At 47.7% G+C, this 288,358-nt stretch overlaps 1 protein-coding gene across 2 annotated transcripts; it reads right to left on the reverse strand.

The window, feature by feature from the left end:
- Positions 1 to 2,772: 2,772 nt before the first annotated feature.
- SMAP2 (small ArfGAP2) lies at positions 2,773 to 171,674 on the reverse strand. Of its 2 annotated transcripts, none has more exons than XM_069622555.1 (10): positions 171,321 to 171,674; positions 49,103 to 49,236; positions 48,707 to 48,792; positions 45,736 to 45,814; positions 37,048 to 37,095; positions 36,755 to 36,836; positions 32,201 to 32,310; positions 27,231 to 27,396; positions 21,866 to 22,155; positions 2,773 to 5,774 (listed from the first exon to the last, which is right to left on the reverse strand). In XM_069622555.1, exons 1-10 carry the CDS (start codon positions 171,421 to 171,423, stop codon positions 5,652 to 5,654), a joined length of 1,221 nt encoding a protein of 406 aa, XP_069478656.1. In that variant the 5' UTR covers positions 171,424 to 171,674; the 3' UTR covers positions 2,773 to 5,651. The 2 variants fall into 2 exon arrangements, with proteins under 2 accessions (XP_069478656.1, XP_069478655.1); XM_069622554.1 differs by having other exon boundaries at positions 37,009 to 37,095; positions 171,321 to 171,673.
- Between the last annotated feature and the right edge of the window lie 116,684 nt (positions 171,675 to 288,358).

Raw genomic sequence — 288,358 nt, forward strand, 5'->3', positions numbered from 1 at the left:
AATGGGCCCTCCCACCCGGTGAGTGATGCGTCTTTTACAACCACCTGCACCGCCGGGTCGTGAAAGGGTTTTCCCCTTTAACAGGTTTCCTTTGTCCAACAGCGTAGAGCTTGTACTAGGGTTGGCGAAACGACCACTAGATCATCCCACTGACTGCTTGCCAGAGACCACTGTTTCGCCAACCACTCCTGCATCGGGAGTATGCACAACCATACGTGTGGGACCAGGTAAATAAATACCATCATCCAAGCAGGAGCATTGCTTTGCATACGGCTCCTAGGAACTGTTTGGTCTTGTTTGGTACAATGCTTGATTTTTTCTAGTTGATTGAGAAACCCAAATGGAAAAGTAGATTGATTGTTCTTTGAGTGGTATGCTTGGAAATTTGGGGCTTCTCCCCTGTGATAAGCCAGTCATCCAGGTAAGGGTACACCGGGATCAACTTCATGCGTAGATGCACCACCAACACCGCTGCCAGTACCTTGGTGAATACCCTTGAGCGGAGACAAGACTATTCTGTGCGCTGGAACATTGAAATATGAAAGTATGCATCTTTCATATCCAAGGTTGCCATGTAGTCCCCCCCCACTTTAGCAGTGGGATTACTTACTGTAGCGTCATGCAGAATTTCCGTCGCTTGACATAGGTGTTTGCAGGGCACAGGTCTAAGACCGGGCACATTTTAAGGTCTTTTTGTGGTACAAGGAAGTACATTGAATAGATACCCCTGGTTCCCTGGGACGATTTCTACGGTGTCCTTTAAGAGCAGCGCTTTCACCTCTTCCAACAGGATACGTTCTTCCTCAGAGGTGTTTGTTTTGGCAGTGATTGGTTGCTGTATCAGTTCTATGCCATAACCGGTCACCACGGTTGAAAGTGCACACTTGACCGCGGCGATTCCCTCCCATACGTGGGTGACATATGAAATGCAGCAACCTAATGGAGTAGCCTGGGAGGGAACCTGTAGCAGATTGTCATTGCTTAGGGGGTTGTGTTAAATCCCAGGACGAGTTTTGACCTTGGTTGTAGCAGGTGCTTGTTGAGTGGTCTCCTCTAAAAGGGTGAAAATTATAGCCCCCTCTTTGTCCAGAGGGTTTATTGGTCAGCTGGCCCAATGCTTTTATGGTGTCATTCTTCTTCTGTGCTCTTTAGAGCATCTTCTACCGTTTTGCCAAAGATCACCACGTTGGGCTCTATGGGCACATTAAGGAGGGTATCCTGAGTCTCAAGCTTGAAGCCAGAATGGCGTAGCAACGTGTGGCGCTTGATCAATGTGCCCTCTGCTATTAATCTTCCTGCATGGTCTGCTGCATCCAAGTTTTTCTTGAGGATGCAGTTTGCCATTTGTTTACCCTCTGCAATGGAGAGGGACAGTTGTGTTTTAAGGGGGTCTTGAACTGAAGCCATTTGCTCGGCCATCTCATCCCACTTGTGACAGTTGTAACTAGCTAATAGTGGCGTTAGCGATTCTAGTCTGGTGAGTTGCCGAAGAGACTACCTTTCTTCCAAAAGTATATATCTTTTTATCAGGGGGGGGGGCCTTCGGAAGAGGCCAGGAGTGTTCCTGCTCTCTTTCTAGTAGTTGTTACAGCTAAGGAGTCTGTTTATAACTGTCCCATTATGTAAAATGGGGTCTGAGGGTGCTGGCCGGAATACTTTCTCAATGCACGGATTGACTGCCAGTGTTAAATTAGTAGTAATCAGAGAGGGTTGGATGTGTCTCTGTACTGATTGCAGTAGGGTGATCAATTGGGTAGCTGACTTTTTTCATCCCTAAGAATGTCCTCAACAATATCATTATCCACCTGTGTCACTTGGCTCGGGAGGATAGGCTCAGGGGCAACCTGCTTGCCTTAGAAGCAAGATGCCAGAGCACCACAGGTTCGATTCCCGGGTCCGGACTTAGAAACCTTGAGGTATTAAGCGCGCTATAAATAAACAATCATATCTCGTCTATCGATTTTGAAATGCTCTGCCACCTTTAGGAGCAGGTCATTATACAGTATTTGGTTATCCACTGGTGAGTCTGCCACCGGTGGGTCTGAGTGATCTGGCGACTGGATCACAGACGTCCGCAAAATTGTTGTCATAAAATTGCTCCACATCGCCTATGTCCGCTTGGTCCGTATAAGTTCCAGGGTCCTGGTTGTCTTGCATGGTGTAACAATAGGCATGCTGCCCCAAGTCCTGCTGCAAGGTGGTAGCCTGAGCGAGCTCCGAGTGGGCTCTTTTGGTGGAAGGCTGGGTAATAGCTGGCCTGCTTTGAGTAGGTACTTGCCCGCTGTGTGGGGCACCCTGAAGGTTTTGCAAGACCTCAGGGTGGTCAACGAAATTAGTTAGCCATGAGGAGTATGTCCTCTATTAATTTGATCTGCAGGCCATTGAGATTAACAGGGGTAGAGGAGGGTGAGCATTGGTTCTGGTACAGGGGGGTCGTTTACGGTGCGTAGCCCCTGAAGTGGTGCCCTCTCCCTGGGTCATAGTCCCCGACATAAGAGCCTTCTTTCTGTGTTTTAGAAGACTTATGCTTTTTCGACATCCTGTTCTTTAACAGTGTGTCTGGGATGTGTTTTTTAATGAGCTTGTTCATTTTCAAGCTTGTGTAGTCTTCGAAGCACCCTTCGACAGTCATTGGTCGGCATGCGAGGGGGCCGACGACAAGTCTTTTGACGCCTAGTCATCCGTGTGCAAGGGCTTCGTTGCTTTGGACTGCAAAGATGCACAGAGCCACAAAATAACACGGACAGCGCAATGAAGACAGGCACCAGTAAAACCATTTAAATGCAAGATTTAATTTAAGAATGTACATATACACACCATCTGCATCCGTAACAGACTAAACCTTCAACATTGACACCCGAGTGGAGCGAGCTGGAATTAAAAGTAAGAAAATAAGAAAACGAGCAGAAGAGAGGGTCCTTTTCCATGGGCACAAGGCTTCCACCCGCTTGAAAATAAAACAGCAATATAAACGTTTACTTCAAAAACAAGGCATAAATAAGAACACTGATGCACTGAACAGAAGCACTTGCTGCACCGCCCGTGCATCAATAACTTAAACCTCTCCTGGTTACATTCAGTTATCTCACGAGCCGGAAAAATGACAGTTGAAGGAGAGTTTTAAAAAACAAGACGCAAGTGCAAATTTCACATTCAGGGTATTTCACTTTAGCAGCACAGGTTAGAGGGCGCCTGTCCGATATTCACGGAGGAGACTTGGACCCCAAATGGAAGGACTCGATGAGAAGCGACAACATCAAAACACAGCACAATGCTGTTACCCCTTACGTGAAAAGCACCACACTTCTGCATCCTGTACCCGCCATAAATCAGGCCCGTGCACTTTTGCTAGGAATGTCTGCTCCCAAATCGCTGTATATGGTTGTCCGGTGCCTACTCCACCCTCCCACCTTGCTACCTTGAGTGCCACATTCCAGCAAGAATCAGCCAGGACACTCAACCACTTTGCCAAAAACTCACTACAGAATAACCCCATGCTTTGATGGGTCACACACGCTACCAGTTGCAATTAAAGAACCCTCTTCCCATGCAAACTAACAAGTACACATTACTGGAAAGGAATAGACTCAAGCATGGCATTAATCGCTGGGCGATGCACTGGGATGGCTGCCGCAATAATAAACAAGATGACCAGTAGCTATGGACCCATCTACATGATGATCAACTGTAGCAATGATCAGTAAGCCAAGACAACTAAGTACACAGCCTTTTCTTTTAGCCAGGGAAATCCTTCTGCTGCCATGGCATGCAGTAGCTGCTCGCCGCAGCATTATCTACAAAACCTAGCAGAGCCCCCGACAACAAACAAATTCTCCTATGGGCCGCCGCAGAGAAGCCATCCTCTTAGCCTACTTGGAGAAGATTCCAATTAGCTTCCAATGAACTTCACGGAATGCAATGCTCCAAAGATCCAATATTTGACTAACGAGGTCTTAAGTAAACACTGAGTGAGAAGAAACAAAAATAAATTCGTGTGATCGCAGTACACTGAACCACAGCCTAGAAACAACAATCAATTTCCCAAAGGGCTACACAGATTAAAATCTCACAGCGAATAAAACTAAAATGTGTTTTTAAACCCCATCCCTGCTGGCAGACAGGCTCTGACTTGCTAAGGACATATGCCGGTCCCACTTTAAAGTAAGCCCTACTGAACATTTTTGGGCATAGCATATCCAGAGCTGGTGAGTTTAAGTGCCAGGCAATGAGACAAATGAGCAATGCTCCAGGCACTACGGCCACCAGCTAAGAAGATATCCATTGAAACACGGTTCAGACCAACAGGGTTCTTCTCAACAGCGAGAACAGGTTAGAAAACTTTGGTGGTATTTGACCTGAACACGAGCCCCCAAGAAATCACACTGCGCTCTATGGACAGGACATGCTTCAGCACCGAACCCAGAGGGCAGAGGACAACAGCAAATAGGAGTGACTGGACAGTCAAGTCTTCACCTCCTCTGCAGGAACATGTGCTTTGCAATTCTCCAGAGTAATGTAGCACTCGCGTATCCTTGGCATTCCCCAAAGAAAACCAATTGCCCATCCTACTAAGATTAGACATTGCATTTTTATATGCAAACCTGCCAGCCAGAAAACAAGGCAGCACCTTTGAACATGCATTTTCGTTTGGGCTATTAGAATAAAAACCCCTTTAGAAGGGAATTTTCACCATGTACAGCTGTTGCGAGGAAACAACTTTCTATTTTCAATGTATAAAAAAAAAAACAAAGAAAAACTAAAAATACAAATGGCTCTTTAAGTTACATATATAAAATCATGCTTCCCCCCCCCCCCCTCAGTTAAACAACGCAATCAGCCCATCAGCCTTTGCGGAAGGCAGGCCGACCATCAATCGGCGCCTTCCAGGATGCACAGTCATTGGTTTATAAAATATATTCTAGATAAAATGAAGAAACGATAGTCCAAAAACAATCTGAATGGCCGCAGAGTTCAAAGTTGAAAATGCTGCCGGCGAGTCCCCTTGATTTCAAGCAGAACCATACTTTGGCCAGATTCACCTGCAAGCGCACATATGAAGCATGGCCAACACAAACATTACAGCACATTTTTAAATTCACCCTGTATTCCATGCCTTTTAAATGTGGTTTCTAAAAAAAAAAGGCCCCTACCATTTTTCTGGATCTCTTGGACACTACTTTACTAGCGCCGAGAAGACCAACAAACTTTCCAGATGTAGGTGTATCGGCAGGAGAGCTAATGTCCTTAGAAACATTTTCAGCAACGTAATTTACAAGAGAACTGGAGCGCTCTCATGACACAAAACTTCAAGTATAGTAGGTCAATGCTATATAAGGTACACAACAGGAGTCTAGGAAGCATCCCAGTCAGCGTGCCTGGTATGAGTCAACGTGATGTGCCGATCGGACAGCATGCAACTCTGCTGGAGGGGCTGTATCCTTGCCACTCTCTCAAGAGGAGGAGACAGTTCAGATCCTCCATGGTGTCCCAGTCTGCTGGAAGTTGAAAGGCAAAAATGGATCTTGGCTGTGAAAATGTGATCAGGCTTGAAAGAAGCCAAAACGGCTCACAGTGCAATGTACGAGAATAAAGCAACACGTTGAAGATGAAGAAAAAGGCCAATATATTTCATATGTAGACGTATTTCCATCTCATTTCCACATCTGGGTGCTGAGCGTCTGGTTGGTCACCGGGGCACCTCCACCCATGGGTGGCCCATATGCCACCATGCCGTTGGCTCCATAAAAGTTCATGCCAGCCATCTGATGACTCATCTGTGGGAGGAGAACGAGAGAGCACTTGTGAATGTGACAGAGCGCAGTACACACAGTATAGACTACATTACAACGCTGATCAAGCACTGGCAGCAAGCTCCGTGAAGAACCAGCCACTGCAGCTGAACGGGAGACAGGTCACCTATAGGAATGTGTCATGCTCAGCAGGAGCCTAAAGCTGGAGGAGTTTAAGCGACCCATATACAACTTCAAGGAAGACTGCAACTGGTGCCGTCTTGTCTGCCGCCACTGGGTTATGCGTCATGCAAAATCATACGGCTAAAACTATGAAACTAAGCGCAGTGCAGCCCAGTATGTAATGAACACAGAAAACTCCTCCCACCAACTAATCTTCATAATGGAGTCTAATGAACAGTGTTACATTATCCAGGCCAGCGCTGCATACCTTAACTGTTCCCTCCAAGGAGAACACAATATACAATGCATAATCAACTTTCAGCAACCAATGAGGAGAAACTAACACCATTGATAAATGAAAAGAAAAATCCTCCCAAACCTTGCGCACGCAGTTGTGTTTTTATCAGAAAACTCTGCTCAGACAATGAGCATTCCAATTAGAGATTTTAATGATCATTTGTTTCTAACATGTGACTAGCACCTACGTATCGGTGCACTTGTGCTTATGCCAACATTTACACACTGGTGCACGTGCAAATGTTTTGACAAAATTGAAGCTTTTTCTAGGCTAGATGCTCAATTCCTACCTTACAATTTTCAGACCTTATTTAAACATGTCAAACAATTATTTGATAACTTCTAATCCACCTCTTGGTATCGTCAATTTTTAATGCAGTCATTCAGTCTCAGCCCAAACGTGCTGTAGACAAGTTATACTGGTCGTGTATCTGGGACTTTTTCTCCGAACACGTAAAGATCCCATTCATTCTCTGGTGTCCACCTTAATTGAACAGGTTATTTGGATGCTTCAGTCACCATACTTGGGTATTCTTTTCGATTAGGTTTATCGTTGTGGCTTGATTGTGTTGACCACAGCACCATCGTGGTATCTGTGCGTCGGTGCTCCGCATAGATCAACCGATCCATGCGGAACACCACTGCCAGCTGAAACAGAAGTGTATTGCAATTGCAGTTTAAGATAGGAAATATCGTGCAGATTGCACAATGGTGGTCAACAAAATCAAGCCCTAACAAACCTAATCGTACGAGGAAGCCAATTGGTCAATTAAAAACGTGGGGTGCATAAAAACATTCGAAAGAGACGCCATGTTAGCTACACAAACTGCGGCCGCAGTTCGCAAACATCGCAGTAAAAACATTTTTAAAAAAACCACATTACACTTGTCAAACTAATGAAAGAATCTTTGGGGATCTGAGGGGTGAAAGATGGGATGGGATGCGATATTGCAATATAAAGCGAACAATCTGGTGTTTTTTTTTTCCCTCTGAAGTCCGCAAACATGTTCAGGGACATTGCTGGGATGTTCACGAACTTGACAAAAGTTCAAAGACATCCATGCATGTTTCTGCATTATAGGGTCGGTGAAAAGCAGTTTCTGGATGGCTTATAACTTGGTGCCATTCAATGAAGCTGCATGTAATTTTGCAATCTCATTTTAGACCCACATCCGAATGTTTAGTGCTGTTTTGCCAGGAGACAAAATTAGAGGAGGGGCCCCAAAATGTTTGGTTTAGAAATGTGGTGCCGTTTGACAAATCTGCGTACAAGTTTGCAAAAGATTTTAGACCCTACTTTCAAGTGTTTTTGCAAAGTTTGTTGGGATTTTGTGAGGCCTCAACATTTTTAGATCGCTTATAACTTTGGTGCTGTTTGACTAGACCACCAAAATGTTTGCAAAAAGGATTATAGACCCAACCTTGAATGTTTGTGGTACATTTGAATGGATTTTGTCAAGTGGAGGCAAAGTTGTATCACTATTTTAGTACCTACATTATACCACTTTCAAAAAATAAAACCTGGATGGATTTTCAGCAAACTTGTGCGAGGAGCATTGGCAAGGACCCAAAAGAATGGTTTCACAAACGTGTGTTTTATTTGTCATAATGAAGGTACAAAAAAAAATATATATATATAGTGTTATACCTTTAGTGACCTTGTCTGTGGCCGTGGCCATATTCTCCGGATCATAGGCCGTGACACTGACAATCTGGCCACTGGCCATGAGACACCGGTAACAGGATTAGTGGGCATGGCCACGAGGGACCGGCTATGTAGTAAAGTTTTTCAAAATCAGGATTGGGAAAATAAATTCTGCTCACAGTTACAGCAGGTAGGGGCTGGACGGGATTGCAGTAACTTGCATGAGCAGCACCAGCAAGACATGGAAGCATGCTTTTGCAAATTATATTTTTTTCCAAAGAGACTAAATTTGTGATGCAACTTTGGTGCCGGGACAGAGGGCCTGGCCCGCAGCAAGGACAAAGGTTGACTCATTTGCTTTTTGGGGCATGCAGCTTGGCCCAAGCCCTAGGTTTGAACGGAAAACAAATAATCCTGCTTGCAGCTCCAGCCCCAAGTGCTGGACACGATTGTAGCAAACTTGCGTGAGGAGCATGAGCAAGGACGTGAAAGTATGGTTTGGCAAATGTGTGCTGCGTTTCCCCTTTTCGAAAGTGTCAGAATGTAACTACAAACAATAGTGTTAATAACTTTGGTGCCTGGGCAGTGGGCCCTCGGCAACAAATGGCTACTTGTATTTACTTATTGGGGCATGCAGCATGCCTCTGCAAACTGTTCATGGCTGCAAGCCATGAGCACTGGCTATTGGTAACATTGCGAGGATATAGGGACAATGAACTAGGATGCAGAGTAGGTGCAGTGCAGAACGGGGGTATTTGGAGGGGTTGTGGCTGCACCTCATGCGCAAGCAATTCAGCAATGACTTGCATCTCCAGCATTCGCTGCTGATAACGATACACATCAGTATGCATTGCAAAAAACATGTTTGTTAAAGGAGTTTTATAGGCCAGAGTGTCAGCCAACATTCAAACAATGGGTGATGGAATAAGATGCACCAGGACCATGCGCCTGTGCTCATTTTCATTTTAGGGTGGCGGCCCACAGAGGAGACCCACATGCACCTGTAACATTTCAGAAATGAAGCTTGCTAGACTAGATCGACAAAGAACACAGTTAGCCTTTGAAAGCTCAGGTCATTCTACGCATGGTGGAATTTTAGTGTTTTCATCTTTTTCATTGTTTAGTTGCACTTGTCACCCTGGGATCAACAGTACACCCAGCCTGGTGGGCAATCAACCTGTGTCCCCCTTTCCGGTCTCTGTGCCATCTCTAAATATTAACGTATCGCTTTTCATTAATCTATATACATGCACCTCTATTGCGCGCTGTAATCAGCTCTGAGCAATACGAGCTTGTGAGTTTCTAATCCACACATGAAGGTGGGCAGCAAATAGGTAGTCAACTAACAGCATTACATACTTATCAGGTTTTGGAAAGTCGGTGCACTGAATAATGTTGCAATAGTTTGCAGAGTCCCAATGGTGAAATTATTTAATGAATTGACAGTGGTTGTATTGGGATCAAGACGGAACAGCCTTTTCCCCATGGTGTTTATTCAAATTCTGTTTTTTGAGAAGGGAGCAGAGATGGCTTGGACATGTGGCGAGATACGACTAGGTTCCGTTTTGATGTCTTTGCATGACTTTACATTCAAGAAATACTGGCACTTTTTTTGTAAAAACTCTTTGAGAGTAATGCAATCACCACCTAGCCCCATCTGAACCCTATGAGGGGGGATAGATCTGCATCCCCAACTAGACCGCTGCAGGAGGGCCTCCCTTCTGTGCATCCATATCCAACAATGCATACATGGGCCAGGCAGGCTTTAACTGGGCCGTGGCCAGGCCCAGGCAGTTTCCATAAAGGGCTTCCCTGCCGGGGCCCACCCAGACTACCCAAAGCCATGACGACACCTCAGGCAGCCATATATCCGAACCGCTGCACAGTTACACAGAATGCCTGCTGGTGTGAGCACTTCAGAGGTACTGACATCTGCAGACAGCCAGTGTAACCTTGGCTTTGGCTACACGGCAGCCAGAGGACTCACTACAAAACAGGAAGAGGGTCAGAGGGCCCCAGATCTTTTGTTTCCGAGTAAAGAGTGTCACGCAGCATGAAGCTTTTAAACAAGACTTCATGATACGTGATTACTTTCTCTGAATCAAAAAGGAGAGACTGTGCCTTTCTCCCATTTCAGAGTACAGAGTCATCATGCAGCCCTTTCATTCAAAGAGCCTGTGGTTTTTAACCATGCAGCGCCTTGAATAAAAGGACTGGCTGCGGCACACTGGTGTGTGACACCTTTGGTGCGCCCAGCCGTGAGAGGTGGGCACAGAAAAGGTAATTAGGCCAGTGCACAAGCGGGGGGCTCTCGTTAGTAGATATTTAGGCCATGCCCCCTACTGAGAGGCTCCCCTCAATTAAGCATGCCACTTAATCCACTGTGCCCAGGGCACAAATGCTGGTTTGTGACCACTAGCAAGTGGCAATGTGTGGTGTACGTGTTGTGCAGGGTCGGTGGGGCAAAAAGTAGACCACAATTGCAAATGGCAATGTATTGCTGTTTTAACAGACTACTTGAATAGTACCCAAGGGGAATGTTTGGGATATAAGGAAATACAAATTGTGAAATGTAATAAATATTTGAGAAGAACAAGTTACTTACCAACTGGTAACGTTCTTTCGACTGGATGTTCCTCCAACGTATTCCACATCTTTGGCATGTAATGAGTCATCCAGACGGGGTTGAAACCCAGGCCTGGGGACAGAAGAGAGCCTGGAGGCCAAAACTGGCCGCACAGACTTCCCAGTAGCCTTCCTTGGAGGATCCATTAGATCCTGGTACTCCAAAGGGAAATTGAGAAAAAAAATCCCCAAAGGCGCAGATCGTGCCGAAGGCTTAGATGCTGAGAGCGTCGACAACCTCAACGTTGCGAGTGCCGAAGGCTACAGCGTAGACACTGGTGCCGATGGTGCGGTGGGCTGGTAGGATGGTAAAGCGTTGATGTCAGTGAGACGGACATGCGCCGACCGAGTCGACGCCGGAATCGAGCCCTCAATAGGTAGCTGCGGTCTCGCTGGGGACTAGGACCGAGACCTAGAGACACGTCTCTTGCAACTTTTCAAATCCTTGTCCGTACGGGACATCGAAGGCTCCAGATGCGAGTCGCGTTGTGGATCCGAGCCCGAAGGCGTGCGAGCCACAGTACGAGACCGATCCTGTTCGGCTTCGTCAGAAGGCGCGACCGGACCTGTGCCCTGCGACTGATAAATCACCAACATTGATTCTTTAGACACCGCCGATTCCTCCAGAGTCGAGGACTTCGTCAGGCATGTAACCTACCTCGAGGCACCATCCTCCGAGAAGGACGGGGAGGGCGACCAGCGATAGCGCTTCCTAGAGTGCCGGGACGAAGAATAAGAGTGGCAGGAACCCTCCGGGACAGCGATCCACGGGACTCCTTCCGACGCAGAGAGTCGCCCCTCGAGTTGTCAGTGGAAACCCCCTTGCATTTGGATGTTTGTAACAGGCTTAGTGCCCCTACCTACCTGGATCTTCCCCTTCCGCAAGGCCTTGGCAGTCAGCGACTGGCATTTCAAGCAGGCGTCAGTGTTTTGTGACTCGCCAAGGCACCACAAACAAATGCGGTGCGTGTCGGTGAGCAACATTTTCGACTTGCAGTCCCGGCAGGTCTTGAAGCCAGATCGCAGAGTCGGAGGGGTCGAAGAGAAAGACATCGTAACGATGAATACATGAAGCATACCGAGTTTCACAAAGCAACACGTTCCCGGAAAACAGAACTGAGGTTACGGGCACCGTGCGTCCTATTTAAAACATCCTGCGACAGAGGCCTTTGAGGGACATTGACCCAATGCAGGACGCCCTCCGACGAAATGTTTCTGAAGTGCACAGCTATTGACATTGCAGGTCAAAGATGTGGGATACGTTGGAGGACACAATCCATTCGAAACAATGATCAGAACTAGTAGCCACATCTTGAAGTAACTCATGTGGCCCACACGGGCTAAAAAAGTGGCCCACACAGGCATTTCGCATTTTTTATTTTGGACATTGCCCTTTCGGCCAGTCTGAGCCAGTGTGCAACTCGTCTAGGCGCATTTATAAGTGTTGTGAGACCAGACACGGTGACACTGTTAAAATGGAAGTACATATTTTGCTATGTGGAACAGCTGAAATATTTCATTGCGTTTCACTGCACAGCGTGCCTTAGAAAGCAAAAATATATTGTTCATTTTTGTGACATGTTTCCCATAAAACGAAACCAACCCCTCCCTTCCTTGAATCAATGTAACTAACAATTTGAAGGACACAATATGTGGGATACCCACAAAGAATTGATAAGATAGAGTGTATGGAAAGCGCACCAAAGAAAGTTACGTTTATATTACAGAGATCTGTCGCTCACAGCGGTTGGTCAGTGCCAGAGAGAAAATGGAAACTGAAATCATGCAAGCTTACTTTGACATGATATAGAGGAGATCGAGTATGTTGTGTGCTGTATTGTTTGATGAATAACGATGTAATGGATGACAGTTTAATTTGACGCAAAGACTAGACACTGTACATGTTAATTTTGTATGTACTGGCAGTGGATTAAGTGGAATGCTAATTCGAGGGAGGGCTATTATTAGGGGCATGGCATAAGCATGAGAGTACTTAAGCCATGTCCCCTAATGAGAGCTCTGCGTCGCCAATGGAGACCAGGAGTCCTGGTGAAAGTAGGGGAGCTGGCGCCCACTGGCATTATTACCTTTGCTGCACCCAGCCCCTGGCAGCTGGGCGCACCAAAAGGTGGGACACCAGTGTGCCACAGCCCTCACACCAAACAGGCAGCCGTTTCATCCACGGTGCCATGTGGTTAAAAAGCACGGGCTCCTTGAATGAAAGGGCTGACTGCTGTGTAATGACTGTACTCCGAAACAGGAGGAAGGCTGGGGGGTATCCAGTCTCTCCTTTAGTTTTTAGAGTAAAGTGTCATTCACGTTCAGAGTTATCTGGCAGCCATGTAGCCGAAGTCACGGTTACACTGGTTGTCTGCAGATGTCAGTACTTCGGAAGTGCTCACACCTGCAGATAGTCCATTTAACGGTGCAGCACTTTGGCTAGACAACTGACCGAGGTGTCGGCATGGCTGGGGGTAGTCGGAGAGGGCCCAAGCAGGGTCCTGTCTCGACAGTCCTCTCTGGAGACTGCCAGGGCTTGGCTCCAGCTAGCCCCGGCACACTTGAAGCCCTGTGTAGGACATGCATTACTCACACATTTCTGATGATTGTATCTGCTTAGATTCACATGCTGGGCACGTAGTCCGACATCTAGTGGAAATCGCAGACTATTGCATCTTTCTTTTGAAGCTCGAAAGAGGATGTCGACATGGGCGTGACCAACACTATCCCTAACGTGACGTGTAGTGTAGACCAAATCCCTCACATGTCGAGGTCCCTCTGGTTGAGTCTTTTCTGCCGTGAGGGAGCCTTATAGTTAGTGAGAGAGTACAAAAGAGACAAGGTGAAAGAGGTCTATGTTCCTTCTACTCCACAAGGGGAGGAAGGGTGGGCGCATGTGAACCTGAGCAGATACAATCATCAGAAATGCTATTACAGTGAGCAATGCACGTCTTCTGATGCTTGCGAATCTGCTTAGAATCACATGCTGTGCATAGGCTAGCAAGCAGTACCCAGAAATGGTGGTGGGATGAGTGAAGGGACAGTAGCAAAGATGTCTTAGCACCACTTGTCCCACCTGAGAATCAGACAGTGTGCATCTTGGCAGTAGCGGTGTGTAAAGGTGTATGCAGAACTCCAGGTTGCTGCTTTGAAAATGGACTTATGTAACATTTGCAATTATTGCTATGGTAGCCCCTGTGCCCAGAGTAGAGTGTGCTCTGTGTGTGAAGGAACAAGTTACTTACCTGTAACTGTTCTCCAGCATGGATTCATATGCTCATGAATATTCCCCGTCAGGCTGGGAATCCTCGGTAAAGAAAAAAACAGTTTCACTTCTGAACTGTCTTTCTCCTAACAACCAATCACTGGTCTCTGGGTCATACTGCCCCGAGCCAATGACGTTCCCTCTACGTAAACCCCTCTGGCAGCCATCTTCAGATTTGGTAGCACGTAAAGTGGCAGTAGGACCAAGAAGAGCCTCAGAGGGGTAGGCGGGAGGGTTCACGTGTGAATCCATGCCAGACCCCTGCTGCAGAACAACAGTTACAGGTAAGTAACTTGTTCCTTCTCCAGCATGGGGTCTGGCATGGTTCACATGCTCATGAATAAATACATAGCAGTACACACGCACAACCACAGGGGGTGGCAAGGCTCAACATTAAGCATCTCTTACCTCCTCACCAGGCTCACCTTCAAGCGAACAGGTTGCGCAGCACTTCCTGGACTACTCTTGACACCTGCCTAGAATCCCGGTCAACGCAGTAGAATCTCGTGAAGGTGTGCGTCGACCGCCACGTAGCAGCCCTGCAGATGTCTAGCAGGGGCACACCAGACAGGAACGCCGTAGTAGCAGTGATCGCTCTGGTTCAATGGGCTCTCAGGCGGCCGGGCAATGGTCTGTTTGCCAACCGGTGACAGTGCATGATGCAGCCGGAGAGCCATCTGGAAACGGAAGCCTTGGAGAGGGCCTTCCCTTGGTTCACAGCGCCAAAGTTCACCAACAGCTGTGATGTCTTCCAAAACCTCTTTGTGCGGGCCAAGTAGAACTTCAGCGCTCTAGCTACATCCAGCGAGTGCAAAGTCCTCTCAGCCGGCGAAGGGAAGAAAACAGCTAACACCAAGGGCTTGTTGAGATGGAAGTCCGACGGCACCTTGGCATGAAGGAGGGGTGCGTCCTCAGCACTACCCTTATTTCATGGAATGTCAGGTATGATGGTTTACAGGAGAGGGCCTGGATCTCTCCCACTCGTCGTGCGGAGGTGATGGCCACAAGAAACGCTATCTTCAACGATAGGAACTTCAGCGGTGCCGAATGCAAAGGCTCGAATGGAGGGCCCATGAGCCTAGTCAGCACCACGTTGAGCTCCCATGCCGGGGCCGGAACCTTCAGCGGCGGGAACGAGCAGAATAGTCCTTTCATGAACTCCTTCACCAGGCGGTGCGACCACAGCGACGACCACCCCAGAGTTCTGGTGTAGTGGGAGATAGCCGCTAGATTCATTTTGATAGATGCATGTGCCAGCCCCGCCTTGGCCAGCAACAGCAAGTACATCAGCACTTGAGGGGCCGTAATCCTTAGAGGGTTGATCTGTGCATTGCACCAGACAGAGAACCATTTATGTCCATAGCACTTAAGAGTCGAGTAAGCCCTGGCCTTGGCAAGTAGCACCTTGCAGTCTACCGGGATATCGTAGCCTCCCAACCCAATGCCGCAGGAGTCAGGCCTGCAGGTTCAGCGACCATGGGTCGTGGTGCAGGATCGCACCTCCTTCCCTGGCGAGAAGATCTGCGTCCGTCAGAAGCTTGACTGGAGGGGACGCTGACATGTCCAGAATGTCCGGGTACCATATCTGCCTCGGCCACCCTGGTGCAACGAGGATCATCCTGCCACGCTGGTGCAACGAGGATCATGCCGAGTTGACTGATGAGTCGCAGAAACAACGGCAACGCTGGGAACGCATAGAGGAACAGGTCGTCCCAGGGGAAGGAGAATGGATCGCCCATGCTCCCCGGCTGGGGAAAACCTGCTGGCGAACCTCTGGCACTTGGTGTTTGTCGCCGTCGCGAACAGGTCTATCTGGGGATTGCCCCATCGTCGGAATGGGAGATCCACTTGCTCCTGCCGGAGCTCCAACTCGTGGCACGAGCGCAGCTCCCTGCTGAGTGAGTCGGCGACACGGTTCTTTACTCCTGCCAGGAGTAAGGATACCAGGAACATCCCCTGGCCAACGGCCCAGTGCCACAGGTCCTGCGCTTCCTTGGATAGAGCTGGGGATCTGGTGCCCCCCTGCTTCCAGATGTAGAAGATTGTGGTGGTGTTGTCGGTGAAGAGCCGTACCACTTTGCCCTTGAGGGATGGGGGTGGGGGGAGGGAAGGACCCGAGGGCCCAGAAAACAGCCCGGAGCTCCAGGACGTTGATGTGTAGAGACCTCTCCTCCGGGAGCCAAAGTGCTCTTGCGTGGAGATCTCCGGTGTGCGTGCCCCATCCCTCCAGGGAGGCGTCCGTCGTCCGTTTCCTGGTGCGCTGGGGTCTGGAAGGCCATGCCCGCCATGAGATGCGCACGGGTGCCCCATCGCCGGATCGCCTGCCGGAACGTCTTGAGGGAGCTTGTCTCTTAGAAACTTCCTGTCACTTATACCCAACGGGCGTCGAGGAACTCCTGCAGCGGCCGCATCCGCAACCTGCAGTCTCACAAGGCAGATGCATGACAACATCATGCCGAGCAGGGACTTGATGGACCTCAACCTGGCAACCTCTGGTCAACAGCCCTTGTACCTTGCCAGGATGGCCTTCATCCTCTCCTCCGACGCCAGCCATGCCACTGAGTTGAGTCTGGATCTCAGGAACAGGGCGACTTGCGATGGAACCAAGCAGGACTTCGCAAAGTTCGAGAACCCCAGTTCGGTGAGCAGGCGGACGGTCCTCACTGTGTGGTCGATGGAGTTCTCTTGATTTCGCTCGGATGAGGCAATCGTTCAGATGGGGGTAGACGTGGATCGCCTGCAGGCGCAGCCGCGGCGCCTCCAGCGCCAGTCACTTGGTGAAGACCCTTGGCGCCAACTTCAAACTGAAGGGCAGTGTTTTGAACTGATAGTGCCGCCCTTGGACCACGATGCGCAGAAACTTTCGATGTCCTTCCTCCAGTTGTCCCAGTACGTGCTGAACGGTGACCTTCCAGAACTTCTGGGATTTTATGAATTTGTTGAGGCGGCAGAGGTCTAGAATGGGCCGCCAGCCACCGGCTTCTTTCAGAAGAGTCTTGCGACACCAGAACAGTCCTCCAACCCAAAATAAAAGTGGCGCTCAGCACGGGCAGGTTCCATTTCTAGAGCCAACCCAGACCCTCCATTCTTTCGGAAGAGGAAGTACCGCAAGTAAACTCCAGAGCCCCAGAGCCTCTTTGGGACAAGTTCTATTGTGCCCTTCAGCATTGCGCATACCTCCAGAAGCAGCCGGGGAATGTGGTTTTCCTTCCTGGCCACGGGTGGAAAATGGGGACACTTCTTTAGGAACTCCAGAGTGTGCCCGTGGGCCAGGGCATCCAGCACCCAATGGTCGGTGGAGATGGTCTTCCACACGCTGACGAAGTTTGCCAGCCGGCCTCCCACCGGGGTGCACGGGTTGAGGCCCGACATAACGGCCCGTTCAATCTTGCTTCACCGTGGAGGCGCCGCCTTTGAGACGTTGGCAACGACGCAACCTCCTCCAGACTTGCTGCGGACCCTGTAGGCTTCCTGGGCCAAGGAGTGGGACGGGTGACGTAGGACGAGGAGCCTCCGCCAAAGCCTTTGAAGGAACCTTAGGATTTGCCTCTGGACGTCTGAAAGGACGGCTGTCGCTGAAGAGTGTCAAAGGCGCGAGCAGTCTCAGGTTTCTGCCTCAATGGCATGAAGGGACTCGTCCACGGTCTTCTCAAACTAATTGTCCAAGGACATGTCCAACACCCTCGACTGCACCTCCTGGCGGAAGTTAGAGGCCTTTAGCCACCCTCATCGACGAAGGCAAACGTTGCCAATTTGGCAGAATCCCGTGTCAGCAATGTCCATGGCAACTAATAGCACGGTCCGATGCCACCTCGACCTCCTGCAGGATCTCTAATGCTTCTGCTCTCTTGTCATTGGGTAGGAAGTCTAGGAGGGGAGCGAACTTAAACCGGAGCTCCTGTCGTAGCGCGCCACATTGTCGAGGGCCGCCTTTATGGTCCTCGCTGCCGACATGATGAACCGTCGTTCCATGGCATCCAACTTCTTCCCCTCGTCGTTCAGGGGTGAGGAGGTTGTTGATGTGGAAGAGCCAGAAGATTTCTTCCTCGTTGCCGCCGAGACCACCGAATCAGGGGAAGGCTGAGATCTCAAACACTTGGGTGCAGAGTCCGGCACCCTGTACTTTCTCATACTGGTCCCTCTTCGCCGGGGCCGAGGACAGATTCTTCATCACGGAGAGTTCCTCATCCCAAATGTTGTCCAAGAGCGGAATTGAAAGCACGGTCTTCCGCTTAGCCTCGCAGCATTGGTACAGGAAACCACCTTTCCTCTTCTCCTCAGGGACTAGTAGAAAGAGTTCCGAGGCCCTGGAGATAATGGCGTGGAACGAGCCGATCTCGTCGGGCAGTGAGGCCCTAGGCGTCGGCTATGGGAGGTCTCCTAACCCGTCATCCGTGCCCGTTGTTGACATCTCCAGGTCCGTCTCATCCCTCGGCGAAGGGTGACAAGGCGGTGGAGGGTGAATTTGCCTCTTCTTGACCAGGGGTTCCCCTGATGGCCCAGGTCCTCCCGCCGGCGGAAGGGACATCCTCGTCCAGATCACCGAGCACAAGGTATGCAGCACCTGGAGAATGTACGCTGGGGGTTGAGGTGGTTGCTAAGGTGACAGAAGCGGGAGCGACAGTGGCAGCAGGGTAGGGTCCTCCAAATCCTCAGCACCCTGCTCTTCCTCGTCCGTCTCGTTATCACTCTCAATGTCTACCTCGTCGGGGCCCCTCCCGTAGGACTTGGCCTCGAACTTCTGTTGCAAAATGGTCTGGATAGTAGAAAGCTCCGCAAAGGAGACGTCCGTAACCTGTCGGACTGCATCCGCAGCCTTCACCAGGGAAGCCACCACTCCTTCGATGGAAGGCTTCGCCGGGTGAATCTGGGCCTTCGCCACCTTGTTGAGCTTGAGGCTTCCCTTGGGGGGGGGAATATCAGCACCCCACTCACCCTTAGCTTTCCCCATCTGGTTCATCCGGGTGGTCCGACTTCCTCTTCTTCGGCAAACCGAAGCGTTGGCTCGTGGCCAACAGTGCTCAAGACGCTGTGCTCGCCCTGGCCGCCGGGGAGCCCATCGCAACAGCGCTCCCGGTGACCGCAGACTTGCAGTGTTTGACCTTATGTTGGGCCCCCGTCACCAGTGCGCCCTCAAAGGTCTTAGAAGACCACTCCGTTTTTTTCTTGTGGCTTGGGTAGGCATGCTGCCAGGGCTCACCTGTAGCAGGGGCCTTGGCCTGGAGCTACTCGGTGAGACGCCTGCGCCGATCCGACACGGTGCAGTGGACCATCTCCTTGCAAAACGCACAATCATCCTCCAGGTGTGTTTGGTCCGAGTGCAGGCAATAGAGGCACAGGGAATGCCCATCGTTCAGGTAGATGTTCCGTAGGCCGCATCCTGGGCAAATCCGGAACAGAGGCATCAAGTCTTCCTTCTCCTCTGCCAAGTCCACACGGGGTAGGCCTTGAAGAAGCTTCTGGAATCCTCCAAGAAGAAATTCGAAAAATCACCCCCGAGGGGCGCTGAAGAATCCCAAAACGGGTCCCCCTTATTCGGATGATGGATCAATGGAGATGGAGGCTCCATTGACCGAAAAAACAGTAAACTAGAAAAAGCCTGAGAGCTATTCATGAGGACTCCCACCACTCTAATGTGGTAAAAATCTGAAGATGGCTGCCAGAGGAGGGGCATCGGTAGAGGGCAGTCATTGGGTGGGGGCAGTATGACCCAGAAACCAGTGATAGGTTGTTAGTAAAAAGACAGACAGTTCAGAAATGAAACTGAAACCTTTTTTCTTTACCGAGGATTCCCAGCCTGACGACGGGGAATATTAATGAGCATGTGAATCTATGCCAGACCCCAAGCTGGGGAAAGGGAAATGCATTCTTAAAGAAGAACAAACACACGGCCCCACTCTACCTACGGTAAGGGTGAGGCCACATGGTCGACAGTCGCTGAGCAGTTGTGATGTCTTCAGCAGCAGAAAGCCCATGAGGCAGTCGTCGAGAAGGTTAGTGGCAAGACTAGAGGACTGTAGGTCTGGGGAAAAACTAGCCAATATTAACTCTTGCGAGCTCCGCCTAAGGCGACCAACTAGGTTGGCGAAAAAAACGATCTGAGGGACCTCGACACGTGAGGTGTTTTGGGTACACTACACATCACGGATAGTGTTACAGTCACGTCCATGTCGACGCCCCCTTTCGATCTTCGAACGAAATATGCAATACTCTGATTTCCACTATATGTCGGACTATATGCACAGCATGTGATTCTAAGCAGATTCAGAAGCATCATAAATTCTATTATAAACCGGGTACTGAAATATATTTTAGTATTCTCAAATTTGTAGAGCTGTGTTATACGGAGGTGTGCCTGCCAAGGATTTAGTCTTCCAGTTAAAGGGTTTTTCAACCAGAATTGGACAACAATCATCAACAACGCATCCGTGATAATCATTATCTGGATGATCGCCAGACATCAATGCGTCCTTTTGTGGCAGCTGCATTAAGGAGCAAACACATTAGCCTTTAGGGTCTGAAAATGTGTGAAAGTGCTGCATAAAAGTGAACTCCTTTCTTCGTAACGGAACACCATGTGCGTCTATTAGGAAAAGTTATCAATGTTTTAGTGGACATCTCTTTTGGAGCGTCATGTTAAAAATATAAGTACTCGTAATGTTGCGGTTTTCTATGTTCTTTATCCTTTTTGTCAGAAGACAATAAAGCATTTCTGTTGTGTGTGGATGTGTGAATGTTCTTCTTTCTGCGTTGGGTAATGTTATGACGTGGGTGATGACAGGGTACGCTCGGAACATTATGAAAATAGGGGAGCATATTGTTTTGACTATTGATGTAAGCTTTACGTGCGGGTGATGTGAATAAGTGCAGCAAGGTCACTTGAACTTAGGAGGATGAATAAACGGATAAGATTAGTACAAGATGGCTGCACTGACATGTCATTTTGGCATTTAGTGTGAGAAAAAGTAAAGTAAGAAGCATTGAAGTTTTCTTTTAAGATCAGTGTATGCTCAAAAATACACCCGCAATCTATTGGGCCAATAACATTTCTGAGCAAGTTCCTGTTTAATAACTTGGATACAGTGCTGTAACATGAAGCCTATGAAATTCAGTGAAAAAACATTGTTAAAGGGACATTATGGTTAGAAATTCACCAGTTACGGTAATTTATGAAACCATAACTCGCGCCACCGCCATGCACTGCTAACACCCAGCACATCAAAGATTAACATTACAAATGACAATCGATGACATCACATATCCGGGGTAGTTTTTGTTCAGTGACAGTATTCATTTAGCAGATGAAGGATACAATTCAACTGGAGAAACCATAGTTAGTGATGCCCCACTTATTTGAGCCTTTTAGATGGGCAACGAATCATTAATAACACTTTCCTAGCGTTTACCAATTGGAAGGCCTAGCCTTTTCGTTACACACGTCACATAGATCTGTGCATGAACGTGGGATGAACGGATAACTTGGGCAACGCATTTTAGGAAATCATTTTATTTTGGGGGTATAAAACCACTGCTCGGCAGTTATCCTGATACACCCAAGGAACTGAGAGGAGTACAATCATTTTAGTCTTGGGAGGATAGCTCAGGGGCAACATGCTCACCTTGAAGACGATGCAGAGCACCACAGGTTCGATCCCTGGGTCGCGCTTAGAAACCTCTGGGTACTAAGCGGGTTATAAATAACCTATCCTATCATATAGTACTGCAATGGTATGGGGTTAAAGGGTTAATGGTCCAGCTCTTAAAATAGAACTGGTTAAACAAAGTGCAAAAGGCAGGCTACTTCATCCCCCTCAAACTAACGAGTTTCTGAACTATATACTGGATAGCCCATCACCGCCTCTTTACTGATCGACATGAATAAAAAAAGTCAACATTGAACTATGCAAAGAGCCATAAAACAGGGACATCCTTATAAACGAGACGGGTACAGCTTTACTCCCTTGCTTGCTCCAGCTTGCCAATCTATTGAGATCGACAGATAAGGTTTTAGATGCCAAGTACTGTTCAAACAGCAGGTATAACTGAAAGACAGTCATTTGCTGAAGGGTGAGGCACAGAGCTAGATTTCAAATAAAGGAACACCGGGTAACACCAGCTTACCTGAGCGACATTCCACTGCATCTGCTGGGCTGGCGGCACCCCGTATATGGACTGGGGTACAGCCGCCACGCCAATGCCATAGCCAGCCTGCTGCGCCATCATTCCGTTTGGGAGGCCCATCATGGCCGGCTGAACGTTGCCCATGTACCCTGCTGGGATGCCCATAGGAGCCACCATTCCCGGAGTCTGAGCCACCATGCCGCCGAGTAACCCGCTCCCCTGAGCCATGCCTGGATAGCCACTGTAGGTCGCAGGATAGGCCATCTGGGCTGGCGCCATGAACATCGCCCCTGCAATACAATCAGGCAAAATCATTAATAGACGGAAGCAAACAAACCTGGTTGGACAGTAGGTACTCAAAAGCAGCTCATTTCTGAATGGCAAAACGGTTGACGGCATCGCAAAGTCTTCAGCAGGTTGTGCCTTTTAAAAACGACACCTCCACCTGAAAAAAGGTGCTGCTTACAGAAGGGCTCCGTTTCGTGGATTTGAACGATTTAGGACTTAACTCCTTCAATAACATGAACATTGTAGGATGAAAGAACAGGACATCTAGACTCCTCCACTATTACAGAGCTCAACACTGCAGGACTACACAAACAGTCAAAAACCAAAGGAACACAGACAAGGTACACACATGCCATTCGTTGAAGTTACTGGTCTGGGTAGCGAGGAGAACAGGGGGATAAGGAACGAATGGAGGAGCTGTGAACATAAACAGAGCTTGAGCCCCACAGGAGATCGGGGCAAATCTGATATCAATTGGGGTTCTATGTCCTTTCATCGCCAGGCATTTCAATCAAACCCTGCATTTTAAACCTGTATAACGGAAAAAGTTCAAATTCTTTGGGGGTCAGGGGGTTGGGCCGTTTCCGCAAAACCCCCTCCGACAGCTATTTTCAACTATACCCGACCCCCCCCCCCTTATCTGCCCTTTCCCACCCCCCCCCCAAAAAAAATTCGATTAACTCTTTCCTTATTCTTTACTTGTTGAACATGCAGGCTTTGAAATGCCTGGCGATAAAAGGACGTCGTACCGTATCCAGGACACTAGTTTTGTTTACAAAGCTCTAGGTATGATTAAGTATGTGACTTTTGTTACCACTGATGCCACCAAGCAGATTGCCACAAATTTAATAATGTATTGATCTACACCCATTTTAATAAGCAACGTAGCTCTGTGCACCCTGCAGGGGGCAGGGAAGGAAAATTGTATAGTTAATGGTCAGCTGGGCAGAGACATGTAAACACAGGGCGTCCATCGCTGCCATGGAAGGAAGCGCATGCATGCAAGGAAACCTAGCTGGGGGCAGAGCACTGTGCAGACAGGGTGTCACTGCCATGAAGGTAGGTGCATGTGGTACCAGTCATTTTATCTACCGCAAACACTACAGAGTGGTACATAACAGAGCGTACAATAACACTGAAAAACACAGAATGGTTTAAATATATAAAGGGTAGTGGGGCACAGGGATAAAATGGGTCAGGATGGGATTTGGGTGGCGTTAGAAGGATGGAAAAGAGGAGGGCTTGGGGGACACCCCAACCCCAATAAAAAAAGAAATTATAATTTAGTGTTTTGACCGCAATGAAATGTACCACTCTAATTGTGGTCAGTAAAATCATATAGCTGGTGCATGTATGCAAGTAAATATAGCTGAAGGCAACAGTACTGTGCATGCAGAGTGTCCATCACTGCATGAAAGGAGGTGCATCGTGGTGTTGAGCGTTGAAAGTCCGCAGAGCACGCTGCTCGATCCACGACCACTACATGCTATGCATCGATGTCCGACTCCGCTTCGCTAAACCCTGCGTGCCAAACCCTTTGCAGCAAAGCTTGCAGAGGCCAAAGGCGTGATGTTGAGCGCCACAGGTCTGCAGAGTACGCTGCTCGATCCATGTCCACTATGTGCGAAGCATCGTCATTTGACTGCGCTAAAACCTGCGTGCCGAACGCTCTGTGGCAAAGTCGGAACCAGCCACAGGCGTGGTGTTGCGCGTCACAGGTGTTAGTCGTCGTACAAGGGTACCGCTGAACGCGTCCGCTCCTCGCTTTGCATTCTTGGCTGAAGCCCATCACCTTGGACTTTTAGCAACCACAACCAGATCCGAGGCTCAGCTGGCTATCCAAGAACCACTACAGCACCCCCCACGCAAACCAGTCAGCCCCAAGGACTCCCGCTCCACATGGTCCGCAGGTAAGCACCCTGGTGCCTCCCCCTTCCGCACTCCAAGGCCACCCTGCCTACTCCCCTATCAGCTGAACACTTTTGCCTCTGCCTTCGCCATGACCCTTTCGATCCTTACGAGGACTAGCCTCCTCAGGCTGCGCACTATTCTTACTGCGTTTGGCCCACCCCACGCTCCTCAACGACACCCGCCACAGACCAGGCCCTACGCAACCCGAGAATTCCCGATTCAGCCATCACCCCGTCCCCTCAGATTGTCTCAAGGAATAGATTCCTCAGATGCTGCATCTAGTTCATCCCCACGCCTCCCTCTTTATGCTCCCCAGCCATCGCGAATTCCGCAAACATGCACCCGCCCGCCAACCCCATCTGCAAGGCCATCAACTGTGCGTTAATTAACGCAAGATCAGTCCCGGCACTCACAGCTGAAATCCTTGATCTTATAACCTCCAACAACCTTGACTTGCTAGCCATCTCTGAAACTTGGATCGATCCCGCTGCAGGCCCAGCCCTCTCCATTGCCATCCCCCTGGGCTTTGCCATCCTAGGAAGTGACAGATCCTCCAAAACAGGCGGCAGAGTCGCCCTCATCTTTAAAAACACCCTCACTATTAGAATCACGCAAACCAATGTCATCCCCAACTGTGAATGCCTAGTCACCAAGATCTCCATAACTCCGACCGATTCCATCACCGTCCTCCTTTATCTACCGCCAAGTTAATGTAAAGCATCTTCTCATCCATCAAACCCAAAAGTTGAAATCTTTGAGGGGGGTGGGGGGGGTCTCAACCTAGGCCTCAACGACCCAGCAGACTCACTAACCACCAGTGTAGCCAAGGCACAACTATGCCGGCTTTACACAACGTTCTCTGAAGCCCACCCACGACCAAGGCTGCACCCTAGACTGGTTAAGCAACTTCAATTGTAACATTCCCACTTCAGTCACATCCCCCTGCCCATGGTCGGACCATCACACCATTGCCTTAAAGATCCCCCATTCAGAACACCCAAGACCAGCTCACACCCTGCAAGACCTGAATGTATGGCCCAGTGCACAAATAAATTAAAAAAACAGTCAACCCTACCAACCTTGCACCACTACTTGGTACCCTTGTGCACCCCCTCCCCATCGTCAGTAGCCCCCCCACCCCCACACATCCTCAGGAACAGACCCAGCAGCATTGGTCGACCTCTACAAGCAAACTATTTCACAAGCAGTGAACACACGTGCCCCTCAAACTTATGAAAGCCAAACCCTCACTAAAAAGAAAAAAAAAGAGAAAGAAAAAATAAAAACTCCTGGTTCACTTCTTAACTCCTTGAAGCCTGTTCCAATACGAGCGACTCCAAGCCAACTTGGGAAAAAAAAAAAAAAATAAATAACTCTGCCTGCAAAGCCCCGTTTGCCCCCTCACCAAAAACTATAGAAGGATAATCGACGCTGCAAGATCATCAAAGACTGTGCTGAGTCACTTATTTCCTTCTTCACAGCCATCAACGCCTCCTTCTCCACCAACTCGGTGCCAAGATCCTTGAAGGAGGCATGGGTCCTACCGCTCCTCAAGAAACACTCCCGACAGTTTGATACAGACCGACTACTGCTCCATTACTACGGTTCCCAACTTGTGAAGATCCTATGTCGTGTAGCTTACGATATGATATATTTTATTTATATTACGCTCGTACAAAAGTGTTTCAGGGCGTGATGAGGTTCAACACTATCTCGAGGAAAACATCTTGGGCAAACGCCAATCAGGTTTCCGCCCCAAACATGGACCCGAAACTGCCCTACTAGATTTGAAAATCCAAATCGATGCCAGTTAAGACACTGGCAAACCTGCCCTCCTGACGATAGACCTCTCTGCGGCATTCGATTTGATAGACCACCAAATCCTCTGCTCTCAATTTGCCTCAACAGCAAACTTCTCTCCATCAGCCACCAATTGGATTAGGTCCTTCGTAGCCGACAGATCCTCACAGGTCTTGATCGATGAGATTTCGGCTGAACCTACCTACGTCACCTATGGAGAGGTCTCTCCCCCCCCCCCCAGGTTCCTGCCTCTCTCCCACCCTCTACAACATTTATATACCTTGACCTACTAGGCATATCTTACACAAACTATGCCGACGACACGCAGCTTTTTACCCCTCCACCCCCCTCCGGCTCATAAGCCCAGGACTCAGCCACCATAAACCCTGTATACGCGGTCATACACAATTGGATGGCTTGTCACCTACCACGCCTCAACAATGACAAAATCGAAAATCATCGTCGTTCCAACTCCACACTTGGCAACATTGACCCAGCATACAAGGAGTTTATCATTGATGGTAACTGTATTACCACCTCTGCCAAAACTTCTTGGCGTCTACCTGGATGCCAAACTCAACATCTCACGTCAAGTGAGCTCAAACGCCTCAGCAAAGGCTTACACAGCCAGACTGCTTCATACCAGCAGGCCCTTCCTCTCCACTCCACTCCCAACCACCTTACAATTGCAAGAGCCATCACAGGAGCCAAGCTCAACTACTGTAAAGCCCTATTTACTGGTACCTCTGAATTCAACCTGAAGAAACTAGATGATTCAGAACAATGCTCATTCAAACCTGACCAGATTCCCAAATCTAGGAGAGATGCACACTGGTTGCCCATACGGGAAAGGATCAAGTTAAAACCTTGTTCCTGGTCCACCGATGTGTCTCCAATACTGCCCCGACCTACCTCTCACGCTGCGTGGAGAAATTTGCCCCCCGCCTGACCTCTTAGATCGGCAAACTCACTTCATGTGGATCACCCAACTTCAATTGCCTCAGTAGGGGGACAATAGCTTCCCGGTCGTGGCCACCAAACGCTGGAATAATCTAACACAAGCATTCAGAAAAGAAAAGGCCTACTGGACCTTCCGAAGAAACTTAAAGACTTAGCTGTTCAACTTACATTGCTCCGCCTAAGACGCTTCCATTCCTCTAGAGCATCTACCCACCCCCATCCATCCTTCTCTTCTTATCTTAGTGTAACTAGCGCCTAGATACCAGAGGGTTTTGTGCGCTCTAACAAATGCAACAATTAATAAATGCAAGGAAACACAGCTGGGAGGCAACAGAGTACTGTGCATGCATCAGGAGTTAAAGGTCGGATGCAATGTTAGCAGAGGATGCTGGGCGATGTAGTGTACCTTGAGCTGGCATCGAAGGTGCCTGTGACCCGTAAAGAGACAGTATGGAATCTTTGGACATCTGCTTCTTTCCGGACTCCTCCGCTTTGCTGCCAGACTCGGGAAAGAGGTTGAGATTCTCCGGGACAGAACTGGAGCTTCCTGGGAGGGGTGCAGTGGGAAGTGACTGGGGAAGAAGAATAGGGGAGAGCGTCAAATACTTTCAAGGTACTTCCAGCATGCCTCGGGGTGTTGCATGCACCAAGTGCACAAATTAAGCGGCAATCAATTATTTAAATGGCCAATGCTCAAAGTTCTTCACCCACCTTCTTTCCTTCCTTCCTTCTTGTACACTTCAATTGCAACCACTGACATTTGGACCACACCATACTTACACCACCCTTTAAGATGGACCGACTATTTAACGGCAATATAGATTTTGTTTTTACATTGAGATTACCAAAAAATCCTGCTTTCAGGCTGCGCACCTTTCAAATTAATTGCGAGAGATTTTTGGCAAACCCCTGGCACTTAACCAGAACTGGAGCCTACCACTTCAGCAAACTGGAGCCTACCACTTCAGCAAGAGTTGAGAAAAGAACAAAATACAAACGCACATCTGGAGGGAGAAAACAAAATCAAAGACTGCACAGTGCACACATCTGCCACAACCATACCTGTCTAACCTCCGCGTTTTCCCCAAAGACTCCGGGTTTTTAGTCATTTCTCCGGGGAAGACCCTGGAGTCTCTGGGTTTTCGGGTCCCGTCCAATCCTCCATTCGATTGGCTACCGGCAGCGGTCTTTTGAAGCCAATTTGAACGGGACCGGAGGCGCGAATGCAGTATTACGGCTTTTATTTTGCTTAAACGTATATTCTTTTTGGCCAGTTTGCCTTGTGTTTTAGTCGCCCTAAATTGAAGGGCGACTAAAAACAAGGTAAACTGCCAAAAAGAATGAAAGCTGAAGCAAAAAAAATAATAAATGCGGAATACTGCGTTTTTTCAGCTTCCATTCTTTTTGGCCAGGGCTCAAGTTGAGGGTACACGCGGGTGGATGGAGTCCACCCACTTTTTTCAGACGGTGGACTCGGCCCACCTCGTCTCCCCCACCCCCCCACACCAAACTAAGATGAGAAACATTGAGGTCCTCTGACTGCATGAACTAGTCGACCTCAGGGATTGAACCCCAGCCATCAGGTTTGCAGCACCGCACTAAACCTCATGAAAAATAAACCACTAAGGTGAAATGTCCAATTTCAGTACTGCATGTTCCAGGGAAAACCTTTGTATTCGTTCTTGGAATTTAAAACATGCAAACATGTTAACGTTTTCAAATACATTATTTGAAGAACATATCCTCTTGGTTTTGTGCGTGTATTGCTTTTATTGAAGGAGAATGCCATTCGTCCTATGCAATTTGGGTGGTTATGCATGTCCTTGGACAGTCACACTTTCTGCATTCCACTGTAAAGTGCAAACTGCAAACGTGTTTCTAATGACGGCTACAACAGCCGAGTTTAGCTTTTTTGGCAGTGTCGTGTGACTGGGCAGCACATACATCTCGGGGTTTTTGATTTTCAAATGTATGCAGGTATGCCCACAACCCAAACATGAAATGAGACTCCCCTGCAGCCCGTATTCTTACATGAGCAGTGGAGTGCAATGATTTACTGCACTAAGCACAGAAGCATCCATTAGCCCCCCCGCCCCTTGGCCATCCGGCCCCAGTTGGTCCGAGCTCTGCCAGCGTCTGTGGTGGTATAGCCCTCCGCAAGCCATGTATTCTCGCTGGAGCTCTTGCTCCCAGTAACATGCAGCTTCTCTCCAGTGGCAGGGAATAGCGCCCTGCTTGCAGTCGCCCGCTTCTTCCGGTGCTCCGACTCGTGCGCTCTCCAACACTCGGGGCACGAGCCTTGTTTTCAGGCTACTCCCAGCACTGCACCAGGCGTTTGGCGGGCCAAGCGGTCAATAAGGCAACCAGACGGTACATGTCGTGCAGCTCCCTACTGCCAAATCCTGGCACAGGCCTTACCTCACCACTGTGCTATGCGGGCAGTGGTCGAAGTGAGCGGGAGCGGTGCTGCTCTACTTTTTTTTAAAATTATGTTTCAACTTTACTATACTTTCATTTTAAGAACCGTTCCGGAATGGTTTCGTTTTCAAATAAAAGCGTAGGAAGCAGTTGAAGCTTCCACTTTCAGTGCACTGCACTGCACTGCACGTTCTCTTGAGACAGCAGGCGCATGCGTTTGGGGGTTGGATTGCGCGTTGGATGGGGGTGTGGTGATTGGGTTTGTGGGGACCGGTGGCAGGCCAGTGGGGAACATAGCTCCACTACTTCTTTTCGTACACTTCGACCACTGTTATACGGGAGAGCGGGACAGGTGCGCTATTCTTACGGGAGAGCGGGACAGGTGCACTATTCTTCCGGGAGAGCGGGACAGGTGCACTATTCTTCTGGGAGAGCGGGACAAGTGCGCTATTCTTCTGGGAGAGCGGGACAAGTGCGCTATTCTTCCGGGAGAGCGGGACAGGTGCGCTATTCTTCCGGGAGAGCGGGACAGGTGCGCTATTCTTCCGGGAGAGCGGGACAAGTGCGCTATTCTTCCGGGAGAGCGGGACAGGTGCACTATTCTTCTGGGAGAGCGGGACAGGTGCACTATTCTTCCGGGAGAGCGGGACAGGTGCACTATTCTTCTGGGAGAGCGGGACAGGTGCACTATTCTTCCGGGAGAGCTGGACAGGTGCACTATTCTTCTGGGAGAGCGGGACAGGTGCACTATTCTTCTGGGAGAGCGGGACAGGTGCACTATTCTTCCGGGAGAGCGGGACAGGTGCACTATTCTTCCGGGAGAGCGGGACAAGTGCGCTATTCTTCCGTGAGAGCGGGACAAGTGCGCTATTCTTGGGACAGGTGCGCTATTCTTCCGGGAGAGCGGGACAGGTGCGCTATTCTTGGGACAGGTGCGCTATTCTTCCGGGAGAGCGGGACAAGTGCGCTTTTCTTCCGGGAGAGCGGGACAGGTGCGCTATTCTTGGGACAGGTGCGCTATTCTTCCGGGAGAGCGGGCCAGGGGCGCTATTCTTCCGGGAGAGCGGGCCAGGGGCGCTATTCTTCCGGGAGAGCGGGCCAGGGGCGCTATTCTTCCGGGAGAGCGGGCCAGGGGCGCTATTCTTTCAACGCCGGCTTCCATTGCTCGTTTGTGAAATGTGACCTCTCCTGGGTGACAATGCCTCTGCAGTGCCCCTAGTGCCATGCCCAGCCCCTCGAGGGTAACCATGCGTCATGCACTGGCGAAATCCCAGGTCCGCGGACAGGGGTGTGGCTATGGTGTCACTCCCAGTAAGCAAATTGTGCACCGACAAACTGGAGGCGAGGGCTACTGGGAAATCCGCCATTTACTACCTCAAACTACCGCTTTGCACGGAGGGCAGGCCCCCCTGTCCCAAGAGTTTTACAAGGCCCCAACAGTAGGAATGTCCAATGGGGCAGTCAAAAGTTCTCACTGCCCCCATCCCCAGTGTATAGTATTCCTATCCAGAATAAACGGCTGTCGGCAACAGCTGTATGAAAGCCTGGAAATAATGCTTCCATTACAGGCTAGTTGTGACATCACAGCTGACCTGTAATTGCTCTGTAATCATTCATTACAATTCAGTTGTGACGTTGCAATGCCTGCTGCCCGAGACAGTAGAGAGCAGAATTCCAGCAGTCACTGCAGTGCTTAAAAGTCGTTACAAGCTTCAGAAATTCCTAGCTTGCAACAGCTTTAACACTTTGCAGCCATTGATTGACAAGGAACGGATTGTGGTAGACACCTTAATGTATGCACAGCTACATGTTTTCTGTCATTTTAAAACCACAAAATAACTTGCTTAAAAACATTTAAGCAATAAAAACCCGAGCAGGGGGCATTACCAGTCAAGTAATGCCCCCGGGCAGAAGTTCGAAGCCTGGGTTCCAACATTAGCCACGGGGCATTACCCGACCAGTAATTCCCCCTACAAGGGCTAAATTGCTATTAGTAACCCGGCACGTTGTACCAGGCGAGGGCTCTAACATTAGCCACAGGACATTACCTGACCATTAATTCCACCTGCAAGAGTTATATTGCTATTAGTAACATGGCACGTTGTACCGGGGTACTAATAGTATTTTTCTCAAGTTGAGAAACAGTATTTGCCGTTTCTCAAATTGAGCACAAACTACAAATCAAGACTGCTGCCATGGATTGAGAAGGGAACTACATATAGTCCCTTCTCGCTTTCCATGGCGGCCATTGCACACTAGTGTTCCCAGCGCAGGACAAGGCAGCGCCAGACGTGTGGGGGATTGGAGATGTGGAAAAGGGGCATGGGGAGCACACTTACCAGATTCCCGATAAGGGAAGACGGCAGCTTCCAGCTCTGAGGAGGCTCGGGCTTTGTGTTTTACTGTGGTGTAAAGCCCCAGTTCTGAGCCTCCTCATTGGCTGGGAGTCTGCCACCCCCTCCTAGCTGGGTACTAGTAGCTGCTACATACTAGCCTTTTAGAAGCAAATTAATTCTGCACTGATTATATGGATCAGCAAAAGGAAGATCAATGACATTGGGAGGCAGGGAGTCTGGCATTGTACGAGTATGCTACCGAAGGCCCATTATAACATCTTATAGAGGCACAGGTGGACACCAGAGGCCTACCTACTCACAAACAGATTCTAAGAATCAAGACAAACAGAACAGGTTCAACGAAAATGCAGATGAGCTGAAATAAAACCCACATACTTAGGCGGCACCAGGACAGGCCTAAGGCATTGGCCTGCCAAGGAACGCTGCAGAGTGGGCTTTAGTACTCTTGACAAGGTAAATAAATAAAAAATAAAAATGCAAGAACCCGGGCAGAGTCTGGGACAGGGGCTGACATTTCAGCACAGACTAGTCCAAGCAAGCAGCAAGGTTGAATACACAAAGGTCCTACAGAAGGTCCCAAGCACACACACAACATCCTCACCATACTGGAGTCCGGGAAGGACGCTGATGGGGAGGGGCCGAAGAGGTCCAACTCGCTCTGCAATCTGCCATTGGGCTTCCCGTTGGAAATGCTGCTGCTGACCGGCGTGTCTAGGCAAGAGGAAAAGAAAGCCATTAAAACTGCCCTGACAATGAGACCTCACTGCCCAGAGCAAAGCCAGCGTTTCGACCCTTCAGCAATTATCCTTTGGCTTTGCCTAGGTCACCCAGTGGTGTCGCTAGGTGAGGCCTGGGGGCTTGGAGGGCCAGGGCCTCACCTCTGAAATCCTGTGCCCCCCCCTTCTAAGGCGAGCAGTGACCGTGTTCTCTGCAACACTCACTAAGGCAAATGTCTGCCTATCACACGGCAAATACTCTCCTTTTGTCTGAACGCGAGCAGTGATCTTGGTATGCATTCTGGCGTCCGTATGAACATGAACACGAGCCGCTTCTCAGGTGTTCCTGCCCGGCTTCTGCACAGCGACCTCCACAGTGTGCAGAGCAGCTTGCAGCCCCTCCCATCAGAATGTAGCCCACGAAACTGCTAATGATGGGCCATTTTGTTATTACACGCCCAGACCCTGAGGTATCACGGCGTAGTTCGACATCTTAGCATACATTTATTTATTTTAAAAAAAGAAAACACATGAAGGCTCAACTGGAAACTTGCATATTATAGATTAGATATAGTTACACATTGAAGGCATAGGAAGTTAACTGATTGAACAGAGTAAGACGAGACAGCAGACCATATTTACACTGATCAGCTCAAGCATCCAGGAGGGTGAAGGATCTAATGATTGAGTGACTGGTGCGAGCTGGGGACGTTTTCAGGGATTTTTTTACATTTCAGGAAGGAATCTTCCTTTTTGATTTTAGATAGGGAGGGTGTTCCAATGTTTAGGGGAGAGGACTTGGAAACTACTGCCTCCAGCTCTGGAACATTTGTAACGGGGGTCTCCAGGAGACCATCATTGTTGGATCTTAGCATCCTGTAGGAGTTTTCTTTTGATGGCGCTCAAGTAGGGGCTTTGTTCTCTAGGCATTTGTAGGTAATGCATAGTATTTTGAATAAGATTCTGGCCTTGATGGGGAGCCAGTGCGTCTCCCTCCGGATGCTGGATATATAGTCAGATTTATTTATTCCTAGCGCTGCACATATGGCTTTGTTCGGCATTAATTAAAACTGGTTCAGGTTGCTGTTGGATGTTACTAGTAGTAAAGGCATTACAATAATTAAGTTTCTGGCTAGAGTAATACAGTTTGTGGGTGTGAGAAATGTGCGACTTAATGTGATACGTTTTAACGTATATGAGGTGCGTGAGGAGAATGCCGAGATGCGTTTGGCCATGGCGAGGTTGGCATCCAGTTAGACTCCTAGAGTTTTGACATGCTTAAGTACTGGGATCATGGTGCCATCAATATTGATCGCCGCGTAATCAGAGTGAAGGGAGCCTATTTTAGGTGGGAGGCCACAATGAGAATCTGTCTTCTCATTGATCAGGCAAAGGCTATTTAGAGCCATCCCGTTTTGGATGACAGCATAGACTTTATTAATGGTCAGTGTGTCTTGGTCATAATTCCCCGAGATGGGAATGAGGATCTGGGTGTCATCTGAAAAGTTTGTGTAGATGACACCCATATCGTCTAACGCTGCGAAAAGGAGCTTTGTGAATGCATTATATAATGTTGGAGACGGGCAAGATCCTTGCGGTACTCTTATGGGGACTGTTATAGGACTTGCAGGAACTTTGCCGATAAAGACTCTGGATGTGCGCTCAGCAAGTATGGATTTTACCCAGAGTAGCATTATTTGAGAAGTTGAAGTCGTTGGCTAATGTGGTGCATAGTTTGTCGTGATCTACAAGATCGAACACAGCGGATAAGTCTAACAGAGTTTTCTTGAGTCCCTTTGGTGTCCATCTGGGATTTCAAATCAATGAGTGCCGTTTCCGTACTATGGTTTGGTCTGAAACCAGATTGGCGAGCTCCCAGGAGCTGATGTTGTTCGATACAAGTTTGAATTTGAGTGTAAGCTATTTTGTCTACGATTGAGTAAAAATTGGACCGTGGTTATTGGCCGGTAGTTGGGTTGGCAGATACAGTGGGGTCGAGGTTTTTTTATTTTTTAGAAGCAGTGTAACCCAGGCTTCTTTAATGCTAGCTGGGACTGAGTCGGTGCTGAATGAAGCATTGACGAAGTTGGTAATGATGGGGGTGAGTGGATGCACAAGCTTCAACTAAGTGTGCAGGAAAGTTATCCCCTTTGCAGTTAGTGGCTTTCATCTTCACAATAGTAGTATTCACTTGTTCTTGGGTAACTGGAGTGAAGTAGAATAGTGGGGTGTTGTGATCAATGGAAATTGTGGGGGTGTTGGATGGGGCTTTTTTCGGTTACTGTTTTTCTTTTAGTGATCATTTTCTTTTGCAGCAGTTATTTTAAAGGAGAGTGCATCATTCTAAACTATTGTTAGTTTGGGTAGGTACTGGGATAGGATTTTCTAATTCTCTAAGGATGGAGAACAATTCTTTAGACCATTGTCACACAAATAGGTAGGGGGGCAGCTAATATCTTGCGTACGAGCAACACGCTCCACATTAGGGACAACCTAAAAAAAATAAAAGTGCCGGTGCGTAGAACTCTAATACAGGGGGGGGGGGGGGGAGAGAATTAACACGTGTTCTCTCTAACACCGAGTCGAACCTGACGGTGGACCACTATGCAGCTTGGTGCTGAGTGGTAACCATCAGTCATATTTGGAGTATTTAACCAAATACTGGACTAATCAAAATAATAGAAAAATAGTCCATTTATGAACATCACTTAAAATTCAAAGACACAAACAATGGGTAGTAATATACACAAGGTACGTTCTGTGGAACTAGCAGACAGTAATACAAATAATAACAGGGTAAATAGAGTACAATAGGGAAAACGAAAACACAAATAGGTTTTCTGGCTAAACAGAGTGACCAGTCTACCCTTTTAATTAGCAACAATAACTGCAGTTAACCAAAACTGTTTAAAAACTCAATTCATTCACAAACACTACACTCCATTCCCATTCAACCCTAATCCTTTAGAGTCTGAGGATGCATTGCAAATGCAAATGTTGTATGCGTCTGCTTTTGGAGAGATGATTGCTGCTTTGCTAGCAGTATTGAAGGCGTTGGCTGATTCTAAGGTGTTTAAATGAGTGCTTGGTTCGCATTAGTGCTACTAGCTCATCACTGAACCAAAAGGATGTTTTTTTGTCCGCACGTCGTGTTTTGGTTGCGAGTGGTGCTAGAGAGTATCGCATCGGTGAGACATTTGCGGTAGCTATCTGCCAGGAAGTATGGATCGTCACTCGCGACTGCAGTGGTTGTCAAGGCTTTACTTAGGATAGGGTTAAGGTACTTTGCTGTGAGCTTACGACTGTTTCTCGTTTCGTAGGTATCCATTATTGCGACCTTAGAGGTGGATATTTCATTGCAGTCAAGGGTCAAGTTCACACTGTAATGGTCTGTCCAGACAAGTGGTGTGACTGATTCAATGGCTATGGTGGTGTTGAGAGAGAGAGTATCCAGTCCAGTGCCCTCCCCTTTTCATGGGTAAGGGTATTTACAAGTTGGCTGAAATGCATATCTTTGAGGCCATGTGGAGGGCTTGGGCTTTATGGTCTAGGGGGTCATTAAAGCCTAGATCCAGGTCACCAAGGATAATACATTTGGTCTTAGGTTTGATAAGCGGTGGCAACTGTAATGGTATGTCTGAATCTGGCTGGGAATTCTAATTAGGTGATCTGTAGATCACTAAGGTGATGGTTGTTTTGTGATTGGTAGCGAGTGTGGCTAGTAGGGTTTCATAGCCTTCTGGATTTTCCATAAGACATGTTCTTCATTGCAAATTAGTTTTAGCTTGTCACTAAATGGTTTCCTGCCTGCATTCTGATGGGAGGGAAAGTGCAGTGGGGTGTGGGTAGTTAATGTGCACAAAAGCCTCTCTGCAGGAGTGCTTGTGACGTCACAATATCTTTCATAGGCAGCCCCACACTTGTCTGTGCCCCCCCTACTTTTGTCTTTGGACCCTTCTGTGCTCCTCCTAAATTTGATTCCTGGCGAAGCCACCGAGTCAGAAGTGTTATGCCCAGATGAGGGTGCCAAGCCATCTGTGCCTACAGACGCATGCTACAGTTCATGGGCGACATCCAAAGTGGGTCAATGTGGTTAGTGCTCTGGGGAGGTGGGCGGCGAAACCTAGCAGTTCAGGCTGGACTTCAATTTTGGGGGTGGAACAAGCCTGATTTGCATATGGTCTTTCCCCTTCTTTAATAGCATGAAAGGCTGAAGGTCTAGATGGCTGGCCAGAGCAATGTCAGGAGTAACTCAAGCCTTCCACCCACCGTCCTTCAGTTTTGTTTTTTACGCCATGAAAGTTTCCACAAGTCGGGGAAATGGAATATCTTTACGTAAACCAGTTACAGCAGAGCTGCTTATTTAATACCAAACCTCCATTCTTGGATCAAAAAATAAATAATTTGCGGACAGGAAGAAAACAGCTAGTGAGACTCACCGAGACCCAGGAGGTCCACGACTGGCTCGGCCGCTCTGGGGGGGCTGGTTTTGGGTGGCAGTGGGTCCTCTTTCTTAGGAGCCTAGGAAACACAAAACACTTTGACTAAACAGGAATGGGAAACTGGTGAAGCACCTTTACCAATGACATGAAGAACTTGGAATGGCGCGTGGCTATATGGGCAGGCAGGTGTGCCGGCTCAGCCACAATCAGGATGAGAAATACTGCATCCGTCCCCTCCACCCCCCAATTACCATTTTCACTTTTTCAAAGACTACAGGTGCCCGCCTTGCCTCCGGTGTTGGCGCTGCACTCTTCTTCTGCGTGTCCGTTGGCTCTTTCTGCGCGGGCATGTGGAAAAAGAAATGGAAGGCAATTAAAACCAATGCGCACAGTTTGCAAGGAGGCATGTTGAAATCCCACCACTCCCACGCCTCCCTCAAGTGAATTAGGTAGTCAACCGCCCCTGCCAGTCCCACTCCGACTACTCCCTCGAGGAAATTAGGTAGTTCTCCGTCCCAACTCCCTCCAACCAGTGGTGGAAATGGAAATAAATTGCTGGGGGATCCCACAAGGGCCAGGGTGGAGGCAGAGTTTGGGGGGCGTGGTGGCCAAGGAGGCAGGATTAAGGAGGCGTAGCTGGCGGTTGACCTCCGATCAAAGGAAATGTCCAAAATAATAGTTTAAACAGCGCAATTTCTTTCATGCTGCTTCTTTTCCAAACTATATATAAAGTCCACTTTAAACCACTTCCATGGCACTGGCGATGAGTTACTTCACTATGCAGGTAATAGTTTTGACCAGTGTTGCTGAGTAAATATTCAACAAAAATGCACAATTTGCATCCCATTATATTAAAAACGAGCTTCCCATTGGGTACTATTTAAACGTCACCATAAGCAACAAAATCTTTTACTTGAACCCCACCCAGCACAGCTCCTGCAGCTCCCCTCTGAAAGCAGTTGGGTGGCTGCATCGTGTGGGATCGTTTTAATAGGGGTATTTATTTAGGCAATGTTTGCCAGATACAGGTATCTGACCGTTACGATCGTCCGTCCTGCTCCCTCCTGCAATCGCCCTGCTTCACTGCACACTCAGCAACACTCCGAAGTAATAACATGGGAGACCAGAGGTAGAAGGGTATTTGCGTATAATGAAAGCACGTATCCAAACCACCTGGGTGGACTGCTTTGCTCCCCCAGGCCGGCAACATCCTTATATACAGTTTAGGTGGCTATTCCATTCCTCAAGAAAATAGAAAACACACATAATTAGATCATGTAACACTAACATTGCCTAAATAAATAAACGGGCCGTGGCAGAGGACTAACTCCTCTAGTGACCTCTTGCAGGAGGTCACCAGAGGAAGTTACAGTTTGCTCACGGGTTTGCTCGCAGAGCAGGGGTTTGAAGCGGCTGACTGGCCGGATCCCAAATTCTGGCTACACATCTGGTGCCGGGATCGCGGATCCGGCCCAATGACCAGCACTGCCACCAACACATTTCTGGTATTTGACGCCGGTTTCATGTATCAAATGTTAGGAAAAACATCAAGGATGGAGCGCAAGAATCTTCATTGCAAGTTTGGGACAGCACAAAAGATTTGAAGCTTTGCGGGTTTTCTGATATTTGCTAAAAAAGGAACAAAAACGCGCAGACAGTGGTGCACATGGAAAATGCAATTTTCTTAAGAGAAATGCCCTAGGCACGGAGTTGGACAGATGGTTACAGAAGGAAGCGGCTGAGGAGTTCTGTTCCGAACAGACTAAGAAAGGTTGTTACGCCAGCAGCATCCAGCAGATGTCAGTGCAGCTCCATACAACACTGCGGTACAGCCCATTTCGGGGCGTCCAGTCCGGCGCAGGGTTGGTTTGGCGCATGTTTCAGCGCGGCAGTACATTCCTGTCCTTGGGCACACATGATAAACGCTTCCACTGCTCATTGGGCAGTTGTGAATGTATGGCTTTTTTATACAGTCACGGCTTATGGGGATAGTGGCAAAGCTCGGAGGCCACCTGGTCTCCCTGCAAAGAAACATGCGTTTGCTGGCCAAAGGTCGCACTGAGGATCTTCGTTACAGTTCGTGTTACCAAGTGTGGGAGGAGTAAATGAAAACTGCGCACACATATTTGCTGTCTTTAATAGCGGAGGATAGGGTGCCCAGATAAACAAAAAATAATAACTACAGGCCAGAGAGCGAAGTAGGACTAAAGTAAACAAATAAAACGGTACTTCCACTTCTATGTCGCTGGTATGTTGCAGGGGTAGTAGGGTGGTTGCTCATAAACACACTCCTCATTAGAGGAGAGAAGCAGGGGAAGGTGGGTGGGGGAAATGAGGGCGTGAAAAGCATCAATGCCCCCATTCAAACGCAGGAAGAGTCGCATCAGCCCGATTTTGCAACTTGCCATTAGTCCTGTTCCTCTGACTGGCTGTTCCCTGGACTGTTGCTCCAGGTCAGGCGCTCTGCCAGCCTTACATTATAGAATATCCATAGGCCGCTGGTTCTTTGAATATATACCCATGTGTCTGGGGACAGAGTTGGCAGAGCAGGACTTAGCAGCTACTCGCCAGAGTGGCTTTTGTACCGGTAGTACTTGGTCCCCCAGAGTAACATGCCGGGGTGCAGCGCCTACATGTTCAGAGTATATGCAGGGCGTCGAGTGGGTTTACATGGAGTACCCCCTGCAGAGGTACTGCAATAGGACTGGATATTGCTCCTCCGATGCTTTTGCTGACGCTTTCTTCCAGTGTCTCCTTTCCCATTCTGTGCTTACGTTTACTATAAAGAGCCTTTGCGCCTATTCTGAGGAGTGGGAGAGAGCCAGAGAGACTACCGGATTGCGCGCCACAGAGCTTGTGTCAGGAGTTGCGATATACAGTCAGCTTTTCTGGCCCTGCCACCCCCTCCTAGGGGTTGGCCCCCTCTAGGGGCCCCAAACCATGTCCATGGGGGCACCGGGCGCCTTAAAAATATAAGCAGATGGTCTACTGCTTATATTTTCTCATAAAAACAGTCAGCTTAAACCTAAAGGCCAACCCCCAGCCCCCCAGTTGGAAGACCACTGGCCTGATGTGTGACCAGGAGCGCCTCCTTGTGGGATGATGCTGGCATCGATATTAGTGTATTCACAGAATAATGTGGGCGAGAGCGAGGGAAGGCTGTTGTGTCTTGGTAGTTGAGGCCTGGTTTTAGGGAGCATAACTATAAGGTAGAGAGCTCCTCATCGAGCGATCAAGGAAATCTAGACCCTGCAACGGTTCATAGTTTTGGGGGTCCCTTGCCTCGCTGGTTGGTTTCCTTTACGTTATCACCGCTTCCTCGGTCATGCTTTGCTCATGGTGCCGCCTGCACCCATTATATTTGGTATTCAAATGGCGCCTCTTTCCAGTGTTAATTGGTCTGTGTTGTGTTTGTGCGCAAGCCCTGCCACCCGTCTGGAAAAATCTGCACAGTGCGTTTGTTAATCATAAACCTCTCCGGTGAAGTAGTCAACACAACACACCACAAACAGGTGGCATTGTGGGGAGGTGGTGAGAACTACTTTTATTTTGACCAGTATGGGAACGACTTGATTTTGCTCAGACGTTTTGCAGGTCTCCTGTCACAACCAGCAATTGTATCCAGTCTTGCTGTATCCATCGTACCCGGTCTCACGTTACCCGCCCTATTTCAGCATGGCCAGTTCAGCGCGGGTCGATTACACAGACACTGCTTCACCGGCCACACCAACCGGCTCCAGCAGCAAACCAGCCGCACCAACACCAGCCGTGGGAGAGCCACAATGTCCTGCTCCGTATCCAAACTCTGCATTTTATGGTACTGGGGAAGTCTCGTGGAAAGGGGGGCGTCTCTGGCAAACAGTGCAGGCAGACCGACACCGAAAACTCTGTGGAAGTTCTAGGGTACATCTTCAGGGATACGGAGGTGGGGGGCGGGGGAGAGGGGGACTATCAAGGGCAGGATACTGGACGTTTGCTGGAAACGTTCAGACGTTTTCTACCGCTTGACAGCACTTAGTTGCCTGCTCGGAATCTGGGAGAAAGAGGGAACAGAGAAAGGAAAAGGAACGGAAAAAAGGAGCGTGAGAGGGAGCGAGAAACTAAACGTCAGCGACTTAGACTGGCACCTCTGCCAACACAGTGCAGACCAAGAGGAGACCTCCGGCCAGATATCCCTTTGACGGACAGGACCTTCAGTGCTTTCCTATGGAAATTAGGACAAACTATACACTCTAAGGGACGTTAACTTACTCAGAAAAACTGAAAGTCCCAATGGGCCGTACGCCGGGAGACGGGTAGGACTGCTCACTTACGAAGGTCTACTTGCGGTAGCATCAGCTGTCCCATTAATGGATGCCACCCAGTGGCTCACCATCGCTCAAAGCCAATCAACTACCAGCTAACCTTGCAACCTCCCCACTAATTAACAGGACATCACCCACACGCTACCTAAATCCTGACATGCTCCATGAACAAGAGCCAATATATCCAAGCACAGGAGCAAAACTTGCCTCTTCAGTGCAGAATGGCAAAGTTTAACCTGTGCAGACTCAACCCAAGGAAGCATGCACCGGCCCCCGACCGTCCACCACGAGACCGTCCGTCTCGGCCTGGCCCCGAGGCATGAATTCAGACTCCCAATAAGCTCCTACATGGAGCATTCTTTTCAGACATAGGCTGTCAGTTCGACCACAGCACCTCACAGTGGATTACATTTGCACTCCAATATCCAATTTTGAGATTCCCTTAACTTTTTTTCGGTCTTTTAATGTTCATTAGGACACTCTTTGGAATAACCCGACTCTAGCTCCCAGAGACCCAGCCCACACCTCACAGGCGCACCTATGCTCTTCATAATAAAGGATGACTGATCAATGGAGCAGGCCAAGGACATCTGCAAAGGGAACCGGAACCTGGACATATAGGTCTGTAAGCATTTTGCTGAATGTACTAGAATCATTCTTGAAAGGCCACAGTGCATGCATTGAAAGGCCACAGTGCATGCATGGGTTTGAAGCAGCTCCAGCGTTGACAACAATACCCCCCCCCGCCCCCCCCCACCCTCCAATACTATTTGACATGTTAAGAGGCGTGAGGGAGCCGCATATAGTGGCCAGAGGTGTGAAAGGCGGGGCACCGCTTTCAGGCAGGCTGGAAGAAGGATCACGTGGCTCGTCGATCTCACAGGAAGCTACAAAGAGAAGTCATAGGCCCTTCTGCGGAAATGAATGCATATTCATATTCATATTTAGCATCGGGCACCCGGCAAAGGAATTAAAAAGGCACATAGACCACAGCTTCCTCACTGCCCCAGACATCTTCTCCAGTGCATCCAAACCACCCACAGTCCTGCACCAAACATCCTCCCCAGTGCATCCAAACAACCCACAGTCCTGCACCAAACATCCTCCCCAGTGCATCCAAACAACCCACAGCTTCCTCACTGCACCAAACACCCTCCCCAGTGCATCCAAACAACCCACAGCTTCCTCTCTGCACCAAACACCCTCCCCAGTGCATCCAAACAACCCACAGCTTCCTCTCTGCACCAAACACCCTCCCCAGTGCATCCAAACAACCTACAGTCCTGCACCAATCACCCCCCCCCAGTGCACCCAAGCACAACCCAGCTTCCTGCACCAAACACCCTCCCCAGTGCATCCAAACAACCCACAGCTTACAGCTTCCTCTCTGCACCAAACACCCTCCCCAGTGCATCCAAACAACCTACAGTCCTGCACCAAACACCCCCCCCCCCAGTGCACCCAAGCACAACCCAGCTTCCTGCACCAAACACCCTCTCCAGTGCATCCAAACAACCCACAGCTTCCTCTCTGCACCAAACACCCTCCCCGGTGCATCCAAACAACCTACAGTCCTGCACCAATCACCCCCCCCAGTGCACCCAAGCACAACCCAGCTTCCTGCACCAAACACCCTCCCCAGTGCATCCAAACAACCCACAGCTTACAGCTTGCTCTCTGCACCAAACACCCTCCCCAGTGCATCCAAACAACCTACAGTCCTGCACCAATCACCCCCCCCAGTGCACCCAAGCACAACCCAGCTTCCTGCACCAAACACCCTCCCCAGTGCATCCAAACAACCCACAGCTTACAGCTTGCTCTCTGCACCAAACACCCTCCCCAGTGCATCCAAACAACCTACAGTCCTGCACCAATCACCCCCCCCCCAGTGCACCCAAGCACAACCCGGCTTCCTGCACCAACCACCCTCCCCAGTGCATCCAAACAACCCAGCTTCCTGCACCAAACACCCTCCCCAGTGCATCCAAACAACCCACAGCTTCCTCTCTGCACCAACCACCCCCCCCAGTGCATCCAAACAACCCACAGCTTCCTCTCTGCACCAACCACCCTCCCCAGTACATCCAAACAACCCACAGCTTCCTCTCTGCACCAACCACCCTCCCCAGTACAACCAAACAACCCACAGCTTCCTCTCTGCACCAACCACCCTCCCCAGTGCATCCAAACAACCCACAGCTTCCTCTCTGCACCAACCACCCTCCCCAGTGCATCCAAACAACCCACAGCTTCCTCTCTGCACCAACCACCCTCCCCAGTGCATCCAAACAACCCACAGCTTCCCCTCTGCACCAAACATCCTCCCCAGTGCATCCAAACAACCCACAACTTCCCCTCTGCGCCAAACACCCTCCCCAGTGCATCCAAACAACCCACAGCTTCCTCTCTGCACCGAACATCCTCCCCAGTGCATCCAAACAACCCACAGCTTCCTCTCTGCACCAACCACCCTCCCCAGTGCATCCAAACACAAGCTTAATTACACAAAATATTGGTATATAGTATGTAAAGCAGGGGCTGGGATTGCGGAGGCAAAACAGCTACCGAGCAGCGACCACGTGGGCCTTTGGAAGAGACTTCCTGCAACAGTCCTTGTGGCATTTGCCACCAGTATGTCCAATAAGATCTTATAAAATACACGCGCACACACGCAGTGTCGATTGATGTTAAGAAAGGCATTTTGTGCTCGCCATAGGATTCCTGGACAAGTTCGCCACACCTTCTTGAGCTCATTTTCCAAGCGAGGTCACTTTCTCCCCAGAACTGCCCAAGTCTGAAAAACGGAAAAGGCGAGGGGTCTTTGTGAAGCAGCCCAAGTGTAGTCACCCCGAAATTAAGAATATTATCATTTCACATCAGAGTGTTTCTCAAAGCGACTAGCATGGACCTCAGAGTCGCAGAGAATGAGTCGCCCCAATAAAGGTACAGGTATACTCGCACACATCCAATGAGAAGACACGATAGTTCATTTATAATGCGCTTATTGCCAGAGGTTTCTAAGGGCAGACCGGGGATCGAACCTGTGCTACTCCATGTCGTCACGATGCCCCTGAGCTATCCTCCCGAGACGCCTCTGCACCCCCATTTTAAAAGATGGTCTTTGCTGAGTCTATGAACTTGCCTGGCCAGTTCAGTGTCAGAAAATAAAGCAGCAGCGATGTCCCGGAACGTTCTTGGCATTCCAAGGTCAACATCCACTCGTAGGCGACCCCCAAATACCACAGTTACGTGCTAGTAAAGCAGCAGCGCAGAGGCCTCAACATTCCGCAAACATCTCGACTCGAGCAGCAGAAAAACCAAGGCGGAGGCACGTGGAGCAAAAAGGGGGCGAGACGATGGGGGCGAAGGGCGAGACGAGGGAGGGTCTGGATGTAGAGGAGTGGGAAAGAAAGTTAGGAAACATGAGCGAGCGCGTAAAAACGAGAGTGACCGATGCAACTACAACTAGGTGGAAGATGAAGGGGGGAGTGAAGGACAGCAGGGTGGTTTCCGCGAGGACAATATTAGAAGGAAACGGGCTCCTGGAGCGCCAGGAAGATGATGCAGGAGGCACATGGAGAGAAAAGTGTGCGGTCATCATAGGAAGCCCAAGTACAGAGCAGGCCTTCTCCCACGCCCCGGGCAGAGACCCGGGAGGGGCAAGTCGTCTTCTTGCACCCCTATTGTCCCTGTGGCTTTCAGCACGCAAGGCCCGGTCGTTGCTTGCCACAATCCATGAATCGATAACCATGTCGCTGCCGCCTCTTTTAGAGCACAACTACTAGTAGCGCAATGGTGTAAGCCAAGCTCCAGCCATGTGCCAAAACCATATGTCCTCACCAAGTGGCTCTAAAGTGCCACCAATGGCCAAAACTACGAAGCCGGAGGACAGTCTTTGCCTCCTCAATACTAGCCCCTACTTTAAATACTATATACAAACATTTTGCGTCAGTACGTGGAGGTAAAGCTCAGCCTAGAAAGTGCTGCAGAAGGCAGTGACGGAGGATGGCGGTGTGCAAAGGGGCTGCTCAGCTGCAGAGGGTTGCGTTTGGATGCACGGGGAGGAAGTAGGTGCAGAGCGGGAGGCATTCTTTTGGGAGTATGGGGTAATAATCAGGGGGGTTATAGACCTTATGATTGGGTGTAGCGGCTCAGCAACAGAGGGTTGAGTTTGGATGCACTAGAGAGGAAGTAGGTGCAGAGCGGGAGGTATTGTTTTGGGAGCATGGGGGAGTAATCAGGGGGGGGTGGGGTAGACCTTATGATTGGGTGTAGCGGCTCAGCAGCAGAGGGTTGCGTTTGGATGCACTGGCGAGGAAGTAGGTGCAGAGCGGGAGGCATTCTTTTGGGAGTATGGGGTAATAATCAGGGGGGTTATAGACCTTATGATTGGGTGTAGTGGCTCAGCAACAGAGGGTTGAGTTTGGATGCACTAGAGAGGAAGTAGGTGCAGAGCGGGAGGTATTGTTTTGGGAGCATGGGGGAGTAATCAGGGGGGGGTGGGGTAGACCTTATGATTGGGTGTAGCGGCTCAGCAGCAGAGGGTTGCGTTTGGATGCACTGGCGAGGAAGTAGGTGGCGGACACGTTTGGTGCAGAGCGTGGGGTATTAATACGGGGGGGGAGGGGGAATAGATCTTATGATTGGGTGTAGAGGTGGGGAGAGACTCACCCGATAAGCGCTCAAGTCCACACTCCGATCCATATATTTCTTCTTCTCGTACTTCTCCCGGATGAAGGCTTCTACTGATCTGCAGGTGTGTGATTAAGGATGAAGCAAACATGCAGTGAAGAAGCGATCATTAGTTCTGAGGCCCACTGATGAGCAGGAGCCCAGCAAGAAAGACCATCCCAGCCAGAGATTCTCAGCGGAGTCGGAAACACGCCCCCATTGGCCAATGTCCGCCCTGCTAGCCAGGAGCAGTCAAACCAATTCTTTTACTGCCAACACTTTGCACCATGAAAGACCCCAGTTTCATTTAAAGGCACATCGATAGTGTGCACATTACATTAACCTGTCATTTAGGACAACTGTATTTTGTGGCGTAAATGATCAGGGAACTGTATGCTTTTTGGAGATATTTTATGCATCAATACACTGGTCCATGCGCACACCAGCATCGGGAGCTCTTTGATGGGACGTGCTGGTCATAGTGAGCACAGGTTTGAGCATTTAGGACCAGGCGTATGGATCGCTACCTGCACTTTACTTCATTAATTAGCCAACAGTCACAAGGCTTGCGAGCCGGCATGGACCAACACGTTTGACACCAGTTGTCTGTCTTGGGTTTTAGTGCATGTAACTGGCCACCAGTGTGGACTTCTGCAACATGCAGAGCCACGTGCTTAATGGGCGCTGCCCTCATATGTTGCAGCAACATTCTCTTCAGTTTACAAGTGGAGTGGCCCACAGATCATGCATGTGAAGACATCCTGCTAATGTTGCATCACAGGGGACCGTTTCGTCATAGGTCAGCCACGTTTCCCAGTGATCTTTTTAGAAAGCTTGGCATCTGCGGGTGTGAAGAAAGCTATTGCCCCACTGTAGTCTAAGTCTATTCATTTCCCAGACCCGTTTGGCTGCTTTGCTCATCATCCTTAGACAGACGACTGTGGAAAGACTCGTCTTTCTTGGTTGTCATGAGGTCACAGTTTTTGGCCCCCACTCTCTAAGGCATTCTGAATGACTTTTCTGGGCTGCCCCGCCAACCCCCCCTTTATTTTTGCATCTGCTCAGCCGTGCTCTTGGCTTACTTTTTGCAAATTCCCAGAAGAGGCGCCCCAATTGAGAATCTTAGAAGGGGCTGCAAGATGGATCTAGGACTGAGCTTGTGGGCTACTGGTACAGCCCACTCGGTTGTCATTCATTGTGGACAACCATCTCGGGTCCCGGAACACAACTAGCACCATGCTAGGTTTCCCTCTGGCAAGCTTGGTCCTTTTCTAGCTAGGAGCAGGGAAGCCAAAGACCAAATACTGGGCGTGAAGTCCGGATCTATTGAAGTAACTGCACGCAGCTAAACCCCATGAGGACGGCAGAGGCACCTCCGCGGTGTGATGTTGCGGAGAATGCAATCATTCTGAAGAATGTTCTATGTAAAACTACAGAATAATGCCTAAAATAAACAAACAAAAAAGCAAGGAAGCATATAGGCAGGAATGGGCAACCCTCCCATTGAAAACAATGGAATATACCATTAAGCATCACGTTGGCGGGTGGGCTGGTCAGTCATTCACACCGACACCCAACACAGGGTTTAAGGTCATTCACACCCCTGGGATTGCTACATGGTCGCTGTTACATGAAACAAATGGTAGCCCTGGAAACAGAAAAGGACTGGCCTCATTCCAACATTGCCGTTATCCTGGCAGTAGAGCCGACAGGATACCTGCAAATGTTACCGTTTCCGGCAACCGGTCCGGCGGCATTGCTGCCAGATTATGGGTGACAGAGGGACGGCGTTACTCCCCATTCATGGATTCCTAGGGGGGGATTTTCCGTAATTACTGGCAATGCCGATAAGGACATTTTTGCTGGTAGGACGCCAGCTTTTATCTGGAGGTAACTGATGCCCCACCGGCAAACCCATAGTTGGCCGGTCCGGTAAAGTGCCGGTATCCATGAATACCATTGTAACTTTACTCTATGGTGTGTGGTGAAGTGACCACAGCAAGGGTGGTGGTGGGCAGCAAGTGGTATGGTCAGGAGGCAGTGGACTATGTTCAACAAGTGGAAACTAGGGGCAGGTGGGACCCAGGAGGCAGGACAAGGGACTGAGCAGGAAGAATAGGGCTGGCAGGGGACATACACCGACAAGCCACCGTTCAATGTGGGCAGTTACCGGCATATCATGTCTGTGTCCCAGGACACCACACTGGTTGCTGCCTTTCACCAGGTGCCAACAAAAAGAACATTCAGTGTAAAGAAAATTAAATTAATTGATCAACTTTGTCAAAGTAAGAAACGGGTATCCCTTACATGGATTGGAATTTAGGGAGTGGCGCAGGTATCGGGGCCGGGTCACAGCATCAGTTCAATAGCCGCCCTTGTGGAAGGCCATGACATGGAACCAGGAAGAGGCAAGCCCATGTATCCAGAGTTTACCGACTAGTCCTCGCCATAGGGACTGTGCCTCACTTTGAACTAGACATGCAACCTTCAAGCTCCCCCCCACCCCCCTCTGACAACTCGCTGCCCACAATCAGCACGACCCCTAGCTTGCTCTCATTTTAATAGGATGAAATGAACTCCTGCCTACTTTTTTCATGGAATCAACCAAGCTGAGAGTTTAGTAAATCGTGAATGCAGAGCCACAGCATTGTCTGGGTCGGCTGCACAGCTCGGGAAGCACGCATGCGTCGCCCTCCAAGGGCACTAGCACCATATTTGCTAAGTGGCCCCATGCCCATATAACAGGCCATACCGCTTTGTATTGTGGCAGTGGCAGGTGTCATTGCGCGTTGCATGTCCAAGCGGATGGCTGTAAGCCCCAGAACGCAAAGGGCGGTCTGCTAGCGAGGCAGCACTGGCTCACATAGGAGCTACACGGCCTGGACCGCTCTATCGTTCTGTTACGCTGTGCAAGCGGGCCAGACATGCCATGCCGGCAGAGGCTCGCGTCAGAGGGTCTGTGAAAGGATTCGGGTCCGCCTGCGGCCGTCGGAAGCTGTCCGGGAGGTGGGCTTCATAGAGGCGATTGGCTTTCTTGTTCCCCATCTCCTGCATGCACTATGGAAGAGAAGCATGGTTACCAACACAAGACTGGTTCATCACATGGACCTACCAAGACCCCGCCACCTCGTTCCCCCATCAAAACAGAGGTGGTTATGTTCAGTCTCTCTTTTTAACAATATGCAGGACATTTCGGTTTTAGAGGAAGGGGGCCACTGGGCCATAAAAGCTTTTGGCCGACTCCCTGCCCGCCCGCCCGCCCCACTCTTGGGTAGCATTAGAAGCCAGGCCTTTGGATTGCACGGCTGAGAACTGGGCCTGCACCCGCTTGATTGCATTCAGAGCTCGGGGAACTGCTTGCCAATACCTGGATCTGTTCCTGTGTCCACTGGTCGAGGTTCACAGACTTCACCCGGGAAATGTGGACCCCCAGGTTTCGGTGGATCCCAGCACACCGGATGCAGACAAAGACCCCAATGTTCCATGATGCCCATCGCGGCCCTGCAGAGAGAAGGGTAGGAGCAGTCAGCACATGTGGCAGGCAAATGGCAGAAGAACACGCAATAGGCACCAGTACTGTGTCCCTGAGACTGCAGCCCCCCCAGTAAGCCAGAGGAGCAAAGCAACGACCACAACAAATCTACAGGTGGTCAGTTCCAAAATCAGAGATGTAGAAATGGTCCCAACGAGCCCTCCCGCATACAATCAGGACACAGGTTCAGATGGACACAGTGGCCCTGGCACTATCTCGAGTGGTTGAAAGAAACCTGCCACCACTGCACCAATACCAGAAGTGTCCTCGATCCCACTGCCTGCCTCGGCCCATCCAAATATGACATTTCAAATGCGGACAACTACTGCACTACTTTCTTGTAAAAATTACTAATGTAATTGAATCTCGTAATAAAAAAATTAAATATACATTTAAAAAAAATGCGGACAATGCCAAGTCTGCAAATACTCCGAAAATGCTAAAAGCACAATTCAAACGCCAAATGGAACACGAGCAGTGATAAAACAACTCAAACTGCAACAGCACGTATGTGATTTATGGTATAAAATGTGCATACAATCGCCATTACCGGATCGGAGAACATATCAGAGCCATTACTAAACGAGATTTAAGATCACCTCTCGCTACAACAGTTTGGAACAGCTCTCTCAACTCAATTTTTTGTTGGGATTGAAAAAGGTATCCCCACCACCAAGGGGAGGTAGCCTATAAGATCTATTGAGAAGGCGTGAGGATGACTGGATCTGTACTATGCACACGCGCCACTCCGGGTGAGCACAGACCAGGAGCTATACCATTATCGTTGCACAAGGACCCCACCGTCTTAGTAGACACTTTCAACAGCACTCTGCTCAAAGCCATTGAGACCATAGCCCCGCTAAAAATTCGCAAAGCTAAACAGTCCCACTTGAACTCTTGCTTCACCCCGAAGCTTAACGATCTACGCAAAGAAAAGCATAAGGCTGAAGCACTTTAGAAAAGTCATCCCAGCGAGACTAATAAAGCCTTCCTCCTGATCACCTCACTTAACTATAAGGAAGCCATCCTTCAAGTTAAGAAAGACGTACAATCTACGAATATCCCAAGCAGAATCTAACACAAGAGAACTCTTAATTCTCCAAGAACTAGAATCCTCATCACCTGCCCCCTACTCATGCACTAAAGATAGTACTTGGTGCAACAATATTTAAAATGCGCTTCCCAACAAAATAACCACCCTGCAACGTAAAATTAATGATAAACAAAACTCTCTCCACACGCCCCTCCTAAGCAAAACCTTGCCACCTAAAACTACCACACTAGACTCACCCTTACCTTTTATCTTCTCGCCGCTCACCACCCTTGAGGTTGAAAGAATCATCTACAACTTAAAACCTTCTAACTGCCAAGGGGACGCCTGTCCAGCTCCTATCATTTAGGAATCGGCCCACGACCTTGCGCCCTTCATTACATGAAGGGCGCACGTGCGAGAACCTCGTTTAGGAGGGGTTGGTTATTGACAGGGGAGTCGGTAACCGGGGCTTCGTTTTCTACCGGGGAATCTAGTCTGTAGGTTTCAGGGTCTTCCTCTTCCTCTTCTTGGTCCTCATCATCCCCATAGTAGCCCATCCCGGTTTGCTCTTCTACCATGCCAAATTCCTGGTCCTCACCAAAGGAAGCCTCTCCTTGATACAGTAAGTATGGTCTGGAGTATGGTTGTACCTCAAAGGGGTTTGTAGACCTCATCGGTGTTTCAAACCGGGGCTTCTTACTCGGGGGGGATAGGATCATTAGAGCCTGAGGGTGTCGCCCCTTGTGGATCATACGAAAGGAAATCTTCTGGATTTTTATCGTAAAAATCAGCCAAAGAAGACATCCTTGACATGACCCTATCTATGTTTTCACTCGACCATTTTTTGGAACTGGGAATGACTCTCTCAGCAAGTCTCGGGGATTTATCTTGAGTAGATTTGCTGGTTTTAGACATATCAGCAGACCTGGTTTTGTCTGTCTGTTTAGGGGGAGTGGTGTGTTTCACAGGTGTGGAAGAGTGCAAAGGCTGCTTCTTCTGCTGTTTTCCCCCCTCCCCGTGAGTGGAAACATGTTTTCCCTGTCCTTTTGTGGCTCTAGAGGTTTTCGACGCCTGGCGTCGAGGATCGGGGGTAGGGTCCCTGTCCTTCGAGCGTGGGGCCTCGCTGATTTTAACTGCGGGCTCCGACTCCTTGAGCGCGGCCTGGGGGTGGAAGTCGTCTTCGTCCTCCGACGATCGAACTTCTGTTAGTCTAGGGAGCGAGGCACTCTTGGCAAGAGTGGATGATTGCCTGGAGTCATGCGGCGATCTCTATCGAAAACGCCCAGAGGACACCGAATCGGACCGTTCTGTTTGTGCCTCTTTCCGAGAACTCGACGTCGAGTCTCGGTTGGACTTCGTGTGTTTAGTGTGTTGTAACGCTCACCTGATTCTCGCATAGGCGCCGGTCTTGACTGGGTGAATGCCGTGTCTTCAAAGGTGATGTGTAACACGGTTGGTTCTTCGGGCTGGACCTCTGTGCACTGTGTGTCTGACTCGGAGAGTAAGATGTCTGCAGATAGAAAATATGGGATTAATGAACTGGGGTTATTGGGTGCCTCTCTCCTCTTCCCTTTCTCTTCTCCTGTAGGACCCCAAAGGTTAACGATCTCACCTTAGGTTGGTGAACGCCGAGCTCTCCATCTGCCTCGGGGGCAGGGTGCCGTAACCAGTTTCTTCACTGGATAAGGGTGCAGGCCTCTTGACCTCAGGGGACTGCTGTCCGTCGTTTACTGCACGAACGGTAAGTTCTGGGCACTTCAAATGTCTTAAAAGTCTTTAAGTGCGTAAGGCGTGGCTGCTGTGGAGCGGTGCCGAGGAGCACGTGAGTATGGCTTTTGACTTATGTTAAGTTCTTTTGTAATGATACCTCTTGTTTTGCAGGGTTCCGGCGATGGCGGATGGCGGGCTGAAGAGAGTTGAGGATCGAACCCGCGTGAGGAATAGAAGCGCTTGGAAGCACGTAAGTGAGCGCTTGTTGCCTGCTTCACGATGCGCACTGTCTCTTTTATCTTGCAGGTACAAGTTCGGAGCTTTAGAGAAGCTGAAGGGTGCTGGGATACCCGCTGGTTTCGGTGTGGGAAGGAGTGATGGCACGTGAGTAGTAAAGTTGCCCAATGTCTCTAAACGCACCTTCTTTTGTCTTTCAGATGCGGGATGCAGCGCTGAAGGCCTCCAGAGCATGCGAAGAGCCGGTAAGCTTTTGTCTTTCAGATGCCGGAATGTAGTGCGAAGACCTCCGGAGCGTGCGAAGAGTCGGTAAGCCTTTGTCTTTCAGAATCCGGAGTGCAGCGCGAGGCGTTGGTGACAGCCGATGGACCAGGTAAGAGATGCGCTGCCACTGAAGACCGTAGTGCTAACCTGTTCTTTCTTTGTCTTTATAGGTGCTGCTGAAGACTGGATTCCAGGATGGTAAGCCTTTGTTCCCTTAGGCACTGGATCAGAAGACACGATGAGCGTTCTGCTGCAGAGAATGCAGAATAACGCAAAGCAAGATTCATCCATCGGGTGTGGTTTAAATAGCCTCCTGTAGTGCTTAAGTGTCTCCTTCCACAGCCTCGCCTAGGTAAGAAAAGAGTTCCTGCTTTCCAGAAGAGTTCCAGTGTTCTGAACCTAGGGAGTGGCTCCTGCCCCACCCAACAGGAAAAGTAGTCCCAAACAGAAGAGGATCAGGGGCTCAACTGGCAGGTAAGTAAGCAGCATGGTCTGCTGCAGGTAAGTCCACCCAAGCATTATGAGCCCGGCGCTTCCAGCGCTGGGACTGGGCATATTTATGAGCCTGGTGCCACTGGCGCCAGGACAGGGTCCAAAAGGTCCCAATTTGGACTGGCCGGCATCCGGAACCGGGGTTATGGGTCTGCTTCCAAGGGAGTTGGGTAAGTCCTGACCCTTTGGAAGCAGAGATCATGACGTGTGTGGTGTGTGAAGCGCTTGTGTCGCCGGGGGTCTTCCCCATAGGCGCCCTGTCGGACGACCTTCCGAGGTCGGGGACTTGCGCTCAGCTGTCTTTCGACGGCGTAATGCCCTCGCCGTCCGAAAGTACGGCGTTGCTGCCGTCGCTGAAGGTGCCCTCCGCTGCCATGGACGCCTGCCTGGCGTGGTGGGCCCAACGCTTCGAACGGTCCTTAAGTGTCACGCTCTGCAGTTCGCTTCGGGGTGGTCCCTCGGCAAGCAGAGATTGCACGTGGCGTGCCTGTCGACCCAAGGGTATTTGCGATTGCACTTGGGGCAGAATTGAAAAGGGGTACCCTCCATACGCACCTTGAGGCAGCGGGCTGTTAAGTGTAGGAAATGTATAAGGTGTACCTATATACCAAGAGTGTAGAGTATGTACAACCCCCCACTCTCCCTACTTGCAGGGCCGAGGCCAGAGGCCTTCCGAGGCCCAAATCCGTAGTGCAGCAGCCGACGATCGATTTCATCTCCAGCCGGCGTCAAGTGTCGAAGTTAGACGTTGGGATGGGGAAGGATGTAAATAAATTAATATTTTAGTAAAATTATGGCTAAGGCCAGGGGACTCCGCAAAATGCTTCCGACCAGTATGGCGGAAAAAAACAATCTGAGGATCCTAGACGCGTGAGGGATCTTGGGTACAGTGAACGTCACACTAGGGATAGTATTACTGGCACGCCCTGTGTCCTGTGTCGACGCCCATTTTCGAGTTTCGAAAAACAAACTAATACTCCGCAGCTTCCACTAGATGTCGGCCTATGCACAGCATGTGATCTAAGCAGATTCCACAAGCCTTAGATTATATATATCTCAACAAAAACTCAAAAACTATATTCTTGATTGATCTTGGTTTCTATTAGGACAAATGCTTACTTTCTGTGAAAGCAGAAGAGAATGATTGATATAATCGAAAGAAAGCAACTGTTGCTCAAAGCATCTAAAATTACACCTCCTGAAGAACCTCTAGATCGGGGGGCACAAAAATCAGATTTAATGATGCAACCAATGATCAATGTTGGATGATGCAACGATGATTAATATTGGGAAGCACACAACAAGGTTGAATGCTTCAAAGTGAACTTAAGTTAATTCAAGCCAGTCTACATTTATTCTAGGACAAGGCAGGAGGCTCGCATTCTGCTATACTTTCTTTATTACTGCCATATCGGCATTTCAACAAAACTAAAAGTGTAACATTTGCGCTTTTTCTCTCTGTGGTTATGAAAAAATCCCAAATCTGAGCGGTTTAAAGTTTCTAAAAGCCATGTATCCTCTTAGACTACAACCCCCATGATCCTCTGGGGTGTGGTAGTCTTGACCTCTCCTCTTCCACCTATCCGTGTCCAGTCCACAGTATAAGAACCCTTTAGACTAGGTCCCTTCCCCTTTCTTGTTGCTGCCTTCCATGAGATAAGTACCGTTTAGTCATGAAATTTAGCACAATCTTGTGTACATAGTTCAACATAAAGAGCGCTAATATATAACTGTGCGTACTAGATTAGCATGTTAATGGCTACTTGTAGAAAATAATGAATATGATGAGGTAATTAACTCAGTTGCAACATTAGTTGGGCGAGCGGCCGCATAGGAAGCAGATTGTTCGGCGTTAATGCCAATGTGTTGCGCGAGGCGAGTAAACCTTTTCATTTCTGATTAAGTGGGAGGAGCAGGGGCTGGAGCCTCGAGCAAACGTGCTCGCCTCAGGCAGCCGGCCCTGCTCCTCGTGTAACCGCGCTGCAGAACACGGCGCGGAGTAGGACCCAGGGGAGCGGGAGGCATTAGCCTTCCCGTCGTCCCCTGGGACACACTAACGCTCACGCACATTAACAGTGGGATCGCAGAGCGGAGAGTGACGGATGCCTCCAGTTTCATTCTGAATGAAAATTTTTTTTAAAAAAAAATACAATTAAAAAAAACAAAAACAAAAAACAAAAAAAACAAAAAAAAAAAAAAATCGAAAAAAAGCTTTGCTATTAGAAGGGGAAACATGATTACCCATTCCTGTGAAGAAGAGCCTTGATCAAACCCTGCAGATACATTATACAGGCTTCCTCACCCCTTAGTGCCGACAGGCCAGAGGTGGGCACTTCCAACATAATAAGGATGGCCCAATACACGAGCCTTGTGGAAACTCTTTCAACATCTCCTGAGTGGAGCGCAGAGGAGTGGGGAGAAGATCCCTCTCAATTGGAGCCTGACTTGTCTCAGCTTTAAAAAAGTGCTAGAAGACTCGCTCACGCAGGCAGTCACACTAGGAGTACAGCCTATTACTCAGAGGCTGGAGGTTTTGGCGGCAATTATGGCAAAGCAACAAGAGCAGTTAGCTGCCAGAAAAAGACGGGTAGAGAGCCCTGGAGAGGGGCCCGTCAGCCAGACACCCTGCCAAGGGGAGTAAGGCAGCTCGGAAGAGCAGGCACTCTTTGACCCCCCCCCCCCCCCAGCACAAGTGGAAGGGAGAATACTGCTCCCCAAGATCTAAGCGACACTGTCGCTAGGCTAAAGAGAGCATTCCTGGACAAGAAAAAAAGATTGCCAGGACAGACCCCCCTGCACCAGGGGTGAAGAATTCAGGGGATCAAGACGAAGGCTACGTGCCCAATGATGAGAGGGCAGGGGGGGGGGGGGGGGTGAACAGCGACACTTCCCGACGCATCCAGGAAGACGTCGACCCTCAGGATGTGGACAACACCACTGATATGTTTGACCCAGAGGCCATTAGGCACCCAAAGTCGTCTGAGTGGATGCCATCCCCCAGGGTAGCGGCGTACTTGTCTCAGCACATAAGAAAGCCACTGGACAGAGAAGTGCCATCGCGCAGGAAGTTGGAATGCCCAAGACTAGATTTGCCGGGGAAGTTGGTAGAGACACCCGATCTCGACCCCAAGATGGTCACATTCGTGACAAAATCCTCACGAGACATTAGGAAGGGAGTGGACCACGCCTGGAGGGGATGCCAGGACAAGTTTCTGGACATAGCAGGTCAATTAGTCAAAATAATGGACCTGGCAGAGAAAGCAAAGGACACCGGTACCCCGGTGGACCCCCTTGCTCTGGGGAACTGGGCTCAGAGCAGTATGCCTCCTGGGCAACGTGAACTGCACGCTCTCTTCAGAGAGAAAAGGCTTCTTGTTAAAAATTGATGGAAAGTTAAGCGATCTAGCCTCTTACAAGGCAGGAGAGTGCGCCAAAGGCCTGTTCGGCGAGGCGCTCGGAAAAGACATGTCTTAGTTCGTGGGCATATACTCGGCACTAGAGAAGGCCCAGAGCTTAATTAAAAAAAAGATCTTTCCAGGTCATGTTTTTTTCTGGGAACAGGCGACACAGGGGTCGCACGTACGGTTGATTCAACTACCACCGCAGACCCCCAGGGACCGCGCGCCCAATATTGGGAAGGCAAACAGGATACCTTCTTCCCAACCAGGTCCAGGTTTCCCAGAGGTCGTAGAGGGAGAGGATCATACCATCAACCCAATGCTAAAGTAGGACGTAGAACCCTCCAATTTTTAAGAGAATGGCGAGCTTTGTCGCGCGATGCATGGGTGCTGCAGGCAGTGGTAGGGCTGCGATTAGAATTTGTAGGGAAGCCCGTCCAAGACAGAACCTCGCCCTATACGCATGGCTGGTGAGGAGACCGCGTTATTGCACAGCGAGCTCCTCAATCTGGTAAACGAACGCAGTAGAGCAGGATGTCCAAAGAGGACTAGGTTTCCACAGCAACATGTTCCTCGTTCACAGGGGAGACAAGGTACGACCAGTCAAACTTGAAGTCTCAACACGTGGTTAGTGTACAATAATTTCAAGATGGAGGGCATCCATCTACTTCGTGACCTACGCACGGGAGACTGGTTGGCGCATCTAGACCTCAAAAGACGCTTACCTCACGATTCCGATTGCACAGGAATTTCGGAGGTTTCTACGCTTTCACTGGAACGGGGAGACATGGCAATTCACATGTCTGCCATTTCGGCCTAGCCTCTGCTCCTTGGGCTTTCACCAAAGTGACGAAGCCAGTGGCAGCCGCCATAAGAGAAAGGGGGATACGCATCATATCTAGACGAAATCCTCATGCTAGGCCCAGACAAGAAGACACTCACTGAGAACGTCCCAACTAGCGCCAGTTCAGAAGCTGGAATTTCTAGGGTTTTCAGTCGATACGGTCAGAGCAACGCTCAAGCTCCAACAGCAGAAGGTGAGAGCAATAAAGGAGCTCAGAGCAGTAATGGCGAAAGGAGTTCTTTCGCTTCAGAGTCTGGCCAGAGTAGTGGGTCTGCTAGCAGCCTCGATTCAGGCGATATTTCCTGGACCTCTCCACTACCGAGTCCTCCAGCGCCTCAAAATCAGACACCTGCAAGGAGGTGTAGGGTACCATTAACTCATGACCTTAGATCACGAAGCAGTCACAGAACTGCACTGGTGGCTTCAAAATAAGGAGGCTTGGAAAGGCCAAGTCATTTTTGGGGACGCCCCAGACTTGGTCATAGAGTCAGACGCAAGCAGGTCAGGTTGGGGAGCCAGATGCGAGCACATAGAAACAGGAGGGAAATCGTCAGATCAAGAATTGCGACTGCACATCAACTGTCTAGAACTTCTGTCAGGTTCCTTTGCAGTGCACGCCTTCAGGAAAGACAAGATGAAATGCTGTGTACTGCTCAAAATGGACAATACCTCCGCAGTACGGTATATAAACAAGCTAGGGGGAACGAAATCCAAATTACTAGTGGATTTGGGAAAAGATTTCTGGCATTATTGCCTTCAGAATCAGATTGCAGTAACAGCATAATATCTACCGGGGGCCCTCAACGAGGTAGCAGACTGGAACGTGCGGTACCTTGTTGATTCCAGCGATTGGAAGCTACACCCGCGAGTTTTCAAGAAATTGCCAAGAGCGCTGGGACTCAGTGCACATAGATCTATTTGGGTCCAGACTGAACGCTCAGACACAGAAGTACTTCAGCTGGAGAACAGACCCGGGTGCAGCTGGTACGGACACATTCCTGCATTCATGGGGCGGGAAGCTCCTGTATGCCTTCCCACCATTTATTATGATCACGAGAGCGCTATCAAAGGCTCGTAGGGATCGTGTCGAGCTCACGATGGTGCTACCCCTATGGAAATCACAACCCTGGTTTCCAGTAGCGATGGAACCTTCTACGGATTTTCCGAGGATAGTTCCTCAGCAGCCAGACATTCTGCTGGGACCAACCGGTCAGATACACCGGCTGATAACAGGCACGTTGCAGTTCATGGCCTGCAGGATTTCAGGAGAAAGTGGGAGTTGCCAGGTATTCCACGACTCGCTGCAGACTGCATCAAGGACTCCTGGGCACCTTCCACCGTTAGGAGCTATAGTGGTCCACGGAGAGCCTGGGCCCAGTGGTGCTTAGAACAGAGTTTGGATCCCGTTTCAGCCCCTTTAGTACAAGTTCTTAACTTCCTAGCAGCTAAGTTCCAAGAAGGCTCCGCTTTAAGAACCATAGGAGTGTACAGATCAGCGATGTCGGCAGGCCATAAGGTAGGAGGCGCAGCAGGTGAACACCCCGCTGTGCTATGCCTACTAAGAGGCATGAAGTTAAGGAAGCCTCCAGAACCGAAATACGTTGTATTATGGGACGTTGAAGTCTTTGAACCTTTCCTTAGATGGCATGCGAACGAGAATCTTTCACGCTCTCAATTATCAGGCAAGATAGCATTGTTATTGTGCCTTACGGCATGCCGGAGAGAGTTTCGGACGTGAAAGCACTGGGAGATTGATAGAAAGATCTTTTACCCAGAAGGAGTAGCCTTAATATAGCTAAGTGAACGAAAACAGATTCTCGGGTTCTCTCATTCCTGTACATAGCAGAAATAAGAAGTCGTGCGTCGCTCAATGTATTAAGGATGACGAGAATGTCACAGCACAGCTTAGACCGTGAGGGGTCACTCAGTTGCTTATAGCATGCAGGAAACCTTATACAGTAGCAGCAGCGATGATCGCTAGATGGGTGCACAAAGTCATGCAGTGGGCAGGGATAGACCTGTCCGTACTTGGAGCTCATTCAGCTAGAGGAGCAATGGCTTCCAGAGCCTTTACGGCAGGAGTATCCCTTCAGGATATAATGAAATCAGTAGATTGGTCATCTGAGTCGACCTTTAAGACATTTTATTTTAAGCCTGTGTCCAACTTAACGAGTAGAGCGGTGGCAAGCTTTGAACAAGCATTAGGCGAGCCTCCTGTCTTGTCATAGAATAAAGATTGCCAACACTTACAGCTCAGGAAGTCTTCATACTATTGAAGACAAGGAGGCAAGCATATCTCACCCTGCAAAATGTCAGATTCTGAACCTATATGAAATGTGATGTTCAGATTATGTTTTGCCTGCCCTCATGAATTTATCCTTCTCTCGTAGGATATGATAGGTTATTTATAACACGCTTAACACCCAGAGGTTTCTAAGCGCGGACCCAGGGATCGAACCTTTGTTGCTCCGCGTCATCTTGCTTCCAAGGCGAGTACATCGCTGCTGAGCTATCCACCCTGGACTTGATGATCAGAAGCGGACTTGATTATAAGTGAAGGAAAGAAGTGAAACAGCGCTCTAAAGTTGGGAATCAGGACCTAAGCAGTTGTAGTTCACACGCACAGTTTCAGTTTGCTCATGATTATGGTTGATCAGTCAAAGGACAATTGGAGTTCATGGCAAGGTCATGGGACAAAGAAAGAGGAAGGGGCCTAGTCTTAAAGGGTTCTTATACTGTGGACTGGATACGGATAGGTGGAAGGAGAGGTCAAGACTACCATACCTCAGAGGATCATGGGGGTTGTAGTCTAAGAGGACACATGGATTTTAGAAACTTTAAAACCTCTCAGATTTGGGATTTTTTTCACAACCACAGAGAAAAAAAAAGCGCAAATGTTACAGTTTTAAAGTTTTGTTGAAATGCTGATATGGCAGAAATAAAGAAAGTATAGCATAATGCTCGCCTCCTTGTCTTTAATAGAATGAAGACTTCCTGAGCTGTAAACGTGGGCAATCTTTATTATTGTGCAACCAAAATTAACTACACAGAATTTAAATAACTTTCCAAGGCAGTTACATCCTTTTTTGATCCCTTTACTAAAAATAAGGGTGAAGGCGCAATTGTATGAACATATACCGCCCAAACCCATTGAACTTCACTGGCTCACACTACCAGCGGCAGCATATACACAATGATCCCAATGCATCCACCCCCTGTAACCCACACAAATGGTCCTTTGGCTGTGAGAGCACTACCAAAAGTTGAGACCTCGCCAGACTAGAAACCAGTTGTTTTGATGTACGTCTGCCAGGATCAGGGAACCCCCCACCCAACCACAGATCGCTTTCAACCCCCCCTAACTTTCTGAAAAGAAAGCGCGAGCCTAACTCCGAGAAGTCCCTGCTTGACACCACACAGGCCTGGTCCCAGGGATCACCAGCACAATATCAGGCCAGGCAGGCAGCCCTTCCCAACTACCTGCACATTCTACGCCACATGGCAGGACTGTGCCCCCTGCACAAACATCCAATATAAAGCATGCTTGTCTCTGGCACTATCCAATGGAAACTAGCGTTCTCAGCAGTGCGTGCAGGAAGAGCCGGCCGCAGGGCAGTGCGGGCCGAGCGACCGCCCAGGGCACCATCGTCCCCCGGGCAGCAGTCTCCTAGGCCGCCAGCTTGGGGGAGACTTTCAAGGGCTCCCCTGAGCTGGCGTGGTTGGAGAAGTGTCATTTTGAAATTAAATGCGCTTGTGGGAGCATTTAACAATAGGGTGCTAGCACCCTATTGAGATAATTACCACTCTGCTCCGGCACGGGAGTGGGGGATAATCATCTTAATAGGGTGCCACAGCTCCCACGATCGCATCCAATTTTAAAATGACACTTTCACACCACAAAAACATTTGGCGCCTCCACCCCCTTAAACCCCTCCAATTGACCAGGGGCGCAGCGAGAAGGGCGCGCTCAATTGTTATTTTTCTGCCCGGGGCGCTGCTGCCACTAAGGCCGGCACTGAGTTGCAGGGGTTGCCACAATGCCCAACGCTTTCTCAGACAATTCCATCGCGATAGTGATGCCACGCTCAAAGGTCACTGGCAGATTTTAATATTACAAAGCGGTTTACATCACCCAGAGCTGAGCTACACATCTAAAAAGTTGGCGGTGCCAGGGCGCAGCATCGAGCGGTAGAAGGGTTCATTTTCCTTTGCAGAACTGGCACAACCCGTCCTCTTCTCTTCCACAAGGACTTCGAGAAAGACTTGCGTATACAAACCCCACTAATGGTGGGCAGCCTAGTCCAGTATAATAATGGGTCAGAGAGATCTGTGTTGCTAAACCTACTCGTGTGGCCAATATCTTACAGCCCCCCCTCTTTTTGGCATGCACTGCTGATTCCTTGCAACTGAACACATCGACACAGCAGAGCCGACCACAAGGGCAGACACCTACCCATTTTAATAATTTATATAGCACACCTAACCCAAGGGTATCTGGGCGCATTGCTTGAGAGTTACACAAATAAGACAACAGCTCATAGTTACAGATCATTACAAAGCAGGTATAGGGATAATCATTACATATTTATGACAAATAATGACATAGCAGGTAGATGGATAACAGTCAGGCCAGATGAGTGCGGCTGTGGGTCAAGGGCACCATTATCGCTCGTGTAAAGAGGTATGTTTTCACATTTTTCTAAAGTTCCAGAAGGAGGGTTCTGCTCCAAGAGCCAATGACATGGAGTTCCATAGTTTAGCAGCTAGAACAGGGAAGCCTATTACCCCAGCCTTTTGCAATTTTGATCTTGGAATCTTTAAGCAGTGTGTGTGTATGGACCAGGTAAGTCAGTCGGAGTGATTTCTGGTGAATTTGTTCATTAGGTATTTTGGAGCTGAGTTGGAGAGACACTTGTGTGTAAGTGCTAAAGTTTTAAACACGATGCTGTCTCCAACAGGAAGGCAGTGGGCATTAACTCTAGCTGATGGGGGCGTGGCTAACTGGCCATGAAATAGGACGTGCTGCGTGAGGAGCTCCTGATGATCAGACTTTATTTTTGCCAAATTTACCTGCTGCAACTGCAACGAGCGCCTAGAACTTTGAGGATCAGGCGTCAGGAAGCCGCACGCTAAGTGAAGTTCGCTGGAGTAGTTCATAGTCCCCGAGAATCATGAGATATACCTGGTTTTGTCGGTGCGACTGTGTGGCCGCTTCGACACCAAGATGGCGGCTAACAAAGGAGAGGCCTCCGAGGAGAACCGAAACCGATTCCCCGGACCTGCGGGACACGGCTGCGGTAAATTGCCTGGAGAAGTAATACAATAGGGTGATATGGCGGAGTGGTCGAATTCATGAGAGCGCCCGGCCTGACATACGCAAATGGAGCCTCGGCGATCTGCCCGCAGGAGGAGATGACATCGGCTGCTTACGTGATGAGGCAACGGAAGTTGAATGGGGAGTGTGAGGCTATAGCCCATCCGTAAGACAATTCGAAGTGCCATCTCGAATGTGCGTTAGGTGACCTGGAAGCTGGACCATTGTCGGACCGAGGACAGTGCGACAGCAGCACTAAAGCGGAGGCGCACAGGAGCAGTGGGAAGTGCCATGTCGGCGAAAGGGTTGAGAGTCAAGACCAAGCAACCCACGATGGAGACTTTCACGAGAACGCAACGGACCCCCTCAACATCGGTACAGAGCACGATCGAGACCCTTGCGGAGGACGCCCCCAAAGGGGATAAGCACCAGATCCTAGAGGCTATAACAGGGCTAAGCGCTAAATGGGATTTGGCAATGGCGGATCTATGCACAGCTCTGGAGAATAAGATGGATGCTGTGGGTACAGAACTCACCCTGATACGTCAAGATGTTAGGGCACTTGCAGAAAGGACCAGCGGTCTGGAAAGTGGGGTGAAGATTAACACCGATGTTAGAACGAGCAATGCGAAGGAGATTCATGTCTTAAAACAACAGGTCGCTAACTTGGAAAATCGTGTGGAAGAGGCGGAAGGAAGGGTGAGGAAAAACATTTGCGTGGTTGGCCTTCCGGAGGGAGAAGAAGGCCAAGATCCCACAAACTATGTTGAAAACATGATCCTACAAGGGATCGGAGCCGGTAATCTTTCGCAGGGATTTACGGTGGAGAGGGCGCACCGTGCCCTGATGAGGAAACCCCGGCCGGGGCCCCCGCCAAGACAGATCATCGCGAGGATCCTGAATTACAGGGATAGAGAAAAGATCCTCGAATACTTTAGTAAGGGCGGCACGATAGAGGGAGCATCCACCAACATCACAGCATATCCGGACTACACGATACTGGTGCAGAGGCAGAGGTACAGTTACGTAGCCATAAAAAGGAGGCTGAGAGCAGCAGGAATCAAATATATGCTTCTGTATCCGGCACGATTGAAAGTACTACACAAGAACAAAGCGCTATTTTTCGATACCCCTGAGGATGTTGTCTCATGGCTGAACCTGCAGGGCTGCCCGGAACAAGAAGTGGATCGGGATCGGCAGGATCATACCGAATGAAGATTTAGTAAGGAGAAGGACCCTGATTGTATTGAGAAGCTGTGACTAACTGAACTTTGTACACAATCTGAGCCTGGTGCTCGATTTGGACTGGAATATAGTGAGTGTAACTGTAATTGGTAACAGTTTGGCAATTGAATGCGTAATGTTTTTGGAAGGAGCAACAGAACGCCGACGACCTACCCCAATAGACTATTAGTTTCAGAGGCCATTAGGGCGGCTTTATCCTACTGAGCCCTGAGTAGAAGCTTGCGCTAGGCAGGGCTAGATGTGGGGGTGCCTGAGATCCAGGAATGGAGCTGGGCAACGGTTGGGAAGGGTATTGTTGGGGGAGGGGTGGGTGGGTAGAAGGTTGGAGAGTGGAGTGTGTGTGTGGTTATGGGGAGTTTAAGTCTTGTTTCGAGCCTATTTGAAGGAATCAGTTTGTGGTACTTGCGGTGCATGAAGGGGCGTAATCGACGGAGGATCGGGAGGGTGCTTACTAACGACTTATGGTGGACCTCAGGATAATAACGTGGAACGTCAGGGGCCTTAACAGCTACCTGAAAAGAAACAAAATCATGATGTATCTGAAAAGGCAGAAAATAGACATTGCATTACTACAGGAAACGTACTTGACGCGGGAGAAGTTGGACCTAGTTAAGAGAAAGTGGAAAGGGACCGTAGTGGGCTCGCCATACTCTGCATATGCCCGGGGGGGGGCGTTAATCTGGGTGGCACTTCATGTCCCGTTCAAATCGATACAAGAGGTGGTGGAAACTGATGGAAGGATGGCTATACTGCGGGGGCTGGTGGAGAGCAGGGAGGTATGGATAGTAAACACGTATGCCCCCAACCAAAACACAGCAGCATATTTCAGAGCCCTGTGTACCAATCTTAGTACGTGTATAGGGAGCGCGGTTATCTGGGGCGGGGACTTTAATTGTGTGTTGGATCCTGTGGTGGACAGGTCAGATGACGGGGTGGGTAAGCCTAGCCCAGCAGCGAGAGCGTTGCGGGTGATGCCAACTGATTTTGGTTTTACAGATGCGTGGAGGATGAAACATCCCACTGAGAGGCAATACTCGCACTATTCAGCCCCGCACCAACTGCACACTAGGCTCGATTACGTCTTTGTCACAGCAGATGTGATGTCTGAGATTACTCAAATCGAATACAAGGCCAGGGTCCTCTCGGATCATTCGCCCCTGATCCTCGGATGGCAATATTGCCCCCTGAGGGCGAAGATCCCTACATGGCGCCTCCGAGCGGAGGCGCTCAAAGATCCAATCTTTAGAGAAGATATAAGAGAGGAGATTACTAACTTTTTTGAGGAAAATACTGGAAGTGTTGACTCTGCGGGCACATTATGGGAAGCTTTTAAGGTGGTGATGCGGGGAGCGGCAATTGCTAAGTCAAAAGGGTTACAGGGTGGGGTCTTGGCTGACCTACAGAGGGCGGAAACTGAGCTAGAAACGACGTTGAAGAGCGATGACGTAGACACGGAGCTGGTACTCCAACTACAGCAACAATGTGCAGGGCATTGGGAAAGACTCTGCAATCTCAATTATAAGAAATATGTTGAGGCAGCACGCGGGGGGAGACAAGACAGGCCGCCTTTTGGCCTGGCTATATAAAAGTGAGACCCCCTAAGCCTCCGATTAGGACTATTATTAGGGAGGCCGGAGATGAGGTGGCCACGCAAGAGGGGGTTAACAAAGAATTTGTGCAATACTACAGAGTGCTGTATGGAGATGATGAGATAGGCGACCAGCGCAAGATAACTGAAACGTTAGAAGACATAGGGCTGCCCAAGATAAGCGACGAAGAGAGGGAGGAGTTAGATGAGCCAATCACGTTGGAGGAATTAGAAGAGGTAGTGAAGCAGTTGCCTACCTGTAAGGCCCCAGGGGCATATGGGTTCCCAAGCGAATTTTATAAAGTATACAAAGAGGAAATCCTCCCCCCAATGCTGGACATGCTGAATGAAGCGTTTGAGATAGGACGGTTGCCTGAGTCACTCAGAGAGGCGATCATAATACCGCTGCCCAAGCCCAATAAACCGGAGCATAGATGTGGTTCCTACAGGCCTCTGTAGATGCTAAATCAAGACCGCAAGATTCTCACGGTTGTCCTGGCAAATCGATTGCGGAAAGTGATTGGTAGACTCATACATCCTGATCAAATGGGTTATGTCCCGAACAGGAACATAACACACAACCATAGGCGACTTCATCGGTTGGTCGAATGGGGTAATAAGAACGAGGGTGAGATGGCGATAGTGTCTCTAGATGCAGTCAAGGCTTTTGATTCGGTCAAGTGGTCATGGCTATTGGCTGCTTTGGAAGGGTATGGAATGGGGCCGTGCTATATCAGGTGGGCCAAGATGTTGTATAGTGAGCCGCTTGCCAGGGTCCGAACTGGAGCGGTGATATCCGAAAGATGGCAACTTGGCAGAGGCACCAGACAAGGATGCCCTTGGTCCCCGATGCTTTACATCTTGGCCCTGGAGCCTCTGGCAATATGCCTTAGGGCACAGTATGAGGCTATTGGCATTGAGGTAGGAGGGGAACGACACTTGATATCCTTGTACGCGGACGATTTGTTGCTGTACTTGCAATACCCAGAAGAAAATATCTTATACATACTTGAAGTGATGGAAAGGTATGCAGAGTTGTCGGGTATCTCGGTGAACCCCCAAAAGTCTGTCATATTCCCCATTAGGTAGCTATAAGGGGATCCCTGCAGAAGGACTACCGGTGCTACAGGTACCGTGGGCAACAAGCTATTTGGGCGTAGATATATATCACACGGCACAAGATGAACACAGACAATACGGAAGTAGCCGTCGAGAAAATTAGAAACAGTATGCAGTTCTTGGCAAGATTGCCCTTGGCGATGATGGGGAGGGGGGCTATGCTCAAGATGGTAGTTCTGCCCAGGCTCCTGCATTACTTTAGTAATATCCCATACATAATTCCCAAGAAGTTTTTTAGTAAATTGAACAGCATGTGTAGGGATTTCTTGTGGCACGGTACCCGAAATAGAGTGGCGTTCTGGAAACTGCAGAACTTTTATGAAAAATGAGGTATCAGAATGCCCCATTTTGAGGTTTATTATTTGGCGGGACAGTTACAATATGTGGCTAAGTGGTTTTCCAATGAAGTGACCCCTGAGCACAGGGTGTTTGGACAGGACTGTGCCCAGTTTTATTTGAAGGAAATGATCTGGCTGTCCAAAACTGAAATGAAGGGGCGTCCTGCGATGTTGAAGCTTGGATGGAAAATTTGGCGTAGGGCGTGTCGCCTAATGGAAGTCCCATACCCGTGCCTCCCGCAGATACCGTTGGTTGCTTTGACAGGAGGTGATGATCAGCTGAGGGCGATTGTTAGGACATACTGTGAATCGGTGGGGCTGGCAACGCTAGGCGATGTTTGGCAAGAGGGAGCCATTAAGAAGTTTACAGAACTCAACGAAGAGGCGGGGCTACAGACGGGTCAATATGTCACATACATTAGATTGGTGCGGATGGTTAAGAACACTTGGCCAGAAACAGTTTTGATAGAAGAACCAGATGCAGTTTTGGAAGCAATGTATGATGTGTCTGAAGGGGGTCATGAGATCTCGAGACTGTATGAGATGTTGATGGCTAAGGTGGGGAAAGATTTGACGCATCGGAGACTGGCCTGGGAGATGGAAGTGGGGGCCCCGATGGAGGACGGGATGTGGGAGCGTGCCCTGGGTTACCACAAAAAAAAGTGTCTACAAATGCCACATTAAAAGAAATTCAGCTGTACGTAACGCATAGGGCATACATGACCCCCTTGAGGATATCTAAGTTCCGAAACGCTGGAGTACAAGTGTGTCCTAAATGTAACCTGGAAAACGCTGACATGACGCATATATTTGGTCTGCCCGATTATTAGGTGCTACTGGGGTGAAGTGGCGCACAAACTGGCTGATAAAGGGGTTACTCTAGTCACAGACATGGCTTGGGCCTGCTTACTGGGCGGGTTCCCCAGGCCACGGAAACTCAAACATATTGAGAAACTGAGAAATCTGGCGTATGTGCTTGCGAAACGTAGGATCGCCATGGGGTGGAAGAAATGCCACAAACCTAAGGTGGATGTATGGTGGAAGGACTTACAGAAATGGGCGGAGGCTGAAACGGTGGCATGGCAAGATGCGAGTAGCCGGGCTGATGAGGGGGAGGTGGGCACCCTATTGGCCTGGAAAACACTAATAACAGAATTGTTTGGAGTAATAGTAAATCCAACGGACTATGAAGAGAACGAAACCCGGCCGCATGTGCCAAACATTGAAAGAGATTGACAAATAGGCTCACGGGGGGAGGGAGGGATAATGGGAGCAGTGACTACGATAACTTGACGTGTAATTGAACTATTATGATTATGCTGCTTGTTTGGTTTTCATTGTTTTGTTTGCATAAAATCAATAAAAGAAATTTTTAAAAAACTCTAGCTGATGAGATGTGGTTGGCCTTTGGGATGGTAAGTGCTGCTCTCAATGCATTATTTTGTAATACTTGTAGTTCATCATGATTCCGTCTGTTCATCCCTAGATACAGAGCATTGCAATAATCAAGTTTGGAAAGGTAATAAAACTGTCTGGTGACAGGAAAGGTCTACAGGCATTAATACGTTTAGATGTGTAGGTTGTTGCTGATGCTGTACCATTCACTCGTTTGGTGAGAGATCAAGATAGATGCAGAGTGTTTTCACTTCCTTGTAGACTTTAAAGTCGATGCCATCAATATTGAAGGAGTTTGAGTGTCAAGTTTGATAGTCGGGCCTGTCATCCGATGAGAAGTAGCTCTCTTATAATCGTTAAGGCAGAGGCCGTGGATAGACATCCACGCCTGGATAGTTTTAATATATTTTGTGGAGTAGTTTGGTGTGTCGTAGGAGCCTGCGATAGGATTGAGGATTTGGGTGTCTTAAGCATAGTTGGTGCAGGTGACACCCAAGTCATCCAATTTGTCAACAAGTGGTTTGGTAAAGATATACAACGTGGGGGAGAAGCAGGAGCCCTGCGGTGCTGAGCAGAGGGTGCGAAAGCCCACATGGATCTGTTGGCAAGAAGGACTGTATCCATGTGGACACTTTTGCAGTGAAGTGGGCAGCGGAGGTCAAGTGTTTACACAAGACTTTGCGGTTGACTAAATCAAAGCCAGCTGATGGATCTAACAGGAGAAGGGGGGGGGGGCTAGCTTTCCTTTGTCTTTCAGCTCGTCCATTTGAGTTTTTTTTTTATTTTATTTTTTTTAAAGTCTATGAGGGCTGATTCAGTACCATGACCCGGTCTGAAGCCGGATTGTCAAAGGCCTAGGAGATTATTTGCTTCAAGATGAGCTTGGATTTGTAGGTATGGCGCCCTGCCCAGAATTTTCAGTAATAAGGGGACTTTAATTTGTAGGGATGATTGGGTCGATTTTTTAATAGAGGGCGGACCCAGGAGTCTTTCAGATTAGTCAGGACAAGGCTTGTATCGAAGGACACGTTTATTAGCGAGGTGACGAATGGAGCAAGCTCCACCGACGCCTCTTTGACAATTGTCGCCGGGCAGATGTCCCCTTGGCATCTAGATAGTTTAAGACTTGTTATTATTCCTTCTACATCCCTAGTTGAGACAGGAGCAAACTAGAATGTCTTCAGTGGTTGGTGGAGGATTCGGTTTTTTCAGAGTATTGTGTGTTGGCTGTCAGGCTACGTTTTTTGGTCTTTATTTTTGTTTGTAAGAGTGACATTTTGTCTAGTAGTGCTTTTTGTATGTTCGAGCAACCTGGTAACGTTCTTTCGATGGGATGGTCCGACGACGTATTCCATATCTATGACAGGTAATCAAGACAGCTGTGCTGCTTCGGAAACTTTTCGGCGTCTGCATCGATGACGTCGATGCGCCGTCGTCGAGGACCTCCTCCGACGTCATCTGATGTGATAAGTAGGACGCACGTAGCCTCGGTTGTAGTTTTTTCCCCCAGAACGTGACACATTAGTCCACTGCCAGTCAGACACAAAGCCTTGCGGAACGTAAGCTGCAATCGCATAAGAAATTCTGCAGCGGGGAAGGTAGGGAGGGAGCGATATGGAATACGTCGGACCATCCCATCGAAAGAACGTTACCAGGTAAGAAAGTAACTTGTTCTTCGAGGGGATTGGGTCCTCCGACGTATTCCATATCTATGACAGACTCCCAAAGCAGTACCAGAGCAAGGAGGAGGGAAAGAATTTAGAATTAAAATTTAGAATTGCCAATCAAATAGCAGAGCAAAGGACCGCCTTGCCAAAGGCCAGATCCTGTCCTCGGATGGAATCGAGGGAATAGTGGCGTACAAATGTATGTACTGAAGCCCAGGTGGCTGCATCACAGATGTTGCAAATAGGAACACCCCACTGCAGGGCAGTGGATGCAGCCATAACCCTGGTAGAATGGGCCCGCAAGCCAGCCGGTGGGTCCTTACCCGCCAAGCGGTAACACTCAGAGATGGCCAAAATAATCCAGCGAGACAAAGTCTGTTTCGTCACAGCTTGTCCCAAACGCTTTCCAGCGTAACCAATAAAGAGTTGATCGTCCACTCTGACCCGGGACATGCGTGAAACATACAAGCTTAAAGCTCTCCTAGGATCAAGCCTATGGAGCCTCTCCTCTTCCTTACCAGGATGCGGAGGAGGATAGAATGCCGGAAGAACAACCTTCTGGGCCAAATGAAATTCCGAAACCACCTTCGGAAGAAAAGGAGGACGAACTCTAAGGACAACCCTGTTCTTGTGAAATACAGTGAAGGGTGGCTTAACTGAAAGTGCCTGTAACTCACTCACTCTGCGAGCGGAAGTAACCGCAACTAAAAACAGTCAGAGTTAACAGCCTCAAAGGGCAAGAATTTAAAGGCTCAAACGGAGCACCCATAAGAAACTTAAGAACAATGTTTAAATCCCAATCGGGCATCAGGAAAGGTGACGGAGGGAACACATTAGTGAGCCCTTTCAGAAACTGTGTAATTAAAGGGATTTTAAAGTAGGAACACTCTTCAGACGAGCGCTTAAAGATGGACAGCGCCGCCAGGTAACCTTTAATGGTACCCACTTGCAAGCCCCTGTGGGCCAAAGAAAGTAAAAAGGACAGAACCATGGGGATGTCACATGCAAAAGGATCCACATTCTGAACTCTGCACCAGTCGCAGAACTTACGCCAACGGTACAGAGACTTTGTTGCAGGCCGTCGGGCCAAGAGCAACGCCTCCATCACGTCTTCAGGGAGGTCCCAATCCTTATACCTCAACCTTTCAGAAGCCAAGCGTGAAGGTTGAGGGATCTGATCTCTGGATGGAGAACCTGACCCCCCTCCCGTGACAGCAGATCGCCTCGGTAGGGAAGACGACGTGGCGGGCAGATGAATAAGTCGAGAAGGTCGGGGTACCACGTCCTCGAGCCCACGCCGGAGCAATGAGGATCATCCGGGAACCAAACTTCCGTAACCTCCGCAGCACTTGCGGGATGACGAGGACTGGAGGAAACGCGTACAGCAGTGGGAATGACCACTCCACCACGAACGCGTCTCCTAAGGCTCCTTTTGTAGGAAATTCCCGCGAGCAGAACCTCTCGCACTTCCGGTTGACACTGGTGGCGAAGAGATCCACTTGAGGGGTCCCCCAAAGGGCGAAGATCTCCAGAGGAATCTCCTGAGCCAACTCCCACTCGTGAGAGATCGTGCTCTGCCTGCTCAAAGCGTCCGCCGTCACGTTTTCGTCTCCGGCCAGATGAACTGCCGAGATCGAAACTTCCTGCTGGATGGCCCAGAACTCGAGCTGCATCGCCTCCCTGCACAGAAGAAGTGACCCTGACCCCTCCCCCCTTTTTGTTGAAGTAGTGCATGGCCACTGTGTTGTCCGTCAGGATCAGGACATTCTTTCCATGCACAGTTGGTGGAAAAGCCTTCAGGGCTAGCCTGACGGCACTCAGCGCCAAAAGATTGATATGGAGTCTGGACTCCGACGGAGACCAACGACCGCTGACAGTCAGCTCGTTGGCATGAGCTCCCCATCCCGTGAGGGATGCATCCGTCACGATCGTCACCTCCGGCCAGGGAAGTCAAAACGGAGCCCCCTTCATCAAGTTGCCTTCGACGGCCCACCACAGAAGGTCCTGGGCGACCGAGGGCGGCACCTGAACCGGGTCCAACATCCTGCCGGAGGACTGCGACCATTGCATCTTGAGTGCCCACTGCAAAGATCTCATCCGCAGGCGAGCCTCTGGCACCAGAAGAATGCAGGATGCCATGAGGCCGAGCAACCTCAAGAACTCGAACGTTGTGAGCGTCTGGGCATGCTGAAACTTGTGCACCATCTGCTGAATGTGAAGAGCCCTCACCTGGGGAGGAAAACACTGCCCCAGGGAAGTGTCGAGCACTGCTCCGATGTACTGGAGCCGCTGTGTTGACGTCAAATGGGACTTCTATAAATTGAGGGAGAAGCCCAGCCTGTGAAGGAGTGGCAGGTGACGGACAGATGATCCAGGACTTGCTCGGGAGAGCTCCCCCTGATCAACCAATCATCCAGGTAGGGGTAGACGTGAATCCCCCTTGCCCGAGATGCGCTGCCACCACCACCATGAGCTTGGTGAAAACCCTCGGGGCGGACGCCAATCCGAACGGCAGGACCCGAAGTGCGAGTCGCCAACCGCGAACCTCAGGTACTTCTTGTGCTTGGGATGGATCGGCACATGGAAGTAAGCATCCTTGAGGTCGAGAGACACCAACCAGTCCTGAAGCTGAAGGGCCTGGAGGACTTGAGAGAGAGTAACCATCTTGAAATTGTCCTTCCTGAGGAGTTTGTTCAAACCGTGCTAGTCCATTATGGGTCTCAATCCCCCGCCTTTCTTCGAAATCAAAAAATAAGGGGAATACCATCCCTTGTTACTCTCCGCTACAGGCACCAGTTCCATGGAGCCTTTCTCCAGCAGGGCTTGAATTTCCTGCGCAAGGAGCGGATCCGGACTCTTCAAAGAGAGGTTCCCTGGTGGATTGTCGTGAGGCCTCTGCCGAAAGGGAAGACAGTAGCCGTGGGTTATGATCTCCAGAACCCACACATCTGAAGCAATGGCACGCCACTCTACAAGATGCTGCGCCAGCCTACCCCCAACCGGCGAAAGATGGGACCTGGCCTCATGACTGAGTGGTAGCGGCTGCAGCGTTGCCTGAGGGCAAAGAGGCAACTGTCCAAGCGGCCTTGGCACCACGGGTACCCTGTCGTCCACCTCTGGTACCCCTGCGTTGGGCTCCTCTCGCTTTACTGAAGGACGAGTAATAGCGAAAGGAACCACCCCTCCATTGCTGTCCCCTATAGGACGAAAAGGCAGAGGTTGGCGAACTGCAGCGCCCAACGACTTCGCTGCAGCTTTGGAGGTCTGCGACCTCTCAAGGCTCTCGTCAGCCTTGCTGCCAAAAAGGTGTTCACCGTCAAAGGGCATGTTGAGGAGCCGGCACTGCACATCAGGAGCAAACCCCGACTTCTGCAACCACGCAAACCTGCGTATCACGGTGCTCGCCGCCATGGACCCGACGACGCATTCAGCCATGTCCAAACCCGACTGAACGGACTCACATGGCATCCTTACCATCCTGGACCATAGCAAGGAAACCATCCTGTTCGTCCCCTTCGGGAATATGTTCAGCCGCTAACTCAACACAGTTCCACAGAGTGTGTGTGAAACGAGACAAGGCACATATGGAGTTGGCCGCCTGAAGCGCCATACCCCCAGAAGACAACACTTTCTTCGCCCAGCCATCAAAACGTTTGTGGTCCCCATCAGGAGGGATGGTAGGGTACGACGCCTGCTTTGCCGGGGCCGTGGCCATCTGCACCACCAAACTCTCCGGAGTGGGGTGCCAGGTCAAGTAGCAGGGGTCGCTACTGGCTGGACGGTATTTTCGCGACAAGGACCTGCCTACCGTCGGGGGACTCTCCGGAGCAGTCCAAGCCGCCGCCGCCCTTCTCTGTAGAGCCATATGAAACGGCAGTACCGGGTCAGTTGGGGGACCAACATCAAGGATGTCCGTGAGATCATCCTGCACAAACTCCCCTGGGGGAGCAGACCATCCCAAGTACTCGGAGACCCTAGCCATAAGGCGCCGGTACGAGGAATCGGCATGAGAGCCAGGCTCAGGCCTACAAAACTCACCTCCGGAGGGGTGTCCAGGTCACTGGCATCATGCAGTGACTGCCTCAAATCGTCAAATTGACTATGGCCCGAGACCATCTCATCTGGAACCTGACTAGGAACCAGGCCATCAGAATCCTCATTCACCTCCGAAACATAATCCAGGTGGTGAAAAGAAGGCACCCGAGAGTGCTTACTCTTAACTAGAGCCTTTCTAGGGGGTTCCCCCGTGCCACGGGGTACCTGCGACACCCCGGCCCCGAAAGGCGTCGTGTGAAACGGCGCCGGCGTCGAGAGAACAGGCATCAGCGCTGAGTAAATCGGCGTCGACGTCAGATGCAGCGCCGCCAGCATCGACGGCGTCGACACAGTCCTCGAAGCCGGAGCTCCGAGCGTGTCCTTCGACGACCTGAGCGTCGACGGCTTCCTCGGAGTCTCGAGAACGCCTGTCGATGTCTTCCTCGAAGACATCACAGGTGCACACGGTCTCGAACGCGTTGTGGATCGGGACCTGGAACGGGTACGTCGAGAACTAGTCCCCTTGTCCGAACGGGACCTCTCCCGTGACTCGTGCCGACCACTCTTGCGAGCGGTGTCTCCGACCTCTCACGGCCGACCCCACTCGGGGGCGCAGACGGCTTAGTACCCCGCGACTCGAGAATCGCCAGCATTTTCTTCCCGAAGGAAGCCCATTCCTCCGGCGTCGCACGGCTGGTGGGGTAAGCGACGTGCTGGGCAGAGTCCTCAGAAGAGGACCTGGAAGACGAGGCCGAGGCGTGGCAAGACCGATTCGAAGGAGACCCACAAGACTTCCGACAGTGACGCGGAGAGTCACCTCTCGAATCATCCGTCGAAAGCCCCGCAGACTTCCGGGGCTTGGACACCCGACCTACCGACAACAACTTCTTACGTTCCCGTAAGGCTTTGGACGTGAGCGACTGGCAGTCGATACAGTCACCCGTGTCGTGGGCCTCCCCGAGGCACCAGAGGCAGGCATTGTGCGAGTCCGTCACCGACATCTTGGACCCACACTCCCCGCACTTCTTGGAGCCCGGACGCGGGGTCGAAGACGAAGTAGAAGACATCTGCTTACGAAGGATTTTCTCACAAAAACGAACAGGTTCGAAGAACCGAGAAGAACAGACCTCCAAAGTCGAGGCGTAACCGAGATTCACGAAGCAACACGTCCGCGGAAAAAACAGAAGTGAGGCTACGGGCGTCGTGCGTCCTACTTATCACATCGGATGACGTCGGAGGAGGTCCTCGACGACGGCGCATGGACCTCATCGACGCAGGAGCTGAAAAAAGTTTCCGAAGCAGCACAGCTGTGGCGATTACCGGTCATAGATATGGAATACGTCGGAGGACCCAATCCCCTCGAATGCGTCTTTACTGCAGGATTCTAGAGGTGGGATAGGGGGATTATAACTCTCTCAGAATGAGGAACAACTCTTTGGTACCAGAATTGGCTTTCAGCATTCTCTCGTAGGCATCGCTTTTGGTTTGGAGGATCGCCACCTTATACCTTTAGAAAACTTTGTTCTGCTGGAGTCTGAAGGGTATTGTAACCAATTGACTACTGCTGTTCTTTTGTTCTTGCGCAAGGTTTTGAGGTTGGTTATGAACAATGCGTTCAGGTGTGCAAGCGTCGTGGCTTTACGCATTTTTAGTGGTGCTACTTATCTATGGCCTGAGGTAGGGTATGGTTCTACAGCGCCACAAGGAAGCTGGGGTCCAATCTTGTGTGAGTGGTATGATTGATGATGGGCTGTAAAAAAGGCAATCATTTCTGTACTGTGATATTACAATTGTTTCTGGTGAGAGCCGGTGGTGTTCGTGTAGTGCCGGAATTTGATTGTGGGCTGTCTTGGATAGTGAAGGAGATAACGTGGTGGTTGGACCAGGCACATAGAGTTGGATAATATCTTGGTGTCACAGTTTAGGTCAGCAAGCCAACCCAGGGTTCTGCCTTTGTGTGTATGATTGGTGATGCAGTGAGAAAAACCCAACTCAGCAACTGTGTTGGCTAAAGTTAGTGCATCGTCATCATTGAAGCCTAGGTTGAGATCTCACAGGAGCATGATTTGGGAGCCTGGTTTGGAGTTCAATAAGAGGAGTTGTGCAATGTCTTCCTTAAAGGAGGATATAGGGCCTGGAGGTCTGTATATGAAGTGGATAGTTAAAGTGTGTGTGGAAGTAAGTGGCAGTTTCATCATCTATCTCCTGAAGGGATAATTTGGTTTGGTAGTTTCCTTAGACCAACCTGATTTTTTGGCAATGATGGCTACTCCGCCTCCTCTAGTGGTTTCTCTATCAGATCTGAGAATCAATTATCAGGTATGGCTAGAGATAGAGTAGGGCCTGCTGCAGCGTGGAGTAGGGCCTGCTGCGGCGTGGAGCCAAGTTTCAGAAATTGCTAGGAAGTCCAAGTCGTTTATTATGATGAGGTCAGCTATATCTAGCGCATGTGCCAGGAGTGACCTTGCATTTATGGGAGCACCCTTGATTAGAGGGGCATGAAGGTTAGGAGTGCCTATGGGGTGCACGTTTTTGTCAGGAGTAGACAGATTGCTACTTCCTTTGTGGATGTCATGGTTACCCTTGTGTAGCTTTCCTCCTTGATTATGTTCTGTGGTGGGTGGGCAGCAACTGGCAGTTTAGTTGAGAGCGTAGTCTCGAATTCCTAATGTTTGTAGGGCATGGTTGGTTAGGTGTGGCATATAGTTGGATCCATTGGCTGGGTGTGAGGGTTATGGCTGTTCAGTATCGTCCGAGTATGTATTAGTATTGGTCATGACGGGCTGTAGTGCTGGTAGTAATATTGTAGGTGCTATAGCATGAGACTGGTGGTAGTAGCGTGGACATTGTTAGTGTCGCACTATGCGTATTATCCATATAGTAAGGCTAGTCCGCAGAGAGCAGTATATTAGACCGCTATAGGATGAGCTGCTGCATAGAACAAGGGGGGAGGGCACAGTATCGCAGGTCTATGGCAAAGGGTTGGGAGTAGGAACAGCATTGGCAGTACACAGTTCTGCAATCCAGGTGCACAAGTCAAATATGGGCCATATAGCAGGTCTAGGCATGGCATGGGAGACACATTTGCAGTACACAGTAAGCAGCGAGTAATGACATGTTGGCCATACACAGTTCAGCAATACGGGTACCACAATCAGCAAATATAGTGCAAGACATTTAGCCGGTCTAAGCATGGCATAGTGGACACATGAACAATGCAAAGTTCAGCAGTACAGCAGGTGCAGCAAGTAAACTAATAGCGAGTCAGGCGGTGGGGTTGGGCAGATGCACCCAGAAGTTACCCATTTACTCCAGGATGATGCTTAGAACTAAACACATCGACAAAGTAGTGCCGGCCATAAGGGCAGACGCCTACCTATTACTCCAAGATATTTTTTGTTGGAAGTATTTGCATAATTTAGGGGAGCGAGACAGGTACTCTGCTTACCCAGAATGCTCATAGCAATGATCTGCAAATACTGGCTCGCCACATGTTTTGCTCTACAAGTACAGCGGATCCGGCCAGCAGTGAATGGTGGGGGCTCGTGGGAGACAGAAACCAAAGCACCCGTAGAGCCACAAGTTCCAAGAACCCTGTTTTGCAGCTTCAAGACTTGTACCTCACCACATTCACATTGGAATGCAGAGAGTGCTTGCAGGAGGCCCTCTCCAGCAGTACTGAAAGTGCTACAAGCGTATCTGCCATGTCAGTACCAAGCCCTGCAGGGTTTCTGAGCATTGGTGTCCACAAAATGGCAGTCCTGTTGCTGGGTGGCAGCGCAACGAGTCAAGGTGGCAGCTGGGACGTCCCCATAAGTGCGAGTCATGTGCTGCTTCACACACAGCCTATAGCTTGCAACTGTTCCGTGTCCTACTAGAGACCCTCACTTTTCTGGTCACACTGGCCAGGAACTGGTCAGCAGTTCCAGCACCGGTAGTGAGTGGGAAAATATTCCCAGAGTGCTTGTCCTGTGCCTACATTAATCCACAGACCCAGCTGCCTGAGTTTCTGAGACTCATTCAACGCAAACATGTATTTTACATGGCGGGTTGGAGGTGATCCAGTCATGCAATCCGGTGCCTTGTCATCTTCGAGTTAGGAAGATGGCTGACAAAAGAAATCACACTTTACAATCTTTAAACTAGGATGTGAGCAGAGCCTTTGACAGATCTCAAAGGGCATCTCACCAGAGACTGCACGCACAGACCATCTTATACAGTAGTCCAGTGCAAACCAGGTGCAGCCACCGCAAAGGATCATCGAGGCATGGGCTACATGAGGTGTAGCCCCAAAACTAAATGCTGCTATTGGTTTATCCAATCCACACTCTACAGGACAGCTCACGAAGATGTCTAAAGCACACTTCCTGTACAGGCTCAAACGAAGGGATAAGAAAGGTAGAACTCGTCCACCCATGTTTGCATCAGATCAAAGGTTTGTCGGTTACACAATACTGATTAGTCCTAGTGAACGACAGACGGGCAGGATTCTAATAAGGGCACAGAGGAAAGTATTATGCCATCACTTATTCCAGCACCAAGAACATGTTCCCATCTTGCATTGTTCGTGCTCCTCTCCTTCCTCCTCCAATCAATGTCCAATCAGTACCAAAATGACCTGTGTAGCCCACAAGTCCTCCTCTCATCTGCTGAAGACAACTTCATTGCTGAACCAGGAAACTAGAGAAGGATGCCAAAAGGACTATCAACTGGACCTTTACCCACACCCAATCCCTCCAATTAGGAAAAGGTCGGTCTTTGAGGAATCCCAGAGTCTAGAAAGACAAGAAACACGAGATTAGCAGAAGGGTTGCTTCTGGGAGGGATAATGCTCTCATCTGTGCCATGAACAGAATCACAACTGGCCGGACTATTCAGCATCTTAGGTATGGCACAGAGGCGCTCATTGTGCACATTTTAAATCTGTGCCACAACAGCCAGTGTAGCGTGCACAACAACTTTGCAATTAAGAGTAAAAAGGTAGATGAAATTTCGCTGCTCAGAGTTTCCTCTAGGTGTGGCCCCGGCCAAAACGTTTCAGAGGCCATGGCGCGTGAGCTCCAAATAGCTCTGTGTTCACCACAGACCCCACAACACACTTTACCGACCTCGCCACACTTGGGGAAGGCACTGGACCAAGGGATTTGAAGTAGTAAAGCAATAAGCCCCTTACCTCACACAGCTCCACTCCACTCCACATTCTAAAACCAGCATTGGTCGCATTCAAGTAACACCCGAATGCAACCAAACAAGTTAGTGTAACCAGCTTTGCTGAAAGCAGTTACAGTGAGAGCAAAAATTAAGCACCAAATAGATGCCTCACAGACAGGAATAGCAGAGAGTTGACGGAGCCATGCTGCAAACCTCGTAATCTACAAACCAGCGATGTTGCCCCAATGGAAACCCCTCTACCAAATCATGATGGGTTTAAACCGTAGAGCAGTAAAGATCATGCGGTACAAGGGAGATCCTGCAAGTTCTCTCAGAAAATGTATCAGTTCCTCTACAGGGGTTCAACAGGGATCTAAATCCCCTAGAGAAAGCCAGGGAACCCAGGCTGCCCAAGCTGACCTACAGGATCGAAGGGTACAAGGAGTCCATGATCGTTTGAGGAGCGCTAGAGGTGGGCCAGAAAGTCAGAGTTGGCCCAACGTTTCACAAAATCAGCCAGGCGACCAGACGTAGGTAACCCTCAAACTAGTAGGATGACTGAAAGAGCCGAGGGATATCGATTACTAGGTGAAGCACCATTGGGTACCATGCGTGAGATGACCAGAACAGGGATAAGAACCATCACTGCACCCATAGCTTGAACATGGAGCATAACTCTATATATGCTTTTTCCATTTGCCCCGATTCCCAAAGTCCTTGTCCCACACCTGCATGAAGGCATCCGATACCAAGGCTTCTGGGTCTAGCTTATGGATGAACAGAGCCGAGTAATTAGGTGGGATGCAAAAAGAACGAACCCCAACAGGCCCCATAACACCCTAGCCAACAATTCCCCATTCATCAGACCCTGCCAATGTCGGGGTCATCAATCAGGGACCAATCCACAATCACATTGAACAACTCAGGGATGAATAAAGCCCACACCTTCAAAAGACAATGCAAGCCAAAAGTCCAAACGTTTCTTTGCAAAGCAAGAGAACTCCGATGCATCAAAAAGTTGTGAGGTACGAGGTCTAAATGGTCAACTGGCCAACGAAGAGTGATGAAACACCACCACTTCTTTGCAAAAGTCTGAACTGCAAACGATCCCCCAAACATCTCAATTTATGTGCTCGCGAAACTCCCCATGGAACCACATACCTCTAGTGGAAAACAGACCGCAGTGAGCTTCCCCACCCACTGAGGCTGGCATCAGAGTCTAAGACAAGACTTTGGGCAGTAAAGAAATTGGACCTGCCGTTCCAGGAGTCTGTCTGAGCCACCAGTACAACACGTTGAGTGCTTGTGAAGAAAGTCGGACAGCCCAGCACCTTTCTGGAGTTTGTGTATTTTTAGCCTCTACAATGCATGGTAGTAAAGGAGGGTGAGGGAACATTGCCTGAATTGAAACAGGAAATAGGCCCACAAACCTAGCTTTCTGGTGAAGGGACAGAAAGGGGCCAAATGCTGCACAACCTCTCCCAGGGCAATCGAAGGGTCAAGGATACACGATATGGCGATATAGGAAAACAATGATTTCGGAATCAGAAACTGAACACTGGTCAAAATGATCAATCTTATTTCAGATGAGAACAATGTTGCAGATAAATTGGAAGGATTATTTTCTAAACCAAAAATACCCTTTTTACCAACAGCTGACCAATCTGCCAGTCAACTGCCCTTTCCTGCTCCTGGCCATATCTGGGGAGGTAAGGATTAGACTGGTGAGGGTACCTCGGGAAGTCTATGTGGTATCCATTGACCATATCCGGTGCACAAGGAGCTTTGGATAGCAACAACCAATTCCAGCAACACATGAAACATGCTCTTCCATCAGAAAGTGAGGCAGAGAAACAGGAAACCCACTTAAAGTCGTACAAGAGCTGCTCCGTTTCCTGCCCGACTGCTCTACATGATTTTCCTCTAAAAGTACCAGTATCTTGGTTGCTAATGGAACACTTGAGGTTGTGACGGAGCAGTTGGGAGGATCTATAGCTTCAGTTTTGGAAGGCCTGGGCTCAGCCGGCCAAGCGACCCCTAGAACGGCCAGCCAGAGTAGAAAGCCAGGGCTAAATCATCTTCTGGGAAGCCTGTGCTCTATCCAGGGCAGTGATAGTTGACTCAAACATGCAGATTTCCTTAACGGAACCATCCCAGAAAAGCATCATCTCTGCCTCCCCTTGGGAGGAGGAATTAGCCAGATCCACCATCATGGGATTCATTTTCAAGACAATATCCTTTCTGCGTTACAGGATGATGAAGGCATTGATGTCTCCCAAGATGCACAGGGACCCCTGAGCACAGCCTGAAATGAGCTATGGTTGCAGAGGCTCTCCCGTAACACAAGCTTCTCCAGTAGCGCTAGTAGACAGCCAATTTAGGATCCCAGTTGGGCACTCAATACTACTTACCTCGCAGAGGGTTTAGCGCTCTATATATCATATCATTGGTATGAGTTCTGGTAGGTTGAACGCCCTCAGGGACCAGAGTAAGGTGTCACAGGTTGCACCAATTATGAGCAGAGCCGATGCAATTGTCTGATGGTAGCTGCAGCCTAGCATTAGGCGTGGTGGTATTTGAGATCAGTGTGCAGTCTGGAGGATGGACACCAAGACTAGGGTGCATTAGGCTTGTGTAGGACGCTTGTGTGCAGCTAGGCCGGTTTTCATGGGGTGTAGCTGCATTTTATAAGAATGAGGTGTTCATGGAGTAATGTTCGTATGTGAGCAGCTAGGCCCAAATTGATCGAGGGGTGTAGCTGCACTCTAATTGTGTGTTGGCGTAGAGAGTAAGCATAGCGATATGGGGGGTGAGAGTTTGGGTGGCGTTACGAGCTAAGGAGCTCGCTATTCCGGATTGCAAGCGCCCATTTGCTTAATAGTGATTAATACGCGTATTCAGTGGCATCATTGCTCGGGATCTCATTGAGCATTTGTCATTGTGTTGCAAGGCCACAGATGTTCATAGTCGCATTACAGAAAGACATTTTTAGAGCTTTGCGGAAGGTCATAGTCTTGGGTGTGTCGAATATGTGGGGGGGGGAGTGAATACAACAGAGTTGGGGCCAAGGTTAAGAAGGCGGATATTCCGATCCTGGCAGAGGTAGAGGTTGGAATCACTAGCAAGAGGGCAGCACTTGATTTTACGGTGCGAGATGGGAGATAGGGTTTTAACTTCTCTTGTAGGTACGTTGGGCCGGACTTGTGCATTGCTCGGTGAGTGATGCATGGGTCTTGAAAGTGGCCCTTCGTCTGACTGGAAGTCAGTGGAGGGTTCGGAGAGCGGGTGAGATGTGGTCTGTGTCCCAGGGCGAGGAGCAGTTTTGGGGCAGCGTTTTGGGCTCTTTGGAGTTTGCCGAGTTGGTATGCCGGTGCTCCCAGGTATAGGGAGTTGGCATAGTCCAGTCTCAACATCATAATAGACATAACTGCGGCAAGTCTGTTGGGGTAGGAGAGGTAGGGAAAAATGCATCTGAGGCGGTAGTGACAGCATTAACCTCAATGGTGCACTCGCATGCTTTGGTCACAGATTCATTAATAAAAACAGCCAACCTGGACGGCCATTCTGCAAGACCAACTGGCACCTCAGGCTGCAAAGTATGCAGCACGATATATCCTCGGTTGTCATTTCGAGAAACAAAGACAGGGCCCTTAGTAACTAAATACGCACCAAGTATTATGCTGGAGAAGAATCGATTTTTATGAGCAAGCCGATACAATGCCGGGTCCTTTACTCCAAACCGAAATGGAGCTCAGTTCGCTGTACGCTGGTTGTGTAAGCCATGTCCCCATCGTACCAGTGGAAAGGAAAATGAGATGGGACAGGGAGGGTTCTGGTAGGGGGAGCGGCAAGTGAAGACACTTTGCGCACAACCCTGCGCTGCAGCGGTGAAACTTGGAAAACAACCTTATTACCCTGGCACCAGCAACAATCATGCTGGACATGGAGGTAGGAGTTCGTGTTTCAAGGCACGAGCATAACCAACCAGCATAACCCCAGGAAAACTGACAATCTTCATAAAAAATGAATATACTTATCCATCAGATGGAGCAGCAAGAAAAGGAGGACTGGGCTACAGGGATCTTTATGGAATGTATTAGACAATTATTGGAGGGGTAAGAGGAATGTGAGGAGCACAAACTATGAATGATGGGAGCAGTAGATTTCAGGTTCATTGTTATTTTCTTGCTGTTGGAATAATAAACAAGAGTGTAAAGTAGGAGCCTCCTTGCCATGCATTAGAACTCTGTACGGTAGACCATAAATCCCATTTATAGAGCGCACCTCCCCACTGGGTATCCCGATGATAGAGACAGACCGCAGATGTTTGTGACCCAACTCAATGGCGATTCTAACCTTTGTCCATGAGGTGCACAAAGTCCCCTGTAGTGGATTTATCAGTCAACTGAGCCACAAACCCCGGCTAAAGATAGGACAGTGGCACATCGACTATCAATATCATGCAGCAATAGCTGACGGATCAGTAGTGTCAAAGGTAGCCCACTTAAGCAATATTCACCCGTTCCACGGGCTGGAACGGGCGGTGCCTGCCCGGGGCCCGTGCTAAAGGCCAGAGCTTAGCAGGCGATTATGGCCATTAGCACCCCGGGTTGCAAGCTAACTGACAATACACACCTTTACTTGGTTTAAAAAGGTACCCCAACTTTCAAGAAGCAGAACCGGCAATGCTGGAAAGAAGCAAAGGGGTTGGGATTTAAATAAAAGGGCTTGGGTGAGAGATGTGGATGCTAGGATATCTTCGGATCTCCTCTTTGGGATACAATCTCAGCCTTTTGTGCAGGAGAATTGAAACTCCACATCTCCTTCAATAAACTGGTGAATAAGCATTTCCTTTCGCCCCCACCAATCAGGTCTCTACTTCGGTCTGAGGGATTTCCCCTAGTAAGTGCTACATCAGCTTTGAACCCTTGTCCATGGGTAAGGAACCTTTGCATTTGTAATCAGATGTCCCGTCCACTTGTAGGTTAAAGTGATCTCAAGCAGTGCATCAGCAAATGTCCTAGTTTAGCACTGCATCAGAAGACAGTGCCTCTAGCCACATCCATAAGCTCAGCACAAGGGAGCATGCATGTTATGGCTCATCAAGGGAAAGGTAAGGGGTAACCTCTTTAATTCCACAGACTGCTAAGGAAGGGTCCAATTAAAGAAACCGCAGGCTCAGCCATAGGATCGACAATGGGGGGGGGGGGGGGATTTGGACCAAACTAGAGGCACTAGCCCCAAACCAGACATTCCCTCTGAAAAGCACAATTATTTTACTCTAATGTATGCCTTTCCCTCCTACAGATGGATATGTTGTGAACCGACTGAACATAACATGATGAAGACTGCTACGCTCAAAGACTTGGATGCCACCCGTTGGTAAGAAATGCATTGAACACTCAAAGTTGATGGGTTCATCTCACATTGCCCCCACTTTCAGATCTTCCTGCTTGAGGCCTCCAAAGACTTCCTTGAGATCCTCAGGAATTTTCTCAGTATATGGTCTTGCCTTGCACAGTGACGTTTAAAATACACTGGTGGAAGAGGCCATATTTCATGTTGAGTTGCCTTAGTGCCGTTCTTCACACTAGAAACGCTTTCCCATGAGCAACCATTGCTCCAACTATATTCCAAGTAAAGGATGGATTACCAGTCCAGTCCATTTGATAAAGCACTGCAGCCACCACCCGGACCAAGTTCAGATTAACTGGGTTTTCACTCTCTAATTTAGGGTTAGGCTTGAGATCCCCAAATGGTGTGCAATTTGGATGGACAGAGGACACAAAACACAAGTCACAAAGTCTAGGGGATAAAGGACCATTGTCATGCAGTCCCCTCTGAAGAGCGTATACAGACACAGTCCTGCTAGTTGGTTTGACTCGAAGAATCCTTGACAGTAATTAGACTATGTCCTGCTTCAGGCAGGCTTTTACTGGGATTGTTCCAGTTGGACTCCATACACATCACCCTCATCCATCAATTCCATGAAGGAGTCAGGTGCGTAGAGTCTCAAGAAGATGGTCAATCATGGGGCCCGAATCGTATGTAGTCGGAGAGGGTGGATCATTCTCTGGACACATCAAGGTGGCAGCTCCTACAGCTTGAGAGATGCTATGCCAAACTGCAGCTTTGGTAACTTTGCAGCACAAAGAAGCTTGAGGGGATACATCGGACTGCAAATGAGTCATTGCCTGCAGGGAGGGCATGAATTTTCCCACATGAGCAAATCCAGTGCTAGCTCCTCATTGAATGCAAAAGTGAGAGGAGGCGATCTATGCAGTGTAGAAGTTGTCCAAACAGCGTTTTGGCATTAGGCTAGTTCAGGTGCATACCACAACAGTGTGCAGAGTTCTAGGGTGGTCTCACGATTTCAAGTTGCCAGCAACAGACCAGAGACACGACCAAGGCCACAAGCTATTCCGCTGCAATTCCATCAAAATAGCCAAATGTGGCCGAAGATGGGAATCTGATCCCCAGAAAGCACTCATATCCATTGACTGACTAAAAGGAGCAAATGCCATTTAAAGTGGCCTTTGAAACACATCTCAGTCGGGACATGCTGCCTGTGAAGCGAGCCGCTGGCATCATTTCCATTCATTTTTGCAAATAATGCAATGAGCCTATTTGATAACGGCAGAATCCAAGGAGCGATGAGGTGTAGTGCCACGCCAACAGCACTTGGTATATGGCGTTTGTTCACCAGGTGTAAAATGACAAGGGGGCCCTCTGAAACACCTGCCTTGTGTTATTTGCCAGGCGCAACTCCAATTAGCAGAGATCAGGTGCCATTCAGGGTCTGTCAGCGACATCCTGCAGCGCAAACATAAGATGGCGGCTCGACGACTGCCGGTCTGGTTCAGACCACACCTTCCATTATTGATGAAAACGCCAACCATCACAATCTCCAGCAACGTAGCAGCTGCCCTTGCATCACATCCTATGCTGCGTATTAATATAGAGGGCCAGGTGCCATGGCATTAGGTAGTGTGGCGGGTGGGTTCAGAAGACCAACCCTGGCTCAAGTTTTAATCTCGCAGACATTCTTTATTAAAAGGAAAAAGGAAAACTCCCAACTCTCCCTAGGCTCTGGATGTTCGCTGCCTAACCAAACTAGGGTGCTCATCAGTCGTCGGTGAGAGTCCAAACCAATTCCGTCCACTGTACAAAACTAACCTATGCTGACCATGCCACCATTTAGAACTAAAGCCAGGTGGGAATGACGCCCTTCTCCTGTGAGGCGGTTTTCCCCAAAGTTCACTTCAATAGTTTATGTTCAGATAGTTCTTAGTGACGGGTTTTAGGACTGCTTTTATGAAGTCATTCAGTTCAGATATTGGATTCTTCAAGATCTCAATTGTCCCTTTTGCTCGCGTATTCGGACTTTCCTTTGTGCACTTTTGTTGTCCTCCATCTGGGACTCTTTCCTTGAACAGAATAACTATTCCTCTCAATTTACTCCTGTTTAATATGTTCCCTTTACTTAATGTCCAGCTTTTATCTTGATCTGGTGGAGTTTGAGGATTCAAATATTGCTCCTCTTGTTTTTCAGTTACTCTCACCAATTGGTCTTGTCTGGGACGAGTAGGAGTGTTCAGTAATGGTTCTTGTTCCCCTTGATCTGCTCTTTACACAATCTAAACTCGGACGAGTTTGAATATTCCTCCAGTAATGATTTTCACCTCTTCTCAAACACTTGGACTTGACTGGGACGAGTAGGAGCGTCCCAATAATGATGTTCGGTCCCCCCCCTCAGGTCTCCTGCTTTCTCAGTTAACTGGATTAGTCGGGGAGAACGTCACAGTAGCTTTCCTCGCAAATGCCCTTTCACAGATTTGCGTCCATCTTGTGCTACCTCGCCAGGGCTCAAATATTTTGCACAATCCACAGCAAACGCTGATTCTTCAGTGATGTGAAGAAAGTGGAATATGTACCTCATGCAACCCCACTAAACTCTGGCTGCAGAAAGGTCTTAATGTGAGAAGTCTGGTGGACAGGCATTAGGAACGCTGCGCTTGCTTTGTGGAGGGGCCCACCCATCTCCGTACTTGGGTACAAGCCTACACAATGTCTTAAACGGTGGGCTTTTGGGATTCACATGCATGCTTTTTTTCTCCTATGAGAATAAATCTGTTTTGAGGTCCACCATAAAGGTCAAAACAAACCAAGCAGGAACCGGACTCGTCTTGATATTTAATGGCTAAGTAAAATTAGACTTCTCCAAAATAGCCTGCCTCCAAGCAGTAAGATAAGGGGGCGTGGGGCAGCCGACAGTTACTTTTTCAGTGTTAAAGGAAAGAATTATATAACATCCAAGCTCCTCCTGTGATGCCAGATGGTGTGGAGGGCGTTTTCATGGAGAAAATCCCAACAACTGTGCACAGGGTGGTGGCAGATCAAATGGCTCCGTACCTCCTGTGTGCGCCTCAAAAGTGCATAAAATAAGCCATTTAGTTCTGGGTAAAATATACATGTTTGCATTACCCAAGGATGACAATTGAGAAATATTTTAAGTAATCATGCTGCAAGTGGAGCAGTCTTGTGATGTTCAAACACATTTCCTTCCTCAAATTGAGCAAACCGGCAGTAAAATCACATCTGTGAGCATATGTAGCTTCCTGCTCGCGGCGCATACCACACTTGCCGACTCTGGTATGTGCCCAACCCTCAGCAGTAGCAAATGTGAACTCGTCTTTGTTTGGCCAACAAACAGCAATGTGTACAAAATACAGACTAAAATCTGAGTGCGTCCCAGAGGGCAGGAAGGCAACAAGAGATAAGATTCCAAGCCTTTCGTGTTCAGCCAAGGAGCCAGATTAGAAGCTAATTCTAAAAAGTCCTGCGGACACCAGATCATGAGACTCGCTCTACAATTGAAGGATAAGGCATCCATTTCGGACTAGAAACATCTTTATGGTTTGAAAATCCAGCACAAGGCAAAATAGAAGACAGGGGTTGGGACCTGGGACCTGGAACCTAGTGGATCGAACAACCATAACTTCATATCGTTTGCAAAGTATTACAAAAACCGGGAGGCTTTTGGTATCCACCTGTGACTTTGGGCAAAGGCAACGCAATTCATAAGACGTTCGATAGAAATCTACAAATATATACAACCTTCACAGCACCATGGGCACAATGGCCAAAAGCCAGAGAACACCAAAGTATGGTAGGAAGGCGGAAAACCACAGAGGCCAGCATGTGTATCCATCAAAGGACAGAGGCAAATCATGGTCACCCCAACAGTAAAGCTAAGATCAATGTTGTTATGGCGACAAACTAGTCTTCCCCACAAAAAAAATCCCTGCCTTAATTCGAAAATGCAGAAAATTACTACACACACTTTCATTTGGTCAATGAGGAGTTAACAGGTAGTCACACCCCATCAGTGGTAAAGCTTTTTAAAGATGAAAAAAGCTGTACTCGAAATGGTGGTTTAAGTTCGCATACTAGATGGATCAATTGGTTTATTTATTTTTACATGTATAACAGCGCACAACGTGCTGGGGCATCTAGGAGCTAGTTACGTTGGGTAAGGTACTGCAGGAAGTAATCTGGTGTTACATGCACGATTAAACTGAGGCTCAAAGTTCAGGTCAGGTAGGATGTAGACCGGTAAATTACATATACAGCACAGGGCCGAATAAGCCAAATCCAGCAGTTTCCAACAGGTTAAATAACAAGTACAGCACGGGCTGAATAAATCAAATCAGGTAGTTGCAGAAAAGTCAGACCGCAAAGACAGAATGCGACTGCCACGTCACATTGGGTAGCTCAGACCGCAAAGACAGAATGCGACTGCCACGTCACATTGGGTGGCTCAGACCGCAAAGACAGCATGAGGCTGCCACGTCACATAGGTGAATCAGACCGCAAAGACAGCATGAGGCTGCCACGTCACATAGGTGGATCAGACCGCAAAGACAGCATGAGGCTGCCACGTCACATAGGTGGATCAGACCGCAAAGACAGCATGAGGCTGCCACGTCACATAGGTGGATCAGACCGCAAAGACAGCATGAGGCTGCCACGTCACATAGGTGAATCAGACCGCAAAGACAGCATGAGGCTGCCACGTCACATAGGTGAATCAGACCGCAAAGACAGCATGAGGCTGCCACGTCACATAGGTGGATCAGACCGCAAAGACAGCATGAGGCTGCCACGTCACATAGGTGGATCAGACCGCAAAGACAGCATGAGGCTGCCACGTCACATAGGTGGATCAGACCGCAAAGACAGCATGAGGCTGCCACGTCACATAGGTGGATCAGACCGCAAAGACAGCATGAGGCTGCCACGTCACATAGGTGGATCAGACCGCAAAGACAGCATGAGGCTGCCACGTCACATAGGTGGATCAGACCGCAAAGACAGCATGAGGCTGCCACGTCACATAGGTGGATCAGACCGCAAAGACAGCATGAGGCTGCCACGTCACATAGGTGAATCAGACCGCAAAGACAGCATGAGGCTGCCACGTCACATAGGTGGATCAGACCGCAAAGACAGCATGAGGCTGCCACGTCACATAGGTGGATCAGACCGCAAAGACAGCATGAGGCTGCCACGTCACATAGGTGAATCAGACCGCAAAGACAGCATGAGGCTGCCACGTCACATAGGTGAATCAGACCGCAAAGACAGCATGAGGCTGCCACGTCACATAGGTGGATCAGACCGCAAAGACAGCATGAGGCTGCCACGTCACATAGGTGGATCAGACCGCAAAGACAGCATGAGGCTGCCACGTCACATAGGTGAATCAGACCGCAAAGACAGCATGAGGCTGCCACGTCACATAGGTGAATCAGACCGCAAAGACAGCATGAGGCTGCCACGTCACATAGGTGGATCAGACCGCAAAGACAGCATGAGGCTGCCACGTCACATAGGTGGATCAGACCGCAAAGACAGCATGAGGCTGCCACGTCACATAGGTGGATCAGACCGCAAAGACAGCATGAGGCTGCCACGTCACATAGGTGGATCAGACCGCAAAGACAGCATGAGGCTGCCACGTCACATAGGTGGATCAGACCGCAAAGACAGCATGAGGCTGCCACGTCACATAGGTGGATCAGACCGCAAAGACAGCATGAGGCTGCCACGTCACATAGGTGGATCAGACCGCAAAGACAGCATGAGGCTGCCACGTCACATAGGTGGATCAGCCCGCAAAGACAGCATGAGGCTGCCACGTCACACAGGTGGGTTGCACACTAGTCAGCATGAGGCTGCCACGTCACACAGGTGGATCAGACACTAAAGACAGCATGAGGCTGCCACGTCACACAGGTGGGTTGCACACTAGTCAGCATGAGGCTGCCACGTCACACAGGTGGGTTGCACACTAGTCAGCATGAGGCTGCCACGTCACACAGGTGGGTTGCACACTAGTCAGCATGAGGCTGCCACGTCACACAGGTGGGTTGCACACTAGTCAGCATGAGGCTGTCACGTCACATTGGGTGGGTTGCACACTAGTCAGCATGAGGCTGCCACGTCAAATAGGTGGGTTGCACACTAGTCAGCATGAGGCTGCCACGTCACATTGGGTGGGTTGCACACTAGTCAGCATGAGGCTGCTACGTCACATTGGGTGGGTTGCACACTAGTCAGCATGAGGCTGCTACGTCACACAGGTGGGTTGCACACTAGTCAGCATGAGGCTGCCACGTCACATTGGGTGGGTTGCACACTAGTCAGCATGAGGCTGCTACGTCACATTGGGTGGGTTGCACACTAGTCAGCATGAGGCTGCCACGTCACATTGGGTGGGTTGCACACTAGTCAGCATGAGGCTGCTACGTCACATTGGGTGGGTTGCACACTAGTCAGCATGAGGCTGCTACGTCACATTGGGTGGGTTGCACACTAGTCAGCATGAGGCTGCCACGTCACATAGGTGGGTTGCACACTAGTCAGCATGAGGCTGCCACGTCACATTGGGTGGGTTGCACACTAGTCAGCATGAGGCTGCCACGTCACACAGGTGGGTTGCACACTAGTCAGCATGAGGCTGCCACGTCACATTGGGTGGGTTGCACACTAGTCAGCATGAGGCTGCCACGTCAAATAGGTGGGTTGCACACTAGTCAGCATGAGGCTGCTACGTCACATTGGGTGGGTTGCACACTAGTCAGCATGAGGCTGCCACGTCACATTGGGTGGGTTGCACACTAGTCAGCATGAGGCTGCCACGTCACATTGGGTGGGTTGCACACTAGTCAGCATGAGGCTGCCACGTCACACAGGTGGGTTGCACACTAGTCAGCATGAGGCTGCCACGTCACACAGGTGGGTTGCACACTAGTCAGCATGAGGCTGCCACGTCACACAGGTGGGTTGCACACTAGTCAGCATGAGGCTGCCACGTCACATTGGGTGGGTTGCACACTAGTCAGCATGAGGCTGCCACGTCACATTGGGTGGGTTGCACACTAGTCAGCATGAGGCTGCCACGTCACACAGGTGGGTTGCACACTAGTCAGCATGAGGCTGCCACGTCACATTGGGTGGGTTGCACACTAGTCAATGACCGAATCAAATTACCCAAAATAAATACTGCTAAATGTCCTACTGACCAAATGTTTTTTTTGGTTGCAACAGCTGCAGAGGTGTCCTCCTCAACACCCTGCTCACTATACTGTATAGTTTAGTGAGTGGGGTGTTGCAGAGGACACCCCCCGCAGCGGACCTAAAAAATAAAAAACAAAGGCTGCGGGGGTTGCGGCGCCAGTTCCCGATCACGGAAGTGAAAGGGAACTGGTGTTGCAGGGTCCAGCGGGACGGAAGGAAAGATAAGTAGGTGGGTGAGGGGGCGGGAGTTATGGTTTCTATAGATTTGGGGTCGTTTTACCTTGGATGACCGAATGGGAAATGTACAAACAATTTTGTATTATGTACATTTCTCATACGTTCATTTCCGTCGCAAACTTTTCAGTCGTGGTAAAACATCCCCAAATCAGTCAGATTACAACAGCATGAGGCTGCCACATTAGGTGGGTTTCAGAAACGTTAGGTTACAAATACATCACAAGGCTGACAAGGGTTGCACGCAGGTTACGTAAGCAACAGGCCAAGCGCCAATAGGTGGCGGAGAATGGAATTTGGACAAGGGGTTAAACAGCCGGAAACAAGTGAGTGAAACAATGAATGATGAACTGGTTACTGAACGGTAACACTAACACGTAGGAACGCTCTAGCGATGTGGCATGGCCTCTACAGCCTTCAGACAAGAGTCACAGCACAGGTTTGGAGTATAGCATACAGAATGGCCACTCTCCTGGGGCCACACTATAGTGAGACTACTGTGCTGCAGCAGGCAGATGTGAACAACCACCATGATCTGGAAGAATAAAGAGACTAGGACTTGTCGCCCTGCTGGAATTGGAATAGCGCATGATGTGCACATTGTCAGTGTCAGAAAACGGTAGCCTTGATGCAAATTAGATACTGGTTATCTACCGAGAAAGCCGCTCCCATAGGGGATGGGGGCTACATGGGTGGTACAAAAACTGTAAAGAATCAGGCAAGTCAGATGTAGTAAAACAAGCACGGGTAACGAAGTTAATCAGCGTTTGCCAAGAGCAATGATCATACCTGGCCCGGACATGCCTAGACAGGAGTGGAGAATGGCCATTGAAGGAGGCCCTAGGGGGAGGGGGTGACATCACCTACAGGATCCCTGCACAAGGAAAGAAGCAGCAACTTGGACTACTTGGCCATCCTCGGGTCATTCAGGCACTTTCTCAGCTCCTGAATTAGATCATGTTCGATCCAAGGAAATCGCCACAGGCTCAAAGTTCTGTAATGGCTTGTTGCCATCAAACCGTTGGAGCGATCTTTATGGCAAGGGCTTTGAGTAATCTGCAGGCTGTCCGAGAACACCACCAGGGGAGCAGTGCTGTGGAAGATCAAGAACTGACCCAAGGAGTTAAAAACACATTTAAAGGAAAAAAAGAAGAAAAAAAAAAATAACGCGCTTTAGAACAAGGAGGATGCTAGTATGGGGCATATTGGGGAAGCACTCGTTACATCCTACATCCCCTGGTGACCCTTCCCCTAGGGGAGGATCTTGCGCAACACACCCACAGTACCAAAGGTCAATCATCCAGTGAAAGCCTGATGAACCCGTGCCATCCCATCCACCAAGGAAATCTGTGGGCTGCCCTTAGCTTGAGCTATAACCAATGTTAGAACATCCCTCTCTGAGGTGGCAGGAATCTTACTGGGGGCCGTACATCTGCCTTCATGGAGTTTGACATGTTTTGTCTGCTCCATGGACCCAATGAGGCAAGCCCCCAATTAGAGAGGCACCGGGACACCCTCTCACAGTTGTGGCGAGAGAGTTCACAAGTTCACTTTCACACGGATCAGTGTGACGGTGTAGTAGTGTGATCGACACACGTGGCATTTTTGTTGCTATAAGCTTTTAAAGTATGAATAGGGTTGGAGAAAGGCCTTACTAGCCCCTACGCTAAGAGGGGTTTTCCCTGCCTCAACATTAAAATTAAATGGGTTGTTCAGGTTGTCAAAAAAGAAAGAATTGCCCACCACTGTGTCAAACGCCTATCCCTTGCACTCACACTAATAACTTAACCAAAAGATGCAAAGGAGTGTTCTTTGCAGCAGATTCTTCACAGTTTTCAAAAGTTCCAAATGGTGCAAAAACAAAGTTCCAGAGGGGTAAAGAGAACGTTTCCCTTCTCTTGACTTCGCCACCATCCTATGGGTTGTTTCCCTTGCCCAGGTTTCTATTCCTTTTACACAGGCAACTGGGTCCGCTCTTCCCGGTACTGTGACTCCGAAGAAAAGTTACAACTGTTCTTATATGGGTGAGAGTCCCAGATATGCATAACAAACAATTCTCTTCCCAGGTAGACTTGGGGTACTCTCTTCCCAAGTACTACCTATTGCACAGCCACCCCATTTCACCTTTCTTCCAGGTACTGAGCCTATGAATATGAGCAACTGCGGTATTCCCTTCTGTCTTCCTCCTTCCGGGTAGGCACGATGTACTCTCCTGCCAAGCACTACCATACACTACTAAATATGTAACGGCTTTTTCGCCATCACTTTCAGGATCTCAGACCCTCGGTCCGAGGTATTCCTCCCCCTTCCTACAACTTCTTCCTTTCTAGTAGTTCCCTGCCCCTTTGCGTACCCGTGGGTTTGGCTTGTAAGGGCATCCACTTTCTCCCAGCTTCCTCCATCAGTCGTGGGGGTCGTGCTGCACCGGCCTTCCTTCGGGAAGTCGTCTCGCTTCCGACACCTCAGGATTGCCTGCAGTCTTCCTCCGCCAGCCTGCCGTCCCAGCCAGCATCTTGGGACCGGCTCCGGAGCGCTGAACCTCACCCAGTGAGCCTCGGCTTCCTTCCCAGGTGCAGAAACATGGTCCTCTTTGTCGCAGCTCCTCGAGGGTCGACTGGTTTTCGTTTGCAGTCCCTCCTTGCTTTTAATCGATTGGTCGGGTTCGACCACATTGAATAGGCCGATCTGTTAACTGCGGTTCCGTTGTTTGCTCTTCTGCACTTCACGCTGTATCTTCGTTGCAGTACCATTTTTTCAAAAGGTCACAACCGCTATTCTTCGGCTCAGTATAATTGAAAGGAGGACACTTCTTCCTGGTTTCCATACATAGGAGTGTGGAGGAGTCTTGCACCATGGAGAGGGGAAGAGGCTGAGGGAGCTGGGATTGTGGTGGGAGTGTACCGCGTCTCTCCTAGGGTGTCATCCCTCATCCCATGAGGGTGTTCCTTCCTCATATGATCCACCCGTGGTGCACAACAGAGGAGATAATTGGACTGTGGCCACACCGCCCTGGCCACATGAGAACGATTCTCCCCATGGGAGAAGGAATGACATCCCACAATTCATCCCATTAGACGCACGCTCTCATCACTAGAATTAAAAATGAACAGCCAACGAGCCTAGGGATTCACCCCCAACAAAGACTTGAATGCCAAATGGAAACAGTTCAGTCTTTCCAGTCAAAGGTAACTATAAAGTCGAAGTCAAAGGGCAATTTATTCTCCTTTTGTAATATCCAGGGGGGAGGAGGCCGTCAGACAATCAGGTGGCTTGGAACACAGGCAGACTGCCAGTCAATGCCAGCGTTCTCTCAGCCACCAGATTGCCTCTCCCACACCCGCTTTCCTCTCCAGGTCTCTACTGTTCTCCACAACTCTCCTCCCCCACCTAATCCCACATACCTGTTCCTCACCTCTGGTCTCGGAGCATCGACTCGGTCACCACCCGTCAAGAAAATAGTATTTTCCATTTGCTTGGTGGTGGCCATTTTTTACTTTATCCACTGAAGATTAGGCACATGCCATTGAAGCCCAGCACCTTTCTATTGGGGAACGAAAATACTTTAAAACTATTCAAATCCCGGAGGGAGCGCAGGGTTGGGAGCAGCGATGACTACAGCTATGAGGAGGGGAGGATGGGGGGGTGCTCCAGGCAAGGCCAGCAACATCCCGGACCTTGCAAATTCTTTAAAATCCTTGAGGTAGAGTACTGTATATTCCGGCGTATAAGACGACCTTTTAACCTGGGAACATCTTCTCAAAAGACAGGGGTCATCTTATACGCCGGGTGCAGAAACTTCTGAGCCGGACTGGAGAATCTGCGGTTGCCGCATATGGTGGGGGGGGAGCTCAAAAAGGGCCCAGGCCGCATACCCGCCATATGCGGCAACCATATGAAAGCAGTCGGGTGCAGAAACTTCCGAGCCTGACTGGAGAATCTGCGGTCGCCGCATATGGTGGGGGAGCTCAAAAAGGGCCCAGGCCACATCCCCACCATATGAAAGCAGCACGGGCGGCGCTGTACAAGTACGCTGGAGTACTCACCAGGATTCTCTGCCTCTCAGATCTTGCTCCCGACAGTCTTGGAGATAGGGAGCGCTGGGCAGCCAAGGAGAGCTGACCAATCCAAGCAGGCTTTGTATACAACAACCAGCCAATCGCCAGTACATTGCTTGCCGTGATTGGCTGGTTGTTGTATACTGGGTATCACATACAGTACTGCACCAGTATCTGTACCTGTTCATACAGTACAGCACCAGTAAAGTATACAAATGTCCAACAGTCAGCCCCCCCCCCCACCCATCATGGCTCCAGCAAGAAGAAAGAAATACGAAGCCAGTTTCAAACTTAAAGTTGTAAACTTTGCCATGGAACATAATAACTGCACTGCTGCAAGACAATATGGAGTAACAGAAAAGATGGTTCGGGACTGGAAAGCAAATGAAAAAGCATTAAAGAGTATGCCAAGGGGTAAGTGTGCATTAAGAAGAGGCACCCCACATTGGCCAGAACTCGAAAAGCATGTAGCAGACATGGTGAATGAGCATCGCCAAAACGGTTATGTAGTACACGAAATCAAATACGTTTGTTTGCACTTCAGTGGGCGAAATCTAACCCAGATCACAGCAACAGATTTAAGGCCACTGTATCCTGGTGTAGTAGATTCATGGAAAGGCATAATATGGTACTGAGGCAAAAGACGAAAATTGCCCAAAAATTACCTGCAGATCTTGATAGCAAACTAAATAGTTTCCATCTATACATAATGCAACAGCGCACTAAACATGGCTATGCGTTAAGTAGTATTGGAAATACGGATGCAACTCCAATGAATTTTGATATGGTTGGAAATAAAACGGTCCATCAAAAAGGTGAAAAAACTATTTTAATTAAAACAGGACATGAGAAGTCCAGTTTTACAGTGGTACTAGGATGCACAGCTGATGGCGCCAAACTGAGACCAATGATTATGTTTAAAAGAAAAACAATGCCGAAACTCAAGTTCCTTGTTGGTTGTTTTGTACAAGTGAATGAAAAAGGCTGGATGGATGAAGGGGTAAAGCCATGGCTTGATAATGTGTAGAGCAGGCGACCAGGTGGACTTACTAAAAAACTACTGGTGTGGGATATGTTCAGGGCTCATTTAACTCCCAGCACCAAGCAAAGGCTTGCAAGACTTAACAGAGATGCAGCCGTTATTCCTTGAGGATTGACATTGTTGGTACAGCCACTGGATGTGTACCTAAACAAGCCATATAAAGATCGCATTCGAGAACAGTGGAATTAATAGATTGTTAGCGGCGAAAGGTCATTCACAAAAGGAGGAAACATGCGTGCTCCACAGTTGGATGTTTTGTGCAAGTTTGTCATAAAAGCATGGAATGATATTGATGCAGAAACAGTAATCAAGTCTTTCAAGAAGTGTGGCATATCAAATTCATGAGATGGTATGGAGGACGACTACTTGGGGCAAGATGAAGAGCAAGCCGAAGCTGAGACCACACCATCTGATATGGAATTCGATCCATACGATGACTGCCTTACAAATGTATCACAAGAGCTCATTGATCTACTTATATCAGATGATGAAATGGAGGACTTTGAAGGTTTTTAAAGGGAAACTGTCACGCCAGCAAAACCTGTAAAAATACTGTAGCTTGCAGTTATGATGGGCGTTGCTAACTCGCCAGGGACTTTCTCTCTCTCTCTCTCTCTCTCTCTATTGTTTGTTATCTTCCTCCTATCATCATCATCATCATCATCATCACCCTCAGTTCCAGTTTGGTTGACAGCTTAGAAAACAAACAGCATGGCAGCTCCTGTGGGTTTATTGCCTTATCCTTCTTTCAGCTTTAGAGTGAACTAGGAAAAGTTTAATCCACTTGCACTGTTATAAGCATTTGAATTAAAATTACCATATTGAAATCAAATCTGATTTTTTTTATTTTTACCGTTATTTGGTGTGCATTGCAAGAGGGGGTAGTCTTATACAGCGAGTATATCCCAAACTCTATATTTTAACTGGAAAAGTTGGGGGGTCATCTTACACGCCCAGTCGCCTTATAAGCCGGAATATACGGTTCTCCGTTTAGTGACTCAGCCCAAGTAAAATGCACTTGACCCATGTCGAAGGGTGACAAATATGTTACTAGCGCTTACCTTAAAATGGTGCGTGTCACCATAAGCCTCTGTCATGTTTGGAGCGCTGCTGCTATCCAGAGGCCTGCCAAGCACAGTGAAACCTATTTGACATTTACTGCAAATAAAGTCTGTTCGCAGTATTGGAGTAAATGTCAAATAAAGGTTTCAAATAACCAGGGGGGGGGGGGGTCCTGGGAGACTCTCTGCCAGCCACGAGTCCTGGTTACAAGAGCTTTACCCAGAGTCTTTAGCTCACTATCTTTCACAGAGAAGAAATATCCCAAACAGATCAGTCTTTGTCCTGCCCTGGGGCAGTCCAGCACTGAAATGCTAGGCAATTCTTCTCCGAACAAGAGTACCAACAGCAACCCCAGTAACGTGTTTCGGTCTGGTTGAAAATCAGTAGGGTGTGGCAGTGCCTCTCTAAGAATAGTGAGAAAAGGTTTCAAACATCCCAGAATTTCTTCGCCAGCAAGGTAGAGTAGCATACAAAAGGTACTCTAACTTCAAAAGCTACTAAGCTATGCAAGTGCTCGAAAGTGCTAGAGTAGATTTTACGAAGCCAGAGCCCATGCTTCACTTGCCCCTACCATGTTCTGACTAGCAAAGCCATTACTGGCCCTACCCACCCCCCATAGCGGTGCTTATTATGAAGTCAAGCAAAGAAGCGGCTACCATCAGGTCAGTGACATCTCTATTGGGGGACAAATCTACAGAGAAATTCGTTCTTAATAAAACTGATGGGTCAAGGAGTACCTTACCATGGAAACCGGCATGGGGAGAAACTGAATGATAAAACCACTGAGTGGTGGCAGAGGAGGGCAAATTCAGGTCAAAGGGAAGAATTAACTTAAGTTGGTGTGTCCACAAGGAAGGCTGCCCACCAGTTTCCTGGATTTGGAGTTCGACCATCCATCACCATAGGAAACCAAACCCTAAATTTTCAACACAATTTCGAGACAGAGGATCCAGAAATGTGAACATGTGAAAGAATGGTCAGCCAGCCAATATCACCTTAAAGCATTCAGGACGAGCATCAGACCCAGTGGAGGGAAGACAAGTACGGAAAAGGCTACCATGGGTAGCTGAGAGGGTTGGTATAGATAACATAATGCACCCGGGTGGATTGGACAATCCAGACATGTGCAGCGCAAACACCTTATAGACCAGGAGAGAGATTCAACAGCAACAGAAGAGAACAGATAGCTCCGGGTCATTTACTCCAATACCATGTCCGGTACACCATTTAAAAACGCAACTGAAATTCAAATGCAAATACTAAAGTAAAAGACTTAGGATGAGAAAATCTACAATATGGTTTAATTCCATAAATATTATCAGTTTAATTAGATCTGATCGAAGTCAGCACTATGAACTGCCATTACGCCTAGTTTTCACATCATTACCAGTTTCCAACAAAGCAGCTTAGCACATCATTACCCATTGATATGCCCAGTAGCAGATCACTGCCAGCTTACATTATGCCCAGATAGCACATGATAAGTTTTCTAGGATACCCACTTGGTACATATTACTATTTTATATTATACGAACGTCACACTATTTATGTTAGGATCCACATTGTGGCCTTTTTCCATTATGTTCACAACTCATCACTCCACAGATTTCATTTCCAATTGCCATCCACATAAAATAAAGGTTGGCCCTTGCAACCAATAATGATCAAGGGCAGTGGTCTTTAAACCTTTTAGGCCTGCCACCCCTCCCGCATCCCCTAGAAAGATGTGGGCACGCCAGGCCTCCCCAAAAAATGCCAAATGGACAGTAAGTCCAAATGGCTATGAACTATCGCGCGCCGTCACCTCACCCTACTCCCAGTACAGTCCCTGGACTCCCCCACCTGCTCCCATCACAGTCTCTAGCCTCCCTCATCCCACTCCTAGCCCAGTCCCTGTGCTCTCCCCTCCCCAGACCCTGGGCTCTCCAAACCCTGCTCCCACCACTATCCCATGGCTCCCGCCCATCCTGCTCCCACCACAGTCCCCAAGCTCTCCCACCCTGCTCCGAGCACAGTCCCAGGGCCAGTGGTGGTTAGTGAATTTAAGTGGAGAGGTATAAATATTTCCACCAGATATGCTATAGCGACCAAGTGTAGCGAGGGAGCCCGAACCAATCAAGGGAGGTTCGGAAGGGGCGGGGTTTCAGGTGGAGGGGGGTGGAATTCTAGCCCCCCCCCCCCGCCACATAATTTTCTTTTTTAAAATCATGGGTTAAAACGTTGCATTTTTGAGCAAATTTTATTTAAAAAAATATATATATACACAGTTTGCAGGGGCCCGTGCATGGGTGCTGAAACACCCCGCTCCAGGCTGCTCTGTCCGTATGTGCGAGGCTGCACAGGAACTCCCCCTCGCAGATAGAGTTGCAGTACACCAGCCAGCATTTCCAATGAGCTATGCAGGGCTGGCGAAGCAAAACAACGTCCACAGCCTTGCACGGCTCAGTGAGCATGTGCATCTGGGGAACTGAACTGAGCCATCAAAGGGAAACTTCAGCCAGCCCAGGAGCACTCCCTCAGCTGGAAGAAAAATCAGCTGAAGGAGTTTCGCTGGGATGTCTCCTCGGCTCCTCCAGAATGGGCGAGGGGGCCACTGGGTGAACAGCCCCTCGCCCATTATGGATGAGCTGCCAGGCTTGGACTGGCCAATAGGTGATGCCCGTACCAAAAATGCAAAATGCTAGTGTGGGACAGTCAAAATGGGCCACTTTGAGTTACTTCACTATGCAGCTAGTAGTTTTCACCACTGTTGCTGAATATTCTTTAAATATCACAATTTGCTTACATTTTAACAAAAAACACCGCCTTGGGTACTATTCAAACAGTCTGCGACTAAAGGAATTAATATCCATTTGCAACTGCGAGCAACTTTTTCATTGGTGACCGAGACAGTTTATGCTCCAGTCAGATCATGTGAGCCGCTCCTGTCCTTTTCCTCCAATATTCATGCTGGGCTCTTGTGCCCTCCCACCCCAGGATGCGGCCGCACACCCCTGGATGGGCCGGGGGGGGGGGGGGCGTTGTGCACCACAATTTGACGACCTCCTCTGGTCTAGGGCCTCGAAGGAAGCAAGGCTGCAGACAGAGGCTGCACAGCCAATACGGTCCAAAAGGCTGGCTGGGATAGGAGACACAAGGTTCAGCCCACCCCAGCAAGAAAAGAAGCGGAGCCCGACCCCTCTCTCTCTCCCCTCGCCTCGCCCCCCCCCCCCCCCAGCTTGGGATGGTAACTTATTTATGAGACCTGCACATTACTAATCTTCATCAACTGGGCAGGGACCCACATTGCAGTGGCTTTAGTGCTGGAGCACAGATCAGGTTTAAACTGGGTGGAGCATAATTCGTGATTTCACTGGCACTACATGGTGAAGTGCCAGTAAAATCAACAGTTATGGTTTGTGCTGGTGCAGAGTTCGAATTACCAGCACAAATTCACTTTGCCTGACAGCACTACCACGACAAAAAAGCACCCCATAGTTAGTAATAGCACCAGCTCAGTGGGCAAAAATAGGTGGCCTTCGCTCCAGTGGAAATGTTATCTTTACATCAGAGCTAACATCAGCACAAATGTGCGCCCCGTCAGTCCTAGTACTAGTGAAATAATTTCACTGGGCCATTGCAAAGACAACTATGGGCACTGGATTGGCTCTACGCCAGCCATAAAAGCAGCCCTGATGCAAACATCTGACAAGCCCGGTACACTCCCAGTCTGCACAGGACCCATCATGCCATAGAATGGCTTGATTGGTCAGGTTATGCCTGGACATGACATGCTGTAGACTGCATCATAAAAGGTTATGCTGTGTAATCCACTACTGATGCCCCAAGCAGCATGCGGCGGCTCGAGGTCCTGGACCAATTAACAGAGCCAAAGCTTCCCCATCTTTACGCTAAGCGGAACACATGCTAACCCATGAGGTGCCAACAGCTGGGCCATTGGTGCATACGATTGAGTTTTATGTTGTATTAGTTGGTGGTTACCAGAGCAGTTAATCCAGTCAGGGCACACCAACCCACATCAAAGGAGCAGAATTCCACCAGACTAGGCACACCCGATCAAGTCTGAAAAGAGGTCACATTTTCCACAATGGCCAGTCAAGTTAGGAAATGGCAGATTCAATTGGAGTGCCCACAGGGAGATCAACAGGCTCACGAGACGCCATTGCAAAAACAATGTGCCTTACACTTGAACGGGCAACCGGGAGGGTAGCTCAAGGGTAGCGTTTTGGTCTTCGAAGCAACACAACAGCAACATGGGTTCTAATCCTCGTCACGCGCCCAGGTACTAGCCAGTTGTAAATGATGGATTAATTACCACTAAAGAGCTGCGCTCTCTTTCCCCCGAACCAATTACATTGATTTCAGGCCCGTTCCCCTGTGGTCGGGGCTTTGGCCACAAGCACCAGTTCACCAGTTCTTGCACTGCACTATAAAAGGCATCCTGACAAAATGGCTCAGTTCTACAGATGCAGAAGGGGAGCCGACCTTGGGAAAGACACTGGGCACGCTGGACAGGGATTGGAGTGACCCAGACAGTGGCTGCCCAGCGCTCATCCAAACTGCTCATCTACCCGCGGCTCTAAATTGAGGACAAACATCCCAAATTGTGAAGAACCAAAGAAAAGCAGCTTTGGTTTAACAATCCAACCAACCTTGTGGATTCACCCTCCCACACAATGGCATATGGACATGTGGGTTTTTACAAGTTTTTTTTTAGTATTTTAGGAGTGTCGTGAACAGCATCAGTCATGGGTTACTATGGAAACACACAACGTGAGGAAACCTGACTTTCTCGCCAAGGATGAGCATTTGCAGTTATGGAGGGGGTTCTAAATATGGGTCTAAAACCGACTTGCTTCATGCGCATGCAAATTCTACAAAAATACACTTTATGTGGTGGGCGTGGCAATAATCTCGCCCTCCACAACACCGCGCCACTGCTCTGAACAAAACCGGCATAAAAGAAGAGGCCAGCAAAACACAAGCTAATGTGTGCACCAGAAATACATCTATAGATATATATATTTTAAGTAAAAACTTTGTTGGTAAAGTGACATGTATGTGCTTTTAGAAAGTTGAGGAGGCACGTTTGAAGCAGGATGACAATCTATAAAACACTTCTATGCACTTCCTACAATCGAGAATTAAGTCACGTTCTTGTTTTAATTCATTAGTGTTCTGACGCTACACGAATACGTCAGAAGGACGAGAAAGAAGGGTGTCGGTGGGGAAGAGGGCTGGCAGAGGGAGACTGTAGATTGTAAAGTGGGTGGGGAAATAATAGTGCAGGCCAAAGACTGAACACATCCGCAGCCTATTCAGATGTAGGAAATAAAGCACATTTGTAAACACTAGAGTGCGTCATCGCCAGGGGCTAGAGGAACTGGAGTCTCTTCGTGGATATCCGACAAGCCTTCTTGGATAGGAGAGTCAGGGACTGCCCTGAAGCCGAGATGCCTGGGCTCAGTCTGAGATCAAGGGGTAGAGCGTTCCCAAAGGCCAGTCCTTCACGGCAAGGCTTCCCTTTCCAAAGCTGACAGTTTTGTAAGAGACTAGGGACAGTAGGTAGATTGGCAGACTTGGACTGCAGGGCTTGGTCTGTCGTTTGGTCACATATTGAAGGCCAAGTTTCCCAGCAGGTTTTCTGGTATTATAAAAACACCCTCAACCCGATTCTGCTGTGACGGTAACCAGTCTACGATGGTCAATGGTGGACATAGAAGGTAAGGTTTCTTGGGGCAAATGGGACTTGCGCAGCCGTGTATTTCTTTAGATCCATCAGCTAAAAGCCGGCCATTTCTTTCTAAGGCAGGTCGGTCCAGCAAGCAGTCATTGCAGTAATAAAATTAAGGTCTGGATCCGTTGGACTTCATTAGTCTTCTCTAGGGGTTCGATAACCTTGCACAGTAGGCTCAAAGTTAAATGAGAGATGGCCTGCGACAGATAAATTGTGGTCAAAGATCACCCCCAAGTTTTTCAACTCTGGCAACCGGATGATGGGCAGGGCTCAGGTCTTCGATGAAAGGTTCTGGAGCACAGAGGCAGAAATAGAACCACAACGTGATTTCAGTTTTCACAGAGAGCAGATATTAGAACGTCCAAGATTGGACCGCGATAGGCATGCAGCACAGTCTGCAGGATCTGGAGAGGTGAGGAGTTGCAGCCTTTGGTCAAGGCTACCTTGAAATGGTCTAGCGTTTCCATCAGAGGGACCACAGCAAACAGTCCCAGGCATAGGGATGATGCATAGGGAGGGTGAAATGCTCCTTGGGAAGGATGCTATACATAGCTACGCTGTGTCCCCCATGACCACATACAAGTCTCAAAAGCAGCATTGTATAGTCAATAAGAGTCAAATGCTGCAGAGGGATTCAAGAGGATTATGGCCATTGGGTAGTTTGCATCCAGGTTCAGAGGCATGTGCTTTCTGGTGTCCGGAGAGGAGTTTAGCTCAGGCTGGGGAGAAGTACTGACTTGAAAGAGTCTAGGCTCCGCTTCTTACGGGTTGATCAATGCTTTCACCACGGGGCCAGGAGGATGCCCGACACTAGTGATAAGTTACAGAATGGATGGATGGGGTCGAGTTTTGATAGCCAGACTTTAAGCAGTGAAAACAAATCAGCCATCTTACCTGTGAGGTCTTGGGTGGGTACCACCAGAGTAGCCGAGTGGAGAGGTTTGATGAGCTCCTTAAAAATCATGAAAAATCTTCATAGCTTTTTTTGGTGCGCAATATGATTGAGTGTAGGTGGCCTTCTTATGAGATCTAGTGAGTCCATAGTTTCTCAACCAGCAGTTCTGTGTCCCCTTTGGGAGATGCACTCCAGTTTGCAACCCCTCCCGCTTCACGAGAGCTAGGTCAAAGTCCTACCACTTGTTAATGGCCATGGCTGGAGTGTTGGGACGCTTGGTCAGTGTGGGTGCACAGTCGTCCAGAGTGTTGATCACTATATACAAGTTAGTGAGGCAGGCTCAGGGGTCTACCACCTGAGCACCTAAAGCATTCAAGGAGAAGAGAATTGCAATGGCTCTTTTTCTTTTGAACTGGTCAGGTCTCATCTCGAGCCCGTGGGGCAGAATAAGAGCACTTAATAGAGCAAGGAGGTATTTGGATGTGGGAATAGGCCTACTAAAAACATAGTGAAGGATTTAGCATAGGGGCAAAGAGAAAAAGAAGAAGTATGATACCAACAGTGTGCACAGGAGAGTGTGCTGGAGCTTAAAGAGAGTTGCTTAAAATCTAAGCCTTCATTGCATTCCAAAGGTCCTGACGTCAGAGGTGTTCAAGAATCCCAGTATCATGAAACTTCTTGCTAAGACAGCCATCACTACCATGAGATCTCACCATTCTGGGAGGTTGGGCATGCCAACCACACAGGGATCCTCAGGCTAGTGAAGCGAGAGGTGGACTAGCCCAAGCAACTACTCTCCCTGGCACGTATAGTGCAGAAGGGCAGGGTGGTATGTGGTTTCTTTATTGTGGGCAGTAGAATGCAAACATGTGGACTGATTGGAGGGGTGATACTAGATGGGAAACTAATCATTAGAATGAGACCTGCCACATGGGTACTTAGCAACTCCTGTTTGAGAGGCGGTTTTAGCCCCCGACTTTGAAACAAAATGGGGGTGGGAGTGATGCAACCAACGAAAATGAGGTAGAAATTCCAGTTTGAGCTACGCACTTCAACCGCTGGAACACAAGGTCACTTTGCTGTTTCCGATGGAGCTTACAAATTCTCCTCTCGTCGCTCCATCATCTAATTTCTGGAACATTGCCAGAGCGACAACGGATGCCCTTTCCACAGGCCTGTGTTTTGGAGTAGGGCACATGTGAAACGGTTGCCGCATTATGCCAGTGTGGCAGGTGGGACTGGCATGTATCCAGACAGTTCTGGAGAGGACTAGGAGAAGCACTGCTGTCTGCCCTAAGCTGGGGTGTAGCATATTCCACTCGTGTAGTCCTTGTCCTACTGCTTCCGGGTACTCTTGGTGGGTATCCACCCAACCCCAAACCCTCCCCCATTTCCCCCACACTATTTCATTGGATTTGGCTGTGGGACATTTCACAGCTTTTTTGTGTGTCATATTTAAGGTGGCGGGAGGGCTATTGCAAATTTAGATAGAGAAGAACAAGTTACTTACCCCTGGTAACATTCTTTCAACGGCTATGATATCTCCTACATCCAGCTTCAGCCGCTTCGTAATCAGCAGAGTGCGCTGGAACGTGCCGCGCCCGTTGACTTCAGTTCTGTTCTTTGCATTTTTTCTTACAGTGGAACTGCCAGCATTAATGTGGGTTACAACATATTAGACTCTACAGGAGCGTAGACATGGAAATTCTACTGCAGGGTAGGCTGGGAGGGGCGATGAGGAATATGTGGAAGGACCATCCAGTCAAAAGAACATTACCAGGGGTAAGTAACTTGTTCTACAAATGCATTGTGTCCTCCCACGTATTCCTCTATGATAGACTCCTAAAGCAGTATTAGTTTTGGAAGAGGGAGAAAGAATTTTGTCATCAAGGGTTGCAATGAACCGAATGAAGGACTGCTTTCCCTAAACTTCCATCCTGACTTAAGGTGGAATCAAAGGAGTAATCATTTGTAAAAGTGTGAATGGTAGACCAAGTGACTGCCTCACAAATATTTTTTATTGGAACCCCTCTTTGCAGAGCAGAAGCAGCAGCCATGCCCCTAGTGGAATGGGCTCTCAAGCCTTTTGGGGGATCTTTCCCGGCCAGTCTATAGCATTCATTAATAGCTAAAATAATCAATCTGGACAAGGTTTGTTTAGTTACAGCGCTTCCCAGTCAAAGACCAGTGTATCAAATAAACAGTTGGTCACCTAGACAAAACTTTGACATCCTTAAAATGTAGAAACTCAGAGCCCTTCTCGGTTAAGTCTGTGTGACCTTTCCTCTTCATTGCCAGGAGGAGAAGGTGATACTAATATTGGATATCATCTTAGGTAGTAGGAATGACGGTTTGACCTGAAGGACGACCTTGTCCTTCTAAAAAGGTGGTTTAGAAGATAGCACCGGCAACTCATCCACCCTACAGTCTGATGTTAATGCTACTAACAAGATGGTTTTGTATGCTAGTAGTCTTAAAAGGACATTGAGTGGTTAAAATGGTGCACACATGAGAAATTTCAATAGAAGATTAAGGTCCCAAACAGGAACCTGAGAAGGAGACTAGGGAATACATTAGTGAGCCTCTTTAGAAAGTGTATCATCAAAAGTATTTTAAAATATGATGTTTCCTCAGACGAGCGCTTGAAGATGGAAAGCGCTGCTAAATAATGGTTCAAACCTGGAGCCACCGATTGGCCAAATGCAGCAGAAAAGAGAAGGTCTCAGCGTTTTGTATAGAAAAGGATCCACACCCTAGTTATTCAGTAAATCAGTTAAAACTCTTGGTGTAATATTGGATTCCGAATTATCCATGAAACACGCCTCAAGTGTGTGCTCATCTTGTGGATATATCATCAAGTTCAAATTAAGCCATACCTTGACATTAAAAAAAAAATAAAAATAGGTCTCTTTTGGCCAATGCCCCAATTAATTTGCGGCTTCATTATTGTAATAGTCTGCTTGTCAACAACTCGCAATCTAATCTCACTCGGCTACAAACTGCACAAAATGGGGCCATCAGGGCAATATACGGGCTAGCCAAGAGTGATTGTGTAGCTACCTACAGAAAAAACTCACACTGGCTTCCAGTCAGACAAAGAATTAGACACAAGTTACTCTCCCTGACCTACAAATGCCAGAATGCCGCCGCTCCTCAATCTGGAAAGAAGAATCTCTTGTGCTCAACCTACCAGAGCCTTGAACTCTCATAATTCTCACTCACTACATCAACATTGCTTTCGCCTAAAAAGGTTCAGAGGCACCTGCTTTGCCGTTTGTGCTACCCATGAATGGAATACTCTTCCTCAAGCTCGTAAATTATCTTCTTCACTTCCGGTCTTTAAAAAGGCCATCAAAACATTGCACTTTAACGTCGATTAGGTCCCTACTTGCTCTTGCTTTGCCCGATTTGTTCCTTCTGATCTACCCGTCCTTTTTTTTGGTTTGCGCTCTGAGGCCAATGGGCGTGTAGCGCGTTGAAGAATCAAAAATAATACCTCACCAAGGAATATGCAAATTAGGACCGATTGGACTTAATTCAAAAATATCCAGCAAGCCAAAAAGTTGCAACCCCCAGATCCAGGAGATGAGCTTCCTAATACAAATGAAGGAGGTTCTTGTTCAATTTATTGAATCTTATACGAGCGTGGACACTAGTTTGATTCATTGTAAAACGCTACTCGCTGTGGACCTCAACTTCTCCAAAGAGGAAACCTCTGCTTTAAGTTAGCAAAATATCCAACTCATTTCCTTCAGTTGGCAGAATGTAATGAAATAATATTGCTTCCTTCATACCTGCTCCTCGCCCCCACACAGTTGTGTGGCGTGGAAGCGAATATGTCTTGCCTAGATGGGCCTTAAAGTACTTTTGCTGTTCTTGATTTCCCAATATTTGGGGTGCCATCAATATGATGTACATGGACGTGTTCACATGTCCCAGAATAAACTAATAGCCAGGCAGCTAATTGCATACTGATCCAAGTGCTGCTAAAGAACGGTGGTGTGATGCACTCCTCTTGAAGCAAGATGACTTCATTTGCATACATTTCAGCACCACAGATTAGACACGTGCAAACACCTACAATATATTGGGATTAAGAGGAAAATGTTGGCGATCAGGGGAGAAGGTGTGAGGCCCCGCGACGCTTTAGAACAAGGGGATGGTAGAAGGAGGCACTGGAAGAAAGCCGAGAGTACGGACAGAGTTGGGGGGCGTGATCACCCATACGAGTTGGATTTTGGTGGAAACGTACTGAATCCTGGTGTTCGTCTCACACATGTCTACGTTCTAGAAGTCTCACTACGCCATCTTGAAATTGAGCCCTAGTGTTAGAACTATGTTGGTATGCTTATTCCGCCCAGAGGGTTAGAAGGTTGTGCGTTTGTTGCTTGCAGCACTGGTAGCTTTGCAGAAGGTTAATTTCTTGAACACACACACACAGTTTATTATGTCTTATCAGTAGTGCATGCAAGCCAGAAGCAATGTGCCCTGCAAGGCCAAAAGAGGGCCAGAATGGGTCTTTGAAGAAGTTATTCCATGAGAAGGGCGGTGGGAGCGGTGAACATCGTCCAGATCTTTGAGTTATAGCGATCCGAGTCCCAACTCCTGGACACAAACACCCGAGTACACTGACCAGCCCAAGACCCATGGCCATAAAACTGTAAAATGACCAATCATTCAGTAAGATCAGAGAGCAGGGGCTGCCTGCCCCCCCCCCCCCCCCATACGTGTTGTGCTGCGAGGTGCCAGGAGAGAAGGTAACAAATGTATGCCACAGGTGGGAAAGTTGTGGAGGCTCCAGCGTTTCTGGGATTGGAGCAGGGGTTCACGTAATTCTAAGAAGTTATCACAACCTCGAAAGTATCCGCCTCACTCATGTCCTTGGTACCAGGTGCACTGTAGCAGCTATGAAAATGAATTGTGTAACTGCATTGCCAATTAGGACCCTTGTACTAGATCACAGAAGACGATCCCCACTTGGAAGAAGGGGGCCAGAAGATGCTGGGCCCAATCTCCTGGCATCCCGTATGAAACAGGCTATATGTGTATATGGTCACACCAACCAGCTACCTGGATTTGTTACCTATGCGAGTTACTTCACTTGTGACACTGTGTACCTTTATAACCCATTGCTTGTGCTGTTTTTGTCAGAGCACTTCGTGGCAGCAGAGTTCTTTGCTGCTAGGCAGTCATATCTTTATGAGAATAAACAGTTCTCCTTGCAAGAGGTGTGCTGGGCCTTTTCCCCTTAGTGGGTTGTATTTTTTCTGGTGTGAGCGTAAAGGGATTTACTCTACAAAACCAAGAAACACGCAACAGGTGAGTGTATCTATGCCTACAGTATTCGACTTTCTATTATGTGCAAGGCATTAAGTGCACAAGTTAAATCTAAACATCCAAGTAGAGGCTTAGCAAAGAATGAAACACCAAAGCAACTACTCAACACACAAGTGACAACTGTAATCCACAACAGGCAGCTGCTTTCAAGTTCCTCGACAGAAAGAAGTGCTCCACAAAGAACTAATGCACAGCAAGCCACACATCCGTCTGCCAAATGACATGCAAACCATAATGGTGCCAAGTACCTATGAGCCATCATGCTTTATGGTTCATCAAGGTTTAATAATGCATCTTTTATACAAATATTCAGACACAGAAAGTGTGGTTCCAGATGAGTTGGGGAGACAAAAGCAGCTGCCGACAGTGAAACAGGTTTTTTGCTAGGCTTTTTCTAGCTGGCCAGCCCTGCTGCAGTCTCTACCTCTCCTGTCACCTCCCAGAACCTTGCCTTTCACTGCATCTCCAAAACCCAGGACATCCTGTCCACCCGCTTGTACCCCCCCCCTCCTCTCCCTCCTTCTGTGAACTCTAGCCTTCCTGCAGCTGCTCCCTCACCCTCCTTCTCTTCCTTTCTTCTTTGCTCCCCCGACAAGGTTTCCAGACAAATCTGATCTATGAAAGTCTTGTCAAAACAGGTTCTTCCCTGTTCCTCCAAAACCATCAAGGACCATATTGACACCCTTGCTCCTGCCCGGACCGATTTCTGACAACTCTCCTTTGCCTCAAGAGTCTTCCCCTCCCCCCTCAAACATTCTCTTGTGCACCCTCTTCTCAAGAAACCCACAGTGGACCCTTCTTGCCAGGCAAACTATCACGCGATCTCCATCACACCTTTTCTGGGCAAACTCTTGGAAAAGCTAGCCATCTCGCAGCTTAACCTCCACTCCAATTCTGTTGGTTGTCTCCATGACCATCAATCTGGCTTAAGAGCTGCCAGAAGCACAGAAATTGCTCTCCTGAAAATCTGCAAAGACCTACACTCCAACCTCGACTAACATCCCTTTGGTCCTCATCCTACACAATCTCTCTTCGGCCTTTGACACGGTCAACCATATCATCCAGCTCAACCATCTCTATCACAACCTGGGTATCTCTATCCTGCCAAGTACAACTTGGGTCCTTCCTTTCTTCGATCTCCCTCTCTACATGCATTGTTCCCCAGGAGTCTAACCGCTCTCCCCGGCCCTTCAACAAATACCTGGCAACTCTCACCCATCTCATTGCCGCCGTCTGATTCAATTTTCAGTGCTATGCGGATGACACTCAACTCATCTTCAGGCTTCCCTGGGCCACCTCTTCTTCCCTCATGTCTGACTGCCGGTCTGCTATTCAGGAGTGGTGTGCCGCCAGCGATATCTGCTTTAATGCCAGTAAGACGGAGATCATCCTCATTGGCACACCCTCACCCCCCTTTCCTGTTACTCTCTGGCCGGCCTCCCTTGGCTCTCCTACTGCCACCTGTGAGGCTAGGAATCTCAGGGCCAACTTCGACTCCACACTTTTCTTTTCTGCCCTTGACGTAAAAAAAAACAAAAAAAAGACTTCCAGCTGCACCTCCTCAGAGGTATTCTGCCTTTCCTCTCCTTCCCCCAGAAGCTCACTGTATCTCGAGCCCTGGTTCTCTAGGCTGGACTACTTCAATAGCCTCTTTCTAAATCTACCTTCTTCTACTCTGCGCCCTTTGCAACTCATCCAGAGCAAGACTGAGACTTTTCCTGGGCCTCAAGCCCTGGGATCGTATCTCACCAGCTCTGAAATCTCTTCATTGGCTGCAAGGATTAAATTCAACATTCTTTGCATTGTCCATAAGGCTTTCTGGGACCTGGGTCCAAGATACCTTCAACTCTCCCTCCACAAACCCTTTATCTTCGCTCCTCCAACTCCCTCCAGGTCATTCTTTTTTCAAAGAAACGTGCTGGGGTAGATCTCGGTCTTCGGCTGGGGCCTCCCTCTGTAACAGCCTCCCTGCCACTCTGAAACTTAAGGAGAACCATCTCCGGAAGCCCCTCAAGACCTTCCTCTTTGCTTCTGCGTTCTATCCTCCTCTCCCCTGTTGATCTCTTCTGTTTTGGCTTTGTGCACCTGGCTACCCTCCGATTTCGGGCCCAGGTACTTGCCCACCCTGCCACACACTCGCACTGCCTCCTGGCAGCGCTTGCACTTTGGGTCTGTATCTGTAACCCTACAGTCCCTCCCTTTCCCTGCACTTATCAGACAGCGCCTGTCTGTAACTTAACCTAGCACTTGCCACTTGCTGGCTGCACTTCCATTTGTTGTTTCTCATTCCTATGCTCAGCACTTTCCACTTCACCGTCCCCCCTGCCTTTTCTCCCCTTCCCTGCACATTCTCAATGTCACTGGGCCTAGTAAGACCGTTGTTTTGTTGTCCCTTGTTCCCCTCCCTTGCCTCGTCTTGCTCTGAAACATGTGTATGAGGGCAATACAATTAAATCAATATATCCAAGGGCCAAAGAGACCCCAGCAATTCTGAACCCTGCTTTATATTGTGTATTATAATAAAGGACTGTACTACTAGTCTGTTGGGTGATTTAACATAGAAAGGCTTATAGGGACCAAGCATTCACCATGAATCGAGAATTCAAATCTTCTCCAGCAAGGAAGATCTACAGGAGCACAGGAGGGCATTAAGCACAAATGCACTCCCATAAAGGTCTGTGGGGATCCTACATCACTACAAGCAATTTAAGACCTTTGTCATTGCAACCAGAAGAATCCATTGCTGCAAAAGCGCTCAGCTTTGAAGAAGGCAAGAAGAAGTCGATCACACAGACTGATTGTGTCATTATAGATTGCATGCAGGCAACAGGTGCAGTTAAAATGTGTACTAGTCCTATTCCTCCGTCGAGAGAGGAGGAACCATGCAGCAGACAAAGAAAATAGAAGGCTTTTTCACCACGCGGCTGATGCAGGAAACCTAGGAGCATCCCAAGAAACCTGAAGATTGCATTTTAGCTACAGAGATGGAAATTAAAAAAAAAAAAAACAAGATCTTAGCAAAAGTCATGCGGAAAGAAAATGATATCACTTCGCACACTTCTAGACTGCCAACCAAATAAGCGACATACCGGCCAATTCTATTCCTTCAAAGTAGGCAAAGACACCAAAAAAAAAACAATTGAAAAAAATGTTTAAAAAGGGGGAGGGGGGGGGAGTAAAGTAAGCATGTGCCTGCTTCTTGTTGTAGCCTGAACCATGGCTTTGATGTGCTCATATAAGAGAAATCAGAGGAGCGCCAGTATGGCATTCTTTAATCTAATCTGAAGGAGGATGAACATTTTTCCCCCAAGCATACAAAACGCAAACAAGTGGAAGGTATACTTTTCCCCACTGGAAAAAGAGGATTGGATTAGCCAAATTCCCTTTGTTGCCCTATGAAGAGATGCTCCAAAGGACTTCTACCTAAGCTCAAAAAGAACAATTCCTTCAGGCGCAGCCTTTCCATAAGGAACAACAAGGATTGCTTTTTCGCCAGGATAAACTCTGGGTTCCATGAGAGAAATCCAAGCTACGATCCTTAAATGGTGTCACGCCATACCCAGTGGTTAGGTACAATTTCACTTACTGCTATTTTTACCTTTACATTTGTGGACCCCCTTCCCCCCCCCCCCCCCCAACATTTTGCTTTTCTTTCAGCCTCCCGTCCAGACATTCTTCCAGCTCATCATTATGGGGAAACTGGGAGTCAGTACTGAGAAACTTAGTCTTATGACTTGTTGCCACTTTTGCCAACTGTATTACAGTGTGCAAATAAAATTCCTGCTCACTGGGGGTCCTTGTGTTTTTGGGCCCTAGACATCCCTCAAGGATGTTTTGGTAGCTGAACAAGGTGCCCAGTAGTAGACTGGTGGCAGCAGAAGCTTTTTCATGTATTTTTACCGAGCCATATCACGCTTTTCGCGTTTGGCTCATGACTATGGCAAGTGTCTGTCATGGCTGTGCCATGAGGTCTTTTGTCTTCTCCTTTGGCCATTTTGTCTGTTGGCCTTCCTCCTGGTCTTTGTGACCCAGAGAATCCTTATTCGGGCATGCATTCACCCGCTAAAAACAGCACTTTACACAGGCATGTCACGTGTATTGTAGTTACCCAGGAAGTGGGCTGGGACTGTTGGGTCCCAATCCAAACTACTGGTGCCAGGATGTCTGGCATGCATGAGAACATGAGTGCCACAGTGGTCCCCGATTTGCCAACTGCTAGCATGCATGAGTGGGACAGATCTCACTGCCCAGCTGGGTTTGTGCGCTCAATGGACTTGGATAGGAGGAGGGTGCAGACCCACAGATCACCCATAGGTCCGGATCGACCTATACACGGAGTCGAGTAGCCAGACAAGCGAAGCATGACACAAGGACTATCTCGAACCACGCAGAGGAGGTTTGGCCCGCTGAGGCCGCAGCTGTCCCGGTAGAGCCCTGCTTTGAGTTTCTCCAAAGACCGGCAAAGGTGCTTCATCCCCTTGGACTGGTGGGACCAATCACTCTCGATGCCTCCTTGGTGCCCTGCAAACGAGCCTTCTTGGAAATGTCCCTGGGCCCCCCAGTGGACCAGCCAGCATGTACCTTGGCACCCATGCTGGAGCGTTGTCTTATCGATTTTCGGCTTGTGCTTTGGGGGAACCCTAGTTTGAACTGCAAAGCATCTCCTTGCCAAATCTCGTCGTCCCTACTGCTTTGGCCCGCGAGAGACAAGCGTGCATCAGTCCGCCAGACTTGGGTGCCCCTGCGTCACTGTGCGACAGTCACCGATGGCGACTTTCTCGTCTTGTCCTGAGATCAGCTGCATCAGGCATTTTCGTCATGCATTTGTGGCGAGAGATACAGATCCAGTTGTAAACCGGTCCTGCATCCACACTTGAAGCACCTGTGCATGTTGTAGCGTAACCAAGGAGGGGATTTTCGTAGTTCAGGTGACCTTCAAACCCGTCTGGAGTGAGCGAAGGGCAGGTGGCCCCTAGCTCATCCAAACCCTTTTTTATAAACAAGGATCCCTAGTGGTCCTTGCTTTGGCGGCATCCACTTCCGATAGCCGTCCGAAAGATGGGGATAGCTTTGTACTCCACAGCAGTTCCTCCTCTGACTCTTGCATCTGAATTCTCCACCCTCCAGTGTCCTCTTCTAACTTTTCCTCCCCCTTGAAGTTTGTACTTTGTCACTTTACGCATCGCCAAGCGCTTTACGCACAAATAGAACATTGAGCACAAGTCTCCAATCTTCGTAGGGCTGAACTTAAGAATAACCGTTTCTGGAGCTGGCCATTGTGAAAGTTTGTTTGCTTTCCCTCCTCACAGGTTTTGGTGGGAATACGCACTTTATCGCATTGACCGAAAAGGGACTATATATTTTATATAGTGTGTACTTCAGAAGTATTTTCATTTGTTTTCTATTATTCACTTTTGCTATGGAGGGGCCTAATAAATTGTATATTTTTGATATACTACTGTCTAAGGGTAACTACTGTCTAAGGGTAATTCTTGTCATCCTACGGTGTGTGCTCATCCAAGAACTCCGATTACTCCCGAGACTTAGTCTTGGCTGCTCTCCTAGCTACCTTGAATTGTCCTGGATAACATCACACAAGTGTTCCCTTTTTCACCAACAGGAGTAGCCTCCTGAACATCTTTTCACCAGAGCAGAGTTCAGAAATCCATTCTAACACCAGTGCAGGAAATTTTAGTATCCATAAAACCCTCTAGCACTATGGAGAAAGACATTGTGGATTATGTCCAAGGCTGTAATGTCTGTACTAGGACCAAGACATTGAGAAGGAGACCCTTGGTGTTAATTCAACCTCTTCCAAAAACCAACACCCATAGTTTAGTTTAGTTAGTTTATTTATATATATAGCGCGTCTGAACCCTCAGGTAGCTGGGCGCATAATCATGTGGACAACATTGTTACATATCGTTACGCGCAGCAAAAGAAAGTACATTGTATTGTATATTTATTTAGAATATATACGTACATACAATGGTACAAAAAGAGGGGTACAGAATGTGGCATGAGATAAATACAATAGATAATAGAGGACCTGGTTACATGGTGGTCCGTTTCAAGGTAAAGTTAAGACATACGGTAGTAATTGGTAGAGTGAAGCGACCTGGAGGTGAGTAAGTAGCAGAGTGTTAGGCAGAGAGCCAGGATTTCACCATGGCTCTGAATGGCCAGAAGGAAGCTTCCGATCTGATTGTAAGAGGGAGTGCGTTCCAGCATTGAGCTGCAAGAACTGCGAAGCTGAAACCTCCTGCCGTTTTTAGATTGAAGTTGGGGACCTTGAGTTGGTGCAAGTAGGGGGTTCTGGTGGGTCTGGTAGTGCTGTGTCTAGAGAATCTGTCAGATAGGTAGCGCAGGGCAGTCAGTGACAGGCACTTGTGTGTAATGAAAAGAGTTCTTAGCTTGATTCTATCTCGGATTGGGAGCCAGTGGACGTCTTTGCCGGCTGTGGAGATGCGAGCCTTGCGCGGGAGGTTAAGAGCGCATCTTAAGGCATTATTTTCAAGAATCTGGAGTCTGTTCAGATTTTTTGTGGTGGTGCCTAAGAAATGTGTGTTACAATAGTCTAATTTAGACAATATCAGCACTCTGGATAAGGTGAAGCAGCTGGAGGACGATAGAAAAGGTCTACAGGCATTGATAAGTTTGTTGGTGTAGGTGGTGTGTTGGGTGTCTTGACCCACATTCAAGTTATTATGCTGTAACATTTGGTGCTGTGGGCTTAGGAAATCCAAGATGGAGGAAAAGCCCACATTTGCGCCAGAATCCAGGAGAACCGCGCAGTTTTACGCACACCAAAATGGTCCCCTGACCTGCCACCCACCAGTGCAAAGAAAGATGGTTCTGTTCAAAATCTGTTTTTATTAATGTCAAAAATTGCTAAGATCATGGGCCCGAAACCACCAAACAAAAATCCAACTATGGTTGAGTGTTTTACTTTACTCTACTGCAGATCCACATCAATGCCATGTCAAGCAAGGATCATATACTATCAAGTAAAATCCTTTCTTTTTGAAATGTATTAATTCAAGACAGCTGTCAAAAATAGGTGCAGTACCGGCATTGGACAGACCGGCGCTGGCGCTCTATAAATCCTGAAAGGAGAGCTGTCTTGCAGAACTGTGCAGTGAACAGAAGGGGGTCTTATGCAATTAAAAGTTCAAAAGACTTGCTTTTCCTGAGAACCATTAACACCTCAGAGACACACACACACACACACACACACACACAAGCCCAGGATATCACATGGTCCTGTTGATTGAGAGGGAGGAGTTTCTCCTGCAGCCTGCAGGACACAACACAATAGACCCTTTCAATTGAATAGAAATGCAGATTAGGTTGTAGCTGGCAACAGCTGCCCTGCCAAGGAGGAGAGTCCTGTGATCTCTGACTCACCAAGCTTCTGGGGGCGGGCCAGACTGGATTGTGGATTCATATTGCAGCAAATATATGTTTAAGTTAAATTGCTTACAGAATCTTGTATTAAGCTCACAGAAATGTACAATTTGGGGGTCCTTAATATGGAAAATGCCCTCACGATCTGAGACCAAACTCCACTTTGTGCGGTGTTCTGGGACCGAACCCCGCTATTTATTAATATTGCAGGCACTGTGTTTAGGATAGAGACATAGTAATTTCCAGTAATATGCTCAGGAAAGGGGTGCGGGTCTGTGTACATTTTGAGGAAAAACCAATATGGCAAAGTCACTAAAAAGCACAATATGTTGCCATTTTTGAACCCAAGCTCTGAGGGGGATCAGAGTTGGGCAAGAATGTACCTTAATTCATCTGCAATGTGTACATGTAATTTCAACAAACTGCATCTGGGAAATATGTGTTTTGGGTAAAATTGATTTTTCGAAGTAAATGCAAAGGGGAGTGTTCTTTCTGTATGCCATAAAATTAATGCCTGATGACACTCCATTCCTTCCCCCAATCAAGGGAGAGAGGAGGACTTGGCCAATGATAAGTTTTGAGGGGCAGGCTTAGTTATGCCCACACACACACCCACACCCACTTGCAGAACACATAAAAAGAGACTGCTTGGACAGGCAAGGGATTCATTTTCCATTTTCTTGCGGAGCCTTTTGCTGGACCACACAACATCTAGAAGGAACATCCAGAACTTAGATTCCAGATAGACTACAGAACTTAAAGCAAAGGCCTAACCCACAAGCTGAGAACTCTTCTCAGCAGGCCTTCAGAATCCAGCAATCCAACCAAACTATTCTACAGCCGGGCGAGCTGTTGGATTCTTTGCCAAGAAATTTTGCCAGAACCAGTAGCAGACCCAGAAAGCAGTGCTGTATCCAGACCAGCAGAACCACAGACCAGATCGCTGTGAAGTGCCGACAGCAGAACCACAGACCAGGCCAGAACCAGAGATCCAGAACCAGTACCAGAAACCACCCGGAGTCCAGTCCAAACCTGCTGACCAGACTCTGACGGCCTATTTCAAATTCATAGTGCGAGTACTCAGCCAGAACTGTGCAAAACCGATCTCTTAGTTTAAAAGAATCTAATTCAAACTATTTTAACCTATTTAGAACTGCATCATAAGAAATCGTGTGTCCATTCTGCAAAACTGTCATCTGTCATTCTGAGCTTTACTTTTATTTTGAGAATCTACCTCCATTAAATCGTCCGTATCTTTTGAACCGCGTGTGCTAGGAACGTGGTTTAACTTTCATCTTAAAGCTAAGATTCTAAGCTTACCAACAAGCCTAAAACTAATCGCGATCGACGCACTCGGAAAAAAGTGCCGCGAATTGACAGTTTGCTTCATTTCAACCACGTGTAAAAATATCTGTCTTTTGCTTCCATTACTGAATCCCGTTTTCAACCTGATAACCATCCCTGAATCATTGGTAGGGCTGACCTGAACTGATTTAAAGTATCTCTCACTCACCCTGAACCTCTAGAGGTAATTAAAAGCATTTTCAGCATATTTTTCACTTCATTGCCACCACATTTAAAAGGATCTTGCCTGCTTTAAAATCATACCCGTTTTCCTCTAAGCTTGCTGGGGGGGGGTAGAGGGGTGGAAATGGAAATTCGTATTGCATTTTGTATTCCTGAGAATTGTGTGCTCTCCTTCCATCTCCTTATCTTGCATGGGGGAAAAGGGGGGGGGGGGAAATTGTCAAAGAAAAAGTGATCATATTATCCTTTGTTGAAATCATATCAAGTTTATTTCTCTGCTGCATTTTTCCCTCATTGCTTTTACTTCATAAAAGTATTTTCTGCTACCTTATCCTTCCTATACTAACTCCTCATTGATTGTAAAGAAGTGTGCTAGTGTCAGATTATCTATTGTTGATCAACATATTCATAATGGTGATATCAAATATTATAAAAGTGATATATATAGTTTAATTTTTCCAATAAGTCTTTTAAATTGCAAAACAAACCTACTTCTTGGCTCAGTGAGGTCAGGGGGATTCAAAGAGAGTGGCGTTATATAAGGGTTTTATCATCCAGAGTATAACTTGTCATAAAAATATATAAATAAGGGCTTCCCTTGAACAATCCCAGACAAGGCACTGACTTAGTGGGAGTGCTTGATTGGAGTCACTTAACAGGTTGATGAGATGGTAGCATTTATTTGTTTTAATAGGGTGGAGTCGAAGTACACACCTAAAGTTTTGACCTCATTGGAGACTTTCATGATGTTGCCATCAATGGTGAAAGATTGGTACCTAGAGTCCAATTTATTGAGGCGAGCCTGGGAGCCTACGATAAGCAGTTCTGTCTTATCGTCATTGAAGCAGAGACTGTGTGTAGCCATCCAGGTTTGGATTTCTAGGTAGATTTCGTTAGGCTTTGCAACATCATCTTCATAGCAACCCGTGAGTGTGATGAGGACCTGGGTGTCGTCTGCGTAATTAGTGTAGCTGACACGCAGATCGTCAAGACGGTCGAAGAGAAGCTTAGTGAAGATGTTGTAAAGTGTGGGAGATGCAGGAACCTTGGGGGACTCCACATTGGATTGGGATAGGGTCAGCAGCCGCTGAGGGGGCGAAGACCCTAGTCGGCCTGTCAGACAAAAATGACTGAATCCAATTGGTGGCATTCTGTGAGAATGTGGCAGCCGATGAGGTGTGTGAGGATCTGGTGGTCAACCAGGTCGAAGGCTGCAGAGAGATCCAATAGGAGCAAGATGGCCAAATTGCCCTCGTCTTTGGCTTCATCCATTTGGATTTTTAGATCCAGGAGGGTGGTTTCGGTCCCATGTCTGGGTCTAAAGCCAGGTTGTTGCAGGAATAAGAGGTTATTGTCTTCCAAATGTTGTTGTATTTGGAGGTAGGCTACTCTGTCTAATATTTTGAGGAGGAAAGGGACTGTGGTTATGGGTCTATAATTCGTGGGGATGTTAGGGTCTCAGTTGGGTTTTTTGAGAAGGGGGAGGACCCACGCTTCTTTGAGGTTGTTAGGGACTACTGAATTCTTGAAAGAAGAATTGATCAGTGAGGTGATGAGGAGCTAGATCTTTGGCTCCATCTTTGATGACGGAGGGGGGGCATGGGTCACCTTTACAGTTGGGATGGTTTAAGACTAGCGATTATCTTAACTACTTCCTCTTCAGTGACTGGGGAAAAGTGGAAAGGTGGGCAGTTGGGAATGGTGGTGACTTTTTTGCTGTTGAGAATATCTTTGGCGGCAAGGTTGGCTTTTTTGGCTTCTATCTTCGCTTTTAGAAGGGCAGTTTTGTTGGAGAGGTATAGTTGGATATTATTGCACCATGCCTTATCCTTTATGCAGTCCTCTGTGGGTGGCAGCAGAGATTCAAGTTCTCTTAGTATAGAGAATAATTCTTTCGTACCAGATTTGGCTTTGTGTATTCTTGTGTTATAAATCTCTTTTTTGGCGTTTAAGATAGCGGATTTGTAGGTGGAGGCAGCTGTATCGAATTTGTCTTTAGTGGAGAGAAATGGGGCTTTTCTCCAGCTAGTTTCCGCAGCTCTTTTGATGTTGCGGAGAGCCTTTAGTTCTGCTGAGAGCCATTTGTTGGTATGGGCAATGGGTTTGGCTTTACATTGTTTGAGTGGAGCTATCTGGTTGAGGGCTAGTTCCAACGTGGTGTTGTAGAGATCTACCAGGGTGGACAGGTTGTCATTCTGCGCGGGAAGGTTGGCTTTAGTAATGGGCATGAGAAGTGGTCTAAGGTTTTCCATGGTGATGTTGCGATTGTTTCTAGAGATTTGTGGTGTCCTGGGAGGCGGTGTCGTTTTGGGTGCAGTTCTGGGTAGAGAGAAGGTGATAAGGTGATGATCGGTCCAAGCACAAGGTGCGATGTCCATCAGTGAGAGGTTGCAGTTGGCATCTGCCAGCCAGTCTAAGGATCTACCTTTTATATGTGTAGGTTTATTAATGTGTTGAGTGAGGCCTAAGTGAATAATGGTGTCATTGAGAGAAGTGGCGTGATTGTCGTTAGGGTCATTGAGTCCTAGGTTAAAGTCACCCATGATGATGATGTTTGGGTTTAGTGTTCGTGGTGAGTAGGAGAGAGATATCCTCTTCAAAAGGTGGATAGGGCGCCTGGGGGGTCTATATAAAATGTGTAGGAGGATGGTTTGGGTGTCCGATAATGGAAGTTTGATGGAAAGGAGTTTGGCTGAAGGTAAGGTTGTGTTAGTTGCTTCTCTGATGTTTAGGTTAGTTTTAGCAATAATAGCCACACCTCCTCCTATTCCGTTTTTTCTGTCAGCATGGAAGATGTTGCAGTTATCAGGGATGGCTTAAGCTAAAGTAGGACCAGCTGCTAAGTGGAGCCACGTCTCAGTGATAGCAATGAACTCGAGGTGGTTAGCAGAGATAATGTCTGTACATCAGTGGCGAGGGCTACCAAGGAGCGGGCATTGGAGAGAACCCTTAATGGGAATGCAAGTAGGGTTGACTTTCGAGGGTAGTGGATCATGGGGTGTTGTGATGTTTTGGCTCGCTGTGGAGACGATATGCAGAGTCTGCTGCGTATGGTTCTTAGTCAGGTTGGTCATCGTTGTAATGGATTTGTGGCTAAAGCTAGTGCGGAGGCCAAGTCTAGCGTTTCTATACGTGATGGATGGAACTGCATTCAGGATGGTGGTAGTGGGTAGGGAGAGGCGAGAGCCTAGTTGTGTGTTTCTAAGAAGTGTAGTGAATGGTGTGAAGGGTGAGGGTGGGCGAGCCAATCTGTTTATCCATTCCATAGGGGATAGTGGTTCTGGGTAAAGTGGAGTGGTCGTGCTGGTACAGTTCTGAGGTGCAATATTGTGGAGTAAGGGGAGGAGCATTGCCTTGGTCAAGGTGGCACCTCTTAGGGTGGCCATCATGGGAGGTTAGGCTCCCGGTAGAAGTGGCAGAGGATGGAGTCAGCGGTTTTGCGGGTTGGTAGTTTGCAGGGTGGCAAGTGAATTTGGGCGATAATACATGCAGTAGAGAGTGTCTACATTGGAGCAGCATTAGTCAATGGGTAGTATGTGCAATCATAAGGTCAGCACTGGAGAGCGTTAGATAAGGCAGGGCAGTCTCAGCAGAGCAAGGTAGGCAGTTTAAGCAGTCAATATATGCACACAAAGTATATTATTATAGGCAACACTGGGGCCACAATGGGCAGAGACACGAAGCAGTTTGCGCATTCAATATATATTAGCACAGGAAACACTGGGGCCGCTATGGGCAGAGGCAACCCCAGAGTGGCATGTCAGTAGATGGGCACAGCACAGTGTAAGAACGTGGGCACTGAATGGCTAGTGGTACGCAGTCAACACATCACAGCACAAGTCACAGGTAAAAGTATAACATGCAGATAGCAAGTGAAAACCTAGAAGTATTGCAGTGCAATATAGGCAGCGCGCAATCATGCAAAGGGTCAGAGTGTACATCAACTTAGCACAATCAGGCAGAGTGGGGATGTGGACCAGCGAGCAGCACGCAATCTGGGGGAGTAACAGGGGACACAGCGAGTTGAACACAGTCAGGCAGACATAAGTATAAATGCAGCGTGCTGATTGCAGGCATTACCATAAGAGTGCAAGAGGCGGTACGTATTGCAGTGGGGTAAAGACAACACGCAGTCAGGCCAGATATCCAGGTACACAACAACTGTGACACAGTCAGGCAGAGGGGATGTTGCGTAGTTCAGCGTAGTGCAAGATGGTAGCAAAATAAAAACAAAGGTGCCTCAAATGTAACGGGTTAGAACCGCCTGAAAGTGAGAGGCCGGCTGTGAGGAGAGGGCAAGGCCTCGAGTGGAATAGAGGGTACATGTAAATGTACCGTACAAGCGGTCGCCAAGTGGTACAGCTGCACGTATAATGCAGGCACTTATGAGGGGACAGGTGCGGCAGTATATGCTTTTGGGGATACAATGAATAGAAAGGTCTTACACAGTGAACAACTGGGCATCAGGTCCGAGGAGCCGCATGTGGAGCTGCTAATTTGCAATGTGTACGAAGCGTCTGGCTGAGCAGGGAATCCAGGCAAAGGGCAGCGGAGGCTGCGGACATGCTGAAGACAGGAGTCAGCCTTCGTGTTCTGGCCTTGGTGCTTCTGGGCAGGCTCATTGCCTACCGGCTGTGGATTGGCCCACAAGAGGAGGGCAGCAGCCAATTGTGGAGGTGGAATGGTGATGTTCAGGCAAGCCCAAACACAACGGAGATTAAGTCGGCCATTTTGGGGTGTGCAATATGCCTCCTGGCAGGCAATGGAGTAGGTACAGGCTGAGGTTTGCATCCAGCCAAACGAATAGTATATGGACCTCAATACTGATTCTCAGAGGCATCAATAGGTATGCCAGCAATAATAGGGCATTAAGTCGCAATGCCGTCGTCGAGTAGATAAAAGCGGCCGACTTTCACCAGCAGTATGAAATAAGCCAGCATGCTTACCTCTTAGGCAACGAACGCTCCAGATGAGCAGATTAGATGGGGCACTGCTCCTGCAGTGCTAAGGGGAGCTCCCTTAGCGCTGCACTGCAGGAGCTCCCTTAGCAAATCTGCTTTACGGATTGGATCACAGACCTTCCCAAGGAATAAAGCAACAGTGATACGGAATAAGACCATTTTATGCTATTTAAAAAATAAAAAAAATAAAACAATAAAAAAAACACACAGTACCTTCAGCCTCCACACGGACCTGTTTTTTTCAACATGTGTTCCAACTGCACGGTCTTCCCGACACCATAGTGATGGATAACAGACTACAATTCATCTCATATTTTTGGATGGAGGTCATCAGCAGACACTTAGGGATCTGCCTGAACCATTCTTCTGCTCAACATCCCCAAAGCGAGAGTGCAAACCAAACAATAGGTCAATACCTCCATTACTACGAGACTGTACAAGAACATGATTGGGTAACCCAACTACCTCTCGCAGAATTTTCGTACAAGTATTCCGTTTATGCTGAGCTCAAAGATAACCCCTTTCGTAAAACATCCCACTTCTATTCCAGTCATCAGAAGGTTCACCGAAGTCCCAGCTGCGTCTGATCTTATCAACAGTATCCAAAAGATTTTGTATCATCCAAAGAAAAAAATACATTAAGCCAAAAAGAAGATGCTTCATGCCCCCTAGTATCAACCCAACAATATGGTATGGTTGGCCATGGCTCATATACACATGCCAATGTAAATCTAAGCACAAATATATTGGGCCCCTTCGTATTTCCTGGGTAATCATTCCCGCTGCCATGGAACTGCACCCTCCCTTCACAGTATAAGATCCATCCTGTTTTTCACATGTCCCCCTCAAACCTACCCAAACCTCATCTGTATATCCTTCTCAATTTACCAAGCCACCCACCCCCCCCCACCCTCGTGATTGTCCCTGAGCAGGAGTACGATATACAAATGATCATGGACCCTCGTATATGATGGGGGACCTTAAAATATCTGGTTCACTGGAAGGAGTACGGACCAGAGGAGAAATCAGGTTCTCTGAGGTTTTTCGACCCTCGCCTCGTTAATTAATTCCATTCCAATTACCCAGATAGCCCAAGTCCTATAGGTCCTCTTTTTCGGAGTGGGCATGCTGTTAGGACCCCACCATTGTCCTTCCCGCCTCAACCTTTTGGCATATTACGCCCAGGCCCGTCGCCTATAGTGGAGGCTGGGACGTGCAGTGACAAGAGTGCTTTCCTTGCAGCAATGCGGGTGGTCCGATGAGCGGGTGGGTCCTTTCCGCTAACCGTGACGCAAGCATGCTCCGGCACAGAAGCAAGGAAAGGCATAAAGGCCAACAGAACGCAGAGAATGGTGTTCTCACAATGGTCTTGCACCCGGAGAGCTGCATTCAGATTCAGAACCATTACCATTTTGCCAAGCCTTTTTGTAGGTAATTTTTTTTTTTGGTTTCTTGTGGTAGAGCCCTGTGCCTTGCGTTTTTATCTTTTAAAAAGGCAATTAATTATGTTCTAGTGAGAATTTCACGACCTCCATAGAAGATCCTTGTGTTAACCACTATCCTCTCTATCCCTTCCAGATTGGAGGACTCTCGACGATTGCCATTCCGGAAGCGTGTCCAGTAGCGCTCATGCCTTTTGGGTACTCTCACCCAAAGTGTTCCATCCCTCGGGGAGTGGGCTTCTTCAAGGAAAAAGAGTGTACCCCAGCCTGGATCCTGAGAGCTTTGCATTGTCACGGTCCAAGTGTGACAATGGGTACGTGTTGGAAGTCAAGAACCAAGCTTGGCCGTATATCCCTGAGAGACTTTGCTTGCAAAAGCTTGAAATGTACAGTGGTTCGTTAGATAGGCTTTGGACCTTGTGACTAAAACCCATCCTGAAAGTTATTTTACGTGCATTTTAGCTGGAATCCAGGTCCTGCAGGCATTCACCACACACACACACACACCTATAACTTGCTATGGCCACCTTAAAAGCCAAGTTAATAATTTACACAGCTGGTGCAACAGTGAGTCAATTTACAATTCATCCAATGGGCACATTTCAGGAAAATCAAATGGTGTTTAAGAAGGAGAAAATCTAGTCCTGCAACCTCAGCCAAGCTGGTTTCAATTAAAGAAGACAACAGCACGTCCCTGTGCGCAGCACCGCCAACTGGGTCGACTCTTGGGAACATATCCAACACACGGATTACGACCAATACCATTTTTTTTAGAACTCATAATATCAGAATATATATTTTACAAATACAGGGAGGCTGAGATGGTGGCATCTATACATAGCTTTACATTGTATAGGGCAGCTTCCCACGCCATAAGAATCGGTCTTGGGTTGAAGAAGTCGTGTATAGAAGAGCACAGCCCTGCAAGACAGATTTTCGGGAGTTCAATAAAGGCTTGCATTTGGGCTCACTGCATGCCCAGAAGGATTTGAAATGAAGGTTAACGCCCAGTGATGGCTACTGGGTGCCAGAGGCTCGAATGCTTCACTCTAGTAATCCTGTCATGGAAGAGTAGGTGACGCGCCTCTGTTGCTGTCAAGGTTGTGTGCGTTTGTCATCACATCCATACCTGCAATTGAACACTTTAATTCAAGTAAATCTAACATTTCTGCAGAAAAACTACAGAAGTTACCTGCTACAAGATTTCACAACATTCTAATGAGAAATGTGCTCCTTTAAGTCTGAATCCAGAGTGGTATGAGATGTACATCCCCATTCACCAACGTAGACGGCTGAGCGTGTAACCAACGGGTACAAAGGGGCGGTCAATACTTTGCAGCCACAGTTCAACCGGTTGGCACCATGTTCACACTAATGGAATACCAGATGTATAGATAACAAGTCACACCAATATCAGCAAATGTATATCAATTACGTTAAAAAAAAAATGGGTTAGTTAATTTACTAAGACTAATGTACCAGGCACATAGGAAATTGCAAACTTTGCAATGATCTAAACAAGCACCATCTTTCACAAGGTTATGTAATATTTAGGCTATGCTTCAACTGTCTGTAAAAAGACCGGGCTTTGAAAGCAGCAGAACTGTCAGAGTGGCAATTCAGGAGTGGGCCGGCGTCTCTTGCTATGCGCCAAGAAGCTAGAAACAGTGGATCGGGGTCTCCGGATGCAGGAAACTGCTCTCGGCACAAAATAGAAACAATCTGACGCCCGCTTTTCTGCAACAGACGAGACAGCAATTAAAGTGCATGGGAAATAAAGCACTAGAAACAGACATCACATGGCTTTCAACAAAGCAAACGCCACCATCTGCTGCTGCGAACACAATAGGTTACGAGAAGATCGCAGACCTGTTTCCATGGCAGGTGAGTCATCAACAGAACACATTGGGACATGTTTACCAGCCAGCAGCCTCCCTCCCTGCACAAACAGCCTGGTTTCTCTACCATAAGGTGGAGACAATCCAAATAAAATACAACCACAGAAGCCACAGAGTTGACACCAGCGGAAGGTCAATTAAGGTTTACTTCAATCTGAATCAGTGGACGGTCTTCTTTCTTTGCAACCATCAAACAGAGGTCTCCCATAGCTGCCTAGATCTTAGTGTTTTCACACACAGACACGACAGGCATATGGGCAAGGGTACACAAACACAAGGGCAAGAGTATTTGAATTACGAAGGGAGTGTAAATGTGTACATGATAAAATGTATTTTGCGGTTGCCGTTTATTTAGATAAAAATACAACCTCGTGGAGCTAGAGAAAAAAAGCTGGAAGAAATTTAACATTGAAGTTAAAACATAATTCCCTTCCAAACTCAATGTAATCATCCTCTTGGACAATAAAAACATAACAGCTGAAGAGTTTTAGTATTAGGAAAGCAATAAAAAAAAAAATGCTGTTCGTGTAAGCAACACATAGGACCTTACCACATGTATGTATTCCTCTTATGTAAAGCACTCAATTACTGTAACCTTGGACCAATGTAAGGCAATCAATGTAACCCTGTTCTGACCAATGTAACTCTGCATTAACCCCACCCTGTAAGACACTTCCTTGAAACAGCGCCTCAATGCCTACAAATACTAAAATAAATAAATAAAAAGAGTTGATATTGGGATTACAATCGAGATGCATCACCCGAGCGTGTAATGGCTTTTTGGAATAAAGTTCAGGCAGGTCCATGCCCTCTTTACAATCACTGCTCAACATACTTAATTGAAAACTTTTCATCCACACAAGACTAGAGTTGTGATGGAACAAGACACACACACACACACACACACACACACACCCACCCCCCCCCACCCCCCGCTGCCCCCCCCCCCCCGATTGCAATTTAAGCACGAACAAACGCTGGCTTTCTCACCTGAAATGTTTAAATCGTCAAAGAAAGTCTTGAATGAGAACACTTGCGATTGCTCACACATTTCAATATCCACAGAGTTTCTCCTTTGCAGTTAAGACAACGCTACGATAAAGTGTGAGATTCATGAAACGTGTGAAGTCATACAAGGATAACTCTTACAGTGTAGAACTCCCCCTGCCCACCCCAGATTCGCTCGGCTCCATTGAGCACTAAGGGCCGCAGCTTAATCATCACTCAAAGAAGAAATGGTAAGCCTTGAAGGACAAGGGATGGGCAGGAGCGCGCTCGCCTGCATGCGCAAGGTAACTTGTGCAATTTTCGAATCCATTTATTCTTTTCATCAAGACCCAGAGATTTATCCTTCGAGGTAAGCGATTAATAATTTAATGAAACCCGCTTTGAAGGATACAGCAGAAAACCAGGATGGGGCGGTGAAGCATTGTCTGTCGTTTTATAGAATTGGGCAAAGGCGCTACTTTCTTCAAGACACTTGAAAAACACTTTCCCTGTAGCACCTTGTCGGTAGAAGCCTTCTATGCCTATACTCGGTTAAAAATAAAAACACTAAGGACCATGATTATTAGATGTCCTCAGAATTGGTTTCCTTAAGTTGGACTATTATTTATCCAGGGCACTGGATCATCATAAGCCGTACACGCGTCCCAGTCGCTCCCACATGTAGTGGCCCTCATACGTTAACTGAGACGAACAAGTAACACACAAGCATACTTCCATCCAAGGGCCCCAAACGATCACATTTTACTGTATTCATTCAATCTATCCCACTCACAGGGCTTTTGCAACCAACAACATTCACCTTCTCACACATCCCAATATTGGACCACACCACATGCTGAAGCCACCTACGTAGTCCCAGAACTAGTATTTGGGAATTCTCCCGCAGTATGTTAATGTTAAAGGACATTTGTACCGCGCACTATCACCACCGAAGTGGTCCCTGGCACTCTGGCGGCTCTGAAAGAGGAGGGGAGGTTGAGTTAGTGGGAGGAAGCAGGAAAAGTGCAAGAGAGCAGTGATGTGCTGTTGACAGCCTCAGCCCGGTGGGTCCGTCGGCTGGGCTTGGGGTGTTTTGTGGTCCGTAGTCATCGTGTGCTGTTGTGCAAGTCTATGTGTGGTTTGTTTTGTTGTTGCATTGTTGTGAAGTTTGTGCGGATTGCTGCGTTTTAGGTTTGTGGTTGTGTTTGGTTAGAGTTTGAGAGGTGTATGCAGAGGGATGGAATTGTTAGTTGGTTGGTTAGTTGGCATTGCTGTCCTTGCAATGGTGGGATTCCATCTAGGTGCGGCACCTGCTGACAGTCACTTTTCTATCTAGATTTGACGCAAGCTAGGTTCATAATTAAGTGTGGCATATGCTGACAGTCACATTTCTATCTAGATGCGACGCAAGGTAGGTTCAGAACTCTAAGTGTGGTACATGCTGAGAATCATGTATGCTAATAATGACATTTCTGAGATTCCATCTATCTGTGGCATATGGTAACAATCACAGTTCTGTCTAGATGCGACACAGGCTAAATTTGAGAAATTTCATCTAAGTGTGGCACATGCGAATAATCATATTTCTGTCTAGGTGCGACGCAAGCTAGGTTAGGAATTCTAAGTGTGGTGCATGCTGAGAATCATATATGCTAACAGTCACATTTCTGAGATTCCATCACATTTCCATCTAGATGCGACGCAGGCCAATGTTCACAATTCTATCTAAGTGTGGACATGCTAACATTCACAATTCTATCTAAGAGTGGACATGCTAACATTCACAATTCCATCTAGACACACACAATATACAGCTGTGGTCTATCATTCAAAGAGGGATTACATTATTGAAGATCTATTACCTAGAAGGAGAAAAGTCTAGGTCTTGACCCACATCATTTTATTACATAATAAAATTCCATAAATCTTAAAGCTGGGGCATGTTTCATCTTGCACATGCGTCCAAGCACACTCCTTCCCATCCCCTTGTCCTTCAAGGTTTCTTCTTCGAGTGAAATACTTAATGAAACACAGTGAATGGGGTACGGGAAGGGGTGTCCTACTGTAATTATAACAGTATCCTTGTAGGACTTCACAGTACAAATAGCGGGTGTGTCCCCAATTGCAATTTTGGTACTGCGCAGGCGACTCCAGAAGGTGGCCTAGTTCAATATTAGGACGTGTGAGAAGGGGGGATGGTGTTGGGTTACTAAATCACTGGGAGAGGAATAGCCAGAATGAATGAAGTAAAAGGCGATTATCCCTGTCCCTTGGGGATTTCCCTGCAGTACCATGAAGCCATACCTACATGGCGTGCCTGAGCATGCCTTCATGCCCCTCATACAATAAACACTACTCGATATGTAATAAATAACTCTTCCAAAAGTGCCTTGGAACCACAATGGGTACATTAATCCATCACATATAAAACATAGTGGTCTGGCATGCACCCAGAGCAATACAAAGCATTCCCGGTTTACGCCACAGATCTCCCATGCATTGCTCTGCTGCGGTTGGTAATAAGACAGCATATTTTGGCAGAGAGCAGGTTTACACCACAGATCTCCCATGCATTGCTCTGCTGCGGTTGGTAATAAGACAGCATATTTTGGCAGAGAGCAGGTTTACACCACAGATCTCCCATGCATTGCTCGGCTGCGGTTGGTAATAAGACAGCATATTTTGGCAGAGAGCAGGTTTACACCACAGATCTCCCATGCATTGCTCTGCTGCGGTTGGTAATAAGACAGCATATTTTGGCAGAGAGCAGGTTTACACCACAGATCTCCCATGCATTGCTCGGCTGCGGTTGGTAATAAGACAGCATATTTTGGCAGAGAGCAGGTTTACGCCACAGATCTCCCATGCATTGCTCTGCTGCGGTTGGTAATAACGCTGCATAATTTGGCTGAGGGCATCTATTAAATTTAGATGAAGCGCTACAATTTGACGTGCCAGATGAATGGCGCAGGCAGCGATCATCTCTGGACTTGAAACGCAAACACAATGCATGCAGTTAACCCAACTGTCAATGCTCCAAGCCGATTGGATAAACAAAGTGAATAGTTTCAGGAACACATCCCTGTGCACGAAAGCAAAATAATGCAGCACCTTTGCATTTCTTTCCGTTTATCCAGCGAAGGGGGTCCCTACCTGTAAGACGCAGACAGTATTGATTAGCCCAGCCACAGCCCTGGTTAATGGAATAACATTTTACATGCATATAAATACCCCAAACCACAGAACCTCCAAAACGCATGGAGGAACTATAGCAGCAGTGGTGACATAATTGTACAGCAGGTACTACCCAGAATCATCGACTGTATGGAGTATATATGCCCATGGCCTCCTGTTTGGGTCGCAAGTCAATGTCTGGTGAGCCAAGGGACAATGCGGGCATAGAACGTTCAGACAGACTTCCTATAGAGCGAGCCTGCAACGAAAAGCCCACAGGTGCACGATGGAGTGAATTCAAACGGACTTTAATTTGCGGGTGATCATTTTCTCAAACCGTGGGCGTGCTTCCTCCAATCTTGGCCTGAGGTGGGAACCTTTCCATTACATCAGAGGAAGGTAGCAGGGAGGGTTTGGTACTGCTTCAGAGCCTGCCACTGGGGGGTCTCAGCAAGTCGACGACCTGACAAGGGCGGATGTGAACGTAAGCTTTGCCGCTGTCAAATGAGTTGGTGAGTCTTTGGCCCGTGCCCACCCTCACACCCAAAAAGAATTATAAAACTGGAACCTTTGAATAGCCTATTCCATCTTGGGCGCATACGGGAGGAGGGGGCATACTGTCTTCTTGGATGCATTAAGTATAATACTAAAGGAACACTGACACAGCAGTGGGGAGGTCCTTCATATGCACACAGCATGCTTATGCCAAAAAATACCTTTCCCCAAACACTCAAACAGAAATGTACATAAGTCTACTCACAAAATATTTAAATTGATCACAGTTGGGGGATGAAAAAAAAAAAAAAAAAAAAAAAAAAAGCCAGCGAAAGTTGCATGCAATTTTCAAACTGGCGTACTACCGATTCACAAAACCATTTCAGACTTATCCAAGCACTTACGACTTGGCACAAATCGCACATTTTAGTGGAATTTGAAACATATGGCACGAACTACACATAGGTCAACTGGTGCAGTAAATGATCTACAATGGAAGCGTCTGTGAACTTGGGCGAGGGTCAAGGCCAAGGCGTACTAAAAAAAGAATACAAGTATGGGCTTAACTTTCACCAAGAGGTCCTTTGTGTAAATGCGAAGTGAAAAGCCTGAAAGTTAAATGAAATGTGTGATGAGAGCACTGAAAACGAATTCCCAGAAGAAAACATGGTTTATTTTTGACAGGGCTGGGGGTTAGGGGAGGTCGTTTCATTGAAGGCCGTCGATCAATTTGGTCCATGCAATCTGCGGCAGCCAAAGGCCCCCTAAAACGCGCCCACGCTGTTCTCATTTGTGAATGTGGAGCCGCATACACGTCCCCTGCCTGCATATTAATCTTGTTTTAAGATGGAGGCTACTAGACATCGGTTGGATTTAGATTTGATCAGTTTAGGACTGAACCCGAAGGTCGTGCTTCACAGAAGCGTTTTATAATGGCGCAATGCAATAGGAAAACGCTCCGAGAATCAGGCCCAAGTTCTTTACGATTTGCCCCAGAATGCCTGTATTATAAAAGAATGGCCATTTATAGAACAGGTCAGAATCATTAGCGGTTTCAGCCGCGCGAATACACCAGATTGGGTAATCTACCATGAAAAAACGAAACTGAAACAACAGTTCCTGGACCTACAGGGCCTATAGTTTAGATGTGTGAACATTTTCCTCACTGGTCAATGTTGACTTCTCAGGGCATTTATGCACTAATTATTCATATGAAGCAATCAGGAGCCGCGAGTACTGATGGGAACGATAATGAACCAACCTTATACTTGGGCAGTTCTTTCTAGAGTTGCTTGCGAGATCATTGAAACTCACTGTCAGAATCGTTATGATACATTACACAAAGGCAGTTTCGCCTTCTCTAGTGCTTAAAGAACTATGCTAGCGGGCTGAAGAAAAATAATGTCCCTATCCCCCCCCCCCCCTCTTTCAGATGGAGTATACCCACAGCACATTTTAACCACTTAACAAAAAAAGTCTGGCTACTCCACCTTCATCTGCAGCCTTAGACAATTTGGGTGCTTTTAGTCCGGTAGATAGGGGAATACTGTGGAACAAGCTTGAGAACTATGGCATTGACAGGGGTCTTCTGAAGTGGAACAATTTATGTCAGACTCGACGACAGCAAGTCCTCAAAAGAGATTGCTTTTTAGCCCCGATATTGGTGAACCCTTATATTGCAGCTCTACCTTTGGGATTGGAACGCGAGAACACTTAATCCCCAAAGCTGTGTAGCCATCACATTGAATGGCTGGCTTATGCGGGTAACAATTTTACTCATCATACTAAGATGGGTCTGCAAAGAAATATGAATACAACACTTTCAGCACAACAAGGTTTTTAAACTGAGATCACCAGCATCATGCCGTCTAGAGACGAGGTGATGGTCCTAGGGAGTAGTACACGTATTATGGATATTTTTTAAAAGACAAGATAAGTACAAAATTAAAAAAATAGAAATAAGAAATGTATTTCCAATGTAGTGAATGCGGTTATAGTGATTGGAGAATTTGATACAATACGATATTTTATTTGTATTGCGCTCATACACAAGTGTTTCAGAGAGCGACAAGGCAGGGGAGGGGAGGGGAACAAAGGAGGACAAAAACAACGATCTTACTAGGCCCAGTGACATTGAGAATACGCAAGTGCATGGGAGAGGGAAAGGGGAAAAGTGCATGGAAGAGGGAGAAGTGTGGAGCAAAGGAAAAACAGACAAAATACAAATGATAAAAGGCAACAAACAGTGGCAGTGCAGCCAGCGAGTTGCAAGTGCTGGGTTTAAGGCAGCAGACAGGGTATGTCTGATAAGTGCAGGAAACAAAAAGGGGGGGTGGGAGCGGGCAGTATGGTCACAGATACAGACCCCTGTGCAATGGATTGCCAGGAGGCAGTGCAGGTGGGTGGCAGGGTGAGCAGGCACGTGGGTCCGGAAGTCAAGAGGGTAAGCCAGGTGCACGATGCCGAGAGAGAGAAGAGTTCATCAGGGGAGAAAGGCGGCGAAGGCAGAAGCAAAGAGGAAGGTCTTGAGGTGCTTCCGGAACCAGAGATGGATCTCTTCAAGATTCAGAGCGGCAGGGAGGCTGTTCCAGAGGGAGGCCCCAGCCCAAGACAGATCTAAACCCAGCTTGTTTCTTTGAAAAACGACTGACCAGAAAAGGGTTGGAGGTAGAGGAGCGAAGAGCTCGAGAGAGAGGAGGTATTTACAGAGGGACAGCTGAAGGTATTTTGGACCTAGACCCCAGAAAGCCTTGTGGACAAAACAAATACTTTTGAATGTAATCCTCGCATTCACTGGGAGCCAGTGGATAGATTTCAGGGCTGAAGAGATACGATACCAGGAATTGAGACCAAGGACGAGTCTCACAATACTTTTTTCTGGATGAGTTGCAAAGGGCAGAGAGTAGTGGCAGGTAGATTTAGAAAGAGGCTGTTAATATTCCACCCTAGAGAGAACCAGACCAGGGCTTTGGAGACCGTGAGCTTCTGTGGGTAGGAGAGGAAAGGCAGAGTACCTGAGGAGGTGCAGTAGGAAGTTTGACCTTATAGAGACAGATGTGGGCAGAGAGGGAAAGCGTGGAATCAAAGATCACCCAGAGGTTCATAGCCTCGCAGGTGGGGGTAGGAGGGCAGCTAAGGGAGGCCGGCCAGCGAGTGAGGGGAAAGGAGGGTGAATGTGTACCGATGAGGAGGATCTCCGTCTTGCTGGCATTCAAGCAGAGCTTGTCGGCGGCACACCAATCCTGAATGGCAGATAGGCAATCAGAGATGAGAGAAGGAGAAGAGGTGGCAGAGGGAAGCCTGAAAATGAGTTGTCGGCATAGCACTGGAAATTGGAGCAGAAAATGTCAATGCAGTGGGCGAGAGTTGCCAAGTATTGGTTGAAAAGCCAGGGGGGCGAGAGGTTAGACCCCTGGGGAAAACCACAGGTAGAGAGGAAGATGGATAAAGGGAAGGACCCAAGTTGGACCTGGGAGGGTCGATCGGAGCGGAAAGAGGTCAGCAAGGCCAGAGCCTGATCGGCAAAACCCAGGTTGTCACGGAGGTGGTTGAGCAGGATGGTATGGTTGACCGTGTCGAAGGCAGAAAAGAGATTGAGTAGGATGAGGACAGAGGGAATGTTAGAGCCAAGGTTGGAGAGTAGATCTTCACGGTGTTCAGGAGAGCAGTTTCCGAGCTTCTGGCAGCTCTAAAGCCAGACTGATGGTCCTGGAGACCATCAACAGAATAAGAATGAAGCTCAAGCTGCGAGATGGCCAGCTTTTCCATGAGTTTGCCCAGAAAAGGAGTAATGGAAATAGGGTGATAAGTAGCCAGGCAAGAAAGATCAGCTATTGGTTTCTTGAGAAGAGGATGCACAAGAGTGCTTTGGAGGGGAAGGCCCCTGAGGCAAAGGACAGGTTGCAGAAATTGTCAAGGGCCGGGGCGAGGCTATAAATGTGGTCCATGATGGTTTTAGAAGGGATTAACCTGTTTTGATGAAGCTTTCATAGATCGAACTTGTCTAACAACCTCGTCAGGGGAGAAAAGAAGAAAGGAAGAGAGGGGGGTGGCTGAAGCAAAGTTTACAGAAGGAGACGGAAGAGGAGGGTGGACAGGATGTCGTGGGTTTTTGAGATGAAGTGAGAGGCAAGGGCATTGGAAAGGGCCTGGGAGGCGACAGAAAGGGTAGAGACTGCAGCAAGGTTGGCCAGCTCCTTGCATATTTTGTAGAGTTCGGCTGAGTTGTTAGATGCCACAGAGACACAGGCTTGGATGTGGGCTCTCTTGGTGTGGACAGACTCAGTATTGCCTTTGGAGCAGGAGACAGGCCAGTTTGTCATGCGGTTGCGGGTGACTGGCTCATGTGGATGCCTGGCTCAACAGCTTGAAAAACAATGTATGGGGTTCAGCGTTGGGCCTTCGGAAGAGAACCCCAGTGCAATGTATTTGTGCCAAACTTGGTCTTACATCCTTCACAACAATAACCAAGATTAGAAAAGGGACACTATTGAAAAACACTGAAAGACCAGATGTAGCTAGAAGTAGACATTTGTATTGGAATTGTGCTTTGCAGCTGAAGGAGGAGTAAAGGAAGTGAATCAGAACCCTCCTCCGGGTCTCACCATAGCGCAGACATAAAAACGCATCGTACAGTTCTAGTACTGTCCCAGTTACATATGCCGACAACATAGATTTGCAATCTGGTGTTCCAGGGACCCCACGCGCATTACACTTTATTGTAGCAAAAAAGCATAGTAACAGGATATCAAGTACCTGAAAGCAAGCAGAGAGCACTCATGTACATCCAAAGAGATGAAAGCAGACGCCCACTGCTCAGCCATCAATTACACCAAATACTGGTGGAAGACACTGGTCCGTGAATTATGTAATGGCAGAATTAATGAAGCTTTACGCAACAAGTAGATTATTCGTATGAAATGCTGGCAAAGAGTAGTTTATGCTTTCCAGTTCCAAGTACAAAGGTGTGCATTCATATGAGAACCCGGTCTTAAACGAAACCTAGAGGGCACTGCCATAAGGAAAACCCAAACGGCAATCCCTGACCCGAAACAGGAGACGGAACTCTGCAGTCACTTTTTCAGCCACACCTCGGCCACGTACCAAGGTGCAGATCATCCACAGCGGAGTAACATGCAAACACCTTCAGGCCCCTCTGCTAAACCAGAGGCTGTACAACTGGTAAAACAACTGAACCTCACCTTCGTTGTGAGGAACAAAGCGCACATTTCTGCAGTTGCAACTAGGGGGTTTGGGAGAATTAACATGTTACCCGTTGGACGAAAGCTAGAGGACATCCTATTGTCAAAAGCCTCATTAAATTCAGAATTTTAAAATGCTCCATATTCTTGATAGAACACGCAGAGGCTATTGTGCTGCCTGGGACATACTGGTTGAGAGGATGTGGAGAGTAGGAGGGTCACTACTCAGGTGAAAGCGGTGGAGGAGGAATCGGAGTACTGGGTACATGATAAAGCCCAAACACAGATTTCTTTCACACAAGAGTAGGCGACACTCCTGGAAAGGCAGTCAGATAATCACAGGGACAGAAATGCAGCCTTTATTCACCCATGCAAGCTTACGTTCCACTCTAGCCACCAGCACCTGTCCAGCCATCCACTCTGGAGCTCATGTTCTTCAAATAGTATTCAGGAATCCGAGGAATATTCCAAATAAATAAATAAATAAATATAGGACCCTGCAGCGCCGGTTCACGATCACACAAATGAAGGGAACAGGTGTTGCATGGACAAAGTGAGTCAGCAGCACACATCGAAGTGTGGCCGCTGAGGGTTAGGTTAAGGGGGTGGGAGCCAGTTACCTGAAATGGCCGTGGAAGGACGTTATTTTTGAAAAAATCTTTTCTCCTTCGGTCATTTCAGCTTAGAACAAATTTCGGGTAATCCTTTTGGCGGTAGGGACCAGTTACGTGTTGACATACACGCAGGCGGCTCCCTTGCACAAAATGTTTATTTGCATGGCAGAGGGCAAAATTAACCCAATGTCCCAATATACCGTGTTCTCCACAGAAAGTTGCACTCCCACCACCTCCTTCCACAAGCAACAGTTACCTACCCTGATCGGGTCTTTGCTGCCCCCACGCCAGCATACTCAGGATGCTGCTCTGCCATCATAGAAATAAAAGGACTCAAAAGTGAGCTCCCTTTTTCCATTTCTCAGACAGTCATCTTTCTAGGTTTTTTTAAAGTAAATTCAGCAAACTTGTGCAGCGTTATGCTGCCAAAAAAAAAAAAATAATGGGCTAAAATCCAGGTTGTGAATGGCATTAATGTCCCACAGGGGGGGCTTTGCCAGTTGGTAATTGATTTTTGCCCCCTGGTTAGTGGGCCATTGCTGTGCGCAAGCCGCACTGTTAATGCCAATAAAGTTAAAATCATGTTTGAATAAAGCGTTCAATGCCAGATTCTTAATACTGCTAAGCAGTCTCATAATAGACATTACCCCATTTAATGACACTTGTTCTTCAACCACAGGAGGATGAAGGGCTGAGCCACCGCTGGAGGTCATCTGATAGCATGCCACTGTCAGCTCCAGGAGGAACACCCGCATATAAATATATATGGCCAGGCTCTGGGACTTGTCAGTCACTGGCCACCTTGGCATCCAAACCATCAAGGCAATTCAACTCTAACCTCCATGCTCAGTATATCGTATGTTCAACATTAAAGCAATAACCACACTCCCATGCTACGCCACAACAATAAACACAAGGGGATTGTAGCTAAAATGTGAGGGAGTATTTCTTTTTTTATTTTGCCATGATGCGACTTTTTAGGGAGTAAATAAGCAATTTCCATATGCAATGAGGCACGTTGTAGGGAAGGTAACGACTCTTCGGTGAGTATCGCGCATAATCATTCCAAGTATTCGGCCAGAGCTGAAGAGTTTTAAAAGACAAAACAATGCAGGGTTTGTGAGGACAAGGACAGCCCCTTCCTCCAATTATTACAGGGGGTTGAGGGTGCAGATGAGATGTTGAGACATGCCCTGCTAGCCCCTTACATTGTTTTGCCTGGCCTTGTGCCAAATGCCCTTCATGCTGCATTTTTTATTTTTAATTACCTGGGAGGCTGCCAGGACATAGCCAGGTGACACCTCCCAGCACAATTGCAGGAACAACTGGGTCTTGCCCTGGTGGAACCCACCGCCCATTTAAAAAATGGGCCAGCTGAACCCCTGATGCAGATAAGAAAAAAAATAAATAAATAAATAAAAAAATAAAAAAAACGCAGCAACAGGGCCGCTGCACCATATCCTGATGAACCCCTAGCAAAAGGAGGTGGGAAGGGCTAACCTTTAGGCCTCGGAGCTGGGGCATGCTGCAGCAGCCAATAAACAAAGACCTTATTTGGCTTTTGCAACTTGCCTTTGCTAAGATTAGCTCCCTCACTCAAACAGAGATAGCTAACCATAGAAAGTGGACTTTCAGCTTTGAGTAAGTATTTGGCTGAAGCCATAATACTAAAGCAAACCTGCAATTCAGTACACCCCCAGTTGTAATGAGTTTAACCAGTGAACTGCGCCAGTCACCGCACAATACTTATTCCCCTTATTGTTCTTGTTATTTTTCTTCCTGAATCTGGAATTAAATGGATGTCACTCTGAAACGGTAACTGACTATATGCAACTCTTTCTTTTATGATTATTTAATTATAATGTTATGCTAATTTGCAATTAATCCAAATAACGGCGTCATGCAATTCACATTATGATTTTGGTAATTACCCTCTTCACCCCCTTGTTTTTGTCCAATCGTTATGTTATGTATGTATTGATCAAATTGTACATGAAAATTACTTTTAATCAATTGACAATTGCTGTACAGCCTCAGAGGAAGAGCTTTGCTCGAAACACGTGGCAGGCTGTTGAATGGAATTAAAAATACACCACAACTGTTTGATGTATTGTCTGTAACTTTGGCGCAGTTCACTGGTTAAACTCATTCTGTTCTTTATTGAGGGTTCTTGGTCTAGGCACCCTCAACCTAACAGTTGAACGCTGCCGCTCTTACAATCATAGTATTTGGCATTAGCGCTGTGGTCATAGTGGCCTTCCTGGACCCCCCCCCCCCCCCTGTTCTTCACCCCCAGTTGTAGGCTATTGAAAACATTGTTACCTTTAAAACAAATATCGTTTTATAATCATTACTTTTTTACACCCGATAATCAGAGATGCAGTTCTACCCTAAACTTCCTCTCTGGGCAATCATACCATGAGAGTTCCGCCCTGCGCTATTGCTCTGCCAACACTACGGATATCAACATATTGGTGAACTTGTGTGGATGGAGAGAGTATCCTATGTAGCCTCGGTTTGCCATTTTTGTGCAGTATTCAGGGAGCAAATTTGCATTAAACACAGTTTATCTGTAGGGCTGAATGTACGGCAATAGAGGACAGTCTTTTTACTGTGAATTGTTTTACTGCAGTTGATTTTTAACCGACAATTGCTTTACCCGAAAATGCAGGGAGGCATTGGGTAAGGCAATATGGCAAGGGGGGGTGAGGGGGGGACGACCACTACCCTGCATTTTGTGACAAGAATAATACAAAATTGGTTTTAAATAGACTGCGGTAACAACACATAGAACCGAGGCTATGGGTGGAGGTAACCCAGGGCATGTACACGCTTGGTCTTTAGGTTTATCCAAATTGGCGGACTGGCCCCCGTAGGAGGCGCTAGAGGGAAAGCCTACATAGCGGGCTGTCTCCTCTGGCCGACACCTTCTGGGGGTTGATCAGCCTCTACTCTGCCTCCCCAGTGGAGGCAAAGAGGCGTGCCCCCAGGGCCTGACTTCCGGTGGCAGGCGCCTGGAAGGGGGGGGGGCGCATATAAGGTGGCAGCTGCTGTGATCTCTTGTCCAGCAGCCCCTGGCGCCTTTTGATCCACTCCAGGTTGCAGTTCTGGTTCGGCTTGCCATTAGGATTCATCACAACGGATTGGTAAGTATGCGGCACAGATCGGCGCCCAGGGGTCAGTGGGACATGTGGGGCTTGACGTTTGCCGGGCGCCGGGTCGGTCGAAAGGGGGGTAATGTGCTTGTTATTTTCTTCTGTTCCTTTTTTTGTCTGTCTCTGGCCACTGGGCCGGTTGACAATGTGTGTATTTTGTTATTTAAATGTCGTTTAGCTATGCTGACCGCCGCGCCTACTAACGGATCGATGCACGGTTTACGTTAAACTGGAGCAGTTACGCAGGCCGCCGTGCTGGCTTGAAAAAAAGGTTATGTATGTGCGCAATTTTTCTGTATGGCATGCGTTACTCGCCACAACACATGCCCCTGGAGTGGGATGGTTGCAGCATCATGGTGAGTTTCGTGCTTGGCTATGCCTGCGCACGATGCAGGTACTAGTCGGGGACGTCTAGCTTTATGCAATGTCTGCTTTGGTGAGGGTGGCGACCTGGAGCATTTTGTAACGGGCAGGTCGCCCGACGTTGTACTCTAATTTATGCTGTGCCATGATCAGGTCTCGGCCCACGTGGTCCAACATCAGTGCGCGTTAGCCTGGGTCTAAGGATGACATGGTACGCCCCACTCTTATGGCGGTATGTACTACATCAGGGAAAGGGGAATGAAATTATTGATTCGACTGTGTATGTGGTGCAAGGAGCAAGGTCTCGGCCCACGTGGTCCGACAGTGGGGTGCAGCATCCTTATTTTTGCTTACAGTGTAGGGTGCGCAACATGGTTCACCCCTTTTTTCTCTGTTCTTCGCATCGGTTGATACGACTGCAGCGAATGGGCGTTTGCTGCGGGAAGTTGCGCCCATTGGCTGGTTACCATATTGGGCTGAGTGGCTCATCAAAAGTGGATGGTTTCCTTTCTCCAGCATGCGGGAGGATTCTAATGTTGTGCAATGAAAGTCGATGGCAGGGTCAGGGCCTCGGTCCACGTGGTCCAACACCAGGGAGCACAAAATGGGTCACCGCTTTTGTATTGGTTTTCCTTCGGTGGTACGACTGCAGGCAAATGGAACTTGCATCGGGAAGTTGCGGTTTAGCTGATTTGCAATCTTGGACTGGTGGCTCAAACATTTTGTTGTTTCGTCTCGGGCAATGTGCGAGGATTCCACAGTTGTGCTCAGGGACGCAATTTCACCAAAATGCCAGGGGTAGCGTAAGTGACATCACAATGCCACGCTCGTGAGTGTGACATCACAGGAAGTGATGTAATTTGAGCCCACACCTACATCACAGGAAGTGGCATCATAAAGCACTGTCCCTCAGTACACTAAGACAAATATGGTTACAATATCACTGTATTGTGACATTTCATACAAGAATGGATCATCATATGTAGCAGTGCATCAAGGCCCATGTTGGCATGGGAAGCATTTGAACCCAAATCCCCTCTCTATGTGGATCCGCCCTGCTATTTCAACAGGTCTACAGAGCGAAATCCCATTCTGGGGGGGGGGGGGGGGGACAGGGGCGGGTATAGAGATAGGGGAAAGCCAGGATAAAAGTGCCATATTATAATACTTAGAGCCTTACATGTCTAAGTGCAGCCTCAAACACCTTATCACTGCCAAAGTATTCTACTTAAAGCTTTACATCAAACATTTTAAACCCTTGCTTTCCCAAGTGCAGCCTCAAATGCTCAACCACTACCTTATTATTATACTTCAAGCTGCACATGAAAGATGTTACAGCCTTACGTGCCCAAGTGTAGCCCCAAGCACGCAATCACTTACATATTAGTCGACTTAAAGCCTCACATGAAAGATGGCACCGCCGTGCATGCCCAAGCACAGCCTCAAACGCCCACGTACTGCCTCATTATTCTACTAAACCCTCACATGAAAGAGTGCAGCCTTACATGCCAAGTGCAGCCTCAAATGGCAGTATACCATCTTATTAATCTAATTAAAGCCTCATATGACAGATATCAATATGCAAGGTGCAGGCTCACATAACATCTGATGCCATGCTATGCCTAATCACCTTTCGCTCATTCTGGGCATAGGATGGGCGTTTTATAGCATACACGGACTGCGATTGGGCACATGCAGTTGTGCAAGACATACAGACCTGGGTAAACAAGGCAGTCATCCTCATGTGCTCAGGTCCGGCATAAAGGGTCCAATTTAGCCCTCTCCTCCCCATCCCCTTTTACCAGTTACTCCACTCAATTATTTTATGGCCATTTTCGCACCTAGGTACGTTATAAATGCCATATCATAACCCCACCATACCCACCCAAGCTCAGGCACAAAACTTGTTAGCACAAAATAGAACATAAGACCAGGTGCTTCCATCTGGCAGCGCAACGCCCAGTGCTCTAACCCAACTCACCTTGAATTTCACTAGCACACAGCGTGTTCTTTGGATCTACACATATTAAAATGCCAGGTTTCGCATCTTGCCATGCCCTCCCCCGCCCATCGACTCCACCGCCTCACACTTGCAGAACTATTCACCATGAGGCCGCCATATGGGCAGAACTTGCACTACCAAAATCCCACTCTCTTCACTATCCAGTGAAGTCAACCTCGTGCACAGTGCAGCACCTTCTTCAAAAGGACTCAAAGCAGTGCCTGTTGTCGGGCGTGTCCACAGCTTTATTTAAGCACATCTACTCTGAACACAATCAAACAAACATATGACTTTAAAGAGCTGGTGTGGGACCTGCCTGGGCAGCCACGGCCAGCGCCGCGGCCCTGCGGGCCACAGGGCACACCAGCCTTGACGCCACCCGACGACGAGAGGAGGACCCGGCACCCCACCTAGCAGAGCACAGTGGATCCTAGTGGGCCTGATGTGGTAGTACATGCTAGGAGGGCGAAGGGAAGGTGTACTGATTTTTCTGGACATGTTATTTGGGTGCAATTTATGTGGAATTGCATTTATTGACATGTTTCTGTACTAATACAGGTCATCATAGTGAGCAAAGCAGTACGCACAGATTTTCTAGCCTTTTCCTGGGGAACAGAAGAAAGTGGATATGGTGTGGAGGCCAGAGTTTGTTCTCAATAATAAAGGGCCTATGGTTATGGGAAGCAAGGCAGGGTTATTTGGACCAACAAACCCCCATTATTGCACCTTAAGGACCCGTATGGTTTATTAATTTTAAAGTTTATGCCCTCATCTTTTTAGGTTGATATGTCTGGAGGTAGCACAAGATATGCTCCACAGTATTGAGGAGGTCCCCAACATCCCCAGTGCAAGCGAGGATGAGGTCGAGAGGGCACTTTGGGCCCCGTTTCAGGAGAGAATGAGCAGGAAGGGTAAGGGCTGGGCAAAGGTGGTACAGCAGGGGGAGCAGACTCCGCCAACCAAGCCCTTGGTTGTCCAGACGCAGATTTGTCTGCCCCTTCTGATGGGGAATCTCACCAAGTGAGATTCCCCCGAAGCCTTTACCCGCCAAAAGGAAGCACCAAACTAAGGGTAAGAAATCACTGGAGAATGTTGAGGTACAGCGCACAGGGACTGGCGCACTACAGGTCCCAGGTGTGCTGCCCTTAGTACCGGCACCCCCTCCCATGCAAATGGCACCTCGTGCGCGCCTCTTGCGTGTAATAGGGTGGCTACAGAGAAATTTTGCTTGGCATTGGAGGAAATGATAGGGGGTGGTTTGAGCTTGCCCGCCAAGTCGGCCACTCTTCAGGTAGCAAGGACCCCCCCCCAAGCTTAGAGATAGAAGGGTCACCTGCTTCTACAATGTGTACCACTGTCGCCACTCTGAAGCACAGCAGCAGTGCTTTGGTGGTCACACCCAACTGGCCCCCAACATCCACGGGATCAGCTCAGCCGGCTGTTACCATCTCCCCCTTGCTTTCTGGGAGGTCCTCTTTGGTCTGGCACATTCCCCTTCAGATGAAAGTGTTTATGGTTGAGGGAGTATTTTGACATATTCTGCCCATTGCCAGTTGAAGATGCCGGCCCCAATTTAACTCTTAGCCCGGAGGAAGATAAAAAGAGGAAGAAAAGATATCAGGCGGAGGTGAACATTTCGAATTGGGAGAAAGCGTTTGCTTTGTTGGCTGTTACATGGATGGAAAAGTTCCTCGAGCACGGGACAGGCTTGTGGAAGTACAGGGAGACAATTGTTAGTGAGGCTAAACAATATGGGACAACAGCATGGATAGATTAGGATAGGGGATTTAGAAAAAAGATGGCCCAAGTCCCTGAGATGACTTGGACCCAAAAAGATATGGGACGGGTCTCTTTCATGGGAGGCAGACAAATGACCAGCATTGTTTGGACTGAGTCATACAAAGGAGGCAAGAGGTCTTGGTATGGTAGGAAGGACCAGAGGGAGAATGGCCGCCCCTTTCACAACAGCCCCCAGGGACAGAGGATAGGGGGTTAGGGAGGGGGGGAAGAGGGGGAGGGGGCGCATGTGCAGGGAGCCAGCAGTTCTAACACAAACAGAGCACAAGAAGGGCAGAAACCAGGCGGCAATGCATGCAGTTTCTTTAACAAGGGCAACTGCACATGATATGATTCCCCAAGTGCAATTACACCCCCCCCCCCACAGAGTGGAGAAAATGAAAATGTGGTACGGGTGCCACGTTGGTTCAATGCATCAAAGGTGAAGGGGGCACCAGTGGTAGGGGCCAGCGCAAAGAGGGACAACAGTTCTCAGGTAAAAGGCCACCCCCTCCCCCAGGACCAGCACAAGGAAGCACAATTGTTTGCAGGTGAAGGGTCCCTCTGTCATTTTGCCTGTTTTGATGGAACATTTGAACAAATACCCCAAGCACCATGAGAGAGATTTGCTTTTTGGGGGTTTTATGGAGGGGTTCCACTGACCGTCCGGTTGGCAAAAAAGGAGGTTAGGAAAACATTATTTAAGGAACTAGAGTTGGGAAGAATTTCTGGTCCTTTCCAAAGCCCTGGTCCTTTCCAAAGCCCCCTCTCCCAAACTTCATTGCATCACCGCTGGGCATAGTCCCCAAAAAAGATCCGGGCAAGTTCCCACTTACACACCATTTATCCTAACCCAAAGGGGAGTCCGTGAATGACTGGCTAAACCCGTAACAGTGTTCTGTGCACTATGCCTCTTTTGATCAGGCCATGGTGGTAGTGGCAGGCATGGGCAGGAGGGCATTGCTGGCAGACATCAAATCAGCATTTCCGCTTATTGCCAGAGCACCCAGACAGCTTCCATCTGATAGGAAATGTATGCCTATGGGTTGCTCTGTATCATGCGCATTGTTCAAAGCATTCAGCACCTTTTTAGAATGGGCGGCAGGTAGGTTGGAGCAAGGGGGTGCCATCATCCTCTACCTAGATGACTTCATGTTTGCAGGTAGGGATAGCTCGGAAGACTGCGCCCATGTGCTGTTTTCCTTTCAGAATTTGCTCCGGAAAAGACAAGAGGGTCCCATGTAGGGTCCCGACTTTCCTGGGCATTGAGATTGACACGGTTGATGGGTCTTGCAGGCTGCCAAAGGATAAGGTCAGAGGGTTGGTGGCAGAGATCTAACAATCGGGCTAAACACAGGACCACCATGGAAAAAAAAAAATGCAACTCCTCCTGGGCAAACTGATTTTGCAGCAAAGGGGATCCCGTCGGGCAGGGTCTTTGCACGCAGGCTAGCTAGGGTTTCCCAAAAGCAACACCACATCCGACTCAATGCAGCCCTGAAGGCAGAATTAAGGATGCGGCTCAAATTCTTGGAAAGTTTCAAATGGGGTGCAGATTTGGAGGACTCCTGGGGAGACTAGTGTTTAGCTACAGTTATATTCAGATGCTGCAGGGAGCGAGGGGTTCGGAGCGATCCTGGGACCGGGTGTGCCCAACGATGGCCGCAACAGTGGCACAAGAAAGGGAGGACAAGATACATCATGGTTTTGGAAAGGTTTCCCCATCATGGTGGCACTTATGTTGTGGCTCAAAGAATTGGGTAACAAGAGAGTATGCGTTTGGTCCGACAACAAAGCTGTTGTGCAAGCAATCAATTTACAATTGGCATCATGCCCGGCGGTTCTTAGCCTGCTCAAGCAGGAAATTGGTGGAAGTATTCCTTTACAGTAACATTGAGTTCAGGGTCCGGCATGCCGACGCTCTCTCAATTTCAGTGGACCAAGTTTCGGAAGGCCCATCCGGCGGTCATGCTGGAAGAAGCGCAGTTCCAGAAGGATTGGTGGCAGCTGGTAGCGGGCACAGGGCGCTCTGAGTTAGGTTAGCGTTCGCTCACACTTGGCGTCAGGTTTAGATACCAGCAAAGCTATGGTAAATTCATGAGTCCAACGGTGGCATTTAACGGTGTGGAGTACACTGCTGAGGACAGGTGTGCACATTTGTGGCATGGGCGCACAGGGAAGGTAAATCTAAAAGCTGGGCTGTATCTCACCTGGCAGCAGTGGGTTTCCATTACAAATTGGGAGGCCAAGCAGACCCCACTAAAGGATTCCTGGTGTGCACTGCCATGAAGGGCTGGGCCCGGTCTGAGCCTACCAAGAAAGATGGTTGCAAGCCTTTGATTTAAAGATAAGGTTATGGTCCGCCTTGGCAGGCATACGTTTTGATTCATATGAATTGTCACTATTCAGGCTTGCATTTGCATGGGCTTTCTTCGGGGCGTTCAGGATTAGTGAGTTGGTCTCAGCATCTAGGAAGGACATATCAGGTAGGGCCATTGCCTTGGCCGATGTTCTCCTGTTCAACAAAGGCTCGGAGAGGGGGTTCTGATCAGACTGAGGAAATCCAAAACTGACCAGCAAGGTAAGGGCTTCAATATAGAAATGCATGGGTCTTCTCACAAGGAAAGCTGCCCGGTCTATCTCCTCAAGCTAATTCTAGAGAACCGGGGGTGGGAGGCCAGTCCCCTCTTAGTTCATGGTGACGCTTCGGCCCCCTCATTGTTTCAATTCAGGAAGGTGCCGTCTATGTCCTTAGGGGGTTTGGGCATCCATGGGGAGGGTTGGTCCACCCACAGTTTCAGGATAGGAGGCAACCACCACAGCCTTCCAGGAGGGCATTTCCATCCAGGCCATAATGAAGGTTGGAAGATGGGAATCCAGCCGCTACAGGCTTTTAAAATTTTGAAACTCCTCCCTATCCCCCACAACTCCCCCCTGTTTCCAGGTATCATGGCTGAGAAAGGGAATGGGGCATGATTAAGTAGAGGGGCTGTATTTAGGACGATGATGCAGAATGGATGATCGGGCATTCATTTAGAACACGGTCTGAGAAGGCGGCCCTACAATGGACGGTTGGCCCCAAGCTAGGATTAAGTTGTGGGGGGTAGGGGGGGGCAAGGTTGTATGACTTGGTACACCAGGGATGAGGCGGCACTCCTTGATACCCGCCATCCATTGGCAACTAAGGTGGAGGCAGGCACCAAGAAGGATGGTAGTTCATTTGGGCGGCAAAGACCTGGCCAAGAAGGGTCGTGGTCGTTTGTTGGCACAGATACAGGTGGCACTGCACATAGCAGCCCAGGACTTACCGGGCACTGCCATTTCTTGGACAGAAGTTGTACCAAGACAGCTCTGGCGTGGCGCCATTTCCCCAGCAGGGATGGAACAGTTCAGGAGGCGTCTTAACAGGAGTGTGGAGAAATTCACAAAAGCAGAAGGCCTGGACTATGTGGGACACTGCTGCTGCTTAAATTCCTTACCTTCACATTTTGATAGACTGTTCACCTGTCGGACAAGGGTATGGATGTTTTCTTGACGGCAATACAAATAGCACTTAGAAGGGCTGGCTAGGTGTTATGGTGAGTAGGTCCTAGTTGTGTGGGGGCATCGGCCACCCCCAAAGCGTGGCGGAGTGTCAGATGGCGCTAGCCAGCGAGGGATTTTCATGCTGCAGCTTCGGCTGTTACTGATTCAGGAATGGCCAGGCGCAAGCTAAATCTAGCGACTGGCACGGAATCCCCTTCCAGGGCTTTAGGCTAACAGCAACTCTTGTCAGTGTCCTGGTAGTACAACCAGAAGCGGAGTCCGCTTGCGCCTCTGGCAAACAGGGATGACATGGTTCACCCTTTCATGTAAGCATGTGGCTCGGACCGTCCCATTTTTATGTAGGCTCCAAATAAAACTGTGACCTTGTTTCTTCCAAAACCTTACAAAGTTGTCTGTGGTTATTGCTTGATGTAATAACACAACACACTGGCCACAAGAGGTGGGGGGTGGAGGGGGCAACGGTGGGGGAGGGGAGATCTCCCCGCTATGTCCCATATCGCCTCATCACGATAGAAGGACACTGCTTCTTTCTCGCAGAAAGCAGGCGTCAGAGTTCGGGAAGGAAATGTCAGGGCCTGGCCTAGAACACGAGGAGGAAGCCGAACAATGACTGGAGTACGAAAAACAGGCCCAATCTGCGAGAGGGGTGAAGCAGGCGCTTCCTGAGCAGCATTGCCCGGAGCAGTGCCCTCTGTTCTGCCACCAACGCACTTTACAATGTTTTTACCAAAGCCAGATAACATGTACTGCTTTATGTTCCCGTCAATGGCAATTCACACTGGAAGAGAAACGCGCTTTACTGTGACAGCAAAACTTTATAAATACTGTATGGATGGCGCGACTAAAAAATGCATCTCCCGTTTACTAAAGCACACGAGAACAGCACTTTAAAACAAAATCCTCTCCTGTGTAATAGTTACTTGGGCGCCGAGTAGCATAAAACAAAAATCCACACGCTCTGCCGATGCAGGGGCCTGCAACCAGCAAAGAACGCCCACATTGCATCGCTCAATGAAAAAGTAGGCGTCGGTTCTCAAAACAGATACAGTGGCCGAACAAGTAGGGCGAGCCAGCGAACTCCAACGCAGGGGAGCTTCTAGGGTATAAAAGTGCTCTGCAATGGATGTGAGAGCAAGAGACTTCAGGGCGCTGTGGAGTCTGCCACATTGATGCACTGTGCGACAGCCAACATATCTGCTGGTCGCTTATCCAAAGATGAAAACCTGTGCCACTGAAGGCACGTGCACCACAGATCATCAAATTCCTACCTTTAGCTCGAATCGTGAACCCACATGGAGGTGACGCTCCAGATATGACACTTCTAATGCGCCTAGACACAAGGCGCGACGAGGCAAGGGAGGGGAGGGGAGACAAAGGGAGGACAAGACAACGGTCTTACTAGGCCAAGTGACATGGAGATCGCGGACTTGACTTGAGATGTTCAGATCATTTCTTAACGCTCGCACCCACCCGGGCCATCAACAAGGATTCCAGAATAGTGGATATTGAGGCGCATTGGGACATCATTCACAAACTGGCCCTTTAACCCTTGAAAACGCACGTGCTTCGTGTTGGCACACGCATTAAACAACGCACGAACGAATCAATAGATCAATGAAACGATGCATTATTACCCAGCAGTCATCGATCGGCTAGTAAAACAAGCAACGTCTCTATTGAGAAGAGAGGAAAAAAAAATATAGGATCAGTGACGGGGAGCAGAGAGGGACTGTGCCTTGGATTTATACAAGGACACTCAAAGGATGCTCTTCTGTTAACAACTACAGATTTAAACATGTTTTATATTGCAGTCTAGCCTTTCACCATAGCAAGGCTCATTGCTGGTTTACATGAACCAAAATGGCCAATCTATTACAAAACTCTTTCAATTCTCCAGTATGGGTGAGGTCAGCAAATATTATTTTACAAATAGGCACAAAAGAGTGAAGTAAAGATTCCTCTCCAAGCAGGGGAGATACTCATTGCCGGTGAAGATGAAGTGAAAAACAAGCGAGATGTCAGAGCAACTCGCCATTGCATTCATTTGGCCTTTCCTTGAAAGGTCACAAAGCTTCCCAGAGTTAACGCGAGTATGGACTAGAACCCCACTCCCCCAACTTTATGCACAATTGACAACCAGCAATCCAGAGCACTGCCGCCTAATTAATGGCCACACAGAACAAACCCACCAAGATGCCTCAAGCAGAAGAACTCGATTAGCGAAGAACTGAACTCGGAAAAAAAAAAAGTCACGGCTAAATATTTTCTGCTATAATGTAGGTTTGGCTATACACCCAAAATACCCAAGTGACACCAAACAAAAGGCCATCAGGTATCAAAAGGAACTCTGCAATGTCAGAGTATCAGCTCTTCACCCCAACCCCACCAATTAGTTCAGACATCAATTAATGTTAGTGGCAATCCAAATATTGGACACCGACTCTGCCGTTTCCATTAGGGGGTCCTTGGTTTCCAAGCCTGATCCCCAAGAGTCCCAACCTCACCAGTCTTTCGGGAGAACCACAGACTATGCAGACTACTTCCATTTTGATTCACTGTATTTTGTACGGATATCCTGAAAGCATAGAATGGATTTAGCTCGAGGGCGGGTCTTTGACAACTGAGGCACAGTTCCGATTTCTCTCAGTTCTGAAGACATGTGCCACCATCAACCATCTCCCAGCATGTCACTGGAATATGTACACGCCATTGCACTGTGTGCTATATAAAGTCCCAAAAATAAAACGTTAAGGCTACAGGTGTCACCTACCCACTGCTCGTGCGTAGCTCAGAAACGTAGCCCAATATCCTCTGGGTTCCTAATGGAGGCTCGACGAGTAGGAGCTACCTCTTGAGGAAACAAGGAGCAAGTACATAGCGTGTGCTGCAAAGACACGAACTACAGCTTTGTGTCCATTAAACATGACCAGCCACACTTTAAAACATGGTCTAGATGAGACCGAAAGCGCCTTAATACACGGTTCTACGTTATTTCGCCAAATGATTTTACATCGTGGGACTTTTCATCGCCACCCTTTTATCGCCAAAAACTCTTTATGGGGGGCTTCGCCCCCCCAAACCTCCCCTTACTTAAATAATCATACCCCAAACCGCACCAAACACCCCCCCCCCCATAAAAAAGTTTTTTAAAAAGAAGTTTTTGGCGATGAAAGGGTTGGCGATTAAAAGTCCCACAATGTAAAATCATTCGACGAAATGCGTGTATACCTTAATACACATTCCCAAAAGCAGTGTCCACGTCACATTAGGTGCGTTTGTACAGCATGCAACAGATCTGCAAAGTGAAGAGTAGCCGATGGTACCGGGTGGTGATAACTCATCTAAGCAGGAGCTTTGATGACTGATCCTCAAAGTATCAGCGCACCAGATGTGCTTGACAAACAACCTCAAAAAAGTGGAAGGAGAATTTTACCAAGAGAGGTTGTGTTTGAAACCACTATTCTGAAAAGCGCAACACACATTCACAAAGCCAAGTTTACTTTTAAATAGGTAACTACATCTGCCAAAAACTACACAGACACTCACAGTTCGTGAAATTAGACACTACTGATACTGCGCCCCTAAAGTGGGGACTAAGGACGCCAAACTCAAGCACTCTACCAAGAAATAACCCAACCCTATTAACCTTCACCAAAAAGACTTACAGAAAACTAGAAGTACATACACCTCAAACAGGCAATGAATGCATCTCCATAAAAGTAGTGTTGGCCATATGTTTTAGACTTCCAAACATAAAATAATTGACATGCATGATACACAGTCAGAAGGTGCTCTGGAGTGGCAGCAGGCCTGGATGTAAATGAAACCACCCAATGGGCAGGGTTCAAAATTGCTGGGAGCTATTTAGCTCCTGCTTCTAGTCTAGAAGAGTCTGGTAAGCTTGAAACAAACAGCTTTCAGGAGCTACATTTGGCTCGCCAGGCCAACTGATGCAGAACCACCCATCCATGTGAATGTGCCTCTGGGATAATCGGACACTGAGGAATTCGTCCGGGGAGAGTGCGCTCGTCTGGGTTTTTTTTTTTTTTTTAAATAATGAAAAGGAGCGATCGTGTCCAACCTCCAAGGACTGTGCGAGGCCATTCCACACACAGTCCATCTGCTTCCTGCACAAAACACAGTCACATGTACTCTGGGACGACACAGCCTACAGGCGCCGTCTTCCCCAGTCATATTCAGCTGGAAGGTGACAGCCCCGGATACATCAAAGCATCTCAAGGAGGGGGAAGGCACACCTTCCTCCAGATGGGCAGCCTAATTTAAATAGGCCCCATGGATCTGCTATCCTTTGTCCTCTGGCTGGTGCCAGTGCATACTATTGAGAGATCATTGAAGCAAGCTTGAAGGAGCTTGGTTGTCGGAATAGACGGTAAAGGCTAACACACCTTTGGTATGCAGTGTGCCAATTTGAAGCTAGTTCCCATTCCTCCGTATGAAAGGCAGTGAAATGCATGTCTGGGTCCACCATTTACCATAGGCAAACCCCTGCCAAGCTGACTACTTTCAGAGGGGAGAAGTATGTGGTTTGGGTGAAAACAGTCTGCTCCCAGCACAAACTTCAGGGGAACCCTGCACTTTAATCAAGAGTCACAGAGGGCTCAGTTAAGCAGAGAGACACTTTGATCTACCACAGACAGGGAGATGGGTGGGACTTGGGTATATGTTGTCACCCCCTTGTCTGTCCGGTTGCAGAGCACTCTGGGCCTGGCCTCCGCAGATTATTTGTGGGGAACCAGGATTGGTTCACTAAGGAAGGATTAGCCTGCACCAATCACTGGAGCCCATTTGGCTTTAAAAGAGGGCTGAACCGCTCACTGAACAGATCTGAAGACTTCAAAAGGAGTAAGACGGACCCATTTGGACCCAAGCTGAAGGTACAGTGTACCTTATATCTTTTGCCAGTGAAGGAAGGCCAGGAGTTCCAAAAGGGATGCAAGATCCCTCCCCTAAAGTCTCCCAGCAAACAGAGTGAGATACCGGACTCAGAGGACCCGTCCAGCAGCTCCAGAACCGGTACCCAGCCAGCACACAGCGTGCCCCGCTTGGTTCTGGCAGTAAGCTTCCTAGGTGAGAAGTGCCAGAGTATCTGAACTAAGAACAAGGCCGTTGCCTGCAAACACTCTACTGAGCTTTGGCCCATCCGCCTTGAAAGGACATGAGCCCTGCGAAGAAACTAGGAGGAGTGTCACACAAGCATCATCCAGCATCTATCTTTTAAGGACATTTGAGACTGAGTCCTCGAACGGCATCTGACGGAACTGCTGATTGTTGTCACGCCGCAGTCACCAGAGCCGCCCAAGACACCTCGGCCAGCATTCCAGATCCGTCAACCAGCACAGAGACAACGATTCTTGGCTCCCAGCAGCCGCGCCAGCCAGCCTGCAGACGTCCTTCCAGCCTCGCTTGTCGAAATGCCCGTCGCATGGTACCCACAGCAGTCTCCCGCCACTAACTCGGTCTCAAGGGCTGCGAAGCGCCCTGGAACCGCCTCGACGCTGTCGAGCACCAAGAACTTCTTCAGCACCAGGTACATTGTGGTTTCAGTCCCCCTGGTCCTTCTCCAAAGGCCCCTAGAGACAGTTACAACCCTTTTCCCCTTGGTGCTGAAACCAAACAATCTTGAACAATAAGACCGATTACCAACTACCCTCCTGTCAGTATCCAGAGTGCACCCCCCTTCCTCCGTGACACTGTCTGTCCTCTGTGTTCCTTTACAGGGTGGGTTGTATTTTTAGTGTGCTAGAACTGTCTGTTGTAGTAATAATAAAATAGATATTTTACACAACCTTGACTGGACAGTCCCTTTTATCATTGGGTAATGTGTATTTTCGTTGTATTGCAACTAACCAACGATCCACGAACTTGCAGAGATAAGCCTGCCGTTCCATCCACATTACCAAAAAGTTGACAAGGAGGACTTATAATTCACTTGTAGTCCAATCTGTTTGGATCCCTTCTGGTGTACTAGAGGTGTGGGGTTGAGGATTTAGAAAAAAGGTGTGGGGTTTAGAAACCGATATTCATCCCTGGACCACTGGTGCCCCAGAAGTTGATTTGTCACATACACCTATACAAAACGTAAAGCATAAGGGGTCATAAATAATGGACAAAAGTATATTTTTGCATCTTATGTAGAAGTTAGATTTGTGGAACGCTATGTACTAGCTCCTTGTACCATCGTGGTAGCTCCTTATCACCAGTTAATGCTAGATACCCAGGAGCTGCTTTTAACTCCTGCTTATACAATGTTCATTTTAATCCCGGTACATTTGTCACATTAAGTTTGTGAATATTAATAAAGAAGAACTAGGACACATCCAGTAGACGTTTAAACAAAAGGATCATACATAACGTGTAAAAAGTTAGTTTGCCTCTCCTCTGTAAGTTTTGCAGTGCATGGTGTACTTGATCCTGGTGGTCCAGTGGTAGCTTCTGCCTACTGAGTAATGCCCAACACCTAGGAGCTGGTTTTAGCTCCTGCTCATTCAATGTTAATTTCAAACCCTGCCCAATGATTCATCAGCTCGATATTGGCTTTTATGTGGCTATTGTTTTAGCATTGCGACTACTGCAGAGTGCTTTATGATAAAATAGAAACCGGTACATGTATTTAGAGAAAGATTAGGTCAGCAGGGTGAGAGCATACAGAAACAAAAGCAAAGAATGCAAGAAAACCTTGAGACAGTCGGAAAACCTGCCGTCGCTTATGGTTAGAACAAAACCGAGCCGAGAACTGATTAATGTTTACATGGCAAGGTATTTGGAAGTATTCCATGTAGCTGATCAAGATCTCAGGGAAATGTCTTATATTGATACAAAAACATGGCTGTAATCTATCCCAAATAATAGATCCGTTTTTCTGCACTGTAGGCGGAACTTGGTCCCATCTAAATTGAGGAAAAGACAAATGGGTGATGCGATTCTTATATATAAGGGAAGGCATATCACATCCGTGGGGATCAATGAAATATGTAACCCACCAGAAATTGAAGTGGATCATTAGGTAGAGCAAGGGTAAATATCAGACACTACAGTTCAACTAATAGGGTATTCAGTATAGCACTGTTCAATGCTCCGTTTTCTAATGTATTCGGCGCCAACATGGCTCACTATTATTATTATTATGGTATTTCTTGAGCGCAGACCTAGCTGCAAGAAGCAACAGAGGGCTTTTCAGAGGTAACAGAACAGATATACAGCGGGGGTAGGATACAGAGGAGGGGTAACAGCTGTACAGGGTGGCAGGGAGGAGAGGGCAGATGGCATCCAGCGAGTCAGGTTGTGCGGGTGATGCGATGGCCTAGGTTTTGAGAAGGAGATACTCCTCGAAGAGGTGGGAGTTCTGTTCTGAATTGTGGAGGAAAGTCTGATGCTGACGGGGAGGAGGTTCCATAGTCTTGGGGCTTAAGCAGAGATGACAAATGTTCTTGTCCCTTCCGTTTTGCAAGAGCAGATTTCAAATCTGCACGTGTCCTTGTTTCTCGTGTTGTGCTGTGTGCCAGAGATGCTGAGTTTCTCAGCAAGGTATCTGGGTGACTTGAGGGCAACTGCCTTATTGATGAAACAGCAAGACTTGAAGGTGATAGCTGTGTGCAGAGGGAGCCAGTGAAGGTCGATGAGGGCCGGGGCGGTGTGGTTGTATCTGCGTAGACCATTGATGAGGCATGTGGCCACGTGTAGAACAATTCTCAGGATGACAGAGGCCATCCAGGTAGGATAGGACCAGTGCTTGAACGGTGGGACCTAAAGCTATCTGGAGGGAGGGAGGGCTTGGCTTTCTGCATGAGGGAGAGACGATACCAAGCTGTCTGGGTTTTCTTAGCTATGTGTGTCTTGAAGGAGAGATGTTGGTCGATGTGGAACCTGCCAGACTTGGCGCAGGGGGTGAGCTCGGTTGTAAAGCCTTAAGGGGTCATGGTTGATAGCCATGTCTGAGTGTTGGTGTTTTTGGCAAGGAGTAGGAATTCCGTTCTTGGATGGGTTGAGCTTAAAGTATGCACTGGACATCAAAAACTATCAGCTAGAGGCAGGTTTTGAGCATGTGGATGTCGATTTAAGTCGTTCTTGAAGTACAGCAATGGGTCATCAGCCTATTGGTTGATGTTTGAGTGGCTAGGACCCCAGCCCCCCACCGGCTCATGTTTAGATTGAAAATAACTGGGTAGAAACTATAACACTGCGGGACTCCACAGGTGACCGGTAGCATTGGCGATCTAGGGGAGTCTATCTCAGAGGCCTACAAACAGTGGGGCGCACCCCCTGGGGGCGTGCAGCCGAATACCTGTGGGGGGCGAGAGCCCAGCATGAAATGTAGAAATAAAATAATAAATCATCATCATTTTAGATTGAAGGAAATGGGCAGGGGCGGCTGACATGGTCGGGCTGGAGCATGAGACTGTCAGGCACCAATGAAAAAGTGGCCCGCAGTTGCACATGGATATTCATTCCTTTAGTCAGACTGTTTGAAGTACCCAAGGGATTGTTTCTTGTTAAAATGTAAGCAAATTGGGACATTTAAAGAATATTTATTCAGCAACAATGGTCAAAATAACTTGCTGCATAGTGAACTAACTAATCAAACTGGCCCACATTGGCATTTTGCATTTGGTTACAGGCTACCATGTAGGCCAGTCCGAGCCTGGCACCCTACCATAATGGCGAGGGGGCACCCAGTGGCCTCCTCTTACATTATGGAGGAGCCAAGGAGCCAGCCCAGTGATACACTGAGCACTCCCTCAGCTGCTTTTCTAGCTGAGGGAGTGCTCCTGGGCTGGCTGAACTGTCAAAGGAAACCACTGTTTCCCTTTGACAGTTCAGTTCCCCAGCCGCACATGCTCACTGAGCCATGCAAGGCTGGGGGAGTTTTGCTTCGCCAGCCCTGCATAGCTCATTGGAAATGCTGTCTGGGGTACTGCATGTGTTTATATGCAAGAGGGGAGGCTCCTGCACCTCCTCGCACATATGGACAGAGCAGCCTGGAGCGGGGCGTTTCAGCACCCACATGCAGGCCCCTGTAAAAGGTACGTTTATGTTCATTTATTTAAATATGTAGAAAGTGAAAGAGAGGAGAGACCGTTGAGCTGATTTTGGCAAGTGGGGGTAGAAGGGGAAAGGAGGGTTGTACAACAAAGGCATTTTAAAAATGCCTAAAGGCCTTTGTTGCACAATCCCCCACCAACCTGCCAAAATCAGCTCCGTGGTGCCCATGGGAAAGGGATTTTTTTTTTTTACTGGATATTGATCAGAGATTTCCAGTCAAAAATACCACACTTTCCCCCTTCGCACCCAAGAGACCTTGCATACACACCTGATCGTGCCGATTGTGTTAGGCCCAGTGGGGGACAGGGATGTATCTTTTTACTGGACATCTATCAAACATATTCTGTACAACAAGTACATGCCTGCCCACTTAGCCCCCCAGCACCAATTGCAAACTATTTGGCTTTTTACAGTATGCTCTACAATGCAACCTTTCAACCCATTATTTAAAACAAATTCAGGGGGAGTAACCCCCCCGAACACCACTTGATTGCTTTGCTCGGTCGCTATGGAATTTTGGGGTGATTGATGCCCCTCGACTTAGGAAATTCACCTGCCGCCACTGGCCCTCCGACTGTGTTGGGACGGGGTGGGCTGAGCCCCAGGGACTGTGGTGGGAGCAGGGTTGGGAGAGCCTAGGGACTGGGTAAGAGTGGAAGGAGGGAGCCCAGCGACTGTGATGGGAGCAGGTGGTGAGCCCAGGGAATACACTGGGAGTAGGGTGCGGTGGCGGCGTGCAATAGTTCATAGCCATTTGTACATACTGTCCATTTGGCATTCGTGAGGGGGCCCGACCTGCCCAAATTTTGCTTTGGGGAGCCCATGCCAAAAAAGTTTGAAGAACACTGGTCTATCTGAACAAACTGCTGGCGGTTGGCGAGGTAGGACTTCAACCAGCGTAGGACAGTCACTGATACCCCCATGCGCCGAAGTAGGGTGTCCGTGAGCGCTTGGTGGCCTACTGTGTCGGATGCGGCCAAGTGGTCGAGTAGAACCAGGAGAGCCGACGTCAAGGATGTGGAGGGCGTCGACTGCCTGTACAGTTGCCATGCTGCATATGGGTCTGAACCAGGATTGGTAGGTTTGGAGGATATTGTGGTTCTCGATGTGTTGCTGCAGTTGCATGGCTACTGCCTTCTCTATGATCTTACCTAGGAAGGGAAGATGGGTCAATAGCTACCTAGGTTGTTGGGATCCAGGGTGGGTTTCTTTAGTAGACGGAGGATTTTTCCTGTCTTTATGGTGGATGGGAAGGTGGCTTGACTTTGGGAGCTATTGATCTCTGGGTAGGGAAGGAGTGCTTCTGCAGGCAGGGTCTTATGGATGCTGGGAGGAAGATTCCAGTATATAATGTGGTTTTGGGGCAGCAAGGGTTTCTACCAGGTCCTCCGTAGAGTGTCATGAATGTTGTCCAGGGTGTGGCGATTTCGCAAGGAGAGACGCAAGGCGATTCTGTGGATGCAGAGCTGTACTGGCGAATCTTTCCGATTTTGTCGACAAAGGTGGATTTTTCGATGGAGTGTGGTATGGCAGTGTTGGGTAGCAGGTTGACGCAGCGCTTGATCGCCTTGCAGAGGGCTCTGCTTTTGTTGTCGGCTTCTGCTATGCTGTTCTGATAGTAGGAGGCCTTGGCTTTGTTGATTAGTTGTTGGCGGGTTGCTCGGAGTTCCTTGAAGCGCCACATCGGATGCAGTGCTTGAGCAGCACTAGGTTTTCTCCCGTTTCCTGATGCCTCTTGCGGAGGTTGAGTTTTTGCACGTACTTGGGTGCTGACTGTTCGGTTGGCAGGTGCGCGTGTGGGTCGATGGAGGCTGAGAGGGTGCCGTTGAGTGCTTCTAGTAGAGAGTCGCAGTTCAGCTGGGGGTGTTCGGTCCATGTGAGGTGGAGGTTGGGGAGGGCTTCCGTGAGGGCTCCCACTGGGAAGTTCTTAAAGGACCTGAAGGTTTGTCTGATGGGAGTGCTTGACTAGGGTGGTGTGCGGGATGTTGAAAGGCGCAGCCAGGTGGTCAGATCAATCAAGCAGGAGAGGAGAGCTGTAGTGGAGTGTAGGCAGTGCGGTGATTAGGTCGTGGATGTTACCCTTCTCGTGCGCTGTGTCAGGTGGAGGTTATCGAGCAGGCTGAGGTGAGCTTCCTTCATCGGTGGCCTTGTTGCCTGGGAAATTGAAGTTGCCTGGGGTGATGTTGGCGTGCGCGAGTGACATAGCAGTGACCAGGTCAGTGAAGTCTGATGAAGGCGATGTTGGGTTTCGGTGGTCTGTAGATGAGATGGAAGGTGACAATCTATTGGGGAGAGTGAGAAGTGGCAGGAGAGGACTTTGAAGGAGCAATGTTGTCGACGTCATGTCTGGTGCAGGGCCACAAGAGCATGTGGAGGAGTGCAAGGCCTCTGCCTGTCTTGTTCAGCCGGTCTCTGTGTTGGATGCTGTAGCTGTCGGGGACAAGGACATCTAGGATGTGGGTGTCAGCCAGATCTCGGTGATAAAGATGGTGTCAACGTCATGTTTATTGAAGAGGACTGCAATGTCTGCTGCACGAGTGATAGCTGAGCGGACGTGGGCGAGTAGTGTTGTGGATGTTGAGGGGGGGGGGGAATTGGGCTTGAGGCCGATGTTGGTTGCTTCTGTAGAGGAGTAGGTAGACCCATATACCTTAACTCCCGCCCCCTTACCGCCGCCATACCGGGATAGCAGCAGAAGAGCCGCATGTGGGATGCAACTCCCTGTGTTGGCCCTGTACCGCATCGAGTGTATGAGAGATGTTATTCACTCAGCCAACCATACCGAATGTACCCACATGTTGAGAGACTGGATGAATGTTTGCACGCACCAATGGATATTATGGAACGCTGAGTCGCATCTGACAAGGGCATTGTGATGTCATGAAGAAGATATACGAGAATATGTTAAAACAATATGAAAATACTTAAGAATGAAAGTAACTGAAGCGACAAAGAAACGTACAAAATGATAAAGTAATTATGTATGCAGAAAAAAGATATGTCTTTTATAACACGCCTGTACACAAGATGAAGTAACTTGTGGATCAATAAGTGTAAATACGCAGCAACGCAAGTTAGATGAAATGAATAAAAAAACTTGCTATAGAGGAATAGAACATGGCAAGGACGGCCATGATTGGAAAATGGACACCGGCTCATGTGAAGATTCCTTCCAACTACCTCTGAAACCGATCAGGGCTGAAGATTGAATAGATGCTGGAAAACAGCTTTGTACGCAAACGAAGGAGTCTATATTGGCCTAGGATCAAAGATGTATTTCTAGAAATAACTGCAGAGCACAAAGGAATGCAGACAGATAACATAAAGAGCACAAGATATATTTCTCTTAGATTAACAAAAAAGAAAAAATATGGGAGAGCCAAGTATTGAACAATGAACAGTGAATAAGGCTCATCATACAAGATGGAGTTAGTAAGTCTCTAGAGGCCAAGGGAGCAATGCCACTTAGCTGAATTCAAATCGAAGTAAATAGGAGGTTGAAATGGAAAAATGTGTGGTCTCCTCACATGTGATGCAGAAGACGAAAACAAGGTCTATTCATTAGGCTGCGGTTGAAGATAAATGATGTGCTCACACTCCCTCGAATGTCCTAGAACAGAGCAATGGCAAAGCAGAGGGGAAACTTTGGCTTATGGTCAAACTGATGAGAGATGATGGCCTAATTGGGAAAGTGGAGAGTTATCGGACGTGACTCAAGCACCCGAGTTTCGATTTCCTTACGTGCTACTAGTGAGCCGTGATGTCCCCGATTGAGTGGGATGCCAACCAATCAATGGTTCTATGGAGCAACCTGCTCTACAATGTTGCATTTACCAATCCACTGCCATTTTGTCCGCTATAATCAGTATTATACATATTTAGAAGTAGATCTAGGTGTACCTTACAGGCAAGAGACCGCCAATGAAGTACAAACCTGAATACTTTCTATATGTAGACATATTCCCCTAACCAATCCGCCCACCAGTTGGTTTTATGGTTTGCTACGTAGGATGACGTCATAGATGACGCATATTGGGGTGCAAGACCTCTGTGTAATCAAGTTTGTGTGTGCACACACATGTCAGCCGATGTGTGTCAGTGTACCCCTCTCTATTAAATAATAATAAAGTAGTACTTTGCCATATTCTTTGATTCTGTCCTGTTATTTGGCCAGATCTTTTATTGGTAATTCCATCTAGCACAAAAGGTGCTAGAGCATACTGCATTGCAGAGTCCACTCCTTAGAGGAGAGGTGGTGGCGTTGCCTGGTGATGGTGGATATGGCCTGTGGGGGCGGAGGGAGAAACACATGTTGGCATGTGCTTACCAGTTGTGCAATGGCAGGGTTTGTGCCCTGGGTCCTCCCAGTTCAAATAGGAATTGCCCTTTTCTTCATATTGGATGCTCTTGATCTAAGAGTTAAGAGCAGAAAAGAGCAGAAAGGAAGGGGCAGGGCTAAAGGCCGGAGTGTTTAGGCCACATGACCTAGATCCACTTGCACCTGCTCACTCACTGTTTTGCTCTCACTTGTCCCACTGCAGTTCTACTTCTAGGTGTCCAACTATAGATTTGCTCCCAGGTGCCCACTTTACTTTTGCTTCTTGGTGTCCCATGACAATTCTGTTTCCAACTGTCCCTGGAGCGATTTCCCTTCACTGCTGCATGCTCCTGTACATCTTCCCCCAAAGCGATTTAGAACACAGTGCTGCTAGGAGTACCAATCCATTCCAGGATTGGCGAGGACCTCTCATAATTAACCTGACAAGCATGCACCTACACAAGGAAGTCAGCACAGACACCAGATGAATTACCAAAAAGCCCACAGGTCTCCATGAAAATGGCAGCCGAGAGCCTTTGATACCAAACAAGAACACCAGTGTCCCACCCAAAAGAAAATCGATGGTAGTCTTTTTAGCGCATCAGACACCTGGGTCCCGAGAGAACCAGGAATCAGCCAGAACACACAGCCACTAGGGCCTCACTCCTCTTAACTCCAACTCTCTTTCCCTGATATCACTCCACTACCGCTAAGACTGGCGACCTGGACCTTCATGAAACTTGGAACCAGGCCCCTGCCCAGTCGACACCAGCACCCCCTGCCCTGTCCAGCACTGCCCTTGCGGGCCCCCTACCAGGCGGTTGCATCCCCACCCTCGAGATTCCACCAACCTAGCAATTAGCTAGTGGATTCCTCCCCTGGCACCGCTCGGCACTTCCCTCCCGGGCTCTTGGTTATTTATAACGTGCTCAATACCCAGAGGTTTCTACACGCGGCCCCGGGGAATCAAACCTTTGCTCTGTGTCGTCTTGCTTCCAAGATGAGCGTGTTGCCCCTGAGCTATCCTCCCTCTCATCAGCACTTGCCCATTCCTTGCTCCCTCCCCTGCACTTCTCTTCACTGCACGTCCAAATGTCACAAGGCCCAGAAGGACCACTATTGTACATTTACTTTTTTTTGCCTATTTACCAGCCTTGATCCCCCCGCCCCCCACTTTGCCTTGTGGTGCCTGGAAACACCATTTTGTTGTATAGGCACCTAAAAAATGCTCAATAAATAAATGTTAAAAATAGGCAAGTCGCAGAGCAAGTGCATCATGCAACACACGCCACAGCCCATTAAACATAGCAACTACTCCACACTACAGACAGCACAATGGACTCCCACCCAGGCCTTAAAACCTGCACTCTACACAAACCAAGTTGATAGACATTAACTCCCACTACACTCATCAACCGCACAGTTCATACATTTGCCAGAATTGGGAAACCTGCTCCATCGTGAATGAAAATGACCATCTAAACTGTTCTGTAGAATGGTAGTCTACACTGATGTCTCAGCTCAATATGCCGCACCAGATGAGAAATATGAATCTGCCAATCAGACATGTAAAAACAGTCCATCAACAAAACCTCCAACTAGTTCTCTGAACAAGAGTGCCACCAGCAGCCCCAGAACGTGTTTCTGCCTTGTTGTCCATCATCCGTGTGGTGTGGCATCCCTCCTGGCACCTCCAAGCCACTCTGGCAGCCATCAATGCATGCCCCACTCTGGGACCTTCAACTACACTCAAAACAAACAACCCCCAGTCAAAACACAAAGGTGGCCCTCTGATAACTTCCGAAACTACTGCACCATCACACTTTTGTTGATCTCCGACCTAGAAGACCATCATCGGTTAGTTCAGATGGACCATCTTTACCAGTCACCTGTCGCAGCCCACCAATAGAAGCACCCGTCAAATAACATACATTACATAGATGATCCACAGGCCTACTGGAGAATATCAATTGAAACAACCACCAACGCAAGGATATGTCAAGTGCCCATCACAAACTGCTTCTCGACCATAACCTCACTTCAGTCCTATCCCTCTAGGGTTTCACTCTGCATCTGGCACCGACTGCACACAGAAAGCATGATACCAACTACTGATCCAACAGAAAAACATCACATTCACCGTACATGCATGGTTCATCTCACTTTTTCACGACCCTACTCACCACCACTGTATCCCCTATGAGTGTTATCCACACAGCTGTCCACCTCAAAGGGCTCAGAATATACAATCATAACAATCAGGGCTCAAAATGTGCACTTGCCACTAGGGGTGTCACGGTATTAGTTTTATGACGGTACAATAACCTTCTTCCCAAATGACGGTTATCGCGGTATAGCAGGTGGAGTTAACTAATCTTAACAAATATTTTCTAAAAGGTCATAAATTGTCAGATTTATCATCACAAACAAAACCAGGCACCCAGTGGCAGAATGGGGCTTTTCAACATACTTTCCACTGAAATGCCACCCCTTGATTCCACCAAACACAAACACACCTGTGGAGAGGAGGGGGGGGTGGGGGTGGGCCCTGCTGTGACTGGCAAAGCAAACTGAATAGCTTTTCTTAAGTGGTCATTTAGGCTTTTAGCTCCCCCACTGGCTACTGGTGAAGATGAACTTGTTGCCATCTCGATAACCTGCATGTCACAGATCAATGGAGTCTGATGGTAGTATACGCTTGTGCGCATACACACGCACTCTCTCTTTACGTTACAGCCTTTAGTTTACTTACAGGCCAAAAGGTGTTCAGTAATCACAGACATCTTACCCTTTGGTATGGCAACAAGGAATACCCACAGAGAGGAGTACATTTCGCAGTGTGATTTATATGTACATTCAATGATAGAACCAGGGAAATCCCCATTTTCATATGTTTAGAAAACATCATCCATTATAAATATATAAACCCCAAAGCCTCCAACCCAAAGTAAACCCTTTTCCTTCTTGGCACTGTATTTATTCTTCCTATTGCTAACATATTGATTTTGTGTCAGGCACGTGTGGTTTATGGAATGGCATTAAAAACTGCTCCAACTGAAACTACTTGGTCTTGCACTGTTGGATGTGCCGTCTGCCAAGACTACGCAGCACTTGCTTACTGCAGCCTTTCCAAATTAGATTGAAAAGCAACGGTATGAACGGTATACCGGTATAAACAATGTGACGGTTATTATTGTTCAATTAAGTGGTTCACGGTATCTTTAACGGTATACCGTAATACCGTTACATCCCTACTTGCCACTAGCCATTGGCTAGTGATAACGAAAAATAAACGTAAGGCGGTCTGGATGAGGTGGCAAGTGACTTTATGGCGACTAGTAGATTCCATCTTGAAAGTTTGCAACCTGACACCAACAATCATGGAACCTCAATGACGGTCCCTACCTCTAGAAGCCAACATCACCTACAAAACCAGCTGAATCTTATACAACTGTGACAATGCACCATACCTCCTACCTGGCAGACAAAAGTCACAATCTCTGCTGGTGCCAGGACTGGGCATGAGTAGAGCAGCAGAGGAGATTCGCAGACCAAGAAACCTCATAGCCATCAGACTCAACCGTACTCCATTAAAAAAAGAAGACAATACACACTTCTTTGAGGAACACCTTCAGGCTCAGTAAGGCACAACCTCCCCCTGCACGTAGCCCATTATCCCTACGGACAAGAAACCTCCGATCCCGGTTCACATTCCATCCACCTTACAGGCCATTACATGGTCTCTACTAATTGTATAGGTCAACTACCCCCCCCCCCCACCCCCCGATCCCAAATAGAATGCGGATAACAACGGATATGTAGTAAGAACTATTCTCTACTGTAAACATTCAATTGGTCCCTTGAACATCTGATGTGCAGAGCTCTGGTGGTTCCTGAAACTAGGTTTGTGTTTAATAAATACCCCACCCAAAAAATTAAACCGTAGTATTAGTTGCACAGCATTTGATTGCCAAAATAATGTTCTGGTGCATTCAGAGGCCCCAGAATACCACTGCCCGGCTACAAACGTCGGAAGTACCAATAATATCACAAACACCTTCCTGCCCAAATACCCACAAAAAGGTAAAGCAACCACAGAACCTAAAAACACAGCAAGCAAGCAACAGTGTTGGCTTATGTATAGGCACCCTAGGATGGCAACAGCTAGAAAATGGTGAGATTACCTGCGTATATGACAGTATACCTATACACAACCCAAAACTGTTGGCTTTGTCAATCCTGGTTTTAATGGGGCGCAATGACAGCTATCGAGAGGGTAAAGGCACGCTTGATTTGCGCATTTAGAGTGGCAGTTCAGCAATTAACTCCGCAATCATTTCCAGATGCTCCAAAGTTTGATGTTACTGCTGGATAGAACTAGCTCAGAGATCTCAGAAGGATGCGTTTCGGGTCGGATGGGGCAAGTAGAAGATGGGAATAGCCAGAGGGATTAGCACAGCCAAGGGCAGCCAATAGGTGGACAAATGACCAGCCAACACCCACAAGCTGGGTGTCCCTCCTCGCGTGTCCTCGCCAGCAGTAGTTTTGCTTATAAAGTGTTTAAGTGTCAACTAATATCCCAAACTGAAAAGTGGGCGGACGAAGGTATGGGGGCAATCAATGATTAAGTAAAAACAGAGATGATTAAATTTTGCCAGACGCCGACAATAAGGCCATGCAAACAAGGGATGAGGAACACGAGTAAATGGAACCCCTATGACGCTTCATGCAAGAGTCAATGGATGCCAGGACACCCAAATGGGAGTTCGGCAAAATCTCCAGGAAGTATTTAAATCTTTACAGCTAGGACTCCAAGGAAAGAGATGGACAGCGTCAATAACTGCTAGGTGGATTGGGGGTGTCCTCTCAGGATACCTCGCACTGCTGCTTTTCTCTGGGCGGAGTAGTGGTAGAAGGGCTTCCCCCATGTTATTGTGGGTGGCGAGAAAGGACAATGACTTCCACTACCATCTGTCGATCTCCAAGCAGAGCTCTCCGTTGGCAACTTGGCAGCGATTTATCCTGCTAGCAACGCACAGGACAACTTTAGTCTGCGCTGCCCTTTAATGGCTTACCTTTCACGTGGGCCAGAGCCCAAGCACTGGGGGTGGTTCAGGTATGTAAGGGCTTTACTGAAATATATCATATTCATATATGTAGGACCTGCACTCTCTCACTCAAGCAGCACGGTGACACTACAAGGTAGTGACGGACATGCATGCAGTAAAACATGAACAACAACGTTAGAAAGCAGCGAGGGGCGGAGACACGCCCCCAGAGCATCAGGTGAAAGGGGAATATATGCATGGACAACCAAAGCACAGAAAACAGCAAGCTGTGGATGGGCACTGAAATTGCATGCCCAGAACAGAGTTCATGTTCCAAAACGTAAACGTCAACAGTCAGTCATGATATTAGAAAAGGATTGAAAAACGCGATATAGCAATAGAACTGGCGCAGGTGGCTGGGCAAAGAATAGAGCCGTTTGGAAAGGATGTCAGCAGGGTGCAGAGAAAAACGATCCAGATAAAGCTATGCAGTCAATAATCCAAGGTGGCCATTCAGATCAGCTTAAGAGACGGACTGGAGTGGGACAAGTGAAAGGCTGATGCGGTGGCCATAATGTACGGGAAAAGAACCGACCCAGGCGCAGAGATGGAAGTGACGCACTTTACCGTGCAGGTGGGCGAGAGGCAGTGCGACCTCCTAGGCCAGGCGAGGAGAGAAATGGGTAGACAGTGCAGTGGGCAAGGGTACAGGAAGCGGACCAAAAATGCATCGCAAGAAGACCCTAGGTGAGGAGAAGGGGGGGGGGTTGGTGGGGGTCTTTTCCGTGTACACTGAGCAAAACAGATGGTGAAGTAGAAGTGAACCCCCATCGCATTAGAAAGCCAATCACTAAAGAGAGGGACATAGGAAAATGGGCATGTCCCACACTAGAAAGGCGATCGCAAGCAAAAAGTTATGGCACCAACTTGCGAAACAGTGCGGGAAAAGCACATAGAATGGCAAATATGCGAGGCAATAGAGACACATGTCGAAGTGCAATGGAATCATGTCGCATTGAGTGACAACTGAAGTCAGGGTTTAGGGCTAGCAAAGCTCTAAAGATTCCCTTTGCCACGCGTGAGAAGGACCCCCAGTTCCGTTTCCCCTCTTTGAATTGTAGGATTTGAAGTTTCTTCTTCCCCCCACCCATTTGAAATTTAGGAAAACGAAATTGTCAAGACCAAACAGGACTGTATGTTCTCTCACAGATGAGAAAGGGAAGCTTGACATCTTTGGCAGATGGGAAGCATGTGCAAGTGGATCTTGGTCACCTGGCCTACGCCCCGCCCACCTGGTGCCTTCCTGGTTGCCGCTCTTTTTCCCTACTTAAGGAGCCATCCAGCCTCTTTTCCTTTGCATATGGGGAGCAGGTGCAAGTCGATCTAGGTCACCTGGCATAAGCACCACCCACCTTCTTAGCCCTGCCTCTTCCTTCCTGCTCTTATCTCCTAGATCGAGGGCGGCCAGACAAAAAAAAAAAAGGAAATTCCTGTTTGGACCAGGAGGATCCAGGGCCTTGAACCCCTGCTCAGACAAGAGGTAAGCATGAACCAACATGCATTTACTACCACTGTCCCCACAGGCCATCCCCACCCCTCTTGTCACCCCATGATGTTCCCTTGTGCCGTCCCCCCCAACCTTCTCGCACACAGGTGTTGCCTATTTTGGTTGATTCCTCTACCCTGCTCAGCTCTCCCCTCCCCTCCAGCCTACTTCTGCCCGAGTCAGTCCAGATACATTCTGGTTTCACCATCACTGTCTTCTGGCCAATGCTGGATTTAATTTATGGACTTCATTGATTCACGGTTCGTCACCCTTTCTCATGGTGGCCCTGAATCATGCTGTTCCCATCTTCATCTTGTATCCCGGCTTGCAACATTATGTGTTACTACTGACTTCTGCAATTGTATTCGGTCTCCCCTCTTGCTTCTCCACTCTTTTTGACTGCTTACTCGGTTCTCCCCTCCCCTTACTTTCTTCTCTGCACATACTATCAGAATTGTCACTGGACCTAGTATGATAGCAACCTTGTCTGTCTTCCCCTTCCCTTACTTGTTTCCCCCGCCCCGTCCAGCACCATCTGAAATGTCGTCAGGCCTAGTAAGATAGCTGCTTGTTTTGTTCCTCCCCTCCCTATCTGCACCCCTCTCTCACCTTTTGTTTTCTCTGGCTCTAGCAGAAATGTCATCAGGCCTAGTATGGTAGTCACCTGTCTGTTTCCATTTCCTTCCCGCTCTCCCCCACCTTCTTTATCCATGTCTCGAACTATCTGAAATGTCGCCATGCCGATTACGACATCCTCACTGTTCATGGCCTGTAAGAATGTAATTGTATTTTCCCTTGAAGGGCTGTGTATAGGCGCTATATAATTAAACTATCATATCATATCTTGTGCTAATTGATGGGTTAAGAAGGCACTGGGATAAATGCAAGTTATAACACGGAAGAGCTTCAAAGCTCTGGTAGTATACATGGAGGTCAAAGGGTGCTTGGTTTAATAGTTAGAAGTGTGACATTGGCCACCAGACAAGGGGTAAAAACATGTTACACTGGTTGTGTGCAGTTACACTAGCGTGAGGGGAAGAACAAGGGAAATAATCTCACCTTTGGGCCTGCAACTGCCAGGACTACACTGAAGGATATGGCGAGTGTACGACACAGAGGGTTGCGTTAGTAACCAATGTGTTCAGTAGAATTTATTTTCCCCAACGTCTGGGTGGTGCTACTGATTTAAATAGTGTGGAGCTGTTAAGCTTCTACTTGTAGAGTTAATTTCTGAAATAGTTAAAATTATCCAATACCATAAAAACATTAGTCATGAAAAATAGGTAAGTATGTATGACCCATGTATAAAAACAAATCAATACGTGTTGCACATTCCTTTGTAGACTTGGAGAACCTGGTTAGCCTGATAACAGCGACCAGGATCTCCTTTTGTCAAGCACACGCACTCACCGCTAGCCATTGGAGAGTGATTGGTGACTCTTGGCAAGCAAGGAAGTGTGAAGCAATAAAGTGCGGGCTATGAGGAGAACTGGCATTCATGCAAGGGGAAATGACTAGTAATGTGCAACTTGAAAATGTTAACACGTCAAACAACTATAATTGTGTTAAAGACGGTATGTAGGAATTATGAAGCATCAAAAAAAAAAAAAACAAAAAAAAAAACACATTTAAAGCACAACAGGCCCATGACATTAACAAAAAGTTCTAGTTAGCAACTCGTGGAAATTTAGACCTTCATCATACTAGGTACCGGTTCCTCGGATGTAACTCCTTAAAGGGGGAAGCTGGATAGCCAGGCAGGAGACGCTTTGATTTTACTCACTGAAGGTATTTTGATCCCTGTACATTTGGTAAGCAGGGCTGCTGGTTGAGGATAGAGGGGATTTGACTGAAAAGACATTCCAATTAGGGATATCCAGTGACCTCTTTGGGATGAGGTGCTATAGGACTCCATTTGGGCAGTGAGGTGAAGAGGGTGATCAGAGAGCATTCAACTCACCTTGGTGAGTAAGGAACTCCTTTACTTGTACACATGTTCCCTCTCCCAAAAAGTGGGTAGAAGTTTCCATGGACTTGAAAGGGGGCTTCTGAGCAACAAACCTTCAGCACCGACCCAAAATCTCCATCAGCCTCAATGCAACCCTCCCTCCTCCCCCCAAGAATACCCGACTTTGCCCTGTTTGGATGCTCAACAGGTTAAGGGTGTGTGCCAGTTTGCTGGGGGGGATTATACATGGTGGTGTTGGGGTCTGTGCAACCTGGAGAGGACTGTTAGGGTGTGGCTGATAGCGGGGTCTGTGGGACACTTGGCATCTGTTGGTGGGGACAGAGGGTCCTCGGCCATGGTGCACTTGGCATCTGGTGGTGGGGACAGAGGGTCCTCAGCCAGGGTGCACTTGGCATCTGGTGGTGGGGACAGAGGGTCCTCAGCCAGGGTGCACTTGGCATCTGTTGGTGGGGATAGAGGGTCCTCAGCCTGGGTGCACTTGGCATCTGTTGGTGGGGATAGAGGGTCCTCAGCCTGGGTGCACTTGGCATCTGGTGGTGGTGATAGAGGGTGCACTTGGCATCTGTTGGTGGGGATGGAGGGTCCTCAGCCAGGGTGCATGAGGCATCTGGTGGTGGGGATAGAGGGTCCTCAGCCTGGGTGCACTTGGCATCTGGTGGTGGGGATAGAGGGTCCTCAGCCTGGGTGCACTTGGCATCTGGTGGTGGGGATAGAGGGTCCTCAGCCAGGGTGCTTGAGGGTCTCCTAGGGTGTGAACGGGGGTGGCTTCCACGGGGACGTCCGCTCTCACCCTTGGCCTTGCAGTCCGCGCACACCCGGTTCTCCTCCTCCTGCAGCAGCGAGCTCAGCAGGGCCTGGTACCGCTCCACGTCCCGCACACACTTCCCCGTCATGGCTCTCCGCGCCCCCAGGGGATACACCTGTCACCGGGAGCCTACTCCGCCCGTCAGGGGTCTAGGGGCTCTCGCAGGACCGGGGTCTGTCCTTCGCCGGCCCCGCTAGAGGGATGGAAGACTGCTCTCGCGCCTCGCTCCAGCTGACAGCTCCACTTCCGGGATCCGGGTCCAGCAGCCACCCTCCGCTCACTGACTGCGGTAACACAGCAGCTCCCGCTTCCGCCCTCGAGACAGGAGTATTGACGTCAGCGCGCGTCACCGCGCAAGGCGCCCAATGGCAAACGAGAGGGCCTCGCCTCCAGAAACCACAGGCAGCGGTGACGATCCACACGCTGCTCGGCCTACGTGCATGCCAAACGCAATGTCCCGTGAGGCTGTCATGTTAGGGCCAGGCAGGAACGTCACATTTCTAGGATCACAGTAGAGTAATGCTGGCCGTCCTGCTGCTTCATGTTACGAGGGTAACGGCCTTGCCTGACCATAAAATGGCTGTCATGCCCAATCGAAACCCATGGGAGTCGCTGACATTGAAAACCATGAATGAAATGGGTCATGCGGGGGAGGGGCCGGAAGCTCTCCTTAAAGGGCCAGAGAGAGAGGGGGAGGAAGAGTAAGAGTCAGAGAAGAAAAATGCATTGGCCATGGACTTCCGATCTACAGGCAATCATGCCATTTACGCGAGTTAACTGCAAATGGAATATTCAACCCCCTTCAGAGTCACTTGAAGAGAGTCTTATCAAATGTATAGATAAGGGCCAGGATCAAAGCTGTCAGTACTGAAATCTATCACTACTTCCCATACATGCCAACATTATCCATTCTAGAGTCTAAACCATTCCTGATTTTAACATTACATTCCACAACCTGTAGTCTTAGATTACAAGTCCCAGCATCTAAGTCAAAACCAGGACTGGATTTACACATACCTCTCAACTCACACTTTTGGCGGGTGTCACCTGCTACCTAGGCAACTCTCTCACCCGCCAAGCCTCTTGCACGGCCATACCCCTCTAGTATACCGGAAGAGATCCAAATAGATTGGAATAACAAGCAAATGAAAAACCTCAATGTCCAATTTTGAAAATGTGGCAAAGGGGTCATCTTTGATTCCGCTCTCTCCCTCACCCCTCACATCTTGGATCTCGCCAAGAAGGCCCACTTCCAGCTTCACCTCCTTAGAGACATCCTCTCTTTCCTCAGAAACTCAATTTGCCTCATTATAATAGTGCCGGTCTGGAAACAAAGGCGCTGGTAAGCCTACTGGCACTGTTGTTTCCCGACCGGCACACTACAACTCTACAGGTGGGTGCCGCCCCGCCCGCAAGGTACAGACCTGCCATGCAGGACAGCACCCGCTCACAGAGTTCTCACGGGATGGTGCTCCTATGTCCCCATTCTATGGGACTCTGTGGGAATGGGGACTAAAAAGATATCTGGCGCCTTACTTCCCGGCCAACAGAATTGGAATAGCCCAGTGGTAGCGGGAAGTCAGGCGCCAGTCATTTTTTACAGGTTCGCAGCAACCCGCCAGTATCACCGGTAGGATTACTGCTGGACCCGCAATGAGGCCCAATGTCTCCATAGCTCTGATCCTTTCTAGGCTGGACTACTGCAACAGCCTCTTCCTTAATCTCGCCCCTTTCCTCCCTACACCCCTTTCAGTTAATCCAGAATTGGGCTGCAAGACTTATCCTTGGCCTCAAGCCCAGGGACGATATCTCTACAGCCCTAAGATCTCTCCACTGGCTTCCGGTGTTCACAAGGATCAAATTTAATACCCTCTGCATCATACACAACGCTTTCTAGGGCATGGGACCACAATATCTCCAACTTTCCCTCCCTAAATACTTCCCAGCTTGAGACCTCTGCTCCTCTTACTCCAACTCTGTGCTCGTCAAACGCTTTTCCAAGCAGAGAGTCAGGGACAGGTCCCTCTCCTCAGCCGGTGCCTCCCTCTGGAATTTGAGCCGGACCTCCTTAAGTTCCGTAAACTTCTAAAAACTCTTTTTTCTTCCTCTTTCCCTCGTTCCCTTCCCTGCTAAACACCTCACTGCCGCTGAGACTAGCAGCCTGGTCCTTTATGAATCTTACAGTCTACCAGGCTCTCCACCCAGTCAACCTCTGCACCTCCACCCCTTCAGAACTGCCCCAGCAGGCCCCCTGCCTGCTGGCTGTGCATCCCACCTGTGGAATTCCTTCGCCCTACCACTAGCCATTGGCCTCCACCGTTGCACCCCTGGCCCTTCCCTCCCAGGCTACCCCCAGCACTTGTCCATACCTTGCTACCTCCCACCCCAACCTCGTACCCTATCTCCTGTACTTCTCTTGAATGCACTTGCATTTCTGAATATCACAAGGCCTAGTATGACCATGATTGTATATTTACTGTTCATGCCACAGTTATTTTACTCCCCTGCTACCTCCCCACTTTGTCTTGTGGCGCCTGGAAACACCATTCAGCTGAATAGGCACCTAATAAATGCTCAATAAAATAAATAAATAAAATAAATAACGTGAACCAAAAGGCAGGCTTACTCCAAAAGGCGTGGATCGTTGGTTAGTTACAACACAGCAAAAATATAATGATTACCCCATGATAAAAGGGACTGTCCAGCCAAGGTTGTATCACAAATATCTACTTCATTTATATCACAACAGACCCTTATAGCAACACTACTAAATACTCCCCACCCTGTAAAGGAATGCAAAGGACAAACAGTTTTAAAGAAGGCAAAGCAATGCTCTCTGGATACTAACAGGAGGGTAGTCGGTATAGTTAATAACCACAACAGTTTAAGGTTTCTTGGCTTCAGCAGAAAGGGAGCATTGGGTCTTAAAATGTCTCTAGGGGCCTTCTGGGAAGGACGAGGGGGACAGAACCACAATGTACCTTGTGCTGTAGGTGTTCTTGGTGCTCGACAGGGTTGAGTTGTCTTCAGGGCGCTTTGCAGACTTCCATGTCAGAGTTTAAAATGGAAGTCAGCTGCGGGTATCAGGCAGCAAGACATACAATGAGCGAAGTTGGACTTGACAAACGGTTGCAGGCGGACCTACACAGCGGCTCAGGGTCAGGAATAATTGTATCAGTGCTGATCGGTGGTTCTGAAGCACTGGTCGAGACGTCTCAGATGTCTTTAAGCGACTGTGGTTGACAGAGGTCAGCCTTTTAGTCGGTTGCAGCTCGAGGAACATGACTTGCTCAAAAAAATTTCCTTTAAAGAGGATATCAGTAGATGCCTGTCAAGGCACTTCTCCCAGCCTCTTCAATGGGCTTGTTTCATCCTTTAAGGGGCACAACTCAATGCTGAGGAGTGTGTTACAGGCAGCTGCTCTGTCCTAGGTTTCCGATCCAGAGACCTTCTCGCACTTCCCACCTAGGAAGCTTGCTGCACAGCCTAGTAGAGCTGGTTGGCTACTGGTTCTGGAGTGGCTTAATGGTCCTCTGGATTCAGTTCCTCCCTTTGTTCTGTTTCCTGTGAGATTTTTAGGGGAGGGATCTTGCTTCCCTCTTTGGAGGTCCAGGCCTTGCTTCACTGGCGGAAGATGCAAGGCAGACTCTACTTTCAGCCCGGGTCCAATGATGAGTTCTTCTTGCTACTCCTTGTGAATTCTTCAGATGATCTGCCAAAATAGGGTCTCAGTCCTCTTTTGAAGCCAATTGGGCCATAGTGATTGGTGTAGGCAAAGCCTACCTTAATGATCCAATACTGGGTCCCCATCAACAATCTCCTGTATGCGTGAGGTCTTAACCAGATTGCTTTGCAACAGGAAAGGTAAAGGAGTGAAAATATGTGATACCATGTCCCAACCATCTTCCTGTCTGTTGTGAATCAAATAGTCTCTATGGTTAATGGATCTCTCGGTGGTTCCTGATTAAAGTGGCAAGTCTCCCTTGAAGCTGCGGCGAGACCAGACTCTCTCGCTCCTGCAAACCACATTCTCAACCCTTATGAATGGGGTCCCCCTGCAGGGTTGACTACTGTAAATACACGATCACAGACATGACAGTTCACAGTCATCGATACTGAGGGTGGGAGCTGGCTTCAGGTTGACACAGTTGCATATGAAAGATTGTTGGGGTGTCCTGTCTCCTTTGTTAACCTCTGCAGCCAAGCCCCATGTGGGCCTGTTTGCATTATCCTCTAATTGGTATGAAAATGGCTGGCAGCAGCTGCAGGGCCCAACAAAAGAGTAGGTCGGATCCATGGAGCCTTTGTTAGTTAATCAGGCTGGCCATGGCAGGGGGAGGATTTGGTCCTCCCCCTTCTGGAGATGCAATGTGTACCCCTGGCTGTCTTATCGCAACTAAATACGTTACAACATACAATTCACATTGGTTCTTGTTTGCCTGCCATTCCAAGGTTACCCAAGCCCCGTACATGGAGACATGTCATGATCCGTAAGCGGTGCATGGGCGGAGCCAGAGTAAATCACATGACTGAAAGTATTTAGTCTTTCAGTGAACCGCATATTGCTGCTTCTGATTTGAAAATCACGGCTTCCTTGTTCATTGCTATTGTTAGCTGATTCCTTGGATACCAGACCGTTGCTTGGGATATTGACCTGCCTTTGTCTCCTCCTTTTGCTTCGAACTACAGAACTCCACAGTAACGAACCATGGCACTGTTTTCCGGATATTCTCTTGCCTACTGATTTGCATCTTGCACTCCCCGCCTGTTTCCGACCCGAACTGTTAACTGGACCATACCATTGTCACAATGTTTTGTGTCTTGTTATTGCCTGCACTGCCCCGACCCGGATCGAACCCTCCAACTACTCAACACATCGTGAACACCTCGTCAAGAAACCCTGGTTGTGCAATTACAAGTGCTCCCCCAAAAACAGAACCTCCACAATTGCGCACGGAGTAGAGACTTACAGCGTGTGTGCATTGCCGCTAGGCGTCCACGTGTCGTTGGGTTCATTTTTTCCTTGGCCTTACTTGCTGCACACCATCGCAGGACCCAGAACACCATCTAGACTCCTTCTCTTGCATTTACCCTTGGTAATCTCCTTTCCATACTGCTGGTATTTAAGTTTGGCTCTTAGTTCTGCCAGGTAACACTGTACTCTGTGTTGTAGGGGTTTAGCTGCTGTTCCAACTGCATGAGGCTTGGTGGAAGGAGATTCCCTTCCATTCACAACAGAAAACCACCTCAAAACAGGTTAGCACAGCATATGTGTTATCTTATTCTGTTGCCTAATTTGAAGTGCATTACAGTGACGGTGTTCTTGTTTCTTTGCAGTCTTCTTGTGTTTTCGTGTGATGTTCCATCTTCCAACTAATAGATTCCTCTGCATGTTAAACCCATTCAGAGGGATACATTGGTAGGAAGAAGTCTTCGGCCAAGCTATGAGTTCAACTACCTCAGATTCTGACATAATCAGAAGCCTACACGATGGACACAAACGAAACTCTGGCTACCATTATGCAAATGGTGGCTGAATTACAAGCTGACATGGCCACAGTGCATGCTTCTACGCAGCGCCGCATTGATGAACTATAGGCCTGTATCCTGCCTACTGGGGTTTCGGCACCCACTCCAGCAGTAGCTTTTGGTTCAGGTGTTTCCTTGCCACAGCAGGACGCCGGTCCAGTGTATATATCATCACAGTTTCCTTTGGGTCCTCTGGAGAGGTTCACTGGGGATCCAAAGTCGTATCTGACCTTTTTGAATCAATGCCGACTGCATTTTTTTGTGGTGCCCTAATTCATTTCCTGATTCCACCACTGGGCAGCTTTTGTGTTGTTCCATTTGGGTGGTACAGCTGCTGCGCAGGAGAATCCTTTGTTGGAAGAGTACAGTCCCTTGTTGTATGACTGCAATGCCTTACTCAATGCTATGAGTCATGTTTTTGATATGCGATACAAAAGGCAAGCTACTGAATTAGAGTTGCTTGGTTTGCAACAGGGCGATTCCTCGCTTCTCTCTTACGTGGCCAAATACAACCAGTTAGTTGCTGAGACTGGTTGGCCAGAGGACAAGAAGGCATCCCTGTTTTATAAGGGATTGTCAGAGTCCTTGATGGACAAGTTAGCTACAGTGCCTGTGTACGGTGCTTCCCGAACTCCTGGACCTTGATCTGCAGATAGACGCCAGAAGGGCTGAAAGAAGGAAGAAAAGTGAGGCCCTCTACCCTTGTCTATGATTCCCTCAAATCCCACTAATAAGAGCACCGAGCCTACGCAGATCGGTGCGGTAAGGGGTCCTTTAACACCTGAAAAGAGAGAAAGACGGCTGACCTCAAACCTTTGTTTCTATTGTGGTTACTCAGAACACCTGTTAAAGGCATGTACAAAGAAACCTAAGAAACGGGGATACACCAAACCTCGGCAGTAGATGGAGTCCAGTTGCCGAGCTCTACGTACCTGACTCCGTTATGTCAGCACCTTTCACGATTAAGGCCATGTTTTTGCTTCCATCTGGTTTTTCTTGGGCCAGTGAAGCCGTACTAGACTCTGGGGCTACTAGAAACTACATTGATACCAATTAGGTCTAGGAAATAGGTATTCCTGTCGTTCCCAAGGTCCATCCTGGTCAATGCGGTAGATGGTACTACTCTACTTTCAGGTCTAGTGACTGAACACATAGTGGATGTGATCATGACTATGGAATCTGCTCACATAGAGTCAATCCGTTTCAATATCATAGCTGTACCTCAGTATAATACTGTGTTTTGGGTTTACCATGGATGAATTTGCACAATCCTGACATCGACTGGAAATCAGGTAATGTGTTTCTCTCCTCAGGATATTATGAGATCAGTTGTCTGGGGTCAGTGATAGCTATTAAGAGTCCTTGTCGGCCGCTTCTAGACATTGCAGCTATGTTTCGGAGCAGTTAAATCTACATCTCTACCCAAAGAATATGAGGCATTCAGGGATGTTTTTGATGCTAAAGAGGCCGACATCCTGCCTCCACACACGCCCTATGACTGCCCTTTCGATCTGATGCCAAGTCCGAAAATACCTTCTGGGTGCATTTATTCTTTGACTCTGAAGGAGGACGCTATCCTAAATGAGTATATCGACAAGGCTTTATGTACTGGTTTCATTCACCCTTCTCGTTCTCTGATGTTTTTTGTGCCCAAGAAGGAGGGTGATCTCTGGCCCTGTATTGATTATTGGGCACTCAATACCATCACGATACGCAACCAATATCCCATTCCTCTGATATCCGTGCTCCTGGACCAACTGGGCTCCTCCAAGATATTCACCAAGCTGGATCTATGAGGGGCTTACAACCTTGTCAGAATGTGTCAGGGTGATGAATGGAAGACAGCTTTCAAGACTCGATATGGGTTGTTTGAATACTGTGTCATGCCATTCAGTCTATGCAATGCCTCCGCAACTTTCCAACACTTTATCAATGATGTGTTTAGAGATATGCGTGATCCGTTTCTCGTTGTGTATCTCAACGATATTCTGATCTACTCCTCTGCATATGACTCACATGTTAAGCACATGTCTATGGTCCTGCAAGGTCTTCAGTAGAATCATCTGTACGCCAAGCTTGAAAAGTGTATATTCCATGTTACCAGAGTGGAGTTTTTGGGCTACGACATCACAAACAAGGAGGTTCAGATGAGCTCCTCCAAAGCGAAGGCTGTCCTAGAATGGCTGGTACCTACCAACTTGAAGATGTTGCAGTGTTTTCTTGGTTTTGCAAATTTCTACAGGCGCTTCATTGGGTCTTTCTCGAAAATCGTGGCTCCCCTCAATGCTCTCACAAGTTGCAAAAGGGTCTTTGTCTGGCATAAGGCAGTTTAGGAGTCCTTTGACTCCCTCAAATCGGCTTTTACGACTGCACCTGTCCTGCAACACCCGGATCCTGCTTTGCCCTATGATGTCGAGGCAGATGCTTCCAACATAGCCATTGGGTCAGTTCTATCTCAAAGGTGCATTGATTCTAGTGACCTACATCCAGTGGCATTTCAATCCAGGAAACGGACTAGATATGAAATCAATTACACCATTACCCGGAGAGAATTGATGGCCGTACTGGATGCTTTTCTGGTATGGAGACCCCATCTCTTGGGTACGGTTCTCGCTGTGCGGGTTTCCACCGATCATTGAAACCTTTTAGCCCAACAATCAGTGAAATGCACTACAGCATGCAATGCTCACTGGCACAAGTTTTTTTTCAATGTATACATTTTTACCTGTCGTCCTGGCTCTTTACATTCCAAAGCGGACGCTCTGTCTCGCATTCACGGTTCTCCTCCTACTCGTTCCGGGGAGACTGGTCCTCTAATACTTCCTCACCAGGTGGTTTGTGGTTGTACGATGCATCCTTCGCTGCGTGACACTATTCAAGGATGGGTACGAAAGCATCCACAAGAGTTCTAGGATAACAATATAGACATCATTCAAGGGCTGCCCTATGTCCAGGGCCTGATTTACATGTCAAATGAGACTACTCGTAAAACCACCCTGCAATGGTGTCATGACTCCAAGTTTGCAGCATACCAGGGCGGTAGAAAAAACGTGTGCAGCGCTAGTGTTGGTGGCTGTCCATCAGCCAAGATGTTTCTGATTATACTGCTTCCTGTGCAGTATGTGCTCAGAGTAAGAGTACTCCAAGGAAACCAATGGGCCTTTTACATCTGCTACCTGTTCCTGAACAACCTTCGGTTATGTTGTCGATGGATTTCATCGTGGAACTACCAGAGGTTCAGGGGCACAACACCGTATGGGTGGTCCAAAATGGCCCTGTTCGTCCCCTGTTGGGGTCTTATGACTGCTCCCCTCTTGGCTGATCTGTTCTTAAAACATGTATTCCGGTTATTTGGTCTACCTAACATCGTTGTTTCTGATCAAGGGTCGCAATTCACTTCACACTTTTGTAGGGCTCTCACACATTCTTTTGGGACAGATGATCGATGCTTAAGTATCTATCACCCTCAAACTGATGGTCAGATCGAACGTTTCAATGCAACCCTTGAGAAATTTCTGCGATGTCTTGTTCTTCAGTTCCAGGATACATGGTTGTCTGTTTTGGTTATGGCAGAATTCGCCTTTAACAATTCATCACATACTTCCACTGGTTCCTCACCTTTTTTTGCCATGTATGGTAGACACCCTTGCACACTTCCCTTGCATCCTTTAGCTTCCCAAAGCAGCCCAGCTGCTAACGCTTGTGTATGCGACTTAACCAATATTTGCGATGGTATTATGCTACAGTTGCGAAAAGCGAGAACTCGTGCAAAGGCTTTTGCAGATGTTCATAGAACCCCTGCTCCCAGTACCAAGTGGGTTCTAAAGTTTGGTTGTCAACGAAAAGTGCAAAACACTCTTACCTCGTTTTGTCGGGCCTTATGTCGTTATGGCTCTCATTAACCCAGTTGCTGTGCGTTTGGCCCTACCTGTCTCCTGGAAGGTCCATCCGGTTTTCCACATCTCCTTGGTCAAACCGTTTCCTCCCTCTACCAGGCTCTTGTCACGTCCTTGCCCCATCTCTGTGCAGGGTTCAGAGGAGTATGAGGTAAATCACATCTTGGAGACCAAGGTCTCTAGGGGTATCCGTTTGTATCTTGTCGATTGGAACGGTTATGGTCCTGAGGACTGGAGATGGGGACCGACTGAGAATAGCCATTTCCAAAGCCTGCTTTCTCGTTTTGGTTTCTCCCGCAGGATGAGGGATTTTTTGAGGAGGATACTGTCATTCTTACTAATCGGAATCCACGCATATCGCGGCAGAAATGGCAGCAAACTTGTACTGGTACTATTCCTACTACAACTCACAGTGGTTCTTGTTTGCCTGCCATTCCAAGGTTACCCAAGCCCCATACCTGGAGACGTGTCATGATCCATAAGCGTTGCAGCTGGAGATTTCCATGGAAACAATGGCGTCCTCTGCACACACGGTACAGCACTCTCTGTTCAAGGGGCGGCGCCAGAGTAAATCACATTACTGAAAATATTTGCTCTTTCAGTCGACCGAATATTGCCGCTTCTGATTTGAAAATGGTGGCTTTCTTGTTCCTTGCTATTGTTACCTGATTCCTTGGATACTAGACCTTTGCTTGTGATATTGACCTGCCTTCGTCTCTTCCTTTTGCTTCGAACTACAGAACTCCACGGCAATGAACCACAGCACTGTTTTCCAGATATTCTCTTGCCTACTGATTTGCTTCTTGCACTCCCCGCCCGTTTCCAACCTGGACTCTTAACTGGACCGTACCATTGTCACTACGTTTTGTGTCCTGTTATTGCCCGCACTGCCCGACCCGGATTGAACCCTCCGACTACTCAGCACATCGTGAACACGTCATCAAGAAACGTTGCTTGTGCAATTGCAAGTGCTCCCCTAAGAACAGAACCTCCACAATTGTGCACAGACTAAAGACTTACAGCGTGTGGGCATTGCCGTTAGGCGTCCTCGTTCTGGCAGGTTAGTTGGCTACCTGGAGCTAGAGACTTACAGCCACATCTCGTCTGCATGCTGTCGAGTTAGTTTTTACCTTAGCCTTACTTGCTGCACACAAGCGCAGGACCCAGAACACCATCTAGACGCCTTCTCTTGCATTTACCCATGGTAAGCTCCTTTCCATACTGCTGGTATTTAAGTTTGGCTCTTAGTTCTGCCAGGTGACATTGTACTCTGAAATGTAGGGGTTTAGCTGCTGTTCCAACTGTGCGAGGCTTGGCGGAAGGAGATTCCCTTCACAATAGAAAACAACCTCAAAACAGGTAGAACAGCGTATGTGTTACCTTATTCTGTTGCCTAATTTGAAGTGCATTACAGTGACATTGTCCTTGTTTCTTTGCAGTCTTCCTGTGTTTTCGTGCGGGGTTCATCTTCCAATTAATAGATTCCTCTGCATGTTAAACACATTCAGAGGGATACATTGGTAGGAAGAACTCTTCAGCCACGCTACAAATTCAACTACCTCGGATTCTGACACTAAGCCTACTCTACCAGGGAGTTCCCTACCTAGTCTATGCTCTCAGGGAAAATCTAGCGTATACAAAACTGGCCCTCACACTAAACAACCAAGCATTCAATGTAAATTGTAAACAACAGAAATAAATGATTACCAAATAACCAGTGAATTGGATAACTTCCACCTGTCCTGAGTAGACCCCTATCCCAGGAATGTCCGAAGTTATTCTCGCACAAAGAAAAGTAAAGTCATGAACTAGTTCTTGAAAGTTCCGAAAGAAACAAATTTCACCCAAACAAAAATCCACTGCTAACAGTGCTTTCTCCGCTTGTTCAAAAGTTCCCTTTCCAATTTCTACAAAGAAAACAGCACCAATGGTAATCCTGGATAACCCCCTTCCAAGATAGAATTGACAGAGTTAAAAACAAAAGGTCCACTTCTGCTTCAAAAACTGTCCATCTTTAAGTAGTTTCTACAGTGTCTTTGTCAGGATCTGTCTTCTAAAGGGGTTGCTTTTCTCTTGACAACTCCTGTCTGCTAATGGCACAGTGAAAGCAGTCACCTTTGCTTCAAAGTGTACTACTTCTTTAACCACCTTCGATTGAATGTTCTCTGACAATATTATAGAAAACCACAGTTTTGTTACCTCTGCTGCAACTTGGTACTTTGAGGATTTATTAGGTAACTTAAAGACAAGACTCTTCGACCCCCTCCGATGCCTTAAGAAAGTGGCAGCCTCTTTGCCTCTTCTGTCTGTTTTACAGCTACCACTAGACTCTGCTTTGGCTTCTCGACTGCTTCCTTCTATCAGCTTCAACAGTCTCAGCTTTACAGATTGTTGATCAGTTCTTTTAACAGGCACCCAGCTCCCTTTCCGAGCTTTATATACACCTTTCCAGCAGTTACCCCAAAGCTATATTGCCACTCTCCCAGCCTTGGATAACTTTGTCACCCTTGTATCAGAGGACAGTGGACTTGTGACAATTTTGACAACTTCAAAATAAAGGAGATTAGATCTTAATAGGGCTTGTTTCACTTTAGAAAGGATTGTCCTACTGTCATGACCCTTGCACCTGGCCCTCACTGGCAAGTCAGCCCTCCAGTTAGGGCCAGGTCAAAGGCCTTAAAACCTCATCCAAGACTCTCTTGGAGTCAGTCCTGTCGCCTTTGGTGCCAGGCTCATAATCATCATGAAGACCAACATTAGAATGGGACTATTTACTTGGGATTATTTAACTTGGGGGGGGGGGAGTTCAGCCAACATGGAGGCACACACATAGCTCAGTTACAAGGAACTGAGCTATGCGGTCTAGTCTTTTGGGTGTGGCAGGCCTGGGACTACTTTACCTGGGCTACTTTGGGTGTGGCAGGCCTGGTACTATTTTACCTGGACTATTTTACCTGATACTATTTAAACCGCACCCAAACAGCAGAACATGCTTTGCGTTATTCTGCTGTGGGCAGTTCTTTGATGCCAGCTTACCTGAAACCAAGGACCTGCAGAGAGAGAAAGAACACTATGAAACTTAACTGGAACAGTATCCTGTCTTCAATCCATCGCCGACTTCAGTTCCACTTACCTGAAGGTACGAACTCCATCATCCGGCACCCCATACATCCTGGACTACCATAACCTGGAAAGAGGAGAAAGAAAGACAGCATTAATAAGCGTTTACTCACGTTTCCTCCCGAATGAAGAAAGCCACACAATTCCTACCTGGGTAGTCATCTCCTGGTCAGTATCATCGCTGGAATATTACGGCGATCGGCGAGGAAAATCACAACCTGTAAGGAGAGAAAAGACACAGGTTAGCAATATAAAAGGCGAAACAGCGCATTACTCACCCGACAGCATCGCGCACAACGCGCTTTCGCCTACCAGCCCATGCTCATCTTCAAACTGCATGACAACACCAAAATACCTTTGCATACCTAAAAGGAAAGAAGGAAGACATTATTATTCGAACTAAGAGGAACATAAGTAAGAACTGCATATAAAGACTGTAAAGCAGCAAACCTACGGAGTCGCAGCAGGACAGGATTCCTATAGGGGGGCTTGCACCAGTGAAGTAACTTGGTCGCTGCTCGCACCCCACATCTAGGTGCCCCTGCCATGAGGAGCAGGATGGAGAATCCACCTTTTACAATATAAAGGTGAGGAGAGGGCCCAAGGGGGAGGAAGGAGTTGAGGCCAATGGATGTGTGAAAACATAAAGACAATCTGGTATTGAATCCAGCTCTCCTATATTGCAGACCCATCTTTAACCAGAGACCATACCAAGGGAAAGGGAGAGGGTTCGAGAGTGCAAATCATCCGACCAGGGCTGGGTTGCGTCCCCGTGGATACCAGGTGAGCGTAAAAGAACACAGTCTCAATAATATTATCCACCTGGGCGTCATCGAGACTTCACAGACTGACAAGTTAGTTCAGTTGTTGGGACAATTACGCGCTGAAGTACAGTCAGCCAGGCAAGAAACCAACGCTCTTAGGAGGTATTTGATTGTTACTAAGGATTGTACCGACGAAATAAGTAGACAGTTGCTCCAATCACAGGCAGGACAGACCCCATTGCCTGGTTACATTCCGACAGCACCAACGTCTTCCACCAATCCAGTGCAAATAACCCTTCCTGGGGCAGTTTCTTTAGCTCCACCTGAACGATTTACAGGGGACCCCAAGAAGTATGCAACGTTCATGAGCCAGTGTCGTCTTCATTTCCTTTGCAGACCTGGGGCTTTTCCTAACGACCAAGTGCAGGCCTTTTGTCTTGTCATATCTGAGTGGCAGTGCTGCAGATAGGTCGGTACCATTGGTAAGTCAGGATAACCTGTTTTTACATGACTTTGGGGGTTTCCAGATGGAAATGGAAAAACTCTTTGCTCGTCATACCCAAGGCCTAGCATTAGACAACAAACTTTTGTCACTCCGTCAAGGAAGTCAATACTTGCTTACATATATAGCAACATTTAACAGACTAGTCGTTGAAGCTGGGTGGCCTGAGGAAAAAAGGACCACACTATTTCATCGGGGTCTATGATGGGAATTAAAGGATGTCCTTGCTCAAGTGGTTAACCCACCTAAAGACTGTGGAGAATTCATCAACCTTGTGGTGCAATTAGATCACAGATTACAAGACCGAAAAGCGGACCGGATAAGGTTAGACACTCAAGCTGTGAATGTCCGGTCAAAGGATAATGTTCCATGTATATTGGAAAACGCGGTAGAACCCATGCAAATCGGAGGTGTACGGCCCCCTTTAACTAAAACTGAAAGAGACAAGAGAAGGCAACAGCAATTATGCTTATATTGCGGAAAATCAAGCGACTTCCTCAAAGAATGTCCAGTGAAACCACCAAGGAGAACTGTTGGAGCCACAGAGAAGGAAGATAATAACAAGAAATTGGAAAACTACCAAGCCCAGCAAGCGTATAGGTCTGCTTGTCGAGCGAGAAGGATGAGCCACAGACCTCACATTTTGCATTACCAGTAATTTTGAACAGTCACCAATAACCGTCTTGGATGCATGCTATCGAAGCATACATAGACAGCGGAGCAGTTGGGAATTATGTAGACCAAGATCTGGCAGCAGAGATGGGGCTTCCCTTATGCTCTAAGTCGACTACTGAAAAAGTTACTTACTGTTGATGGGACAGAAATAGCTTCCGGACCAGTAACCCAATGCACAGCAGCACTAATCCTACTGTGCCAGGATGGACACCGAGAATCTATTACATTCGATCTCATCAAAGCTCCTCAGTTTCGACTAATCTTAGGGATGCCATGGTTGGTAGCTCACAACCCTCTAATAGATTGGCGTTCCAAGAAGTTGGCCTTTTCCAATGATTGTGCTCGCACCTGTTATTACCAAGAAAAGGGGAAAACAGATTTATGTACATCTGCTACTCCTAGTACGTCGGCAGTTGTACTAGGTGTGACTAGGACTCTACCAAATGAATAGCAAGATTTTCAAGACGTGTTCCAGAAAGAACAAGCCAATACTCTACCACCGCACAGGCCCTATGATTGACAGATCGACCTCATACCTGGAGCGCAAATTCCTTGTGGTCGAATCTGTGCACTTGCTGAACCAGAAAAACCTCCATTTGAAATCTTCTCTTGATCAGTACTAGGTAAATGGACTTATCCACCCATCTAAATCACCGGCAGCCAGTCCCTTATTCTTCGTACCAAAGAAAGAGGAGATTTGAGGACTTGCATCAACTATCGCGCATTAAACCAGATCACAGTAAAAAACCATTATCCACTGCCCCTTAAACCTGAATTATTGGATCAAGTCAAAGACGCCCAAATCTATAACAAACTGGACCTTAGGGGGGCGTACCATCTTGTTCGAATGAAGAAAGGAGACAAATGGAAAACTGTCTTTCGTACCAAATGCAGCTTGTATGAATACCAGGTGATGATTTTTGGACTTTGCAACGCTCCTGCTGCATTCCAATACTTTATGGATTATGTTTTGCGGGAGTTTATCGAAGTTTGCACCCTGGTTTACATTGATGACATCTTAGTGTATTCTGCTACAAAAGAAGACCAATTCAGTCATGTCCGCTCCGTCCTTACTAAACTCCGCCAACATAAACTGTATGCTAAACTTGAAAAATGCTCTTTTCATGTCACCGAAGTGGAGTTCCTCGGTTTTATCCTCACACCAAAAGGTATCAGAATGGATAGGCACAAGGTAGATGCCATTCTTAATTGGCCGTCATCAACTTCATTTAAAGGAATCCAGAATATGTAGGGCTTCGCAAACTTTTACCACCGATTCATCCCAGATATTTCCCAAATAGTGCATCAAATTACATCACTATTGAGAAAAAACAATAAAAAATTAAATTGGACCGAAGAAGCAGAGAAGGCCTTTCAAGAACTTAAGAAAAAATTCACTTCTGCTCCAGTTCTAAGGCATCCTCGACGAGACCTCCCTTATATAGTTGAAACAGATGCCTCTAGCATGGCTATGGGAGCTGTTCTCTCACAAAGGGACCCAGGAACTGGCCAGTTAAATCCTGTGGCCTTCTGGTCACGATAATTCTCACCTCCCGAACTCAACTATGCTATCACAGACAAAGAACTCTTGGCTATATAATCAGCTTTAAAGGCATGACGACTCTCTTCCCGGCTCTTCCTCTTGCTCTCTTGCAGCCGCCCCTCCGCCCTCCTTCTCTGCTTTTCCACCTTTTTCTGCTGATGAGGTTTCCAGACAAGTCCGATCTATGAAAGCCTCGTCTAAACAGGTTCACCCCTGTTCCTCCAAAACCATCAAGGACCACATCGACTCCCTGGCTCCTGCCCTGGCTGACTTTTGCAACCACTCATTCGCCTCTGGAGTCTTCCCATCCCCCCTCAAGCACTCCCTTGTGCACCCCCTCCTCAAGAAACCCTCTTCCGACCCCTCCTGCCCGGCCAACTATCGCCCAATCTCCATTACTCCCTTCCTGGGTAAGCTCCTGGAGAAACTGGCCATCTCCCAGCTTAACCTCCATGCTGAATATGTTGGTAACCTTCATGACCATCAATCCGGCTTCAGAACGGCCAGAAGCACGGAAACTGCTCTCCTGAACATCCGTGAGGACCTGCTCCTGAACCTCGATTCCAACACTCCCTGTGTTCTCATTTTGCTCGATCTCTCCTCTGCCTTTGACACTGTCAACCATTCCATCCTGCTCAACCGTCTCCGTGATAACCTGGGTATCACTGGTCAGGCTCTGGCATGGCTGACCTCTTTCCTTTCCAGTCGACCCTCCCAGGTCCAAATGGGCTCCTTCCTCTCCGACATCTTTTTCTCCACCTGTGGTGTCCCCCAGGGATCCAACCTCTCTCCCTGGCTTTTCAACCAGTATCTGGCACTCCTTGCCCACCGCATCGCCGCTCTCTGCCCCCACTTCCAGTGCTATGCGGACGATACCCAGCTCATTTTCAGGCTACCCTCGGCCTCCTCCTCTTCTTCCCTCATCTCCGACTGTCTGTCTGCTATCCAGGAATGGTGTGCCGCCAATGACCTCTGCCTTAACGCCAGTAAGACTGAGATTCTACTCATCGGCACACCCACTCCCTCCTTCCCTGCAGCTCTCTGGCCGGCCTCCCTTGGCCCCCTTCCTGCCCCTACCTGCAAGGCTAAAAACCTTGGGGTCATCTTCGACTCCACACTCTCCTTCTCTCCTCATATATCTGACGTCTCTAAGAAGTCACACTACCAGCTGCACCTCCTCAGAGGTATTCTTCCCTTCCTCTCCTTCCCCCAGAAGCTCACTGTCTTCCGAGCCCTGGTTCTCTCAAGGCTGGATTACTGTAACAGCCTCTATCTTAATCTGCCTGCCTCCACTCTCCGCCCTCTGCAACTTATCCAGAACAGAACTGCGAGACTTGTCCTTGGCCTCAAGCCCAGGGACCGTATCTCTCCAGGGCTGAAATCTCTTCACTGGCTCCCAGTGGCTGCGAGGATTAAGTTCAAAACCCTCTGCATTGTCCACAAGGCCTTCTGGGGCCTGGGGCCTAAATACCTTCAACTCTCTCTTCCTAAATATCTTCCTTCACGAGCCCTTCGCTCATCCGTCTCCAACTCCCTCATGGTCAGCCGCTTCTCGAAGCAACGAGCTGGGGGTAGATCTCTCTCCGCAGCAGGGGCCTCCCTCTGGAACAGCCTTCCTGCCTCCCTGAAACTTGAGGAGAACCATCTCCGGTTCCGGAAGCACCTCAAAACCTTCCTCTTCGCTTCTGCCTTCTCTCTCCCTCTCCCCTGCTAAACCTGCTTAACTCCCCACTGAAATTTTGCACTAAACCTGTATCTTGGCCACTCTCAGCGACCTCGGTCCAGGGCCCAGCCACTCTCCACTTGCACTGCCTCCCTGGCCCCCCCTGCACTGTGGGACTGTCACTGTATCCCTACAGCCCCCTTCCTAGCACTTGCTCTGCACTTACCTCGCACTTGCCACCAGCTGGCCCTTTTATTTATTATTTATTATTATTACGCCACTTACCGTGTACTGCACTTTCCCCCCCACCTCCTCCCCCTGCACTTTCTCCTTTTCCCCTTACCTCTGCACTTGCCCGATCTGAATGACACCTGGCCTAGTAGGATCGTTTGTCTGTCTTCCCCTTGTTTCCCTCCCTCCCTGCCTCGTCGCGCCTTGAAACACTTGTGTATAGGCGCGTTACAAATACCATATCACTATCTCCTTGGTGCTATACATACTGTCACGGTCATAACTTATCATCGAAACTTGCAATACCTAAAAACAGCAAAGGTCCAATCATCCCGTCAACTGCGGTGGGCTCTTTTCTTCGCTGAATATGACTATGTGATCACCTACCGGCCATGAGTCTGAAACGGAAAGGCTGACGCCTTGTCCTGCATGGGTGTTGATAAAAAGGTATACATAACTCCAGATCCAGCAGCCATCATTCCAGAAGACAAATTCCTGGGTCTTACAACAACATTGACACAACTCCAACTCTTAATGGATCCCACTTTCTCACACGAGTGGTGTACTCAAGGAGAACATTACACCATTAAAGACCAGTTACCATATTTTAGGAACCGTCTATACTTGCCAAGTAAAGATTTACAAGAGCAGGTTATTTCGGGTTATCACGACTCCCTGATTGAAGGTCATCCTGGATTTGCCAAAACTCTAGCTAAAGTGAAACAAAACTATTGGTGGCCCACATGGCGTAAAGACATCATACAATTCATCCAATCATGCGGTGTGTGTGCACAAAACAAGTCCCAAAAGCAGAAACCAGCTGGTCTTCTGCAACCATTGGAAACTCCTCCCGCATCATGGCACACACTGTCCCTTGATTTCATTACAGATCTACCTCCCAGTCAAGGATTCAACACCATCTTAGTATTTGCAGACTTGTTCTCTAAAATGGCGCACTTTATTCCTTTTAAGGGTCTTCCAAATGCATCCAATTTAGCAAAAGTATTCTTGGAGGAAATCATACGGCTACATGGCTTTCCATCGGTCTTGATCTCAGATCAAGGTAGTCAGTTCGTATCCAACTTCTGGAGGAAATGCTGTTCAGTGGCCCAAGTTGACATTCGACTATCCACAAGTCACCATCCTCAAACAGATGGCCAAACAGAAAGAACAAACCAAACCCTCGAGCAATACTTATGTTACATCAAGTGGAAAGAAATTGGAAGGACATGTTATGGATAGCTGAATATGCCTATAATAATTCATTACACACCAGCACTGGACAAACCCCTTTCTACACTCTACACTATTAGCCGGTCAAGTGGCACAGCGAGTACAGCGCTCGCTTTGACATCCGTGCAGAGCCTGCTAACGCAGGTTCGAATCCCGGCGGGGCCAAACTCAGCCTTTCATCCTTCCGAGGTCGATAAATGAGCACCACACACCTTGGGTAGTATAAGCAGCGCTCAGATACATGAGGGTTCGTAGCACTATATAAACGCCAAATTATTATTATTATTATTATTATTATTATTATTATTATTATTATTATTATTATTATTATTATTATTATTATTATTATTATATATATCTGCTGAGTCCTGCATGGAATAGGTAATGTTGGCATGCATGAATTGCTGTTCATTTAGTTACAGCGTAATTCTTTTTATCTCCAAGCTCTAATTTACAGCCCTTTTGTTAGTCAAGGGCTGCCCATTTGTCAGCAATTAAGCAAGCATCAGTGCAGGTGATGGTGGGTATGTTACCTGCAAGCTAAATAAAGGTATGGGGACCCTGACGTACACAATGGGAAGTGATGTTGCAGTGTAAAAGGTGCCCACCTTTTATTTCTTAGCATCTTTACTTTTTCACTGATCTCAGGGATTATGCTGGAGCATCTCTGGGCGGGGAAACAGCCGACAATATCAAATGGGGGGGAATGGTTCAACCCCTTGCCCGCAGAGGCCTTGCACCCCCTGATTTTGAAGGATATTAGCTGGCTGCGCAAGCACATTTTCTATTTTTCTGGTACCCTGCAAGACCGAATAGACCACATGCACAGATGGAGAAGGCGGTGGCTGCAACGGCAATAATGCGTACAATGATAGTGGGTGGAACTAAATGCATGGTTAAGGGGAGGGACATAGTTTAATCCATGTTCAGTATTTGGAAAAGGGTCACCCGTAAAACTGGGAATAGTTATCTCTTATTCCCCCTGCTAATTATGTGGCCGGTATGGGAATAACTCATGAACATCAATCTCCTAACCAGTCTGGACCTGGTTATGTTTGGGGCTTATTTTTCTGGACGACACCTTTTTGAATCTGGAGGCCCTTAAAGGAACTGGAGGTAATATCCTCTCTGGACATATTCATGTATTTCCAGATCAGGGATGAATTTAAAGCACGTTTTTGGCTTTTCCCATGCAACCGCACACATTCACATTGCTGCAAGATGCCATCAAATCCCAAGGTGAGGATCGACTGGTCTCTGGGATTAATGGATGGTTTCTGGGTGGGATTCCCAAAGGGAGTAAATACCTCAAGATGAAGATGGGAAAGTAGTTATGACCTTGTGAGTCCTGAGGAAGATTGGGTTTATATAAAGAGAGTGTTGTTGATTGCCCGATGTAAATGAATCCACTTCAATTCCATGTACCAGAGATACTATACCCCGGTCAAATTGCATAAATATTACCCTGGAACGAGACACGAGTGTGGACGAAGTAGAAAAAGCAATGTGGATTTTGCCCACCTGGCAATGGGTTGGAGGGAGGTGATATTTTGCTTTATTGCAAAATATCAGGTGGCAGCAGACCCAGTGTTGGCTTTGTTGGGGCTTACTCGGGATATCCAGAACCATGTGTGGATGTTGGTTGGGCTCCTTCTGGTGCTAGCCTGCAGGAGGGTGGCAATAGCATGGTGGAAGGGACCGGGCCGAGGGTGGAGGCTTGACTGAAAGATATTGCCTATTGTCATGATATGGATACTATCTACATACGTACGACATGCTGTCTACATATATGCCTCTGCAGGCCCATCTCCCAACATGTAGGGCCCATAGTTACAGTATATGACATCAATGCTTGAGGACATCCTTCCGGATGGTCGCTTGGGCTGGATCCATAACACACTGTTTGTCTCCCGGCGTTCACCCATATAATTTAATAATGTGTCCTCCTGTTTTGAGTATGTTCTAGCTGCTTGCACGTTGTTGAGTGCTATTGACTGTATTTCTGTCCTCCTTATGTGTAGGGGTTACATCTGCAACACTTCCTGTTGGAGTCTGCACGGTGCACATTAATTGATTATCGGGGCGTGTTGGTGGGTGCACCGCTGGGGTCCCCATTTGGTCTATGCGCTATGTCACTGGTTTGTCCTGTTTTACGACATGTTCCTACGCCACTCATGTGTTGTTGGGTTGTTGTATGTGATGAAAAACCAATAAGAAAATGGTAAAAAAAGAAATTTCTTAGCATCCTTAACAAAACATGTCTTATATGGCAGAGTATCAATATGAGGCGATGGACTTCCTCTTAATAAGAGATTTGCCAAGTCTTGTGGCTAAGTGTCGGGCCTCACAGCTTCGGGTTCGAAGTGGGTTCAACAAATCACTTTTAACAGAAATTCATTGAAAACACAGATGGGGGACACTGTCGGACCGCTGAAAAAAGTGGGCTAACGCTGCCCAACATGTGTTCCCTTGACTTGTGCCTTGGTTACTTTATCGTTGATAGGCCTTAGGGCAGTGGTCTGCAAACCTTTTTGTCTTGTGCCACCCCTGAGCAATATGTGGGCAGGCCTGCCCCCCCCCCAAAATGCCAAATAGACAGAAAGTACAAATGGCTATGAACTATTGCGTACCGTCACCACACCCTACTCCCCGTATAGTGCTAGGGCTCTCTCACCTGCACCCATCACAGTCTCTGGCCTCGCTCAGCCCACACCTAACCCCGTCCCTGAGCTCTCTACAGCCCACCAGAGACCCTGGGCTTCCCTCACCCTGCACCCCCCAATACCTCTGAGCTCTCCCCACCCTGCTCCCACCACTATGCCATGGCGCCCCCATGCTGCTCCCACCACAGTCCTTGCGCTCGCCCCATCCCGCTCCCAGCACAGTCCAGGGCCAGTGGCGGCTGGTGAATTTTTTAAGTGGAGGCGCATAATTATTTCTCCCAGATATGCCAAAGCAGCCGAGCATAGCGATCTCCCCCAATCTAGGGGGGATCGGGTGGGATCTACCCCAGATAATCTTTTTTAAATAATGGTTTAAAATGTGGCATTGTAGAGCATACTTTTAAAAAACATTGTGTAAAAAGGCAAACAGGTATTTTTGACTGGACATCTATGATAGCTGTCCAGTAAAAAGATACCATACCTGGCCCCTGTGGCCCACATCGCCTTACACACGCACACAATCAAAGTGATTATGTGTGAATGCAAGGCGCTGGGGGGCCCAGTGGGAAAGCATGGTATTTCTTTACTGGACATCTATTATATCTAGTTAAGAAAATACCATCCTTGCCCCGTGGACTGCACAGCGCCTGAGAAGGAGAGCTGATTATGGCAGGTGTGTAGGGGGATTGTGCAACAAAGGCATTTAAAAAATGCCTTTGTTGTACAACTCCGCCCCCACTCGCCAAAATCAGCTCCACGGACCAACACAAACACACACACATTCAAAAAGCATTCACACAGCAAGCACTCTATCATTCACACAAGCACCCATCATCATACACTCACTCATAACACAAGGATACACGCATCCATACACATAAATAAATGAACATAAACTAACCTTCTGGCCAGCACCTGAAGTTTCCTCCCCAGCGCTCCAGCTCCTGCATCATAAACAGGGAAGCAAAAAGCCTGGGTGTGGGTGATGAAACACCCTGTGCCAGCCTGCCCTGTCTGTATGTGCAAGGAGGCACAGGAGTTCTCCCCCCTCACACATACGGACATGCAGTTCCCCAGCCAGCATTTCCAATTATCCATGCAAGGATGGCGAAGCAAAGCGCCCCAAGCCTTGCATGGCTCATTGAGCATGTGTGGCTGGGGAACTGAACTGCCAAAGGGAAACAGTGTTTCACTTTGGCCGTTCAGCCAGCCCAGGAGCACTCCCTCAGCTGCAAGAAGCAGCAGAGGGAGCGCTCAGTGTTTCACTAGGCTGGCTCCTCGGCGCCTTCATAATTGATGGGGGGGGGGCACTGGGCAAATGCTTGCTCGCCTATTATGGATGAGCCGCACCTGCCCAGCGCTCCCACCAGCCCTGCTTTTTCTTTCCTCCATTAAAAAAAATATATATTTTTTAACTTTACAGGCTGGGGTCTCGGTTCCCCCCGGCCCCTTGGGCAAGCCCCACAGTTTGAAAACTAAGGGCCATGTGTGGCAACCTTTGATTTTCACTAAGGAGGCAGAAATTCTCACACACCTGCTTAATGAGCAAGTAACCAAAAAAATGAAGGTGCCGACCCCTACCTAGGTGGAAACCAGGCATTTCACAAGACCTCTTTTATTTCCAGAAGGAATTGGAAAAAAGACATGGGGCCTCATGATGGGTCTGGCGGTAACTCTGCTGGTGCTACCGGTGGCTGGGAATCGTGCGCTGGTAAATTTGTTAATCCCCATTCCCATAGAGTTCCGTGACGGCTTTGCCTACCGTAACCATTGCACCCAGCAGGGTCAGGCTGATGATCTTAAATAAATTGAAGAAGATATTAAGGAAATAGCTTCCATAGAAACTTTAAAAAAAGAATTGATGAAATTGAAAAAGAGATTAAATAATTTAAAGAAAGTAATACTTTTGAGAGAGTCGAGAGACTACGGAAAGATCTCAACAATTTCATGCACGAAAAAAACCTTCCCATACATAAAAGATGGGTACCGTGATGTATCTCTATATCAAACATCAGCTCAAATAATAAAAATCGTTGTGTACGGTTCAGAAATACCTTGTACAGTACAAGTAATGACAGGAGTGGAACTAATGACATCAATGGGGAGTCCATCCACAGTAGACAACCAACTAGAGGACGAGGACAATATAATAGACAACAGTCTAGAGGGAATAGAAATAGGTCAGATAGTCTTTTTTTACACCAAAGCCCCACTTGGGGCGAATAAGATGACGACAGTTGACAAACAAGAAGTGGGACTCACTTTTAGTGAACCTGTCAGACTATACACTATCCAATATTGAAGAACAAGTGCTCAATAACGGGCTAGGTGTTGTCCTTACCAAAGAACATGATCCCTTTTAATTCCGATTGGAAAATACATCTTACTTTTTTGGGGAAAATTGTGACGATAACCAATCGATGAATTTGAGCGGCCTACGACAACCTTCTACCTTTTGTCCTCCGTCCAATTCTTGATCTCCAGAATCATTTGTATTTTTAAAGTAAGGTCCTGGCTGATATAGAACATTTGAATCTTCACACACACAGGTTTTTCAGAATAAGACTAAAATAGAAAAAGCAGCAATGAAATCTTTAGCCCTAAATGAGAATATCATCATATAAAAAGCTGATAAAGGTGGGGGTATTGTGGTACTAAATAAACAAGATTATATTAATGAATGCCATAGGCAACTTAATTACACAGAGTGCTACAGAATGTTGCCCGACAACCCTACTCAACTACTTCTGACCAGTACAGAACAAAAAGTACAGACCATCGAGGCTGGTTGAGCAAACAAAAAGCAGAGTTCCTGGTTAATACCAAATCCACCATTCCTATTTTGCATTGCCTTCCGAATATCCACAAAACCTTAGAGTCCTCCTGGTCTGCCCATAGTGGCAGGGATCAACTCAGTCATAGAACCCCTTTCTAAATTTGTAGATCATTATTTGAAAGGCTTTGTCAACAAAATGGAGTTGTATCTTAAAGATACCACACAGGCAATTAATATACAAACAAAAGATTTCAGAATTTAGTATTTAGTCCCAAAATGCATTTATTAATAGGATTAGATATCATTTTACACTAACATGCCTCAGCAAGCGACCCTTGCGGTCACTGAGGAAGTCCTGTGGATTAGACTTGACAATGACTATAATGTGATGTGCTGAGATTGCTTTGACTCACAATTATATTGAGTTTATGGGAGTCTACTATGAACAAATAGAGGGCACAATGATGGGAGCGACTATCGCCCCCACCCTCCCTGACCAACCTGTATGTGGAAGGTTTTGAAAAACATTGAAAATATATTCCGACTCCAACCCATTTAGAGCACAACTCAAACAATGGACATGCTACATAGACGAAATCGCAGTAGTGTGGGAGGGCTCTCAAGAATCTGGCAATTCTTTTTTTGATTGGCTTATTGACCACTGCCCACATTTGAAGTTTACTATAACCATTTGCACTCAATACTCAAATTTTTGGGATATCACGATCTACCACAAAGATGGATGGCTGTTGGTTAAACCGTTTCACAAACCCAAGGAGATAAACGCATTACTCGATTACAGTAGCCATCATATTAAACATCTTAGAGATAACTCACCTTATGTGCAATTTCTTCGTCTTAAATGGAACGGTAGTGACAAAGAGGCTTTTGAAATGGAAGCCCCAGTTCTATCTTCCAAACTGCGAGACTGTGGTTATCCAAAAAAACTGGTTAAAAAGTCAGCGAAAAGGGCGTTTAATAACAATAGAGATGCTCTGATAGAAACTAAACCCAAGACGACAGACATCTAGTGTGTATCTGTACTTACACTAATCAAAGTCTGAAGATATGCAACATAATGAAGAAACACGGGAAAGAGTTAAGGATGGCAAAACTCTCTCTGACCTTCCCGTTTTTGCATGTAAAAAAAGCATATCTGTAGGCAATTGTAACAATAAGAGCAAACTAAGAGTAGACAAGCCTAAAACAGCAACCATTCTTTCCACTTGGGGTTTGAACCCTATAGTGGGACCTCATCCCCAGGGCCACTGTGAGGCATGCAAATTGACTACTAAATCAGACACCTTGGATATTAGGTTAACAAGGTCTTGGAAACAGAATACCTTTTCCAATTGTAACACAGACCATGTGATCTATCTAATAACCTGTCCCTGTGGGCTTAAATACATAGGCAAGACTAATCGAAAAATAAAAACTAGAATCTTCAAACATAGGAGTTGTCTGAATAATAAAATAGAAAAGGCCCCCATGGTCAAACATTTTGTAGTTTCTCAGAAAAAAATCTTGTTCCGAGGGGCGTGTGTAGGCAAAAAGATGGTATTGAGGGGTTGGAAATCGTGGATTGCACCTACTGTTACGGATTGGATTGAAGGGATGACTAGTCTTGCAAACATGGAAAGAGTAATTTACAAGAGACAAGGGACATTGGCCTTGCATGCAAAGATTTGGGATAACTTTTTGAATTTGTACTAGTTCTTTATCTGTAAATATGTACATTTTAATCTGCGTGTTGTTGCATTATTTGTGGTTATTTGTTCATTTGCTTATGGTGTCTGTTTACTGTTCTGTGCAAATTGTACAAATAAATATTTAAACCAAAAAAAAAAACATTTTGTAGCCATGAACCATGGTTTTGAAGATTTTAAATGGACAGTGTTACAAACCATCAAAGGTCCGACTCACAAATCAAGGAAGAGAAACCTCTGAATCAAGAACAGGAACTCATATTTTTTACCAAAAGTGATAGTCTGAGTCTGAACAAGGCCATTGAATGGCATAAAATCAAGTAAAGTGTGCTAGTTAGATGAGTAGATCTAGAGCGCTACCACCGTCTATGGGTCACTAGTGCAGTATGAGGAGATGTAGGCCACCTGGGGAGCTTCTGATATTAATTGATAATTGGCAATCCGAGGCATCTATAATTATTAAGGGGTTGGAAAATTCCCTGCGCGCTGGAGCCTACTGATGATTTAATCTGATTAGTCCCTTAATACAAGTGTGAAAATAGCCGCGCTTTTAATGATTTCTGAGTAGGAAGGTGAAGTTGCAATTCTATATTCCACCTGAAGATGGCTGCCACGTTTTACGTGCTTAGATGGCGTACTCTACAAATGGGCGTTTCCTAGCAATGCTAGGTAGTTGCCCAAAAGAAAGAATACGCCACTTTGAGCAATGGTTACGAGAGAAGCGAGGTAAGTTTCCACCCCATGCGGGAGGATTTCTAATTATCCAATTGCTGTATACTTTGCGAGTTTGAAGGACCGTGCGAGTCCCTTTGAATTAATGGGACACTGCTTGTCTTCACAGATGAAGCTCACGAGTCGAGTAGCATTAGCCCCTCCTACAGATTACCAGTGAGCTTGTATTCTCTACATGGTGCGCGGCAGACTTTCAGCACGCAGGTAAGAGTTTCGCCTGATACCAAGAATTAGATATGATGTCTGGGGAAAAAGGACTTGGCCATAGATATCGGCATTTATCTATTATTATTTTTTCTAGTTCCATGGAAAAACCCAGCGTGGACCTACTTTTAAACACTCAGGGTCAGATCATTAAGTGCTTTGCCGACATACACTGCTAAGATACAAGTGATATAGCAAGGAGAAGACAAATGTTTTTTTTGAAGGTGAGTGATATTTTAGAAGTGGTATGTGACCACCTAACTAAACCATATATTTCACATTTACGAAATGGTCAGTTTTCCTTTTGAAGAGCACATCAAACTACTGTTTGACAGGTTGGATCTCCCTGCTGACATTAACTACAGATCCTATCAAGGTAAATACATTGGACATCCCCTTTTTTTAGACAATTATTTAAAGATGGCTTGTTCTATTGCAACATAACTCAAGGATTCCACATAGAGTTCTCAAACTTGACTATTTTGCATGTTTACAGGTACACATCCACTTTGAGGAGTTGGACGGCTACCTGTTCACAAAGAGGGAGAAATCCACCACACACATCGCGAGGTAATCATCTTATTCATTTTTGCTTCCTTGATTTGGAGGGAGGGGTAGTGTTTCCACTTCCCGCTTTCTAAGACTAGTAGCATTAATAGCTGCCTCCTTGTCTTTCGTTTTGGTAACCAGCAGTGGAACAACTCAAGGCCTATTTGACACTAGGTTCTAATGTGGGAACAAACCAGGGGTTCTATCAATTGGACCCTTGGATGAAGTGTGACCTATTTGAATCAGCTCCTGAGGAAGGTTCACCAATCATTGGGATTTATGAACTGAAATATGTAAAGCAAAAGCCATTGAATTATTACAATGACTGTTGTAGAAAATTGTTGGTACTATAACTGAGATAATTCTCCAAGTGATCTGATATTAATTTCCAGACCTTTGCAATCTGAATAACTGGTTCTAAGCAAGATAGACAGGTGTCAACACTACATTTTATATTTATTTATTTAATTACTGTTTGTTAGAAGTGATTTTGATTAATAATTGCACTAATGTGTTGTCATTTATATTGAGTGTATTATGTGTGTTGTGTACTCATAGATCCAACAACTCTTTTAATATTTATGGATCAAAACTGGTTTTATGTTTCTCATTCTAGACATCTTGTCTATTTAATAAGCTGCAGTTTTAGGGCCACAAGCACTCTCTCATCCTCAGGATGTTCTTCACTGTTGGTTGTTATCTTTTCATTCCTGATCTCAATTCTGTTCTATGGGATCTATACACAGAGTAATTCACACATCTTCCTCACCAATACAAACTGGGGAAAGTCCCCCGCCCCCCAATCATTTGCCAACTACTTCGCAGCACTACTTAGGAATGAAGCATATGTGTGGCCCCAGGCCCATTTAGAGCCTGGCTATGTTGGGTGTCATGCTCACCCACTGAAGAAAAAAATAGGTAAATAAAAGGCACAGACACTGGGGTGGGAATAACATGTATTTATTTCATGTGTATGTGTGTTTTACTAGGTGTTACCTTTTCCTTTGATGGACTAGACCTGTGGCTGGATGGAACTATAATGAAAAAGGAACAGTGCACAGGTCTCCCCAGCCTCAGGAATAGATTGGGCAGTGGGGTGAACTTGGAGCACTGAGAATAAAATGAAATAAATGATGGTTAGATGGAGAGAGAAATCACATAGATTGTATTGCCTTACACAGACACCTGCATGCCCTGTGTAAGGAAATAACAAGATTGTTATTGTAAAGAAAGGAGGTCCTATTAGGACCTTCCAGATATCCACTGTGGTGTCTGGTGTCTTACGGGAAGGAGATAACAGCATCTCTGGTGGGTGAGAACTCTGGTGGTAGTCTTCTCATGGTGTGGAGGTAGGGAGAAATAGTGTGTATTAGTTTTCACTTTCCCTACTTCCCTTCTCATTGCTGCTGGTCTGTGGGGAGGTAGGTGGTAAGTCTTCTCTCTCTGGCCTGGGGGAAGGAGTAAGCACAAGCTGCCAGACCAGGGCAACAAACACCAGGGCTAAATATGCCTTTATTTTATTTAATAATTAGTTATGTGTAGTGTATACACAAAGCAGAAATGTGGTAAGTGGTTGAGTATATTTATTATATAAATAATAAACTATGGCATGAGCCCCACCTGCTCCCAAAGGCCTCTCTCCGTCTCTCCGACCGTCCCTCATCCCATTCGACTGTACATTCCTCCCTGTCTTCATAGCGGCCTGCTCGAGCATCTGCGTGGCTGCCTGTACACAAGCCACAGAGGAGCTTTAGGGTCTTCTTCTTTGCACGTATTCTCTGAGGTACTTAGTCCTCCGGAGGCACCTCCTAGATCTCGAGTTGAAAGGTTTCCCAGCTGCACAACTAGGCCAGGAGGAATGACTACTTTTGGCTCTCACTCTGGCATCATCATCACTCTCGCTGACCCTCAAACTGGCAAAGCTATAATCTTCATCACTCTTTCTAGCACTACAGTCCTCTCCTCCTCCCCTTCTCATCAAAGACCTCCTTTCCATATTCCTCATTCTGACATCTTCCAACTTAACCGCATGCTTGAAAACTTCTTTCACCTTGTTTGGTTTTGACCATCTACAATATCCATCCCGAGAGCAGGAAATAATTTTACTCTCTCCATATCTCTCACAGCGGGAAGAATGTTGCTCTTCCTCACACCAACCCCATCACATGCCAACTTGTTCCTCAATCGGCCCTTCCTGATATTTTCCACCACACTCCCCAATTTGCTTTCTGATACAGGAGCTCTACCCATCCAGGTGTGCACTAGCTTGGTGTTAGTTTCCTGCCTCTGCTAAGCTCAAATGGGGTAATACCAGTGGTGCAATGAGCAGGGCACCTGTGAGCCACTACCGTGTCTTTTACAGTCGCCTCCCAGTCTCTACCATTGGCCCAGGCACATCTGATTGCTTCCTTCCATACCTTGTTAAAACGCTTCTTTTCATTCTTCCAGAGGAATGGTTAGGGATGACACGTCAAGGACTGTTTCTTGATCTCCTTCCTCATCACCTAGCTCATCCACTGTAGTTATACTAGACAATCTGCTGCATAATTCCTCACACCTGGTAAGTACTTGACTACACAATTATAATCCTGAAATTGGGACACCCATATTCTGATATGAGCTGAGACTTTGCCTAATCCTTAAGAGGTTATTATCTCCACCAGGGGTTTATGGTCTGTATGAAATTCAAAATTCGTGCCTCAGATGAAGCTTCAGAATTTTTCAGCAGCCAATTTGATCGCCAGTGCCTCCTTCTCGATCGTGGCATAATTCTTCTCAGCTCCCTTCAACAACCTGGAGGCGAAGCCAATAAGAAACTCTTTCCCTCCTGCCTCATCACCTCCCCTAAACCGACTTTACTGGCATCTGTTGTGATCATTTTCTTCCTGTTTCCTCTGAAGTTCTGTAATGTGGGTGCTCCTGCCAAAGTCCCCTTGATGAACTTGAGTTCCTCCTCACAGGCTTCACTGCACATAAATGCTCCTTTTATCCTAATATGTTTTGCAAGGTCACAAATACATTTAGAATAATACTCGGCCATCCCTAGGAATGTCCGGACTTGTTCACGGCGTGTGGGCTTGGCATCCCCTCACTGGCTTCTGCTAGATGTCTCTTGGGGTGTATGACATCTGCCGAGATGACATGACCCAGATATTCAATCTCCCGATCTTGCACTTCTCACGGCTCAATGTCATCACTGCAGCACACAATTACGGTAGCAACGCTGTTCTCCTTGTAGAGTTTGCACATATACCTAGCAATACGGTACAACCGTGCTTGTGCGTGCCGGCGTAGCTTCCTTTCACTTTAAAGCAATTGCCGGCTATAGCGACTGTGACAGCGACTAGACTCCTCCCAAAAACCAGTGGTCTGCAGGCAGCTGAAGCTTTATGCGACGGAACACAGAGATGACGGGGTCGGCTAACCTGGAGACTCCTGAGTATATTTATTATATAAGTAATGAACTATGGCATTAGCCCTGCCTGTTCCCTCGTTCCACTGGACATTCCTCCCTGTCTCCATGGCAGCCTCCTCGAAGATCCGCGTGGCTACCTGGACACAAGCCACACTGCATTATGCTGCTATCTTGCATCATACCAATGTTCTTTGTTCTATTTTTTAAATCTTTCTTAAGGTTTTAAAGTTGAGTTAATGAAAACAAACAATGGCTGGTTCATCGCAGCAGGAAGAAGGAAAAATGGGGAAAAACAATCGGTCTACTGTTTAACACTGATAAATATATTCCCACCTCTGGCTCAACAAGCGCAGTCACCGGTTAAAGGGACAGTGACTGGAAAACTCAAGGCCCCATCGTTCCTGCCAGGTGCCTGTCAGTTGCATTATTGCCTAATCTTCCTTTCCAAACAACACACAACTCCCTCAGTTTGTTACAGTCCAAGAAACCAAACAAAAATCAAGACACCAATGACACCGGATAACATAAAAGGGGCATTATCACCAAAATCCAGCCATTTCAGCAGAATTACCGCTGGCGGTATTACGACTGGTGATCATTTCGCCAAAATCCCCATGGTGTCCTATGGACTCCATAAATGGAGACTAACACTGCATACCACCACTAACCGTAAATCTGTTTGGTAGTAGTTCAGTGGATTTACTGATGAAATACCCCCAAACTGATAATGAGGCCAAAAGTCTTCTGCAAAAGTTCAAGCAAAATAGGTTTAACTATCCAGGCTCCATGTCAGCTATTCACCATCACTGGATTCTCAATGATCATTCATACGGGCCTTTCTTCTAACCTTAGGAGCACCCTATAGACACCAGTTACATGTGTCACACCAAGAACTCCTTGACACTTATATATTTTTCTCTTGCAGAGTGCTGTACAGTGCTTCATCAAAAACTAATCTTTTGCTGAAACCATGCCTTCCAATTTGTCACTTGCTTTTCCTCACATTTGCTTCCAATTGAATTCCCTTTTTTCCCTCCTCTCGCTCTGTACCTCACTGTTTTATTCCTCCCGCTATTTTTTTTTTGTTGCTTCATACCCACTAAAATCTCCAGCTTTCTGCCTATCCTTAGGATTAGGTAGAGCAGTAATGCAGCGGTAATAGCGCTGTGAAGAAGAAGAGGGCTGAAGGGGCATACAGGAGTCCAAGTCAGGCAGACAAGCCTAATGGCTTTGAGCTAGGTCAGGCAATTAAGCATAAGGGCCTGCACCTCAACTCAATTAGCCCACCTGAGGGGCATAAAAAGCTGCAGCAAGGAAGAGCAGCAATAAGAAGCTGGAGCAGGAGCTGGACTGTCAGCTGTAGTAGAAGCAGAGGAAGCAGAGTACAAAGCTTGCAGATCATAAGGCAGTGTGACCACAGAAGGGATGCCGAAACAGAGGAGGGGCAGATTTCACCTGCAGGCTCTGAGTTGGTCCTTTGCTCACCAACCCTGCTTGGCTGTGGCAGCACTGGAAGGGACTGGAAGCAACAGGCAGTCTTTCCAGGGGCACTTAATTGCTGTGAATGCACAGCTGGAGTTGTGCATTCACCCAAGGTCCATGTGCAGAAGCAAACCGAGGTGAGGCTCTCCCTTGATGAGGCCTGATCAGAGACACCCGTGCAGCAGAGGGGTGTGGATTCAAAGAGTGTCCGTAGCAGTAGGAGACAAAATCAAGCCGGGAAGCAGCAGCAGCCCGCAACAGTTGTAATTGAGAGTTGGAAAAGAAGCTCTGTATTCCTGAACAACAGAAATACCTTGCCGGTAACTGTAACCAGTTTTAATTACTCTTGAACACACATCTAAGTGAGTAGAAGTTAACTGCAGAAGTGGAAAGTCTTTATGAGGAGGAAAATCTAACATGCGCTTGTATAAAATGCTTAAGTGCCGTAAAAGCTTTTCTTTTCCCTAACGTCTGAATTACTTTGTTGCTGAGCGGTCGCGTGTCTCCTGTGAACACAGAGAACGCTGCCGGTAGCTCAATTGAAGGTGAATTGACTTTCCCAGAGTGTTGCAAGAACAGCGGGCCTCATTACAAATCTGGCGGTAACCTTGCCGTTGCTCCCGGCGGGTTGCCGCCAGACTCGCAACACTTTACCGGCGCCTGACTTCCCGGCACCACCGGGATATTACAAGTCCCGGCAGATCGGGAGGTCAGGCACCAGTAAATATTAAGCCCCATTTCCATGGAGCCCCACAGGACTACATGAGAGTGGGGAGACTGAAGTGTGCCTGTGCTTTCTTGAAAATCTTGCGGGTGGGTGCCATTATGCCCGGCAGGTCTGACCTGCCGGGCGCGACATCCCCTGCCCGCAGCGTTGCAGTGTGGCATTCTAGAAATGGGTGCCAGTTCGGTGCAACCGGCACCCATATTCTCGACCGTCACACTTGTAATGACCCCCAATGCTTCCCGATACCTTGGAGGCTGAATGCTGACTGAAAGGTGGGAACGTGTCTCCCCGTCTTCCCTTTGACGTGGCAGTTAAAACAAAATTGCATGTGCTTGTTTCATTTTCTGTAAGAAGTCCACATCTTGTAACATATTAGAGGTAACAGCAGAAGAGTTAAAAGTGGTTGAGGCTGAAACCAGAGCAAGTATTACCCAAGCCTATAGAGGGAACTCTATGAAAGTGCATCCCACTCAATTAAGAACTGTACACCAGTGTTCTGAAACTCTTACAGTTGTTGTTATTCAAGGATCCTCTAAACTGAGTGAAGCAAGATCATCCAAAGCTGGAACAGTGGTACAACAACTTTGGCTTAACATTTGAGGAAAGGTGTTTATATGAAGCTGGGGAAGGGAGTTGGTTGGTTGTTAAAAGAAGCTGTCTTTAAGTCGGCATGGCTAAGTCTATTTGAAAGGAGAAGTGGTTTAGAAGCAAGAAGCAGATTGCCTTGCCAGCCTGTAAAGATAGACGAGATCTTGTGGAAAGTTACAGTGGTAGCAGCAAGCCTATCTAAATCAGCAGTTGTAGTAGTTGCCGTAGATCTGTGGTTGTTAATGTTCAGAAGCAGAGGCATATTTACAAACTTTGTATCAAAGAACAAAGAAGGATAATACGGGTGCACTCCAAATTCAAGTACAGATTAAGTAAGAATAAATCAATTAGTGAGGTGCAGAGGAGAGTAATGCAACACTGGCACTGGGTTGCGTTGAACTAAATACAAAACAAGGAAAGTGTCCACTGTCTGTGGATCACTCACGTCCCCTGCACACTCGAGTCAATGTATAATAACAATCAATAATTGAATTCAATTCAATTTTAAATTGGTAAAAAAGGCAGTTGGTTGTTATAGGTTATATTGCCTACCGTGGCAAAGACACAAAATACTTTTTTGAATTACTTTTAGAATTGGTAGTTATAAGTAAACACACTAGGATATAAGGTTACATTTTGGCAAGAAGTGAGATCCAACAACTTAATTCAACGTAGGTTCAAGGTTGAAAAAATTATTTTTTACTTTAGTTCAAAAAAGTAGAGTAAGAAACAATCCAACTGAAGGTACAGTGTTACAATATTTCATTCATATTGATAAAGTAACCTCAGAGGTGGTTCATATTTAAAAACTCAACACGTTTCGGAAAAAACAATTTCCTTCATCAGGAGTAGTTACTTGTAGTTACATACAAAGCTTTTTGAGATTCCAGTTCCTGATATCTGTAAGTTGTAAAGCAAATCATTATCTCTTGGTTTCTATGTATAGAACCAATACACTTGCACATGTTTCATTAGAGAAATCCAAAAATAAGTTACAAAACTAGCTGCCATAGGTGCCCCACTGGGATTCTGTCTGTGTGCATACTTGGTATGGATCCATTTTATAGGCTGAATGGTTTGTCCTGCGGATAGCCAAAGGTACATGGATAAATGCACCCGAGGTGTCCTAAGACACAAAGTTCCCTGTTTTGGATCAATATATTGAATATATCAGAGAGTGCGGTGAATTCACTGTCGGATCAGAGAGAGTTGCTCTTCAGTCTAGGCGCTGAAGATTAATTGTAGGGAGTGGAGGGCTTAGTTCCACATCTGTTCCCTAAAAGTAAACACATAGTATGACATATATTGCCAAATTGGGTCCGGAGAGTTACTTAATTGTAAAATATACGGTAATTGGTGCTTACCTCCCCGCGGGAAGGTATGTCGTTTAGAGTCTTTGGTTGCAACTCGCAGGGTTATTTGTCATCATCATTCGATTCTCTGACTCTTCTAATAATCCATAGCCCTGGTGTGAAAGCTTAGCTTTTTAACTGGAGTCCTAAGTGGCTAAAAGACAGCATAAAGTAAGAAAATGGTCTATATCCGTAGTAGATGTAGCTTAATGAAAAAATTCCTGAAATTAGATATTAGTCTAATGTTCGGATAGAATTAGAGGACGTATACTGCCTGTCACGATGCATGCATCAATGCTTACCAGGTGTACTTAATAGATCTAAAGCCTGCCATAATTTAAGTGGGAATACATATTGAAGAGTAGTCCGTTTTAGATAAATGGTGATGCTCCGTGGAGTCTATTGGGTGTAGCTACAAAAAGTAGTAAGTCTTAAAGGATAGTTCCGGGACTTTTTTTTTATTGTCCCTACGGTTCGCCCATGTGTTTTTAAGCATAAATCGGTAGATCGTAGAAAACTTTCCTATGGACCTTACCCGACTTTTCGTCCATTAACGCACTCGAAATCAGCCTCCATTTTGTGATAATCCTATCATTTCCCCCCATCGACCTGGCTCACCTGCCTTTGCGGCACTAAATCATATCCCCCGCCCCTGAAACAGACTTTATCAAAACATTCATATTCCCCGCCTCTATCCGTGACGTGACTGTGCTGCGTAGGCAAACGCGCCCAGGCGTCTTCTACGCGACTCCACACAGAACCCGGAAACCAACACAGATCAGCTCACAACACAGCGCGCCACAATTCGGAATATGAAACTGTACTTTTAAATCAAACCGCAAGATTGTAAATTTAGTAAAGTACATTTATTGGACATCAAATGTTTAGAGAATATTCAGCGATTTGCATTTTTCTTTGCTCTCGATCCAAAATAGTTCTTCTTGAGGCAAGCGATGTTCGTGTGCAGTACACAGGGTGTTGGTTTACGATAAAATAAGCTCTTCGGTCGCACTGATAATCGCATGGCTGTTCCAACAACGAGGCACTAGGCCACCACAATGGTATGTATGTTGCATCTAGCCGTTAGTACCGCGTAAGGGCATACTTGTACTTGGCGATCGTCCCATAAAATTGTCAGGGTGGTAACGTTGTTCACGCAGAGAAGCAACTGGCGGCTGAAAAAACCGTCTGCCGGTGTCTGGTACTCGTGACACAGACAATAATGAAGGATGTACCTGTTTTAAAAACATAAAAAATGCAATTAGTCTCACCATCAGATCTTTATTAAAATTATTCATTTCATAGCTAGGACAGCGCTACTGGGTATTATACATCATTTCCAGTAACCCACCCCCTCTCCTCCGCCTTTTTCAGAGCCGCCTGAGCGCCAGTGGGGGGGGGGAACAAGGAGAAGACAGACAACGATCCTACTAGGCCAGGTGTCATTCAGATCGCGCAAGTGCAGGGGTAGGGGGAAGGTAAAAGTGCAAGGGGAAGGGGAGGGGGGAAGTGGAGTACAAGGTAAGTAGCATAAAATAATAAATACATAGGGCCAGCTGGTGGCAAGTGCAAGGTAAGTGCAGAACAAGTGCTGGGAAGGGGGGGCTGTAGAATACTGAGACAGTCCACCAGTGCAGGGGTTGACAGGGAGGCAGTGCAGGTGGAGAGTGGAAGGACCCAGGACCGAGGTCGCAGACAGTGGACCAGTTGTAGCAGGGGAGAGGGAGAGAGAAAGCAGAAGCAAAGAGGAAGGTTTTATATAAGGTTTTAAGATAGTGCGCGGTACAAAACAATATGCCACATAGAACAAACAAGTACAACTTAACCCGTCTTTAAAGCTACTGTCTAGTAATTAAATTGCGGTATAAACTCATCTAAAGAGTTACTTACATTATATTTGCATTTTCCATTGTGTCTGTGCGTAGGGCAGCCCCGAAATACCACTCCTTCTATGCCGACGTTATTTCTTCTAATGAACGTGGCTATCGTTTCTGCAATTTTATTCATTATCGTTTCTTACGTTATTGCACCACACCCCCAAAAAGAAGTCTTTCGGGATGGTCCCGGCCTGTCAAGGTCAAATAACAATAGAACCTTATACTGAGTCGTGGGCCATTCCGGCACCCGAGCAAAAAATCAAAGCAGCTGACCTTCACTTTGAACGAGCACACATTCCTAGTTAGCTACATTCAGTGTAAGGCCATCTCACAGGACTTGAAATTTCCACTCCATCTTTGCATTTTGTCTGCGCGCTTTGCAGCCCCAGAGAACCATAAATACGGAGACATTCTATATTTTTTGAAAAATTATTTATATTACTGTTTGGTTTAATTTAATGCGCAAATGAACAAGGTTGGATAGACACATTGCATGTACACTGAGCAATCACTTTTATTTACACATTACATAGATACACATATTCAATGGGCCTGCGACATGAGCAGACTCGAGAGCAAAGTCACAGGTGACACCCGGGTGGTTCGCACTACTGCACGGTGAAGGGAGGGGCAAGGGTGGAGAGACACATTGCATGTACACTGAGCAATCACTTTTATTTACACATTACATAGATACACATATTCAATGGGCCTGCGACATGAGCAGACTCGAGAGCAAAGTCACAGGTGACACCCGGGTGGTTCGCACTACTGCACGGTGAAGGAAGGGGCAAGGGTGGAGAGACACATTGCATGTACACTGAGCAATCACTTTTATTTACACATTACATAGATACACATATTCAATGGGCCTGCGACATGAGCAGACTCGAGAGAACAGACAATCAAATTACAATCATTTAAACCGTGATGTGTATGTCTCAATGAGCTCTGCTTTAGGTGGACATGGAACAGAGGCAATGTTGGGTGGCAAAGCAGTTGTCCCCTGCACAGGTTCGTTCACAACTCCATGTATGTGCCTATCTAGCACATCAACAATTAGTCTCTCAATAAACTCATATTGCATATCCTCAAACACTGGTTTGATCACCCATTGTTTACTTCTTTTAGTGAAGGCCTTATTGTAGCGAAGCGTCCCTAAAGTTCCGGTCGTCCTACTTTGTTGACGGCCAACATTATGGTTATGTGCCAAGACCGCTAGAAGAGTCCGATTTATCATGCCCTCCATGCCAAAATGCAATCGTTTTGGCCTGTACTTTAGGCACATATTGTGGAACACCTCCAAATCTCCTGTGTGGCAGAATTCCGTGAGTCCCCTCAAATCTCTGTCAAATACAATCTTTTCAATGGCTTTGTGAGTGGGTGATGAAGGAATCAACCACTTCTTCTTCCGTGCCTCCTCTGTGGACAAATGGCCATGTTCACAATTGTGGAAATGTTGGTTTGTGGTCCAGCGGTGAACGTTGCTACAGTGTAGCATTACTGACCGCCATTTTTCCAGTGGAATTTCCAACGACCCTTCACATGTTTTTGAGCTCCACCAAAGATGGTTGCTGATTGACTTGGACCACTGTGAAATACCTTGCATATCTTTTTTTTTACCTGCAGCCGACATTTTTTTATTGATTGTTTTTGCAAGATGCCATACGTCAAATTGGTGATTTATATTTTTGTACTCTTCTCTCATTGTCTTGGCAATTGAAACGTGTCTGTCCGTGGCTATCAGGTCGATCACCATTCCCCGCGATTGTAGTTCTTGCAATGATGCTACAAAGCCAACTTTCTCCATGGCCACTGAGGATGTACTTTGTGACACCTGCACGACCACCAAACTCACAATTTTCTTACTTTCCATGTCCTGAAAGTGGTAGGTGCAGTACTTGGCTGAAAATCCTGGGCTGTCGCACTGTCCATCACCGGCTAGCCTGAACCATTTGCCCGCGAATGTACTTTCAATAGACATTTTTTCCATTCTCCAAGCTTCGCTAATGGCTGGAAATAGATAATCGGTTTGGTATTTGTAGAACTGAGTTTTCGCAATGAAATGGATTCCCACAAACTGAAAGAAATACTGTAACTTTTTAAAACTTGAACCACTAAAAAGTGCGGCCGCTGCACAAAGTAGATTGCCTGCTGGCAGTTGCCCCAGCATGGGTTGTGCAGACCATGAGAACGGATGATATTGTGTACAGGTGGCATGTATTTTAAGGTTACTGCCTCGAATTGCACGATTCACATTAATCAATGGCTCCCCACATACTTCCCCACCAACCGAATGCCCACATTTCATCATAATAATAATATCCATCAAACAACTATCGAATACAATGAATTTGGCCTCTTTCCTTATACTGTCACTCTGCATCCCAGCTGGTTCGGCCTGTAACGTTGAGGACATGTCACTCACATGAAAGGTACAATCTCTGATATCGTCTTCCGCTATGTTCAGTGATATTGATGGTGTTTCATTGTCGTCCATTTCATTCTCTTCCATTGCAACATTTGTTCCTTCTCCGGCGATGGGAGAAAAAAACAATTTCTTCAACTTTCTCGCGCTCTTAGTTTTTGCGGGTGTGGATTCTGTGAATTGATCTCCGACTGCATCCGAACTACCAGGAGGACATTCACTATCAATGGCTGGTGGTGGTATAGCTCCGTTGTCAATCACTTCATATTCTTCCCATTGGCACGATGCATCTCCAGTCTCAAGTCCCTGCCAAAAGGTTTGACAAGCAACATCTCTTGTTCGCTTCACTGTCTGTGTAGATCTAGTTCGTACACCCACTCGCAACTAGAGGACAGATTGGAAAAGGGATGTTCAGTTTAAACACAACTTACAGTATTGAACTATTAACAGTGAAAAACAACATAATATAGTGACCAGGACACTAACCTTCTTTTGCTTTCTTTTCTTTGAAACTTTCTTGCCTCGAACTTCAACATCTGGACGCTGTTGCTCCGACTCGTGTGTGCATGTCTCCACTTCCTCTTGCGTTGCAACGACTATATTTTCATGATAAGCACATCCATCACGCACTGACGCTCCATCGACTCCCTGAAACATAGAACTTTCATTAGTATGCATAATAATATTGAAAACACAAAATGTACTTGGGGACCAATACCCACGTACATCTCAATAGCAAAACACGAATGAACGCATTGTGTAGAACATTCAAACGCCAATTATTCACGCATTGTTGATCTAGTTAGATGGAACTGTCAAGATCCATACCTCGGGCTCCGCATAGACTTCCATTGATGATATTATTGAAGATGACGCTTCAGCAACTCCCTGAAACACAGTAATTGCATTAGTATGGTTTTCTATTTTGTTAAAAAGAACATAAACTTTGTGCAGGCGTCAACGGCTCATCTAAATAGACCTGCACAAATGATCAGTTGTCTAAAATAAATAATGGATATCTAAATATGATTCGATTTGCTCCATCGTTGGAAGTGTCACCACCCAGAGATCTGCATCAACTACTAGGGGTGATGTTCTTGTAGAAGAAGCTCCGTCATCTCCCTGAAACATAGTACTTGCGTTAATAAAGAAGGAAGTTTAGCGGATGTAATCACGTCATATGATCTCGCTTGATCGAACTGTCAGTATCCATACCTCGAAATGCATAAGAACATCAAGGGACGCTGTAACTGCGGTGCACACTTCTGCAAGCTGTTGCGCAGACCCGTAACTGCATGCTCCCCCTTCTTCTTGGACTAATGCTCCATCGACTCCCTGAAACATAGGACTTTCATTAGTAATGAACACAATATTGAAAAAAGAAGACACATAGGAGGGCGACGACAGAAGGACATATCAATGGCTAAAAACGAAAGAAACATTGTGTGTAACAATCACGCTACAAGAATGCAAGATCTGATGATCTCCATCGATGGAACTGTCCGGAAACGTACCTCGAGCATCTGAGTGACATCAACGGTTGTCGTCAATGCGTTGGACTCCTCAGCATCTCCCTGAAAGACAGTACTTCCATTATTTTGGATAACAATAATTATAACTGAAAACAAAGACTAGAGGACGAGTACTATGGTGTACCATTAGGTAAAATAATTACACGATAAATTAAAACTATTGATTTACATGCCTAAAACAAGTCAGTGGCAGAATAGCTAAGTAAGATTACCCGATAGGCGCTTGAAGTGGCTGATGACTGCAATAACGACACGGATGGAGAATCTTCCGCCTTCATATTGAGTGGATACATAAATGGTGAAATTATTGTTAGCTAATGCTACACACTACCGCAAGGCCAAGAGCTAAATCCGTAAACTTGACTCACCAGTGGAGGGATGTGGACCAATAGAGTGGGAATAGCGGTTGAGACAATTTTCACTTCGCTCGCTGTGTTTTCTTCTTTATTAGCAATGATGTGGAGTACATGTCTGAGCTAAAGTGCCTGCTGCAGATGCGGTATCGATCACCCCTCTTGTCCGCAAAGACTTCTAGGACTCTACTTTCAAGCTCAGACGGTGGATATCCGCAATATCGGACCCATTCTCTTATCTGATCTATAGTCTTAGGGAAAACATGCATTATAGTACCTTCAGATTTATTATGGGTTTTCGAAGGGCAACCGCCAATGGAACAGGCAGGCATTGTGGAAAGTTCTGAAAAGTAAAGATCAACAATTCTCTATGAATACCAATGTGTTAAAAAATTAAATGACACATAAAAGGTTCAATGCAAGGTTCGTTTTGGTTCTTGGAACTATACACGTTATTCACATGCGGATAAGTATTTGAATAACTTTAAAAAAATAGAAAAATAATTTGACTAAACTCAGAACATGTGACTAGTTCCTTGCATGTACTGTCGTGAACGAAAAGAAAACATGGATGCAATTTGATGACTACTAGCAAATAGATATAAATTAAAAAATTGGACGCAAAATGATTATGGTACATGGCCTTACCTTGACGAACAAACAGTTAGATGCAGGGATCAGAGTAGTTTCTTGTCGTAGAACAGAGAGCAGTTCACAGGTTGCAAACTGACGAGTTTGCTCGAAGTGGTCAGAAGTGGTCACGGAAGTTCACAGAGACGAAGAGCAGATAACCAGCACCTTCACGGGTTGACTAGCAAAGTGCAAAGAAGTTCTCATTAGAAATATGAAGTGGGTTATAAAGAATTCGAAACAGGGGTGTGTTTGTGAATGAATGACGTGTATATGTCGTGGCATTATGTCGATTGCAGGGGGGCGTCCAGCGTGAGGGGGGATGCTTGGCAGGAGACACGGGGTCTGGAGGTAGACATGGGAACAGCAACCCATGCTCTATAGACCACTTTGAAGTGTACATGGTCTTTGGCACCTCTTGGCCTTTATCGCTCCCTGACAGCTCCACTTGCCAGCGCAAGTACCCCGGTGCGAACTGCCTTTGATAGGGCGGGGGGTGGATTGGGGCGGTGGTCGTGCAGACAAGACACAGGAAGACTCGTGAATGGAGACACACTTATGTGGTTTGCAGGGGGGCGTCCAGCATGAGGGGGGATGCTTGGCAGGAGACACGGGGTCTGGAGGTAGACATGGGAACAACAACCCATGCTCTATAGACCACTTTGAAGTGTACATGGTCTTTGGCACCTCTTGGCCTTTATCGCTCCCTCACAGCTCCACTTGCCAGCGCAAGTACCCCGGTGCGAACTGCCTTTGATAGGGCGGGGGGTGGATTGGGGCGGTGGTCGTGCAGACAAGACCCGTTTGCCGCAGGGCCTCACCAAGGAGAGGCCATCTAACTGCATGTAAGAGGCAGGCTGCAGGATCTAGTACATGGAAGGCAGGGGGGTGAGTTTATAAATACCTCACCCTCCCAGGAGAATATATGGGTGCAGTTCACCCTGGAGACCCTGGATGCCTAGGCAGTTAGTCAGCAGCAGGCTGGCCTGTGGTGGCAAGGCGGCACGGGCCAGAGGGGGTCATCTCTGTACCCGGTGCCCAAAAGGATGATTTATTATGATCAACCATATTGATTATTTACCTATAACCATGTTTTGTATCAATAAAATCCAACGGCCTTTTATTGCCAACGCTTGAACAAAGTGGTGTGGTAAGTATTTTTGGGGGAGGAGGCAAGGCCGGGAGGCTTGATGCCAACCCGCAAAATAATATATGTATGACTGCTGCATATGGGTTCAACGGTTATGTGGATTGAAGGTGGGCGGCCAGCGTGAGGGAGGATGCTGGCCGGAGACATGTGGTGTGACAAGACAAGGCACAGGAAGACTATTCAATGGAGACACACTAGATTCATTTAAAAAATCAAAACAACCATTGTTAAAATATATGTTGGGTTTTATTTTAGATCTTAATTTCAATTGAACATAAATAATAAACATTACACATTGTAAAGTTCCGGTTGCAGCACATTCAGGGAAAACCCGCGGTATTGTCCACTGTCGCTGGGGAAATGTTGTCTAATGGCAAGTACCGCACAGGCAGGTATTACTCTCCGAACGCGGTGTCCGAGCCTCCCGTGAAGCCACCAAGTGAAGCAACGATAGGCCACCAGCCTGTACCACCTGTGAAAAAGAAAGATGCAAATTGTATTAAAATGACAAAACTTTCTTATCAATGTCGATTCAGGTAAAACATGTCATTCTGCTTTGAAAAAAATTATATCTAGAAAATGCACAATATGGAACCAATTTACATGCGTTCGAATGATATGTAGATGTAATTTTATATGTGGGAGACGACCATGAAATAGTAGTGGCATCACTGACATCACAACCAGAGTATACTTACTTGTTACTCGGATTACGCGGACGAACAGTGCCGCGAAGTTCGTGCATAAGCACCATCATCATCCTCAACACTGTCCGTGAGAGGCAGGCTTCCCTGAACTCTGGCAGCTCGGTGATGCATTGCGGACTTGGCTCGCCTTCCTGCGGACTTTGCTCGCCTTCCGAAATGTAGGCCAAGAACCCGGAATTTTCACGGCAGCAGCAGTTCTCCTCCTCAGTTGGCATTAGCTCGCACCGATTGCACGTGCACCAGGTGGAGACGCCGTCCATGCGACATGGTCCAGGCTCTTCATCCGTTGACTGGTCCTCCCAACTGCCGTCCGAATCCCCATCGTTTTCGCGTGCTTGCCTTTCCAGTAGTTCCTCCTCGGTGTACTCGGGCTCGTACATATACGGCATTATTGTAGCCATTGTGTGGTAAAGAAAGTAAAATAATTTACAGAGAAGGTACAGGTGTTCACAAGGCCTAGAAGCGGCGAAGGTAGCTGACCAGAGCACAGAAACGAGTCACAGAATACTCAAAGTAACACAGAGAGAGTAATGGAATCGAAAATCTGCTGCTGTGTGTTGTGAAACGGTGTGTTTATACTCATTGAGGAAAGAGGCGTCCTGCCATTTCCATGGCGACACTTCATTAGCTGAGGCGCAGCGATTGTTGACACGAAACGTGCTTTGGCGTTGGGAAATGGGCGGTACGCGTCTGCTGATGTCAGGCTCAGGGGCGGGGGATATGATTTAGTGCCGCAAAGGCAGGTGAGCCAGGTCGATGGGGGGAAATGATAGGATTATCACAAAATGGAGGCTGATTTCGAGTGCGTTAATGGACGAAAAGTCGGGTAAGGTCCATAGGAAAGTTTTCTACGATCTACCGATTTATGCTTAAAAACACATGGGCGAACCGTAGGGACAATAAAAAAAAAAGTCCCGGAACTATCCTTTAAGGTATACAAGCTGCAAGGTATGTAAAGTAATAATCCGCGTGCAGGCTGAAAAAATGCTTTGGCTAAAGTCTCTATAACTTACTTGATACGAGGTGCTGCCCAGTGCGTGTAAGATCAATGCAGGATTCTAACCATCTGGTGTTGCGTTTCGTGAACGGGACCTTCGTTAGATGAATGACGTCTGGAAACGTAAGGGAGTGTCACCGTGATGATGTCAGATGTAAACATCTGACGTCATCGCGCATCACGTCATAAGATTGAATAGTTTCTGTGAAAAGTATATGTCAACTATCACATGGAAAAGCGCAGTGGACATGAGTCTGTGGGTATAACAGTAAGTGAAATATGTACCACAATTATAGAAGACTAGATACGAATATAATGGTGGAAGAAATAATAATAATAAAGGATGTATGAGCAGTAGGGTATAGGAGTACGAAGGTGTAAAAAAATGAAAAAGATGCACCGAAACGGCTAATGTTAGGCTATAAGGATGGGTATGAATGATACCCAAAAAGTGATGGAATAAGGTGCAAGAAACTATCCCCCGTCTATAGAAACTCTGGGTAATGCCACACAGAGCCTATAATACAATGAAATGTTTACCCATAGGGCACCTATGCTTACAATCTAATCGTTGGATATCAAGGGACAATACAAGTACATAAATACATGGTGCAGTTACTGTGCTGGAGTACAAAAAGTACAGTACAATAAGAATTGAATACAAATAAAATGTAATTCAAATGAGGGGTCAACCAGTCTAGTATTTTGTGTCTGAAACATAATAAACCTTCACTTTCAGTCATGCAGATATTAAATAACCGTTCTCTTACCCCAATAGTAAAACATAAAACATAAAACCAAAATTTCATTAAGGTCAAGGTTCAAATAATATGGCATTTTTAATCTAAAACAGACCACGTTTCTACTTTTAGTCGTGTAGACATTCTCTAACAGTATGAGTTATGTTCACTAATATGTTTGAGTCAAGGAGCCAGATTACGTTGTGAAGACCAAATGGTACAGCCGAACACTATTAGTATTAGTGTTGACAAATGTGTGGAATGCATTATGTGTACAGTCGCTGGTGACTGTCTGTGGCTTACTTCAGCTGTATAAGATATGAGAAATATGTGTCATATCATCATAACTTCTGTGTGGAAAAGGGAGATACACTAGAGGAAATACGAACGTGACGGGTGTTATGGTCACAGTCAGTTAGTCTAAGTATGAGGTACATACACAGGGGTCAATAATTTTGTCAATCAAAGTTCATCTGAGCTAATTGCACATTGCCTGGGAGGTGTAATGATGTATCATGAGGGTATTTCAGTTGTTCAGAGGAAAGCCCCTAGATGGAAGTATTTGTTCATTCCATAAGGGCTCATGCTGTCTAGCTTATCAATCCAATAGAGTTCTTGTTGGTCAATTTGTTTTGAATGGTCGCCACCCCTAGGGGCTCGTGGAACTACCTCCAAAATCTGAAAACGGAGTTGAGCCACTGTGTGTTTTTTCTCTGTGAAGTGTCTAGCTACTGGAGAGCGTAGGTTATTGGTTCGGATGTTGCTCTTGTGTTCATTGAGCCTCTCTTTCATTTTCCTTAGGGTTTGGCCTGCATAGTAGATACCGCAGGGGCAGTTCAGAGCATATACCACTGATTTGGTGTCGCAAGTGGTATATTGTTTCATTTTGATTTTTGCGCCTGTGCATGGGTGTCTTACATAGTCCTCTAATGATATTGTTACAATTGGAACAATGTAAACAAGCAAAGGTTCCAAGTTTCTTCGTTCTTAGTACTGCCTGGTGGGGTTCTTGGACCAGTTCAGCTTTCACCAGTTGGTCCCTGAAATTCCTGCCTCGCTTGTAAGCTATTAATCGGGGTCCTGGAAAATGTTTCTGAAGTTCAGGGTCCATTTGAATGATCCTCCAATTTTTAAGTATTAATCTGGTAATGTGGTGGCTCTGCCTTGAATATTTGAGGGTGTACAAGAAGGGTATTTCTTTGGGTTCTGGCATTTTGCTCAATAATTCAGTCCGTGTTTTCAGGACCACTCTGTCTCTGGCTACAGTGATGATCTCTTCAGAGCAACCTCTTTTTGAGTATTTGTCAGCCATTTTATCGATCTCCAAGGTTAGTGTGGATTCAACCGACGTGATTCATTTGGCTCGAAGGAATTGGCTATATGGACGTTAATTCCGTGGATGTCTGGGATGGTGACTCTGATAGTGTAAAGTGTTGTTAACATGAGTTGGTTTAGAAAATACGTTAGTTACAATGGAGCCTTCCTTAATTTCCAATTCAACGTCTAAAAAGTGGATTTTAGGGTTTTCTGTTTCCATGGTGAATTTTATCCTGTCGTAAACAGAGTTGATATATGTAAAAAAGTTTAGCAATAGTTATTTTTCGCCTCTCCAAATCATGAATACATCGTCGATGTATCTCATCCAACAAATTAGTTTGTTACTCCATCTTGGGTTTGTGATGATGTGTTCAGTTTCTAGATGGTACATTAATAAGTTGGCATAGGCAGGGGCCATTGCTGAACCCATTGAGGTACCGGATGCTTCTAGGTAAAATTGTTTGTTAAATCTGAAATAGTTATTGCGCAGAATGATCTTTGCAAGTTCCAAGATGAAAGTTGTCAGCTCTACAGTTAAAGTCTTGTAATAGTGCCCATTCCAGGGCTTCAATCCCTTTGTCATGAGGAATGGATGTATATATATTTTTTTAAATTTTATTTTAGTTGGCTAAATTAATTTAACCTTTCAAAACAAACATTTTTTACATAAAACTTAAACTTTGCACATCATATCACATCAAATCAGATCCAGAAGAGACAATAATTAAAATAAATCAAGGGAATACAAAAGAAAAACGCAGAGAAAAAACAAATACAACACAACAAGTTACCTGACAAGCACAATTCAACATATTAAACCAAGTACAAAATAAAAACCTAAGCATGGATAACAACTAGCAATCCAGAATAAGATAAAATTAATCAACAACGTGCTACTCCTGAGCACACTGAAATCAACTTTTTCCGTAAGTGATTATTCTAAGGACAGTACTGAGCCTAAAAATTGCATAGTAGCTATTCTCAATGAGATTTTAGGTATAGCGAATAGTTTGTGCCATAATTCATCATCAGAACGCATCAAGTGGTGTGCTTGGGTCAACTTGTGGCGACAGTCTTCCTTTGCTTGCTTAGGGCAACACAGACAATTAGTAAGTGTTCTAATGTCTCTTCCAGTCCATCAATTTTACAGAAACGACAGTGCGAGGCATCAACATGGATTAATCCCCTTCTCAATAAGATTTGGTTGGTTGGCCATAAATTCATGCAAAATCTTAGGATTTGACTTCTAAGAGCATGTGAGGGACACTTCAATAGGTAGTCAGCTGTTTGATGAAATGTTTTATGACCAAAGGATGGTCTGTCGAAATCTCTTAACAATAAGCATTTCTGTTGGGTAACACGTCAATCCAACTGATATAACTTGTGTTTGGCTTTAGATGGATTGTTAAGCAGAAGGTCTAACGAAATGTTAGCTTTAAACAAGTCAGAGAGAACACTGTCTCTCCAGGTTGCTGGAAAAGAGTGTGAGACAGCAATAAGGAATTAGCCAATATTGTAAGTATATTGTTCACGGCAAGACCGAATAGGCACTCACGAAAGAGACAACATCTCTTCGAAGATACTTGGATGTGGATTGATAAGATGCCCAGTTCAAACTGCAAAAGAGCATTAGGCGTCGAGTTGGGAAGTTTGAGCACCTTTTTCCAGAATTTGGCCTCAGCTCTATCTATTGCTTTTGAGGTAGCCAGGTCTCAGCTCCATAGGTAATGATGGGAATTATGAATATAGAAATCGGCATTGTGAGAGAGGTGGGGATTTAACCTCTGTCCTTCTTGATTCTGCGACTGATAGATTATCTCAACGGTAAAGAAAACATTTTGGCCACAAAGTGTAACCAGGCTGGTGCCATTTCCCCATTCTTTTGACTTTAATGATGGGAATGACCTTCTGTTGAAAAAAGGTTAGCACATGGGCACAAGAAAATTTACCAAACTTAGCCTGGAGAACCGTGGCCTGGGAAATTAAGGTAAGGAGTTTAGCAGATATGCTGCATTTATATGGGGTAGTTGCTGGAGAGTTACTGAATGTAACACCAAGATATTTGTAATCATTGACTATGGCAAGTTTTTGGTTCTGAAGGAGCCACTAATAGTGTTTCTGGTTGATTCGTTTTCGTTCTTCCCAATTCCATGACTTGGGTTTTTGCCAAATTGAACATTAGATTATTTTTAGTGGTGAAGTTTTCTAGTTGGTTAAGTAGAGTATGCAAGCCACTTGGAGTTTGTGAAATAAGAACCAAGTCATCCGCATAGAGAAGCCATGCGATGACTTGGTTACCAAGCTTTAGAGCATCATTTAATACCTTCAGAAATGGATCTATATAAACTTTGGACATCCAGTGTGACTAGTAGGTCATTATGGTCCAGATCATGGATATTCTGTAAGATGTTAATGAGATTAGTGGTGTCACATATGTACGTGCTGGTGTTCTGGACAATTGGTTGTAAGACACGATCAACATATATAGCTAGAGGATGGAATACACTGTCTGTGCCGGCTACAATTGGCCTCAAAGGGGGCATTGGTAATTGCTTGTGGATCTTTGGTAGACCATAAAATACAGGTATGATGGGATTGGTCTTGTACAAGCATCTTCTTATCTTTTCTGAGATCCAACCGTTCTCAGTGGATTTATCAAGAACTGAATCAATTTGTGATAATATTCTCAGTGTAGGGTCCTCGTCAATGGGTATGTACATGTTTCTATCCTCCAGCAATACCATGCATTGTTCGTTGTAGAAAGTGGTATCCATCACCACAATTGCACCACCTTTATCTGCTGGTTTTAGTGTTAGTGTGCTATCATCTGCATTTCTTTGATGAGTTTGCTTTGATGTTTCCTGATGTTGTATTTTTTGATTTTGTTATAATCAATAGTTTTGAGCTGATTCAGCATCTGTGTTTCAAATAGCTTCAATGTGGTGTTCTGGTTTGGAGGATCAAATGTACTTTTGGGTTTGATCTCGAGGAACTCTGTGTCAGGAGGCATGTTCATAGGTGGTTGGACCTCAAAGAACACTCTTTCTCATTAAGCGATGTAAGTTGACTCTTTCTCCTAAATGCGTAGTATTCTGCCTTGGCGTAAATGAGAGGCCAAGATTCAAAACATCCAATTGGGTCTTAGTCATTTGTTTGGAGGACAAGTTCACAACTAGTTGTTGTTGGGTTTGTTCTTTGACCTTAGGATTCTTTGCCCCTCTTTGTGTAGTCTTTTGTCTAAACAGGTGCTGGGTGTAGCTGATTAGGTAGTTGCTGTTTGAGAAGTATGGAGCCCTCTACTAATGGGATGTGTTGTTATTAGCGGGGTCTCTGTTGTGTCACCTGTGCGTCTATTATCTTCACCGCTGGATGGGATATTGCTGCTTACGTCGGTGGTGCCTTGTCTGGGGCGCCAGTTGGAGGTCTATTAGGACGAGGCGGTTGGCTGTTTTGATAATATTCTTCCCAAGAATCTACGATGTCCTGTGAGTAGTCAAGAGTGTCTCGTCGAAACTTGCTGACCTTACGTTGCTCATTATCTCTCTTGTACTGTTCCAATGATTGATTAATGTCGTCTAGAAGTATTTTCAATTCTTCACTTGTTTTAAATGCGCTTAGTTGGTCGCTAAGTTCACTGATTTCTGCGTCCAATTTAGTGACTGATTTAGATAATTCTTCTATTGTTAGAAGTATTAAATCAAGTGAACACTTATTCAGTATCTGCTCCCACTTCTTAACAAAATCAAAGACACCTCAGAAGTTGAAAGTGTATAAGTTGCTGCAAGCAGAAGTGGTACTTTTGTCTTCAACTTTGCCTGTTCTTTCCTGGAAGGAAGCCATCCAGGGAAACTCCATTGGTCTTAATTTCTTTGTGGAACTGTAAAAGTATGATCTTTTCATCAAGCGAAGAAGAGACTTTTGCCAGTGGATTTTATTTGTGTCAAGACTTTGTTTAAGACTTTGAGGAAAGTGACTTTGGGACATTCTTGGGGGAGCAAGACTTGCCCGGGATCCCTAGAAGTCATCCAAGACACTGGTTGTTTGGTAACTTTTTTATTTATGTTGTGTTCTTGTTTCTTTGAACGTTTAAGTTGTTTAGTGTGAGGGTTATTATAATTAATATACTTGTTCTTTTATAACGCACTTAATCCCGAGTGGTTTCTAAGCACGGGATCGGGAATCAAACCTGTGTTGCGCTGCATTGTCTTGATTTCAAGACAAATGCGCTGCCCATGAGCTATCCTTCCTGCCCAGGGTTAGTTTTGTGAATGCTAGGAGGTTTTCCCATAGTTCTTAGAATCTGTAGGGAATCCCCTGGTTGAGTAGGTTTAGTTAGGGTCTCTTTTATAATTTTGTGTGTACTAAAACGGCAAATCTTGAGAAAACTAAACATAGTCGTGAGTTTCACATTACTGAACCCTCACATGAACTTTTAAAACTTCCTGAAAACGGGATCCAAGTGATTGGGCCATGCAGAAGCCAAGGACAGAGGCTATGACTCCGGTCTCCCTTTTTTTTAGTTATATTTCTTCTAAGTGGTAGGCCCAGTTCCTAATAGGATTTGGACTAAGGACTATTTCATTTGCACTTTGGGGAACACCCTTACTTTTGAGTTGGTTAGCCAGGGAACTTGCCTCATGGCAGTAGAGCTAGATAGGCATTTTCATTACTATTCAAATAAAATACACTTGAACATATCACCACTTAGTTTGACTCCTTCTTCTGGTTAGCCACACGCGACATGGAGAATGAAGCCCAGCAAGAATCATGTACTCTGGGACCTTGACTGGTCCACCTGTGTGAGAACCGCAGAACGACATCCTCATTGCGCCAGCATTTTTCAACAACTGGGAGTCCCTCACATGAACTGGGACATTGGGCCTCATTACACGGTAGGCAGTAAGGGAGTACCGGCACCGGTAAGGGCACCGGTGCCGGTAATCCCTTACCGCCCTACTACAAGGTCCCTTAGCGGGTCCCTTCCCTAACGCCTGGTTTTACCAGGCGTTAAGGAAGGGACCCGTTGAGGGACTTCAGAGCTAATAACGGGCCCGTTAGTAGCGGGCCCGTTATTAGCTCCATCCCCATTGAGCCCTATGGGGGCTTGAATGGGAATGGGGAATGGTTCCCGGAATGGGGATTTACCGGGTCCTCCAAGGTCGGAATGACCCGGCAAGTCCCTATTCCGGGAACACGGACCCGGAATGTGCCAAGGGGGTAGCTATGGTGCTTTTAGCGCCATGGCTACCACCTACCGTGTAATGAGGCCCATTGACTTTTGCGGGCCACAATTACCGGTGACTGGCGGACCGCGGACAAAAAAGGGGATGGGGCTTAAAACCCATTTTGAATGTTTCTGTGTTGTGTGTCAAGGTCAATAACCTTACCTTGTCGCAAGGGGATAGGAACTCCTCTTAGCCTGGGGTGGCAGACCTACAAGGGTGGAAGCAAGAGCCAAACCTACCTCAGAGGGGGACTGTGGCAGTTGAAAAGGGTTACAACCCATCAGCACCCCACGCTATCTGTCTACAGTCATCTGGGCCATGAAACCAGCAGGAAAGAGAAATTCAGCAAATAAAGAAATGGCAAGCTTACGTGGCTAACAGACATGTTGCATGCCGCTCCCAAGCACAAGCACAGGCACATGCCGTAACCTAAACGCTGTGTCAGACCTATTCCACTTAGGATTTGTCACTGGAGCAACAATAACACTTTGCATTGCAGGCCGCCATTGTTGCAGCACGGCGGCCCTGGGCTGAGAAAAGGGTCAGATCCAAACCTGCTATTTGTAACTTCTCATTAGTGTAAGACCTCCCAGGCGGGGAAGACAAGACCAGATTTGAGAGGAGCAGTAATCCAATGGAAGAAGGAGGGGGAAGTATGGGGGCAAAAGGAAATTGTGGTCTATTTGGGTGAAATCAGAGGAGGAGGAGGAGGTGGCAAACCAAGATACCGGCAGGAGGAACGGTGGTGGACTGGGGCGTGGAGGCGAACTGGGAATAGGTGAAGTGTGCATGCAAGGAGAGAGAGTGTGTGACCAACAGTGTAGACCGCGAGTGAAAAGTGAGTGTTAGAGAGTGGTGTTTCCCTCCCTAAATACCTCCCGCCCAGAGTCCTTTGGTCTTCTGGCTCCAACCCTCTGCAGGTCAAATGTTGCTCCAAGCAGAGAATGGGAGGTAGATCCCTTTCCAAGGCTGGCCCTTCCCTCTTGAACGACCTCCGTTCTCTCCTCTGACTTGAGCTGGATCTTCTTAAGTTTCGGAAACCTATCAATACTTCCCTTTTCTCCTCTTCCTTCTCTCTCTCCCCCTCCTGTGCTAACTCTCCCTCTGCTTCTGCAACTGGGGACTGGTCCCTTCAGAGTCATACAGGGGCCGGACCCGTCCCTCCTGCATCCTTTGACAGCACTTGCCCTCTGGCTCCCTTTCTCGGACTAGTTCATCTTGGTCCGCCCTGCCCAGCGCACTCCTACTCCCTTCCCCCCTTTTTTCTCCCAGCACTTACTACCTTGGCCCACCCAGCACTTTCCTGCCCCCGCCCTGTATTTTTCCCACTGCCCCTCCCTGCTCCCCCCTGCACTTACCACCTTCTCAGGCACTTACACGGTAGGATTGTCGCAAGGCCAATATAACAGTTTTCTGTTGTTCTATGTTCATGATTCCCTTGTCCCTCCCCCCGGCTTGTCTTGTGGCGCCTGGAAACACTTGTGTATTGGCACCATACAAATGTCCAATAAATAAAATCAAAATAAAATAAGAAGGGTGGGTGGTAAGAAAGTGGGGTGGATTGGTAGCAGCAGTGTGCAATGGTAGTCATAGTGTGGAGGAGGGAGCATTAGTGTGACGGAGAGTCGCAGTGTGGTGGAGGGAGTAGTATTGTGGAAGAGGGGTAGAAACATTGAAGGGGAGGGATGTCATCAAAGGAGAAAGAGACATTGGAGGCACAGAGAAGGAAGAAGGAGGGAGAAGAGGGAGAGAGGTGGGTGGAGTTGCACGCATGAGAGTAGCGAGAGGCGAACAGCAGACCGAACTAGGAAGAGGCACATCGGGACGTACGAGGAAGGAGTCTGTGTAGGTTAGAGTGTCTGAAAGGTGGCACAACCCTATGATCTTTTTATTTACTAACAACATTGATATGTAGGGATAGTTTAGAAAGTACCAGAGGGAGTTTAGTTATAGAGGACAATTTCCCTTAGGTCATACCTGGCAGCTTTTCAGTAATTAGATAGTACAGGTTAGTAATCTCTACGGATGCCTAGGCTAGGGTGGAAAAAGCTGCATTTAGATATGAGAGTGAGACACGGCCGTATCATCCTACCAATAAAATCAATAAAAACTCTTGAACTGGAATCAAGAAAATCATCACGAAAAACTGGAAGATTCTGGAGAAAAGTGCACAACCACTACCCAGACCCATCATAGCATTCAAACGGAGCAGAAACCTGAAAGAACACGGAACGACATCAGTATGAAGCCGATGAAACAACGCACACTACCCCAGCAATGGGGTCTGCCAGACATCACCGGACACCATCCATGTGGACACTGTACCTGTTGCCCCTACACTACCAAAAGCACAGAAATCAATATTTGTTTAAAATCTCCATGGAAACAGACACAGCACACCAACTGCAATTCAACAATGGCAATATACATTATCTGGTGTCCATGTGAGAAATTCTACATTGGAATAACAGACAGGAAAATAAAACTCAGGATAGGGGAACACAGGGGTTGCCTTAAGAAATGCACACAGAATGCCCCTTTGGTGGACCACTAGATAGACATGATTCAGATACTAGATTACCTCAAATGGTCCATCATTTACAAGCTAAGACCAAGTATGGATAACAACCCTGATAAACAAATACTTCTAAGAAAGGAACAACAGTTCATCTATTTGACCAAAAGTATGCAGAATGGGTAAAATGAAAAAATTGAATGGGCAGTGTAAGCATTTTTGACAACGCACCTTGTCAGACCCTGTCTTCTGAGAAATCTCTATGAATAGGCTATTTAGATTTAACTAGTCGTCTGACTTATGTTCTCCTCCAGCATTTGGAGCACAGTCAGCTTTTTGCCCCATTTAGAACTCAGTATTTGTAGACTAAACTATGCGTGTTCTTTTGCTTCATCATTTCCGGCTGTGTGGGCCCCTTAAAAGGGTAACTATATGATACAATGGAGGAATCAGAAAGAGAAACAGGACTTTGGAGCATAGGCAGCTTTCAGCCCCATTTAGAAGGGCAACAACACCATGGAATAAGAAAGTGAAACAGGACTGTCAACTGGCGAGGACTTTGGAAGAGGTTCTATCCAAATAGCATCCTACCAGGACAAGACCCTGATGCTGCAGCACCATATTTTAATTAGGGCTGTCAAACTAACCCGACAAACCTTCGGACACTTGAGGGAGCAGGACGAGATTCATGGAGTCCTTATTACGAGACTATGGGCCACATTACACAGTCGGAGGCAACCATGGCGCTATTAGCACCTCGGCTACCCCCTTTTACCAATTACCATTCCCCATTCCCATTCGAGCCCCCATAGGGCTCAATGGGAATGGGGAAAGAGCTAATAACGTTACCGCTATTAGCGGTACCGTTATTTGCTCTGAAGTCCCTCAGCGGGTCCCGTTCTTAACGTGTGGTCTGATCACACATTAAGGATGGGACCCGCTGAGGGACCTCGCAGTAGGGCGGTAAGGGATTACCGGCACCGGTGCCCTTACCGGTGCCGGTAATCCCTTACCGCATAACGAGTAATGAGGCCCTATGTGTTCCCCGGTAAGTCGCTGCTACCCATTGTTAGACAACCTCGACAAGCAACCATCACTTTCTTTGGTTCTTTCTGGCTCTTTATGTTCAATTCGCCCTTTTTCAAACCTCGTTATTTTGGTTTACCTCTAGGATTTCACTTGAGAAAAGTTTGACTCCATTTAAGACTGCGTCGAGTGTAGCACCAACCATTGATTGACAAATGGTGAACGAAGCAGTCATATGTGATTTTAAGATGGCAGAGGTTATTTGTTCGAGTAAAACACTCCTCCTCTACATAACCGCCGACAGAGCAGGTATTACGCGCCGCTTTACTCCTTTTTGCTTCCCAATCCAGCCATATGCACGAAGGCCTATCGTGCATCGGCCGCCTCCCAGACATTTGCACTCTGTAGGAACAGGCGGTTTTTTGATTCTCCCTTATGATACGTTTCTGATGTGTTTCTCAGATCCAGGTCGGAATGAAATTCTGAAACCCAAACGCTACACATATGCCAGCTTGAACGACTACACCATGACTACGGCCGTTGTGGAACTTTTGATAAACTAAATCAAGTAAGATATCTATTCTTTCGCCATGGCGTTTGTGCTTGCTACCATAGTACTGAACTCAGGCAAGCTGCTCTTTAATGTGCTGAGAAAACCCGTGAGCTAACTATTCCACTTAGCCGCCACACCCCACACTGTGCCATCCCGGGTCCCGCATTGTGGTACCTGAGTCCTGAAGCGACTTTGTTACTTCTGAAGCCCTCAATACATTCCCCTCTCCTCTGCCCCACCAACCCCCCCACCTGAAATAACACACTGACACGTTTCTGGATGTATAGGCCGCAGTTGCTTTATTAAGCAGGAGGTAGTTTACAGGTGCTCCGTTACTCGAATTTGGTAGTACTGTTTCAGGATATTCTACTCTGAGCAGCACACCTTTACATGTTAGCGACTTGTAAGCAAGCAGCATCCGTTGAGCGGAACTGACGCTGTTACTTTTCCACTTTACTTATCATGAGCTCAAACTTGAGGGCGAGCAGCATCCGTTAAGCAGAACTGACGCCGTTGCTCCCCATTTCGGCAACAGCTTTACTTTGAGCCGATGCCACTTTACTATTTTCCCAGGTGCAGGATTGTTAAACTTCTTCTCACCCCTGTTGCCTGCCCCCTGCCCCCTTTGCTCCCTGTTGGCCAGGTGTAAGTGCTCTAAGCGTTCCCTTCAGCCAACCCCTTCAGACAGGGACCCCCAGCTCCTGGTCCCTATCTTATTCCTCGCCCCCTCTCGCCTCCTCACCCATCCCCTCCCCTGGTACCTAACCTCTGCCTTTTCCACCCGGTCTCCATGCCTACTACTCGCTCCCCGTTGCTTGTGTGACTTACCCTCTTGCATGCCCCCATTAGGTTTCCTGTTCTCCCTCGTTCCCCCTTGCGCATGCCCCCTTCCCTTACCCCCGTTGTCTGTCCCTCATTCCCCTGGGGTTCTTCCCCCACCCCCGACTCTCTCCTTTGCTCCCCCCTGGTACCCGACCACTAGTCCTCTGCCAACTCAAGTGGCTGTGCCGGTTTTGGGTACATGTGTCCCCTTCCCCCTTTTTGACTACTTGGATTCTCTTGCGCCCTGTTTCCTTGTGCCTGCCAGCCCATACCTTCAGTTTCATAGCCCTCCGCCAACCTTGATCCTTGCACCTGTCCGCCTCCCATTCCTTCCCACGACCCCCAGATCTCCATCCTCCTTTCCTCCTTTTCCCGTGGCTTGCTGAGCTAGGCACTCCGTTGCCGTCAAACTCGGCTACTGCCGGTCCCTTGTGGATTCCAGCAGGCCTACCAGCCTGGAGCACCATGTACCTCCACTGTGACAATCCTGCTGAAAAATCAAACACATATTAAATCATTTCATTAATTTACATCTCTTGGGTGGGCGGGCAGGTCCTTCTTCACACTGTGGTGTTGGGGATTGAAGCTGTCTCCCCCCTTTACCTGTGCTTATAAGCTTGCCCAGAGGGGATGGCTGGCTCAATCCCCCCTAAACGCCCCTTACCCACACCTTGTGTACTCCCTCCCCTTTCGTGTTCCTTGGCGCCCTCGGGTCTGGAAGAGACCCCTCCCCTCTCTCTCTGCCTGCTCTGTAGCTGTAGGGGGATGGGATCCCCCTTGGGCCCCCAGGAATGGCTGGTCGGGGTATCAGCTACGTTCATGTCTATCTTTAGCCCTCACTGTGTTTGGCGCATCCCCGGGCTTTGCACTCACACAGTTTCGGCACGCTGCCCGCTACTCAGAGATCCGGACAGCGTACATCTGGAACTAGTTTTTACGACAGAAGTTGTACTGATCGGTGGACACTTCACATGCTCGAGTCAGAGCATAGATGGTAAGATGGCTCCACCTGATTTTTTACTAATTGAATTCACTCAATTAAAATGGTAACCTACCTATACAAGAGGTGATTTTAGGTACGTGATTTTGGTTTCTAAGTATGTCCTGTAAAATGAAGATGGTATCAACAACTCCAGGTATCCTTTCTATCCGGCACACACATTCACGTAATCAAAATGCAACTTAGATACACAGCCTTCTTTTGCATTAAGGCTTTTAATGGTATACGATTTATCCTCTAAGACATATGGGAACTTATTGCTAATGATTTACTCAGTTATAGGGGAAGACTTTCCTTTCCTGTCAGACCGAATCGACACTAATGCCCAAAAGACAAAGATTTGAACACAACTTGCGCAATAAAGTGCACTTGACTACAACTAATGTGTAGGGCATTATCATTTTTGAAAACCAACTGCCAGTTTTGTGTTGAAACAGATAGCCCCTGAAGAATTTCCTTAGATTTATAGTACCAACCATTATAGGAAGGAAACATGTTGGGTTGTATGATGTTTTATGAATCAGTATGACTGTTACAGAACAAGTATGAATGGTGAGCTTGAGTAGTGTTTGAGAATTGCACAGAACATGACACTTTATTCATGAACTCTGAGGGCTTATCCACTGTTTATTCCCTTTGCACTATCTGTATCTTAGTACTGCCAGTTACAAGATATGTGGATCTATGAAATACATTTAAACTTATATGTATGTTTTTATAAAAATGGTGTGATAAATAATAAAATATGTGACATTTTGAATTTGACACCAATAGACTGACGTTCTCTCCCTTGACTGTTGGGTTGGAAGAGTCTGTAGCCGCTATCAGAGACGGTCAGACACAAGTACTTTGTTGTTTGGTTACTAAAGGTAGCCCACCTTTTCTGAGGGATTGCTTGTGGCTTTATTCCCTCAGGCCTCCTGCGGGTGTTTGTATAGTTTAGAAAGTGCCAGAGGGAGTTTAGTTATAGAGGGCAATTTCCTTTAGGTCATCCCTGGCAGCTATTCAGTAATTAGATAGTAGAGGTTAGTAATCTCTATAAGACTACGGACACCTGGGCTAGGTTGGAAAAGGCTCCTTTTAGATATGAGAGTGAGAGATGGCTGTATCATCCTGCCAATAAAACCAATAAAAACCTTTGAACTGTCTTCAAGTGTTGATGTCTCCTTGAGGCCATCTATGACATGGTGTTAGAAGTGGGATTCATCAAGCCCCAGCAAAGAGGCTGCCTGTGCTGAGGGAATGGAAAGGGTCAGGGTATTACTGGGTGACCACAAGTGCTGAACACTTGGATCAAGAGGAAGGACCGAAGCCTGAAGCATGGACCGTATGCACAATCAGAGAATCTGACACAATTCCATCTCTCCCCGTCATGGCCCAAGGCTTTCATGCCAAAGCCCCCTCAGACTCCCAATGCAGAGGTAGCAGAAGAGTTGGGATGGGTAGGGGAATGGGGGAACTCTGGAGGAGGAGATGTAGCGATGAATGGAATGATATGTGAGCTGTCCAGTTGCACATTGTCCTGTTGTTTTTTTCAAGAAAATGTCACTATTAGAAACAATATGCCGGCGTACCAAGCTACCACTAAGGCTGATATAAATATCCCTCATTCTACTTTCCCACCTAGCTGCTGTCCCAGTTTTTCTTTTGCAGCTGTTGTGGATGAGGACATTTCTAAATATCTGGAAGAGTTAAAACCCACAAATTTCAAATACGATCTAATTCCAGCGTATTTGGTCAGACAGCATGCATTGGTACTTAGCAAATCTATGGCCTTTTTTTTTATAAATGCTTCATTGTCCCAAGGCTGTGTCCTTCTGGAGTTAAAAACAATCTTTCCTTACTCCACTATTGAAGAAACCGACATTGGACCATAAGGTTCTTGCCAACTATCGTCCCATAGCTGGCCTGTTATGGCCTGCCAAAATTCTAGAAAAAGTGGTGACAAGGCAACTCCAGACATATATAGACAAACACCAGATTCTTGACTGCTTTCAGTCGGGTTTCAGACCGGCTCATGGAACAGACACTGCCCTGGTGACGGTCTGGGATGATCTGCTGGGGGCCGGCGACGAAGGTACTGTCGGCATGCTTTGACATCCTCATCGCCAGACTGTCATCAGTGGCTCATGTTTCGGAAGAGGCTATTTGATGGTTCCTGTCCTTCCTATCTGACCGCACCCACTAGGTAAAGATGGGAGATTGCCTCTCCAACACAGTGCCGGTCGAGTGTGGGGTACCCCAGGGGTCCTCTACTCTCGCCTTTATTGCTCAATATACATATTCACATTCTGCTAAACATTCTGTTGGTATTTGGGTTGTCGTACCACTCTTATGCGGATGACACCCAAATCTATGTGTGACTATATCAACCAATAGAAGCAAGAAATACTGTGTTGTCTTGTGCAGCTAAAATCAGGGACTGCATGCTGGAAAATAAACTTAGTTGAATCCAGCAAAAACAGAGCTCATAGTACTGGGTGCAAGGAGATTGGTACGGGACATGGTACATACTACTCAGTGCTCATCTCTTTTTGGTGCCCCTTCAAAGAAAGTAGACACTGTAAATAATCTTGGCTATATCTGGCAGTCCAGTATGGACTGCAATTTACAGATCAGCCAGATGGTAAAATCTGTTTATTTTCAGCTGAGTCTCTTAAAACCAGTGCTACCCTTTATTGCAGTGAAGGACCAGCCCACCGTGTTTGTAATACTAACCAATGCTAGGCTGAACTACTGCAATGCCCTCCATATGGGGGTACAAAATTATCAGATAAAGAAACTTCAAGTCGCTTAGAATTTTGCTGTTAGGTTATCCTTTTTACTGAGCAGAAGAGTTGCAGTCCTCCATTTTAGAAGGCAGATACATTGGTTGCCAGTGTCCCAGAGGATTCTCTTTAAGGTACTCTGGGCCTCATTACGTCTGTGGCGGTAAGGCAACAACGGCGCCGATAGTGCTACCGGCGCCGTTGTTACCATGCCGCCACATTACGAGTTCTGCTTGCAGGTGCCGCTCTGCACACCTGGTCAGACCAGACGTGCAGCACGGCACCCACAAGCAGAGCAGGATGGTAGCAACGGTACCATTATGAACGGTACTGCTGGTACCATCCTCCCCGTTCCCATTGAGCCCTAATGGGGACGTACGGGCTCTGGGTCCTGCGCAAGGGGAATTACCGGGCTCGCCAAGGTCAGAATGGCCCAGTAATTTCCCTTTCGTGGGACCCAGTGCCGGACCCGAGTTTGGGGGTAGCCATGCTGGTATAAACGGCATGGCTACCTCCAACCTCGTAATGAGGCCCTATGTCTAGTGTTTAAGTGTATCCATGGGGAACAAGCTTCCGTTGAATCTTCGTCTCCTCGAATCCTTGATAATGTTCGGAAAAAAACTAAACTGAAAACCCATCTATTTGCCTAGTGTAGACTCTGCTAGCTTGAACCCTGCAACACTGCTATGAATTATGAAAGAACACCCCTGCGCCTAGATGCATTTGTGCTTTGTCCCCACCTGGGTATGCACAATACAAATGTACACATCCAATCAAATCACATTGCAGTTGTTTCTTAGTTTTATTTTTTATTTTGCATTTATATAGTGCACACAAACCCTCAGGCATCAGGTGCTTGTGGAAACCAGTTACATGTAGCCCCTAGGCAATCGGCTTATAATTGAGGAGCGTAACAAATGACAGAGTTATAGAAAGCCTCAATACCTTCAACTGTCTCTTCCTAAATATCTTACTCCTCGAGCTCTTTACTCATCCGCCTCCAACTCCCTCAGGGTCGGTCGCTTCTCCAAGCAACGAATTGGTGGTAGATCTTTCTTTGGCTGGGGCCTCCCTCTGGAACAGCCTCCCTGCCTCCCTGAAACTTGAGGAGAACCATCTCTGGTTCCGGAAGCACCTTAAAACCTTCCTCTTTGCTTCTGCTTTCTCTCCCCTGCTGAATTCTTGGCTGAAACTGAAATTGCACTGGTTACCTGGCCACCTTTCTGATATCGGGCCCAGGCCCCGCTAGTTGCACACCTGCACTGTCTCTCTGATAACCCCGTACCTGGGGACTATTTTTCGGTATCCCTACAGTCCCCCTACCAGCACTTATGTCTGCACTTACCTTGCACTTGCCTCCAGCTGGCCGTATTTTTTTATTTATCTTTTTTATTCTTTTAACCCATGTACTGCACTGTCCGCTCCCACTTCCCCCACACACTTCTCCCCTTCCCCATTCCCTTGGACTTGTGTGATCTGAATGACACCTGGCCCAGTAAGATCGTTGTCTGTCTTCCCTCTGTTCCTCCTCCCTTGCATCACTGCGCCTTGAAACACTTGGGTATAGGTGCATTATAAATGCCATATCATATCATATCATACAAGTTACATAAATCAGGTTTCATTGCACATGAGTCACAGAGAGGGTGCAAGGGTTGGGGTGGGTCAGTCATGATAGAGATTATGCAAATAACCTGTTTTTGGGGGCTCTGTGAAAGGCCCAGTAGGATTCTTCTGCTCTGAAGGCCGATGGCAGGGAGTTCCATTGTTTTGCGGCGAGGAAAGCGAAACCAGAGCCTCCAGCTCTGGTGCGTTTGAATTTCGGTTGCACCAGTCTGCGAGTGTAGGGTGTTCTAGTTGGCCTGTCCGTTTGGCGCATAGCAATTCTTTGGGCCTGATGAGGTGGGCCGATTTTGAAATACACCTATGTGTGATGGTGTCTTAAATAGGATTCTTTGACGAATAAGAAGCCAATGTACTGATTTCCGGGCTTCTGATATGTGTTCAGTTCTGGGGAGGTTTAAAGCTGCTCGTAGGACAATATTTGAAATAGTCTGAAGTTTTTGTATATTGTTTGAGGATGTGCCAGCAAAGACAATTGTGTGTCTTCTCCCAGGCAGCCATACTTAAGGAATTCATTTTGCAGATGATCACCTTAAGTCAACAAAGTACACATACACTGGAGGTGACCACACCACTCCCTCCAATGATGCTTAATAATGTGGTTTATATACACATATAGTACTGCCCCTTAGTTTGAAGCACTGTTCTCCCTTTTTCCCCACTTTGATGTTACCTTTGTAAGCCACCGGTTTCTTATATGTATTTTGTTCTGTTTGTTTTCTTTTGTCACTGGTCTATGCCCCACTTTTTTGACACCCTCATAAAGTGGCTGACCACTTGTTCTCCTCTTTGTGCTTATGTTATGTTAACTTGTCTTATACCGCGCACCGTTACCATTGGCTTGGTCTACTGGTGCTCACCTGGCTCTGCAAGAAAAAGGTTGGTGGGGTTGGAGAAGGAAGAGTGATAGCATAGGTCCAGAACCAGGAGAAATTGGCATCTGTGCTTGATGGCTTGCCGATGAGTGATTGTGTGCACTGGCTTGTTGTGTCCGTAAGGGTAAGGACCAGTGTCTGGGTTGTTTGTTGTATGCAAATGTTTATGTTGGGTATGTGTGTGTGTGTACTTAAACTAGGGTGTGAATAGCACTTGGGAGGTATGTTGGAGGGGAGCAAGGTGGTTAGTACATTGGCTACCCTGAAAGTTCTTCCAAGTATGTCCTCAGAGCTCATCCCGCTGTGACTTAATGGTACACTCCAATTCTTCCAAGTGCAACACACTGGCCATGCCCACAACCCATCCAAGCTCAACACACTAGTCACTTGCACACATGACTCTAAGTGCAATACATTAGCTGCTAGCACAAGCCCCTCTGTGCTCAGCAAGGATTACTAGACACAAAGTGTGCTTCTGATTGCAGCAAGATTAAACCGCTAATGTGAGGCACGGCTAATCTTCACAATTCTATATAAATGTGATGCATGTCCATGCACCGTTTAGGGGAAGGAATCCACCATCTGAAAATGTGTTACTGTAAGTAATTTCTGATCAAAATTGATATCCCTGTTTTTCAAAGTGCAGCGTGTAACTGGGTCGCAGCTTCCTGTGGCGTCCATCCTTCTTTACTTTCTGTAATGAGGTATTCAGTGTCCTCTGGGTGTACAATGGCACAGGTGCAGTGGTTGAGTCCTTTCAGCAGGGCCTGAAGCTCTAAGGCTCGGATGGAGACAGCGTTCAAAGAATGTTCGATTATTATAAACTCTGCCCCTAGTACCGCTGAGTGATTAAATCTGAAACTGGTGTTGCCAAGCAGAAAAGTGCGGTACTGCTGCTGGCGTTTGTGTTCCCTCTCCTCGTGTATCTTTGCATCTTTTTTGGTGGGGAATTTGTGCATTCTAGACAATTAACATTTTAGGTATTACTCACTTTTGCTAAATGACAATTTACTTAATTTTTTTGCCTAATTTCTTTACCACTATTTTTTCCGTAAAATTATAGATGATAAGTTTGGCTGAGGTATATATAAGGGGCAGGGTAGGCTTGGAAGCTAGTGTGCGTTGTGCCCCCCACCTCCACACACTTTTTGCATTTAAACAAGTGATAATATCAGCAAAAAATTAGGGTAAATGTCATTGGACAAAAAAAGTCGGCCAACCTTCATATTTCCACGTTTTACAGGTGTGTGTGTGTGTGTGCGCGCGCACGCATGATGCAAGTGTTTGGTGCGAGGGCCAAGCATTCTTCAATATACTTGGCACTGCGAGCATTAAAGCTTGTTCATAAAGCCTCTTTCTGTTCTGCCTGCGCTTTCTGGATGTAACTGCCCTCTAGATGTGACTGCTGCATGCCTATGGATGTTATTGCTCCTATCTTACTGACAATATGACACTTATCAATGGTTGCTGTGAGGTATTCTCTTAGACACCTCCATTTTATTTTATGTTGCTCCCTTGTTTCAGGGTTGAGAGTTCCCCACTCTGGGTGTCTTTTAAATCCACTCTTTCTCGCCTTGTTTGGTTCACTCTGCGCTTTTGACAGTTTATCATTAATAATAATCATTATTGAAGAGTGGTCTCCCCACTCTTCAATAATGATTTCTCGTGGAATGAGCTCTTATGGTTTTCTCTCTCTCGCCCAGGATATTTGTTTCCACTTTCTTAACGATTCACAATAATCCTGCACATGCTCGGTTACGTTGGTTTGCTTTCTCACTTCCTTTTGGGCTTCACACGCATGCCGGTCTTGGCGTCTCTGCAGCTGGCCCCGTTCAGCCCATGACGGCAGAGAGGAGCTGTCGACACTCCCTGTCGTCCAGTTTTCGGCATTGTTAGAAAGGCACCTGGTGCACCACAGTACTTCAGTTGTCATACCATCAGGTCAGAAATTTCCTTGAACTCCGTGCTGATAACGGCTTCACTGTTGTCTGCTTCGCCGAGCCTCCAATGACTGTGCTTGGTGTTCTCAGCCTCGTGCAGGTCTGCGGGCCCCGTTGTTCAACTCTGCTCCGCCTCTCCGTGGCGTTCTGATGTCACAAGTTTTCCCCTGCACACCGTTCTCTCTCCTTCTCTCCGGTCTACTTGTCCCACTTTCATAAGAGTTTCTTTTTAAAGGGAAATTCCCTTTTCCTTTAGACGGCGTGCTGGATTCAACATCGCCTATAGCCAAACGGAAGGATAACACAATGTTTTTGATGGAAGGCACGCCCAGATAAAGGGGCTGATTTATGGAATTATTTGCGCCGAAAAACAGGGATTTTTGAGCCATTCTGCACGCAAATCCCTGTTTAACAAATGGGAATTTGCAGGCAGAATGCTGTACAAATCCCTGTTTTTCGGCCCAAATAATTTGATGAATCAGCCGCAAAGTGTCCTGCATATGGAGTTCCCTTTTGGAATGGAAGTCCTTGTTCCCTAAGGGGGAGTCACTCCCTGTGAGCTCAGACTTGCCCAGACCCCTAGGGAGGATCTTGCAGAGCAGGCTCACATGTCTAGCCTCAAAGGAGGTGGCTCCCCCTTTGGGAGAAGGGGTGAATACTCCCAATTTATCACAAAGGTTACTCTGTAGAAATTGAGTATGTCCAAAATAAAGAGTCTAATGGCACAAGGATTGGTGGTTCTTCTTAATCGTAGTGAATATCACTGTCTAGCAGAGGAAGGTGTAAAAAACGTCAATAATTTGGAGGTATATCTAACTTCCTCACATAACGAGGATGAAACACCTATCAGGGGATTCCAACACTTTATGTGGATGGATGTTCATATCATATTACTGAGATCAGTGAGAAAGAACTAGTAGCTGGCATATGAAATGCTTGAGTGGATGACACTTGTGCAGGTTAGAAGAAGGAGTCGGACACTTGAGGGGATATCTCTACTGATGTTTTTTGAAAGGATAAGGCCTATCTTTCCCTGTTGATAGAGGTTCTAAGGGAGGAAGGGTCCTTTTTACCCCCCTACATTCTGTATGAAGTGAATTCTATGCTCATTCAATTGCTGGAGACGTCCTTAGGTCCGGGCTACTGGCGACGGAGCCTGGAAGCCATTGCATGACACACAGAGACCTCATTTTGTACGTCCCCAGAATCCATCTTTGTGTTGTTCCCGACTCCATCTTTCTACTAGGCCACACGAAGATTGCTAATAAGCTCTTTCTCCCCTCTTCCAGTGCCGCACAGTCAGCCCAAGCACCCTCTCCTCCTCCTCTCCGTGCCGCAGCTGTCCTGTTCTCACGGAAGTCTGGGCACGAATTGTTCCAAACTAACACTGTATTCTTCTCCTTTTATTGATATTGATATTTTATTTCTATCGCACTCCTACACAAGTGTTTCAGAGCGCGACAAGGCAAGGGAGGGGAACAGGGGAGTACAAACAGTGATCTTACTAGGCCCAGTGACATTGAGAACGCGCAAGTGCATGGGAGAGGGGGAGGGGAAAAGTGCATGGAAGGGGGGAGAAGTGGAGAGTGCGAAGCAGAGGAGAAACAGATAAATAACAATAAATAAATAATAAAGGCAACAAACAGTGGTAGTGCAGCCAGCAATTTCCAAGTGCTAGGTTTAAGGCAGCAGACAGGTTAGGTCTGATAAGTGCAGGAAGAAAAAGGGGGGGCTGTATGGGTACAATACAGACCCCAGTGCAAGGGGTGGCCCGGAGGCAGTGCGGGAGGGTGGCAGGGTGAGCAGGTACCTGGGCCTGGAGGACAGAGGGTGGCCAGGTGCACGGTGCCAAGAGAGAACAGATCAGCAGGGGAGAGGGGGAGCGAAGGACACATCCTCTGAGATCACTGCCCTGTGTATGACCGGGCTGGGGTCTGGCTTGCAAAACTCATCTGTCTCCACAAAACATCTCCCTGCTCCTTCGACACCCACCTCTAGGAATTATTGTTTTTATAACCTTTGCTCCATTGCGTCCCTTTCTGTCAGGGTTCCGTTTGATTCCTCTTTTTCCTGTCATGGACTTGGTGCACACAGGAGGAAACATTCCCGATTCCCCAGTAGGTTCACCAGTATACGTTTGAATTCGGGATTCACATTAAACCCTCGGAACCTTTGTTTGTCCAGGAGTATGCGTTCCTTCAGAGAACGCTATGGGTTGCCCTCGAAACGCTGGCGCCCATTGCATGCACGTAGGCGTTCAAGTCTACGGCGGCGCGTTGTGCGTGCAGTCAGCTGATCTGTATATTAACCCCACCCCCACTGCACGGCGCTGCTTCTGAATTTGTCATTTCTAAGCTTCGTATATTGTTACCTTGTTATCCTGATCTTCGATCCCCTGGTCTGTTCTTTGACTTCCCTTGCCTCGTCCCTTGTCATTGCTTACTTGGTATCTGTTGTCGACTCTGAACGTCTACGGACTGCATTTGCCTCAACCGTTCACGTCTTACCTGCCTGCTGCCAAACCTGAATGTTTATTGGACTGCATTCGCCTCATCCTTCCACGTCTTACCTGCCTGCTGCCAAACTGGAACGCTACTGGATCGTCTCTCTTCAATTGGCTGCACTTCGTTAGTCTTTGGTGATCCCGGAACACTGTGTGGACTCCTAATCTCCAAACCATCGTCACGTCTTCCTTCTTTTTTTGGTCCAAAAACTCTAAAGAACTTAAAGGACATTAGCGCAACGGCACAAGGATCAAAGACTTGTTTAGGCGTCCTCGTGCCGGCAGGAATAGGAAGCAAGACTTTATGTTCCAAGGACTACCACTTCAGTACAGCAATCTCCTCTTCAGAATTCCTCCAGAACAATCATTGGTAAGCACACTACTGCCTGGTTCTTCCTTTTCTTACTATCTTGTACTCATAGTAATAGCTGCCTCTCTTGTTACAGGATACTCACCCATCTACCTTGGAACTTATCAGTCCCAGCCACCATTCTTGCTTGTGAGTATCTGCTCATAATCTTGACTAGTTATTTTGTTGACTTTAGTCATATTGTAATACTTGGTTACTTTCTCTTGCAGCCAGCTGTCTGGGTACCAGGGTGTACCAAATATTTCGGGCAATACTCATCTCAATCTGTCCTTTTGTACCCTTGAGGGGTATATTGTCAGAAAGACTCAATTGCCTCACGACGTGTCAAGCCACCACTGCTGGATTTAGTCCTTGGGCCCTAACATATTCAGAAGCCTTTAAAATGGAAGAAGCTGCTGATCATTTGGCGGCTTTGTCCAAGGTGGTGGCTGACCTCAGGGCCGACATGACAGCAGCACATGATGCTACTCAATGTCGTATCAATGAGTTACATGCTGGCTTGCAGTCAGGGGCTGGAACATCTAGTTCTGGTGCGGATACTGCTGCAGGAAGGGCTCAATCTAGAACTGTGTCAGGCCCTGTCTACATGGCAGCACAGTTTCCGTTGGCCCCTCCAGAAAGGTTCTTAGGTGATCCTAAGACCTTTCGAACGTTCATTAATCAGGGCTATTTACATTTCTTGTGTAGACCTGCCTCCTTTCCGGATGCTACTACAAAGGCAGCCTTTGTTTTGTCTAACCTTGGGGGTACTGCTGCAGTATGGGCCAATCCCCTTCTGGAACTAAGCAGCCCGCTACTTTATGATTGTGAAGCACTGATAACGGCCATGATCCGTGTCTTTGATACCAGATATACGTCACAGGCTACGGACCTGGAATTGCTTTCTTTGCAACAGAAAAATCTTTCCCTTTTGGATTATTTGGCTAAATTTAATCAGCTAATTCCAGAAACAGATTGGCCAGATGAAAAGAAAGCTGCCTTGTTCTATAAAGGTCTTTCAGAAAGTTTGAAGGACGTTTTAGCAACGGTACCGGTTGTGCCTAGTGGTTTCCCAGAACTGGTTGACCTTGTGTTGCAAATTGACGCTTGCAAGGCAGAACAAAAGGGCGAGCAAAGAACAACCATAGCCGTCCCACCTGTGTTGATCCCTGTTCCGACATCCGAGCCAATGCAGATTGGTGCCATTCGAGGCCCACTTACCCCCACAGAAAGAGAGCTTCGAAAAGGCAATCATTTATGCTTCTACTGTGGTTCGTCAGAACACTTTTTGAAACTTTGTCCCAAGAAACCTAAGAAGGCGGGAAAAGCCAAGGCTCGACAATAGACGGGGTCCCTTTGTCGAGTCAGGTTATCATGGACCCCAGATCCTCGGTTCCCTTCTCGGTTTTGGCTACCTTGTCTTGTCCATCTGAGAAACCCTGGTCTGTTGAACCCATTCTTGATTCGGGTGCAACTGGAAACTATGTGGACGCTCAATATGTTTGTGATCATTCCATTCCGTTGCTTTCAAAGAAAACACCAGAATTAGTTAATGCAGTGGACGGTACATCTCTGATCTCCGGTCTAGTGATGGAACAAACCATTGACCTTGTGTTATCGATTGGTAACACACATTCAGAGGTCATCTAATTTGGTGTCATTTCAGCTCCACAACTCAAGCTGATTCTGGGACTGCCCTCGTTAACAAAACACAATCCTATCATCGATTGAGTGTCACATTCTGTATAATTTACCTCAGCCCAATGTCCGGAGTCTTGTCATGTATCTACGATTGAATCAGGAAACCCTAGTTCCATGATCCTGGATGCAGCATTTACTATTGGGGCTATCACTACAGTGCTCCTTCCTAAAGAATATGATTCTTTCAGCGATGTCTTTGATAAAAAGGCGGGAGAAAAACTACCTCTGCATCGTCCCTATGATTGCCCGATTGAACTACTGGCAGAAGCCTGTATTCCTTCTGGTAGAATTTATTCACTCAGGCAAAAGGAGGACGTAGTGCTCAAAGAGTATTTAGACCAAGCACTAAGTACGGGATTCATTCGTCCCTCCAGGTCTCCAGCAGCATCACCTCTTTTTTTGTTCTCAAAAAAGAGGGAGACCTACGCCCCTGTATCGATTATAGAGAACTGAATGCAATCCCAGTCCGGAATCAGTATCCAATTCCCCTGATTTCAGTCCTGTTGGATCAACTGGGTTCCTCCAAGTTTTTTTTACCAAACTGGATTTAAGGGGTGCTTATAATCTGGTGAGAATCAGAGAAGGCGACGAATGGAAGACATCCTTTAAGACAAAGTACAGTCTTTTTGAATATTTGTTCATGCCATTCGGCTTATGTAACGCCCCAGCTACGTTCCAGTATTTCATCAATGATGTTTTCAAGGATTTACTGGACCGGTTCAGGGTTGTCTATCTTGACGATATTCTCATCTGTTCCTCTACCTACGAAGAACATGTTCAACACGTCTCCACTGTTTTACAGAGATTGCGTGAAAACAGTCTCTATGCTAAATTGGAGAAGTGGGTATTTCATGCTGATCAGGTGGAATTCTTGGGAAACGACATCACCAGTGAGGGTGTTAAAATGAGCAATACTAAGGTTAAAGCGATCTTGGACTGGCCTGTTCCAACTAATGTAAAATCCCTTCAATCCTTTATAGGGTTCGCAAACTTTTATAGGTGGTTCATCCACTCGTTTTCTGCTATCGCAGCTCCCTTTACGACACTAACCAGCTCCAAGAATCGATTTGTGTGGACTGATCAAGCCCAAGAAGCATTTGACATGCTTAAAGCCACGTTTATTTCAGCCCCGGTGCTCCAGCATCCAGACCCAAAGTGTCCATTTGTTGTCGAGGCCGATGCCTCTGATCAAGCTATTGGGGCAATTCTTTCCCAGGTGTGTGAGGACACGGGTCTTCTACATCTGGTGGCCTTTCATTCTAGAAAACTTACCAAGTATGAGATCAATTATACGATCACTGAACGTGAACTACTCGCAATATGTGATGCATTCCTGATGTGGAGACACCATCTATTGGGTACTAGTGCTCCGGTACAGGTTTTCACCGACCACCGTAATCTTCTTGGTCTTAAATCAGTACGCTGTACCACTGATAACCACACACGTTGGCATTCATTCTCCTCAATGTACAACTTCTAAATCACCTACCGTCCCGGCAGCTTGCATTCTAAGGCAGATGCCTTGTCCAGATTGAATGAAGGTGGACAGACGCCTGTCTGGAAAGGGAAGGTATTACAGCCGTCTTTTGTCATTTGTTCTTGTACTGTTGACTCTTCTTTGAAGGGTTTGATTCAATCTTGGATGGCGAGTAATCCTCCAGAACTCCATGACTATGAGATGGAAATCACCCACTCACTGCCATATGTACAAGGGCGGCTTTATCTTCCTACACCTGAAACCCATGTGTTGGCTCTCCGGTGGTGTCATGATGCCTTAATGGCCGCACATCCGGGTAGACGCAAGACTCTTGAGCTACTAAAACTATGTGCATTCTGGCCTACTATGACTAAGGATGTGTCAGAATACATCAGGAATTGTGGTGTTTGTGTTCAGTGCAAAGGTACGCCGTCCAAACCAATGGGGTTGATTCATACCATGCCTGTCCCAAAGAAACATTGGCTTATGATTTGGATGGACTTTGTGGTAGAATTACCTCTTGTCAGAGGCTGTGATACCATATGGGTGGTCATAGACAATTTTTCTAAAATGGCCTTGTTCGTACCTTGCCAAGGTCTGCCCTCTCCTCCTGTCCTAGCGGTTTTGTTCTTGCAGCACGTGTTTCGTTGTTTCGGCCTGCCAGAAATCATCATCACTGATTGAGGTTCACAGTTTACCTCCCATTTCGGGCGTCATCTCGTCACTGCCTTGGGTATTGATGGAAGTTACTCCATGGCCTGTCACCCCGAGACTGATGGTCAGACGGAGAGGGCGAATGCCACTATGGAACAATTCTTACGCTGTCTAATTGCTCAACATCAGGAATCATGGTTAAACGTTTTGGGAGCAGCAGAATATGCGTACAATAATTCAGTCCATTCGTCTACTGGCACCACTCCCTTCTTTGCCCTTTATGGTCTACATCCCAGGTCGCTTCCTGGGGATGTCAGTCCTACCACTGACAACCCAGCAGCTCAAGACTGCATCCGTGATTTCATTTCCCTGAGGGAGACGGTCTCTGATCACTTGGAGGCCGCTCAACGGCAGGCCAAACTCTATGCTGACAAGCACCGGACTCCGCCCCTGATTATCAACCCGGAATGCTGGTCTGGTTGGCTTCTAAGAATCTCCATATGCCTGATCGTAGATGTTTGTAACCTCGTTTTGTGGGTCCTTTTCCTATTAAGGAAGTGCTCAATCCTTTGGTAGTCCATTTAGAGTTGCCTTCCCAGTGGAAGATACATCCAGTCTTTCATGTTTCCCTTCTGAATCCATGCCCTGCAGGCACCCGCCTCCCTTCTCGTCCGGCCCCATTGATGGTCAAGGGTGTGGAGGAGTATGAGGTTAAAGCTATTCTGGATGCTAAGAAGATACATGGGGTTCGTCATTTTCTCATTGACTGGAAAGGTTACGGTCCTGAGGAGCGTACATGGGAGCCTGAGTCAAATGTGCATGCTCCTCTCCTCATGTCCAGGTTCTTGGCCTCTTACTCCGGGGATCTTTCTTTGGAGGAGGAAACTGTCAGGGTTCCGTTTGATTCCTCTTTTTCTTGTCATGGACGTGGTACACACAGGAGGAAACATTCCCGATTCCCAGTACGTTCACCAGTATACGTTTGAATTCGGGATTCACATTAAACCCCCGGAACCTTTGTTCGTCCAGGAGTACGCGTTCCTTCAGAGAACGCTATGGGTTGCCCTGGAAACGCTGGCACCCATTGCATGCACGTAGGCGTTTAAGTCTACAGCGGCACGTTGTGCGTGCAGTCAGCTGATCTGTATATTAACCCCGCCCTCACTGCACGGTGCTGATTCTGAATTTGTTATTTCTAAGCTTCGGATATTGTTACCTTGTTATCCTGATCTTCGATCCCCTGGTCTGTTCTTTGACTTCCCTTGCCTCGTCCCTTGTCATTGCTTACTTGGTATCTGTTGTCGACTCGGAACGTCTACGGACTGCATTTGCCTCAACCTTTCACGTCTTACCTGCCTGCTGCCAAACTGGAACGTTTATTGGACTGCATTTGCCTCATCCTTCCATGTCTTAGCTGCCTGCTGCCAAACCGGAACGTTACTGGATCGTCTCTCTCCAACTGGCTGCACTTCGTTAGTCTTTGGTGATCCCAGAACACTGTGTGGACTCCTAATCTCCAAACCATCGTCACGTCTTCCTTCTTTTTTTGGTCCAAAGACTCTAAAGAACTTAAAGGACATTAGCGCAACGGCGCAAGGATCAAAGACTTGTTTAGGAGTCCTCGTACCGGCGGGAATAGGAAACAAGACTTTGGCCCTCATTACAAGTCAGGCGGTGGACCATGGTGCTATTTGCACCATGGTCCATGCCGGATTCCGCCATGGTGGATGGCGGAATTACCGCCCCATTCCAAGGTGAGTGGGGCGGTAATTCCCCATTCACCATTTGCCCTTCCCCATTCCCATTTTTGCCCCATAGGGCATAATGGGAAAGGGGAAAGGCGCTAAGTACGGTGCCGCAAATTGCGGCACCGTACTTAGCACCAAGGTCCCTTTGCGGCATGGGTTTTAACGCCTGCAAAAAGCAGGCGTTAAAACAAGGGACCTCTTAATCAGGGTTTAAGGGTTAACGGCGCCGACGGCGCCGTTAAACCCTTAACGCCTGACTTGTAATGAGGGCCTTTGTGTTCCCAGGACTACCACTTCAGTACAGCAATCTCCTCTTCAGAATTCCTCCAGAACAATCATTGGTAAGCACACTACTGCCTGGTTCTTCCTTTTCTTACTATCTTGTACTCATAGTAATAGCTGCCTCTCTTGTTACAGGATACTCACCCATCTAGCTTGGAACTTATCAGTCCCAGCCACCATTCTTGCTTGTGAGCATCTGCTCATAATCTTGCCTATTTATTTTGTTGTCTTGAGTCATATTGTAATACTTGGTTACTTTCTCTTGCAGCCAGCTGACTGGGTACCAGGGTGTACCAAATATTTCGGGCCATACTCACCTCAATCTGTTTTTTTGTACTCTTGAGGGGTATATTGTCAGAAAGACTCAATTGCCTCACAACGTGTCAAGCCACCACTGCTGGATTTAGTTCTTGGGCCCTAACAGTTTCATAGTAAGAGTTGGTGGGACCCTTCCCCATTGGCCACCCTAGATTGCCCCCATATAACTAATCTGACATGATCATATATTCTCCATGATCTAACACCTATCAATCCACTTGTTTGAACTGTGAGGCACCAGGCGAATAAACCTTAGAATTACACTTTCAGATAAGGCACCTAGACCACCGTGCCCCTGCCCCCACTGAGGCCTAGGTCAGGAATGTGCATGTTAATCCACAGTTTATAGTTGATCCTAAACTGTAGTATACATTTAATGTTTTACATCAATTCTTGCATGTCAGTAGTCACTGTGAAGTTTAGATTAATCAGAATAATCAACTGTGTGGACTCAAACTGAACTTCACCCCACCAGATGAGCCCAGCTGACCCGCATGCCACAAGAAGCAACAAGTTCAGCACCATTCAATCAAACAACATCTGAATATCGACATCGTCACAGAATACGCTATACTGTACCATCCAAATAAGCCAATGAAGTGGCACCATGTAACTCTTATAGAATTCATCACGGATGACGTGTATCATGGTTAAAATGTGATGTTTCTGTATCATTGGTAGAGCGCTCTCAGAGCAGCAGAGTCCTCTGCATGCAACCTTTATTCTCATGTAAGGCAACCTTTGTTTGACTCGCAATCTTTCTCCTGGTCTCATTCCCTACTGGGGTGTGTCCATTTATTCTGAGTTTGGAGTTGTGTTTTTGGGGGATGACCACGTTCAAGGGGTATCCCTGCCTACCTAAATAAAGATGCTCGTCAGTCGACAGGAAGTCCCAAATTAATGTGTCTATGGTCCAAACTAGCTCTAACTGTCTCTAACAATATTAACTTAGAGTAGAGTAGGAGAATGTCTCCCTTCTCCTGGGTGTCTCTTATTGAAATGTCTTGTAGAGGAGCAGACGTGTACATCACTGATGAGCTCCGCCCCCCCACCTCCGTCATACTGGATTAACGACAGGAAGACACTGTCCATGACACCAGGTATCATCCTAATACTGCATCGAGTGTATGAGAGATGTTATGCACTCAGAGAACCGTGTCGAATGTAGCCTCGTACTAAGTTGGTAGCAGGAGATTTGCAGACACCACTGAATATCGAGGAGTTGTACAGAGGATTTGACAGGTGCAAAGTGATGTTATAACGAGAAGATAGAATGACACACCAAAACGATATGAGAATACTTAAAGAAAGAATATGTAACTGAAGAAATAAGAGTAAATATACGTACCAGCAAGAAGAAACCATATATACAAAGAAGATAAAGTAACCAGATGAGTAGTGAATGTATATTTGCAGAAAATCAAGGTTTATGAGCCATATAGAAGCTTGCTGCAGTAGAAAACCCGGGTGAAGCACCATGTTGAAAAGATGAACTCCGGATCTCAATGATAGTAAGCGAAGTGCTCGAAGGAGAGAGAATAGAGCTGCAGAATGGACAGAGGCTGAAAATACAAAGTTGTGCATTAGCAAAGCTTAGCTGCTAGCCAGAGATCAATTATGCCACAGCGAGAAGCTACTGAATGGTAGTCTGGTAGTACTGAATGAACCGGTCAAGTGGCACAGCGAGTAGAGCGCTTGCTTTGACATCGTGCAGAGCCAGCTAACGCAGGTTTGAATCCCAGCCGGGTCAAACTCAGCCTCTTATCCTTCCGAGGTCGATAAATGAGCACCACACACCGTGGGTAATAATAAGCAGCGCTCAGATACGTAAGGGTTCGTAGCACTATATAAATGCCAAATTATTATTATTATTATTATTAGGGGAGTTACCAAGGATAAGCAATGTACGCAGGACATATTTCTTTTAGATTAAGTAAATGAGTGAACATTTACGAGTGCCAAGCATTGACAATGCAAGATGCAGAAAAGCCTATGTGAGGTAGAACAACCAAGTATCCAGAGGCCAAGAGGAGTAATGACACCCAGCTTAATTGAATTTAATAGCACTAAATAAAAGGCAAAATGCACTAAATCGTGGTCTCCTCACACGTGATTCAGAACTCAAAAACAAGGTCTATTCATTAAGCTCCAGACGAAGATAGTGATGTACGTATACTCCCTTAAAAGTCAGAGAACAGAACAGTCCACAAGGTCAACTACAAAGAGGCCTTGGTTGAAGGCTTGGCTGATGAGAGATGGTAGAACTAATTGGGCAAGTGGGTAGTAGTCCGATGTTGTTCTCCGCACCCGGTTTTCATTTTGCTTACGTGCTGCTAGTGAGCCGAGTGTTCAAGGTTGGGAGAGGATGCCAACCTATCATGAGGACCTATGCAACGATGAGCATACAATGTTGCATGAGCCAATCCGCTACTGTTATACTGTTATAATCTGTATTATGCATAGTGAAAAGGAGGTTCGAGGCTTGCCTACCAGAGAGGAGTGGCCAATAAAGTAACTAACACGTATAGACTCTATAAGTAGACATGTTCCCCTAACCAATCAACCAAGCCTGATAGGTTTTATTATTTGTCGCGTAGGATGACATCATAGCTGGTGTTCCTTGAGGTATAACGTCTTTGTTACCTGTAATGCACCTGTGAGTGTCTGAACTACAATGTGTCGATCCCCAGATTGCCCCACTTTATTGGATTGATAATAAAGAAGTATTTTGCCCTATTCTCTGAGTCTGTCCAGTTATTTGGGTCCAAGATTGTTTATTGTGGTAATTCCGTTCTGCGCATAGTTACGCCCAAAAAGTGATACTGCACGTTCTCTTCTTTACTCAAAAGTTCTCTTTTGTATGATCTCTTGTCACCTTCGGGATATGTTATTTAACTCTTTCCCAATACACTTGGGTTGTATCTCCTCTTTGGGGCCTGGCTTTTGACAGTCGTCCTAGGTACTCTTTCTTATATTCTGCTCTGACTCTTGTATCCCCGACCTTTTTAGTGTGGGTGTACTTTGTTGTCATTTGCCCTTTCCCCGTTTCCTGGGGCTTCCAACTCTGATTATCTTTCCTCTTATCTGGCTCATTTGATTTCACTTCCCATTCATACTTATAGGGTTCCCTCTCTGGTTTGTTCCACTCTTTACTTCTTAAACAATGGGGTACTGTCCCCTCTTCCCAGGGCATTGGTTCCCAGTCCTTAATGACTCCTCTGTCAGGCTTATTTGTTTTTTTCTTTATCGCTTTATCACAGTTCCACTTAAATGGTTTTATATTCAGTATCTTGTCAATTTCACTAGGACAAGTGTTTCCCGCTTCATATGGTCCTGCAGCAGCCTCCCGGTTATCCCTTTCTCCCGTTAACTGCTTGGCTGCAGGGGAACATTTTCGGGCCCAGCGTTTGCTTGGGTTCTCTTCAACCACTCTGGATCTCGTGCTTCTGGATATTCCCGGCGTCCCACCCTCAGTCTTCTCTCGCTGTGCAACTGGTTATGATTGTGGGCACATGGGAGTCTCGTCCACTCCCCACCTGGAAGCTTTCAGTGTAGTTCGACAGATGCATGGTCCACCATAAAGACGTCGTGGTCATGCCACCACCGAGGTTATGATTCCCTTCTCTTCTGTTTCTCCATCGTTGTAAACTCCCGACCTCTAGAGTTTTCTTATGACATTCAGGACTTCTCTGAAAGTCGAAGGCTCTGCGGCTCGCCTTTGCTGCGCCTCGCCAGGGTGTGATGATATCAGGGGGCTTCCCCTGGTTACGATCCTCTCTGCAGACAGACCCATATATGCTGAAATGGTGGATGGTCTAGGGGGTTCGTCACAGGAACGGTAGTCCTTGACCCTAAGTGGGAGTCTTTCCAAGTGAGGTCCCAATTCCCCAGACCACTATGGGGGTTTTTGCGGAGCAGGCTTAACGCCCTAGACTGGAAGGGGGAGGATTCCCCCCTGGGAGAAGGGACGAATACCCTTGATTCGTCACACACTCCTAAACCCTCTTTTTGTTACAAAATTACCCCCCTGATTATTCAAGGGGCAGAGCTGATGGCCATTCATCCAACCATACTCACTGCCGTAAATTCTCAATGTCCTCACAATGCTGCATGATTTCCAGCTCACTGTCAGGTCCTGTGTCCTCTCGATGCCCCATGATTTCCAGCTCTCTGTCAGGTCCTGCGTCCTCTCAGTGCCCCCTGATGTCCAGCTCTCTGTCAGACCCTGCGTCCTCTCAATGCACCCTGATGTATGGCTCTCTGTCAGGCCCTGTCTCTTCTCAGTGCCCCCTGATGTCCAGCTCACTGTCAGGCCCTGGGCCCTCTCGATGCCCCATGATGTCCAGCTCACTGTCAGGTCCTGGGCCCTCTCGATGCCCCATGATGTCCAGCTCACTGTCAGGTCCTGCGTCCTCTCAATGCCCGCTGATGTCCAGCTCACTGTCAGGTCCTGTGTCCTCTCGATGCCCCGTGATTTCCAGCTCTCTGTCAGACCCTGCGTCCTCTCAATGCCCCCTGATGTCCAGCTCACTGTCAGACCCTGTGTCCTCTCAATGCCCCCTGATTTCCAGATTTCTGTCAGGCCCTGGGCCCTCTCGATGCCCCATGATTTCCAGCTCACTGTCAGGTCCTGTGCCCTCTCAATGCACCCTGATGTCCAGCTCTTTGTCAGACCCTGGGTCCTCTCAATGCCCCCTGATTTCTGGCTCTCTGTCAGGCCCTGTCTTCTCTCAATGCCCCCTGATGTCCAGCTCACTGCCAGGCCCTGGATCCTCTCCATGACCTTTAATATCCAGCTCACTGTCAGGCCCTGGGCCCTCTCGCTGCCCCTGATTTCCAGCTCACTCTCAGGCCCTGGATCCTCTCCATGACCTTTGATATCCAGCTCACTGTCAGGCCATGATCCCTCTCACTTGCCCCTGATTTCCAGCTCACTCTCAGGCCCTGGATCCTCTCCATGACCTTTGATATCCAGGTCACTGTCAGGCCCTGGGCCCTCTCGCTGCCCCTGATTTCCAGCTCACTCTCAGGCCCTGTGTACTCTGCATGGCCCCTGATATCCAGCTCACTGTCAGGCCTTGGGCCCTCTCACTGCCCTGATTTCCAGCTCACGGTCAGACCCGGATTCCTCTAGCTGACCACCGACTTCCAGCTCACACCCAGGCCCTGGGTCCTCACACTGCCCCCTGATGTCCATCTCACTGCCAGGCCCTGATTCCTCTCACTGAACACTGATTTCCAACTCACTGTGTGGCCCTGATTCCTCTGACTGACCACTGATTTCCAGCTCACCGTCAGGCCCTGGTTCCTCTCACTGCCGTCTGATTTCCAGCTGACTCTCAGGTGATGGGTCCTCTCGATGGCCCTTGATATCCAGCTCACTGTCAGGCCTTGGCCCCTCTCACTGCCCCTGATTTCCAGCTCACGGTCAGACCCTGATTCCTCTAGCTGAGCACTGACTTCCAGCTCACATCCATGCCCTGGGTCCTCTTACTGCCCGCTGATGTCCATCTCACTGCCAGGCCCTGATTCCTCTCACTGCCAAGTGATGTCCAGCTCACTGTCAGGCCCTGGGTTTGCACAATGCCCCTACTTTTCAGCTCACTCTCAGGCCCTGTGTCCACTCCATGGCCCCTGATTTCAGGCTCACTGTCAGGCCCTGTGTGTCTCCGTGGCCCCTGATTTCCAGCTAATTGTCAGGCCCTGGCGCCTCTCTCTGCCCCCAGATGTCCGGCCCACTGCCAGGCTTAGGGTCTTCTCACTCCCCCCTGATTTCCAGCACACTGTCAGGCCATTTGTCCTCTCACTGCTCCCTGATGTCCAGAACACTGTCAGGCCCTGTATCCTCTCACTGTTCCCTGATGTCCAGCTCACTGTCAGGCCCTGTATCCTCTCACTGTTCCCTGATGTCCAGCACACTGTCAGGCCCTGGGTCATCTCATTGTCCCCTGATATCCAGCTCACTGTCAGGCCCTGTATCCTCTCACTGCTCCCTGATTTCCAGCTCACTGTCCTCCTCTCTCCACAAGGTTGCTTCTAGAGTAGATTATGTTGATGTTGCTTTTACCTTTGTCACTTAGCCTGTTCTTTAGTGCTCCCCATTTTTCTGATGTTGGATCTGAGTCATAGCCTTTGCCTCGCTACCAGCTGTTATGAGGCCACCTTGCCATCTGCGGTGTGTCCATCCTCAGGAACTGGATGGCATTTTGTTGGTTGCATTTCCATAGTTGCCAACGTGATCCATTCCAATCTGTAGGTGCTTAACCAGCCCTGTTTTCTTTTTCCTTTGTTGTTCTGCTTTTCCTATTATAAAACTCTTACTGCAGGTCCCAGAATGCAAAGAAAAAACACGACTGGATAAGCACCTGCAGATTGGAATGGAAGATGTTGGCAACCCCTGGTGATACCCATTAGCAGATCAGACAATCATCCTCGGTAACCAACCCAACATCCGCCCTACAGTATTTCAGTGCTCTAACGTGTTCCTGAAGTGCTTAGTAGGCTCTAGAAAAAAGCTCAACAAAATAAATGGGACCACGTTAACTGTGCAGTGGTGCATGTGTATTGACTATGGCGTTCCACTGTTTACACAGCCCCCTTCTCCACTAAAGCCTTTTATTGCTGCATGTGAAATCTACTGAGAGAATCCAAGCACAGGGGCAGCTGTGGGTATACACAGGGCCTGATTAAGGGTTTGACAGCATTGCCTATAGCAGGGGACTGCTCACCATCGTTTCTAGACTACAACTCCCATCAGCCTTAGCCAGCACAGTCAACGGGTGAGGAATCATGGGAGTTGTAGTCAAAAACATTGGGCGAGCCAAATGTTGCAGACTCCTGTCCTATAATAATACCTCCAAACTCAATTATCGTCACTACATGCGGTAATTACCAGGTGCAGGTTAAAGGTCATGCAGAACTTGCTGGCGTTCCACATTTTGGGAGCCGCACATGACTCCGTGGCTTCCGGTAATGACCAGATGTGGTAATAACTGCATGTGGTACTGCTTTGTGTTGCAGAAGTTACTGCCACACAACGGCAGGTGCACAAGATCATTTCATATGTGGAACTCGTAGTTTGGTGGAGTGGTCAAACATAAGCGATTGAAAAGCACCTGATGTGGTAACACTACCGCCAAACTCTTAACCAGTCTCAGACACTCAACTGGAATTTTCTTATTTTTTTTTTTTTATTTGTATATTTTTTTTTATAAAAACCTTTACAATTCATCAATACAAGAATATAACAAATACAAGATTTAAAAAAGCATGAAATCCTCACTGTCATCACTAGTTACTATTGAAATACTTCCATAAACCATATTTCACATTAGATTTTCTTCGAAAAACATATGTCCTAGCCCTCAAATTTTTTTATAAACAAGAATGCCACAGATAAATACCATAGGAAGTGCAATCATCTGACCAGATTAGAAAGTGCTTAAGTGCAAAGAGTTTAACAAGGAGGCCCCGCTAACCCGTGTTCGCTATGTCACCACTTGGGTGTTTTTTCCACAAGTTATCATTGCCAGCCCAGTTTATGGAGGAAAAAAAAAACAGTTTCATAAGATATATCGAAATGCCACATTTGCTGCGACGCTTCTCCTTACAGGTTATGTAACTATAACACATGCTTCAGATTTTCCTGTTATTTTTTTTTATTTGGAGCTGCTCCAAACTGTTATTATGCTGGTGTATAGGAAGAGTGGGTACAACCCGACTTATAGAGGAATAGTGGGTGCACCCCGACACACAAGGGTTCCATTCTCTGGCCTGACTCATGCCTGCATCCTTCCAAGGCCAGAAATGGTGTACTGCAACTGTGGGTAATGAGGTTAATAAATAAATAAATAACACACGTTACCAAGCGCTCTGAAACAGGATTCCCCGTGAAAGCAGCGCTATGTTAAACAACAGCATCATTATTTGCACCACGCCATCACACTTCCGGAATGATCATGTTTATTATGTGGTTGATATATTTAGGATATTCTTAATCAGAAATGACACTGTTTATCTTACTGTGAAAGCTTAACAGCCCCCCACCCTCTGTATTCCGCCTCATGTTAACTCCATGGCCACCCCACGCTCTCCCACTTCCTTTGCTGCTTTAGTTTTGTAATTTGTTGTTAACATATAACAAATAACAATACAAATTAAAAAGTTTAACTTGTTTTTGTATGTTAATGTTAAAGGTATTTGTACTGCGCACCGTCACCCAGGCGCTCTTGCGGATCTGAAAACAAGAAGGAAGGGGGGGTTAATATGGTGAAGAGGGAGTAGGAAATTGAGAAAGGTGCTGTCATGTTGGCAGCTTCAGTTCGGTTTACACCGTCCGCTGAGCTTGGGTGTGAATATCGGATCGATGTGAGTCCTTGTGTGCTGTTGGTGCGAGTTATGTGTTGTTTGTTTGTTGTTGCGGTCTGGTGAAGTGCGTGCGGTTTGCCGTGCGAGAAGGTGGTAGTGTGGAGTTTTGTGTAAGTATGCTGAAATTTGAGCTTTTGGATTAGTGGGTTTTATGTCTCTTAGTCCTTCCAGTTCTTGTTCTACGTATCCAATTGTCCTCTGGAGAAAGCATTATTTTTTGTTATTTATTTGTTAGGAGTGATGGCGTGGCAAGCTCCCAGCGATGTTATTTTTTACTTTTTTGTACCGGGTTGAGGCGTGCATTGTCCCCCACTCGGCTATCAGTGCTGTATTTTTACAATCACCCGCTCCCTTCCTGTATTGTTTTGTATTCAAAATAATGTATCACAGAAGCAAATTGTGTGGATGCAACAAACGAGCGCTGGTACCTCCTTATTTCTACAGTCCTCAATTTACATGCCCCTCCCCTTCTGAGGTGGAACGTGATGTGAATGAGCTTTGCACGCCATCTAGGGGTGAGTGTAGGCATCGCAGAGGTCTCCTCGCCAGTGACGGTGATGTAACACTGGGGGCGTTTGTCCATGCAGTCAGTTCTGGGCTGGAAATTCTCCTGCTTGCACGAACACTGGACTGTCTCACGGTCGAGCTCTCAGAGACTGCAGTCGCTCTATTCAGTCCTGGGGGCGGTGGATGGAAAGCAAGCACTTAGCAGCTGTGGCGGGCTGGGAGTCCACCAGGTGCCCCGGCAGTAAGGGATCCAGGCAGCCCAGTTTGAACACTTTTAAAATAGTGCCCTCCATACCATCCACGCCTCTCTGAATTCCTGGGCGCTCAGAAGCGCTGCCACAACGAGGACTTCTGCACCCATTGCTAAGATGTTTGCCTCGCCAGGAAACGGACTCATTTTCTTAGCTGTGAATCAGGCAGCGTGCACGGTGCACAGTGAAACCAGTTTATTTTATATAGTGCTTCTTAAACAGCTTCACAGCACTGATGTTGAGATCAGCCATTTTAATGGTGCACAATTTCTCTACCCCAGAAAAAGAAATGTGATTTGGTTCTTCCTCGACTTGAACCTGTCAACGGCAGTGTAACTGTAAACACAAATGTTAGCAGCAGGCACCCAACACAGTGAGCTAGCTGACCCCCAAGTAGTGAACATAGGATGTGTAGATGCATATGGCTGGTGCTTGCATTGGTGACTGATGCGCGGGGGTTCGACATACAATCTCACAGGTGCATTTCTGTGCTAATGTATGATTTTAATCGTGCTATCTTTGTTCAGGCAGTCCTTGCCAGGAGAGAGAAGGTGGGTGAGTGGCCATTGCCTGAAAGAGACTGGCCAGCCTATAGCCTTTTATGTTGTCGGCCCAACGGGCGAACACCCAATTTGTTTAAAAGCCAGTCTGCCCGGGTGTGACTATTAATGCTGTGTGTACATGGAACTGTGATTGTTTTGGCAGTGTGCTCATAGGCTGTTCTCGCCTCTGTGGATAGGTTTTGCACTCGCAGGCCATGTCTGCTACAATAGGCCCTATTTCACCCATTGGCTGTGACTGTGTGCAAAGTTTGAGTCTGTTATCACATTCATAAATCGTTAAACTGCTGCACCCATACACTTTCTCTCCTGTCTCCAGAGCTTTGAGTGGGGTAAGAAATTGAGGAGGGGCCCTCATTTAGGAGCCTGGCTTGCCTGATGGGCGTGGCCTAAAACTTGAAGGCGTGGCCTAAAGAAGAGCAGGTAAAAATGAATAGGGGTGGTCCACTTTTTCGGACTCCAAATATGTTAAATTTTACAGAAGATGTGCAATTTGGAACCAGGCGACCAATCCGGCTTCCCTGCACCGCCAACACTGTGTGATCTTGGGAACATCATCGTATCTCTCTCTCTCTGCCTCGTCAGTTCACTTATCTGGCAAAACTTGGAACTCGCACAGCACCCACCACTGTCGTGCTTTATTACCCTGCGCATTCCGGGGCTCGTTTGCTTGCAGGCGTACTTATATGCAGCGGGATGTGCGTTCAGAGCACGCAGCTACTGGATGTGCGAGAGGTCTGCCCCAGGCCCCGTGGCATACGGAGTATGACACGATGGAGGGCCTGGGGGGTTAGGCGCAGGGTCGGGGAAACGAACGAACGAACGAACGAACGAACGAACGAACGCGGGAAACAAAGAGGGAGGGGCAGACAAAGCGGCGCCCCCACCCTCGACGTTGCCAGGGGAACGCACCAAAAGGTGCGAAGGAAACAGTAGGGGGAGGCAGGAAGACGCCCGGCCCCCAGCAACACATCAAAGGCTACAGCGGTGGATAAATACCCCCGTAAAACCTCAAGGAGTCACAAACAGGTCCGGAGCTCACCTCACTCGGGTAAGCTCCCCGGACCTGGGAAAAAGGGATAAGGAAGCGTTTTGCCTCTGCGGGCTTACCGTTTCCACGTCTTCTTTCCATTGCAGGAGGCATCATCTTCGTGGGAGAGTGCAGCGAGCGGTCGCCGTCGATGGAGCAGTACGAAGGAGCCTGAGGAGACTCGGTACTACGGGAAAAGAGCGGGAGCGGCGGACTGCGTGCGGCGAAGGAGTATCGCATCGGAAGCATCCAACCCACCCGGCAAGAGAAGAAGGAATGAGAGCAAGAACGCCAAGTACTCTTCATCGGTACATGGTAGAAGAAGAAAAAGTCATAGGCAGCGGCACGTGTCCAGGAAGGGATGCCACAGGGCAACGAAAATTAGCCTAAGGTAAGGCTCGGCATCCATAACCCCTGGACACGAGGTGCCCAAAAGCGATTGATAAGGATGTGTGGCTGTCATGTTCATTGTGTGGCATTATTTTCTGTAGAAAATAAAAAGGCCTACGGCCACAATTTTTCCACAAAGCAAAAAACGTCTGTAATATCATTTCATTATCTCAGGTGACAGGTTTTAGGTACAAGACCAGGGGGGGGAGCCCACACTACTCAGCCTATGGCCCTGAGCAGAAGGAAGGGCGGTTTCCTTCTGGCCACACTGAGAGCCCATGTGTAGACCTGGAATTGTCCCGATTCCTGTGCTCACTTCCCGGGACTTGAGGCCGCTAGAGGAAGCGTGCCGCCTCACAGGCACGCACGCATACATGTGACACGAGCTCCCTTTTCACATTGCTTACTCTATGTATTGCATTTAAGCGGTGAATGTGTTTCCTCTAAAATTAGGGCCATGCCTATTATCCTCGCCTTTTCGAATAGACAAAACGTTGTGCTTCTGGCATCGCATGTTATATGATATATACAAACTGGACATTGTCATTGGTATTTTTTCTCTTTTTTTTCTTCGTTCATACTTGCAATATGCCGCTGAAGTTGGTGGCAAAGCCAGAGAATTGGTGAGAGGGCGGCAGCGGGGGTGCGGGGAGTGGGGAGTTGGTAATTCTTTCGCTTGGAGGACAGGTTGAGTTTCTGTGTAGAGGCTGACCGGCCGCCGTAGGGGGTGCTAGAGGGACAGCCTACATAGCTGGCTGTCCCATCTGGACACCCCCTTCCGGGGGTTGGTCTAGCCTCTACTCTTCCTCCCCTTCTTGGGCGGAAGAGGCGTCCCCGGGGAACTGACTTCCGGTCTAGTTGACCGGGGACGTTTATAAGGGCGGGAGCTGCAGGTGCTCAGTCTCTTTGAACAAGCAGCTCCCGCTGGCAGTTGATCTCCCACCCACCCACACGCGAACGTCGTCAGAGTGCGCGGAGTGGTAAGTATCGGGTAGGGAGGAAGGGGCGTTTGGGGTGGGTCTGCTCGCGGACCGCCGTGTCTGCTTGAGCGGACCCGATTTAAGTTGTGTTTCTTTACTTTGCATCATTGGACCAGTTGTTTCTCTCTGGATTGCCAACGTGTTGTTTTGTAAGATGGCAATGTTTTGAACGTTATGGTGCCGTGCCACGCCTCTTCATGTTTTTACGGTGCCGAAGGAGTGTCATTACCGTTTCATTTGTACGTAAATGTCGACGGCCGCCGTGCCATGTTGTTAATTAGGATGGCAATGTTCGCCTTCTCACAGTAAGGCGCGGTACACCGGTTTTTATTTAAAGGGGGCAATGCATTTGCAATTCGCTGCCCACGGTACTGCAAGAATGCAGCGTGTTCGTTTGATATTCGCTGTGGGAGAGGGGGTGTATACATGGGCCATGAATTTGGTTCGCTTTCACGTGGCCACATATGTTGATTATGTGAATGGGGTTTCCTGTAGCAATGGCCGCCTGGCCACGCCTGCAAGAGTGTGGTAGGCATGATTGTACGCCGGTAGTGTGTGTTTTGGCAGGGGTGGGCCTTCACAGGCCCGGAGCCAGGAACACGCTGCACAGGCTGCTTTCAGCGATTTGGGTGTTTCGGGTTTACCCACCGCGCCACTTGGTAACGATCGCGCGCAGGATGGAGGCCCCAGCAGAGTGTGTCTGCCGCGCCTTAGGCTATAAGCAGGATGATTTCTGCTCACAGACTGGCTGCAGTTGAACCGCTACGCCGAGTTTTGCATAGGTTCGAGTAAATGCGGCATGTGTGTAGTTAATTTAAGGAAGGAAGGCAGCATGTCACACAGCCACCAGTGGCTCAAGTGGTAAGCGACGTGTATTGGAATGCTGGAGAACTGAGTTCTAATCCAATTGTACGGTGTCTTCTTGGCATGTAAGTAAAGGCAGTGGGGGTCATTCCGAGTTGGGCGGTAAGGGTTAACGGTCACCGGTAACTAGACCGGTGCCGTTAAACCCATACCGCCCTATTCTGAGTTCCCTTTGCGGGTTGGTACTTAACGCCTGCTTTTAGCAGGCGTTAAAAAACGAACCCGCCAAGTGACTTTGAAGGTAATTACGGTACCGTAATTTACGGTACCGTAATTACCTCCTTCCCTATTCCCATTGAGCCCTATGAGGGCTCAAATAGGAATCGGGAAGGGCCCTGGTGAATGGGGAATTATCGGTCCCTCCAACCTTGGAGATGGACTCCGTTCACCAGGCCGGATTTGGGACGAGTTGGGAGGCAACCATGGAGCTAATAGCTCCATGGTTACCTCCGAACTCGGAATGAGGGCCAGTATGTTGCCTTAAACCGATGGCCGCCTCAACATGTTAGTAATGTTGAGTATGGGCGCCATGCTTTTTCTTTGTTGGAGGGCCGGTGCGTCACGGTTTTCAAAAGGGGCGGTTCGAGTAAATGCGGCAGGTTTGTATTCAATGGATAACAGGAATCCAGCATGTTGCTTTTATTTCAATGGCCACCGCGCCACGGTTTAATAGGTTTCCACGATAGGGAGAAGGTTTCCATTAATATATAAATGTATGCAGCATGTCTTTCTGTGAATGTAGGGCCGCCGCGCCACGTGTAGTAGCGCAGGCAGGTGCAACTTGTTGGTGCTAATTGGGGCCCGCCGCGCCAGGTTATTATGTTTTTATTATGGCCAGCAATTTTGTCTGTAATTCGATGGCCGCGCGCCACGTGCGGAATGTTTCGCTCGCGGGCCACGCAATAGTGGGTTTCAAGAAGAGGCAGCGCTTTTCTTTAATATACGAATGTTGTGCAGCATGTCTTAATATATGGTGCTCGCGCCACATGTGGTACTTTAGTTATGTGCAGCAATGTTTATAGAATGAATGGTCGCCGTACCACGTTGGTAGGTTTCCATTAGAGGCTTCATTTCTCGGAAAGCTTTGTAAAGACAGCTTTAAAATGTGCGTGTGGACCATCGTTTCACGAGGTATGTTGGAAAACAATGCTTGGGGGGGGGGGGGCGGCAAGGTACGAGGACACGGCGGTGGCTCACAGGGGGAAGTTTAGCCTGCCGTGCCACATGCAGGGAAGGCGCAGCGGAGGGCGGGCACCACGCCTGAGCTTGGTTTTTGGTAGCATTGCATTTGTTAGTAGTGGTCCTTTGGGAATTTGCTAGGGGGGAGTGTTGTGGCAGGGTCATGCTACGGAGCCTTCGTTGGCACTTTAACAGCATTGGCAGCGGGTGGCTGGACACGAAAAGCACATTCCCCACACAAAAAAATATATATATAACAATTAAAGAGGGCCCAATTGTAAGAAGGATGAATGCGCAAACAAATGCTTACTGTAAAAAAGCAATCTCTTGGCTTGATGTAATATTCAATTCCTTTATAACATGAATGTTGTCTGATGCAGGTCTGGCAAGAATCAAGCTGCTAGTCAAAGAATTAACCTTTTTCAGCGCGAAAAAGAAGGGTAAGGTACAGGCCGGATGTTTTCTCAAAGGGCTAGTTTTTGGTGAACAGCCGTGAAACACGTGTATTTTCCCGCTCCAGCACTGCACAGTACAAGGAGTATCGGATTAATTGTACAACTTTTGATCTTTAGTTCAGGATGTCGGTTGTGGACTCACAGGACCTGTTCCACACAATTGATGAAGTGCCCAACACCCCAGGTTCGAGCGAGGAGGAAGATGAGGGGGCGATCTTGGCCTTATTCCAAGAAAGGATGCGCAGTGAAGGGAAGGGCTGGGCTAAGAAAGTTCTGGGTAGCAGCCTACCACCGCCTCCCCAGCCTTGGTGGTAGGTGTCCAGATCTGCCCACCCCCATTGATAGACACCCCTACCCCGAGCGCGATCACACCGAAGCCCCTACCCGCCAAGAGGAAGCGTCAGCAAAAGGGTAAGAGATCCACAGAGGTATTGCAGGGGGTGCTTCCCCCAAAGGTACAAAGCGAGGTTGCCCATGCCGGGCCTGGGCTTACGGCCGTTCAGACCTTGAGAATGCCTGAGGCAACAGGAGTTACCCACGTGGGAACAGCCCCCTTAGCGCCAGTGCTGGCACTCTCAATCGCTAATTCAGCAGGAATGTCCCCAGTAGGGGGCGTAACGGGTAACCAAAGGTTTGGCATGATTTTAGAAGAAATGTTGTGTGTCAGGGGAGGGGGGGTTCCTCCGTCAGGGGGTGTCATTCAGCCAGTAGCAAGAAGCGTGTGGGAGGGTCCCAGCTTGAACACCCTTAGCTGTAATCTACCCTCCACTTCTGCTCTCACCCCCACTGCCCCCCTCCACTGGTGCCTAGCAACAGCATCCCAGAAGCTCCCCCCGCTCTGCCCTTAGCCGCTGCAGCAGCGGATCAACCAGTGACGGTTGCCCCTTTGTTATCAGGCAGGTCATCTTTGGCCTGGCACATCCCCCAAGATATAAAGGAACAGATATAGGCCAGAAAAAATATCGATATATTTAGCCTTTTGGCGGTTGAAGATGCTGGCCCCAATGTAACTGTAAGTGCTGAAGAAAACAATAAGAGGCACCGCAAATATCATCCCGAAGAGAACATCTCTAACTGGGAGAAAGCGTTCGCTATACTCTCAGTGATAGTTATGGAGAAGAATCCGGAGCACGGCCCGGGTTTGGTAAAATATAGGGAAACTATTGTTGAGGAGGCAAAGCAGTACGGCTCGACAGGATGGATGTATTATGACAGGAAGTTTAGACATATGATGGAACAATGCCCTACTATGACCTGGGACCAGAAAGAGATGGACTGTTGGGTCACATATATGGGGGGCAAACAAAGCACAATTATTGTCTAGGCTGACTTATACAAAAGTGGGAAGAAGAACTGGTACGGTAAGAAGAATCAAGGTGGGAGGGGGTGCCCCTTTCACAATGCCCCTCAGGGACGGGGGGGGGGCAGGAAGCAGGAGCAGCAAGCTCGAATACAAACGGAAACCATAATGACAGAAAAACAAGCAATATCGCATGCCGGTTTTTCAACAAAGGCAGCTGCACCTGGGGATCCAAGTGTAGGTACAATCACGAGTGCGAAAAGTGTGGAGGGAACCATCCGCTGGTTAAGTGCATCAAGCGGGAAGGTGCCGACAAGGGCAAGGGACAGCGCAAAGGTCTGTAAGTACCCAGTAAGTACCGCACCCCCGCCCAGTTACATTGTTGGCATCTCAGAGCATGGATTTAGAGACGAAAGGTCCGACCCCAATTAATTTGCATATTCTAGTGGAACACCTAAATCATTACCCCAGGAAAAAGGAGAGGACGTTGCTATTACAAGGTTTCATGGAAGGATTTGTAATTCCTTATGAGGGACCCCTGACCTGCCGCTTAGCAAGGAACTTACTTCGGCGATGGAGTTGCCGGGGGAGGTTGATAAGAAGATTAGTAAGGAGCGGGAACTGGGCAGAATCGCTGGTCCTTTTGAGGTCCCCCCCTTCCCAACTTCATTGTATCACCCCTAGGCTTAGTTCCCAAAAAAGAGCCGGGTAAGTTCAGGCTCATTCATCACCTTTCCTACCCAAAAGGGGAGTCGGTGAATGACTGGTTGAGCCCGGAACTATGCTCTGTGCACTATGCATCCTTTGATCAGGCAACGTTAGTGGTGGCCAACATGGGCAAAGGGGCCTTGCTGGCTAAAGTCGACATAGAATCGGCCTTTCACTTACTACCGGTGAATCCGGCCAGCTTTCACTTTCTGGGTTTCCAGTGGAAAGGCGGTTTCTACGTTGACAAATGTATGCCCATGGGTTGTTCCGTGTCCTGTTCCCTTTTTGAGGCATGCAGCACGTTTCTGGAATCGGCTGCACGCAGATTGGAGCAAAGGGGGGCAATGGTGCATTATTTGGATGACTTTCTATTCTCAGGCAGATGGGTCCAGTGACTGTGCACTTGCAATATCTGCCTTCCAGCTATTGATGTACAAGATGGGGGTTCCTCTAGCTCCAGGGAAGACAGAGGGACCGTGTAGGGTTCTAACTTTCCTGGGTATCGAGATGGACACTACGGCAGGTACTTGTAGATTACCTGAGGAAAAAGTCAAAGGATTAAAAGCAGAAATTGCTCATAATCTGTCAAAAGACAGGACCACCCTGGAAAAAATGCAGCAACTCTTGGGTAAGCTTAATTTTGCGGCCAAGGTGATCCCAGCGGGCAGGGTCTTTGCACGCAGGCTGGCCAGGGCGACTGCAGGTGTGGTGCAGAAACAACATCACATTAGATTAAGTGCTGCCCTAAAAGAAGACTTAAGGATGTGGTATACATTTTTAGACAGCTTCAATGGGGTTCAGATTTGGCTAACACCTTGGGAAACCAATGCTGAACTGCAGATGTTTTCTGACGCCGCTGGGAGCAAAGGTTTCGGAGTAATTCTAGGGAGTGAGTGGTGTGCTCAGAGATGGCCACAACAGTGGCACAAGAAAGGCTGGACAAGAAACATGATGGTTTTAGAGATGTTCCCCATTCTGATCGCATTATTGTTATGGCCTAATCTGTTAGCCAACAAGAGGGTACGTTTTTGGTCAGATAACAACGCTGTGGTACAAGCCATTAACCTACAGTCAGCATCCTGCCCCGCTATGTTGAGCTTGCTCAGAAAATTGGTGGAGATATGCCTGTACAACAATATCGAATTTAGAGCTCGGCATGTGCCGGGTACTGCTAATGTTGCTGCTGACGCTCTTTCTCGCTTTCAGTGGTCCAAGTTTCGGAAGGCCCACCCGGCGGCCAGGCTGGAGGGAGCGCAATTCAGGAAGGAATGGTGGCAGCTGGTGGTGTGGACAGGGTGCTCTCCGAGTTAAGTGAGCGTTCGCTTACGCCCGGAGTCCAGTTTAGGTATCGGCAGTTATGGTAAGTTTAAAAGCGTGATAGCTGGCCTGTATGGTGTTAAACAAACGGATGAAGAACAGGTACGGGCGTTTGTGGTTTGGGCTCACGAAGAAGGCAGGTCAAAAAGCTGGGCTGCAACACATTTAGCGGTGGTAGCCTTCCACTTCAAACTGGAGGGAAAGAGTGATCCCACAAAAGGATTTTTGGTACGCTCCGCTCTGAAAGGCTGGGCCCGTTCTGAGCACAAAGCTAAAGATGGGCGCAAGCCCATTGACTTTGAGTTATTAGTGAAGTTGTTAGCCGCACTAGCAAGCATATATTTCAATGATTATGAATTATCACTGTTCAGGCTAGCATTTGCATGGGCCTTTTTCGGGGCGTTTAGGATTAGTGAGATGGTTTCAGCATCCAAGGACACATCGGAGAGAGCCATTGCCTTGGGGACATCGCTCTTTTTTGCAGGGACACAGGAGAAGGGGTCAGAATACAGTTAAGAAGAAGCAAAACGGATCAGCTGGGAAAAAAGTTTTTAGCATAGTATTACATGGGGCCCCTCGCAGGGAATGTTGCCCTGTCCACCTTCTCAAGGTGTTCTTACAGTTCAGATCATCGTGTGCGGGCTCACGCTGACAAATCCCCCCTTTCTGCGTTTCAATTTTGCAAGGTGTTGGCAATGTCCTTGGGGGCCTTGGGCATCCAAGGGGAGGGTTTCTCCACGATTAGCTTTAGGATTGGGGTGGCGACCACGGCATTTCAGCAGGGTATGTCTCCCCGGGCGATCATGAAGCTAGGTAGGTGGGAGTCTGGCCGGTATCGCCTCTATGTACGCTCGCAGCCCAGTGCTTTTCCTGAAGTATATTAGACGCCCATCTCACTCAGCTCCATGGACAAGGCGGCTGGGCTAGTGGATCTGTGTTTGGTTATCTTGGCCGACTTACAAAATGCTATTTGTTTTCCCAAAGATGATGCAGTGTGGCTGATCGGCCACTCATTTGTGACGCGGGCAGAGAAAAGGGCCAGGCAATGGAGAACGGGTCCCAACCTAGGATTCAAGGGTACCGAGTGTGTGTGGTTGGGCACACCCGGAATGAGGTGGCACTCCCTGCTGTTCGCCATTCACTGGCGGCTCCAGTGGAGGCGAGCACCAAGGATGATGTTGATTCATTTGAGGGGCAATGACTTGGCCAAATTGGGTCGGAGACGCTGACTGGCCGAGATACAGGTGGCGTTGCGATTGGTTGCACACGAATTACCAGGCACCGACATTTTCTGGTCGGAAATGGTGCAAAGACAAGTTTGGAGAGACACCATTTCTGTGGCAGGCATGGAGAAATCCAGGAAGCGCCTCAACAGAAGTGTTGAAAAATTCACTAAGGCAGAGGGCCTGGGGTATGTAGGGCATGGCGGCCTGAGCTCCTTGCCTTCCCATTTTCATGCAGACGGGGTCCATCTATCCGACAGAGGCAATGATGTGTTCTTGATCGCTATACTGGGGGCACTAAAAAGGGCCGGCTGCAGATAAGCTTAAGGTGAGTAGGGTCTAAAAAGTTGTGTGCTAAAACTAAGTACCGTCCTAGAGTTTGGGGGCATTGATGGCAGCGTAAGCCACCACCAAAGCGTGGCAGAGTATCGGGCGGTCGTAGCCAGTGAGGGACTTCACGCTGCAGCTTCGGCGGCAGCGGATCGGGATTGGCCGGGCTCGAGCCGATCCCTTGACGGGCACTGACTTCTCTTCCTTAGGGCTCTAGGCCACAACCTCCTGGTCAGTGCCCATGAGTGTCCTCCTGGTAGTAACCAGGGTTAGCTGGTAGTAACCATAACTTTGTCAGTTTTTGCCGGTGGCAAATAGGATGACATGGTTCACCTATAACCTGACTATAATCATTATGTGGCTGGGACCGTCCCAAGTTATTGTCTTGCTCCTAATAAACTGCGACTGTGTACTTTCCAAAATCTTACAAAGTTGTCTGTGTCTACTTATTCTGGTGTCTGTTACACTGACCAAAGGGGGTGGGGGTGTCCAATGGGGATCCCCCGGCTAAGAGGCTGACCGGCCCCCGTAGGGGGCGCTAGAGGGACAGCCTACATAGCGGGCTGTCCCCTCTGGCCACCCCCTTCCTGGGGTTGCTCTAGCCTCTACTCTTCCTCCCCTTCTTGGGCGGAAGAGGCGTCCCCGGGGAACTGACTTCCGGTCTAGTTGCCCGGGGACGTTTATAAGGGCGGGAGCTGCAGGTGCTCAGTCTCTTTGAACAAGCAGCTCCCACCGGCAGTTGATCTCCCACCCACCCACACCTGTTGTAGAGCGAAGGACTGAGTGCGAAAAAATCCATCTGAGGAGATCGGAGTTTAGCATGAAGCTGTGAGGAACAATTTATATGTACATATAAAATGTGTAGAATCAGGGTGACGTGTTCGCATCACCGACAATAATAGTACAGGTAGAAGTTGAATCTGATGAAGTGTTGTAAATAATAATTATATTGTTTTGGGTGATGAGATGCAAATTTTCTTCCTTTTGTTGCAGGCGGAGTATCAGGGCTGTCCTAGCCAGTGAGGGACTTCACGCTGCAGCTTCGGCGGCAGCGGATCGGGATTGGCCGGGCTCGAGCCGATCCCTTGACGGGCACTGACTTCTCTTCCTTAGGGCTCTAGGCCACAACCTCCTGGTCAGTGCCCATGAGTGTCCTCCTGGTAGTAACCAGGGTTAGCTGGTAGTAACCAGACGTTTGTCAGTTTTTGCCGGTGGCAAATAGGATGACATGGTTCACCTATAACCTGACTGTAATCATTATGTGGCTGGGACTGTCCCAAGTTATTGTCTTGCTCCTAATAAACTGCGACCGTGTACTTTCCAAAATCTTACAAAGTTGTCTGTGTCTACTTATTCTGGTGTCTGTTACACTGACCAAAGGAGGTGGGGGTGTCCAATGGGGATCTCCCCGTTAAGCTCTCATGAAGAATGAGTTAATGGGTCAAACGTTAACACCCTTTTGTCTCCACTCCTGTTGTGCATGCTTCTCCCAGCCCTACGCTGTAAAAGGCACAACAGGGAGTGGAGACAAAAGGGGGTTAATGGTGGGATACTGTGCGTTTCATGAGCTGTGACTAACACAAGTGCCAGCCAGCCACAGCTTCGCGCAAACTAGTTTGAGAGAAGCTGTGACTGCCCTGCACTTCTGCCAGTCATAGCTGCCTGACTTAATGACGGCGGGCTCATCTCCCGTTGTGGCTGCAGTTCAGTTTTTCCTGCCTCCAGTAGGGTCCTTTACTCTTCGGGGTGCGGTCCTGTTTGCAGGACTTCGGTGACCTGCAGGGGGTTGTGTGCTCCCGGGTTCCCTGCAGGGATTGGATGCCGGTGGAGTGGGAGCCATCTCTCCTGGGATGATGCGGGGCATGTAGGCCCGACGAGGCCGGCGCCGCTGCCCCGGGTCTAACGAGACCAGGGCTATGGTAGGGGACTCACTGCCATCAACGTGGCTCTTGCTGGTGGCGGTCGGTGGCCTGTTCGCTTCTGATTTTAAAGTTGTGAATTGTTGCTTGTGCTCGTAGGCTACCAGTGGCGGGTTGGGACCGCCTCTGGAGTGCACAGCACTACTGGTTGCCTGGGAGATTGATTGGTTGGTCTCCCTTATTGGTGCAGATCCTCTGACCCCCCCCCCTGCATTTCCCCCCTATTTCAGGGGTATTTCAAGTGGGGCCTCTGGTTCAGTGTGTCTCTGCTGTGTTTTGTGGCTGTACTATGGGGAAGAACGCCAGAAAGCTGCCACACCTTGTGGTGTCCCCATCGTCATCTTCCTCTGACCATTCTGGTCGTCATCATTCTAGAAAGAGGAAGAAGTCCAGGCATGCTTCCTTGACTAGAAAGGGCTTTAAGAAATTGCTCCTTCAGGCCAAGTATGGACATAAGCGCCAGCGCTTTCCATCTTCTTCATCCTCCTCTTCTGAGGCTGAGTTTTCCTCCACAGAGTCCCGGTCCTCGGCGGCTGAAGCTGAAGGGAAATACCTGGACAGGGATGAGGTGGAGGAAGTGCTGACTCAGGGCTGGGACAATATGGGATTTTTGGAGCACTTCACCCAGGGTGAAGGGGTGGTCCCCACCATTAGGCAGTGCAAACACACCCCTCGTATGGGGTTGCCTTTGGCCTTGGATATCTGTTCTAAAGTTCAGCAGGAATGGCGTGATCCAGAAAGGATTTCCATGGCCCAGTTTATGGCCAAACTCTACCCTCTTAAGGGGAGTGAGAAGTTGCTTTTCGGACATGGTTGAGGTGGATGATATCCTTGCCAGTCTAGTGGGTCGCTCCTCTGTCAGCCGAGGAGGCAGCAGTGCAAGACCCGGTGGACCGTAGGATGAACTCCAGTCTGAAGAAGGTTCATGAAGGTTCTCATTAGGCCCTCAGGGAGAACGTCAATGGTTCCTACACTGCGGAAAAAGTGTTGGGTGGGTTTAAGAAGTTGAGATGTGGAATTGGGTTCTGCCTGTGCTCCTCTTTTGGCAGATATGTAGATATGCATGTAGGCAGGTGAAACTCTTGTCTGATCTGGCATAGTTTAAAACACTGAGTTTGTACTGCAGAGCCGCACACTTCCCAATATTAATGAACACAATTGTAAGGATCAATTAGGTTGTTTTCTGGTTTATTTTGATGATCGGACGTGTTGTGACCTTCCGGTCGTTCTCAAGGCTGAATACATCATTCCAAATAGTTGGTCCAAGTAATTTCAAACATATCCAATTCGTGTTCGCAATTTACAAAAATACAATTGTGTGTCCCATACAATTATAAAATTGACATCACCAACAAATGAAATTATAAAAAAATCATAAAAAAATCAAAAACATGATAATATGTTTAACACATACCAACATTGGTCCATTGAGCAGGGCATAGGAGAATGCACAAAATAAACTTGTCAACAGATCATTGGCGTATTGGTCCTTGAGATTTCTTATTAATGATCTCTTATAGTTGTACTTGTTACATGCAGCCTTTCAGTGGCGCTACAAAGATGAGACCGGCCCACTAAAACCAATGACAGCTATCCAGTGGTCATCATAATGTTATTAAATCTGACAGTAAAAGCACCTCATAAGTGAATTATAAAGTACACGATCATTGGTGCGGTCACCACCCTTACCTATATGTAGCTTTTAATGTGCCTATCGATCAAAACAAACAAGAGAATTAAAATGTTTAAGTTATACGAAAATGGGCATTAACTCTATACCTGCCATTGTCAAATACAATACCTCATTATCAATGACTCACCCAATGGCTGCTGGGCATGCTCATTTGCATGACTGGAAGAAAGAAGGCTCTCTGAAGGTGGCTGCCCTTAAACTTCACTTTGAAGGTTGCAAACTCTTTGGTGACTCCCTTGAGGATAAGGTACATCAGGTGTTTCAGGCCGATAAACATGCAGAAAAACGGAGGCGGAAACCTTTGTCGGCCAAGTCATCCTCTTATGGGGCAAGAGTCAAGGCCGGACAGTCTTTCTCTGGTTCCTTCTTGCTGTCTTTTCGGAAGGCCCGAGGGGGCCGAGGTCGTCCTCCTTCTTCTCAGCCTGGCCCGATTCAGAATTCCTGACGGTGTGGTTGAGCCAGTGGGCAGTCGTCTCCATTGGTTTTTTCCAGTATGGGCGCAGTGGTGCTCGGATTGTTGGGCTCTGGTCACTGTTCGAGAGGGTCATCGTGTGAATTTTCTGTTGAACCCTGTCTAGGCTTGTTTGGTATGGACTACTGTTCCCCACTCCTGGGGGAGGGATTGGAAATGGCATCAGCTCTGTCAGAAGTATTGCTCAAGGAGGGCGGTCGTTCCTGTTCCTCTTCACCAGCAGGGCCAGGGTTTTTATTCAAGGGTGTTTCTGGTGCCCAAACCTTCAGGGAAGTTTTGTCTCAAACTGGATTGCAAGGCTCTGAATTGTTTTGACAGGTAGGAGCAATTCAAGATGGAGACTTTGCAGAACATTCTTCCGATGTTGCATTTTCAGTTGAGTGCTCCCGTTTGGGTTGTGATCTGCCCCAGGGTCTTCACCAAACTGGTGGCTCCCCTGGTGGCGCACCTCCACCTGAGGGGCATTCAGATATTTCCCTACCTGGACGATTGGTTAATCAAGGTGGACCTCCGGCAGACAGTCCTGGCACATCTCCAGTTGGTTTGCCAGGTGTTGCGAGACTGGGGGCTTTCTGGTAAATTGGCAGAAGTCCCACATGAAGCCCTCCCATGATCTGGTATTCATCGGGGCTCAGATCTGTACCAGGTTGAGGAGGGTGTTTCTGTCTCCAGAGAGGGTCCTGTGCCCGCTGTCTGTCCTGGGCAGGGTTCTTCGGCAGCCGTGGATCTCGGCTTGCCTGTTGCTTATGCTGCAGGGGCACATAGCCTCTTGTGTATTTCTAGTCCCTTGGGCTTGTCTACGTTTGCATCCCCTGGTGTCTTACCTACTGGCCCGCTGTCTCCCAGCCTCTCAGGCTTACGAGGCCATGATTCCGGTGTCGCAGGATCTGAGAGCCGACTTGCTGTGGTGGATGCAGGTTCTGAATCTGTGGGTGGGAATGGCCCCGGTTCGGCCCATACAGACTATTCTTACTACAGACGCCAGTGGGCGGGGTTGAGGTGCCACGATGGGTGTTCTTTCGGCTCAGAGTTTGTGGTCTCCAGAGGATCTTCATCAGTCCTCCAACTGGAAATAGTTGTGTGCCATTCTCAGGGCCCTGTTGTGTTTCGAGAATTTCCTGCAGGGTCAAGCGGTGGTGGTCCGGATGGATAATACCACGCCATTGGCCTATGTCAACCATCAGGGTGAGTCTGGCTGATCGCTGAATGCTCTGGCTGCCCAGATTTGTGCTTGGGGGAGGCACACCTGCTGTACCTGCAGGCCACTCATGTCAGAGTGGTGGACAAACTCTGGGTGGACCAGATCAGCCGTCAATTCACCTCAGTGGAATTGTTTTCTGTCGTGCCGGGTGTTTGCCGAGATATGCAACAGATTTGGGCACCCAGTGCTGGATCACTTTGCTTCTTAGGTCTCTGGGAAAAAGTACCCCTCTTCTGCTCCTGATTTCCAACCAGGGGGGTGTGGGGAGTGGATTCCCTGAATATTGCATGGCCTCGGGTTTCCTTTTTGCTTTTCCTCCTCTTCCCCTCCTTCCCCGGGTGTTCAGCATATCAGGGACAGCGGTGCGACGATGCTGTTGGTCGTTCCTTATTGGCCTTGGCGCAGCTGGTTTCCCTCCCTTCTGGAACTTCGGTCCGATGCTCCTTGATTGATTCTGAGGTGGCATTGTTCCCTGCAGGCGGGTTTGGGGTTTAGGGTCAGGCAGATTCAATGGGCAGTTTGGCGTTTGTACGGTCCCGGTTAGTTACCCAAGGTTTCTCAGGTCCTGTGGTGGCCTCAATCCTTAAGGCTCGGAGGCCTTTGACTCCGAACACCCATGGGAGGCATTGGGATCATTTTAGGGCTTGGTGTGGTTGCTCTGGAACCCCCCTCCAGTGTGGGTTGCCGGCTGTTCTCGAGTAACTCCAGGAGGGTTTTGACAAAGTCCTGGCTGTCTCCACTCTTCGCTCCCAATGGGCCTCCATCAAACTCCTCTTGGGGGGTCTTGATGGCCGTCTGGAAGGGTAGGTCTTGGTAGGAAAGTTTCTACCGGGTCTCTCTATCTTCCCTCCGTGTGCCTATAAGGGTCTGACCCCTGGGTTTTTCCTCTTCTCTTACGGGCCCTTCAAAGGCCTCCCTTTGCGCCCCTGTCTGAGAGTGATCTCAAGCACCTCACGTTGAAGACTGCTTTTCCGATAGCGATTACGTCTACCCCTAGGTTGGGGGGAGCTCAGGGCTTTGTTGTTTCAGGCCCCTTTTTAGAGAATTCTTCCTGACTCTGTTGTGTTGAGATGTGATCCTAGGTTTTTGCCAATGGTCGTGTGTAGGTTTCACATGTCGCAGGATCTGGTTCTTCCAGCGTTTTGTCAGTATCCACGGACGCCTGGAGGAGGTGGTGGCCTGGCATTCCATTGATGTGCAGCGATCAGTTCTGGAGTACGTGGCTTGGAATTCCCCTTGCCGGCAGTCTGATAGCTTCTTGGTTACTTTTGGTGCTACAGGTGCTGGGCGGAAGGCTTCTCTGGTTTCCATTAGCAGGTGGATCCGTACGGTCATTTCCATGGCGTCCATGGCTTCTGGTTTGCCTGTGCCTGACCATGTTCATGGCGGTTCTAGCAGGGGCGTGGCTGCTACCTGGGCTGATCAGGATACCTTTATCAACCACTATGGGTTGAATGTCTCCCGCTCCGCTGATGGGTGCTTTGGGGTTGGAGTTTTGTCTGTTGGTGTGTAAGTTCGAGGTCATTAAAGTTGTGCTTTTTGTTACTGCACTTCTGTCTTTGTGTGTCTCTTTGGCACCTTTCCCCGTTGCTGCTCTGTTATCTTCTACAAATAACCCAACCCACACAAGACACCCAACAGCATCTCCCCAGCTACCAGAAAACAAAGAAAAACGACAGGACTCCCCCTACAGACCCACTGAAAGGACACAGAGCAACCATCGTGGACCTGCCCCCGCACCAGTGCCCACTCAACTCAAAACACAGCACAGGCATCGACGATGTTCTCGTGAAGGGCAGAAAGGACGTATCCTCCATCACTGAAACACGGACACCAGGCGCTCACTCTGCAGACTTCTGCAAGGCCTTCCATGCGAGCAGAAGACCACATTCATCTTTGCACTGTGAAGACAGGAAGTGGAATGGCACGTGTGCACAGAGACTCCAGCAGTGCAAAGGTCACCATCCCAAACAGTAAATGCATCCTATTGCATTGCACACTTTCCCACGCCTCAGCGGGCTGTTCACTTCTCCTGATTCGTGCTGTGTTACTTGCTCGGCGGCTTTTTCCGGCGTTTTCCTGAGCTGTGCTGCGGCTCCTCCCGCCCACGTGTTGGATTTGGATGTGTACCAACAGCGGTGGAAATTGTCACCCCCATAAACATTTGCCTCTGCTTCATGAACACCCGAAAAATAGCCGAATTGCTTCTAATGTTGTCAGCAAAGTACAAAATGTGCACACCTTTTAAACCATGCCCCCCCCACCCCCCAAAGAAATGCACATCAATATTTCCTGTACAGTGCAAGATTGACATGGCATTTCAGGGCTTTGCTGCTCAGACCCTAAAGTGGTCTTGTGGGGAAGTGTCCTGCCTCTTAACCTAGCGACCACGGTTCAAATCCACCCCCCACCTCATCTTTCCACATACAGAACTGCAGCAGTAAAAAATAAATGTAGAGTGGAGGTGGCTTTCTGTGGGTTGTGGAATCTGGGATCTGGGGAAGATCTGGCCCAATGATGGCACTGCTTGTGACCTCCATTGATCTGGTTTATAATCTACGAAGCAACTCGAGACCAGGGAAAGAGCCTGTGTTGGCTTTATTATTCCACCCATGAGCTCTGCCTGCATGAATCAACACCAAGCAAGCCCAAAGCTAAAATGGCCGATTACTTTGCCTTTCCCAATGAGATGACTGCTGACACCTCCAAACGAGTTCCAATGCAGAGTTAGTCCGCCCCCACCCATTGGAGCCCAGCCTCTTTTCTTTCTTCTGACTCTGACAGGGACACCACAGGAGTCAATGGGCCATGGCTATCACTGGGGTGGGGGCCATCACTGTTAAAAGTTGGCTTTCTTCATGCTGGGCACACGATCGTTTTTATCGTTTTCCAAATGTGCATCTTGCGCTTTCATAGAAAATTAAAAGTCATTTCCGAATTCAAAAATGCTGCTTAAACTTGCATTCACTAGTTTTCCTATAAATGTGTTTCTTTTTTGTCGGACTACCACACAAATACCCTGTAATGTGTGTGCCCCTTCCTTTGTGTTTCATCACAGGTTATATTTACGAAGATATGATATGCTTGTAAAACTGCTTCATCACAAATAAATGATTCTGTTGTGCTGACAGCTGTTGTTGGGAAATTAAAATGTGGGTTCATGGGTGCCAACTTTTGATTTCCACTACAGAGGCAGAAATACCCCCACCTCTGCCCTGAATATAACCGAGCGACCCAACCCATGCCCTGGCCAAAAACATTTGCAAGAACTTTTTTTTTTTTTATAAGGAATTGCAAAAAGTCGTAAGATTAACAACCAGTTTTTGATATATAACATCTCATCAACGGTCTTTCAACCTGCTGAGCTACCCTGGTAGTCTTCTACTGTAGAGCGTGTCTATGGATCCCTTAATGTACTAAAATTCACTGCATTACCAACCGTAGTTTGGGTGCAGCACTGCCATGGAAGTGATTTAAAGTGGAATTGAAGTACAGTGTGGAGTTTGTAAAGAAGCGCATAAAAGAAATTGCACGATTTTAAAATGATTATTTTGAACATTTCTTTTGATCAGAGTTCAACTGTCAGCCCCGCCCTCTTGGAACTTCACCCCCCTCCTCCAAACTCTGCCCCCACCCCAGCCCATGTGGGACCCTCCCTTTAAATTCTTTCCATTTCCACCACTGTATGGACCTGAAACTAAATGTGACACTGCATGGGAGGCTAAGTAAATTCCCCCCACCCCCTATATTCTAGAATCGGGAAAGCACTGAAGGTAGCTTATACTTCTCTAGACCTATAAATGCTTCAGGCATAGATTTTTCATGGGGTTTCCAGGAAAATACAGCATGGAAATGCTTAATTGAAGTAAAATTGAAGACATCTATGTCGGCACTACTTCTGGACAGATTGTCACTGATATCCTCTTGTCTGTGCCCTCTCCAGACCGATGGATACCACATGTGATCTTCACTCTCTCCCCTGTCTCTTCTTCACGCATTAATGGTGGTACTAGATGGGAAGTACTCTTGGCTGGCTTCTCATCCTCCAGGTGCATCATTAATGGCTATCTCAATGCCACTATTATGGCTCTTGGTCCTCAACCTAATCTCCTCCTCTTTGACCTATGCCTTCCATCTCTCATCAACTTCCTTTACACTCCTGCTTTCCTGCTTCCCCCCTTGCTCTCTCTCTGCACCACCTTCACCACCTCCGACTGGTGTACTGCCCGCCTGTACCCCACCTCGGAAAACCTTCAAAGTGGACGACCGGCTCAACTTAGCCACGGTTAATGCTCGCTCTGCTAGCAAACATTCTTCTGACATCTGCCTCCTCCTTGAAGATTTTGATCTCAACGTCCTCGCTCATACAGAGATGTGGTACAATGCCAACTCTGTCGCTGCGTTTGACTCCCTTCTCCCTGATGGCTACAAGATCATCTCTCAGCCTCGCCCTAACCTTGCAGGCAGTGTGGTTGCTGTGATCTTCCCTGAGTGGGTTCCTGCTTCCCTCATACTCACCCAGCCATACTCCTCCTTCGAAAGCCTTGTCTGCAAGCTTGGCATCTCTCCTACTTCCTCTCTGACCATTGCCCTATCTACAAGCCGCCTGGCCCTATCTCCCCATTCCTCTCAGAAGACCTTTGCCCTATCTACAGGTCGCCTGGCCCTATCTCCCCATTCCTCTCTGACCTTTGCCCTATCTACAAGCCCCCTGGCCCTATCTCCCCATTCCTCTCAGAAGACCTTTGCCCTATCTACAGGCCGCCTGGCCCTATCTCCCCATTCCTCTCAGAAGACCTTTGCCCTATCTACAAGCCGCCTGGCCCTATCTCCCCATTCCTCTCGGAAGACCTTTGCCCTATCTACAAGCCGCCTGGCCCTATCTCCCCATTCCTCTCAGAATTGGCCGATTTCTCCTCCTCTGTTCTGACATCTACCTCTAAAGTCCTTCTCCTGGGTGACTTCAACATCCACCTTTACTCCTCAATCACAGCTTCCACCCTCTTCCATGACCTATGTACCTCTCTCTCCTTCTCTATTCTCCCCTCGGGTCCTACCCACTTGGCTGGACACACTCTCGATGCCTTCATCCATACTGATCTTTTGCTCTCCACTCCACTCTCCACCCCGCTCTCCTGGTCAGACCACTCCCTCCTCTCCTCCCACCTGGGTCCTCTCGGCTCTCTGACTGCACCTACCCCAGCTCTACCAGCCTCGTGCACTAACATCCATCCAATGAAACAAGTGTCTACTGCTGCTTTGGCTCCACCTTCACACCCCCCCTCACTGCTGACTCTACTTCTGACTCGGCTCTCAACAACATTCACCTCGCCATCACTAACACTCTCGACATTCTTTCCCATATCATGGGGATACACCTGAAACCTGCCACCAAGCATAACACTCTGTCCGACTCTGATCTGGCAGCCCTGAAATGCAAGTGCAGAGCTGCTGAACGGAAGTGGCAGACCTTAAGCTCACACTCGGACAAACTGGCCTGTCGCCTTTTCCAAAGCTAATATTTTCTCTCCATTTGTTCCAAAAAGAGGGCCCACATCCAAGCTCACATTTATGGAGCATCCAACAACACGGCTGAACTCTTTAAAATCTGCAAGGAACTATCCAATCCTTCAGTAGTCTTCACCTCACCTCTTCCATCCAGGTCCCTGTGCACTGATCTAGCCACCCAATTCACTTTAATAATTCAGGACATCATGATTACTCTTTCTTCCTCCCTTTCCGCCTCCCCTCCTGCCATCTCCTGGCCACCCTTGGCCTCTCATCCTCTCTCTCCTCCTTCTCTCCTATCACATCGGAAGATGTCACTAGAGGTGACCGCTCTATGAAGGTCTCCTGCAAACAGGTCTCTTGCTACCAGGTCTTGTCCCCTCTTCCCTCAAGCACTCCTTTGTGCACCCTCACCTAAAAAAGCCTTCCGCTGACCCCTCATGTCCATCTCTATATCACTCCCTTCCTTGGGAAATCTCCCAAGAAGTTGGTCTTCCCCCAGCCAACCCAGCATACTGAGCTTGTTGGTTGCCTCGATGATCATCAATCTGGATTCTGAGCATCTAGAGGCACGGAAACTGCTCGCTTGAACTCCTCTGAAGAATTTCTCGCATCTCTTGACTCTAACTCACCTGCTGTTCTCATTCTCCTCGATCTCTCATCTGCTTTTGATACGGTCAACCACTATATACTCCTAAAGCGGCTCCACGATACTGGGTATCTCAGAGCGGACCCTCGGCTGGCTGACCTCCTATCTTACTGACCGTTGCTCCCAGGTTATCCTGGGTTCTTTCTCCTTTATTTAACATCTATCTCACACCACTTGCCCACCTTATCTCCACTTTCTCCCTGCACTTCGAGTGTTATGCAGATGACACAAACTCTTTTTCAAACTTCCTTCTGAACCTCTTCCCACTTTCTCTAATATTCCTGACTGCTTGTCTTGGTGTGCTTCGAATGATCTCTGTCTCAATGCAAGCAAGACTGAGATCCTTCCTCCCTTCACTCTGGCCACACTCTATGGTCTCTTCCCCCTCTCCTGCCTCTGAAGCCAGAAACCTTGGAGTCATCTTTCACTCCTCTCTCTCTCCCCTTCCTTCCTCACCTCACATCCTGGATCTTGCCAAGAAGGAACATTTCTAACTCAACCTCCTCAGAGTTACCCTCCCTTTCCTCACTTTTCCCCTGAAACTCAGTGTCTCTAGAGCAATGGTACTCTCTAGGATGGACCATTGCAACAGCCTCTTCCTTAATCTACCTTCTTCTTCTCTCCACCCCCTCCAGCTAATCCGGAATAGGGCTGGAAGACTTATTCTTGGCCTTAAGCTCAGGGACCATATCTCTCCAGCCCTAAATTCTCTCCACTGGCTCCCCTTTGCTGCAAGGTTGAAAATCAAATCCGTCTGCATCATCCATAAGGCTGTTTGAGTTTGGGACCACACTATCTACAGCTGACTTTCACCAAACACTCTCACTCCAGATCTCTCCGATCTTCCGGCTCCAACTTTCTGCTTGTCAAGGCTTCGCTAAGCAGCAAGCGGGTGGCCGTTCTCTTTCCTCGGCTGGCCGTTCTCTTTCCTCGGCTGGCTCCCTCCTCTGGAACAGCCTCCCCCTTCCTCTCTGTTTTGAGGCGGATCCCCTCAGATTCTGCAAGCTCCTCAAGACTTTCTCCTCCTCCTTCCCCCTCTCCCCCTGGTTCTATCCCCCAGTCGCTGAGATTGGTTAGGGCCCTTATGTGTCCTTCTGGGCCCAAGCCTTTTGTCCAATTGCCAGCAACCCCCCCGCCCCCTCCCATTGCACTTGCCTTTGGGCGCCCACTAGCCTGTATCATCTCACAGGCCCGCACTTATTGTACTTTCAGGTGACCACTCTCCTACCAAGTGGTCACTACCAAGCACTTACCAGTTGCTCTGCAACTGGCTCTCTGGCACTTCCCCCTCTGTGGAACCGCTAGCACTTATCCCCCTCCCCTGTCCCTTCTCTCTCCCTGCACTTGCACGTTCCGAATGTTCACAAGGCCCAGTAGGACCGCCTCTGCCTTTTGCTCATCATTGCTATTTTATTCCATTGTCTTGTTTTGTTCCCTTGTTCCCTCTCCTGTTGCCCTGTGGGTGCTTTGAAACACAATTTCGTGATGTATAAGTGCCATTCATATGCACAATAAATAAATAAAATTAATTAATCAAATAAGTAAAGTAAGTTGGAAAATGTGCAACATTCAGAAAGCACAGCATGAAACAATGATTAGGATCGAGAACATTCTACTTTTGCTAATTAGTGGAACTAATAAAATCACAGACTATGGGAACATCATTTCTGCTGCAGATTAATACTCTCATGCCCAATCCCTGCTACTTTCAGATCAGTGGCGTGTCCAGACTCTTTTGACCAGGGTGGCCCAAGTGGAGCACTGACTTATGCAGGGGGGGCATGCAGGGACATCATTTTGCGGTTGCCAGGGTTCGCAAGAGCGACCCCGGCCATCTCCCCAGCAAACACTGCCATCATTTTGTGACCTCTGTCCCTGTTTTACAGTTTGTGGCCAAAAACATGGGAACAACTACATTCTGCATGTGTGCCGCCGGAGCACCCTTAAGACCACCCCTGCCTGTGCCGACTTGCTGGAGATTTTGGGTCGGTATGCCCATGCCGACTTGCTGGAGATTCTGGGTCGGTACGGCACGTGCAGGGCGTGAGCATGTAGGTAAGGTCTGTGGTGCAAGAAGGTGGAACAGATAGTAAGTAGTTGTGTGGCGCCGATACAGCATAAAGTGTTTCCAGACGCCACAAGACAAAAGTGGGGGGCGGAGGAGAAAAACAATAATGGTCCTACAAGGCCTGGTGACATTTGAATTGTGCAAGTGCAGTAACAAGAAGTGCGATGGAGAGAGGGGAGAGGGGGGATTGGGATGAGGGATAGGATAGGGAGAGGAGGAGGAAGTGCCAGAGTAGAGGGTCGCAAGTGCCACGGGGAGCCCAGCAGGGCAAGTTCCAGTGAAACCCGGGGTAGGGGTAACTAAGTCCGAGGACGGGAGTGGGCCAGAATCAGTAGGCTAGTCTGGGAAGTGTACCCGGGGGCAAGTGCTGGTAAGGGGTGAAGGGGAAGACTGATTAAGAGAGGCCCTGGCCACAGTAAGACTCCTAGGGGACACAGGCAACCAGTCACAATGGCAGGTGGAGATCAGCCAGGCAGGTGGAATGGGAAGGAGGAGGACACAATGTTGCTGGAATTATTTGCAATGCAAATATAGCAATGGCGGCATCTTCCTTCACTCTTCACTGGGTGACCACCTCACTATTGTGTTCACCATACTCTCCCCAGCTGCATCTCTAACCAACATGACTAGTAACGTCACACTGTGGAAGGACATCAAGGTGGAAGAGCTCCTAACGATCCTTCAAGCATTGAAATTACACTCCTCTGTTTCCAGGAAAGTCCTAACCTCACTTCCTGGGACTCACACTGAATCCCCTGATATTTGTGCCTTTCCTGGATGATTCCCCAGCCTCTTGTTGCCTGCAGTGTGGCACTAAAATGGCGCCCTAGTATTAAAGGTCCTGTGAGGCTCCACAATGTGGCTATGATTACCTGGTGAGAATGGAAACAAGTGTGTGCCATATATGGGCATAGCCTTCCCAGACACCAGTTTGGGAGCTCATGGCAACCATGACAAGATATGACCAGGTGTATGTCTGTGATTTATTTCTGAATCCACATCCTGAGCAATGGATGGGAGAAAGAAATCTGGGAATGTTTGAATGTGGCAATCATTCCTGATTGGGTGGCCACAAGAAATATTTCAATAGTGCTGTGACCCAAACTGGAGGTTAGTTTTGCATCCAGGCCCCAATAACTGTATGACAACTTGGCAGCTGGTGCAAGTGGTCCAAGGTCATGCGACCTCTCCACCACCCACTAGCCAAACAGTGGCCCATGGACATGTTGGAAGGAAACCTCATCAACTTATCCTCCATATTTAACCCATCAGATAACATCAACACCAAGACAGGAACTCTTAACCACACGCCAAATGACACCACCAAAACTCAAGCACAACTGAAACTTTAACTCAACAAGCATAAGACCTCCCCACCTTGGTAGACACAGGCATGCAGGCAAAGCAAGCACACCATCCTAAGACTAAACATGTTTTGAGAGTAGTCCACCAAAAAAAAGATCTCATTAAAAAGGGCATTATGATCTTTCAAGCTAGAAAGCACCCCGTCAACCCCCTTACATAACCCAGCCACAGATACATTCACTGCCATCAAAAGATTCTTATCTGAAAAGAAAGACAAGGCGAGGCAAAACACTGACTGCTCCAAACTGAGTAAAGACATACCACTCATCCCAGCTTCCAACACGCCAACATGGACCAAAATAAGGACAATTACTCGAGAAGACCTGACCAACACTCTTGCTGGCATCCAACCAATCACCTACATCCAAGTGGACATTCTATGCTACACGAATGTGGGGATCATCACTGGTGAAACTGACACACCACCTCTAAATGTTACCAACACAACCTTCAAGCAAGATATCTCCTAAGATGCACTGAAAATGGGACCGATTGCCACCCCCCTACTGGAGAAACACACACTTAACTTGGGCAGCCTGGCAAACTATCAATCCCTCATCCACCCTTCCTCGGCAAAATGATCAAGAAGATCGTCCCCATCCAGCGGCACATTAAATCTCCTACAGGGCAACGAACCTGGATTCAATTCACAACGTTACTTAGTTATTGACTTCACACCCTAGACAAATGGGGCTCCTTGCTCACCCATTTTACTGTGCCAGATTTCTGTCTTCTAGGTGCAATCGAGCTGATTTTAAAAAGATTTTAGGAGATTTTTACAGAGTGATAAATTCAATACATGTTGGGTGGTAATTTGTTGGTAAAGCCACTGAATTACCACCAATCTCGATTATCGTCGCTGCCACTTGGTCCCATGGAGTTATCATGGGATTACAAGTGGTGGTAGGGCATCGTACTTCCCCATTTCCTGACTTCATAAAACTCTTTGGGGATTTTTGGCAAATTTACCGCCATCGGAATTACTGCATAGTAAATCTGCCGATTTTGGCTCAGGGGTCCTCGGGAGTGGGGAGCAGACACTGTAAAGTGAGGCATGGGGCCCCATTACGAGTCTGGCGGTAGCCGTGCCGAAAAAAACAGTAGGCTTCTGCCGGTCCCGTAATGCCATTCCACCTCTGTGATTGCCGGAATCACCAGGGCATTACAACCCCGGTGACCCAGTAATTCTGGAGGCAGAATTCTGTAAATCCCCATACCCATGGAGTCCCACAGGAGCCGGTGTTTTAATGTCTGCCTGCAGGCGGGTGGTGTTACTCCCACCAGGTTAGACGTAGCGGGAGTGACACCTCCCGCCTGCAGAACTCGGAATCAGCCGGTCCGGAAACAACGGTGGCGGCGGATTTACCGCCACAGTTGTTTCCGGACTGGCTGACTTGTAATGAGGCCCATGGTATCTCCCATTTTTTGACAGTTATTTATCCCATATTCCTTCTACCTTTATGGGGCACTACAACTCCCATAACTCCCCTACTTGCCTTATCAGTCCAACTACTGAGACAAGGAAGAGGAAGACTGAGACTAGAAAGATTACCACAAGTAACATGTACCGGCCTTGACCCACTAATAAGGTCAGGCAGGACCAGGCACTCCATCACAATCACACACCTGAAATGGACCTCTATCCAAACTATAAAAGGTAGAGTACAGAAAGACACAGAGAGCGAGACAGAGGCCAAGAAGGAAGGCAAGTTGGATGGCGAGACAGAGGAACACCTGAGTGAGAGCTGCCGAGAACTTGGCCAGGGAGAACGGGACGTTGAGACACTGACAGGCTGCAAGTTGAGGTAGGATAAAGCATGGCGATGGAGCCATGTCTCTAAGAAGCCGGGAGAGTTCAGAGACGGAGCCGGGGGGCCGACTAATCCCTTTCCTCCATGCACCAGCAAACTGCTTACTTGCTCCCCGGGGCCGCTATGCCGGCCGGGATTTCCTGAGGGGCAGATGGGCAAGACCCTGACGTCGATGAGATGAAAACAGAAGGACGCATAAAAGCAATCAAAGCCAGTGAGTTCAAAGAAAGTGAGATCCCGGTTTGTGATATACATGATTGTGGAAAGCTACCGTGTTGCACGCAAGGCTATGGGTTGAATGATAAAGACATTGGGCCTCATTATGACCCTGCCGGTACGGTGTGGACGGTGCCGGTAAGGCACCGGCACCGTCCACACCGTACTGCCGAATTATGAGTTCTGCTCGCGGGTGCCTGACAGGTCACCAAGGTTTGACCTGGCGGGCTGTGCGGCACCCGCAAGCAGAATTCGTGATTGCACCGGCACCGTTATCAACGGTGCCGGTGTAACCATGCTCCCCACCCCCATTCTTCCCTTTGGGGCAGAATGGGGATCGGCAGCCCGGCCATACCGCCACCCGCGAATGGGCAATTACTGGCCCATTCAACTTGTAATGGCCCGGTTATGTCCGATTCACGGGTGGTGGTGCCAGTAGCGAGTTTGGCAGTAGCCGTGCCTGCAATACAGGCACGGCTACTGCCAAACTCGTAATGAGGCCCATTGTACTGAAAGCTTGAATGTATTTAGCCAACAAGGAAGCCGATGAGAAATAAGCAATGCCGTGTGAGAAGGCATGTTGTTAAACGCTTCTTAAAAGGTAACAGAACAGTGAATAATGAAAGCAAAATGTGTTGAATGCCATTGAAGGAAAGGGCATGAGGGAAGAGATCCCGAATGGATAATGTGAAAGTGAACTGTTTGTGAAACGAGGAACACAGTGGCCGTTGGCGCGTCCTAATGAACTATATGCTTTCGTGAAATAAGGAACAGAGTGGAACACTGCGCATCCAAGTGCAAGAGGCACAGACATTGAGAAATCAACCCTATTGTCAGAGTGGTCAAGCATAGGTGTGAGAATACTGTGCGGTTGCGAAAGTCTCTGACAAGGCGATCATGATAAGGACCCTGCTGTTGGAGTGGTCAAGCATGGGGGTGATAATACTATGTGGTTGCGAAGGTCTCTGACAGGTGAACATTGTGAAAGTGAAGTACAAAGGTTGGGGAAGGGAGTTCTCCCCGAGCTCTGTGAAGCACAGCTGTTTGAAGTGTTTGAAGGAAAGTAACTAAAAGGAGGGAAGCCCGAAATAATCAATTTGAAAGGAACTGTGATGCATATGGAACTGACATTGAAATAGGTGAGGGAAGCCTAACAGATTTCTGGGAAATCTTTGAACTGTGCATATCACCCACCTTGAAGGGACTATGTAAGAAACCCAGTGGACTGAACTTGGGGAAGGGAGTGGTTAGCCCCTTTTATTGCCATTGTGACATTCTTTTGATACACTCTTTATTTTCATACATTTTCCCACACTTAGTTATTGTGAAACGTGAGGGCAAGTATAGGTTTCTGACACAGACTTTTCCTTTGTTCGACTGACTGACTTGGAGCATTTTATTTTACTTTGATGGTCGTGACTACTCCATTATAAAATTAGGGCCAGCTAGGAAGTCTTTAATCCCAGTCAAACAAAATAAAGGTGTTGAAATGTGTACCTTTGTGTCTGTGTCCTTACTTGTGATACCATGTCTGTCTCATAGACAACATACCAACGCAGATGAGAGCCCCCTTCCTACACTTGAGTAAGCACCTGAAGTTTCTGCTCTTCAAAGGACATTTTACCAATCATCATCATAATGTTTCTTTTGGATATGTGCTAAACATTCCATAAAAAGACCATACAGAACCACATTGCATGACATATTCCTAAGCAAACGCTTTCTAATATAATTAAAAAATCAGTGCCTGTCGATATTGAGCAAAGCCCCGATCACGCAACAAAGGACATAACAGGGAACCTCTCACTCAACCATAAGCCGGACAAAAAAATATCAAATGGGCGAGATCCTTGTATGAGGCATTACATAAAAGACTAGACTGAATGGCCTCACATCCCCAGACCATTCTACTACCACTGCCCTTAACAAAACACAATCAAACCTTGCCCTTGTTAATAATTGTTAATACTTGTCCACAGTAAGGTCTTCTGTATACCAGAAGACATGATGGTCATTAACCCTCTGTTCTTAGGTTTCGACAGCTCGAAACTCTCTCATTGACCCTGCATGATCATAAAAATGGCGATACAGTAATCTTGTCTCACCTCGAGATAGAACGTTAAGAGGCGGATACAGATATGTGATGTTACGTTCCGTCATTTGTTTCTTAATGTGACTCAGCCACGGAACCTTTCCACCAACGTCCTTGGCAATCAAAAAGCGAATCAACTCGTAGCTAAGGACTGCTTTTTCATTGCCCCATAACCTGAGCCAATGAAAAACAGGCTATAGGGTAATCACATCTCCAATTAGTTTGCAGCCCAATTCTAAGTGTCCGCCACCATCACTCCTTTCAACTCTACATCTCCCCATCCAGTGACCCCTCCACCTTCACTAGAAACTCATCCCAGCAACCTCAGCTACACGCACAGCCTACCTGTTAGACCCTGAGTAAGTATCCTACACATGGTGCTCTGTCGCTTCCAAGCTGGGTTTGCCATTTATAAATCCTGTACATCCATCCATACCTCATAACTGCAATCACTGGGACTCATTGCGAAGCTGAAGAAGACGAGAGAACCTCCACGGAGGCATCTCTCCTGAGCCAACAACATACAGCAAGGTACTGCCACGCTACCCAAAATTCAGACCTGGTCACAAGAACAGGGCAAATAACACAGGCTCCCGCTTCCATTGACTGCACAGGCTCAACTGGGGGATTTACCTCCAGGACATTTGCTCTACTGATCAGCAAATGCTCCCTTCTGCATAAATTACCTGCAAAAGACTGTCAGCACGTACAGCCCATGGCCGACATTTGCCAAGGCAGCATCTTACTTCACTTAAACTGCTGGGCCACCAGTTGTTGTAGTACAGGAGTGAGACTTATCCGGAAATCATTTGAGCAGAAACACATACCGAGGGCCTACTAGCACTTATTTATTTATTTATTCCACTTACAAAGTGCACAGCAGCCCTGGGGGATCGCAGCGCTGTTACAACCAGTTGCATACAGTTCATGACACTGAGGCTAAGTACAAATATTTATTAGCGGTACAGCATTAGGCATGCACTCGACTAAAAGTGGTCCTTGTGAAATATCGGTGGAAAGAGCCCATGGAGGGATCTAGGTAAACAGCCAAGTTTTAAAGGCTTTTCGGAAAGCCCAGTGTGAGGGTTCTGCTCTAAGAGTAGGTGGCAAAGAGTTCCACTGTTTCGTTGCAATGAATGGAAAACATGCGCCTCCTGCTTTGGAGCGTTTGACTTTGGGCTGGCGGAGGCAATGGGCATATGGGGTAATTGTTGGCCTAGTAGAGTGGGATCTGTTGATTTTGTGTACCAGATATGGGTGGCGTTATTAGTAAGACATTTATGGGTGATCGATAAAGTCTTGAAGGTCATCCTTTCCTGTATGGGCAGCCAGTGGGCTGCTCTCCTAGCAGCAGAGATGTGTTCCCTTTTTGGGATGTGTAGGGCTGCACGGAGAGCATTTTATTGTATCACTTGTAGTTTGTGAATGTTTTTGGCAGATGTACCTGCAAAGAGGACATTACAGTAATTGGGCTTGGAGCCTGTAACTGCTCTGGCGATGGATAGGATACTGTCTGTCGACAGAAAGGGTCTAGATGCATTTTGAAGTTTAGTTGCTTAGGCTCCGGAGGATAATATAGCATTCACCTGTTGGGATAGTGACATCAGCAGAGACCCCTAATGTTTTTACTGCAGGAGAGACTGGGACAAAGATTTCATCTATGAGGAATGCTGCGTATTGTTGCTCCATATCTTTGGGTAGGGTTGCGGGCACAACGAGAAGGCACACAGTTTGGTCTCCATTCAAGCAGTGGCGGGTTGCCACCATTCAAGTCTGGATGGTAGCGTTAGCAGCATTGAGGGAGCTGGAGTCTTTGGCATAATTGCCTGAGAGAAGGAGGAGGATCTGGGTGTCATCAGCATATTTGGTGTAGGCTATGCCGATGGAGCCCAGAATATCAAAGAGGGCTCTGGTGAATTTGTTGTAGAACGTCGGGGAAATGCATGAACCTTGGGCCACCCCACAAGGGATAGGGTTTGGGGAGGCACTGGTATGTTTGGAAAAAACGTTTGTCACTTCCCCTTCTAGGGAGGAGGCTATCCATTTGGAGGCTTCAGCTGAGAAGGTGGCTGCTGTAGTGAGATGGTGACACAGGATATTGTGATATACAAGGTCGGAAGCGGTCAACGGGTCCAGGAGGAGGCCATGTTTTCCCTTGTCTTTGATCTCGTCGAACTGGATTTTGAGGTTGAGTAGTGCTGATTCTGCCCCATGGCCCAGGCGGAAACCGCACTGGCACATTCCTAAAATGTGGTTTACTTGTAGGAAGTGTTGAACTTGTAGGTAGGCTACTTTGTCTAAATTCTTCAGCAGGAAGGGTACTGTGGTGATTGGTCTACAGTTGTTAGGTATTGTGGGTCTAGCAATGTTTTTTTGAGGACAGGGTGCACCCAAGCTTCCTTGAGGCTTATCCTTGAGGATTTATCTAGAGTTTACCTCTGCTGTAGCCAATGTGTTAACAGGTGTTATTTATATATTATTGCAACTGTAGATTGGACCTATGTGTTCAGTCACCTGATTGCCAGATGTTAGTTGAGCAATCAGTGGTGCAATGGGTTTGGATTGGAATCAAAATAAGCAATTCCAATATGCTAATGAGTGATGGCTGTGCACAGGCCAGCTGTGAAATGCGTGCAATAGTACACCCAAAGAGAGAGTTTACAGAGGTAATTAATTCATCAACTAAAAAGGGTTGAGCTGTGTAAAAGTGGATAAAAAAAAATGCATCAACCAAGATTGGTTGTGATGCTTAAGGTACAATATTTTAAGTAAGCGAAGTGTAAAAATAAAGTTCATCAACCAGGAAGGGTTGCATAGTTTAGAAGTGTTAAAGTTATTCAAGAAGCGCACGAAAAATGAATTGCCAATAGGTTGTACAAATGTTGGCCATGTTGGCCATGTTTTTATCAGTATAGTTTCAGAGATTGACATGGTTATAGTTGGTATTTGTTACTTGTTTTATGTGCATGATTGTGGCAGTGCCTGGGTATTGTTGATGCATGCATGTGGTTATGATTAATATGGCTGTACGTGGCGCGGGTGAGAATGGATGTTGCTCATCTGTTGTGAGAGGTTGCCTGCGTGTTTTGCAGTGCTTCCTCATTTCACCGTTCCTTGTGTTTGATTGATTACTGAGTGCATGCTGTGATCACGTGGTAGTGGTGATGTAGTGATAGAAGTGTATGTGCAGAGATTAGGTTTCGATTGGAAGTTTTGGAATTCATATGATTATAATGTGTGGGATGTTTGAATGGCCTATAAGTGGGAGCCGATTGTAGATGATTGTGCTGTGATTGTGAGAGTCGAAGTTGGTGGGCATATTGGCCCTCATTACAACACCGGTGGTAACCAATGGCGCTATTAGCACCATGGTTGCTGCTGGTATTGTAACGAGTCCGCCATGGTGCAATGGGGAATTACCACCCCATTCCAAGGTTGGCGGGGCAGTAATTCCCCATGCACCATTGGCCCTTCCCCATTCCCATTTTTGCCCCATAGGGCTTAATGGGAATGGAGAAGGTGGTAATTACGGTACCGCAAATTGCAGTACTGTAATTACCTTCAAGGTCCCTTTGCGGGTCCCTACTTTAACGGCTGGTCCAGATCAGCCATTAAGGTCGGGAGCCACAAAGGGACCTCGTAATTAGGCACTAAGGGGTTAACGGCGCCGCAGCCTTTTACGGCGCCATTAACCCCTTAGCGCCAGGGTCGTAATGTGGCCCATTGTCCCTTCTGTTATGTTGTTCCTGCTTGGCCAACACCACTCTCCCTGCTGGTTAGTTTGTTGGACTCTTACGGTTAGGTTCCGTTTATCTCAGCTGCGTCACTGTGTGTAGCACCCGGGTCCGTTTTGGGACAATCTGCGGTCCCCCTCTTTCCTTTCCCACCCTGGATGTGTGATGTGTGACGGTGTTTTGATGGTTACATGTGTTAGTGCCGGAGTGTGGCAGATTCTGTTTCTGGATGTGGCAGGTCCAGAAGGAAGGTTGATAATGTTTTGATGGGTATCTGTGTTTGTGCCAGAGTGTGGCAGACTCTGTTTCTGGAAGGACGGTTTGGCTGTGGTCATGAGTGTGGGGTGTGTACTTCAGTATGGAATGGAGATGTT

Source organism: Ambystoma mexicanum, chromosome 11 (assembly GCF_040938575.1).
Source record: "Ambystoma mexicanum isolate Mex_15411 chromosome 11, UKY_AmexF1_1, whole genome shotgun sequence".
Classification (NCBI taxonomy): Eukaryota; Metazoa; Chordata; class Amphibia; order Caudata; family Ambystomatidae; genus Ambystoma; species Ambystoma mexicanum.

What these genes read in the sequence shown, in the direction of transcription:
- SMAP2 (XM_069622554.1), bottom strand. Translation starts at nt 171,423, where the DNA reads ATGACGGGGAAGTGTGTGCGGGACGTGGAGCGGTACCAGGCCCTGCTG. An exon ending in CGCGGACTGCAAGGCCAAGG is followed by an intron (nt 49,237 to 171,320) that starts GTGAGAGCGGAC and finishes TTCTCTCTGCAG; the next exon opens with GGCCGCGATGGGCATCATGG. An exon ending in TGCAGTGGAATGTCGCTCAG is followed by an intron (nt 5,775 to 21,865) that starts GTAAGCTGGTGT and finishes CTCCTCCCACAG; the next exon opens with ATGAGTCATCAGATGGCTGG.